Raw genomic sequence first — 237,464 nt, 5'->3', positions numbered from 1 at the left:
CTGCTATGTCCTAACTACTCAGTTTTGTTGTTTTATTAAATCCGCCAATCGAGCTCCAGAGATATGGGCTTATTTATTAGGTGCTAGTTTGTGATCTTTACCCTAGGGGACGTGACTCATGGGATAATTATGAGAGCAATCTATAGACAATCCCCCAACCACCCGAGAATCCTGTGAGCCATATACCCTTGGTGAAGACCATAAAATATAGCATTAATTAAATGACTAATGAAACACATCTATTAAGCCATATGCTAGATCTAACAAAAAAAAATAAAACATTCAGTGGAGCAGTGGGAATAAATCAACAGCAAAAACTGCCCACTTTTGACATGGTGACAGGAGCTCTATATGGTGGTTTTTAATCTGCAGTATAGCAGGGGAATTTACTTTTTTTCTCTCATTTGTCCCTCATATGGTCTTGGTACAACATAATAAACCTACTTCTGTCAGAGTAGACAGCTTCCTCTTCACAATGGCCAATTCCAATGAAATGCAAATCGTTATTTTTCTGTAACTACCTTAAATATAGCTTGCTCTATGCAGGTGTCAAGATGGTGTTGGGACGATGGGCGCTAACAAGGTTCCTAGAACTAGGGTCGCCCTAGTCTATCCCTGTCCCCCAGATTACTCCTGAAGGTGGAGACGCCAAGTTCACGTCCCTTGCTATGCTCCTATATCAACCCTTACCTGTCCCCTCCCCCCACTCAGGTTAGTGGGAAGCTGAGGTGTATAGGAACATAGTAACCAGATAAACAAGGGAAGACGGACAGGGATAAATGAAAATGCCAACCATACAAAATTCACAAGTCAAACAACAGAGTGGGACACAGGGGATTTTAAGGAAGGAGAAACCAAACAGGAGAGGATGTGCACACAAACAAAACTCCAAGCAACAATCTCCTGAAAAATCTCCAAAATGCCAACTCCAACCATGAACTACACCTCCAACTTCAGAACCAGGCAGTAAGAACTAACACTGGCAATCCCTAAGTGCCGGAGGAGGGCATATATAGCAGAAGGGAGTGCCCAACACTGAATAGCTGAGACATTCGAGGTAGGAAAGCTCAAGCAGAACAGATTAACCCTTGCACAACTAGCAAGAAAAAACCCGCACTGTTTAATAAGATGGTGAAGTACTTCTAACCAGTGCAGGAGTTTGTGAAACCAGACACTGTGGTCTTCTGGCCCCTCTTTGTCGCCGTATCCCTGTGACAGCAGGTTTGTACAGACATTAGCCCATCGTCTTCCATGTTCCATAGGGGAATACCTCGAGCCCTGCAATACCTCTCCAGATCACATACTTGATGCCTTAGGAAGTCATTAAATCAAAGCAAATCTGAGACTGTGAGATTACTTGTTATTAACGGTTGCAAAATCCTAATGAGGAGATTATTCCCAGATTCTGTGTGTCATTATTTGCTGCATCAGTACAGCAATCGGTGAGTTCTTCAAGGACATAGAATTAGTGGAGTAGATGCTTCAGAGGCATTTTGGAAAATAAAAGTTATGACCCTATTTGTTATCTTAGGCAAGTAATCCACTTTTATTTCAGAGCAGTTTTTATTAAATTCTCATTGAGTTCTTTAAACTATTGCAATTACATCGCTGGCTTTATAGATGATCTACAGTTTGACCAACATTTTCCGGGATCCCACATAATGTGATCATAGGCCATAAAGATGGACACAACCCAGATTGTTTTTTTTGCTTCCATTGGTCACCGGTGCCACGTATCGGCCACAAAGAAACATTTGGTGCATATAGGTCTCATAAAAAATAACTTTTATTAAAGACAATATAATAAAAACAAGTAAAATCCAGAGGGACGCCCCCTGACGAAGCAAGGGTGAAACGCGCGTTGGGGCACCAGGAACACATGCGATTTGAACCCTCTACCCACTCACATGTAAGTATATTATCAGTGGGAACATGTCTTTTCTCTATTTAAATTCAAGTGCCTTTTAGCGCATAATTATTGCCACTTCCCCACTAGGGGTTTGTATACCAATATACATTTTTGTTATCATATCTATCTATGCTATATTCTTATTTTCCTTTGCTCCAGCACTAAACTACTATATTTTGCTGTTAGTGAGCTTAATCCCGTTTGCATTTTTCTTTGTTGTTTGATTCGTTTATTAGGTGTGTCTCTAGTGACATTGCAATATACATGCTCTTTTCTGTTGGTCCTAATCGGCCACAAAGACTGAATTTGAAGAGTACAGACACAAGATGGGGATTTTAACAGGGTTTTTATTTAATAAAAATACTTATTTACAATTATTTCCTTTAGTGCATCCTATATACATGAACTGAACATGTGCAACTCGCAAATCAACAAACAAAACTGCAGCAAGATGATCACTCGGTTCCAGAGGTTGCTCCAAACACCAAATAAAACTTCCTCGAGGGCCATGAACGTCTTAAAGTCTGTAAACAAACCAATAAATAACAGACGTGTCCTGGAGACTGGACCCTAGATATACCGGACTTGTCAGAACTGCTTCCGGCTGACTTTCTTCTCTCGTGGGTCGCTGTCGGTGCAGGCTTCAAGGTGGCTGCTCCAGGTTTTGGGCTTGCCATGAGTGTGCTGGGCTAGGAGAGCCGATTTGAGACTATCCAAAAACATAGGGGAATAGTACTGCTTGAAATGAATGGTACTCATAAGCACAAAACGGGGCATGGTGACGAGTTTATGCTGAAAAGCTGTACAGCAATGTGTGTCAATGTGGCTGAAAATTACACAGCCGGAAGCTAGGGGGGCAGCTTTTGCAGTAACTGAAGACATGATAGACACTTAAAGGAATTTTCCAGGACAAAAAAAAAAAGTTCCTCACAGGCTTAGAGCTATAAAAAAAAATTGATACTGGCCCACCAGGATCTAGTGCAAACCACACCACCAAAGGAAATGAAGACTTATCCACTTCACCTGCTGCAGCGGTCAGGCTACTTTGAACGGCGCATCATTAGAAAAACATCCGATTATAGGCTACTCAAGTCACCTGACCGCGGCGGCTGAAACCGGTGATGTTCCGCCGCAGATTATTGGAGCGGTCCAGCTCTGCAGTTAGTGGTGTGTTGGTAGTGGAGTATCAATTATCTTATTTTCTTTTTTTTTAACAGATCCCATCCCTAGGGCAAGTTTTGTTTCTGCCCTGGAGAACCCCTTTATGTGTACACCATAACAGTACAAGTAAATAGAGGCTTCAACAACAGCTACGTAAATGTAGGATATATATAAGAAAAAAACTGAATGCTACCTTCTGTTACACCGATTTATCATCTATCTAGCTCTAATGCACTAATCATACGGAAAGCTTTCCACTAAATGTGGCAGTATTTGCTCTAACAGGTAACTAACCATTTTCTTGAAATATATGTTAGCGTATGTGCACACGATGCAGATTTGAAGCAGAAATTTCCTGAGTGTTTTTCCCTCTCCCTGGCAGAAAAAACGCATGCGGATTTTACATGTGTTTTTTAAGCGTTTTTACATGCGTTTATACATGCGTTTTTTCAAGCGGTTTTCCAAGCGATTTTGAGCATCACTCAAATGCATTTGGAAAAGGGCTTGACAATATAAGTTGGTCACACAATATAAATCCATGCAACTGGCATGGATTTATATTGTGTGACCAACTTATGAGGAGAGTTCTGCTTTCAAATGGTGCATCTATAGTAAAAAAAAAAAAAAAAAAGAATTAAAAAGTAAAAAGAAAAAAAAAAACCTTATACTCACCTCTCCGGCGGCCTCTTCCCGGCAGCTATCCTCTCTCCTCGGCGGCTCGCGGTGTACTGCCAGGACATGCGGTGACGTCATTTATCAGCTGATGGTCACGCGACCATCAGCTGATTTCACCAATCAGCTGATAAATTACATCACCACAGGTCCTGGCAGTACACCGCGGGCCGCCGAGGAAAGAGGATCGCCGCTGGGAGGAGACTGGGGACTGCCGGAGAGGTGAGTATGAATATTTTTTTTTATTTTTTACTTTATAATTCTTTTTTAACTTGCGGGTACGATGGTACCTGGGTCGGATGAGAGGAGTAGCAGTTTTCTCTTCTCCCAACCCGGGTACCATCCACGCATTGAACAGCAGCAAATCCTTAAATTGCTAGGGTTCAATGCAAGTCTATGAGGTGCGATTTCGCCACGAAAATTGCGCCCATATTGGTTGTGCTGCAGATTTTTCCGCAATTATAATCCGCAGCGGAAATTTCCGCAGAATGTGCACATGCAGATTATGATTGGGAAACATGGCAGACCTCTTAACAAGCGAGTTTAATGCAGTTCCGCGGTGGAAATACCGCCGCGGAAACGCATTAAATCAGCATCGTGGGCACAGCCTTATAAATCATTTACCTGAGAGTCAACCGGAACCAAAGACAGGAAATCCAAACCTAATGCAAAAAAAAAATGGAAATGTATCATACAGGTTCACCAATTATGAGCTTTCATCATTCATGTACATCAATGCAGAAAATGTATGAACAGAACTGAAAAATGAAAACATAAAGGGAACCTGTCATGCCCCCAAACCCTATTAATATGCATATATAGGGTTAATCTGCAGGTTAATAGTGTTACAGGCTGCGGCTACCGGGAAAAAATTCACTTTTCTCGGATCGTTCTGCAGTTCTGTAAGGCTGTGATTCGAGCCTCCGTCCACACGTTGTCAAATTTTACAGAGTTCATATCTTCGCGTCAGTGGTCTCGAGTCTGGGTAGAAGGGCGCTGCGGGCGCCAGTCACAAGGGTTACTCCCTGAGGGATCTACCTCGCTATCCCTTTATATTTGTTGTTCTGTTTGCCACCCTTGAGACATCCCATGGTTTACTGTGTCCCCCAATGAAGCAACCGAGAATAGAAGATTTTTGGTACTCATAGTAAAATCCCTTTTTGGTAGCCTTCCCACCATTAAGGCCTTCAAAGATGTTTTTCTTCCATTTGGACATCTTGCTCTATTCAACTGTACCGATGTTAGTAGTTGTATAGCTTCTCCTACTGCTTTCTCACTAACTGGTTCAGTCTGCAGGGAAGAAACTACTTTTTTTTTTTTTGCATATATCGCAGAGGGGAGTGCCCAACACTGAACAGCTGAGACAATCCAGGTAGGAAAGCTCCAGAAGCTTCAACTGAACAGATTAACCTTTGCACTGCTAACAAGAAAAAAAATCCCTCACTGTTTAATAAGATGGTGAAGTACTTCTAACCAGGGGATCATTCTTTCAGTCATAGAGGCACGAAGCGGCTACTGACTGTAGCCGCTTTGTGCCTCTATGATTGATAGCCAGAGACTCCCAGTCGGAAATAACAGTAATAACAGTGCGGTGAACATGCATGGCATATTGATAACTTGCTCTTCGTCACATCTGTGCTGTGCCTGCCTACAGCCGCCTTTCACAATGCTGTACCCGGTAACAAACCTTTGACTGAAAGCCGTCGGCTCCTGTGAAGAAATTAGCTCATTTTCTCCTGGTAGCCGGACATTCAATAAGGCGGACAGACAAAATTGTATTGTTATAAACCTGCAGATTAATAGCATTTGGGGACGTGACAGGTTATTATTTATTTATTTATTATGCTTTTATTATATAGCGCCATCATATTCCGCAGTTCTTTACAGATATTATCACCACTGTCCCCATTGGGGCTCACAATCTACATTCCCTATCAGTATGTCTATGGAGTGTGGGAGGAAACCAACGAAAACACAGGGAGAACATACAAACTCCTTGCAGATATTGTCCCTGGGGGGATTTGATCCCTTGACCCCAGTGCTGCAAAGCAACAGTGCTAACCACTGAGCCACCGTGCGGCCCTCCCTTGATACCCTTTAAAAGCCACGGTTGCTTTTCATGGTGACATGTACGGGGCTAAACAGCCAGGACTTGAGCTAGCTTCAATCCCAGATGTTGAAGCAGGGTGCCAGACGAATTTCATAGCTGAGACTTGCTGGTGATGGCGCAGCCTCATGGCTCAGGATGGGTAGGGGGTCATTCTGATGTTATATTATCAAGATAATTCCTTATAATTTATTTGTGATAGCAGGATATGGCAGCAAAAAGTCATTGCCCGGTTGCGCCTGCTTTCTCTGATGTTGGCTAATTGCTGGATTTTCCACTGACTTTATCAAGTGGCTGCATCACCATAATAATAAGTAATATTAGTCATGTAATATATATAAGTAACAACAGCAGCTCTTTGCAGCGGCAATCTGTTCTGGAGGGAGTCCTAAGCAGCGGGGACCACCCTTTATGATACTCTGTGGGGTAAGTGAGAGACCCCGAGTACATCACATACCTGGTAAATCTGCAGTGAGACCAGAGATGGCCGGATGGTGGAAGTGATCTTGGTATTCCAGCATGGACTGATGTAAGGAGTCGGGCTCTATGCCCCCCATCTTCCCAAGTCGCATCGTGGAAGGTTGATAAGATAACACACTTTTTTTTTTTTTTTTTTAAAAAAAGGAAAATAAACAATTAGGCAATGTCACACACATAAAACCATGATGTAGTGGCAGGTGTAATTCTGGATGGCAGGCTTCCTTAAGAAACCTGACATAAAAAGTGAAAATATGAAGCTTGCAGAGGATTCAGAACACTTCTCATCCTCCTCCTGCGTTGGATGAGTCAATAATCTCCGCACCTTTTCATCGGAGACCCCTGTGTGTCTGGCATATACAGACATTTCCTTTTCCGAGCTGGCTCATCCTCGTCTTCAGAGGAGCTGTCGATGGTCAGGTCGATGACTTCTGCCTTCTTCTTAGGGCTGATCTCAGCCGGCTCTTTAGTGGAGTAGATCTTGCTGATCACTCCAGATCCTGTGAGACAAGAGAACAGATCAGGGCCACATAGGAGCGGTGTTCCTCGTCTTGCGGCGCTCCTCGATTTGCGGCCAGTTTGAGAACAGGACGGCTGTGAAAACTGTGAGGATGGCTACGCTAACAAAGAGGAGAACGTGTACTACTCCTATATTAGTGTCACAAAATCATAATCTCTCCCCAACAGATTTAATATTAGTCCTAAATTGGCCAAACCTTTAGGCTATTATGCTCTTGCCGTACCTTCATTGTGTGGAAATTGTGAGCTCGGTGCGCTCAGTGACTCTTTCTTTGGTCTCATGGGACACCAGGATCCGTCCTCCTGGAACTGAATCTCATCTACGTCTGAGCACTGGTTGAGGATCTCCATGAAGAGTCTGTGAGAAGAGTATACAGTGATATAAAGATCAGGCAGAGACTTAAAGAGGGAAATTCTGCTCTGTTAATAAGGGATTTCTTCGCTCACTTTTTACATTTGACAGCTGCAAGCCGTCGTAGTAATATAATGAAAGAAGTCATCACTCTTGGACTCCGCTCCACTTCGGAAGCGATGATGTCAAAACCACTAGTGACCTAATCGCTGAGGCCACTGACTGGCTGCAGGGTTAGATGACTGGTGGTCGAGACCGTCAGAGATGACAGTTGGTGCTCATAAAGTTCTATGGAGAACTGTAACTGTGGTTTCAGGAGAACTTGCAGTAGAATGTCTGTGTAGCCTACAGCTCCTCCTCCCACTTCCCTCTCTACATAGAATATTATAAGCACTAAATGTCATTTTCTATCTCAACAATGTGAAAATCTCTCTTCTCTGAATACACATTTTACAGATTTTCATGAATTGAGAGTGAAATATCAGTCCAGGAGAAGCAGATTTCTCTGATACGATATATTACAAAGTTGCTTATTTTCATGTGTACTATTGATATATGAAATAAAAAAATTAAAAAAAGGTCACTCTTTAAGTCTTTATTATAAAAAAAAGAAGTCTGCTTCCTATGTGACACTAAGCTGAGCAGCTTGCTGCCGGTAGGCGGGTGTAGCCTGCTGGGGAGGAGCAGATTTCTTTCTTTAAGCGTAATTCTTAGTGTCAGCCTCCTGATGGCAGCAGCGTACACCCACACCCATGGTCTCCTGTGTCCTCAATGAGGTGCACTAAAAAATCCATTTAAAATGGTTTTAATTTACTCAGTTCCCAACCGCCCACTGACTTTTATATTATAAAAAAAAGGGCTGGTCATAAAGGTGTTAAAGTTTTGTCCAGGAGAATTATATATATTATTTTTACTATGGGCCTAAAAACTATCAGGCAAGTTAGTTGCTAACAGAGGCAACTACCTGCCTGTTCTACCCGGCGCCGGCTCAAAGCGGTCACCGACCACTCCTGCAGGCTATTCATTTGCTCCACATCAACAGAGCAGCTCTTACTCTTCTGGTCTGCTGGCTTACCGCAGATGGGTAGCAGGGAGCCTGCTGTCAATCAGCATGACGTTGGCAGTCATGCCCCTTTAACAGAAAAGCAGATGAGAAGTCACTGCTCTGTTGACATAATGAGACCGGAAGCAAATGTGTCACCGGCAGAGGTGGTCTGTGACCACACTGTGCTGGCAGACATTGGAGTCAGGCACAATAGCAGGCAGTTAGCAACTACCTGCCTATTAGTTCTTAAGCCATAGTAAAAAAAAAAATTGCATAGTCCTGGAAAACACCTTTAAGGAGAAAGACACTTATCTTATATCTCAAACAAAATATTTTATGCTATCCCTATTAATCCAGAACTTAGCAATAACCAGGAGTCACAATCAAACCAAAAATAGAGACCATTCCACCCTTGGATGTAATGTTGGATACGGCTTCTATGCCAACTGCAACTGCTGATTATAATATATATATTAATATATATATTAATATATATATATATATATATATATATATATATATATATATATATATATATATAGTACAGACCAAAAGTTTGGACACACCTTCTCATTTAAAGATTTTTCTGTATTTTCATGACTATGAAAATTGTACATTCACACTGAAGGCATCAAAACTATGAATTAACACATGTGGAATTATATACTTAACAAAAAAGTGTGAAACAACTGAAAATATGTCTTATATTCTAGGTTCTTCAAAGTAGCCACCTTTTGCTTTGAGGACTGCTTTGCACACTCTTGGCATTCTCTTAATGAGCTTCAAGAGGTAGTCACCGGAAATGGTCTTCCAACAATCTTGAAGGAGTTCCCAGAGATGCTTAGCACTTGTTGGCCCTTTTGCCTTCACTCTGCGGTCCAGCTCACGCCAAACCATCTCGATTGGGTTCAGGTCTGGTGACTGTGGAGGCCAGGTCATCTGGCGTAGCACCCCATCACTCTCCTTCTTGGTCAAATAGCCCTTACACAGCCTGGAGGTGTTTGGGGTCATTGTCCTGTTGAAAAATAAATGATGGTCCAACTAAACACAAACCGGATGGAATAGCATGCCGCTGCAAGATGCTGTGGTAGCCATGCTGGTTCAGTATGCCTTCAATTTTGAATAAATCCCCAACAGTGTCACCAGCAAAGCACCCCCACACCATCACACCTCCTCCTCCATGCTTCACGGTGGGAACCAGGCATGTAGAGTCCATCCGTTCACCTTTTCTGCGTCGCACAAAGACACGGTGGTTGGAACCAAAGATCTCAAATTTGGACTCATCAGACCAAAGCACAGGTTTCCACTGGTCTAATGTCCATTCCTTGTGTTCTTTAGCCCAAACAAGTCTCTTCTGCTTGTTGCCTGTCCTTAGCAGTGGTTTCCTAGCAGCTATTTTACCATGAAGGCCTGCTGCACAAAGTCTCCTCTTAACAGTTGTTGTAGAGATGTGTCTGCTGCTAGAACTCTGTGTGGCATTGACCTGGTCTCTAATCTGAGCTGCTGTTAACCTGCGATTTCTGAGGCTGGTGACTCGGATAAACTTATCCTCAGAAGCAGAGGTGACTCTTGGTCTTCCTTTCCTGGGGCGGTCCTCATGTGAGCCAGTTTCTTTGTAGCGCTTGATGGTTTTTGCAACTGCACTTGGGGACACTTTCAAAGTTTTCCCAATTTTTCGCACTGACTGACCTTCATTTCTTAAAGTGATGATGGCCACTCGTTTTTCTTTACTTAGCTGCTTTTTTCTTGCCATAATACAAATTCTAACAGTCTATTCAGTAGGACTATCAGCTGTGTATCCACCAGACTTCTGCACAACACAACTGATGGTCCCAACCCCATTTATAAGGCAAGAAATCCCACTTATTAAACCTGACAGGGCACACCTGTGAAGTGAAGACCATTTCCGGTGACTACCTCTTGAAGCTCATCAAGAGAATGCCAAGAGTGTGCAAAGCAGTCATCAAAGCAAAAGGTGGCTACTTTGAAGAACCTAGAATATAAGACATATTTTAGTTGTTTCACACTTTTTTGTTAAGTATATAATTCCACATGTGTTAATTCATAGTTTTGATGCCTTCAGTGTGAATGTACAATTTTCTTAGTCATGAAAATACAGAAATATCTTTAAATGAGAAGGTGTGTCCAAACTTTTGGTCTGTACTGTATATATAAAAACCCTCTTGTCTCACCCATGTAATAGACACAAAAGTACATACCCGTCTAGTATGAGACCCTCGTAGCTGGCCTTCTTGTCACACACAGGGCAGATCCAGGTCGGCTTCTTTTCATTCATTTGCAGGTAAAGTGCAGCGTCGAAGCATTGTAAGTGCGTGCAGGTGACGGCCCGACAAGGGAACGTGAGCCTCATTTTCCCAAGCTGGAGAAGAGCAAGGTTTCCAAAAATGCTTAATCAATCATTGACAGACAGCCAGAAAATGCCAATACACTGGATCTGGAGACTACAGCCTGATCTCAGCCCTAATGCTTGGTACATGGAGACTTGCCGTGCTGCTCCTACTGATTTTAACCCCTTCCTATTGGATCTATATTCCTTTTTTGAGTTTTTATTTTTTTTCCTCCCATTTTCGCAGTAGTAATAACTTTTTTTTTTATTATTACTTTTCCATCTACATAGCCATATAACGGCTTGTTTTTTTTCTTTTTACGGGACGAGTTGTCGTTTCGTGACTATTTACTTTTGTACTATATTATGTACTAAAAAACTGGGGAAAAAAATCACAAGTGACGTGAAATAGTAGAAAAAACAAAAATACCATTCCATAATTATTTTTTGGGTTTCCTTTTTTATGGGAATCAATATGTAGTTAAAAAAAAGACTGGGAACAGGATTCTCGAGGACAGAATGACTAAAGTAAAGCTAAATGTATGTACAAAAAATATAAAAATGATGCTTTGCATACATATATATATGTTTAAGTTCAGAAATTTCTTCAAACCAATAAATTATGCATAAAGGAAGAAAATCGTATTTTATTTTATTTATTTTTCCATTGATGGAGCTGTACAAGGGCTTGTATTATGCATGGTGAGCTGTATTTTATTGGTATCATTTTGGATACATGTGACATTTTGTTTATTTAATGCATGTCTTCGGAGGGTGTGCAAGTGTATATTTTTTTCTTTGAAACATCTACCATAAAGGTTAAAGGGAATCTGTCAGCAGGTTTTTGCTATATATGCTGCGAGCAGCATGATTTAGGGGCAGAGAGCCTGATTCCAGGGATGTATCACTTACTGGGCCTGCTTGGTGCAGTTTACATAGAATCCCTGCTTTCTCTGCTGTAGATGTAGCAGAGCTCTGAATATTAACCTCTGTATAACCCTGCCCACGGCCCTGATTGGCAGCTTCCTGAGTACACTGTGGTCAGTAGGCAGCCAATCAGTGGTGGGGGCGGGGTTACACAGATTAGCCTGACTGACCTGCATGTGAGACCTAGTCTTGTAGTGATAATCTTCTGCTGATAAAACAATGATTGTATTGTAACTACCGCACACAGCCTGATAAGTGACACATCCCTGGAATCGGGTTATTTTGCTCTTTATTACGTTGTTCTCACATTTAGGCCACGGCCCCACTATCAGTATTTGGTCAGTATTTTTTCTCAGAAGTTGGAGGCAAAACCAGGGGTGGGTGATAAATGCAGAATTGGTGACTTGTTTCTATTATACCTTTTCTCTGATTGTTCCTCACCTGGTTTTGGCTCCCACTCCTGAGAGAAAATACTGACCGAATACTGATAGTGGAGCCACAGCCTTAGTCATATGATAGTGGGGCCGTGGCCTAAATAGTAAATAGGTGCTGACAGATTCCCTTTAAATTACTTTATATTTCGATAGTTCAGACTTTTATGGATGCAACAATACCAAATATCCTTATTTCTCTTTTTTTTTTCTTTCTTATTTATTTAGTTTCACATTAGGAAAGGGGGGGGGGGATTCAAACTTTTAGTTTTTTATATTTTTTTTTAATTTCTTTAATATGTTTCTCTACTTTCTACATATATTTTTTCATTCGCAGTAGTGGACTCGAACCTGCAATCAATTTATAGTGAGATTAACAATCTCCTATGAATTGCAGGCGCAAACTGGGATTTCATAGGAGCACCAGGGCGATGGGGACCTTCAGAAGGAGCCATGTTAATGGCATCTCAAAACTCGTTCAAATCACTTAAATGCCAATGTCATTGATTGAAGTCGGCATTTAAGATGTTATCAGCAGCGAACGGTGGTAGCTCCGATTGCTGCTGTTACAGGCAAGTGTTCGCTGTACAACACAACCAGTAATGGTCTGTATGTAGTGAGTTTAGCTCCCTATACTCGAGTGCACGTCTCATGTCGGGATGAGGATAATATTCAATACAACAGAGCTGTCTATACTGAATATGCGACTGGTGGAAACAAAGATTTTTATGTGCTAATTTTAACACATGGATAAAGAGTAACTCAAAATAGGTCTCAAAAGATTATTACCAGCCCTGAGCACTTTATATCCATCCAGCGCTGTAAACTTAACATTCTGAATGATCTGTTGTGGAAGAATGACTACTGGACACATAACTGGAATGGGTATAATAAGAAGTATACTTACTACACAGCGCTACTTACAGGGCACATCAATGAAACGCGCAGGCTGGTGGTGGCAATCTCACTGTCTGGGTCTGCCGTTAGCTTCTCCTTTACTAAAAAGACAGAAGAAAAAAATAAAATAGAATTGCCATTTATCATAAATCGACAGGACAGGTGATAAATATTGGACCGCTGGGGACCTCGCTAAATACTAAAATGGGGGTTCCTGAAGCCCCCTCTTCCTTCCCAATAGAGAACTGGGGAATGTGTTATCGCACTAAAGGCTAAGGGAATAACAGATAGATAGATAGATAGATAGATAGATAGATAATAGATACAGTTATATGAAAAAGTTTGGGCACCCCTATTAATCTTAAGCTTAATGTTTTATAAAAATTGGTGTTTTTGCAACAGCTATTTCAGTTTGATATATGTAATAACTGTTGGACACAGTAATGTTTCTGCCTTGAAATGAGGTTTATTGTACTAACAGAAAATGTGCAATCTGCATTCAAACAAAATTTGACAGGTGCATAAGTATGGGCACCTCACCAGAAAAGTGACATTAATATTTAGTAGATCCTCCTTTTGCATAGATAGATAGATAGATAGATAAAAGATAGATAGATAGATAGATAGAAGCTCTCGGCTGGCTCCATCTGTTGGATAGCCTTTCAATGAAATAGTGGACAAGTAAAGTTAAGCAACGACTAACAAGGCAGCGTAGAGGGTACAGAAGATTTGGGAGTGGATATGATGGGCATACACTTACTCAGTGCCCTGGAGTGGTCTGGATTCCTGATGCCTTTCATCTTTAGCTTCTGTAATAACACCGCTGATGTCAGCTGCCGGACCAGGTACACAGACATCGAGTAATTCTACAGCAAAAACAAAGGCACTCGGTTAAGAAGAACTAAGTGTTTAAAATGTATGTTTGACATAAAAACGCCATAGAAATCGTACAGATCATGACCGTCCAAATTTGTAAGTAACGCTGCTAGGAACTCACCCACCTTTCCAATCTCTGAAGCCCAGGAGATAGACACTTGGTTCGGGACAGCAGATGACAGGCGAACCAGAGCTGTGATGTTCAGCGGGCGTCCTGGTCGCTTCTGTTCAACACCATTTTTTGGAGGTGGAGCACAACCCTGAAAAGGCAGAGGCCAAAAATCATTAAAGTACATAGAATACGCTAGCCACAGCAACAAATCACAAGACTCTGAAATAAAAAGGTTGAATTAAAACAGGGCGACAAATATGATGTTTCTGCTGAGCCAGAGGCATAGGGGTTAAACGGCTGGGATCAGAGAATTCTCTGTTCTTGGCTGTTGGAGCTCAGCTAAGTATCTATGTCTGGCAAAGAATGCCCATACCAGCTTCTTAAAAAGTTTATTGGTAGATTTAAGGCCTTTTTGTGACTGCCTTAAAAAGGTGTATTAGGGGTACAGTGAAGTATTCCTGATCCGCTTAATACAATGTGATGGGTGGATGTTACCTGCCGGTCAAACATGAAGTGGGAGCTGAAAAATTGGTATCACTGTGTCGGTAGAAATCTGATCTTCCCCAAAAAAGGACAAAAAAAAAAAAAAAACATTCAAAATTCATGTAGCACCAAACGGTACAAATAAAAATGTCAGCTCGGAGGGGAATAACCAAGGCCAATTGACCAAAAAAAAAAAAAAAAAACATTATGGCAACACAAACAAATTTTTTTGTACTAAGTTCTGAATTATTTAACAAGCTGTATAAATGTGACATTTCTGCTATTTGTTCTATTCAATGAACAGTGTAAAAACAAAACTCAAAAAACAGGGCAGAATTTTGTTTTTTTTCAGCACACTTTATCACACTTGGAATCTTTTCCTTTCAGCAAAATTAATAATGTGATTTAAAACTACGACTTGTCTTGCAAAAAAAAGAAGAAGCCTTTGTATGGCGAAACAGATGAGATAAAAATGAAGACTCTAGAAAATAGGGGAGGAAAAAAAACGATGGTGTAAAAAAGAAACCTGTCTGCATCGGAAAGGGGTTGAGAAGTGAATGCTACTATATATTGACCGTGTAACGAAAAAAATAAAAGTAGTAGTTTTTTGCTCAAAAAAAATGAAGGGAACATGTAAATCATGTAAAATACACATCGGATCTCGCTAACGAAGGATTCAAGTTGTAAACCTTTGTTGATATAAATTGTGGAAGTTGTTGAAGACAAAATGACGTAACAACGGTGGATGGAAACCACGGTGGTAAAAGGATTGAGGGCTGGATTACAAATGACCTTGAAAATCAGAGTAAAAAACTGAAATCACAAGCGTCTCCGATTTGCGTGAATTTCATCACAGAAGCCCATAATGTGACTCAGAAGTGTGTACGGCTCCCTTGTGCTTGTGGGCTCTCCTGACGTCGTCTGGGCATGCTTCTAATGAGACGGCGGATGGTGTCCGGAGGATTTTCCTCCCAGACCCGGGTCAGGGCATCAGTGACAGTCTGTGGCGCTACTTGATGGCGTTGAATGCACCGAACCATAATGTCTCAACATTTTTAAACTGGATTCAGACCGGGAGAACATGAGAGCAGTCAATGGCATCAATGCCAGAAACTGCCTGCACTGTGGCTCTGAAGATCTAATCCCAATATCTAACAGCAGGCAGGGAGAGTACTGTTGGTCATCGCGTGGAGGTTTGTGGGACCCTCCAAAAATATACCTCCCCAGATATCACTGAGCCACCACCAAACCGTTCACGTTGGCAGGGCTGTGGAGTCGGAGTTACGGAGTCGGTGTCCATTTTGGTGGAGTCGGTATAAAATGAACCGACTCCAATTTATAAAATATATAATAAATTGGGTACAGTAGTTCAATGCAGATTGTGGGGAATATTTTTTTCATAAGAATTTGGGAAAGTTAGCTCAGTTTAGCTGAGATGAATCTGTGCTACAGTAAATTTATCTCTTAAACATGAGCTGTGTATGAGGGAGTCGGAGTCGTGTATGAGGGAGTCGATGACATGGAAATTGAGGCGTCGGAGGTTTGGCTTACCGACTCCACAGCCCTGGTCACATTGTAGGCCTCTGGCAGTACTCCTCATGTTAAAGGGGCTGGTCTGAAGACGAAAATAATTTTTTATATAAATCCCCATCTACTTACTGCCATAACCCAAGCTATTTTCTAATATACTTGCTTTAAAAATTCCCTATCGTTCCCTAACTACACTATCTAACTGCTATTCTATTTTTTTCTGCTTCCTGTCTGATGACAATTTGTTTGAGAGCCCCCAGTGCATGCTGGGATACTCAAAGGAAGAATCATCATAGCAAAGAGCAATGTCACAGCCTCTGTCGCCTCCCTGAAACGAAGCAGAATCAGTGATGCTCATATCAGGGGCAGGACTGGCCCCTTCACTGTGCGATGTGGTTGGTGTCCTGGTGGGTTGTTGTCCTTCTACGGTCCTGCCCGGCTCTCCCATGTCCTGGTATCTTCTCCATGCTTTGGACATTGTGTGGGGAGACACAGCACACCTTCCTGTGATGCTGCGTAAGGATGTGCCAACCTGGAAGAGTTGGACTACCTGTGCGACCCGAACGGGCTGCAGTTACCACCTAGTGCTACCGGTAGTAACAAAGACAACAGCAAAAAAACAAAATGAGAGAAGAATCAGGGGGAAGGATAAGGAGAGAGGGATTCTCTGCAGCCACCGCCTGCACCGCTTCCTTTCTGGAGGTCGTCTTGCTGTTTCCTCTCCAGCGCTCCTGTTGTCATTTTCATTAGCACCAAAGCCGGTGGCAGTGATTCACAATCGCTTCTGATTCCTAACTGGGCAGATGAATATTCCTGAGGGTTATACTGTCATGTGTAAATGTTCCCTTCATTTTTTGAGCAGTGATCCTAGTAACATGAGAGGAAGTGTGTAATAGGATTAAATGTCAGGATCTGTGAATGACTCCATCACATGAGCAGGACACATTTTTTGCACTGGTAATAAGCAGGGAAGGTTCCTATGGAATGACAGCAGCAGAGATCTTGCGATACAAGAGGAACGGGTATACCAACTAAAGAATTTTTCCGCTTTATATAATCAAATGTGCATGTCAATAACTCACCGGCAATGGAAATAGCTTCCCATTAACTTTAATACAAAGGCTGCTGGGATAGTTATCCTCCTGAGGACAACTGGTCTCTGCTAAGCACAACCTGGACAGAGAGAGCATAAAGATCCGTCAGTCTTCATGTACGATGCACTTTTTCTCCGATAGCCAAAAGTGGCCATACCTCAGCTGAACTTGCACTGTATAGTCTCTCCGTCCCCCTGGCATATAATCCCTGTGAACAGAAGGGAGAATGAACACAAGTTTTCCTGGATGCTCAGACATATGGAAACACCATGTCCTCTCCTGTACAGTCAGAAATACCCCTTCCCATACATTTGGGACTCCTTTCTATGAGGCAGAGCAAACAAAAAGCCCCAAGTGAACGGACACCATGCAATACAACCATAACAACTGGGTGCCAGGCACGCAGGTAAGAGGCGCGGTGGTCACCTAGTGCCAGGGGTAAGAGGCGCGGTGGTCACCCAGTGCCAGGGGTAAGAGGCGCGGTGGTCACCCAGTGCCAGGGGTAAGAGGCGCGGTGGTCACCTAGTGCCAGGGGTATGAGGTGTGATGGTCAGCTAGTCACCTAGTGCCGGGGGTAAGAGGCGCGGTCGTCACCTAGTGCCAGGGGTAAGAGTCGTGGTGGTCAGCTAGTCACCTAGTGCCAGGGGTAAGAGGCGCGGTGGTCACCTAATGCCAGGGGTAAGAGGCGCGGTGGTCACCTAGTGCCAGGGGTAAGAGGCGCGGTGGTCACCTAGTGCCAGGGGTAAGAGGCGCGGTGGTCACCTAGTGCCAGGGGTAAGAGGCGCGGTGGTCACCTAGTGCCAGGGGTAAGAGGCGCGATGGTCACCTAGTGCCAGGGGTAAGAGGCGCGGTGGTCACCTAGTGCCAGGGGTAAGAGGCATGGTGGTCAGCTAGTCACCTAGTACCAGGGGTAAGAGGCGCGGTGGTCACCTAGTGCCAGGGGTAAGAGGCGCGGTGGTCACCTAGTGCCAGGGGTAAGAGGCGCGATGGTCACCTAGTGCCAGGGGTAAGAGGCGCGATGGTCACCTAGTGCCAGGGGTAAGAGGCGCGATGGTCACCTAGTGCCAGGGGTAAGAGTCGTGGTGGTCAGCTAGTCACCTAGTGCCAGGGGTAAGAGGCGCGGTGGTCACCTAATGCCAGGGGTAAGAGGCGCGGTGGTCACCTAGTGCCAGGGGTAAGAGGCGCGGTGGTCACCTAGTGCCAGGGGTAAGAGTCGTGGTGGTCAGCTAGTCACCTAGTGCCAGGGGTAAGAGGCGCGGTGGTCACCTAGTGCCAGGGGTAAGAGGCGCGGTGGTCACCTAGTGCCAGGGGTAAGAGGCGCGTTGGTCACCTAGTGCCAGGGGTAAGAGGCGCGGTGGTCACCTAGTGCCAGGGGTAAGAGGCGCGGTGGTCACCTAGAGCCAGGGGTAAGAGGCGTGGTGGTCAGCTAGTCACCTAGTACCTAGTGCCAGGGGTAAGAGGCGTGGTGGTCAGCTAGTCACCTAGTGCCAGGGGTAAGAGGCGCAGTGGTCACCTAGTGCCAGGGGTAAGAGGCGTGGTGGTCAGCTAGTCACCTAGTGCCAGGGGTAAGAAGCGCGGTGGTCACCTAGTGCCAGGGGTAAGAGGCGCGGTGGTCACCTAGTGCCAGGGGTAAGAGGCGCGGTGGTCACCTAGTGCCAGGGGTAAGAGGCGCGGTGGTCACCTAGTGCCAGGGGTAAGAGGCGCGGTGGTCAGCTAGTCACCTAGTGCCAGGGGTAAGATGCGCGGTGGTCACCTAGTGCCAGGGGTAAGAGGCGCGACGGTCACCTAGTGCCAGGGGTAAGAGGCGTGGTGGTCAGCTAGTCACCTAGTGCCAGGGGTAAGATGCGCGGTGGTCACCTAGTGCCAGGGGTAAGAGAGGCGCGATGGTCACCTAGTGCCAGGGGTAAGAGGTGCGGCGGTCACCTAGTGCCAAGCCCTTAATTTTTACTGATTTTGTACAATGTTAAAGGGATTGTCCAGGATTGGAAAAACATGGCTGCTCCAGCCCTGACCATGGGTTGTGTCCTACATTGCAACTCAGTCCTATTAAAGTGAATAGAGCTTAGATGCAATACAGATCACAACTCATATTCATGGGTAGCGCTGTTTCTGAAAGAAAGTAGCCATGTTTTTCTAATCCTGGACAATCCCACAAACCGTCCCACTAGGACAGGGACTCCAACATAGATGCATTGTGTAAAGATTACATCTATACAAACCTTGTACATTGTTGCTAAGACTAGGCCATCAATGATGGTGGAGCTCGCTGCCTATAAATATTTGCAGTTAATCCTAAACTCAGTGGCCCTGTTACTTTTTGTAATGCCATGGACCAAAAGCACTGCCAGATTAGCGATCAGCTCCGGCCATCTAGGGTTAGGCGGCATTTATCATTCTGCCCTTCCTTACAATACCTATGAAGCAGAAACTACATATTCTACCACTGTTTGTGCCCTTCCTTATATTATCTGTACCTAAACAGACATGCATCACAAAAAGCAGGAGCAAATAATTATGGAAAACATATTACCTGGAGATGCAGACTTCACGCACTTGCTGAGGAGTCAATGCAAAGATAAAGAATTTCTCTTGAAACCGCTGCAAACTGTTCTGAACTGGAAGAAACCAAAGACATATATGTACCCAGGCCTAGCACTAATGAAGCAAAGTAATGTTTCTCAGGCACTTCATTGGGGGACACAGGAAACCTATGGGTGTACGCTGCTGCGACTAAAAATTACAACCATAAGAAAAAAAGTCAGCTCCTCCTCAGCAGGCTACATTCACCTATTGGCAAAGATTCACTAGATCCACTAGTCGGCCATGCCCACGACTTCGCTCCATACAAGTGTCACTAGTCGAGCTCTGGCCGGGAGTACGCATATCGCATATGTACCCGCCGGTCTCGGCTAAGAAACCGGCGAATCCTCGCAGAGAACCGTGCGTGCGCTGGGGAACATTCATAAGTAGAGATGGGAGAACCCTAGGAGTACAGTTCCGGGTCCATACCGAACCCCTACTGTTCGAGCACGGGCCCCGAATACGGACTTCACTGGGAAGTTAGTGTTACTGTTCGGGTGAGGCACCCCAAAACACCAGATATTCCTCGCGCTGTCATCTACATGACAGCGCGAGAAATCCCGGCGGCTCTGATCGGTGTTAAGATTAATACGACCGGTCAGAGCGCTGCGGTTGCCATGCTGTCAAAGTTTACCTCCGGTCACAGGCGTCGGCAGATGGAACTACTACACCCATCAGTCTACGCAGATCTACTGTCGCAGATAACAGCGAGAGCAGGCGCGGCTGATGGGAGTAATGCCGATGCCTGCACTATAAATAAATAAACAAACTAATGGCTGTATTGTATTATAGATAACCAACCAAGCATAACTGATAGCTGCAGGCTGCAACCCTCAGCTGTCAGCTTTAGCGAGGCTGGTTATCAAGAATAGAGGGGTCCCCACACCGCTTTTTTCATTATTTAAATAAATAATTTAAGAAAAAAAATGGTGTTTTTTGACAACCAGCCAAGCTAAAGCAGACAGCTGGTGGCTGGTATTCTCAGGCTGGTAAAGGGCCATAGATATTGCCCCCCCAGCCTAAAAATAGCAGCCCGCAGCCACCCCAGAAAAGGCGCAACTAAAGATGTGCCAATTCTGGTGCTTTGCCTGGCTCTCCCCACTGCCCTGTGGTGGTGGCGAGTGGGGTAATATTTGTGGGGTTGATGTCACCTTTGTATTGTCAGGTGACATCAACCCCACGGGTTTGTAAAGTATAAGATGCCTCTCCATTGCTAATCCTATAGTTATATTGCAAATAAAACACAAACACCCAGAATAAAGTATTTTATTTGAAATAAAACACATACAGTTATACTTTTTTATTTAAAAATAACAAACACTGTTATACTCACCCAACACCTAATGCCCTCGTCTCCTGTGAGAAAACAAAAATAAAAAAAACAATATCCCTCACCTGTCCGATGTTCCCTGGCTATTAATATCAGCTCACAACTGTTTGATTAGCCTTTACTGGCTAGATTACAGAGCGACCCCAGAAAAAAATTGACGTACGGTCCCCTTAAAAAATCTAACCAGCAAATGCTAAACAGACAGCTGCGGGCTGATATTAATAGCCTAGGAAGGGGCCACTAGGCCCAAATGTTCCCTGGCTATTAAGAACAGCCCACAGCTGTTTGCTTAGCGTTTACTGGCTAGATTACAGGGGGACCTCAGACAAAAAATTGACGTAGGGTCCCTCTATAAAATCTAACCAGCAAAGGCTAGGCAGATAGCTGTGAGCTGATATCAATAGCCAGGAAATGGGACTGGGATGCTGGCCCCCTCTGATGTTAAAAATATCAGCTTTCAGCTGGCAGGCGTCGGCAGATGCATACTCCCATCAGCCGCACCTGCTCTCGATGTTATCGGCAACAGCAGGCGTAGGCTGATGGGTGTAGTAGTCCCATCTGCCGACACCTGTCACTGGAGGTAAACCTTTTACCTCCGGTCACAGCTGCGGGCTCATGCTGTCATCTGACAGTGTGGGAAAAGCAGCGCTCTGACCGGTGGTATTAATCTTGCACACGACAGCATGGCAAACACCTGATGTTCGGGCCCCCATTGCCACGCTGTCAGATGACAGCATGGGAACTACAGTTCTCTGTTCGGCGGTAATCATCTTACCGCCGATTAGAGGCAGTGTTGGCCGCGCTGTCATGCACATGACAGTATGGCTAACACTGGATGTTCGGGCCCCCAATTCTCATGAATGGGGGGGTCCGTGTTCGGGTACCCAAACCTGAACTTTTAATAACTGTTCGGCTGAACCAGCCGAACCTGAACAGTCAGTGGTTCGCCCATCACGTGTCATTTTTGACCGGACAACCCCTAACAAATAGATTATTCTTCCTTTCCTATGCCCTTATAGAAAAATCCTTGCTTTCCTTTAGAAAATAGGATTTTTCTACTTACAATAAAATCACTTTCTCGTATCCTTCATTGGGGTACACAGCACCCAACTTTTTATTCTTGTTTGAGTGCATTTCTAATTTTTTTGTGCTTCTTCTGCTTTTTTCACTAACTGAATAGCTGAATGCCTGTAGTCAGGTGTAGCCTGCTGAGGAGGAGCCAACTTTTTTCTTAAAGGGGTAAAATGCTTCCTTCCTAAATCGCCATGGAATAAATGGCGCTATAATAATAATAATAATAATAATAATAAAAAAGGTTGCCATCAATGGCTCCAACTGCATCCCCTTCATTCTTACGAGGCACGTCTCTGTACTTTTAGTAATAGCTGTGCCCGGTATTACAGTTTACTACAACGTCATCCTATATGGGTGATTTGTACTAGGTACCGTCGCCAAAAGTTAGACCTCCACTTATCTAATATTCATGACTTATTTTAAAGGAGATAAGAATAAGACACCACATTTTCTTCCCATGAAATATACATAGGGGTGTACAAGCTCTATGGACATTGCGGAATGTCATTTAATATTCAATGATCTGAGCCCCAATGTCTTCTTTTTTTTAGCCAAAGAACAAGCAGGGTTATTGGCTTATTTGCTATATGATTGGCTAAAAAGCCTCAAGTGACAAGAAAAAGAGCAATTTGTCTACTCTGAACTCTTTAAAGTTCAGGTCAGATTTTGGCAATTAGTACAGGTAAATTATGTAGACATTATTTACATAAATGTCATAGGACTTCTCCTATTACAAAAGAAGTTTAACCAACTCCACTTTACACTGGAAAATTATTATGCAGGTTGCTATTCCCTACTCCTGGGTGTAGGTTTTACATGATGGTCCGATTACAGCATGCAATGTCCAGACCGGCCATGGGTATCCTGACACAAAGTTAACCTACTTGCTTGTGAGGCTGTTGAGTTTGGGTCTGAAGACCCACGTCTGGTCTGTACATCACAGACCATACTTGGGCCATAAATGTCAGATGCGTGAAATCAGCCTTACCCAGACTCGTTGGCTTGATGAGGACATCAAGTACATCATAGAATGGAAGACTTCGTAGATGGACATCTGGATGGACAGGTGGGATTGGTGGAGAAAGTTGCTGTAAGTCAAAGTGTGGCTTGGTGTCCTGTAGGAGTACTGTGCCAAGAGGGGATGCAGGGGAGTGCGGAGCTACAGAAGTGGAAGGTAAAGAGTGGATTCCAGCCAAAGCGAGATCTGAATCTACCGATGAGTTGCTATCCAAGTTGAAGACGTTAGATCTGATGGATGAGAGGCCTGGACCTGCTTCTAAGTTACGAGGAAACCTTCTCCGATACAATTCTTTGATTTTAATCTGAACAGCGGGACTGCATCCGTTCTTCAGTAAGTGGAGGGCTCTCATGAGGAGGTCGTGTTTGCGCCCGCTTTTGTTGCGGCCAGCAAAGCCCAACAGTACTTGGAGTTCTGACACTCGAAAGCTGGAAACCATGTTCTGAATGCAGAAAATAGGTAGTTAATATACAGAACTAACGCAAAGAAACAAAAAATACAGTAATACCACTGAGACTTAAAGAGAACCTGTCACCTAACAGGTCAATATAGTAAAGTGGAGTAGCGATCCTTAGAGTCAAGTTTCTGAAGACTGCTTAAAAAAAAAAAACGCGAGTGAAAATGTAAGGAAAGGATATTTTATTTTAAAAGGTACTGATTAAGACTTAAGATATTGATGGCTTATCCAAAGAATAGATGCTAAATATAAAGTCCTGGGGTTCCGACACCCAGCAGCCTACAGATCAGCTGAGTGAAAATCCCATAGCAGCTGGATTGTACAGTATCGGGGCTGGAAACCAAAGCTCCGTATACAGATTAGTGTTTGTTCTGGGGTACAGCAGATAATCCCACATTGAAGTGAATGTGATTAAAGCTGCAATACTCCAAAACAGCCACTACACAGTGTATGGCGCTGTTGTTTTCAAGCTCTTTACACTGTTTACATATGGCCATGAGACCTGCAAAAAGCTGGTCCAGTTCTTGGACCCATATGATCTGATATTGATGACTGATACTGACAAGAATCCCTTTGATACATTTCCAGCTCTTAGCCCTTTTATGAAGAATCCTACACAGGCCCTATAAATCATCAGAGGCCCATTTGTTTCTTTCAGTTACAATTAAGCAATGATAGACCTATTAACATGACAAGTTGTAGACTTGGGAGCCAAAATCATAGCTCACCAATAAAAAAAAAAACACTACTCAGTTAATATTACTTAAAGGGATTATCTGGTGCGGCTCACTTATCCATGGAGGTGAGCGGTGCTGGGGACATCATGACCCCACACACCTAGCAAAACGCATGCATGGCTGGCGGAAGATATTATGCATGTGTCCTGTTTGATAGAAGAGCTTGATTTTTGCGGGGCAAGATTTATTTTTATACCTTATTTAACTGCTCACTAACCGGATACCCCTACAGCTGCCTGTCAAGCCAGGACTCCTAAGGAGACGAGGACCGACCCAACGACTATTCAGAGGTAGTTCAAACTGTTTTAGTACCTTCCCAACAGGGTGATTTTTTATTTTTGAGTTTTTGGTTTTTTTCCTATCCTGCTTTCATAAGTGAAAATTATTAAAAAAAATGTTTACTTAACATAGCCATATGAATGCTTGTTTTTGTTGTGGATTTGATTTATTTTACCATATAATATATGGGGAAACGGCATTCAATTTTTGATTTTCATTTCTTAGGTGTTCATTTTGCAGTATAAATGACCTAGTGACATGATTCTCCAGGTAAGAACAATTATGGTGATACCAAATCTATAATTTTTTGCGTTTTGATGTTTAAAAGAATTCAGAACTTTGTAAAAAAAAAAAGTTAGATTAAGTCACATTTTCTGAGATTTGCAACTTTTTTTTTCCATGTCAACGGAGCTATGCGAGGGCTTGTTTTTTTTGTGCGCCGAGCTGTTGTTTTATGGGTAGAATTTGGTAAACATGCGATGCTTTGTTCATTTTTGGGGGTGGAAAGGTAGCGATCAAAAAAATGGAAGTTCTTCCATTTTCCCAACATTTACTCAATGGGCTCCTCTAATTAATTTCATATTTTCATTGATTGGACCATTATGGTCACAGCGACACCAAATAAGTTAATTTATTTTAGCTTTTAAACGTCTTTATTATTGAATTAGGAAAAGTGGCGGGGGGGGTGATTTAAAGAGGAGCTGTCACTGGGCCAAAAGTGTCCGGTTTTTGGTCTAATTTTATTGCTACCTCTCCACGGAGTACTTCTTTTTTTTTCTAAAACTGTCAGTATGGTTCCAAAGATATGGGGCTTTTTTATTTAGTGCTGAATTTTATGGTCTTTACCAATGAGCGGCGCTTACAGGATCCTCTAGTGGGGGGTCTTGAAGATGCTTAGCATTAATAACCTGTGAGTCACGCCATCTTGGTACAGACCATAAAAATTAACACTAATTAAACAGTAAATATAATAAATGGAATCCAGAACTCAAGATACTTTAATATCCAAACTTAGAAAAAACATCACGTTTCAGGTGGCAGCATGCTTCGTCCCATAAGTAAGGGTGATGTCACACCACCTCAGACGAGTTTTTTTTTCTGCCTATTTTACAATGTTTTTCTCATGTGTTGCTATGGATTAATAAAACACTTTGGATTTTAAAGTATCTCCATTTACTTTGCCCTTTGTGCTTTTTTTTTTTTTTTCTCTTATGAGTTTTATGTACATATTTTCCTCATAAAATTGCATTAGATGCAGAAAATCCGGCGGTTTGATCCCTGTTAGTGTTCGCTCATATCAACATTTAAACTCGGCGAGTGCAATGTGAGAAACACCAAGGTTACTTACCGGTAGCCGGTTTTTCCTGAACCCATGGCAGCACACCTTGAGAGGGATCCACCCCACCAAGGACAGGAAACCGTCTGAAATAAAAAGGGGTTACCTCTCCCTCGCTTCCGTTGGATTACAGAGCATTGAGAGAACCTCCAGAAAAGGTTAGACACAGAGCCAACACCTAATATATATATAATCACTCAAAACGTAAAGGGGTGTGAGAAAGAGACACAGGGGAGAAAACTACGGGTGCTGTCATGGGTTCAGGAAAAAACGGCTACCGGTAAGTAACCTTGGTGTTTTCCCCTCACCCATGACAGCACACCTTGAGAGAATTTTGGAGAATATGAGCACCCTAGGGAGGGACCACCGCCTGAAGAACCCTTCTCCCAAAGGTGAGGTCAGAGGAGGATAGATCCAACCTATAGTGCTTGTAGAAGGTGCAGACCAAGTAGCAGCTTTACATATCTGGTCAATTAAGACGTCTGCTCTCACTGCCCAGGAGGTCGCTACAGCTCTGGTGGAATGAGCTTTAATACCGTCCGGTGCCGGAACACCAGTAGATATGTACATATCTACATATGTAAGCTAGACAAATGGCCTCCCTAAGCCACCTAGAAATAGTTCCATTTGACACCCCGTGACCTTTCCTACTCCCCTGAAAGGCCAGAAACAAGGAGTGGTCCTTCCTCCACTGACTAGTTATGTCTATGTACTGTAGTAAAGCCCTTCTAACATCTAGATTGTGGAATCTAACCTCCCCGGGGTTTTTTGGATTACTGCAGAATGAGGGAAGTACAATCTCTTGATTACAGTGGAATCTGGAAACTACTTTCGGAAGGTATGCTGGATCTGTACATAGGACGACCCGGTCATCATGAATTTGGGTGTATGGGGGATCAACAGAAAGGGCCTGCAGGTCACTCACCCTACGGGCCGATGTTAGGGCCACTAGGAGAATGGTTTTGAGGGTGAAGAACTTTGGAGAGATAACCTGCAGGGGTTCAAATGGGTCACCAGAAAGTGCATTTAAAACCAAATTCAGGTCCCAGGGAGGAACTCTGAGAGCCCCAACTGGCTTAGCTCTGGAACAGGATTTAATGAATCTAGAGACCCACATGTTCCCCGCCAGGTTGCAATTATAGAGCGCCCCTAGGGCGGACACATGAACTTTAAGTGTTCCCGTAGCTAACCCCAGGTCACGTCCCTTCTGTAAAAACTCTAGGACATCTTTAATTGGAGGTTTATCCGACAACGGTGAGTCTATAAAATCCAGGAATTTTCCCCAGATTCTGCTATAAATCTTCGTTGTTATGGGCTTCCAACTACCCAGTAGGGTGGAAAGTAGGCCTGGTGAAAACCCCTTATTGTTCAGTAACAACCTCTCAAATTCCAAGCCGCCAGATGGAAACCTTTGGCTTGTGCATGGAACATCGGCCCCTGGATGAGAAGGTCAAGCCTGTCCGGCAGAACCCAGGGATCCGAGACATTAGGTGAAGCAGGGAGAACCAGGGTCTTTTTGGCCAAAAGGGGGCTATCAGAATTATCCTTGCCCCATCCTCCCGAATTTTCTTCACAACTGCCGGGATCATTACTATCGGTGGAAAAGCGTAGGCCTTTCTGAACTTCCAGGGAATGTGGAGAGCGTCTACAGCATAGGGATTCTCTGTTGGATCTAGTGAACAGAATCTCTCCACCTTCCTGTTTGCCCTGGTGGCGAACAAATCCATGTCCGGTGACCCCCATAGCTGGATAATCTGTTGGAAACTATCGGGTTAAGAGCCCACTCTCCTTGTCTTTAAGTGTGGCGACTGAGGAAATCTGCCTTTGAATTTTCTACCCCCCGGATGTAAAGAGCACTGATGGATGGGAGATGCTGTTCTGCTAGTTGCAGGATTCTGTTTGCCACTACCATCAGGGAGCGTGATCTTGTTCCTCCCTGATGATTTATGTAAGCTACTGTTGTCCGATTGTCGGACCTGATCTGGACATGGCGACCCTGTATGTGGGGAAGGAAGCCTATCAGGGATTTCTCCACTGCCTAAAGCTCTTTTAGGTTCGATGATGTCCCTATTTCGTGACGTAGCCAGAGCCCCTGAACAGAGAGATCTGCTAGATGACCCCCCCCCAGCCGGAGCCACTTGCATCTGTTGTAACTGTATGGTCGACTGGTCTGGACCACTGCAAGACTGAGGTCAGATTCTCCTTGTTTGTCCACCATGAGAGGGAGTCTACAGTCTCCAAGGAAAGAGATAGTCTTTTTTTAAATGTCCGCTGAAGGATTTTTGCGCTGACAGGACCTCCCACTGAAGAAGCCTCAATTATTGGGCAACTTCCTTTCCTTTGGCAAAATGGGTCAGAAGAGAGATTTGACGGGCTCTGAAAAGTCCAAAATTGTGAGATGTCTTGCAGAGGGATGCAGCAGTCTTGAAATTTCCAAACTTTTGAAGCGTGATCACCGAACAATCAAGCGTTTCATGGCAAATAGCCAACAGGGTCGCAAGAAGCGTGTTGGCCACAAAAGGCGCAAAATAACTGTCCATGAATAGAGGAAAATCAAGCGTGAAGCTGCCAAGGTGCCATTCACCACCAGCTTTGCCATATTTCAGAGCTGCAACGTTACTGGAGTATCAAAAAGCACAAGCTGTGCGATACTCAGGGACATGGCCAAGGTAAGGGAGGCTGAAAAACTACCACCTTTGAACAAGAAACGTGAGATAAAATGTCAAGAATGGGTCAAGAAATATCTTAAGACTGATTTTTCAAAGGTTTTATGGACTGATGAAATGAGCGTGACTCTTGATGGGCCAAATGGATGGGCCAGAGCCTGGATCAATAAACGGCAGAGAGCTCCACTCCGACTCAGACTCCAGCAAGGTGGAGGTGGGGTACTGGTATGGGCTGGTATCATCAAAGATGAACTTGTGGGACCTTTTCGGGTTGAGGATGGAGTGAAGCTCAACTCCCAGACCTACTGCCAGTTTCTGGAAGACAACTTCTTCAAGCAGTGGTAAGGAAGAAGTCGGTATCGTTCAAGAAAAACATGATTTTCATGCAGGACAATGCTCCATCACATGCATCCAACTACTCCACAGCGTGGCTGGCGAGTAAAGGTCTAAAAGAAAAAATAATGACATGGCCCCCTTGTTCACCTGATCTGAACCCCATAGAGAACCTGTGGTCCATCATAAAATGTGAGATCTACAGGGAGGGAAAACAGTACACCTCTCGGAGCAGTGTCTGGGAGGCTGTGGTGGCTGCTGCACGCAATGTTGATCGAAAACAGATCAAGCAACTGACAGAATCTATGGATGGAAGGCTGTTGAGTGTCATCATAAAGAAAGGTGGCTATATTGATCACTAATTTTTTTTTGTTTTTGTATGTCAGAAATGTTTATTTCTAAATTTTGTGCACTGATATTGGTTTACCTGGTGAAAATAAACAAGTGAGATGGGATTATATTTGGTTTTTATTAAGTTACCTAATAATTCTGCACAGTAATAGTCACCTGCACAAACAGATATCCTCCTAACATAGCCAAATCTATAAAAAAAAACACTCCAACTTCCAAAAATATTAAGCTTGGATATTTATGAGTCTTTTCGGTTGATTGAGAACATAGTTGTTGATCAATAATAAAAATAATCCTCTAAAATACAACTTGCCTAATAATTCGGCACACAGTGTATAAGGGTCTGAATTTTAGGATTCACTGGAAAGGAGCGTCTCTTTTTTTCCTCCAGGCCTGCGAACATAATGTCTTCCAGGGACCTGGCTGCCTTCTCCTCCCTCAACCCCATGGTAGATCTGACCGCTCTGACCAACTTGTCCGTACCCTTAATAGGGAAACAGGGCCTACCACTGTCTGATGAAGAGGAAAATGATGAATTATTGAGGCATGGATCCTCTGGCTGGGAGGATGAATCATAGTCGGAGGAGATATCCTTATGGGATCTCTTTTTCCCCTTAAGTAAGCCTTTTAGGGAATCTTGAATCTATGTAGGGATTACGGACCTCAAATTAGAAGCGAAATCCGGGGTGCTCTCCGCTATGGTTTGGTTAATACAGCTAGCACAAAGCTGTTTCTGCCAATCTATGGAAAGGGGGACTTGGCATAAGGCGCAAACCCTGTGCTTCTGTTTGGCACTACTCTTCTTAGGTTCCTAAGGAATGAAGCACATAATAACTTTCCATTACTATTAAGTGACATTCACGAAGATCACTCACCCCTGAAGTCACAAAATGGTACCGGATTTGGAGGCTGTGGCGGGACATAAGATGAATCCCTTCTGGATGGCCCTGAAGCGTCAAGACACCTTACTTCTCCTGCTGCCGCTACGGTTGCTGGAGCGGCTGTCCGTGTGAGAGGCGTCCGACTGCTTCTTCCGCTGGTGTTGTTGAGATGGAGGGGTCAGCTGCAGCTGTTCCTGGCTGTCCTGGTCTGCCATAGCTTCTATACCACAAGCACGAGTATAGGCAGCGTTTGACCAGGACAGCCCCCCCACCTTAAATAGGGCACATCGGGAACCTCCTCCGGTTCAGGTGTCCTCCCCCCTCCTGACGCCTGCCAGCTGAGGTTTCAAAAGCCGGCCGGCAAGCACTTACAGAGCGCCGCCATGATGGATCCGGGTGCCGCCACCCGACGTCATCGGGCACGCCTCTCCCAGCGTGCACCGCGCCGTGATGTCAGGCGCATCACACCCGGAAGACGCCGCTCCCGGCGTGCGGCCAGCCAGGAGCCTGCGGCAGGGAGAGGACAGCGCAGCGGTCTGTGGGGAGCGGCCTGCGCACGCTCGGACACAGCTCCAGGGAACCGCGGACGGCGCTTCTGGAACCCGGTGCACAGGCTGGTGCCCGCTCTTCCACACCGGAACAGGCCCAAGTAAGTATGGCCATCTTCTTTCAGACAGGTTCCCATCAAGGACAGGAAACCAACTGAAGCGAGGGAGAGGTACCGCCCTTTTATTTCAGATAGTTTCCTGTCCATGGTGGGGCGGATACCTCTCATGGGTGAGGGGAAAAACCTCGCATTGCACTCGCTACAATGTGATTTATTGAGGCAGTGCTCATCTGCGAGTTTTTCCTCATCTGGAATCAGGTTGAGGAAAAATTTGCAGCATGCTGAGTATGGACGCGTAAAACGGCCAAGACTGACCAATGAAAGTCAATGGGTGAAATTTTTACGTACCCATCTCATAGGAAACCCGACATTTCATCAGCCGAGCACAGGAAAATCACAGCGTTACCTGTCGACTATGAACTTCAGTCACCTTGCTGACGTCAGCACTAGGCACTGAAGCTCTCACACGCAACTCAGTGTCCCCTGGATGCCAGGCATTTTATTTCACCGCTCAGCAAGAGATCCAGATATATCCGTGTTGAAACTCATCATGGGACAAATGGATTATCGGCGAACAGGTTAGGAATACTGTGTTTTTTTCATTTTTACATTAATAAATGGGTAACAGAGGGTGGGGAGTGTTTATTACAATTAAATGACTTTTCTCTGTGTGTGTCTTTGTTTAATTTTCACTACGTGGGTTAGTATGGGGGGGGGGTGAAGAATATTGAAGACATAATCCCATGTCAATCATTGTGCCCCGTTTGGTGGGGGTTTACACAGATCTACAGTGTACAGCTGTAACCGGACACTTTTGCAGCAAGCAGAAAGGAGGGGGCTGAGGGACAGTGAGTGATAAACCCTCCACCAGCAGCTGTGGAGCTGCTACAGGAAGACCCCCTGTGGACCCCAGCTGTTATGATCTGCAACATGTACTAAGGAAAGATAAGGGAAAACTGTCCCTACAGTAAAACTAAGCTGAATTCCCACGATGTAGCGGGCTGCCTGTTCCTAGCGAACAGACCCGCCTTAGTCCTCGGCTAGTCTGAATGAAGACCTATAGCATAAGGGGAGGGGTCCCTAAAAGAACTAAGGACTGGGACAAAAATGGGACATCTCCTAAACAGAGAAGTTGTTGCAGAACACAAAAAGACAAACTGACAAAAAGGTACAAGAGGTCCCAGAACGAAAAAACGACCTGACAGAGAAAGGCACAGAAGCACCTGGCTAGAGAAACAGTCAAACACTGAAGTCCAGCACAGCCAAAAGGGCGGAGCTGGAATATAAAGGAAGATGGTCACGTGACCGCAAAACACAAGATGGAAAAAACAAACAGGAGGGTTCTAACAGTACCCCCTCTTTTATGAGGATCCTCCAGGCCAAGGCCTATCCGGAAACCTTTTGTGGAAAGCTTTAACAAGCCTAGGAGCAGACACATCATCCGTCCTTACCCAGGAGTTGTCTTCGGGACAGAAACCCTTCCAGGAGACAATATACTGTAATCTCCCACTATGCCATCTAGAATTCAAGGTACGAGAAATTTCATATTCGCCGTCTTCCACCACAGGAGGAACTGAGACAGTGGCATCCCTATCTGATACATCAGCCTTTTTCAACAAGGAAACATGAAACACAGGATTAATCTTCCAGGAAGTAGGTACATCCAACCTAACAGCAGACGGGTTAACAACCTGAAGCACTTTAAATGGACCCACAAACTTAGGACCCAGTTTTTTAGAGGGAATCCTCAACCGCAGGTTCTTTGAGGACAACCAAACCATGTCACCCACAGTAAACAAAACCTTCTTAAGTTTCCTGTCAAAATACTTCTTGGACTTCTTGTTAGCCTCTTGCAAGTTGCAACGTACATTAGTCCAAACTCTCTCCAAATCACCGGAAAAATTCTCCTCCTCCGGCACCGCCGACCCCAATTTGGAGAACGAACCAAAAGACGGATGTCTCCCAGTACAACAAAAAAAAGGAGAATACCCAGCAGGGGAGGATGTATGATTGTTAAGAGCAAATTCTGCGAGAGGCAGAAACTCAGACCACACCTCTTGATTGTCCGTCACAAAACGCAAAAACTGTTCAACATCCTAGTTCTTTCTTTCAGTCTGTCCATTAGACTCAGGATGATACCCAGACGAAAATGACAAATGGACTCGCAACCTGTCACAAAAAGCACGCCAAAAGCAAGCCACAAACTGAGGTCCTCTATCAGAAACAATATCCGTGGGAATGCCATGGAGCTTGACAATCTCCTTAACAAACGCCTTAGCAAGTGTCTTGGCGCAGGGCAACTTAATGAATGGAACCAAATGACACATCTTACTAAAATGGTCCACGACCACGAGGATGATGGTAAAACCCTCGGACACCAGAAGATCAGTAATAAAATCCATTGTGAGATGCGTCCAAGGCTCACTAGAAACCTCAAGAGGGCAAAGCAACCCCGCAGCAGGAGTATGTGAAGCCTTTGACCTAGCACACACAGTACACTGACGCACCCACTTGATGACTTTCTTCTGCCATCCAGGCCACCAAAAACTGCGACTGATAAGTCTCTTAGTCTCCGAAATTCCTGGATGACCTGCCAACCGAGACTCATGACACTCCACAAACAAATCTCTCCTAAAGGCTCTAGGCACAAACAACCTCCCATGGGGAGTGTTAGATGGAGCATCATCTTGAGCTTTCAGAATCCCATTCTCCAACACGGAGTCCAATGCCGCCACAACTCCTTTCTGTAAAATGCTCTCCTCCTCCTCGGCACCGACCGTAGGAGAGAAGCTGCGAGATAAAGCATCGGCTTTAACATTCTTAGTACCAGGGATATAGGTAACAGAAAAATGAAACCGAGAAAAAAAAGTGCCCACCTAGCTTAACGGGTATTCAAGCGCTTGGCAGCATCCAGATAGATCAAATTCTTATGATCTGTGAAAACCTGAATAGGAAATCTAGCGCCTTCCAAAAATGACACCAAAGTTCAAACGCGAGTTTAATAGCCAGCAACTCCCGATTTCCAACATCATAATTCAGTTCGGTTTCCGAAAATTTTTTCGAAAAGAAGCCACAAGCATGTACTCTATCCTTGTTCTCCTGAGACAAAACTGCTCCGACCCCCACCGATGAAGCATCGACCTCGACCAAAAAAGGCTTGGTCTCATCAGGCTGCATAAGGATAGGGGCAGAACTGAACCTCTCCTTGAGATACACAAAAGCTTCAATGGCCTCAGTAGTCCACTGGACCGTATTCGCACCTTTCCTGGTGAGATCAGTCAGAGGCTTAACAATTACAGAAAAATTCTTAATGAATTTCCTGTAATAATTGGCAAAACCCAAAAATCTCTGTATAGATTTCAAACCAATAGGCCTAGGCCATTCCTGCCAGCCTGAACCTTCACCGGGTCCATCTCAAAGCCCTCGCTGGAGACAATGTAGCCCAAAAAACTAATTTTCTGCACAGCGAACTCACATTTCTCCAGCTTAGCAAACAGTGAATTATCACTCAATAACTGCAAGACTTCACGTACACTCTGCCAATGGGACTCTAGATCTGGTGAATAAATAAAAATGTCATCCAAATACACAACCACATTCTTACCAATCAAAGGTCTCAGGATGTCATTAATAAGGTTCTGAAAAAATGCAGGTGCATTGGTAAGACCAAAAGGCATCACCAGATTCTCAAAATAACCAAATCCAAATGCCACAGGCGACTTAGAAGGTCTAATGTGACCAGCAGCCAGGCTAGTCTCTATATACTCCTCCAAGGCCTTTCTTTCAGAGATAGTCAGATTAAACAAGAGACTCATGGGAAGAGTAGCTCCAGGAACAAACTCAATGGCGCAATCATAGTCCCTATGAGGAGGTAAAACTTGCGACTCCTCCTCTGAAAAAACCCTCCAAAAATCTTGAATAGGTACAGGTAATTCCCCTTTTCCCACAGCCGCAATGCGACCATTACAACATTTATCATAGCACTTCGGACTCCAAGACTTAATCACATTAGTAGACCAGTCCAGCAAAGGATTGTGCAGTTTTAACCAAGGCAATCCTAGAACGACCGGAGAGGGTAAATTATCTAATACAACCAAGTCCAAAATTTCTTGGTGAACTCCATTGATAGTGAGGGGAAATGCAGCAACCTTTTGAGTAATACATTTCAGGGGAGTGTTATCAATTGCAATCACAGAAATAGGTGATGACAAAGGTTTGGATTTCAATTTAAGGTTTTCCAAAAACCCTTTATCAATCACATTAAGTGTTGAACCACAATCCACAAATACCTGAAATTCAATCAAATTTTCCTGCAAAGTAGTACACCCAGAAAGAAATACTCCTGCACAGCGTAAACAAGCTATACGGGCGTAACTGACCTTTTTTTTTTTTCTTTACTTAAACGAAGCTCACAATACTTAATCAAATGGTCAGCTTTACCACAATAAAGACACAATCCCTCGGCGAACCTCCGGTCTCTTTCCTGAGAGGGGAGCGACTTCGCCCCAACCTCCATCGGTTCTCCGCCGTCAGAGCAGATTTTCTGGGGACTAGGACCTGGCATTACAGGAGTCTTTACCTCATTCTGTCTAAATCTCAGTCTCCTATCCACACGAACAGCTAATTGCATGGCATCCTGCAGAGTCTCAGGTGCGGGGAATGCAATTAGCAAATCCTTAACCCTTTCACTCAGACCAGCAAGAAATAGACATTTCAGAGTTGGATCATTCCATTTAACTTCAGAGGCCCATCTTCTGAAGTGTATGCAATAATTTTCAACATCACCTGACCCCTGATTCAAACGCCTGAGTTCTGCCTCAGCAGATGAGATTCGATCAGGATCGTCATATAATAGCCCCATTGCATAAAAAAATTATTCTACAGACCTTAAACATGGATCATTAGGTTGGAGAGAAAAGGCCCGCCCCTATGGTTCTTTGTGCAAAAGTGACATAATAAAACCAATGCGCTGTGATTCATTCCCAGAGGACCTTGGTCTCAAATGAAAATATAACAAACAATCATTTTTAAAGGAAAAAAAATCTTGCTGTTTACCATAAAAAATCAGGCAGTCCTACCTTGGGTTCCACAAAATGCGCTTCAGAACAGCTACTCACGTGTTGCTGGAACTTGGCTACCTCCAGAGACAATCCCTGCAGGCGTTGAGCCAAATCTTGGACGGAAACCATACTGATCCCCGAATTTCTTTCCTTTTAGTTTTTTTGGGCTGGATTTACTGTTATGATCTGCAACATGAACTAAGGAAAGATAGGGGAAAGCTGTCCCTACAGTAAAACTAAGCTGAATCCCTACGATGTAGCGGGCTGCCTGTTCCTAGCGAACAGACCCGCCTTAGTCCTCGGTTAGTCTGAACGAAGACCTATAGCATAAGGGGAGGGGTCCCTAAAAGAACTAAGGACTGGGACAAAAATGGGACACCTCCTAAACAGAGAAGTTGTTGCAGAACACAAAAAGACAAACAGACAAAAAAGTACTAGAGGTCCCAGAAGGACAAAATGAACTGACAGAGAAAGGCAAAGAAGCACCTGGCTAGACAAACAGTCAAACACTGAAGTTCAGCACAACCAAAAGGGCGGAGATGGAATATAAAGGCAGATGGTCAAGTGATCGCAAAACACAAGATGGAAAAAACAAACAGGAGGGTTCTAACATCAGCCATGCGGCATATCCTTTGCGTCAGACAAGTATAATTCAATACCGAGTTATGGGAATACGATACATCCCAGTGATACACCAAATAGATTTTTGGAACCACCCGAACATGAAGAATGTCACCCTAGCTTCCAGCACAGTCTAGCGCACAGGGATAAGGAGATAAACGACACAGCCTTTTAGAAACCTCTAGGGCCACTGTGTTTGGTCTCCACGCGTAGAAGTGGACCGGCTGGATCACATGACACCAGAACCGGCTCCCTTGGACAGTCCATTAACCCTAGAACGCATACCTGGGGCCTTTTAGGCCCGCCCTGTTAATTGTTTTCTGCAAGATTACTTTAGTTAGAATTTTGAAACTCTAGGTATTCCTCAGGTATATAGTTGTTTGTCATTTTTGTTTGAGTTATTCCATGTTATTTGCACACGGGCCTAAAAGGCCACAGGTATGTGACAATGTAGATTTTTATGGTCATGCGTTCTAGGGTTAAGGAAGTATAGCCCATTTTAGTTTTTGGAGATTTTAGCTGAGATGCGCCAGGGGTGAAGATTTAGGTCCAGCCAGGGGGCAGGAGGGGGAGTGAACCAGAGGGGTTAAGAGCTCCAGCAGCCCTAGCTCAGTCTCTTTTTCCCTGGGAGGTTGTGACAACACGTCTTGTGGGAGAAGTCCTGCAACAAAGGGGACCACAAGCATCCCATATGGCAGCCCCTCACCCGCAAGCCAGGCTTTGCATCTGAGTGGTAACTGACTCTTAATATCTGCTAATATCTTTTGTACCATTACTATTGTGTTTGCATCTCTGACTATTATGTATGTACAACCCTTATGTACATAGTGTAATGTCTAGTGTGCCCTTAAGGCAAGTAAATATATATTTTAGCCTTGGGCTGCTTTTTTATCTCGATCCACGAACCCACACGTTCGTTGTTCAGCTTAATCCTCATGCTACTGGAGCGGGTATCTGGCCCGATATAAGTCTCCAGTCCGTTAACGGGAATTATATCTAATAGAAACTGGTGGCAGCTCTACCAGGCTGACAAGGTTCTCCTTCCCTGCAGGTAGTGAAGGGGACTCTCAGCCCGTCAGGTGCCACATTAGTGACTGAGTGGGCCACATCTTCTCCCTCCCGGTGCCTTCCTGTACCCGTGTGGACAGTGGGTGTCTGTGTTGAACTGTACCAATCTTACCTTGCGTGTCTTCAAGGGGTTGCGGAACGTCACGTTGGTGCAAAGGGCAGATCCGTATCACGTGTTCTGTCTTAAGTAATTCTGACGTCAGGCGGGTGGCGAGGTGTGGATTTTTCACAAGTGGTGGCAGCGGTGGGATTCTGCGGAGTCCCTCTGGTGCCACTCTTCACAGTGGTGGCAGCAGTGGAATTCTGCGGGGTCCCTCTGGTACCATTCTTCACAAGTGGTGGCAGAGGTGGGATTTTGCAGGGTCTCTCTGGTGGCATTAGTCACAGGGGGTCTTATAGACACCTCTCCATTACTAACCCCTGGGCTTGATCTTTGCTGATATTACAAAGCTGACATCAACCCCAACACTATTACCCCACTTGCCACCGCACCAGGGCAAATGAGTAGAGCTGAGGTTAAGTGCCAAAATTGGCGCATCTAATGGATGCGCCATTTATGGGGCGGCTGAAGGCTGATGTTGTTAGTGTGGTTGGGGGCCAATATCCATGGCCCTTTCCTAGCCTATTAATATCAGCCCACAGCTGTCTGCCCGTCATTTGTTAATAACCGGTAAAGGTTAAGTAGACAGCTGTGAGTTGATATTAATAGCCTGGGAAGCTCCATGTTTATTACCCCCTTCCCAGACTATAAAACACCAGCCCCTTGCTGTCGGCTTTCCCTCAGCTGGTTAAGAATAATATAGGGCACCCCACGCCTTTTCTTTAATTTATTTAATAGCTAAATATATGTACTGTAAGCTACACATGCACTGCACTAACTATAAATCTCACTGACATTTCTTACTATCATCTATCTATAACTGTACATAAGATTGTTTTATTAATTAGGAAACTAGCTTGAAATGACAGAGATATACTGTTAGCGGATGTTAAAAACGCATTGCATACAGACGTCATATGGATGCTAGATGAGGGAAAAAAATGCACACTCGCATTGTATACGGATGCTGGGTGAGAAAAAAATGCACGATACTCTCCAACTTTTCTGGCTGACAATCTCAGCTACTTATTATACGCAGATGTGAGAGTACCCTTAGAGCGCATTCAGACGGTCATATAAATCGGACTGAGATCGGACCACAATGCAAAGACTGGCCGCGGCTCTACCAACCCGAGTGTGACGGCTTCATATATTTCTATCAGATCGATGTATACGGTTGTCTGTATAGACCCCTAGGGTGGAGTGGAGCGTATATGTTTGACCGTCGCGTCATTCATTCTCTATGGGACTGCCGGAAAAATTCCAAGCACTCGGTTGCCCCATAGGGAGTGAATGGAGAGCGAGTGGAGGGATAAGAGATCCCCGTTCTGCCGATGGTTGAGGGTCCCAGCAGTCGGACCCTCGAGGATCAGTGAGTTACCACCTATCCTATGAATTGGAGATAACTTTGGTTCACAGGACAACCCCCTTTAATTACCTCTTATGAAGCTCAGCCATTGGAGGACCAAGTATGAGGGTGATTGCGGACCATCAGATGGTCCCTGGTTACCATGGTAACCCAAAGGAGCCTCGAGATCACGTGTACTAGAGCCAGAACTGTGTGGCAGATGATGACACCCGTGTGACACAGCCGGCATCTGCATGGTAAGCAGCAGGCGCAGCTCCTGAACCCGCTCCATACCCAGCCCGCGACATAGGAAGGTGTGAAAACTTTATTATTATTTCCTTTACGATTGGAGGCCGTCTCTATAACCGTGCCGCCATATTGTACACCACTGCGCGGTTGGTTTGGGGTCCGAGTATCGATATTTGATGTGAAATACAGAGGTGACTGCTGCAGACAATCATCGGCCTCTGCAGCCCAGGGACCCTATATCCGAAGCTAGTGATTGGCTGCAGCGGTCACATGGAACTGGAGATATAAATAAATGTCACTACTGTGAAAAAAATCATCAGAGACCCGAGAGGCCGGAGCAGGCGCTGATCACCGACTGACAGGTGCCATCATGGCCACCATTTTATTAATGGACAGGTGTAAATGTCACCTCTGTCTCCACAGAGTCACCCTCCACATATTTACCACAGAATTCCTCCTGACAACCCTGCCCATCCCCCCCAATCACTGTCACCCCTCCCCCACCCTCCAGGGTTGTCAGCAGAGCCCGACCTGTGACATCAATCCCTGTGTCGCACTCATGGCGTCCCCCTTATACGCGTCCTTCCCTCAGTAGCGATCATCCGCTCTCACCCGTAGTTCCTCGGGATCCGCCATTTTTTCCCGACACCATCCTGCTTCCCGGCTGCGGGGCGAGGGTCACGTGACGGGGATCGGGCAGTGGAGGAGAGAGAGAGGGGCGGAGCCGCGCCACTGACAGGAATCCCGCCCAAAGTCCGATCACGTGACCGACGGCTCGAGCGGGAAACTGAGAGTGCGGGGAGTCACAGACTCATAACAGTCCTAACAGGGAGGGATAGGAGTGTGACACGGAGAGTGCGGCTTCACATCGAGGGCTGAGGAGTCCACACGGAGGGCTGAAGAGGAAAGGGGTCCACACGGAGGGCTGAGGAGGAGAGGGGTCCACACGGAGGGCTGAGGAGGAGAGGGGTCCACACGGAGGGCAGAGGAGGAGAGGGGTCCACACGGAGGGAAGAGGAGGAGAGGGGTCCACACGGAGGGCTGAGGAGGAGAGGGGTCCACACGGAGGGCTGAGGAGGAGAGGGGTCCACACGGAGGGCTGAGGAGTCCACGCGGAGGGCAGAGGGGTCCACACGGAGGGCAGAGGAGTCCACGCGGAGGGCTGCTGAGGAGGAGAGGAGTCCACGCGGAGGGCTGCTGAGGAGGAGAGGAGTCCACGCGGAGGGCTGCTGAGGAGGAGAGGAGTCCACGCGGAGGGCTGCTGAGGAGGAGAGGAGTCCACGCGGAGGGCTGCTGAGGAGGAGAGGAGACCACGCGGAGGGCTGCTGAGGAGGAGAGGAGTCCACGCGGAGGGCTGCTGAGGAGGAGAGGAGTCCACGCGGAGGGCTGCTGAGGAGGAGAGGAGTCCACGCGGAGGGCTGCTGAGGAGGAGAGGAGACCACGCGGAGGGCTGCTGAGGAGGAGAGGAGTCCACGCGGAGGGCTGCTGAGGAGGAGAGGAGTCCACGCGGAGGGCTGCTGAGGAGGAGAGGAGACCACGCGGAGGGCTGCTGAGGAGGAGAGGAGACCACGCGGAGGGCTGCTGAGGAGGAGAGGAGACCACGCGGAGGGCTGCTGAGGAGGAGAGGAGACCACGCGGAGGGCTGCTGAGGAGGAGAGGAGACCACGCGGAGGGCTGCTGAGGAGGAGAGGAGACCACGCGGAGGGCTGCTGAGGAGGAGAGGAGACCTCGCGGAGGGCTGCTGAGGAGGAGAGGAGACCTCGCGGAGGGCTGCTGAGGAGGAGAGGAGACCACGCATAGGGCTGCTGAGGAGGAGAGGAGTCCACGTGAAGGGCTGCTGAGGAGGAGGGCTGAGGAGTCCACGCGGAGGGCTGAGGAGGAGGGGAGTCCACACGGAGGGATGAGGAGTCTAGAATTCACAGACACAGGACCTTTAACTCAAATTAAACTAACCATCCAAGTAACTTATCCACCGCCCTTGTTTGCAGTCTGTCCACCGTATCCTATTAGGTAAGTATCAGGATCATGGTGTGGACATTACTCTCCATAACAACAGACAACTAAGTGCCTTTAATAGTCCAAGAACAGCTCAATGGTAAATACTAAGATACAGGTGCATCTCCCTAAATCAGAATATCATCAAAAAGTTAATTTCAGTTCTTCAATACAAAAAGTGAAACTCATATAGAGTCATTACAATCAGAATGATCTATTTCAAGTGTTTAGTTCTGTTAGTGTTGATGATTATGGCTTACAGCCAATGAAAACACAAAGGTCATTATCTCAGTAAATTAGAATAGTTAACACCTGCAAAGGCTTCCTATGTGTTTAAAAAGGTCCCTTAGTCTGTTTCCGTAGGCTCCACAATCATGGGGAAGACTGCTGACTTGACAGATGTCCAGAAGGCAGTCATTGACGCACTCCATAAGGAGGGTAAGCCACAAAAGGTCATTGCTAAAGAAGCTGGCTGTATCCAAGCATATTAATGAAAAGTTGAGTGGAAGGAAAAGGTGTGGTAGAAAAAGGTGCACAAGCAACCGGGATAACCGCAGCCTTGAAAGGATTGTTAAGAAAAGGCCACTCAAAAATTTTGGGGGAGATTCACAAGGAGTGTACTGCTGCTGGAGTCATTGCTTCATGAGCCACCACACACAGGCGTATCCAGGACATGGGCTACAAGTGTTGCAGTCCTTGTGTCAAGCCACTCATGACCAATAGACCACGCTAGAAGCGTCTTACCTGGGCCAAGGAGAAAACGACCTGGGCTAATGCGCAGTGGTCCAAGGTGTTGTTTTCAGATTAAAGTAAATTTTGCATTTCATTTGGAAATCAAGGACCCAGAGTCTGGAGAGGCCACAATCCAAGCTGCATGAGGTCTAGTGTGAAGTTTCTACAATCAGTGATGGTTTGGGGAGCCATGTCATCTGGTGTAGGTCCACTGTGTTTTATCAAGACCAAAGTCAGCGCAGCCGTCTTCCAGTAAATTTTAGAGCACTTCATGCTTCCCTCTGCCGACAAGCTTTTTGGAGATGGAAATGCCATTCTCCAGCAGGACTTGGCACCTGTCCACACTGCCAAAAGTACCAATACCTGGTTTAAAAACAACAGTAACTGTACTTGATTGGCAGCAAACTCGCCTGACCTTAACCCCATAGAGAATCTGTGGGGTATTGTCAAGAGGAAGATGAGAGACACCAGACCCAACAATGCAGCTGAGCTGAAGGCTGCTATCGAAGCAACCTGGGCTTCCATAACGCCTCAGCAGTGCTACAGGCTGATCACCTTCATGCCATGCCGCATTGATGCAAAAGGAGCCCTGACCAAGTATTGAGTGCATTTACTGAACATACATTTCACTAGGCCAACATTTCGGATTTTAAAAACATTTTTCAAGCTGTTGCTATGAAGTATTCTACTTTACTGAGATAATGACTTTTGTGTTTTCATTGGGTGTAAGTCACAATCATCAACATGAACAGAAATAAACACTTCAAATAGATCACTCTGTTTGTAATGACTACATAATGAGTTTCACTTTTTGTATTGAAGAACTGAAATTAACTTTTTCCCCTTCTCCCATGACAGCACCACCTGAGAGAGGGTATCCACCCACCAAGGACAGGAACCTACTGAATGAAAAGGCGGTACCTCTCTTCCGCATCAGTTTTTGGTTCCTGTCCTTGATGGGAGCCTCTCTAGGTGGTGCCTCGCCTACCTGTTCGTGGGATCTGGAGTGGATCCCGGGATCGATGCGACCTGGAGGCCGTGAAGAGACAGCAGATGGCCCTCTGTTCCCAGCCCCATCTTACTGTACCTGGGTCTGTGTGCGGGGGGGGCGCCTTCCGGGGTCCTCTCCCGCGTGCGCTGGGTCCTGCAGCCGGGTCTGCGCATGCATGGTGGCCGTGGCTGGGCGCGCCGGCAGGCAGGCCTTCTGGGCTGTGCACGTGCAGGGTCACGTCGCCCCTGTGACGTAGCGCGCCGGAAGTCCGTGCTGCGCACGCGCGGGGTCGTGTTGCGCCCTAGCACAAGTGCGTCGGAAGCCCGGGTCTGCTCTTGCGCGGGGTACGATTTCTGGGTCATCCCCGTTTGCAAGTGCGCCGGGAGCCGCTGGGTCTTCGCATGCGCAGGAGAGATCCTGCGGCGTAGCGCGCCAGCTGGCAGAGAGAAAAAAAAATATATAGGTATTTTAATGTAAAATATAAAAGAAAATATATATATATATATATAATATATATACAGTACAGACCCAAAGTTTGGATACACGTTCTCATTTAAAGATTTTTCTGTATTTTCATGACTATGAAAATTGTACATTCACACTGAAGGCATCGAAACTATGAATTAACACATGTGGAATTATATACTTAACAAAAAAAGTGTGAAACAACTGAAAATATGTCTTATATTCTAGGTTCTTCAAAGTAGCCACCTTTTTGCTTTGATGACTGCTTTGCACACTCTTGGCATTCTCTTGATGAGTTTCAAGAGGTAGTCACCGGAAATGGTCTTCCAACAATCTTGAAGGAGTTCCCAGAGATGCTTAGCACTTGTTGGCCCTTTTGCCTTCACCCTGCGGTCCAGCTCACCCCAAACCATCTCGATTGGGTTCAGGTCTGGTGACTCTGGAGACCAGGTCATCTGGCGTAGCACCCCATCACTCTCTTTCTTGGTCAAATAGCCCTTACACAGGCTGGAGATGTGTTTGGGGTCATTGTCCTGTTGAAAAATAAATGATAGTCCAACTAAACGCAAACCGGATGGAATAGCATGCCGCTGCAAGATGCTGTGGTAGCCATGCTGGTTCAGTATGCCTTCAATTTTGAATAAATCCCCAATAGTGTCACCAGCAAAGCACCCCCACACCATCACACCTCCTCCTCCATGCTTCACGGTGGGAACCAGGCATGTAGAGTCCATCCGTTCACCTTTTCTGCGTCGCACAAAGACACCGTGGTTGGAACCAAAGATCTCAAATTTGGACTCATCAGACCAAAGCACATATTTCCACTGGTCTAATGTCCATTCCTTGTGTTCTTTAGCCCAAACAAGTCTCTTCTGCTTGTTGCTTGTCCTTAGCAGTGGTTTCCTAGCAGCTATTTTACCATGAAGGCCTGCTACACAAAGTCTCCTCTTAACAGTTGTTGTAGAGATGTGTCTACTGCTAGAACTCTGTGTGGCATTGACCTGGTCTTTAATCTGAGCTGCTGTTAACCTGCGATTTCTGAGGCTGGTGACTCGGATAAACTTATCCTCAGAAGCAGCGGTGACTCTTGGTCTTCCTTTCCTGGGGCGGTCCTCATGTGAGCCAGTTTCTTTGTAGTGCTTGATGGTTTTTGCAACTGCACTTGGGGACACTTTCAAAGTTTGCCCAATTTTTCGGACTCACTGACCTTCATTTCTTAAAGTTAGGCTGGCTGCCAGGTCTGCAAATCTTTCTAATGCAGCCTGTAGGGCATTATGGCTCAAGAGCTGGCCAGGGGATGTGCATTCAAAATCTCAACTCTGCTCAATCCCTTGCGACGGGGACTTTCTTTTCGGGAAGGCCTTAGATGACATCCTGGATAAGGCAGCGGACAAGAAACATGGGTTTCCTACTGTGTCTGTTTCCCGATATAAGAGCTCCTTTCGGAAGAGGAAATACAATCGGAACAAGTTTCCCAGAGACCAAAGTGGTTGGAGAGACAGGAAGCCGAATAACAGGCTTCATGTTGGGGGGTCCATCCTCCGAGAGTAAGAAAGCCCCTAAGTGACGGACCTCCCCAGGTGGGAGGAAGGTTGTCCCACTTCCTTCCCGCCTGGGAAAAAATATCGTCCAGTGCTTGGATTTTATGGATAATCAGGAGGGGGCTGAAGTTGGAGTTCAAAAACATTCCCAGGAACACCGTCAGGATTTCAGCCCCCAGAGACCTAAGGGAGCAAATGGCCCTGCAACAGGAAGTACTCACTCTGGTTGTGAAGGGGGTTCTATTAGAAACACCTGTACCCGAGCAGAGGAGAGGGTTTTACTCAACTCTCTTCCTAATAAAGAAGCCGGATGACTCCTTCAGAACCATTGTCAACTTGAAGAAGCTGAACGACCATTTGATTTACAGGCCTTTCAAAATGGAATCAATAAAATCGGCCATAAAAATGTTTCCAGAGTGCTATATGTGCGTCCTCGATTTGAAGGACGCCTACTACCATGTCCCAATCTTTCCTGCACACCAACAGTTTCTGAGGGTGGCTGTACGGTTCGGCAAGCACATAAGGCATTTTCAGTTTGCAGCTCTTCCTTTTGGCATCTCCATGGCTCCAAGGGTTTTCACAAAGATTATCCTGGAAGTCACAGCGCATCTAAGGGAGAAAGATATCCTAGTCATCCCTTACCTGGACGATTTTTTAGTGGTGGGCAGATCAAAACAGCTCTGCGCTCTGGCGGAAGTCATGGCCAGTTTAAATGGCCTGGGGTGGATGTTAAACTTAGAAAAATCGAAATTAGAACCAAAAAAGGTTCATTTTGGACTCGGAAAACCAGACTTGTTTTCTGCCAGAGGACAAGAAACTGAAGATCAGTTCCCTCATGTCACGCGTAATCAACAATCCAGCCATGACATTGAGGAATGCAATGTCTCTATTGGGTACGATGACATCTTGTATCCCAGCAGTTCAGTGGGCCCAATTCCATTCCAGACGTCTTCAGCAGGAGATCCTGACAGCAGACAAACGGCTCAGAGGTCGCCTGGATGGAAAAATATCCCTTTCAAGTTTAGTAATCAACTCGCTGGAGTGGTGGATGAATCCGGTAAATCTATCTCTGGGGGTTCCTTGCTCTTTCCAGGTGTCGGATATGATTACGACAGACGCAAGCACAGAAGGCTGGGGAGCTCACCTGAGAGATCATTCAATGCAAGGCCTCTGGTCGGACAGCGAGAGGGGTCTCTCCTCCAACATGAGGTTACTGTTGGCAGTCAGAAATGCGCTAGTAGAGTTCAGTTCTCTTATTCAGGGTCATCATATCCGGATAATGTCGGACAACCAAACGACAGTCGCCTACATCAATCGTCAGGGGGGTACCAGATCCCTTCCTCTGATGTTAGTAGCGGACCAGATCCTTCGCTTTGCGGAGAGTCATCTATTTACGCTCTCGGCGCTGCATATAAGAGGAGAGGAGAACGTAAAAGACGATTTTCTAAGTCGACACATCTTGAAACAAGGAGAATGGGAATTAAATCCAGCGGTATTCCAGCAGATTGTCGGCCGATGGGGACAGCCTCAGATAGATCTGTTTCCGAACAAACACAATCGGAAGACCAAAATCTTTTGCTCCCTGAATCCAAAGGAGATGCCGTTTGTGGTGGACGCACTGCAAATTCCTTGGGACTTTACCCTGGCCTATGCCTTTCCCCCTCTAATGCTTATCCCTACTATCCTGAGGAAGGTCCGAGAAGAACAGGCAAGGGTTATATTGATCGCCCCGTTTTGGCCCAAGAGACCATGGTTCACTTGGATGAAGAGAATGTCCCAAGCAGATCCATGGGTTCTTCCGAATACTCCAGATCTCCTCAGGCAGGGCCCAGTCTTCCATCCCCAAAGATCGGGCCTGCATTTGACGGCCTGGATTTTGAAATGTCACTACTAACGCAGGAGGGATTCTCTCCAGGTCTAGTTACTACTCTACTGGCGAGTAGGAAGCCGGTGATGACTAGGATCTATGGCAGAACCTGGGCTAAGTTTCTGTCTACCTCGGGTCAGTCCGCCAAAGGGAGGGTTCCTATTGGGGCCATCCTGGAATTCCTTCAGAAAGGCTTAAGCATGGGGTTAGCCACCAGTACTCTTAAGGTACAAGTATCGGCTCTGGGGGCACTATATAATTGCGACTTGGCAGCGAATAGGTGGATCATCAGATTCATTAAAGCTTGCAGTAGATCTAGACCTATTCCTACTCCAAGGATGCCTCCTTGGGACCTTAATCTGGTTCTAGAAGCATTAACCAAGCCCCCCTTTGAGCCCTTAGAGGAAGCTTCGGAGAAAATTCTCACCTTAAACACAGCCATGCTGGTAGCTCTAACGTCAGCTCGTAGGGTTAGTGATCTGCACGCGCTGTCAGTTAACCATCCGTTCACTCAGGTGTGTATGGATAGAGTAATCTTAAGACCAGACCCGGCCCCGGCCTATCTTCCAAAACTGGCCTCCAAATTCCATAGGACACAAGTAATTACTCTCCCTTCTTTCTATCCTGACCCTAGAGATTCAGAGGAACAAAAACTTCACACTTTAGATGTTTAGAGGGTATTAGTCCAGTATTTGGAGGTAACAAAAGGCCTGGAGAAAAAGTGACGCCTTATTCATCTCATTTCAGGGGGCTAGGAAAGGGCTTAAGGTTACAAGGGGGACCATAGCTAGGTGGGTCAGGGACACCTTTGGGTTAGCATACTCTTCTAGCAATCTGCCAGTTCCAGAGAACCTGAAGGCCCACTCCACCAGGGCTGTAGCTGTTCCTGGGCAGAGAAGGCGGATGTGCCCATCGACATCATATGTAAGGTGGCAACTTGGTCATCCCCCCGCTACATTTTACAAGCATTACCGTCTTGACCTTTCCTCTTCTACTGATCTGTCCTTTGGGAGGAAGGTGTTGCAAGCAGTGATCCCTCCCTCTGGTGTCTGATCTCTCTAAATCTCTCAGGTGGTGCTGTCATGGGAGAAGGGGAAAAGATCCTAGTTACTTACCGGTAACGGGATTTTACAGAGCCCAAGACAGCACCCTATTAATTCCCTCCCCTTTATCACTTATGGTGTGCACTTCTTAGGGTGTTTTATTAAGAAATGTTTAGGTGGTAGTTATGTGCTAACCTATTTTTCGGAGGCCCTCTCATGCTCTGAAACAAAAACTGATGCGGAAGAGAGGTACCGCTTTTTTATTCAGTAGGTTCCTGTCCTTGGTGGGCGGATACCCTCTCTCAGGTGGTGCTGTCATGGGCTCTGTAAAATCCCATTACCGGTAAGTAACTAGGATCTTTTGATGATATTCTAATTTAGTGAGAAGCACCTGTATATGTGATCATACCAAATGTTGTAGAGCCTCATGAATATAAAATGCAATCGTAGAATCTAATATAGCAAATATCCCAAATATGTCCACTATATTTGAGCTGAATATGGCTCACCGGACATACACCTCTCTAAGATGTTTTGGTACAGATTTATGTTACATACACAATGATTAGTATCTAATATCTGATTAATGAGGTGCTAGATATGATACTGCTACATTAAAGCTCTTATTAATTAGATTGAGGGGTACAAGATACAGATTAAATGACAAAGTCAGATACAGTTGTGCTCAAAAGTTTATATACCCCGGTAGAATTTTTCGTTTCTTGGCCTTGTTTCAGAGAATATGAATGATAACAAAAATTTTTCTTCATTCATGGTTATTGGTTGGGTGAAACCATTTATTGTCAAACTACTGTGTTTTCTCTTTTTAAATCTTAATGACAACCAAAAACATCTAAATGACCCTGATTAAAAGTTCACATACCCCAGTTCTTAATACCGTGTATTGCCCCCTCTAACATCAATGACAGCTTGAAGTCTTTTTTTGGTAGTTGTGGATGAGCTTTAATTTCTCAGATGGTAAAGCTGCCCATTCCGTCCAGTTCCTGTAAATTCCTGGGCTGTCTAGCATGAACAGTGCGCTTGAGATCTCTCCAGAGTGGCTCAATGATATTGAGGTCAGGAGACTGAGATGGCCACTCCAGAACCTTCACTTTTTTTCTGCTGTAGCCAATGACAGGTCGACTTGGCCTTGTGTTTTGGATCATTGTCATGTTGGAACGTCCAAGTATGTCCCATGCGCAGCTTCCGGGCTGATGAGTGCAAATTTGCCTCCAGTATTTGCTGATAATGTGCTGCATTCATCTTTCCTTCAACTTTTACCAAGTTTCATGTGCCTTTGTAGCTCACACATCCCCAAAACATCAGCGATCCACCTCCGTGCTTTACTGTAGAAATGGTGTTCCTTTCATCATAGGTCTTGTTGGCCTCTCTCCAAATGTAACGTTTATGGTTGTGGCCAAATGTTCAATTTTGGTCTCATCACTCCAAATTACCTTGTTCCAGAAGTTTTGAGGCTTGTCTCTGTGCTGTTTGGCGTATTGTAGGCGAGATACTTTATGGCATTTGCGCAGTAATGTCTTTCTTCTGGCGACTATACCATGCAACCATGGTATAGTGCCTCCTTATTGTGCATCTTGAAACAGCCACACCGCTAGTTTTTAGAGAGTCCTGAATTTCAGCTGATGTTATTTTTGGGTTTTTTGCATCCCGAATAGTTTTCCTGGCAGTTGTGTGAAATTTTTGTTGGTCTACATGATCGTGGTTTGGTTTTTACAGAGCCCCTGATTTTCCATTTGTTAATCACAGTTTGAACGCTGCTGACTGGCATTATCAATTCCTTGGATATTTTTTTGTATCCCTTTCCTGTGTTATACAGTAGAACTACCTTTTCCCGTAGATCCCTTGACAAATCTTTTGCTTTCCCCATGACTCACAATCCAGAAATGTCAGTGGCTGGATGAAAGATGCAAGAGTCTGTCTGGATACCACTCAGCTGTTATGCACATACATTGATTACAAGCAAACAAGTCACAGGTGAGGATGTTACCTTTAGTAGCCATTCAAACCCATTTGTGTCAAATTCTGTGCATGTTATCAGGCCAAAATCACCAGGGTAGTGAACTTTTGATCAGGGTCATTTGAATGTTTTTGGTTGTCATTAAGATTTGAAAAGAGAAAACCAAGTAGTTTGACTTCACCCAACGTTTAACCATGAGTTGAGAAAAAGATTTTTTGTTATCATTCATATTCTCTGAAACAAGGCCAAGAAAAGAAAAATTCTGCTGGGGTATATGAACTTTTGAACACAACTGTATATACTCCTTCACTAGTACCACATATATCCCCTTTTCGTCTCCTGCCTCTCACACTGTTTCAGAGGCTCGTAGGTAGACCTTAACCTATGTACTAGATCGTGATAATATCATCTTTCATTCATATGTTAAAGTGACTTTATTAATGTTATTGGGCACATCAGGAGGTATCTATAAGTGTATTCTGTGCTTATATATATGCACTGGAGCTAAATAGGCATGGCCACGATTTGAGGCCCGTGTGGCAGCACAGGTGCCATGCATATATAAAGAAAGTGCTGCCTCCCACAGAGAGCTGAGGAGGAGTCTACACAGATAACCGAGGAGGAGAGGAGTCTGCACAGAGGACCGAGGAGGGGAGGAGTCTGCACAGAGGACCGAGGAGGGGAGGAGTCTGCACAGAGAGCCGAGGAGGGGAGGAGTCTGCACAGAGAACCGAGGAGGTGAACAGTCTGCACAGAGAACCGAGGAGGGGAGGAGTCTGCACAGAGAACCGAGGAGGGGAGGAGTCTGCACAGAGAACCGAGGAGGTGAACAGTCTGCACAGAGGGCCGAGGAGGGGAGGAGTCTGCACAGAGAACCGAGGAGGGGAGGAGTCTGCACAGAGAACCGAGGAGGGGAGGAGTCTGCACAGAGAACCGAGGAGGGGAGGAGTCTGCACAGAGAGCCGAGGAGGGGAGGAGTCTGCACAGAGAGCCGAGGAGGGGAGGAGTCTGCACAGAGAGCCGAGGAGGAGGAGTCTGCACAGAGAGCCGAGGAGGGGAGGAGTCTGCACAGAGAGCCGAGGAGGGGAGGAGTCTGCACAGAGAGCCGAGGAGGGGAGGAGTCTGCACAGAGAGCCGAGGAGGGGAGGAGTCTGCACAGAGAGCCGAGGAGGGGAGGAGTCTGCACAGAGAGCCGAGGAGGTGAACAGTCTGCACAGAGAGCCGAGGAGGTGAACAGTCTGCACAGAGGGCCGAGGAGGGGAGGAGTCTGCACAGAGAACCGAGGAGGGGAGGAGTCTGCACAGAGAACCGAGGAGGGGAGGAGTCTGCACAGAGAGCCGAGGAGGGGAGGAGTCTGCACAGAGAGCCGAGGAGGGGAGGAGTCTGCACAGAGAGCCGAGGAGGGGAGGAGTCTGCACAGAGAGCCGAGGAGGGGAGGAGTCTGCACAGAGAACCGAGGAGGGGAGGAGTCTGCACAGAGAGCCCGAGGAGGGGAGGAGTCTGCACAGAGAGCCCGAGGAGGGGAGGAGACTGCACAGAGAGCCCGAGGAGGGGAGGAGTCTGCACAGAGAGCCGAGGAGGGGAGGAGTCTGCACAGAGAGCCGAGGAGGGGAGGAGTCTGCACAGAGAGCCGAGGAGGGGAGGAGTCTGCACAGAGAGCCGAGGAGGAGAGGAGTCTGCACAGAGAGCCCGAGGGAGGGAGGAGTCTGCACAGAGAGCCGAGGAGGGGATGAGTCTGCACAGAGAGCCCGAGGGGGGGATGAGTCTGCACAGAGAGCCCGAGGAGGGGAGGAGTCTGCACAGAGAGCCCGAGGAGGGGAGGAGTCTGCACAGAGAGCCTGAGGAGGGGAGGAGTCTGCACAGAGAGCCCGAGGAGGGGAGGAGTCTGCACAGAGAGCCCGAGGAGGGGAGGAGTCTGCACAGAGAGCCCGAGGAGGGGAGGAGTCTGCACAGAGAGCCGAGGAGGGGAGGAGTCATGTGGTTCAGTATTTGGTCAGTTTTTACATAAGTATTTGTAAGCCAAAACCAGGAGTGGGTGTAAAATACAGAAGTGGTGACGTGTTTCTATTATACTTTTCCTCTGATTGTTCCACTCCTGATTTTGGCTTACAAATACTGATGTAAAATACTGACCACATACTGAACATGTGAACGTGGCCTAAATACCACTATGCAGAGGCAAAATAATATCACCTAATTGCGCAATACACTATAGTGCCACTGACGCACCCCTGGGCCTTCGTCGCGCGGCATCGCGCGCACGGGAGCTTACCCGGAGCCGGATCTGTTGAGGGTTGTAGTCTCGTGGCGGTGACCCGGTCCGTGCCCAGGGAGTCAAACTGAGCGGCGCTGTATCAGCGGTAGATGATGGACGACTACGCCACCCGTTGAATGCAGCTATGGAGCTGCCGCTGCAGGGCAGACCGCTGAGGCCGGTGGAAGGATGGTGCAGCGTGGATGGTATAACCCCCAACGGGAGGGGTATGGCCTCAGGGCAGCCGACGTGGATGATGGGGGTAGCAGGAATCACTCAGAGATGGTACAGTGTAGTTCAGGGTCTTTACTGGTGACAACGATAGACCCTCCCGGAGTACTGGCTAGCGATTGGGGCCTGGTCAGTCCTTGAGCAGATGGGATCTCCCCTGGCCAGGCGGAGTTGTAGGCCTCCCAAACTAACGATACTCTTCTGGCTACCTTGCTAGAGGCGGGTATAAGTAGCCCACGTCCCTGAGTGTACCGTGTGGTGCTCACCCGTATGGCCGGTGACTCGGGGCCTTCTAGTAGCTTCCGCTCCACGACGGCGGTGCTGGTCCCATGCGTGTGACCGTGCCTTCGGGTTTCTTGGCCAGAGGACCTGAAATCCCCTGCCTGACGGATTCTGCTGCTGGGTAGGAGTTAGTCCCCACAGCCTCGGACTCCGGGTCCGGTAAGAAATCTTCTCAGTCAGGACGAGCTCTGCAGCTGCCAGCCCCTGACTCCTTGTAACACTGCTCCCACAGAGCTCCTGTTGTTTCTTCCTATGCTGCTTCTCTTCTCTACTTCTGGCTTGGCCCAGGAGCTGGGCCCAGCCGGAGCCACAGCTCCCTGTCAGCCCTCCTGGCTGAACTCTCCCTCTGAACTCTCTAACCCTGCCTCAGCCCCAGGTTTATATAGGGGAAGTTCTTCCCCTCCCAGGACTGGGCAGGAGGTGTGGCATGCATAGGATTCCTGACCAAGAGACCTCCCACCTGCTCTCAGACATAACATTGCATTACTGTGGAAACCAGACCCCTGGGGTGCCACATTCCCCCCTAGTGAAATTTAGTACTCCGGGACTAAACATATTTTTAGAAAAACATAACAAGGTATAAACAATAATAATACAATAAGAAAAACACATAAAGATGGTCACGGCGTGTCCGCAACCGGGCGCAGTTTTTGAAGAAAAGCAAGGTGTCCATTTCACCAAAACAGGGAGACGTAACCAGGTAGGGGTCTGTCCTGCCCCGAGTCCTTAACAGTCTTTTAGTCCATCCTGGGTTACGCTCCACTAACTGTACAAAGGATTCCCGGTAAATCCACCAAGGACTCCTATAAATTACTAGAAACACATAATTATTTACAGGATATGGCCGCTCTCAGTCCTCGGCCAGTGGGGATAAGGATTGGCTGCTCACAGTCCTCAGCCTGGTAAGGGATAGGGGATGGCTGCTCACAGTCCTCAGCCTGGTAAGGGATAGGGGCACATGGGGAACAATTCACTAATCCCAACGGGCACCATATTTTAATTAGCAGCAGTCCTTGTACCCTTACGGGTAACTATTTACAGCTCTTTATTCACGCTACTTCCCTTCAGTAGCTATGTCCTCTTTGTGCTCCCTCCTGAGGGTAGTCCTCAGACCCGTCCGGGTCCTCTTGGCTTTCCTCGTATTGGTAGTACTGCAGCTTCTCCTCGGTTAGCTGGGTTAGTATCTCTGCGACAGTCCTCCTCCCAGGTGGCCAGGACTTTACCCCCCTTTGGGCTGCCCCGGTTAATTGGGCCACCAGGATGCTCACTTTTTGCTCCTCTGTGAGGGGCTACACCTGGAAGAGGCTATCCAGCTTTTCTCTAAAGTCATGCAGGGTATGTGACTCCCCTGAGTACTGGGGTAGCCAGGCTGCCCCCGGGATATAGGGCATGGTGAAAGGCATGACCGCAACAGCGGTGGCGCTGGCGGGGGTTGAAGCGTTGAAGCTCTCCTCCGTATCCGGCATCCTTCTCCCCCCTAGTGGACCGTGGCCTACCTTGCGATGATCCTCTTCCGTAGGCCGCGGCTCCGCAGTGGATCGTCAGGGTTGAGGACCTTCCGTCGCGCTCCTGTGACGTCGGCGTCTGCTGGGCTCCTTCCAGGACCTTACGCAACGTCCGGACGTGAGGCGGGGCTTCAGTTCTCGCGCGCTTTCGGAGTCCACGCCCCTCTTCTTCCCGCGCGGCGTCTTCAAGATGGCGTCCAACGGCGGGAAAACTCCACGGATGGCGGGAAGAAGGCAGAAGATGGCGCCTGATGGCGGGAAAACTCCACGGATGGCGGGAAGAAGGTAGAAGATGGCGCCGGATGGCGGGAAACCTCCACGGATGGCGGGAATCTTCACCACTGGTAAGTTTGAACAGTCTTTTTCAGGCACGCAGTACCCGGTGGTTGCGGGCACGAGATCCTGCCGACTACGCCAAAAGTTGACGCACCCCTGGGCCTTCGTCGCGCGGCATCGCGCGCACGGGAGCTTACCCGGAGCCGGGTCTGTTGAGGGTTGTAGTCTCGTGGCGGTGACCCGGTCCGTGCCCAGGGAGTCAAACTGAGCGGCGCTGTATCAGCGGTAGATGATGGACGACTACGCCACCCGTTGAATGCAGCTATGGAGCTGCCGCTGCAGGGCAGACTGCTGAGGCCGGTGGAAGGATGGTGCAGCGTGGATGGTATAACCCCCAACGGGAGGGGTATGGCCTCAGGGCAGCCGACGTGGATGATGGGGGTAGCAGGAATCACTCAGAGACGGTACGGTGTAGTTCAGGGTCTTTACTGGTGACAACGATAGACCCTCCCGGAGTACTGGCTAGCGATTGGGGCCTGGTCAGTCCTTGAGCAGATGGGATCTCCCCTGGCCAGGCGGAGTTGTAGGCCTCCCAAACTAACGATACTCTTCTGGCTACCTTGCTAGAGGCGGGTATAAGTAGCCCACGTCCCTGAGTGTACCGTGTGGTGCTCACCCGTATGGCCGGTGACTCGGGGCCTTCTAGTAGCTTCCGCTCCACGACGGCGGTGCTGGTCCCATGCGTGTGACCGTGCCTTCGGGTTTCTTGGCCAGAGGACCTGAAATCCCCTGCCTGACGGATTCTGCTGCTGGGTAGGAGTTAGTCCCCACAGCCTCGGACTCCGGGTCCGGTAAGAAATCTTCTCAGTCAGGGCGAGCTCTGCAGCTGCCAGCCCCTGACTCCTTGTAACACTGCTCCCACAGAGCTCCTGTTGTTTCTTCCTATGCTGCTTCTCTTCTCTACTTCTGGCATGGCCCAGGAGCTGGGCCCAGCCGGAGCCACAGCTCCCTGTCAGCCCTCCTGGCTGAACTCTCCCTCTGAACTCTCTAACCCTGCCTCAGCCCCAGGTTTATATAGGGGAAGTTCTTCCCCTCCCAGGACTGGGCAGGAGGTGTGGCATGCATAGGATTCCTGACCAAGAGACCTCCCACCTGCTCTCAGACATAACATTGCATTACTGTGGAAACCAGACCCCTGGGGTGCCACACCACCAGATAACAAATAATAAAATTTTTACAGCGATACAGCATAATACTGTCATATAGAGCCCACATAATGCATCATATAGCACAATACATCATAATACCACTATACAAAGTCCAAATAATGCATCATATACTTCAATACACCATAATACAGTTAAATGGAGGTCAAATAATACATCATATTGAGCAATATAGCATAATGCTACTATATAGAACCCCCTTAACACCGTCTTATAGAGCAATACACTGTAATACCAGTATACAGATCTCAAATAATACCGACTTATAGAGCCCAAATAATTATATGTTCTATAGAGCACTACAGAATAATACCAGTATGCAAAGCACAAATATTGTAATGTATTCAGTACACCATAATACCAGTGTTCAGAGCCCCAATAATATCATATAAAATAATACACCGTCAAATTTCATTGAGCTGGTAACCTTTTTCCATTTACTTGCATGCTTGGCCTGTGGCAGGGCCAGTATCCGTGCCCGGATGGGTCGAGAGTCCGCGATGGTGAACTGGAACTGTTATACTATATGATACCACTGTACAGATCTCACATAATACCGTCTTATAGAGCAATACAGCATAATACAGTCATATAGAGCCTAAATAATACATCATATTGAGTAATACATCATAATACCACTATATAAATCTCAATATCGTCTTATAGAACCCACATGATACCGTTATATAGAGCAATACCGTATAATACCATCATCATATAGAGCCCAAATAACGTCATATAGAGCAATACACCATAATATCAATATACAGATCTTAAATAATACTGTATTATAGAGCAATATAGAATAATATCACTATACAGAACACAATATGTCATGTATTCAGTACTCCATAATACCAGTATACAGAACCCAAATAATACCGTCATATTACAGTTTTAAAAAGACTGCACTAGATGAATCAACCTAAAACATCTGGAATCTCCAAACCCTGACAACAATGGTGAATATAAAAAAATTACTAGTCAAACACATATCAAATATACTTTAAAAAGCCACAAATTAAAAGAATAAGTAGAAAAGGAAAAACAGGCATAAAATACCAAAATGTAGATGAAAAAAATGTAATTTTTTCCTGAAAGAGAAAGAATTCGACTCCTGTCTGGTCTTGAATCCAGGTTCCTTGCTGATCACAACCGACGTTGGTTTCTAGTGTTTAGCGCAGACCTGGGCAAAGTGCGGCCCGCGGGCCACTTCCAGCCCCCTGCCTGTTCCAGTCTGGCCCGCCCGCCACACCGATCTCTACATCCTCTGGATGCAGACAGCGGTGAATACATTTTTGGAGAACAACGTCGCTTGCTCGATCTTCCATCAACCTGTGTGAGCCAGCAGTTGCGAGGACGTCATTTCATATCGTCAGCTGTGCACTGCGGAGAGTCTGTTCATTGGGGAGAAGCGTCGGGGGAACGGGAGAGATGTGAGTATGTGTCATTGATTTTTTTTTTCAAGGGGAATTTGATCTTTGTATATGTGTATGTAGTGTGTGTGTGTGTATACATATATATATATATATATATATATATATATATATATATATAGGGCTGTGTGGGGCTCATACTGTATATAAGAGGCTATGTGGAACTCATATTGTATTTAAGAGGCTATGTGTGGGCTCATACTGTACATAGGGGGCTATGTGGGGCTCATACTGTACATAGGGGGCTATGTGGGGCTCATACTGTACATAGGGGGGCTATGTGGGGCAGGCACATGCTGTATATAAGAGGCTACGTGAAGCACATGCTGTATATAAGAAGCTACGTGGGTCTCATGCTGTATATAGGAGGCTGTGTGTGGGCACATATGGTATATAGCGGCTGTGTGTGGGCTCATACGGTATATAGGGGGCTGTGTGTGGGCTTATACGGCATATAGGGGGCTGTGTGCTGGCTTATACGGTATATAGAGGAGCTGTGTGCGGGCTCTTATGGTATATAGCGGCTGTGGGCATATAGGGGATTGCATCATACTTAATTCTGCTCAATATTAAGTCATACAATTAATATTAATTCCGTGGTCTTCCTGTGTCCTTTGCTCCGTTCCTGGGGGTCCGTAGTCAGAGGTCTTGTCGTGACCCCGTCATTCTCCACCAAAAATGTTATGGCAATCTGTCAACAGCAGGGGGCGCCATTGTGTTTCCAGGCTTCACGAAGGAGGAATAAAGGAGACCACTAACAGGTGATTTTCAGCAAGATTCCTACTGTGGGTAGGTCAAGCATCTATATTAATAGGTAAACTAGGGGGTTTACAAAATAGGTTGCCCCCCTGCATATCCACTTAATTGGTTAATACACACATTTCTTATTTTTAATTTGATACACCCAAGTATGCAAACTATAGACTTGTAAATTATCCAATCCCATAACTGCTTATCGTTATCACACATAAGGTTATATTGGCAGGCAGCCATCGTCTCAAGTGCAATTTATGCAAAGTCATATTGTTTTCCAAAGTTTATGTAAGTAGATGTTGCTTTCCAAATGCCATCTTAGACATCATTATGTCACTGTAGAAATTCATCCTGATGAATAGGTAAAGTCTCTATACAATTTAAACATCACATGTCCTCGTGCCTATGACATCAGGAGGAACACCTTCCCTTGGATCGGTCATGTGACGGGAATACCGGAAATTACGCTCCTTGGCTGGGAGAGTGGCGGCTTACACATGCACCACACTGAGCGGCATGGCTATTTGGTATAACACTGTAAAAGGAGCTTTGTATATCACCAATATATCCCCCCTTAAAAGCAAGAGGTGAAACACGCGTCGGGGCAGGCGATCTCCTTCCACTATGGGTAAGTAACTTGTCTGAATGCTTGTAAGTCCTTTTAATAAACGCTTCTGTAATTTCACTCCCAATTAGTGTAGGGCTGCTGCTATTCAGGAGTTATATCTTCCCTTCTATACTAAAATCTTCCAAGTCTGTGCTGGTATATTTAGAGACTTTCTTTATATGATAGACTTTTTCAATTGCATTTTTTGCGACATCTTACCAAATACTTTTGTTCTCTGCACTTGGCACTTTGTTTATGTACTGGTCACTTTTGACCTTTTTCTCCATGAGCAATAACTTGCTTTTTAACAACTCTGTGCTTAATGACTTTGTGTAATTAGTCTATGCTTGCTTTATTTCTATATACCTCTATCTGAGAATCAGTCTGGTTCCCAGGTTGATTTAAAGGGACTTTTATTCTGTTGAACTTTTAAGTCGGTGTGCACCACATAAAAACCTCTGTATATGTACTAGGTTCTGTACACTCCTATTATAATTCTACCTATTATTACCGCTGTATTTCCACCTGCTTTGGAGATTGTTCCCTCCCCTTGTTCTACCATTTGTGTTCTCATTTGTTACAACCTCCTAACTGAATTCTAATATATTAATTGTTCTTAATTATATGAATAAAGTATTTTAGTTTTAAATTACTTTTTATATTTACTTTTTTGGGGGGGTGTTTCCAGTTTACTCCATTTTTCTTTTGTGTGTCTAATATATAGGAGTGCATCACCACTAAATGCAATCATGATACGTTGTGGGGGAACACTATACTAACGAGTTATATTCCTAGCCCAATATAGTATCTGCATTTGCTTTGTCTTCTTGTTAATCATCCTTATGTCGCAGTAGAAATTCATCCTGATGAATAAGTAAAGTCTCTATGCCATTAAAACATCACACACTATAGAATCTTTTCCTTCACAATTAATATGTTAATATTGAGGAGAATTGATTTTAGCCTATTGGTTCGGACTTCTACAACAGTCAGTCTCTCATCTGTCTCCTCAGGAAAATTAATTGCCCACCCCTGTCCTAGAGAGACCCCAAATTGGCCTGTATCCCATCCTCTTAGTAGACTGGGGTAAAAAAAAAAAAAACTTTCTCTTAATTGATACATTTCAGAATCCCCTCTAATTGTGCACCCAACAAATAAGAGGGATAAAATTGGAAGGCTAGGATGTTTGGTACACAGGAAGCCATGGGTGCTGTCTTCTGCCATCAATAGGCTGACACTAAGAAAAACACTTGAAAAAAAAGAGTTGGTTCCCTCTCCCCGACAACCTATACCCGCCTACTGGCACCAGGCTATCCAGATAGTGAGAAAGTAGTGGGAGAGGCAACTGGAAGAAAAGAGAGAACTTTTTCCACCCATAATCTGTACAAACTCATTGAGAAACAGGCCAAAATCATTTTAAGAAGGGAATATAATAACAAAAATAAAATAATGTGGTTGCATAAATATGCACACCTTTAAACTTGTGCACTTTTAAATTGCTCTTTATTATTATAAATTTATTTTTAGAGCACCATTGATTCCATGGTGCTGTACATGAGAAGGGGTTACATACGAGATGCAAATACAAATTACAGAAAACTAACAATGACAGAAAGGAGGGGAACCTGCCCTTGCGGGCTAACAGTCTACAGGATAATGGGGAAGGAGACAGTAGGGTAGGGGGTTTCTGCAGCTCTGGTGGTGTTGGTGAGATGGCATCGGGGTTATTGCAGGCTGTAGGCTTTCTTGATGAGATGGGTTTTCAAGCTCCATCTGAAAGTTCCGAATGTGGCGAATAATCGAATGTGTTGAGACACAGAATTCCAGAGGATGGGGGATACTCGGGACAAGTTTTGGAGGCGAATGGGTGAGGAATGTATAAATGTGGAGGAGAGAAGAGGTCTTGGGTGAACTGGAGGTTGTGTGTTGGAAGATATTGGGAGATTAGCTCGGAGATATAGAAGAGACAGATTATGAACGGCTTTGTAGGTCAGCGTGAGTAGTAGTTTGAACTGGATACGTTGGGGAATTGGAAGCTAATGAAGGGATTTGCAGGTGGGAGAGGCGGAGGAGTAGCGTGGAGAGAGATGGATTAGTTGGGCAGCAGAGTTAAGGATGGACTGGAAAGATGCGAGAGTGTTAGCAGGGAGGCCACAGAGGAGGATAGTGACGCGCCCCCTGGGCCATGTTCAAGGGATACCCGGAGCCGGATCTGGATAGGGGTAGTAGTCCTTGTGGCGGTGACCCGGTCCGTGCCCAGGGTGTCAGACTAAGTGGCGGTGTATTAGCAGTAGATGTAGGACGACTACGCCACCCGTTGAATGCAGCTATGGAGCTGCCGCTGCAGGGCAGACCGCTGAGGCCGGTGGAAGGATGGTGCAGCGTGGATGGTATAACCCCCAACGGGAGGGGTATGGCCTCAGGGCAGCCGACGTGGATGATGGGGGTAGCAGGAACCACTCAGAGACGATGCGGTGTAGTTCAGGGTCTTTACTGGTGACAAAGATAGACCCTCCCGGAGTACTGGCTAGCGGTCGGGGCCTGGTCAGTCCTTGAGCAGATGGGATCCCCCTTGGCCAGGCGGAGTTGTAGGCCTCCCCAACTAACTGTACTCTTCTTGGCTACCTTGCTAGAAGCGGGTAAAAGTAGCCCACGTCCCTGAGTGTACCGTGTGGTGCTCACCCGTATGGCCGGTGACTCGGGGCCTTCTAGTGGCTTCCGCTCCACGACGGCGGTGCTGGTCCCACGCATGTGACCGTGCCTTCGGGTTTCTTGGCCAGAGGACCTGAAATCCCCTGCCGGTCGGTTTCTGCTGCTGGGTCTGGGTTAATCCCCACAGCCTCGGACTCCGGGTCCGGTGGTAACTCTTCAATCAGGGCGAGCTCTTCAGCTGCCAGCCCCTGATTCCTTTTAGCACTGCTCCACAGAGCTCCTGATCTTTCTTTCCTAAGCTGCTCCTCTTCTTCTCTACTCTTCTTCTCTCTAACCCTGCCTCAGCCCCAGTTTTATATAGGGGAAGTTCTTCCCCTCCCAGGACTGGGCAGGAGGTGTGGCATGCATAGGATTCCTGACCAAGAGACCTCCCACCTGCTCTCAGACATAACATTGCTATTACTGTGGAGACCAGACCCCTGGGGTGCCACATTCCCCCCTAATGAAAGTTAGTACTCCGGGACTAAACATACTTTTGTAAACATAACAAGGTGCAAACAATAACATTCTGATAGAGACAACACATAAGGTGGTCACGGCGTGTCCGCAACCGGGTGTAACTTTTGAGGAAAACAAAGGTGTCCATTTCACCAAGAGACCGGGAGCCGTAACCAGGTAGGGGTCTGTCCTACCCCGAGTCCTTAACAGTCTTAGTCCTTTCCTGGGTTACGCTCCAACATATGCACAAAGGATTCCCGGTAAATCCACCAAAGACTCCTATAAATAACTAGAAACACATAATTATACACAAGCAACAATAAACAGGTAAACATTAATAAAATAGCTTGAACATTTAGATCCTCCACCGTATGGGCAGCTGGCCTCTAGTGACCCTAGTGGACCTACGGAGCTGGTTGACTGGTCCTGAGCTACAGGGTATAGGAGCTGTCAAGGGTAAACTGGGCAGCCGTCTTCGGACTCTTTGGCTCACTAGGGGTATGGCAGGCTCACTATAAGCAGAGGGTTGATTTTCCTGGTCTGCTTGTGTGGGGCCTTCTGCCTCCTGGACCGGCTGTTCTTCCAGTTCTACCTGTGTCTCCGTAGGCACTTGGGATGCTGGTTGGAGGAACGTGAGGACGGGTACCACAACAGCACCATTGACTTGAGTCCAAGACCGAGGGAAGTCTCCGAGCACAGTACTAACCATATCTTCCCTTTCCTCTACGGGTCGAGGGTCCTCTTGTTCCTCTTCAGGGTTCCGTAGCTGTTCGGGACACTTCTTTAGGTGATCCCGGGATACAATGGCTGTGGTTTCCCCTCCGTCTTTACTGATTGTACAGACCTTTGGGTTGTCGTGGCTTGAGGGCAGTACGGTGTACGGGTCCTTCTCCCATTGGTCGTCCAACTTGTGGAGCCGTCTTTTCCTCTTCAAGACCTGCTCTCCGGGCACCAGGGGAACAGCGGGAGCATACTGGTTGTAAGTTTTCTCTTGTCTTTCCCTAGTTTGACAGAGACTACGCTCCACGCTCTCCTGTACTTTTCGGTATTGCTGCTGCCTCTCTGTGTCCCAGTTGGCTTCTGGTGAAGTGTCCTCGGGTGTCAGGACTCCCATCTCCAGATCAACAGGAAGCTTACCAGGTCTTGCCCTCATTAGGTAAGCCGGGGTACAGTTGGTGGAACCTACAGGGATGTGGTTGTATAGGTCCACCAGGTCGGGCAGCTTCTCAGGCCACAGACTGCGTTCCTCCAGGGGCAATGTTTTCAGGAGATCTATCACCACCTGGTTCATTTTCTCACAAAGTCCATTAGTTTGCGGGTGATAGGGTGTTGTTCTTATCTTCCGGCATCCATACAGGGTGCAGAACTCCTGGAAGACCTCCGCTTCAAAGGCAGGCCCCTGGTCCGTCAGCACCTGCTCCGGGTATCCATGCGGACGGCAGAAGTGCTGCTGGAAGGCTCTAGCTGCTGTGTGAGCCGTTAAGTCCTTGACGGGGACGACAACCAAGAACCGGGAGTAGTGATCCACGATGGTTAACGCGTAGACATAGCCACTTCTGCTTGGGGTCAGTTTTACATGATCCAAGGCCACCAGTTCCAACGGCTGTCTGGTGATGATGGACCGCAGGGGAGTCTTCTGGCTGGCACGGTCCCTCCTTCTTAAGTTGCATGGGCCACAGTCTCTGCACCACCTCTCGATGGTTCCTCTCATGCCTACCCAATGGAACCGCCCGCGCAGCAGGAACTCCAGCTTCTTCCATCCGAAAGGCCCAGCTCCGTCGTGGTATGCCTCCATCACCATAGCTGCGTCTCTTCTTGGCACCACTACTTGCCAGATTAGTTCATGCGTCCGGGAGTTAACCATTCTGCGGCACAACTTTCCCTTGTAAAGGAACAGTCGACTCTTCTCAGCCCACAGTTGCTTGGCTTCCTCCGGAGCGTCTGGGTCAAGGCGTGCATCTGGCCGAGTCAGCATCTCCTTTACCAGACGGACGGCAGGGTCACTGTCTTGCGTCTCCACCCAGTTGTAATGAGGTAAGGGGTTGAACGTAGCGGTTTGCTTACTTCTTACACGGTGGGAATACTGGATAGTCCCATGACGGTGGAACGCGGGGAGCTCAACTTCTTCCAGTTCCTCTGAATCTTCCCCTACGTCCGGTAGGTTTGGCGTCCTGCCCGGTATTTGATTGTAAACTCATAGTTGGACAAGCGGGCCATCCATCTCTGCTCTAGGGCACCGAGTCTTGCAGTGTCCAGGTGTGTCAACGGGTTGTTATCCGTGTACACGGTGAACCGGGAAGAAGCGAGGTAGTGCTTAAAGCGTTCGGTGACTGCCCACACCACTGCCAGGAACTCTAGCTTAAATGAGCTGTAATTCTCAGGGTTTCTTTTGGTGGGTCGCAGTTTTCGGCTGGCGTAAGCAATTACCCGTTCTTTCCCCTGCTGGATCTGGGACAGTACGGCTCCTAGCCCGATGTTACTGGCGTCGGTGTAAAGGATAAAGCGTTGGCTATAATCAGGGTACGCCAGGATTTCATCCCCCGTGAGGGCCATCTTCAGCTGGCGGAAGGACTCTTCTTCCAGCTTCTCCCATCTGAAGGGCGGCTTCTGGTTCTTGGCCTTCCTGGACTGGCCTATCAGGAGGTCCTGCATAGGAGCTGCCTTTTTGGTGAAACCGGGTATGAACCTTCGGTAGTAGCCTACCAACCCGAGGAACTGCCTCACTTCCTTTACGCTGGAGGGGCTTGGCCATTCCTTAATTGCGGTGATCTTATCAGGGTCGGGAGCCACTCCGTCAGCACTCACCACGTGTCCCAGGTACTGCACCTTTGGTTTCAGGAGGTGACACTTGGAGGGTTTCACCTTTAGGCCGTAACTTGCCAGAGCTTCAAACACTTCCGCCAGGTGCTTCAGGTGGTCCTCGTAGGTCTTGGAGTAGACGATGACATCGTCCAGGTATAACAGGACCGTCTCAAAGTTCCGGTGTCCCAGACAGCACTCCATCAATCGCTGGAAGGTTCCTGGTGCGTTGCAGAGTCCAAACGGCATGCAGGTAAACTCACTAAGTCCCATCGGGGTGGTGAATGCGGTCTTCTCCCGATCCGCCTCTGCTACAGGAACCTGCCAGTACCCGCTAGTGAGATCCAAGGTGGAGAAGAAGTTAGCAGATTTTAAAGCAGCCAAAGACTCCTCTATTCTTGGTAAGGGGTACGCATCCTTGTGTGTGATACGGTTGATTTTCCGGTAATCTACACACATTCTCATGGTGTTGTCTTTCTTTTTGACCAAGACTAGTGGAGCTGCCCAGGGGCTACAGCTTTCCCTGATTACCCCAGCCTCCTTCATGTCTCTAAGCATCCCCTTGGCGTGTTGGTAGTGTGCAGGGGGTACGGGTCGATACCTCTCTTTTATGGGAGGATGGTCTCCCGTGGGGATGTGATGTTCTACCCCCTTGACTCGCCCGAAGTCTAACGGGTGTTTACTAAACACTCTCTCGTATTCTTGAACCACCCGGTAGACTCCCTGTTTCTGATGGGAGGGAGTGGAGTCAGTACCCAAATGTAGTTGCTGACACCAATCCTCCATTATTTCCTTAGAGCCGTTACCTTCCTCCGGATGAGATGGAGGCAAGGGTTCCACAGACTGTATAGAATTTTGGTTGATAGTATATAATTTGGCTAGCGTAGCATACCGGGGCAGGTATACTTCCCTTTTCCCAATATTTATTATGCGAACGGGTACCCTCCCATGGCGTACATCAACTACCCCCCGGGCTGTCAAAATGCTGGGCCTACTGTCTGAGTAGACTGGCTCTACCATGGCCTGGTAATCTCTACCTCTCAGACCAATAGCTGCCCGGCACCAAATCATCATTTCACTTTTCGGGGGCATGGCAATAGGGAAAGGGTCACACATTCTTACGCTACCAATCTCACCGCCGGAGAGTTCCACTTGTTGCCGTCGCATCAGTGCCCGGATCTCTTTCTGGAGCACTCGCTGCTGGCCGGAGCTGGCGTTCTTGGCAACCTGCTGTAAAATGAAAATCACCTCTGCAAGACAATTTTCAATCACATTAGTTCCTAGAGTTATCTTTGGGTGACTCTCGCGCTTGTCAATGTCTACAATGATCAGTCCCTGTGCTGCCAGTTCGACTCTACCGATTTTAATAGTCATCTCTTTAAATCCGATCTGCGGCACGGGTTGACCATTGCTGGCGATGATACTCAAGTCGTCGTCAGGGTAGCGGGTTATATCCGAGTCATTCCAGTACTGCTTGAAGAGCACGTACGGGATGGTGGTGACCTGTGACCCGGTGTCCAGTAGGGCACTCATAGGAATGCCATCCAGTACCACAGGCAAGACTGGACGTCCTCCCACATATTTGTCGCGCCAGTTCGATGGGCCTGGTGATCTTTTTCCTGGGGGTTGGCCCTCTACCCCAGGTTGTGCCAGTTTAAAGGACAGTACCTTGCCATATGTCCGGGTTGATTGCAGCGGCGGCAGATGGGTTGTCCGTCCTCGTTGTATCGGTCGCTGGGTCTTCCTCTGGCCGGTGGGGTCCTCCTTGGTCGACGCCACGGGATGCCCTCCGGTCCGGATGCCAGCTGGATCTTCCCTGGAGTGGAAACCTGTAAAGACTGCACAGTTCGGGTTAGCGCAGCAACGCTTTTAGCTAGCTCTTGGACCTGATGGTGCAGGTCTGGAGCCGGGTCATTGTTCAAAGCCTGCGCATCAGCCCCCACAGGCCCTGCCGACAAGGGCGCCGCCTCCTGGTGGTAAGTGATAGCTGGGCGCCTGTGGGTCACAACGCCACCCGGTGCCGGTTCTCGGAGCACCCGGATGGCTCTGTCCTTGAACTGTGCAAAGTCCAGATGAGGATCCTGTAAGGCTATGGCCCGCAACTGGGTTCGGTGGACATTGCAATATAGTCCCTCTATAAATTGTTCGGTCAACAGCCTGTCCTCGTTTCCCACGCTGTCGGGGTCGGTCTGCTTAATGGCTCTCAGGGCCTCTTGTAGGTTTAGTGCATAGTCCCTTATACTCTCATGTGCTCGCTGCTTGCACCCATAGAATTTAAGCTTAATCTCGGCTGAGGTAGCATTTAAACAGGGGTGTGCAGAGTTTTTATATCCACTTTATGTAAGCACCTTTCAATTGCATGAGGGGGCGAAGGGTGGAAGGAAGGACAACAGACCACCTTACACAGGAAGGAGGTAGCGGATGCATGACCACCTTGTCTAAGTAAAGGACAAGGAATGGAGAGACCCGCCAATTCAATAAAAAAAAAAAAAAAGTTCTATATATCAAATATGACCAATATATAACCAAACGTAGTTTATTAATGTACTATCGCATGCTGCACGTATAGTCACATGATATAAACAGTCATTCAGTGATTGATTTATTTATTATTTATTTTTCATAATTTTGAATAAACAAACAAATAATTCAAAATTTATCGAAAATGTATTTAAACTCATTCAAAATAACACCAAATACCTTTTTACAGTAAAGATAAAAACAGATACTAGTGACTTTATCACTTTCAGGACTGGACTTTAGCCTGGAACATTACAATAATTAGATCTTCTGGAAAAGCCACTTCTTTGTTTATTTGGAGAAATGCGTATGGACATTGTCATGCTAAAAGTTTAAGTTCCTCTTAATCTGCAGCTATTTAGCAAAGCTCTGAAGGTTTTGTTGCAACCTTGACTAATATGTGGAACTTTTCATAATTCCCTCCACCTTGACTAAAGCCTCAGTTCTAGATGCCGAAAAACAGTCCCAAAGCATAATGCTGCCTCCGCCATGCTTCACTGTGGGTATGGTGTTCTTTTGGTGATGCACATTGTTGGCCTTACCCCAAACATACAGTTTGCAATTATAGCCTAAAAAAATCAGTGTTGGTCTCATCAGACCATAATATGTTTTACCATATGCTTTGGTAGATTTGTTGTAGGTTTTGGCAAAACATAGCAGGGATTGGATTTTTTTTCTTGTAAGGGGACATTAAATGTGGCATTTAAACAGGGGTGTGCAGAGTTTTTATATCCACTTTATGTAAGCACCTTTCAATCGCATGAGGGGGCAAAGGGTGGAAGGAAGGACAATAGACCACCTTACAGAGGAAGGAGGTAGCGGATGCATGACCACCTTGTCTAAGTAAAGGACAAGGAATGGAGAGACCCGCCAATTCAATAAAAAAAAAAAAAGTTCTATATATCAAATATGACCAATATATAACCAAACGTAGTTTATTAATGTACTATCGCATGCTGCACGTATAGTCACATGATATAATCAGTCATTCAGTGATTTATTTATTATTTATTTTTCATAATTTTGAATAAACAAACAAATAATTCAAAATTTATCGAAAATGTATTTAAACTCATTCAAAATAACACCAAATACCTTTTTACAGTAAAGATAAAAACAGATACTAGTGACTTCATCACTTTCAGGAAGAAATTAATATTAAACCCATCATGGGATTTATTCATACAGATTTTTTATTTACATAGTTCTTACTTTTAACAATGTATTTAACCTTTAGTTTTTAATTTATTTTTTTATCTTTTAGAATAGATATGCGAGTAATGCATCGTTTTAAAGTACCTATAGTCCCTTCAACAACATGTTGTAAAATATTGATTCATTATTAATACATTCGCATGATCCAATATAGAGCATTAAAGGGCTATTCCTATCTTGATGATCCTATTCCAATATGTAGTAAGTGTAATAATAATAATAATATCAACAAATACCTTCAATTAGAAATGTAGTATAGCTGTTCTGACTAAAGATTATTATTATTATTCGCTATGTCGCGTACCTCATATGCAGGGCATTGCAGTAGCTTATGTATCCATACTTACGACCACTAACAACCAACTATCACTATATGAGTGGTCATAACCATGTACAGCTGAAACCAGAAGTTTCCATACACTATATATAAAGACACATATGCATGTTTTTCTCAATATCTGACGTGAAATCAGAATAAAGCTTTCCCGTTTTAGGTCAATTAGGATTACCATAATTTGTAATATTTGCCTATTGCCAGAATAATGAAAGAGAGAATGTTTTAAGGCATTTTTATTAGTTACTGCAAAGTCAAAAGTTTCCATACATTTCATTAGTATTTGGTACCATTGCCCTTAAAATGAATACCTTGGGTCAAACTTTTGGGATATCCTTCCACAAGCTTCTCACAATAGTTGATCGGAATTTGGGCCCATTCCTCCTGATAAAACTGGTGTAACTGATCCAGGTTTGTAGGTCACCTTGCTTACAGCGTTTTCACGTTTTCCCATAAATTTTCAATAGGATTGAGATCAGGGCTTTGTGATAGCCACTCCAAAAGATTGATTTGTTATCCTTAAGCCACTTTGTTACCATTTTGCCAGTATGCTTCAGGTCATTGTCCATTTGTAAGACCCATATCCTCCCAAGCTTTAACTTCCTGACTGATTTCTTGAGATGTTGCTTCAGTATTGCCACATAATCTTCTTTTCTCATGATGACATCTATTTTGTGAAGTGCACCAGTGTTATGCACACGCCCGGGCTAAGCGGCGTGTGCGTGTGATTGGTAGTGATTCCACTGGACCGTGCCGGAGAGTGAATGCCTGGAGGGGCGTGACTAGGTATTCACCCGATCCGACCAGGGTCGCACGACGGCATACGACGCCAGTGCACCAAGGAGGAACCGAGCAGAGGGACCAGGTGCTACTCCAGGACAGACCCCGGACACGGCTGTTGACCCACACAGGGGAATACAGGAACAGGCTGGTAGGCTGGCACACAGACTGGTGGGTATAGGCAGGCACGACTGGTATGCAGGCAGGCGGGTATGCAGGCAGGGGGGTAAAGGCAAGCACAGCTAGAGTGCAGACAGGGAGGCACTAGCAGGTAGGAACACAGGCGGGATAGGACCCAGTACACACCGGGACTCAGGAACAATACAGGCAGAAGGGTAAAGGCAGGGCAGGACAGGACTGCCGGAGCAGCGGGCAGAAGCAGGGCAGGACAGGACTGCCGGAGCAGCGGGCAGAAGCAGGGCAGGACAGGACTGCCGGAGCAGCGGCCAGAAGCAGGGCAGGACAGGACTCTGTTCACACGGAACAGACAGGAAGGGAAAGACAGAGCCAGACACCCACAGGGTACTTGCAGTGAAGTAGCGAGTGGACCACAAACTCACAAACGGGAGTACAGAGACAACAGGCAGGAGTTAGGTACGAGTTCAGACTCTGCAGAAAAAGGAAGGGAACAGACATAGAGGAAAAACAGGTAAAGGATAGGAGAGAGTTCAGACTGGAACTGAGTGTACGGAGGAGACCGACACTGCAGCGGGATACAGGAGCGGGTCTGGGAATACTGCCCCCAGAGAGGCGGGACGAACAGGCAAGGAGCGTGTTCAGACAGGACAGACAAGATACAAAGAAAGGACTCAGTTCAGACACGGGAACTAATACCGCAAAGCAGGAGACATACAGGACTCAGTTCAGACACGGGAACTAATACCGCAAAGCAGGAGACATACAGGACACAGTTCAGACAGGCCTGGAAATACAGCCTCCAGGAAAGGCAGACAAGGAAACAAAGACGGGACCTGGCACCTTCAGAGTGCAAAAACACACTGAAGGAAAACACTATGCTCAGGCAGGGATAGAAGGGAGCTGCTGAGCTATATACCAAGTGTCAGACAGCAATAGGCTGAGGACGCACAAGGGGTGTGACCCACAGCAGGTACAAAAAGCAGGAAGTGATCGGGCGCCGCCCTTAAGCAGCAGAGACAGACACAAACAGACAGCATGGAGGGAAGCCAGAGAGACATTCTGGACAGGAGATCAAGTGCGCGCTCCTGCACAGTGGGAGATGGACCACTATGCAAGGACGCCGCCAGGTATGTTACAACCAGTTCCTCTTGCAGCAAAACAATCCCACAACATTATGCTGCCACCCCCGTTTCACAGTTGGGATGGTGTTCTTGGGCTTCCAAGCTTTTCCCTTTTTCCTCCAAACGTAACGATGGTCATGATGCTCAAAAAGTTAAATTTTAGTTTCATCAGACCACAGGACATGTCTCCAAAAATTATGGTGTTTGTTCCTGTGTGCGTTTGCAAACATTAATCTGGCTTTTTTATGGTTCTTTTGGAGTAATGGCTTCTTCCTGGTAGAGTGGCCTTTCAGCCCATGTTGATACAGTACTTGTTTCACTCTGGATATTGACACAATCTTACCAGCTTCCGCCATCATCATCACAAGGTCTTTTGCTTTTGTCCTTGGGTTGATATGCACATATTGGACCAAAGCACGATCATCTCTGAGACACAGAACGTGTTTTTCCTTCCTGAGCGGTATGATGACTGGACATTCCCATCTTATTTTACTTGCCTATAATTGTTTGTACAGATGAACGAGGCATCTTCAGGGATCTTGAAATTGTACCCAAGGATGAGCCAGACTTGTGCAAGTCCACAATTCTCTACCTAATATCTTGGCTGATTTCTTTAGACTTTCCCATGAAGCTACACAAAGAAGCAGTGTGTTTCAGGTGTGCATTAACCCCTTCCTGACGCAGGGCGTAATAATACGTACCAGCACCCTGGGACTTATTGACCGGGTACGTATTATTACGCCTTGGCGATCGCGCCCTTGCACAGAGGTTGTGCAGGCGCGATTGGCGCTGGGTGTCAGCTGATTATGACAGCTGGCACCCGGTACTATGTACCAGAAACGGTCCCACACCACTCCCGGCATATTAACCCTTGAAATTCTGCAATCTAAGTCGAACACAGCATTTATGGGGCAGGCAGAGGTAAGAGCACCCCTCTGACCTTGGATCGGAAACCCTGTGCTGTCAGCCGGGGTCTCCGGTATGAATCTGGTATCACTGTAATCGCACCGACCCGAAGAATAAAGTCGTCTAATCACTTATACTGCACGAGGTAAGGCGTAAAAAATAAACTCTAGGGTTGTGCTAGGGTTAGGGTTGTGCTAGCGTTAGGGTTGTGCTATGTTTAGGGTTGTGTTAGGGTTAGGGTTGTGCTATGTTTAGGGTTGTGTTAGGGTTAGGGTTGTGCTAGGGTTAGGGTTGTGCTAGCGTTAGGGTTGTGCTATGTTTAGGGTTGTGTTAGGGTTAGGGTTGTGTTATGTTTAGGGTTGTGTTAGGGTTAGGGTTGTGTTAAGGTTAGGGTTGTGCTAGGGTTAGGGTTGTGCTAGGGTTAGGGTTGTGTTAGGGTTGTGATAGGTTAGGGTTGTGTTAGGGTTAGGGTTGTGTTAGGGTTAGGGTTGTATTAGGGTTGTGTTGGGATTTTTTCAAAAGTAAAGAAAAAAAAATGATGACAATATGGCAATTAGTGTTGAGCGCAATTGTTCACTACTTGAGTTTGCATTGGGTGCTCGGGTATGCACCATGTATCGCAGGTGTTCGAGTGACATGCTCGAGTCTCCGCAACATATTCTTTGCGTCCAGAAAAAAGTTGCTGGGATTGCCTGCCATGCACGAGCGATCCCTGTGAAACATGCGGGGCAGGGACTCGAGCACCCGTGATACATGGTGCATACCGAGTACCCGATGCAAACTCAAGTAGCGAGCACTTGCGCTGAAGACTAATGACAACTTATTCAATATGATGACCTAATGTCATTAATTTATATTATTTATTTTATTATTTTTTATATTTTTATTTTATATTTATTATTTTATATTATGATTTTATTATTATTTTATATATATATATTATTATTATTATTATTTATATTATATGCAGGGGACAACTCTGCACGTGGCTCTGTAGAGGATATTGGTATCAGGCATCACACACATTAGGTTATGTCCCCGTGCCCTTGTGTGTATAAAGTTGGTTAAAAAAAAAAAAAAAAAAAAAATGCAGCGCAGCCAATATTGCTGTCATTTTATAACGTCACAGCGAATGACAGCTCAGGGTTGTTCTTACTGTGTCTACTATGCCCTCTTGCCCTTGAACGAATAAAGCTAGTACAATAAAAAAAAAAAAAAAAAGAAGCTATGTAGAGTGGGTGGAGCCTGCGGTGGGCGGGAGTGACCTTCCTTCACTAGCTCGCTGCCGGGACGCCATCTTCTCTCAGTCTGCACGGACAAGCGGACAGGGAGGACCCCCCGCTCATCTGACGTAGAGCCTCACCGGCCGCTGGAACCATGCTGTCAGTCCGTGTAGCCGCCACCCTCGCCCGCTCCCTGCCCCGGCAGGCCGGTCTGGTAGGTCATACAGCGGCTTGTTCTCTGCCGCAGCTTCCGGCGTGGCTGCCCGCGGCCTGCACTGCTGCTCCGCGCCATGCCGGGCTCTGCGGCCTGGTGATAGGAGGTCCGTGCAGAGGTCACCGGGGGGCAGCTGGGGATGCGCTGCAGGACAGACTAGGCCGCAGGTGTCCTGTGAAGGTCACTGGGCCGGTGTCATTGTCAGCAGTGACAGGCGCTGTGCTGCCCTGTGCAGGCGCTACCCTCCCCCCTATACTGCCCCTCTACACCCCCTCCCTATACTGCCCCTCTACACCCCCTCCCTATACTGCTCCTCTACACCCCCTCCCTATACTGCTCCTCTACACCCCCTCCCTATACTGCTCCTCTACACCCCCTCCCTATACTGCTCCTCTACACCCCCTCCCTATACTGCCCCTCTACACCCCCTCCCTATACTGCCCCTCTACACCCCCTCCCTATACTGCCCCTCTACACCCCTTCCCTATACTGCTGCTGGGGGCCTCTGCCGTAGAAGCCCATCCCTCCCCTCACTGCTCCGGTGCAGCAGCTACCAGGAAACGTTCTGCTTAAAGGGGTTGTCCATCATTTGGGGGCACTTTTTTGTTTTCTTCTCAATGCATGTTTTTGGGAATAAAAACTTTTGCATTTGGGTTTTATTAATGTTGCACAGTTCATTCTATAGACTCCATGCTGTACTGTCTACTGCCTGAGCTAACTGAGAATCTCAGTGAGCCTGACCTTACAGGAGAGTTTATAGCAAAGTGTTTTGAGCTTCTCAGTTTTTGTGCAGGGAGACAATAGGCCTGTAAAAGCAAAAGTTGTCATGAAATCTAATTACAGCAATTTTTTTTAAAGCCCCAAATACATGCATTTAAAGGGTTTGTCCATTACTCGGAGAGCACTTTCTTCATCACTATTTCCAACCTATACCCGGTGCCGTACCTTCAATGTTGGTACTAGTTTCCTTGCGACCTGTCAGTGGCCGCTTCTCTGCCCTTTGTCAGATGTCCACAGGAAGTGAGATCAGCTGCAGCTCTCACTCCCTGTGGATGTCTGGTTATCTTTAAAGGGTGAGCAGTGAAGTGACTTCTGATTGGTTGCAGGGATCATGGGATACCACAATGTCACGAGACCCAGTACTGACAACCTGGAGGTGAGTATGAAGGGGGTACATTGTGATTTAAAGGGGTCGCTTACTCAGGCAACCACTTATAATTAAAAGTCTTAAAGATGGGCAACCCCCTTTTAAGGGCATGTCTGCACATGCATATACTCGTGCATTGCATGGTTTGTGCTTATTCCTCCCTCCTGTCAAATATCTGGACAACCCCCTTTTTTAAGCAAAGTAGCCCCCCCCCCCCCTCTCCCCCCATATAGACTGCAAATACTCCATACTGACTATTAGTAGATGTGTCGGCATCGGGTCTCCCAGTGCTTTTCTAGACATTGGCTGCAGTGCTCACCTGACATAATGTCACACAAGCCCTGGCAATGACGTGTCTGCACCTCCGCTGGTATGGGGGCTTAGTATTAGATTTTTATTTTACATGGGGGTGTCCACTATCATTAATGAGAATTTTTACCGGTTGCAGACTGCATGTATTTCTATACAGTAAAAGCTGCTGTGCTGGGGCAAATGGACGTGGGATGGAGCTCCAAATCGTCCTCTCAGAATAGTCTGGGATCCCCTATGATCATTAAGTGGTGGCATATAGTGCAGTGCCGTCACATAACATAGAGGGCGCCCCTCTAAAAAGACACTTGTAAAGTTTTATTTCACAGACATACATGGCCCAAGTCTCCACAAATGTCTCCTCCTTCACAGTTGAACAGCATTAAAGCGGAGAATGTTAGTATTTCTGAAGTTTTGGTGCTTTATGACCAGATTTGTGCCGGTGCTTCCCCAATGCAAATTCAATAGAAAGGGGTGTACAGATCTGTCACTTGGTGCTAAACTTTGTTTTAATGTATAATTAAAGGGATGTTTCGGCTCTATTCGTTTCCATGTTGGAGGACGTTAAAACACCACACTTCACGTGTCCTGGTCATTATAATAAGCGCATGCCGGTCGAGCATGCTGCCTTTCGGTGGCTGTATGGCGTCATGTTGTCACTTGTACCTCCAATGTTAAAGTCAGCGGCTCTGGAATACCCCTTTAAGAGGCTGAGTTTCCTTACATGTATAATGGAAGTCTCTTCTAGGGATGTCTTGTACTAGATATCCAGGCTGCTGTCGATTTGATATGTAGTTGATAAATTTTGATCTAACCTTCTGTTAAGAGTCCAGTGGGCGTTCCTAATCGCAGGTACAGAGAAGCCTTCAATCACTAATTAGGACCGCCCACTGGACTCTTAAGCACATAAATATCATGGATTAGATACGACAAGTTATAATCACTCTTCCCACCCAAGTATATCTTGCTGTAATATATTATCCGTGAAGTGGACCGCATGTATAATGTGACAGATTTTTATGGCTTTGTTAAAAAAAAAAAACAATAAAATAATTACTAGTTTATACTATTTTCATTATTTGAGACCATTCTAGATCTATCTGCTTGTGATTCCAGCTGTAAAGCTCGCACTAAGGACTGTGTACATGTAGTTCTCCTGTCTTCCTACACTTTCTCGTTCCTGCCCTTGGCTTCTCTTGTACTTTGTCCTCTGTGTGACCTACAATGAATGAAGTCTCTTCTGGAACAGCCTAGAAGTATTACTGTTCACTTGTCTTTCTGCTCAGGTCTCCAAGAAGGCCCTTGGTGCTGCTTTCGTCGCCACCCGTAACATCCATGCATCCGGATCTTGGCTTCAAAAGACCGGTGAGTGCTTATAATTCCTCTCTGCTGCTTATCTATGACCTGAGCTCCTGAAGCTGCTGTGAGATGTCAAGGGCGGCCTCTTGGGTTGTAATGTCAAGGGGAATAGCTCAAGTCTACGGATTCACAGAATAAACCCAAATCTAGTGTTGGCCCACTTGGGAAGTATGTCCATTAAAGATGAAGGCAATGGCAAGCGCCTCTTCTTTGGTTGTGCTGATGTACGCAGGTAGATTTTGGGCTGCTCCTCCTTGGTAAGCCCGGGGGCGGACACACTGCTTTGAAACATGCTATAAGATGGGAGCCTTGGGGTTGAGAATATCTAACGAAGACTATTGTAATTTAGGGCATCAGGTATGAGTGAGTTTTGATAAATCTTAAGTACCACATTACTAAATGGCAATCCCTGTTCTGTACAGGCACCGCTGAGGTGTCCTCCATCCTCGAGGAGCGCATCCTTGGTGCAGACACTAGTGCAGACCTAGAGGAAACCGGCCGTGTCCTCTCCATTGGTGACGGTATCGCTCGTGTCTATGGCCTCAGGAACGTCCAGGCCGAGGAGATGGTGGAGTTCTCCTCTGGACTTAAGGTAGGTCTGTGATCAGTTATCTCCACTGGTGCTACTAGGGTCCTTTGACTTTGTGTCAACTCTCCACCATTCTGCTAAAAAAAAAAGGCTGATTAGTATTAGAAGCTTCTGCCTCCTAAAAGACGGCACGTGTATACCCATCATGTGAATGTGGGCAGAACTACAGGTGCCCTGAACGAATCCCCTCTATCTCACATCTGAATGGTGTTGCAGTCGTGAATGTGCACAGCTGCCTCGTTTATGGTCTACGAGATTGCCATCTCAGTCAATCAGTGGGGTCCTGCCTGTGGGACCCCTTTGATCGGACACTTATGGTTGTGCATCGGTTGTTGTACATCAACCCCTGAAGGGTGAATGAGGGAACCACTATGTCCCGGGCATGGTCAGTGCCACGGCAAAGGGCACAGCTTCCCAGTATTGCCACGTGAGTCTGGAGGAGGTGACCTCGCATTGTTTGTGTCGGTGCTGCCGCTGTGCAGTCATATTTCAGTACTTTGTCTCTTAGGTTAGGGGAAGCTGCACTGTACGGGGTCGATATAAAACCCCTGATGTTGGGGGCAGAGTAAGACTTGTATGTAATTTGTCTGTAATAATTGTCATTAGGGCATGTCCTTGAACTTGGAGCCCGACAACGTTGGTGTTGTCGTATTTGGTAACGACAAACTCATCAAGGAAGGAGACATCGTGAAGAGAACTGGAGCCATTGTGGACGTTCCTGTTGGCGATGAGCTGCTTGGCCGCGTTGTGGACGCCTTGGGAAATGTTATTGATGGCAAGGTGAGATAACCAGCGAGAGGGATACAGGGCCGATGGAGGAGCTGTATCGTTTAGAGGAGCTTTCATAAGAGGTTGTCTGCTGCCGCTTACTCCTGTACTAGGTGAGCGGCTCTGCAGAAGTCATGTCGTCCTCACCAGGCAATCCTTTTATAAGGCATTTAGAGCGGATAATAATGAGATTAAAATAATAAACAATAATATAGATATAGAAATGGACCACCAGATCTGATATTGGCTTGCATTTTTGTTGAAAGGGCCCACTTACAGGAAAAAACCGCAGAAGAGTTGGACTGAAGGCCCCAGGTATTATCCCTCGTATCTCCGTGCGAGAGCCCATGCAGACTGGAATCAAGGCTGTGGACAGTCTGGTGCCCATCGGCCGTGGACAGCGTGAGCTGATCATTGGTGACAGACAGACTGGGTAAGACTCGCTGAGCTCTGAGACAGGCTTTGTGCTGTGCACCTTATTTTTGCATTGAGTCGTGCGGTTGCTGCTCTGCGCTCCATTTCTGAGAGAACTCCATAAACCCCGGCCGGTATCATGAAAGAGTCGTACTAACTAGAAAAGGACGAATGTCTGATGGCGGTTACGTGCCCTGCAGTGGTCTCAGGAAGTGTCATGCCCAGCGTGCAGGATAGCATCAATACCCTGTGCAGAAGGAGGCACTGCATAACATCTGTAAGTGGACTTGGGTGAGTGAGCCCTGCTTTCTGCAGGGAGGGTTGCCTTCACACACCTCATTTTTAGGTATCAAGTACATGGCGGCTATGCACAGAATAGCTTTAGGAGATACTTAAGTGAAGTACTACTATACTGTACCTCTAGTGCCATGCTTATTGCCTCTATCCACATCACCATTGCTTTAGGTATCTGACTCCGATGTAGGTACACACGCCAAGCTCTGGAGTAAGAAGTGCACGATGAGCTGGCAGCTTCCATGATCAGACATCAGGGATCCAGCCGGAGCCTATTGCTCCTCATGGTCACAAACTGCTTGGCCCCAATTCGCTTACGTTTTGCATGGTGATGAGAAACGTGTAGGATGAAGAGCTACGATGCTTTAGAGTTGCATGCAGTTACTACTCAAGACTGCAATCTCTCGGGTTGTTTAATGACACCTGCCCTATTTGCTCTTCAGCAAAACCTCCATTGCCATTGACACCATTATCAACCAGAAGCGTTTTAATGATGGAACTGATGAGAAGAAGAAACTATACTGTATCTACGTGGCCATCGGTCAGAAGAGATCCACTGTGGCTCAGCTGGTTAAGAGGCTGACTGATGCAGGTAGGAGCAGAATATCTACAGCCGCCTACCGGTCTACTGCTGCGATCCGCAACATATTGCGCTCCAGCTGTTAAACTCAAGCTCCCAATATGAAGGTTGTCAGGGATTGCTGAGTTTCACAACTGCAGTGCCACCGGTAAAGGGGGTGTCAAAACTATTATATTTTTTGACTAGCAGCTTTCTATTCCAGACTGCTCTTCTAACATCATGCTGATTGACAGCCGCTCCCTGCAGCTATACAGTGGGGAGCCAGCGGTCAATCAGTCTGTTGGCAGCCACGCATGTGCAGAGGAAGAGCTTCCCTGTCAACATGTCAGAAGTAGCTGAATAGCTTGCTGGAGCGGTCTGTGTCCTCCTGGAGTGACTAATTATTATTTTTTTCCCTTGCAAATATTGCTACATGTTTTCATTATCCGGAAACTTTTTTTTTTTTAAGATAAATAAGTTAAAGGGGGGGGGGGGGGGGGGCATTTTGAATTTTAGCCCAAATTTTTGATCCACATACGCCAGTATGAAGAAACTGGTGCAGAAAAACTTGATTGAATACCAGAAGACAAACTTAAAGAAACAAATGAAATATGGCTTCAGTTGTTCTTCCTCACATTGTAGCTTGTTTCATTTTCCAGCGGTGGCATGTATTTACTATTTATTTTTATATATATAGATGCCATGAAGTACACAATCGTGGTGTCTGCCACCGCCTCTGACGCTGCCCCCCTGCAGTACCTGGCACCGTACTCCGGATGCTCCATGGGAGAATATTTCAGAGACAATGGAAAACACGCTCTGATCATCTATGATGACTTGTCCAAACAGGTAACTATTGTTAAAAAAAATAAAAAAATGCTGTAAACATTACATACACGCCGTCTAGATCTTGTGCATTGTAAATTGGCGTAAGACTAGGCCTCTGCAGTGATACGTGAGTCACAGAAAATCTTTTGTGTTAGACTGGCATGTGACACGGCCCCAAACCCGCTACTCACCCCAGCTTCATATGCCCAAATAATTTATTACAAGGGACCCTCCTCTTAATACTCATGTCTGCATTTCTAGCTATCTTTAAGCCTTCTGTGGTGTAAAACGTAATAAATCTGCTAGTCCTGCTGCCTCTCGCTGGATGTTACCTACTTCTCTTCAAAAAGTAGCATGACTTCTAGTGCACATATCGCATGCATCTCAAAGGGGGTATAGATTGATCGATTTGACTTTATTTTTACTTTTTTGGCTTCTTGCTCATTTTGTTCAAAGCCTTTGCTGCAGCCTATAAATGCTGGCACAGTGTCAAATAATTAACAATTTATTTATTTTTTGCCAGGCCGTGGCCTACCGCCAGATGTCTCTACTACTGCGTCGTCCTCCTGGTCGTGAGGCCTACCCTGGTGATGTGTTCTACCTCCACTCCCGTCTGCTGGAGAGGGCTGCTAAGATGAATGACCAGTTTGGCGGTGGATCCTTGACTGCTCTTCCAGTCATTGAGACCCAAGCTGGTGATGTGTCTGCTTACATCCCAACAAATGTCATTTCCATTACTGACGGCCAGGTGAGTGCGTTAATAAATTTCCCCCATGCTTTAGCGAAACAAATTCCCCCCCCCCCCCCCCCCCCAATATATATATTTTTTTATTTTATTTTTTTAACTTTATACCTCAGATGGCTGTCGTTGAATCATGCTTTCCAGTAATTTTGGTGCAATAAATTGCATAGTAAGCCAGTTGGTAATGTCAGAAAAGTGTAATGTGGCAGATTGGTAACTGGCATATGCCACTGTGGTAAACATGGTATATAAATGTGGTAAATAATAAATGGTTCCAATTACATATGTAGTATAATTCTTCCGATTAGCTGTGTCACTTACCCCATGTGCAGGGCATTGCAGTAGCTTGGGTATCCAATGCCCTGTTCATGGGGTAAGCAACTTGGTGAATCTGAAGAATTGTAAACTACACTTCTAATTGGAGGTATTTGCTAACATTATAATTATTACACCCACTACATATTAGGTAGGAACTTGGAGATGGGAATATTCTTTAAGTCCTGTAAGTGGTGACGTGGAGAAGGCATAATGCATACTTTAATTCATTTTTCTCTTAGATCTTCTTGGAGACTGAGTTGTTCTACAAGGGTATCCGACCTGCCATCAATGTCGGTCTGTCTGTGTCCCGTGTCGGATCTGCTGCTCAGACCAGAGCCATGAAGCAGGTTTGTAGATTTTATCTGCATTTGGTAGAGCATGACGACTCTGGGGGGAAATGATAGTGGATCCTCTTGCCAAAGTGTATCCTAAGTGTATATACTCCGTCCTTAGGTGGCCGGTACCATGAAGCTTGAGTTGGCTCAGTACCGTGAAGTAGCAGCTTTCGCCCAGTTCGGCTCTGACTTGGACGCAGCTACCCAACAACTGTTGAACCGTGGTGTCCGTCTGACTGAGCTGCTGAAGCAAGGACAGTATGGTGAGCCACAAACTTGTTTTTGCTTCAATTTGACACATCCTACAGTAATGGTGACCTGGATTCTAACGTGCACTTTGTTCTGCAGTGCCCATGGCCATTGAAGAACAGGTAACGGTCATCTATGCCGGTGTTAGGGGTCATCTGGACAAAATGGAGCCAAGCAAAATCACAAAATTCGAGAATGCTTTCCTTTCCCACATTAAGAGCCAACACCAGGAGCTGCTTGCAACCATCAGGTACGTCAAGATCTGGTCAGCTGTGTCTAAAAGCGGCGCATGTTACTGAGGTCTCACCTACAGGACATAGTGCAGCACCCATAGATGTTTGATCCTTCTGATAATAGCAATTCTCACCCCAAAAAATACTTTTATCAGATTTTGATCGACGGTTTATGGCTATGCTAAAAATTTTACCTAATATTGATCTATATATATATATATATATCTATTTTTTCCCTTTTTCTTCAGGGCTGACGGGAAGATCTCTGAACAGGCAGACGCCAAGCTGAAAGAAATTGTATTAAATTTCCTGTCTACTTTTGAGTAAACTCCACCAGTTTCCATTTCCAGTCCGTGGCTGTTGCTGTTATTGCTCTTCTCTGGTTCCATTTTCACTAAACTTATTGAAGCACTTGTGGCTTTTAATGTACAGAAATTTCTCAATTGGAGAGTAAAATGTTCCATGAAAACTTTATTGGAGACTCTTATGTGTTTTTTATTCTCTTGCTATATTCTCATTTTACCCTTTGTCTGAATGGGGACAATCCCTTTAATAGGTTCTGCCACAGCTGCGGTCTCAATGAGTGTCATAAAAAAATTTAACTGCAGCTGGGACAGAACATTGTCTGAAAAAGGACATCCCCACCCCATAAGTTTTTTTTTTTTTTTTAAAAAAAAGTGGTTGCCCCTCAAAGCATCCATTGTCTATATGTGATGTCAAGAGGAGAGGTTAATTGTTCTTGTGACTTTTCTTAGAGGTCCAGTCACCAGGTTAAGTGGCCAATTTTTGGTCCGATTATCCTCGCTGCTCCTCCTGAGTGATCAGCCATATGGTTGTAGAGGTTTGTTTTTTTTTTTTTTTTTTTGTGCTAATTTGTATGGCTCTTGGGGTTCTTCAGGGTTGTGTCTTTAGCCTACTCTTCATCATTACCTTGTGATCCACACCCCCTAATTAAAGATTATTCTAAAAAGGCCCATATGGAAAAGTGGACAAAAAAATAAACACTTGCTGGGGAGCAAAGGCAGGTAAATAACAGCCACTTTCTAGCTGGTAACGTGTGGTTTTTTTTTTTTTTTTTTTTTTTTTTTAGCTCTGGCTTAATATCACCAGCTCTTTAACATTTTATCAGGATGGCTGATGACTTACTGATCAGTGGAGGTCCACCTTTCTCCAGAATGGGGGAGCCGTTTGCGTGCTCGACTGCCAACTCCATTCATTCTCTATGGGGCTTCTGGAAAAAGCTGCCTGCACCCTTATAATGAATGAATGGGAGCGGTGGTGGAGCATGCACACTGCAGCTCCATTATAACTGGGATAATTTCCCTGTTCTGCTGATTTCAGTAGGTCACAGCTGTAGGACCCCTAACTGATCATTAAAGGGGTTGCTCGATCTAAATCAATAAGTCTGCAGTCATTGAGTGACTACAGACTTATGAATTCCCCCAGCGTGTGCACTTTGCGCTGTGGGGATTTTCCTTTTTTCTACCTGGGACCGGAGGGTATGTATGAGTTGTACATACTCCTGGCCAGTGGGCGCAGTCTCGCTCTGTACACTTGTATTGAGCCGAGACCAGTGGGTGTGCCCGACTAGAGGGTGTGTTCTCGTTTCATATACATGTATAGAGTGAGGTGGCTCCCACTGCCCGGGTAGTATGTATAACTTATACATACCCACTGGTCCCTGGACAGAAACTGGAGAATCCCCCACAGTGCATACGCTGGGGGGATTCATAGGTCTGCGGCCACACAGTGACTTTTACCTGAAACTGCAGTTTCTTATTTATTTGAACCAGACAACCCCTTAAAATTGCCTATTTTTCCTGGACAGCCCCATTGATTTGATGATAACTTAAAGCACTGGAGTGGAGCTTTAAATGCAAGTCCCTGTCATACACTCGCCTTCTACTGCCTACATCGGATCCCCTGCTGCTCCAGTTCATCTCTTGTGAAGTGTCCTGTCGGCAACTCCAGTGTATGCTAGTGCCCGTCTGAAGTCACTTTTTCAATACAAGTCTGAGAGCCTTATTTTGGCTTTCATAGACTCGTATTGAGAGCTTGTGGTGTAGCTTCTGACTTCCGGCTGTCAGAAGCTGCGCTTACAAGATGGGACCGGAGCAGTGCTGAAAACTGGGGAAGATTCAAGAGGGGGGGGGGGGGGGAGAAGTATGACAGGCGGCTTACATATAAAGAAAAAAAAAATGCTAGAGTTGTGCTTTAATGAGTGGGGATCCGACTTTTTTTTTTTTTTTTTTTTTTCTTTAGCGTCAGTGCTCTGGTTGGGCATGGCTTTTTTGCCAACTGGGCCAGTGCCAGCGGGCGGACCCCCATTATCGATAAGTGACAATTTTTATTTTTTTTTTTTCTCCCTTTTCCCCTTTGGATAACCTCTGTAAGGCCGCGGCCCCACTATCAGTATTCGGTCAGTATTTTTTTTTTCTCTGGAGTGGGAGCCAAAACCAGGTGAGGAACAATCTGAGAAAAGATATAGAAACAAATACACCAACTCTGCATTTATCACCCACTCCTGGTTTTGGCTCCCACTCCTGAGAAATACTTACCAAATACTGATAGTGTGGCCATGGCCTAAGGCCTCTAGACACATTAAAGTCATTGGGGCTGAGTGACTCTTGGGTGTGGGGTTTTCTCACAGGAGAATGATTGGGCTTATTAAACTTTACCTTACTTGACCTGGAGAAGAAGCAGCAGTGTTTTGCTGCCCCTCTCCTTTGCTCTCATCTGAACCTTGTAATTTGCAATTTTGAGTCTCGAGGTTGGAGATATTTTCTTTGATTCCTCAATTTCTCTCAGGTTTTCCAGCAAAGCCTGAATCTGCAGAGCCGTCCTGTGCGTAGCCTAATTGTTTGGCTGACAGAGAGATGAGGATTGATTCAGTTCGATGAAATCTAAACAAAATTGTGGGACCTGTTGTAAAAAATAAATAAAATTGTGGCCTCTATCAAACAGTAAAGCCACAGGTGCTGATCATGGTGCAGCCAATGACCACAGCAGTTCATTGCCTGTCAATCACTTGACCTTGCAGGGGAAAAGCTGTTTCCTTGCACTCCCAAAAACCAAATGGCCATTTTAATTGGCTGCGCTGTTCTGCCAGTGAAATGGCTGTTCCCTTGCAAAGTCAAGCTCTAAAACGTGTATGACCTAGGTCCACAATAAAACTCCTCATATTCTAGATGTCAGGCAGGTGTGCATCTCCACTACAAGTTCTGCAGGAACTTAAAAATCTAAAGGACAAAGTTGAGGGTTCTTCTGGTAAAGACAGTTTATGCATTAAATTGATATATTAAAAAATAAAAAATAATAATGTAGGTTTATTTTGACCAGAAGTCTCCTTCCTTTACAATTGTTAAGACTGAGTATGGTCTCTATGAAGAACCGCACCTCGCAGTCCTGCCTGATGTCACTAATACGTTCCGCACCCCCTGGGGATACATAATGTCAGCTTGGCACGTATTTACAGACACTCCCTGTCCACTGGGTGTGAGAGTGGCCCACGTGTCTCAGCGTGGCACTAAACTCGCTCACAACGCTGACCGGTTCAGAGGCCCATTTTACTAGCACCAGTAAAACAGAGCCTTGCCAGGCTAGTAGGACTGCCACCAGTTTCTCGTTGGATATAAGCCGATCCATTAACTGGATTAGATCGGGCCAGAACCCAGCCGGAAAGCAGGCCAAGGTTAAATTGGATATTTAATTGCCTTAAGAGCACACTAGACAATACACCACATACAATGTTCAGATATGCAAATACAGGTGGTAGTACAATAAGATAAGAAGATGATACACAAGTCAGTTACCAGCTTGATATGCCTTGATGCTGGCAGCCAGATGGAAGGTGTAGGGTGCCAGCTGTTTCTGGTTTCTTCCAACATGATATATGGCGTGGCCTCCCTTAGACATGAAGAAAGGGCCAAGGCATCACACGAGCACTTAACCCCTTGGTTGGTAACTCCCTTTCTTCCCTCTGGGACGGTCCTAGTTTCCCTCTCCTGGGCTCTGGTAGCTGAAACTCAAAACATATGATCATAATTTATCAGCAGAAGGTCATAGGGTGGCGGTTTTGGTGCCAACTGATCCGGGCAGGCCCCTGTTACGCTTGGAGACCAGAATGGCTTCACTACCTAGCTTCTACTAGCCGTTCTACATATATCCCCAACCCCGGGTGCTAGAACAGGTCGAGACCCAGGCAGGCATTTGGCCCGTTCCCGAGATCTCGAAAATTAATCTGTATACGGCTGGGACGTAACTCCTTATGAAATTACAGCTCCTGTGTGTCTGAGGGGGGGTGGGACCTTTTGAAGCAGTTAAAACTCCCTACAGGGGGTTCATCCTGCTAGGAAGGCCTTGCTACAAGCTACACTGCTGGTAGATGTGTGTTTTTCTGCTTTGAAAGCTGGACCACCTGCTGGCCAGGTGTCCTGTCTCGGCTTCACACTTTTGAAAGAGGTCTATAATATTGGGCTGGATATGATAGTCAATTGGCATGAAATTATATCCCCCATATTCTTCAGTCTCCATTTTGAACTTTCTCTTCAAGATCTAATAGTTAAAGAAGGGGAGAGCTATCACGAGACTGAATTTTCTTCTGATTTCGTATCTGCAAATATTCTTTGAATAAATGCATTGAAAACTTTTGAAGGCGAAACAGGTTCCGCTTTTTCACAAAGTTCTACAGAAGGGAATGTGACCTGTTTGTTGTCTGGGTTTAGGAAAAATACTGGCCACTTTTTTTTTTTGGTATACAGAGTACCCACGCTGAATCATGGAGAGGAATCTGAGCAGGTTTTTGATTAGTGAGAAACAAAGCTGGTTAATCTTGCACCCATGGGACTAGAGTTAGGCCTGATGTCATTTGTTGGCATTATCAGATATATCTTCTTTGGACTGTTTCTACTTTAAAGATGAGTAACATTCTTGGTGAAACCGTTGTCTGGAATGGTCTGATGATTTCTGGAAGAGTCTCTAACCCAGCGATCCCCAACCGGTCGTACCTTGAGAGCCACATTCAACTTGAAGAAATATTCGTGAGCCACATCCGGGCCTGCCCCCCCACCCCCCCCCCAAGTAGTGACACTCAGAGCCCACCATTCTTGGTATGATGACAGCCAAAGCTTTCCCACAAAAAGCACACAGACCTTGTGCCCATATAGGCAGTATAAATACATTCAATGGTTCACACGATAGCCATTGGTATTCTGGTATTGAGCACACCATCAACGCTATCACATCCAGCTTTAAGCCCCCCTCAGGATAAAACTGTCAATCTCCAGCAGCTTACTATATTATTTCTCTCCCCCTTCTACACCACAAGTATTTTGCACATCCAGATTTTCTGTTCTCTGCAAGGCTACTCCTAAGTCACCATGAGTCTGGAGACCTCCTCTTCATAGCTGGTTGCTAGACCAGGTGCTAATGTCCCAAGTTGGCAGACAGCCATGAACCACACATCTTGGGCCCTGCGAGCCACATTTGACTCCCGAGGTAAAGGTTGGGGACCTCGGCTCTAAACTATTAATATTTATAGGAAAATTGTAGGAACGAGGAAAGGAGATTTCTTTGATTCCATTGAGGGATTCTAGGATTTTATTCAGTTGTGGTCCAAACAAGTTTCCTGGATGGAAGGGCAAGGAACAAAAGTGCATTTTTGACGAAATATCACCAGCCCACTGCTCTATCCACAGCGTTCTTGCTGTATTTGAGAGGGCCAAATTACTGGAGGCAAATCGGATGGCGTCCAAAGAAAAGTCACATAAAAATTCTCCAGCCGACTTTATAATTGGTATATTCTGAAGAAATATAAAAGTTCGACTCACCACCCATTTAAAATAAAGATATCTCCGTGTCCATAAACGTCCAATCTATCAAAATATAAAATTAATTAACCCGGTAAACTCCGTAAGCAGAAAAAAAAAATAAAAATGCAAAGATTGTTTTTTTTTTTTTGCAGTAAGAAGCAAAGAAATTTCATATCTGTCCCAAAATGGTATTAATAAAAAGGTTGTGTCACCCCGTAAAAGAAAATCAGTCCTCTGTCTTATCACCAAAAAATGAAAGAGTTACTGGTCTCGGACAATGTTGACACAATAAAAAAAATGTGATATTTCAGTTTTTCTTTTTTAATAAATTTGCAAAAATTTCTACATTTCTGTTTTTTTTCAGTCAAGATGGGGTGCAGAGTGTACTTTAATGAGTGTATGTATGTATAATATATATATATATATATACATACATAGTACAGACCAAAAGTTTGGACACACCTCATTTAAAGATTTTCCTGTATTTTCATGACTATGAAAATTGTACATTCACACTGAAGGCATCAAAACTATGAATTAACACATGTGGAATTATATACTTAACAAAAAAGTGTGAAACAACTGAAAATATGTCTTATATTCTAGGTTCTTCAAAGTAGCCACCTTTTGCTTTGATGACTGCTTTGCACACTCTTGGCATTCTCTTGATGAGCTTCAAGAGGTAGTCACCGGAAATGGTCTTCCAACAATCTTGAAGGAGTTCCCAGAGATGTTTAGCACTTGTTGGCCCTTTTGCCTTCACTCTGCGGTCCAGCTCACCCCAAATCATCTCGATTGGGTTCAGGTCTGGTGACTGTGGAGGCCAGGTCATCTGGCGTAGCACCCATCACTCTCCTTCTTGGTCAAATAGCCCTTACACAGCCTGGAGGTGTGTTTGGGGTCATTGTCCTGTTGAAAAATAAATGATGGTCCAACTAAACGCAAACCGGATGGAATAGCATGCCGCTGCAAGATGCTGTGGTAGCCATGCTGGTTCAGTATGCCTTCAATTTTGAATAAATCCCTAACAGTGTCACCAGCAAAGCACCATCATACCTCCTCCTCCATGCTTCACGGGAACCAGGCATATAGAGTCCATCCGTTCACCTTTTCTGCGTCGCACAAAGACACGGTGGTTGGAACCAAAGATCTCAAATTTCGACTCATCAGACCAAAGCACAGATTTCCACTGGTCTAATGTCCATTCCTTGTGTTCTTTAGCCCAAACAAGTCTCTTCTGCTTGTTGCCTGTCCTTAGCAGTGGTTTCCTAGCAGCTATTTTACCATGAAGGCCTGCTGCACAAAGTCTCCTCTTAACAGTTGTTGAAGAGATGTGTCTGCTGCTAGAACTCTGTGTGGCATTGACCTGGTCTCTAATCTGAGCTGCTGTTAACCTGCGATTTCTGAGGCTGGTGACTCGGATAAACTTATCCTCAGAAGCAGAGGTGACTCTTGGTCTTCCTTTCCTGGGGCGGTCCTCATGTGAGCCAGTTTCTTTGTAGCGCTTGATGGTTTTTGCATCTGCACTTGTGGACACTTTCAAAGTTTTCCCAATTTTTCGCACTGACTGACCTTCATTAATTAAAGTAATGATGGCCACTCGTTTTTCTTTACTTAGCTGCTTTTTTCTTGCCATAATACAAATTCTAACAGTCTATTCAGTAGGACTATCAGCTGTGTATCCACCTGACTTCTACACAACACAACTGATGGTCCCAACCCCATTTATAAGGCAAGAAATTCCACTTATTAAACCTGACAGGGCACACCTGTGAAGTGAAAGACATTTCCGGTGACTACCTCTTGAAGCTCATCACGAGAATGTCAAGAGTGTGCAAAGCAGCCATCAAAGCAAAAGGTGGCTACTTTGAAGAACCTAGAATAGAAGACATATTTTCAGTTGTTTCACACTTTTTTGTTAAGTATATAATTCCACATGTGTTAATTCATAGTTTTGATGCCTTCAGTGTGAATGTACAATTGTCATAGTCATGAAAATACAGAAAAATCTTTAAATGAGAAGGTGTGTCCAAACTTTTGGTCTGTACTGTATATTTATATTTTTTTTAGTAATTGTGTGTTATTTGTTTTTTTCTGTATTTAATAAAATGTAGATATTTGTATATGGTTATCTTTTACTACATTTTTTGCTTTCAGAGTAATTTATTGGCATTTACACTCAATAGGAAGACTTGCACATACAAACTTTCTAGACTTTCAAATACATTTTGCATCGATATTCCTAGTAGCAATCACTTGTGTCTTGGGAATCAGCAAACGTCAAGCCTTATGTATATCAAAGCAGTTTTTGAGACTGTTGGAGGTCAAACTAATTTTCAAGCTTGACAAAAAGTGACATCTTGATGCTACGGGTCTCCTGATATTGTCATCCCTTCTTCCTGCACTAAAATTAAAAATGAACAAAATGACAAAAATTCTCAATGTAGATGTAAGAAGAGCAGTCCTCCACTATATCAAAGCTACTAAAGATTGGAGATTTGATATGAACTTACGATGGTGCTTGAAAGTTTGTGAACCCTTCTGAATTTTCCATATTTCAGCAAAACAATCTAAAACTACATCAGATTTTCACAAGGCCTGAAAGTAGATTGTGACGACCCAGCATTTCTTCTTAATGATTGACTATTGAATTTGTGTTTCTTTCTAAGGTTGGTCAAGACATGGACTTTTGTCATGAGTCTGAATGTTGACTCTTCTTGTAGGTTGAGTTAATATTTGTTAATTGATGAATGGCTGTTATTTACATCTTATATCAGCTCCTACAGTTTATTCTACTGTTATTTTCGCAAGCCAGGGATACAGGGTCACTGAACAATGATGTTTTCTAATAAGTTTATTATGCATTATATCAGGCTATGCTGTTTGTTGACTTGCATTGTTTGAGTATTTATAGTTTGCAAGTCAACATTAGGGGATGAGCTGAGGATACTCGGGCATTGTGAGTTAGTATCATCATCCCTGACACTTGACCTGTGGATGATGACTTGAAAGGACAATTGTGAACTATAAAGAGGGGTCTCTGCCTCTGTTCTGTGTGACTCTACAGGATGTCAGCTTAGAGGACTACGGCTCCAGTTGGAGGAATACAGATCTGCTCCATTGACCATTGCTGAACCCTCAGAGACGTTTTGAAGAACCCAGGTTGGGACAATGAGGTCACCTGGCCACGTACCTCCATGGACTGTCAGCTTCCTAAGCTTGTCATTACCTCCTCTCTGTGGGTGCCCGCCTAAAGTGGGGTGCCACTGGTGGGGGGTAGTTGGCCTTGGAAGCCCCGGAGTTGCAGCGCCTTTAATCCTGGCGAGACAGCGGAAAGGTGAGACTCTGTAATTTGCACCATCTTGTGTATTTGCTGGTACTGTTCTATATGCTTATTGTCTGGTGGTTCAATAAAGTATTGTCACACTGTGCACTGTGTAGGGAGTACAATTTGGGGAGAGAGGTTGAACTTGATGGACCTGGGTCTTTATTCAACCGATGTTACTGTTTTCCCCTCACCCTGTGTTATCTGAGTAGTATTCTGCCCATGGGAGACCCCCGTGTCTCCACAAAGATAATAACAATAAAATCATTCAAATGGGTCAAGTCTATTGAGGAAAATGATCCAATGTCATATGTCTGTGAGTGGTAAAAGTATGTGAACATTTGCTCTGAATATCTGGTGTGATGCCTTGTGCTTTATCTAGCTGCACTGCTCTTTGTCCTTTCTCAAGCACTTTGTGTGAATAAAAGTTTGTTTACCGTCTGTTGAGCCAGATTTTCTTCAATTTGTTACTCTTTCTGAATCCCCAAAATATGTGGTGCATAGGTGCCCCCGACAACTAATGACTTCAGTGAGGCAAAACAAGTCCAAAATATAAAGTTTGAACTCCATTTGATCTCCTTTCTTGTAGTAGTGTAGTCTTAGGCCTCATTCACACCTTTGATCTTCTCGCATACGAGAAAATAGGACCTATTATTCTGATCAGACTTTGATCAAAGTTTTGATCAAAGTGTGGTATGAGCGTTATCATATTTTCTCATATGTGGACTTTCTGACAGTCCTTGAAAATCGGACCGCACTGGGAAATCATCTGAGTGCAGTCCGATTTTTTTCAGTGACCCATTGACTTGCATTGCTGATTTTGATCCGACTCTCGGATCACCATCGGACATGTTTCCGATATTTGCTGCGGACCACTCGATCTGAGGAAAAAATCGGACATGTGAATCGTCCAATAGAAAATCATGGGTATGAATGCTACCCGTGAAAAACATAGATAACACTCGTACACAAAAATTGGACATGTGAATAAGGCCTTAGACATCGCTGGAAAGAAGGTCAAATAAAGACTTCGCTATTGCTGGAATGGAGGTCAAATGAAGTCCAAAATTTCATATTTTGCACTTCGTCTCAATTCCCTATTTTCATTGAGTCAGAAGGGCGCTCGTGACGGAGTCATGAATGTGATTTAACACCCAACTTAAAGGCAATCTGTCAGAATGATCCTCATCCTTGTCCCCAGGCTCCAAACTGTTTATCTTTCAGAGAACAACATGATCATGTAATGACCTCTACACCTTTACTTATGTAGTCTATTACCCCATCAGTGAAAAATCTCTGTTTTAATTAATAGGCAAATGAGGCTTACATACTCTGGCAGTGATCAGAGCATTTCCCAAGACTCTGCTGAGCTGTTAAAGTAGGAAGCTGTAAGTCAAGCAGAGGAACCTGCGGCTGGATGAAGAATAGAGTCAGGGAAGTAGCGGCTTAGGAAGTGCTTTGGATACTCCCAAAGCACTTAAGTCTGATTTGCATATTGATTAAAACAGAGATTTGTTTCAACAGATTGATTAAGAAAGGGACCCCATACAAGAACAAACAATAGTTTGGACGGAAACTATGTCTCCCGAATCTCCCATATACACTGGAGTGATCGCTCTGTCGAGAACAAATGGATTGGCAATGCAAAATTGGACATGTTGGTTCCTTATCTCCGATGATATCATCATCTGCTTGGGAAGACTCGGGAGGCCACCATACACATAAGATTGTCCTCCGAGCCTGCAGATGTCAGCGAATTCTGCCAACGTTAGTCTAATGGGCACGTTGGCCTTAAAGTGTGGATGGCATTTTTGTTCAGAGAGCAACAAAACCATATAAAAAGTTTGGGAGGGGTGGGTGGTGGATCAATATGTGAGGGACAAAAAGTTACGAGGACAGGAAGTAAACCAATTATATTCCTAAGAACCAGCCTGGTCAGGGTTAGGTCGGGATCAGATGGACTATTAAAAAAAAGGATGCAAAAAAAGATAACTAGATACAAAAAAAAAAGGATGCAAATCCACACAGATGTAAATATGGAAATGTATGTGTTCGTGTGGCTTTAGGACTCGTTCAGACTTCCTTTTTTGTCTCGTGCATTCTATTTACTGCTTTTCATGATTATAAAATGTAACCATTATATTCTATGGGCCTGTTAATATGCCGTTGTTTTTTTTGCCGACCATCAGTCAGCAAATAAATAGAGAAACATTTCCAATTTTGATCCTGTATGGAGATGGACATTCTGCCATGTTCCCCCTTGAAGAAACAAATATGATGTTCTGTGATGTAATGTGAATTGTAATGTGCGTTAAGGATGTTAGAAATATTATTGATGATGTGTGTAGTTTGACAATAGAGATAGTGAGAGTTAATGTTCAGGACTAGCCCAGAGTGTGAGGAGTTTAAAAGGGTTGACCACTACTTTTACATTGATGCCCTATCCACAGGATAGGGCATCAATGTATGATCTGCCGGGGTCCTGCACGTGGCACCCCCGCCGATCAGCTGCTATCGGTGCTGGCGGCGGCCGCCGGCCGGAAGTGCTCGCCTGCGGGGCTCCACCATCAAGTGGTAGTGGCTGCCGCGGTGTACTGCACATCCTCCTCCTATTCAATTGAAGAGCTGATCTGCGGGGGTGCCGCATGCGGGACCCCGGCCGATCATACATTGATGCCATATCCTACAGATAGGGCATCAATGTAAAAGTAGTGGACAACTTCTTTAAGGGAAAATGGCAGTTTTTTGTTAGAATGTTAGATGGGGCATGGAGGGGGTAGAGAAAGGACCTAAGGTCCGAAGTGAGAAGTGCCGCGATCTCGAGTGTCCTTAAGTGTGTGGAGACCGGGAGAAAAAGGGATAGCGTGATCTGGTGCAGAAGTGAATGAGAGACAGAGTGATTTTCCGGAGACGGGTCCTGGGAGAGTACACCTAGTAGTACGCTCTAGAGGTTATAACTCAGAAAGGTAACGGGCCTGGACAGGACTGAGTACGTGAAACAAATAAATTGTCCAGGGCGGGAGTTCCAGAGCGTCAGCACTAGAGAAGATAAGTACCGGCCATACTGGCACCATAACTCCCTTAGCGGGAGAGAAGACGAGGAGCCGCGGGTCCAGTACAAGACTCTTGCTAAACAGGACTCTAATGCCGAGCTGGGTTGTTGTGAAGTTGTGAGAAACAGTGAATAGAGAGGACAAACAAGGAGAGTATAGAGGGAAGGTGAAGTTAGAAGACAGGAGAGTAAAGAGCAAAGAAACCATGTGAAAAATACTCCGAGTTGTGAAGGAAATGTTCATAAGACTGTGTATATTCCCTACCAAGTTCCCGTTCAGTAGAAAGTTTATTTTTGAATGGTGGTCTCCCTCATTGAACTGTAAAACATCTAGTACTGGCAAAGCAGCAATATCATTACATGCGGCCTGCACGGGCGTAAGGCCCTCACAGCACAAGTCCACACACCCAGCTAAGACCCCCACCTTCATGTAACGTGCCAGGGCACGAGAGACTAGTACCTCACCTATGTCTACCGCCCCACGCCAAATTACACTTGGTATAGTCGAGAAAAGTGAGTCTTGCACCAGGAAGAACGAAATGATACGGGAGAGACTCGAGATGCATGGAGGATGGCAACCTTACACGGTCTAAGATGGTGCAGAGTACGAACTTTAAAATGGTGGTTAGTGGAGCAGTACTAGAAAAAGGTCCCACCCATTATACAGTAGGCGTAGAAGACACAAAAGGGCGCAAAAAGCCATCCCGCCCTCCAGAGGTTATGCCTACAGAAGGGAGTGTCTTACTTTGAAGTGCCAGCCTACAGTGAGGAGTAGCTGTTTTAGGAAAACAGAGTGGAAGGAAAAGGCCCACCCAGTAAGGTGTGACTCTGGAGAACTGGCGGAGGAGTCAGAGAAATGGGATGGTGAGTCAGAGAAAACCTGACCCAGTGAAAGGCGAAGCCGTGACAGACACCAAGAAGTGGAAGAGACGGCACGATTTGTGGGTTGTAAGTTGGAGAAAGAACAGTACAGTGAAGAGACAGAAACAAGGGTGGTAATGCTCGAATCAGACAGGTTACTCCACGAGGCGGAAGGAGGTGCTGAGGACCCGGAGCTGGTTAGGTTATTTGCAGAAGAAGCAGTAGCTTGCTGCAGGGGTCCGGAACAAGGTGGTTGAACCAGTCAGATGGGTCCTGAAGGTAGGACGTGGCCTATACCTTCAAATTTCCTAAGGTCCAAAGTGAGCAGTGCAACATTCTCGGGTGTCCCTATGTGTGAGGAGACCAAGAGAAAAAAGGGATGGCGTGATCCGCAGCAGAAATGACTGAGAGACAGAGTGATTTTCCGGAGATGGGTCCTGGGAGAGGACGCCTAGCAGTAAGGCCCAGAGTTTACAACTCAGAAAGGTAACAGTCCTGGACAGGTCTGAGTATATGAGACGAATAGATTGTCCCGACGGGAGTTCCAGAGCGTCAGCACTAGAGAAGATAAGCACCGGCCATACTGGCACCATAGCTCCCTTAAAGGGGTTTTCTCATGAACAAAAGTTGATTTTAATCAACAGATCTTGGAATGATAATAATTTCCACAATTTGATGTGTTTAAATAAAATGTTCCTGTGCTGAGATAATCTTATAAATGTGCCCCTGCTGTGTACTGTGTAATGGCTGTGTCTGACCGTACAGGAACATGGTCTGATCATACCACAGCTCCTGGGCAGGGGAGGAAGCAAAAGAGGATACAGACAGGACAGCACGGGATCACAGCTGATTATTTCTGTGAGCTGCCTGTTTTTAAACATTATTTTACTTTAAAGAATCAGCTGTGATCCCCTGCTGTAATGTCTGATGGTAAAAACTGACACCGACAAAACGCTGATGAAACTGATAATTAAAATTCTGATAAAACTTGGACTGATTTCCTCGTATGAAAAAAAATCAGTGATGTCTGAATGGGTCCTTGTAGCTGGAGAAGCTTGCAAAAAAATTTTTTTTTAATACGAGAAAATTGCATGCTACACTGATGGTAAAAAGGGGCACAAGGACCAACAGTAGATGAAAACTGGTGTTTTTTTTATTTTATATACAAAAAAAACCCTGACATGATGAGGCCTTAGAGATGTGAACAAGATAAATAGCAAAGAAAATGGGCCTGATTGAGCAAAGATTTTCCACCAGAATTCTGGCTTAATAAGCTTTGAAAACTCGGAAAGTTTTCGCGGGATGGGGCAGGTTGATCGCCACTTGTCAAATTCATGCCGAGTATCGGCACTCGCTAAGCCACAAATCTTACTCCAGCAGGGAGTGGAGTAGGATTTGTGGCGAGGTCACAAGGAGGAGCACGCAACTCGTCAGATGCTTCTGATTCATTAAGAGGCGGGTGCCTTTCCTCCACTCCAGAATGCACCCTCATCAAGACCTGTGTGAAGATCACCGTTTTTGATAAATTGGGGCCAATGTCTCTAGGGTGGATGGACACCTACAAGTAAGGATGTATTTTCACTGGCCAATTACTGGGATCATTTCTGGGAAGACTTGTTTCCTGATAATCAATCAGTGGAAACAGTCAGCCAATCACCCAACGAAGAAGCAAAATGCTCGATTTTCTAGAGAAATAATTTTTTAAGCTTGATTAAAAAAATAACGTTCTAGACAGCACACCGTCCTTTGTAAACAGTATGTGCTGCCAAGAACCATGGTATGCTATCGCACAGAACTGACGCGTTAACAATTGTGTGTGCATGACAGTGCGATTAGCCTGCCTAAGCAGCCATCTTGCATGTAGCCGATCAGGGGTCATTTAACAGTCGTTATAGTTTAGTGCAAATGCACCGTAAGGGAAGAGTAACATGGCCGTATACCGCGGACGAGGATCATAACACAATGCTTGAACGGGCCGACGGCTCTCCTGACGTAAGCGTGACAGCTGCATGGAAATACTTGCTGTCACGCTCAGGATTTGACGGATTTGCCACAGAATCTGTGCAGAAATCCAAACCTGAAACTCATATTTCAGTGGTATCACTGCTCCGATTTCATTTAATGGGGAAAATCCACAGTTTTTCTCTGGTGAGATCCGCAGCTATAATGGAGACGCTTGTCCGAGCACTTGCGAATTGATTGTTCTTTATAAACCACTGGTTTCCTCTCTTCCGGCAGAGCTGTGCTGTGCACTGACCACATCTGCAAACACCATGCAATGCCAAAAATAACAATGTGCACAAAGAAAAGCAGCAGCTCAATGCCTCATATCACATAAAAAGTATCAATATACAGCTATGCTTTGCCACGGTCTCTACATTGCTGCTGGCTTGTATTATGTATCAGCTGCTTTACATGAATTTCCCATGGAATTCAGTTTTTTTCAATTCTGTGTTCTGTCGTTCCTTAGTTTTTCCTCCTGAAAATATATGAATAAATTGATTATTGGGCATACCAGTAATGGCGTAATATTAAATTGGCTAATTTTACCATTCCTGATCCAAATAGGTAATTTTACAATACTATAGTATTGCAGTTTCTTGTATAAGTGATCCCTGGTTTGAGTTTCCTAGGAGGACCGATAAAAATATAACAAAATTAATAGATTAAAAATACTTTAAAAAAAAAAAAAACATTTAAAAACATATTTGGTTTCGCCACATGCATAACTGTCCGAAAAAAAAATAAAATATAGTATTTATCCCAAACAGTAAATGCCCCCAAAAATGACAGAAATCAGTGTTTTGGGTTTTTTGGGGGGTCACTTTGTTTCCTAAAAAATGGAATAAAAGTGCTCTGTTGCCCCTGGAAAAAAAAGGGAAAAAAGTTATAGTCTTAGGAAGTGAGGAGAAAAAATTGCTAAGCTGGGTCACTGGGACTGGAGCTGGCCCTGGCAGTCCAGTATATTTGCTCCAGTCTTTCTGCGTTGCTTCGCATGCTGCCATGTGAATTGTGATCAGCAGAGGACGCTGTGGAGCTGCCTATAACTTCAGCATTGGTTGTAGTTATAACTCTTAAAACAGGTTTTTAGGATCTTGCAGGGGCAGGGCATAACTGAGAGGGAAGGACAAATTGAGGAACTAATTATTACATTATTCTTGGTTGTGTCTAGTCTGCAGTAAACTTGGATTGAAGTGACACTTCCTTTTTGACAGTGAAGTTTGCAGCAGTTTTTCAAACTTGGCCTGATTCACAATGAGAGGCGTCTTCTTTAAGGAAAACTTCTGGGTGAGTGACATCTGTCCTAAAAAAATAAGCTCGGATCTGAGGGTCATATCTTGTCCTTTTACAGACAGGATAGTAGGTGCTCTGGATTACACTGGCAATCTGCTGCTCTTCAGATTATGGAGTTGACCACCTGTGTTCTCTTGATGTTATGGAGATGACAACCTGCTGCTCTCCAGATATTATGGAGATGACAACCTGCTGCTCTCCAGATATTATGGAGATGACAACCTGCTGCTCTCCAGATATTATGGAGATGACAACCTGCTGCTCTCCAGATATTATGGAGATGACAACCTGCTGCTCTCCAGATATTATGGAGATGACAACCTGTTGCTCTGCATATGTTATGGAGCTTACAACCTGCTGCTCTCCAGATGTTATTGAGATTACAACCTGTTGCTCTGCAGATGTTATGGAGATGACAACCTGTTGCTCTCCAGATGTTATGGAGCAGCTGACAACCTGTTGCTCTCCAGATGTTATGGAGCCGCTGACAACCTGTTGCTCTCCAGATGTTATGGAGCAGCTGACAACCTGTTGCTCTGCAGATGTTATGGAGCAGCTGACAACCTGTTGCTCTGCAGATGTTATGGAGCAGCTGACAACCTGTTGCTCTGCAGATGTTATGGCGCTAACAACTTGTTGCTCTGCAGATGTTGTGGAGCAGCTGACAACCTGTTGCTCTGCAGATGTTATGGAGATGACAACCTGTTGCTCTCCAGATGTTATGGCGCTAACAACTTGTTGCTCTGCAGATGTTGTGGAGCAGCTGACAACCTGTTGCTCTCCAGATGTTATGGAGCAGCTGACAACCTGTTGCTCTCCAGATGTTATGGAGCAGCTGACAACCTGTTGCTCTGCAGATGTTATGGAGCAGCTGACAACCTGTTGCTCTGCAGATGTTATGGAGCCGCTGACAACCTGTTGCTCTCCAGATGTTATGGAGCAGCTGACAACCTGTTGCTCTCCAGATGCTATGGAGCAGCTGACAACCTGTTGCTCTGCAGATGTTATGGAGCAGCTGACAACCTGTTGCTCTGCAGATGTTATGGAGCAGCTGACAACCTGTTGCTCTGCAGATGTTGTGGAGCAGCTGACAACCTCTGTCACCAGATGTTATGTAGTTTACAACCTGTTGCTCTGCAGATGTTGTGGTGCTGACAATCTGTTGCTCTCCAGGCTTTATGCAGCTGAAATATGTTACTTTTAAGCTTATATGGAAACATGATTCCCTCTATATATCAGTTTCACATCTCGCATAGAAAAGCAGCATGGCTGATGCCCTCAACTTCCTCTTTCTATTGCACAAGTGAATAGAAATTGCAAAACTTGGAAAATTCTTATTCGATTTCCCTGAACTCCTGGTACGATGACCCATTGGCATTATATTTGCAAAACAATCTCCAATGCTGTGCAGAGGATCAGCTGCACTCTATACAGAGCAATTGTTGTAACATCTTTAGGGGGGCAAATAAGCAGGTGGAGCAATATAATGCAGATATTTGTTTGTGTGTGTGTATATATATATATATATATATATATATATATATATATATATATATATATTTCACTATATTCTGTAATATATACAGATCCTATATAACAGGGTTAGGCAGAGGTATAACTATAATAGGTGCAGGGATTGCAATCGCACCCCGGCCCAGGAGTTTAGGGGGCACAAAAACTCCTTTTAGCCCAGATAAAAACATTGTTACTATTAAAGACCTGCGATAGTTGGGGGCCCTGTTGGAGATCTTGCAGCGGGGCCCACAAGCTTCAAGTTACACCTCTGTGGTTAGGTAGATGACCCCTAAAAAGTTTCTGCGGCTCCTCAAGCGATACCATTGCTGGCCCTACTATGGAGCAGCTTATCACCCTAGGAACAATGGCCAGTAAAGAGGCATACATAGGATAGAAGGGGACAAAAGAGCAACACGTTGCATCTTTTAAGATAAGAAGTTCTTTAGATTCTGTTAAAGGGGTTCTCCGGGAAAGAAAAAAAAAAAAAGAGAGAAAGAAAATATAATATTATTATTATTATTATTATTATTATTATTATTAATAAATTCCCTTTAATTAGCAAATCACATTTGTTTTGTATAGAGAGCTAATCGCCATAATACATTAAAATGGCTGCCGTCTTCTTACACTGACAGAAAACCCATCCTAGAATGATAATAGGACGTGTAATTAAAAGGTACTTGAGAATTTATTCTTAATCACGTTTCTTTTTTTTTTCTTTTCTTTTTTTTTTTAATTCCAGGAGAATCCCTTTAAATATAGGATCATCTTCACCTTCGAGATCCTAATAAAAAATCTAATATTATGAGTAAAATTCGATGATTTCCATTCAGTTTATGGCATCATTCTTAAGTGACATAACAGCTATCTTATAATACTGTATCACCACATGAATTAGTCTCCAAAGATGCCATATATTAGGCCTCATTTATCAAAACTGTCCTTGTCACCTGTAGCAACCAATCAGGGCTCAGATTTCATTTTTCAAACAGCTTTTGTAAAATGAAATCTGTGCTGTGATTGGTTGCTATAGGCAACGAAGGCCATTCTTCTCAGAATTTAATTTCCATTGTTTTTGTTTTTTTTTAATGTTTATTGAGTTTTACACAATATAGAAATAAGTCCATGCTCATAAATCAAAAGGGCTGATTCCTGACAAACATTCATCACCTATCCACAGGGTATTAGGCGATATATATATGATGTCTGGGGGGACCCTACGTGAATGGCGCAGCAGTCATGAATGTGCGCTACTAGTCCTCTTATACCAGGGCCCGGTTACATCTGTTAACTCTGCACCCATTAGGGCAGGGATATCAAACTCAAACACACAGAGGGCTAAAATGAAAAACTTGGCCAAAGTCGCGGGCCAACCAGTCAGTATACAGAATAATGGGCCCCACATAGTCCTCCATACAGAATAATGGGCCCCACATAGTCCTCCATACAGAATAATGGGCCCACACAGTCCTCCATACAGTATAATGGACCCCACATAGTCCTTCGTACAGTATAATGGACCCCACATAGTCGTCCGTACAGAGAGAATGGGCCCCACATAGTCCTCCATACAGAGAGAATGGGACCCACATAGTCCTCCATACAGTATAATAACCCCACATAGTCCTCCATACAGTATAATGGGCCCACATAGTCCTCCATAAAGTATAATAGGCCCCACATAGTCCTCCATACAGAATAATGGGCCCTACATAGTCCTCCATACAGAATAATAGGCCCCCACATAGTCCTCCATACAGAATAATGGGCCCTACATAGTCCTCCATACAGAATAATGGGCCCCCACATAGTCCTCCATACAGAATAATGGGCCCCACATAGTCCTCCATACAGAATAATGGGCCCCACATAGTCCTCCATACAGAATAATGGGCCCCACATAGTCCTCCATACAGTATAATTGCCCCACATAGTCCTCCATACAGTATAATGGGCCCACACAGTCCTCCATACAGAATAATGGGCCCACACAGTCCTCCATACAGTATAATGGGCCCACACAGTCCTCCATACAGAATAATGGGCCCCACATAGTCCTCCATACAGTATAATGGGCCCACACAGTCCTCCATACAGAATAATGGGCCCACACAGTCCTCCATACAGAATAATGGGTCCACACAGTCCTCCATACAGAATAATGGGCCCCACATAGTTCTCCATACAGTATAATGGCCCCACATAGTCCTCCACACAGAATAATGGCCCCACATAGTCCTCCATACAGTATAATGGCCCCACATAGTCCTCCATACAGTATAATGGCCCCACATAGTCCTCCATACAGAATAATGGGCCCCACATAGTCCTCCATACAGAATAATGGGCCCCACATAGTCCTCCATACAGAATAATGGGCCCCACATAGTCCTCCATACAAAATAATGGCCCCACATAGTCCTCCATGCAGAATAATGGGCCCCATATAGTCCTCCATACAGAATAATGGCCCCACATAGTCCTCCATACAGTATAATGGCCCCACATTGTCCTCCATACAGAATAATGGCCTCACATAGGGGTGGTGGCTCTGGTGTTACGGGCCAAAGATTTGGCCCATGGGCCAGAGTTTGACATGTATGCATTAGAGCTACTTCCTTGCCTGGGGAGTTTCAAGATTCAGGACCATAAAGGGGAAATCCCTTGGCATTGTTTGCTATGGGTTGTTGCTGCCCACCCATGATATTATGACCTTGGGTCCAATAATGACACATGTTGGACATTAACTTTTTTTTTTAATGAAGCCACAATTGTATTGACCAATGCAGAAAATTAATATGATGAAACCGTGTATGTGACTTTCAACTCCGCTTCCTCTTTCCACCGCGCCGTAGTAAAAAAAATCCACTAAACCGGTGATTCTTGTTTTATGAAATTGGGGCAAAGCTGAAGGAACAGAAGCCATGTGCTGTGTTCTTGTCTGGCTGATTGTAAGAAATATGCTGTATTTTTTTATGGGCAATGTTTATGGAGCAAGCGCTGCCGACTATTTTATGGACTATGATGACATCTGGTTGACAATGACTTTCGATTCATTGTCCGCCATGCAGGTGACATTCAGTGTAATTATTCCATTGGAAAAAGTTTGGTAACTTTTTAATAAATTTACCATTTTCATGCTCAGTGCTCGCTGTCACAGACACCTGATAGATTCTCTTCCTCTGAATTTTAGCAATGTGCTCACAGTATGCCTCTGAGCCAGGGGTGGACATATGATGCAACCTGTGTGGCCGCACAGGGGCCCAAGAGGCAAGGGGGCCCATTTATACCTCTAAAGCAGGGGCAATGTTTGCCAATGCACACTGAACAAAGACCTTAATTTTTGGAGACATGTCCTGTGGTCTGATGAAACTAAAATTTAACTTTTTGGGCATAATGACCATCGTTACAATTGGAAGAAAAAGGGAGAAGCTTGGAAGCCTAAGAATACCATCCCAACTGAGAAACACGGGGGTGGCAGCATCATGTTGTGGTGTTGTTTTGCTGCAGGAGAGACTGATGCACTTCACAAAATAGATGGCATCATGAGAAAAGAAGATTATGTGGCAATACTGAAGCAACAGCTCAAGACATCAGCCAGGAAGTTAAAGCTTGGGCGGAAATGGGTCTTCCAAATGGACAATGTCCCGAAGCATACTGCCAAAATGATAACAAAGTGGCTTAAGGATAACAAAGTAAATGTTTTGGAGTGGCCATCACAAAGCCCTGATCTCAATCCTATTGAAAATTTATGGACAAAGCTAAAAAGGCAGGTGCGAGCAAGGCGACCTACAAACCTGGATCAGTTACACCAGTTTTGTCAGGAGGAATGGGCCCAAATTCCGACCAACTGTTGTGAGAAGCTTTATTCTGATTTCATGTCAGATATTGAGAAAAACATGCATATGTGTCTTTTTATATAGTGTATGTAAACTTCTGGTTTCAACTGTATATGTTTAGTTTTTGCTCTTTCCTGGCGATCATACCTTTTCACTTTAATTTGCTTGAATAAAGCTTTGGTTTTATAAGGCCTAGTCAGATTTCAGGTGCACATTGTAGCATTTCATTTGTTTAGATTTCTAGCATGGCATGTTACGGTTATAAGGGTACCAAATATGTGCACATGTGATAAAGTATCAAATCTATCAAATATTGGGACGGTACGCACCTTAGAACTAGACTAGATGTGTCATATCTATAGATGTGGGGCACCGTTAGACAATTTTGTCATCTGTAGGGCGTCTTACTCTTGACCATTTTTTTCACCTTACTTTATGCCACGACTACTTCTCCAGTGATGCTCAAGAAATATAAAAAAATAGATTCAGAATTTAAAGGTAATGCATCTAGACAAAGACATGATCGAAGTGATGCGATCAAAGGGGGACTTTTTCTTTTGCACTTAGATGCTGGGTTACAGCTTTGGTTGCAGCATAGAAGTTGATAATCAAGATAGATCAGAGGATTTTTGATCATCATGGTTAGAGTACAATGTGTGTTACACTTGCTGCCCTGATCCTCCTCCTGCGCAAGCACAGTATCAGGGCTACACAGACTGCTGTAATAGGACGACTCCTTCTTGGACATACTATTAATCCACGCATTGTTACAATACCATGTAAAATAAAACGAATTATATTTTCTTTTTTTTTTTTACTTTTTCTATTTTCTTAATATTTATATCAACAAAGCACAAAGTACAAATTTCCTGCATTGCTTACCATGTTAAAAGCTTTCCACTATGCTCATTGTTGCCTATCAGAAATAATGAATCTTATAAGAAGCCAAGAAGTGGAGCATAGAAAACTGATCTAAGCGAGTATCAGAATCTGAAAACTGGTTATCATCATGTTTCAAACTATACACTGCTACTATAATATTTCCTCCTATCCTCCTATGTATACGGATATACAGTGCGGAAAAAAAGTATTTAGTCAGCCACCAATTGTGCAAGTTCTCCCACTTATAAAGATGAGAGAGGCCTGTAATTGACATCATAGGTAGACTTCAACTATGAGAGACAAAATGAGAAAACAAATCCTGAAAATCACATTGTCTGATTTGGAATTAATTTTTTTTCTAATTTTGGTGGAAAATAAGTATTTGGTCAATTACAAACAAGCAAGATTTCTAGCTCTCACAGACCTGTAACTTCTTCTTTAAGAGGCTCCTCTGTCCTCCACTCATTACCTGTAGTACTGGCACCTGTTTGAACTTGTTATCAGTATAAAAGACACCGGTCCGCAACCTCAAACAGTCACACTCCAAACTCCACTATGGTGAAGACCAAAGATCTGTCGAAGGACACCAGAAACAAAATTGTAGCGCTGCACCAGGCTGGGAAGACTGAATCTGCAATAGGCAAGCAGCTTGGTGTGAAGAAATCAACAGTGGGAGCAATAATTAGAAAATGGAAGACATACAAGACCACTGATAATCTCCCTCGATTTGGGGCTCCACACAAGATCTCACCCCGTGGGGTCAAAATGATCTCAAGAACGGTGCGCAAAAATCCCAGAACCACACAGGGGACCTAGTGAATGACCTGCAAAGAGCTGGGACCAACGTTACACAGCCTACCATCAGTAACTACGCCGCCAGGGACTCAGATCCTGCAGTGCCAGACGTGTCCCCCTGCTTAAGCCATTACATGTCCGGGCCCGTCTGAAGTTTGCTAGAAAGCATTTGGATGATCCAGAAGAGTATTGGGAGAATGTTATATGGTCAGATGACACCAAAGTAGAACTGTTTGGTAGAAACACAACTCGTCGTGTTTGGAGGAGAAAGAATGCTGTGTAAGGGCTATTTGACCAAGAAGGAGAGTGACAGGGTGCTACGCCAGATCACCAGGCCTCCACAGTCACCAGACCTGAACCCAATCGAGATGGTTTGGGGTGAGCTGGACCGCAGAGTGAAGGCAAAAGGGCCAACAAGTGCTAAGCATCTCTGGGAACTCCTTCAAGATTGTTGGAAGACCATTTCCAGTGACTACCTCTTGAAGTTCATCAAAAGAATGCCAAGAGTGTGCAAAGCAGTCATCAAAGCAAAAGGTGGCTACTTTGAAGAACCTAGAATATAAGACATATTTTCAGTTGTTTCACACTTTTTTGTTAAGTATATAATTCCACGTGTGTTAATTTATAGTTTTGATGCCTTCAGTGTGAATGTACAATTTTCATAGCCAGGAAAATACGGAAAAATCTTTAAATGAGAAGGTGTGTCCAAACTTTTGGTCTGTACTGTATATATAATTTCATCTTTTACATTTTGAAAATTACAAAATTGAAAATGGGCCGATGCAAAAGTTTGGGCACCCTGTATGGTTAGTACCTAGTAGCACCCCCTTTTGCAAGTATCATAGCTCATAAATGCTTTTTGTAGCCCGACAAGAGACTTTCAATTCTTGTTTGAGAGATTTTCATCCATTCTTTCTTGGAAAATTCTTCCAGTTCTGTGAGATTCCTAGGTCGTCTTGCATGCACTGCTATTTTGAGGTCTAGCCACAGATTGTCAATGATGTTCAGATCAGGGGACTGTGAGGGCCATTGTAAAACCTTCAGCTTGCACCTTTTGAGGTCATCTATTGTGAATTTTGACATGTGTTTAGGATCATTATCCTTTTGTAGAAGCGATCCTCTTTTCATCTTCAGAATTTTTACAGATGGTGTTATGTTTGCATCAAAAATTTGTTGAAGTTTGATGAAGTTTAGATAAATGGCCCCAGTGAAGAACCTTCTCACGATCCGGAACCGCTACAAACGTCTTACCGGGTGGAAGACGAGACAGGTCTAAGGGAGCCACATTCATCACTTTGGAGGGATCGATGATATGCATAGGCTCCTCCTCTTGATCGGAAGACAGGAAGGATTGGGACAAGGCGTCGGCCTTAACGTTCTTGTCCGCCAGGCGGTAATGTAGGGTAAAGTTAAAGCGGGTGAAGAACAAAGACCACCGAGTCTGACGCAGATTGAGTCTTTGGGCATTCTGTAGATATGCCAGGTTTTTGTGGTCAGTATAGATGACCACCGGGTGCAGAGTGCCCTAAAGCAGGTAACGCCACTCCTCCAGCGCCAATTTGATGGCTAGCAGTTCTCGGTCTCCTATGGAGTAGTTGTGCTCAGACGGGGAGAAGAGCTTGGAGAAGAAGCCGCAGGTTACCATTCTCCCGGATGAAGAATTCTGGGTGAACACCGCTCCGGCTCCGGAAGAGGAAGCATCAACCTCCAGAAGGAACTGCTTGTTGCTATCCGGATGGTGCAGCACAGAGGCAGAAGAGAAGGCTTGTTTTAAGGAGAGGAAGGCCTCCTCCGCTTCGGACGGCCATTCCTTAGGATTTGCTCCCTTTCGGGTGAGCGCAGTGATGGGAGCAGTCTGGGAAGAGAAATGTGGGATCAAGAGAAGGTAATAGTTGGCGAAGCCCAGGAATCGCTGAATTGCCTTCAACCCCTGTGGATGGGGCCAGTTTAAGACGGCATAGACCTTCTCGGGGTCCATCCGTAGACCTGTCTTAGAGATAATATAGCCCAGGAACGGAAGAGAGGTCTGCTCGAAGAGGCATTTCTCAAATTTTGCATATAGGTGATTCTGCCTGAGCCTAAGCAGGACCTGACGAACATCCCTCCGGTGTGTAGGAAGATCCAGAGAGAAGACCAAGATGTCGTTCAGGTACATCACTACGCAAGAATATAAGAGGTCACGGAAGATGTCGTTAACTAATTCTTGGAAGATGGCGGGAGCATTACAGAGACCGAAGGGCATCACACGGTATTCATAGTGACCGTCCCGGGTATTGAATGCCGTCTTCCACTCGTCTCCTTGGCGGATGTGGACCAAGTTTTACGCCCCACGAAGATCGAGCTTGGTGAAGATCTTTGGGCCTTTAGGGCGATCGAATAGCTCAGAGATGAGCGGCAGGGTGTATTTGTTTTTGATAGTAATTAGGTTGAGTCCTTTATAATCGATACAGGGGCGTAGTGAACTTTTTTTTTGCGAAGAAGAATCCGGCTCCAGCCAGGGAGGAAGATTTCCGGATGAATCCCCAAGCCAGATTTTCTTCGATGTACTCCGACATGGCTCGGGTTTTGGTCAACAACAACGGGTAAATACGCCCACGGGGTGGAGTGGCATCGGGTACCAGGTCGATAGGGCAATCATATGGCCTATGAGGTGGCAGTGTCTCTGCCTCCTTCTTGTCGAAGACATCAGCATAGGACCAGTAAGGTGCCGGTAGACCAGGTAAATTAGCTGGAGTAGATGGAGGTCGAGCCGGGCGAACCGGAACCAGGCAGGTCTCATGGCAATCCTGCCCCCAACGGAGCACCTCACCGGATTGCCAATTCAGAACGGGTTCATGTCTCTGTAGCCAGGGTAGACCTAGCAAAAGAGGGTGAGAGAGTCCGGAAAGCACATGGAAGGAGATCCTCTCAGAGTGCAGCATTCCCACCTGCAGGGTTACGGGCTCTGTGACGAGCAAGACAGTCACCGGAAGGAGTCTTCCATCCACGGAAGCGACTGCCAATGGTTCAGCCAGAGGTTTGGTAGGAATCTGATACTTCTCTACAAGGGACTGGGAAATGAGATTCCCAGCGGCTCCGGAATCCAGATGTGCGGTTTCAAAGAAGCGGTTCTCTCCACAGGAGATAGAGACGGACAAAGTCAAGAACGGAGAGGATTTACTCTTGCCCAGGACGACATCTCCGAGCGGTCCTAGACACTGGAGTTTCCCGGCTTCACCGGACAGGAGCGGATCAGGTGCTCCTTACTACCACAGTAGAAACAGCTCCCCTCGGCTCGGCGTGTTTCTTGGCGAGACTTGACCATCTTGGTCTGGTCGATCTGCATGGGTTCAGGCGAGCGTGCCTGGGGAGTTGCTGTTTGGGAAGCCGGTTTCTGGAAAACAGGAGCAAGACAGGGAAATCTCTGCCGGGTAGTCTCCTTAGGACGTTCTAGGAAACGGATGTCAATCCGGGTAGCTAGTGACACCAGGTCATCCAGGGTGGTAGGAATGTCCCAGCCGGCTAACTCGTCCTTAATCCGACCGGAAAGACCCTCCCAGAAGGTGGACACCAGGGCCTCGTTGTTCCAGGCAAGCTCAGAAGCGAGGGTACGGAACCGTATGGCATATTGGCCCAAGGTGAGACTCCCTTGGCGGAGACAGAGCAATGAGGAGGCAGTAGAAATCCTTCGTCCGGGTTCATCGAAAACCCTCCGGAAGGCAGTGAGGAAAACCGGAAGATCGGACACCAGGGGATCCCCTCTCTCCCATAGAGGGTTTAGCCATGCCAATGCTTCCCCGGTGAGGTGAGACATGATGAACATCACCTTGGCCCGGTCGGAGGGAAACTGATGTGGCAGAAGTTCAAAGTGCAGCGTGCACTGGTTCAGAAAGCCCCGACATAGGACGGGGTCACCTCCAAAACAAGGAGGCGCAGAAAGCCGGGGTCCTAGGCTGGATGCCGTGGTATTGGTAGGCAGCGGCTCTGCCGGAGCGGGTGTCGCTCGACTTGAGGCGGCCACAAGTGGAACAGACAGTGTGTCCAGGCGAGAGTTGACAGACCGCAGGTAGGTCAGGATGGTTTCCTGTTGGGATCTCTGACGAGAAACCTCCTGGTACAGGTCAGCAAGCGAAAGGGCCTGGGCGCCACCGGGTTCCATGCCCATGCAAACTGTTAAGTATCCGGGTGGTGGAACCTCTGTGCAAGGAGGGACCAGAGGAGCATAACTAGGTATCAACTCAGACCGACCAAGGTCGTACGGCGGCTCAATCGACTCCGTGACCAGGGAAGGACCGAGCAGAGGGACCAGGTGCTACTCTGGGACCGACCTTGTATGAGAGCAGGTGACTCTCACGGGTCAGAAGGCAGGGACTGACGGGTACAGCAGATGAGCACGGCAGGCAGGCTGACGGGTGATCTGGGTAGACGGACTGGCAGACACGGCAGGTAACAGGCAGGAGTCTCCAGGTAGGCTGGCTGGTAGGCACGACAGGTAACAAGCAGGAGCCTCCAGGTAGGCTGACTGGTAGGCACGGCAGGTAACAGGCAGGTGCTTCCAGTTAGGCTGGCTGGCAGGCACAGCAGGTAACAGGCAGGTGCTTCCAGGTAAGCAGGCTGGCAGGTAACCGGCAGGTGCTTCCAGGTAAGCAGGCGGGCAAGGCCCATAGACGCACTGGTGGACTGAACTGTAGACAGACTATCGGGCTGGAGGGTAGACAAGCCGGCGGACAGGACTGGTAGTCAGGCTGGCGGACTGGACTTGTAGTCAGGCTGGCGGGCTGAACTAGTAGTCAGGCTGGCGGGCTGGACTAGTAGTCAGACTGGCAGCGGGACCTGAGGGCTGAAGCAGAGTTTAACACACAAACCTACAACCTTGCACGGGCACCTCCATTTTGGAAGAGGTGGCTTTTATATGAGAGATCCTCCGGCCATTGGCCGGGGACTCCTTAGGACGGCGCGCGCGGCCCCTTTAAGAGGGAGGGAGCGCGCGCACGCCCTAAGCACAGAACCCGGGAAGCTGAGCGCGCCAGCAGCAGCAGAAGCAGGAGCGCCGGTGGACGCCGGGCGGGGAGCGCGGCTGTAAGAGGGATGGCGTCTCTGCCTGTCAGGGGGCAGTGAGGCTGATAATACACTGCTCCTATGTACAAGAATATAACTACTATAATACTGCTCCTATATACAAGAATATAACTACTATAATACTACCCCTATGTACAGGAATATAACTACTATAATACTGCCCCTATGTACAAGAATATAACTACTATAATACTGCCCCTATGTACAAGAATATAACTACTATAATACTGCTCCTATGTACAAGAATATAACTACTATAATACTACCCCTATGTACAAGAATATAACTACTATAATACTGCTCCTATGTACAAGAATATAACTACTATAATACTGCCCCCTATGTACAAGAATATAACTACTATAATACTGCTCCTATGTACAATAATATAGCTTCTATAATACTGCTCCTATGTACAAGAATATAACTACTATAATACTACCCCTATGTACAAGAATATAACTACTATAATACTACCCCTATGTACAAGAATATAACTACTATAATACTGCTCCTATGTACAAGAATATAACTACTATAATACTGCCCCCTATATACAAGAATATAACTATTATAATACCACCCCTATGTACAGGAATATAACTACTATAATACTGCTATGTACAAGAATATAACTACTATAATACTGCCCTCTATGTACAAGAATATAACTACTATAATACTGCTCCTATGTACAAGAATATAACTACTATAATACTGCCCCCTATGTACAAGAATATAACTACTATAATACTGCTCCTATGTACAAGAATATAACTACTATAATACTACTGCTATGTACAAGAATATAACTACTATAAACTGCTCCTATGTACAAGAATATAACTACTATAATACTAACCCCTATGTACAAGAATATACCTACAATAATACTGCCCCCATGTACAAGAATATAACGACTATAATACTGCTCCTATGTATAAGAATATAACTACTATAATACTGCCCCCTATGTACAAGAATATAACTACTATAATACTGCTCCTATGTACAATAATATAGCTTCTATAATACTGCCCCCTATATACAAGAATATAACTACTATAATACTACCCCTATGTGCAGGAATATAACTACTATAATACTGCTATGTACAAGAATATAACTACTATAATACTGTCCCTATGTACAAGAATATAACTACTATAATACTGTTCCTATGTATAAGAATATAACAACTATAATACTGACCCCTATGTACAAGAATATAACTACTATAATACTGCTCCTATGTACAAGAATATAACTACTATAATACTGCTCCTATGTATAAGAATATAACTACTATAATACTGCACCCTATGTACAAGAATATAGCTGCTATAATACTGTTATGTACAATAATATAACTACTATAATACTGCCCCTATGTACAAGAATATAACTACTATAATACTGCTCCTATGTACAAGAATATAACTACTATAATACTGCCCCAAAGCTGTGAGGTTGTGTTTTGTAGCTTTCCTTATGTCTGGAGCAAGCCCAGGGCGGGGCCCCCCTGGGCGTGGAAGCTCCCCAGGCAAGATCCAGGCTTCTCGGCCTACACTGGGACAAGGCTCCCAGGCTACTTCCAATGGGAATAATACACCCAGAGTCACTGTGAGACCTGTGACTGCAGCACAAAGCTCCAGCAAGAAAGAAGGAGATAAAGAATCTGTGTGCAAAGTTTTGGGAGGAAAACCAGCTCCAAGTGCAACAAAGAAGCCAGATGTGAGTAAAGAAATGCAGCAAAGTGTGAAGCTTTGTAATCCACCCAGTGGAAGTCCAGTCCGTGCACAGCCCCAGCTGGCAGCTCAGCCTCCATCACCATCAGGTGTGCAGCTCAGCTCTCCAGTCTGCAGACAGAGACGGACGTCTCTGGAGAAACAAACCCTCCAGGAAAATCTCCAGCAGCAGCATGTGGTGTCCGGCATGGTGAATTCAGGTCGCACGAGGTCGCAGTCTGGTGTCAGCGGTAAACTTGCCGCAGTGCCTGAATCCAACAAGGTAGCCACAAAAACACCTGTGGTGGAGGCAAGTGACAAGCCAGTATTCAGAGTCCCTGACCCTGTGGCCAAGCCTAAATCTGCGGAGACGCAGCGTGCCCCCGAGCTGCAGCTGGCGGAGGAGATACCCGGACTGGTCAGGAAGATGGGTGAGTTGCAGCAGCACAAACAACTGCTGCAGATTGACTTTATCTAAAATCTAAAAGCAACTAACCCTGAGGCTATGGGCCCACGATGCAGAGATGAAGCAGAAAATTTCTGCAGCATTTCTGCATCTCCCTGGCTGAAAAAATGCATGCAGATTGTGCATGCGTTTTTCCTGCAGAATACATGCGGATCCACATGCGGTTCACATGCGTTTCCGCATGCAGATTGACAAGCGCTTTCCAGGCGATAGCATCACTTGGAAAGTGCTTGACAACTAGGTCACACTATATAAATCCATGCAAACGGCATGGATTTATACAGTGTGAACCGTAAAAATTAAAACAAACAAAGCTATACTCACCCCCGAGGCCCCGGTGTGTGCAGCAGCGCTCGTTCCTGGCTGCCGGCATATCGCGAGACAGAGCGGTGAAGGGCCTGCGGTCACATGACTGTGACGTCACCGAAGGTCCTTCAGCGCTGCTGGCATTCAGAGAGAAAACGCCGGACAGGTGAGTATAAACTTTATTTGTTATTTTATTCTTTTTTTACAGGTACAATGGTACCCAGGTCTGGATGAGAGTCTCCTCTCCTCCAGAACTGGGTACCATCCCCACATAGAGACGCATAGAAGCCGCTTGTAAAAATGTACAGTCGCGGTTTCTGTGCGTCTCAATGCAAGTCAATGGCGGGAGTTCCGCTGCACTTCCGCAAAATTAAATGACATGCTGCGGATTTTTGTACGCAGCATAAACGCTTGAAAAACGCTACGTGGGCACACAGCCTGAGAGTAACACTGTTTGTGACATGAAACTGAACTCACTTGGTGTAGAGCTGGCGAGTGTGGTGCAGGATATGGACAGTGTGCTGGAAAGCATGGGGCCCCTGAAGGAGACCTACGCAAACCGGGAACGGTTCGCCTCCTATAAGCAGGACTGTGCTGCGGAGTCCAGAACCCCTGATGTGAAGTCAGAGACCCCCCAGCTGCAGGCACGACCGGTGTTACAGGCTCCCCGCTTCTGTTTCCATGTTGGAAAAACACTGCAGCAGCAGGAACAGCAGGCAGCGGCGTGTGAACGGGAGTGTACACCTCAGATTCCAGCAGAGGCACCACAAGTCCCAGAGTGCCCCACACAGGAGCAGGACATTGCACGTGAGACTGTTTGTGCTGATGAGGCTGAGGCTGAAGCACAGACTGGCGCTAATGATGCTGTGCCTATGGGGTCGGGGGCTGGAGGGGATTCACAGGCTGTGATGGACGTTGCACTGTCTGATGATAATAATGCTGTTCATGATAATGTGCATGATATGGGTGATTGTCCCCCTTTACCATCTAGTACACAAGGTGTGACAGCCCCCCCTGCTGCAGACCCTATCCCTGACAGCCAGCCTAGTGTGACCCGGCAGGTGCCCCCCAGGAATGCCTGGAGCCGCAGCGCTCCATCCTTCACCTCCGGAGCAGGGTATAAGGGCCAGACATTTAGGCGCATAAATGTAGTGCGTTTTAAATTCTTAGGTGCCAAGGAGGATCTACCACAGCGCAGGTATGTGGTGAGAGAGCTACTATGCCGCCAGATGGGGTTTGTGCCGAATGAAATCCTGGCGGTATCTAATCTGCAGGACAGGCAGGGCTATGATGTCAGCTTTAAGCTCATGCCTGACCTGGATAGATTCTGGGCCAATTACCCCAAGTTGAGAGAAACTGAGAGCTGGAATAAGTTTATATTGGTTCCCATTTCCAGGCCAGATACTGTCACTGTGAATATCACCTTCTGGAATGAGGCCGTTCCCCCACAGGACATCCAGGTGTGGCTCCAGAGACATTGTGACCTCGTCTCTGCACTCACCAAGATCAGAGATGAGGATGGTATCTGGACAACGGGGTGGAAGGTCCAGGTGAAGCTGCGGCAGTATAACAACATCACTGCCCACCTACCCAACTCCTTCTTCATTGGGAGGGAGAAGGGGGCATGTTACTATCCCGGGCAGCCCAGAAAATGCTTTAAATGTGGTAAAACAGGTCATCTGGCTAATGCCTGTACTGTAGTAAAGTGCAGCCTGTGTGGGGTAATCAGCCATGTCGCTGCAGACTGCCGGGACGTTAGGTGCAACCTCTGTGGTAAGATGGGCCACCCTCACAGGGACTGTCCAGACGCCTGGCACAATATCTGCAAAGGCTTCCCTGATGAGGATGTGATGGCAGGGGCAGAGGCTCAGGAGGTGGTGGCAGGGGTGCAGGAGGAGGAGGATTTAACTTCAGCAGAGATACTGAACAGCTCAGGTGCCCCCCAGGAGTCCACCCATGTAACACCAGAGCAACGGGGTACAGAGGGTGCAGAGGGGAACATGGAGGTCGTGCCTCAGGTAGCCCCCCCTTCAGCATCAATGTCTGTATCTGATGACTGGAGCGTAAATCATAATAAAAGGAAGAAGAGGAACACTTCCTCCCGTAAACCTGAGGCAGAATATGACTCTGGTCAGAGTGCTAGTGAGAAGGTCCAGAGTTCTGCAGATGTAATGGTCGTGTCCAACAAATATGGGGTCTTATCTGAGTATAATGATGATGACTATGAGAAAGAGTTGAGGAAAATTGATGCTGAATGTGACAGGGACACAGAGGACCATCCCCCGCCAAAGCGGAAGCCCTTATCTGTGGACCCTCAGGTGGAGGCTGGCATGGACACCGGTGGTGGACAGAACATCTCTGATTCATGATGATGGCTGTTACTCTGCTCCTTCTATATTGTGTTGTGATGGCGGGGTTCTCATTAACACTGACATCGAGTAACGTGAATAGTATTAAGGTGAGGAGGACGAGACATGCAGTGTATGAACATCTCAGATACCTGGACACAGATGTCATCTTCCTGCAAGAGACACGACTGACATCTCTGGGGCTTATGAGAGAGGCTGAGAGGGAATGGCAGTCCGGTCCATCTTTCTGGTCACTGGCTGTGGAGCCTTATGCCGGGGTTGCTATCCTGTTTAACACCCATAATGTGACTGTACATAGGATGACAGAAGTGGTCATGGGAAGGTGTCTGGTCCTGGAAGTCACTATCCATGGTAGGCGACTCCGGCTTATTAACATCTATGGGCCACAGACGGTGACTGACAGGATCCAGATGTTTAATGACGTCAGGCCTTTCCTCTTCGCTTCTCTTCCGGTGGTGATGGCGGGAGACTTTAATGCCATACTGACCTCAGGTGACAGCTCCTCAGGTAGGACAGTGACCAGGGACGGCAAGGTCCTACATAACATCATAATGCAGGCAGGACTGACTGACGTTTTCACACAGGGAGGTCGTCAGCCAAAATTCACGTATTCTTGTTCCAACAGGAGCAGTAGGATAGATTTTGTTTTTGCGAGTCCTACTGAGGCTGTTAGCGCCCTGAGTGAGAAGGTCGTCCCTTACTCTGATCACCTCGCCTTGTGCTTCTGTCTAGGGACCTCTAACCGCCCGGACATTGGTAGAGGGTTGTGGAAGCTTAATTCCTGTCTCCTAGGTGATGCCTATGTCCAGAGTCGTGTCCACTCCCTTATTCAGGTCCATCTAGACAGGGTTGATTTTTATGACAACATGGCCGACTGGTGGGAGGACGTCAAGGAGGATATGAGATCCCTCTTAAAGAGGCTGTCAGTTAATAAAGGGAGGAACAAGTACAGCCAGTACCTAAAGCTGCGTAAAGAATTGGAGTCACTGTATTCGGCAGGCGGGGATGACAAAGTGAAGATCGACCGGCTGAAATCTGAGATAAGGCAGTATCAGTACAGCAGGTATACCTCCCTGGTTCTTGAACGGGATTATGGGTCCTTAGGGACACCTGATCCCTTTGAGAATTGCAGGGAGAGGGTGGCCAAAAAAATGGTCCCATGTCTCACTGACTCCCAGGGTGTATTGCAGGATTCACGGGAGGGTATCCTGGGGGTGGTGAAATCTTACTATGCTGACTTGTTTCAGAGGAGAGTTTTGGATAAAGATAAGATGGCTCAATTCTTGGAGGCAACTCCAGTGCCTGATACTAACGATCTGGACTTTTCTCCTTTGACAGCAGAATTAACGGTGGAGGAAGTTAAGGCAGCTATTGATAAATTATATCTGAAGAAGGCACCAGGTCCAGATGGTATAACAGCAGAATTTTATAAGGATTTCAGAGACCTCTTGGCTCCAATCCTCGTGGATGTGTATAGGAATTGTCTAGAAAATCACCTGATGCCTCCATCCATGAGAGTGTCCTCGTTAATTCTGCTGTCTAAGGGTAAAGAGCCGAGCGACATCAAGAACTGGAGGCCGATTGCCCTCTTGAATGTAGACAGGAAGATTCTGGCAAAGATCCTCTTTTCTAGGTTAGTTTGTTTGTCCCCGGCACTGTTGGCAGGCTCTCAGTTTGGCACAGTAAAAGGGTGGAACATCTCTGGAGCAGTCATCTCGATACGGGAGATGTTTGAGAGATGTAAAGCTCTGCGGTGTGGGAGATATGTTGTCAGTCTGGACCAGGCTAAAGCCTTTGACAGGGTTGATCATGACTATCTGTGGGCCACTTTGTCAAAGTACGGTATTCCGGGACAATTTGTGGATTGGCTGATGACTTTGTATAGAGAGGCGCTGAGCTTTCCTCTGATTAATGGTTGGCAGGGTGACACTTTTGGAGTTGGGGCAGGGGTGAGACAGGGCTGCCCACTGAGTCCGCTCCTGTATGTTTTCGCCATAGACCCGTTTCTGAGGTCACTGCAGGAGTGTGATTTTCAGGGGGTGCCGGTCCCCCACTGCCTGCCTCTGAATATTGTTGCCTTTGCTGATGATGCGATGTTGGTGATCTCCAATCCTCGAGAGGTGCGGATGTTATCGGTGGCCATCAGAAGCTACTCGGAAGCCTCCGGGTCTCTGGTCAACCTTGAGAAGAGTTAAGCTCTGTGGACGTTAGACACTGATCCCGGCTTTGATCTGCCACAGTTTGCTAAAGCCTCCACCCATATTAAGATCTTAGGGGTTAAATTTGGGAGGGGTGATAATGGCAAGCTAAATTGGGAAGAGAAATTGGAAACCGGAAATGCAAAGGTTCAGCGATGGAAGAACTGGAGGCTGACCTACAGAGAAAGGGTCGCTATATTGAAGACCTACCTGGTCCCCATCTTCTTGTATGTCTCTGTTATTTTCCCTTTGCCAGAGTCTTTCTCAGCGAGGCTTTTCAGCTTGTTCTTCCAGCTCTTGTGGGGGAATAGGTTGAACCTAATAAAGAGGGGAGTAACGTACCTACGGCGGAGAGATGGCGGGCTGGATATGTTAAATCCAAGGGTTTTCTTTGACTCCCTGTTTCTAAAAGTGAATTTTGGGAACATGGACTCAAACAGTAGCTCCCTGTGGGTGAATAGTATCAAGTACTGGATATTGCCTTTTGCAGAGTCTTGGGTGCGAGGCGGCAGTCCCAAGAGGAGGAGATGGACAGGTGGCCACCTCCCCCAGTATCTGGACTACGGCCTGAAGTGTGTCAGGAAGTGGGGACTGGAGAGGTCTTATATTGAGAGCAATACGAGAAGAGACCTATATGCTCATGTATGTGGGACGTTCTTCTTTTCTCCACTGGCCCTGAGAGATTGTGTCACCACCACCCTGCAGGAAAGTCTCAGGTTCCTAAACGGGAAACGACTTCCTCCCAAACTGTTTGACATCTCTTGGCTTTCACTACATAGTCGGCTCTTTGTCAGGGGGAACCTGAAACATGAGTGTCTCTGATCGGAATTGTCCCCTTGGTTGTCAGCAGGAGGAGACTATGGAGCACTTTATATGTGATTGCTGGGGAGGGAGAGGAAGATCTGGGAGGAAGTGTCAACTAATCTAAAAATCCCCAGACTTCTGACCCTAAAGTATCCTGACATAATCTATGGTGTCCCATCCACTGTCAGTAACATCGACAGAGAAACCATGTACATTATAATCAGTGTCATAAAATACTATCACTGGCACATGAGAACCCGGGTGTCACTCACTGCACAATGAGCCGTTCGATCACACCGCTGCAGCCAATCAGGTGATGTCAGAACTCCGGTGGATAAAATCACTAGAAGTTGGAAGGAGTCAGAAAAACATAAAGTTATGGAGCAACGTAAAATTCAGTTAGGGAATATGATGATTATTATTATTATTACTTTTTTTTATTATTTTTTTTTCTCTTTCCCGCAGGTGTGGACTTTTTAATTTATTTATGTATATGATCTGATTATTTTAATATTTTTGTATATATAACCCATGTGATTTGTGTTTTGTAATACTGGATGATTTTTGTTTGTTATAATTGTATTTATGTTTGTTTTTATAATAAAAATTGCCCCCTATGTACAAGAATATAACTGCTATAATACTGCCCCCTATGTACAAGAATATAACTACTATAATACTGCCCCCTATGTACAAGAATATAACTACTATAATACTGCTTCTATGTATAAGAATATAACTACTATAATACTGCTCCTATGTACAAGAATATAACTTCTATAATACTGCCCCCTATGTACAAGAATATAACTACTATAATACTGCCCCCTATGTACAAGAATATAATTAGTTTAATACTGCTCCTATGTACAAGAATATAACTACTATAATACTGCCCCCTATGTACAAGAATATAATTAGTTTAATACTGCTCCTATGTACAAGAATATAACTACTATAATACTGCCCCCTATGTACAAGAATATAGCTACTATAATACTACCCCTATGTACAAGAATATAACTACTATAATACTGCCCCTATATACAAGAATATAACTACTATAATACTGTTCCTAAGTACAATAATATAACTACCATAATATTGCACCTATGCAAAAGAATTAACAAATAGTTAGATTTACATTTATAGCTCTGCCATTCTGGTTGCTTTGTTTATATGGGGCTGATAATATCTGGTGCTCGGCTCCTGAACACAGAGCAGCTCATTGTTTATGTGACTGGCCAGGGATCACTATGAATAAGTTGGTCCCACAGTTCTGCATTCAACCATCAGTTCTGCAAACCTTTGATACCAATCCTTTATCACTAAAAGGATATAAGTATATTTTAAGAATATACAAATAAAAGGGGAAGGATAAGAGCCTGTAGGTGGTGCGACGGGGTAAGTAAAATGTGAACTTCTCTAAAAATTAGGCAGTTGCTTTATTACGAATTTACAAATTTATTTCAGAGGTTGTACAGTATTAGAAAAACATGGCTGCTTTATTCCACAAATAGCACCACATTTGTCCTTTGGCGGAGTCTGCTACTGCAGTTGCGCTGAGCTGCAATACCACCGTTACACAGGGGGTGGCGTTGTTTTGGCATATAGACATTTTTTTATGTTTTTCTAATCCCGGACGACCACTTTAATGGGATTGTGCCATTACTATACGGGCAGACCACCAGGTCCTGATAATAGGCTATATTCTGGAAGATATTAGGATGACTGTCTCTGGAAAAATGGCTCAGTAGAAAGCAGGATTAACCGTGCCACTAATGGAGGTTAGATAAAATACAACCTTTCTCCCAAATACCTAAAATTATTTCTTTTGCAAGTGACTTGTCATATTTACAAAACCCGTGGTCATCATTGTGGACATAACCTCTTGTACTCCGCGGGGACTGCGGGTCATATCCTCACTGGCATTACATAGGAACTGGTCACGTGGACATGCCTGCCCTCCAAACTGCCGGCCAGTTGGCTGGAAGTTACCTTGCCACTTACGGCATGTGCGTGAGCGGAGCCAGAAGTCACAAAAAACAGTTCTCTGTGGTCTCTTGACGCCTTTAGAATAGAAAAGGTCCTTAAAAGGATTTTTTGGTACTTTTTTATATTAAGAAAGGGAAAAAAGGGAGTATAAAAAAAATACCCATACCCATATACTGACCCAAAGGACTGCTGCTTGTGTCCTCTGCCTTCTCCTTTAGGCTATATTCACATATCATTGTTTTTTTCAGTGTTTTTTAATGCGTTTTTTTATGCAAATTTTCAGCTGCGTTTTGCAGTTCCAGCAAAAGCTATGAAATTTCAGAATTCTTAGTTCACACATCATGTTTTTTTTTTTGTTCAGGATTTTGTACCTTGCATGTTTTTTTTGGAAAATAGACCATGTCACTTCTTTCAGCGTTTTTTCACTCATAGGAAGTAATGGGTGGTGAAAAAAACACTGAAAAAACGCATCAAAAATTGGTTTTAGCGTTTTTGATGCCAAAATAGAATGGGGTTCTTTTTTTTGGCACAGAACTTTATGTACATGCATAAAAAGAGATAGACAGACAGTGAAAAAAACGCACCAAAAACGCATCAAAAAATCACCAAAACTGCAAGAAAAATCTGCAGCAAACCTCCCATTAGAGATCATGTTTTGCTGCAGATTTGTGACGCAAAAAAAAAATCCATGATGTGTGAACATAGCCTTAGGCACAGAATGTCATGTGACCACTACAGCCAATCAGCAGCCACTGATCGGCCGCAGCTTTCATATTCCATCAGTGTAAACTAATTGTCACGTGATATCATATTCTGGAAGAAGAAATTGGCGGGGGACACAGGCAGTAGTGTGGCGGAGATTCAGTGTGCAAGTATATGATTATTTTGTTTTTATTCCTCTGTGCAGTCATTTTTAATATAAAAAATATTGATTAAATATTGATAGTCTGGCCATATACATCAGACAGATGTAGACCAGTTACTATATGCCCCACCCCAGCCAAGCCAAGCAGGCATGTGTTCTGAATAGGGAGAGAGGAGTAAGCCTCTGGTCATGGCTTATGTCCCCTGGAAACAAAAGGATTGGGCATTGATATTCAGCATGCCTGATCCCTTCCCAACCCCCCCTCCCCGATGGTCGTCCTGTCTCATAGGAACCTCTTGAAACACTAAACCTAGAAATTAATGGGTTAATTAAACAAATATAGTTGTCCTCATTATTTGTTAGTTTGCCTGGTTCTGAAACACCCAGTCTCCTAGAAATCCTGCAGAGAACAAAGGGGTTAATCTCCTGCCGATCAGTTCAATCTTTGGCTGGTGGCCATCTGAAACCTTGACCCTTTAGCAAAAGGGGGCAGGGTTTAGCAATCTTTCATCCTATGGCAGATAGGGGGAGTAGGTGAGCTCCTGCTGCAGACAGTTGTCTTACAGCCAGACAGAAGACAGTGAGAAGGAGTGAGAGGAGGGGGACGTGACTGAGCTTTTGAGACAAAAATAATTTGTTAATGTTATATGAGACAAAATAGCCTCAAAGGAAGAAATGAACTACTTCAGTCCGACTAATATTTTGCAAGCCTGTCCTAAGTAGAACAATGTTCTGGTGGCAAAATCTTTAGAAAGGAAGTTCCCTTAAAATTAACACATAGAAATGTGTGCCGCTCTTCCTAAGATCAAACAGTGAAACCATCTTTCGTATATTCGGTATATGACGACTACTGTAAATATCCTATATGGGAAATAAAAATGATGAATAAAAACTTTCTATAACGAGGGGTCCGATATTTATTATTCAAAAATATTGACGTCCTGTGCAAATTATTGCATTCGGATCCTGCCACTTCCTCTTGGGCTGGTGCCAAGTATCTCAATAACTAGGTAAATGATCGTTAATTATTACCCTGTTATTTGTCGGAGGTTGTTTGATCTTATGTTATGCTGGATTTTCCCCCTCCGGCCATGAGGTTCTGATGAAGGATCCATAATTTATTGTCAATGTGACAACGGAGTCCTGATATAAAAGCTCACATAAGTTATCAATCTTCCTGTATATATAGATATTGACCATGCTGGTACAACCTGGGCATTTTCTCCTATAGACTCCACAAAAACAAATGATCTGACATCAAGATGTTCGCAGCAGATCGTGTACAGACGCCCTGTTACTTGCCGCTGTTAAAAAGTCTGACGCGTTTCAGACCCAGTACTTTCTCATGCAAATGCGTCTACTATTTTAATGGTGTTGGATTGGACTTTTTCTAGCTTTATGTACATTTAATAAATGTCTTTTCAAGGATCCATCTTGCTAGATTTTTTGCTTCTTTTTCACTATTTGGACTTGCCATGCTACAAGGTCTCCAAACAATTTGTTTTTTTTTATCGAGGTGAGCAGACTTCACTTGCTTTTCTGTTTAAATGCCGCTGCTCTCCTGAATCTGGCGATCAACAATCTAGTAGTAGTTTCATTCAAGAACTAGCAGCCAGCGATCCTGAGTAAATCAGAACATGGTATAAGGCTATTACCTGAAAGTTTAACTGGATGGTAGCTGCTAGCTGATATGGCACCATGTCCTCTACCCTGACGCGCGTTTCGTCCTGCTTCTCCAGGGGCGTGCATATAGGAGGTAGTTCGCAAGGTTCCCGTCTGGGCTACTAATGTGTCTGATGGACCAGGGTCTTGCAAATTGATATGATCATCTCCAGTGTAGAAATATATAACAATAATTGTATTTCTATAGCACCAACATATTCCATATATATGTATGTACTTAGAAGAGAAAAAAAGCACGTCATTACTTCTTCTGATGGAAGAATCATGTGGGCTTTATATTTACAGTATGATATTTGTGTATTATATGGCAGTATTATATTGGCTCAGTAAAGGAGTTTAATATGGGTAGTACATCATATGTGGCTATCGATATGGATGCTGTACGCGTTTTTAGACATTCTTGAGTGATATTATTTGGACACCAAATAGCAGTTTTACTTCAGCATTCACAGTATTGTAATGAGCAATGTATGATAGTGCTATGAGAGCGTGATATGGTGATATATACTATACTATATACTATGTGAGAAGGTTTCTAAAATGCCGAGGGGCGTGGGGCTTCTTACTTGTTGGATAGGGCCTGGATTTCCATAAAATTAACCCTGTATGTATGTGATAGTCATGGTACCCCTTTGAAAGATGACCCTGTTGTGCTCCAGGTTTCTGGCTGTGACTGCAGCCTCTGCACCTCCCATCAGTTCATGTTTAGTGGCTATGGTGTAACTAGAAGCTTGTGGGCGCCAAACATGGGTTTTTAATAGTACTGGTCTTCCCGTATGGGCCACTAGGACCTTTTAGGCCCCCAGCATGGCCCATGTGCAATGGCAAGCCCTGCACCCATACAGTTATGCTCCCGTTTACTGCATATTAAAGGGGATGTCTGAGATTAAGACAAAATATGTTCCCAGAATATAAATTAGATGACTAAAATAGGCTATCAATATCTAATTGTTGAGGGTCTGATTCCTGGCACCATAGTTGGTCAGCTCAATAAAGGAGCTGCGGCACTTTAGCAAGCAGTGAAGTGCAATCATTATTTACCAGGAACAGCGCCACACACTTGGTTGTGGCTGTGGTTGGTACTGCAGCTCACGGCAACAGCCACAACCTCATGTTTCACTTACTGCCCCAGGCAGAACAAGTCTGGAGTCTCCCAGAGAACCTCTCAGCTTTCTGATATAGTGTAAGAAAGATTCATGAGAACTGCGGTCCCCAGAGTCCCCCATGGTAAATTTCACACCAGATCTATACATTCTTCTCTATCTGGGATGAAGTGTTCAGGAGGAAGAGTGGCATGTAAAGCATGAGGAAGTGGCACAAGAAAACCCTGCTGTTGTATATCTAGGAACAGTTCTAACTACTATGAAGGTGACTGTCATGCAGGTGGAGAACACCATGACATGGGTCTTGTCTACCGATGAGCAACCTTGTCCTTTAAAACACATAGACTTCAGAAAGAGAAGTGCTTCCACTTAGGGCCCCCTTTTTTGGGGTTGACCACCATTGCAAAATACAGTGGGGAAAATAACTATTTGATACACTGACGATTTTGCAAGTTTTCCCGCCTACAAAGAATGAAGAGGTCTGTAATTTTTATCGTAGCTACACTTCAACTGTGAGACAGAATCCAAAAAAAAATCCAGAAAATCACATTGTATGATTGTTACATAATTAATTTGCATTTTATTGCATGAAATAAGCATTTGATACAATAGAAAAACAGAACGTAATATTTTAATTGTTTGCAATTACAGAAGTCAGATGTTTCCTGTAGTTCTTGATCAGGTTTGCACACACTGCAGCAGGGATTTTGGCCCACTCCTCCATTCAGATCTTTTCCAGATCTTTCAGGTTTCGGGGCTGTTGCAAGGTAACATTGAATTTCAGCTCCCTCCAAAGATTTTGGGTTCAGGTTTGGAGACTGGCTAGGCCACTCCAGGACCTTGAAATGCTTCTTATAGATCCACTCCTTAGTCCTGGCTTTGTGTTTTGGGTCACAGTCTTGCTGGAAGATCCAGCCACGACCCATCTTCAATGGTCTTACTGAGAGAAGGAGGTTGTTGACCAAAATCTCACAATACATGACCTCATCCATCAGCTCTTCAATACGGTGCAGTCACCCTGTCCCCTTTGCAGAAAAGCACCTCCAAAGTGTGATGTTTCCCCCACCATGCTTCACGGTTGGGACGGTGTTCATGGGGTTGTACTCATCCTTCTTCTTCCTCCAAACACGGTGAGTGGAGTGGATACCACAAAGTTCTATTTTGGTCTCATCTGACCACATTACCTGCTCCCATACCTCCTCTGGATCATGCAGACGGTCATTGGTGAACTTCAAACGGGCCTGGACATGTGCTGGTGTGAGCAGGCGGACCTTGTGTGCCCTGCAGGATTTTAATCCATGAAGGCGTAGTGTGTTACTAACGGTAATGTTTGAGACTGTGGTCCCAGCTCTCTTCAGGTCATTGAACAGGTCCTCCCGTGTAGTTCTGGGCTAATTCCTGACCTTTCTCAGAATCATCCTTACCCCATGAGGCGACATCTTGCATGGAGCCCCAGACTGAGGAAGATTGACAGTCATCTTGTGTTTCTTCCATTTTGCAATAATTGTGCCAACAATTGTTGCCTCCTCAACAAGCTCCTTGCCTATTGTCCTATAGCCCATCCCAGCCTTGTGCAGGTCTTCAATTTTGTCCCTGGTGTCTTTAGACAGCTCTTTGGTCTTGGCCATAGTGGAGAGGTTGGAGTGTGATTGAGTGTGTGGACAGGTGTCTTTTATATAGGTAACGAGTTCAGACAGGTGCAGTTAATACAGGTAATGAGTGCAGAGTAGGAGGGCTTCTTAAGGAAATACTAACAGGTCTGTGACAGCCAGAATTCTTGCTGGTTGGTAGGTGATCAAATACTCATTTCATGCAAAAAATGCATTTTAATTATGTAAAAATCATACAATGTGATTTTTTTTTTTAGATTCTGTGTCTCACAGTTGAAGTGTACCTACGAAAAAAATTACAGGCCTCTCCATTCTTTGTAGGTGGGAAAACTTGCAAAATCGTCAGAGGATCAAATACATATTTTCCCCACTGTTTATGTAAAAACAATGGTGAACACAGCTGTGAAGATGACTTGTCACAAACTAGCTACTCCAGCCTTTCAGTCACTAGGTGGACCTGCCCCAGCCTATAGGGCAATTTCATAATTATGCTCTTGTGGTACCTGCAATGTTTTCATATGAGTTATATTTGCATCTGTCAACCTGACTCCTAATCTTTGACAGATTATCTTCTGCTTCTGGTTTACACTCTAGTAGTCTAACTGAACTCCTTTTTTCGTTGATAGAAAGGGGTGACCAATTTTGGTCAAGCGATTCTAATTTCCATTTTTTCGTTATGTTAAACCCTTTTTACCAGGGTGGTTGCCCACATAATGGGGGCAACCACTCTGCACCCATAAAAAATACTCTAAGAACTCTTAAAGTAGACTAGCTACAATGCAATTTCCGAGCAAAGGTCATCAATAGCAGATCGGAGGAGGAGGTCCGATACCCGGCACCACCATAGTTCAGCTGTTATTTGCTCTTGCGCCGACCGGATGTAAATACTTTGAAAGGAACTGCTGAGCTCTTTTCAAAGAGTAGCAGCTGCTGCCAAGCACAGAAGCACAGCTCCCATTGTATTGCATAGAAGGTGTGCTGTAGTAGTTGGCAACAGCTGGCAGTGGCCGCTACATTTTGAATGGAGCTGCGCACAGCAGTTCGGTTCAAAGTATCTACATACGGCCACCAGCGGAGCAAATAATATCTAATCTTTGGGGGTACCAGGTGTCGGGCCACCGCCAATCGTGTAGATAGGTCATTACCAGTACTTATGCCTGGTCAGTGCCTTTAAATCTAGTAGCCCTCATGATAGAGTCAACCAGATGCACCATAATTATGCCTGCCAGTTTCCCAAACCAGAACTTTTGCAACTGTTTCCGTTACTTTTCCACCACAACACTGGGCTTGAGTATTATCTATAATTTTAACACTACTACTTAATAGCCAAGGTCTTGCCTTAGGAGGAAATCCTCTGTCACTTCACGCGTGACACTTTCACAATTACACATCTCACAGATTGAGAAACTGATTTTGCAGTTTCCTTGGAAGTCTCTCAAGCTGGTGACATCCAGTTTAAAGTAACTTTTGTTTCTCAGATATAAATAGTAAGTGAAACAAGCATAAAAAATCTAACCTGTTTGGCCAACAGTATGTGTATACCCATGCTTGGACTGGCCCACAGGAGAACAGGAGAATCCTCTGGTGGGCCCCTGTGCAAGAGTAGGCCATCACCCTCTTATATGAGCAGTACTTGACACAATATATTTGAATCATTATGTACAGACAAAGGCAGCATCTTATTCATTTTACAATTACCAAGTTCATTGTTATATAAATTTGTGATTAAGGATAATGTCACATTTGCATGTAGTTGAAAAATGGCCCTGGTGTTGGTTACTGATGGGCTCTTGGCACCCGAGTCCAACACTGTAATACCTACTGTATTTACTGAGTTTGACTATTTTGATTACATTCTTGGCTAACAGGGGCATAAAATCCTACATATAGCCATATAATCTCCATACAAGGCAATGGATCATATTGGAGTTCCATGAAGTTCCATCTGTCCCTCAGATATCTTCTAAAGTTATCTCAGTCACCTAGAAAGCACGGCTAGAGTAATATGGGAATGTCTAGAACATGATGAGATCACCATTAAGTTTGGAAAGCCAAGCCAAGAGACTCGGGCCAACACCTCGCAAGCAATCAACCTTATCCACAATGCGTGTACTTCTAAGCTTCCGTTCATACTAAGATCTATTACCACGGAAAAAGCTTTTGATTAGGTGGATTGTACCTGTCTTCAGGTGACTTTATCCCACATTGGACTTGGTCCCACCATGCCCTACTTAATCAATGTCCTTTATTCCACTGCATGGGTTAAGGATAATTGCTGTCTCTCCTTAGCCTACAAGATCACCAGTGGAAGCTGTCAAGGTTCCCTCCTCCCCTCCTCACATGTGTCGCTTATTATACCTCCCCATTAAGATTCTTCTACACTTCTTCTGCTACCTAAAGGCTACTTTACACAGGTTCTTGTGGAATGGAAAAACTGCCAGGATCAAAAGAGCTAACATAGACCTAAAATCAGAGGTGGGATTGGTCTTCACATCTACCACCAAACGGCTCTGAATGTGGGTGATCATTTGTTCTAAAGGGACCCATAATTTGTGTCGGAACCAATCTTTCCCTAAAATTCCCCTTTCTTCCTTCCTTTGGCTAGACCCAGTACAATGGGGCTTAATATCCTCCAATATGTCTTACATTATTTGTGTGCAAAACCGTATTTTCATCTCTGAATCCGTCTCCATTTCATTCCCCCTTTTTTTCCATCTTCCTTTCTGGTGTAGAAGAGTGTCTGGAGAATAGGAAAAATGGACTACCTCATATTTTTCCCAAGGCATGTCATGGTCTACATAAGATTTTCTAGGATCTGATCAGGAAGCCTGCCCACTGGGATTCTGGGTCTCTCTACAACTCCACCATTGACTCTTTAGTCAACTCCAGCCTCCCAGTTTACTAAGAATAAAACTCCTTTAATAACTTCTGTTTGGGATCAGGTCATTCGAAACGTGATTTACGTGATTTTGATTTCGAATCTCCCAACCTTCCGACACCGCAGATTTTGCTGAACTGAAAATAAAACCTAGATTTCTTCCTATTAGATGACTTTTGGGAAAACAAAAAATCCTTTGCCTTTACCAGGTGCTTCCTCGCCTATGCAGGCTACAACCATCCTTTACTTCCATGTGTTGGAAATGTTTGGAGGAAGAGGGTACCTCGCTTCACATTTTCAAGTCTTGTTGTGTCCTGGTGCCTTTTTGGGATAGTATATCACATATTATAGTAGGAAGTAGATGAGAAAAACTCCAGCACATTCTCCGTATCCATCACAAGAAATGTAAAGTTAAAATGTCCATTTTATTAGTTCCATTAAAAAAGCGCAATATGTAAGGCAGACCTTATGCGTTTCGAACCAAACAGGGGTTCTTAATCATTATGACAAAAGGAAGGCATTTTATTATCAGGCAAATTATGAGAAAAAGGAAGTGATCAGTAGGGGCCATTAACTTCCTATTTACATACATGGATAGGCCAGGTCCAGAGCGACAGCTGCTCCCTTATAAAGGAAGACTAAACCCTCACCTAGCCAAATCAGTTCTCATACTTTGCACTGATGAGGGGCAGTACCCCGAAACACCGTGTCTGCAAATTGAGATTCTGATTTGCCTTTTATCCTAAGTCATATTGCACGACTCGTTAAAGGGTCGATAGTGACTTGTAGGATTGCTGCTTCCAACAGGTGGCGCTACAGAGTTCAAGTCCTCCTTTCTGAAGAGACAATTTACATATTAAACCTAGAAATGAAATCCTGCAGTGGTCAGTTTCATTACCTGTTGATTGCTTTCATTTATGCCTGGTGATTTTGCTGAATTTACTAATCTGGCTGATCTCCTGAGACACACGGAGGAGATTGCTTTATAGATTTCTCTTTGTGACCTCTTGATCCCTCGGTAGATAGACAGGTCAAGCTGATCATATCCTTTACACCAGCGCTACTCAAACTGTAAGGCATGGCTCATTAACGCTGCCGGGGAGGTATATTGTGCTGCACTGTGGTATCTGATTAGCTCTGCTGGGGAGGTATATTGTGCTGCACTGTGGTATCTGATTAGCTCTGCTGGGGAGGTATATTGTGCTGCACTGTGGTATCTGATTAGCGCTGCTGGGGAGGTATATTGTGCTGCACTGTGGTATCTGATTAGCTCTGCTGGGGAGGTATATTGTGCTGCACTGTGGTATCTGATTAGCTCTGCTGGGGAGGTATATTGTGCTGCACTGTGGTATCTGATTAGCGCTGCCGGGGAGGTATATTGTGCTGCACTGTGGTATCTGATTAGCGCTGCTGGGGAGGTATATTGTGCTGCACTGTGGTATCTGATTAGCTCTGCTGGGGAGGTATATTGTGCTGCACTGTGGTATCTGATTAGCACTGCCGGGGAGGTATATTGTGCTGCACTGTGGTATCTGATTAGCACTGCCGGGGAGGTATATTGTGCTGCACTGTGGTATCTGATTAGCTCTGCTGGGGAGGTATATTGTGCTGCACTGTGGTATCTGATTAGCTCTGCTGGGGAGGTATATTGTGCTGCACTGTGGTATCTGATTAGCGCTGCTGGGGAGGTATATTGTGCTGCACTGTGGTATCTGATTAGCTCTGCTGGGGAGGTATGTTGTGCTGCACTGTGGTATCCGATTAGCGCTGCCGGGGAGGTATATTGTGCTGCACTGTGGTATCTGATTAGCTCTGCTGGGGAGGTATATTGTGCTGCACTGTGGTATCTGATTAGCGCTGCTGGGGAGGTATATTGTGCTGCACTGTGGTATCTGATTAGCTCTGCTGGGGAGGTATATTGTGCTGCACTGTGGTATCTGATTAGCTCTGCTGGGGAGGTATATTGTGCTGCACTGTGGTATCTGATTAGCTCTGCCGGGGAGGTATATTGTGCTGCACTGTGGTATCTGATTAGCGCTGCTGGGGAGGTATATTGTGCTGCACTGTGGTATCTGATTAGCTCTGCTGGGGAGGTATGTTGTGCTGCACTGTGGTATCTGATTAGCGCTGCTGGGGAGGTATATTGTGCTGCACTGTGGTATCCGATTAGCGCTGCCGGGGAGGTATATTGTGCTGCACTGTGGTATCTGATTAGCGCTGCTGGGGAGGTATATTGTGCTGCACTGTGGTTTCTGATTAGCGCTGCTGGGGAGGTATATTGTGCTGCACTGTGGTATCTGATTAGCTCTGCTGGGGAGGTATATTGTGCTGCACTGTGGTATCTGATTAGCGCTGCTGGGGAGGTATATTGTGCTGCACTGTGGTATCTGATTAGCTCTGCTGGGGAGGTATATTGTGCTGCACTGTGGTATCTGATTAGCTCTGCTGGGGAGGTATATTGTGCTGCACTGTGGTATCTGATTAGCTCTGCTGGGGAGGTATATTGTGCTGCACTGTGGTATCTGATTAGCTCTGCTGGGGAGATATATTGTGCTGCACTGTGGTATCTGATTAGCTCTGCTGGGGAGGTATATTGTGCTGCACTGTGGTATATGATTAGCGCTGCCGGGGAGGTATATTGTGCTGCACTGTGGTATCTGATTAGCGCTGCCGGGGAGGTATATTGTGCTGCACTGTGGTATCTGATTAGCGCTGCCGGGGAGGTATATTGTGCTGCACTGTGGTATCTGATTAGCGCTGCTGGGGAGGTATATTGTGCTGCATTGTGGTATCTGATTAGCTCTGCTGGGGAGGTATATTGTGCTGCACTGTGGTATCTGATTAGCGCTGCTGGGGAGGTATATTGTGCTGCACTGTGGTATCTGATTAGCGCTGCTAGGGAGGTATATTGTGATGCACTGTGGTATCTGATTAGCTCTGCTGGGGAGGTATATTGTGCTGCACTGTGGTATCTGATTAGCTCTGCCGGGGAGGTATATTGTGCTGCACTGTGGTATCTGATTAGCGCTGCCGGGGAGGTATATTGTGCTGCACTGTGGTTTCTGATTAGCGCTGCCGGGGAGGTATATTGTGCTGCACTGTGGCATCTGATTAGCGCTGCTGGGGAGGTATATTGTGATGCACTGTGGTATCTGATTAGCGCTGCCGGGGAGGTATATTGTGCTGCACTGTGGTATCTGATTAGCGCTGCCGGGGAGGTATATTGTGCTGCACTGTGGTATCTGATTAGCGCTACTGGGGAGGTATATTGTGCTGCACTGTGGTATCTGATTAGCGCTGATGCGGAGGTATATTGTGCTGCACTGTGGTATCTGATTAGCGCTGCTGGGGAGGTATATTGTGCTGCACTGTGGTATCTGATTAGCGCTGCCGGGGAGGTATATTGTGCTGCACTGTGGTATCTGATTAGCGCTGCTGGGGAGGTATATTGTGCTGCACTGTGGTATCTGATTAGCTCTGCTGGGGAGGTATATTGTGCTGCACTGTGATATCTGATTAGCGCTGCTGGGGAGGTATATTGTGCTGCACTGTGGTATCGGATTAGCGCTGCTGGGGAGGTATATTGTGCTGCACTGTGGTATCTGATTAGCGCTGCTGGGGAGGTATATTGTGATGCACTGTGGTATCTGATTAGCTCTGCTGGGGAGGTATATTGTGCTGCACTGTGGTATCTGATTAGCTCTGCCGGGGAGGTATATTGTGCTGCACTGTGGTATCTGATTAGCGCTGCCGGGGAGGTATATTGTGCTGCACTGTGGTTTCTGATTAGCGCTGCCGGGGAGGTATATTGTGCTGCACTGTGGCATCTGATTAGCGCTGCTGGGGAGGTATATTGTGATGCACTGTGGTATCTGATTAGCGCTGCCGGGGAGGTATATTGTGCTGCACTGTGGTATCTGATTAGCGCTGCCGGGGAGGTATATTGTGCTGCACTGTGGTATCTGATTAGCGCTACTGGGGAGGTATATTGTGCTGCACTGTGGTATCTGATTAGCGCTGATGCGGAGGTATATTGTGCTGCACTGTGGTATCTGATTAGCGCTGCTGGGGAGGTATATTGTGCTGCACTGTGGTATCTGATTAGCGCTGCTGGGGAGGTATATTGTGCTGCACTGTGGTATCTGATTAGCGCTACCGGGGAGGTATATTGTGCTGCACTGTGATATCTGATTAGCTCTGCTGGGGAGGTATATTGTGCTGCACTGTGGTATCTGATTAGCGCTGCCGGGGAGGTATATTGTGCTGCACTGTGGTATCTGATTAGCGCTGCTGGGGAGGTATATTGTGCTGCACTGTGGTATCTGATTAGCGCTACCGGGGAGGTATATTGTGCTGCACTGTGATATCTGATTAGCTCTGCTGAGGAGGTATATTGTGCTGCACTGTGGTATCTGATTAGCGCTGCTGCGGAGGTATATTGTGCTGCACTGTGGTATCTGATTAGCTCTGCTGGGGAGGTATATTGTGCTGCACTGTGATATCTGATTAGCTCTGCTTGGGAGGTATATTGTGCTGCACTGTGGTATCTGATTAGCGCTGCTGGGGAGGTATATTGTGCTGCACTGTGGTATCTGATTAGCTCTGCCGGGGAGGTATATTGTGCTGCACTGTGGTATCTGATTAGCGCTGCCGGGGAGGTATATTGTGCTGCACTGTGGTTTCTGATTAGCGCTGCCGGGGAGGTATATTGTGCTGCACTGTGGCATCTGATTAGCGCTGCTGGGGAGGTATATTGTGATGCACTGTGGTATCTGATTAGCGCTGCCGGGGAGGTATATTGTGCTGCACTGTGGTATCTGAGTAGCGCTGCCGGGGAGGTATATTGTGCTGCACTGTGGTATCTGATTAGCGCTACTGGGGAGGTATATTGTGCTGCACTGTGGTATCTGATTAGCGCTGCTGGGGAGGTATATTGTGCTGCACTGTGGTATCTGATTAGCGCTGCCGGGGAGGTATATTGTGCTGCACTGTGGTATCTGATTAGCGCTGATGCGGAGGTATATTGTGCTGCACTGTGGTATCTGATTAGCGCTGCTGGGGAGGTATATTGTGCTGCACTGTGGTATCTGATTAGCGCTGCCGGGGAGGTATATTGTGCTGCACTGTGGTATCTGATTAGCGCTGCTGGGGAGGTATATTGTGCTGCACTGTGTTATCTGATTAGCTCTGCTGGGGAGGTATATTGTGCTGCACTGTGATATCTGATTAGCGCTGCTGGGGAGGTATATTGTGCTGCACTGTGGTATCGGATTAGCGCTGCTGGGGAGGTATATTGTGCTGCACTGTGGTATCTGATTAGCGCTGCTGGGGAGGTATATTGTGATGCACTGTGGTATCTGATTAGCTCTGCTGGGGAGGTATATTGTGCTGCACTGTGGTATCTGATTAGCTCTGCCGGGGAGGTATATTGTGCTGCACTGTGGTATCTGATTAGCGCTGCCGGGGAGGTATATTGTGCTGCACTGTGGTTTCTGATTAGCGCTGCCGGGGAGGTATATTGTGCTGCACTGTGGCATCTGATTAGCGCTGCTGGGGAGGTATATTGTGATGCACTGTGGTATCTGATTAGCGCTGCCGGGGAGGTATATTGTGCTGCACTGTGGTATCTGATTAGCGCTACTGGGGAGGTATATTGTGCTGCACTGTGGTATCTGATTAGCGCTGATGCGGAGGTATATTGTGCTGCACTGTGGTATCTGATTAGCGCTGCTGGGGAGGTATATTGTGCTGCACTGTGGTATCTGATTAGCGCTGCCGGGGAGGTATATTGTGCTGCACTGTGGTATCTGATTAGCGCTGCTGGGGAGGTATATTGTGCTGCACTGTGGTATCTGATTAGCTCTGCTGGGGAGGTATATTGTGCTGCACTGTGATATCTGATTAGCGCTGCTGGGGAGGTATATTGTGCTGCACTGTGGTATCGGATTAGCGCTGCTGGGGAGGTATATTGTGCTGCACTGTGGTATCTGATTAGCGCTACCGGGGAGGTATATTGTGCTGCACTGTGGTATCTGATTAGCGCTGCTCGGGAGGTATATTGTGCTGCACTGTGGTATCTGATTAGCGCTGCTCGGGAGGTATATTGTGCTGCACTGTGGTATCTGATTAGCTCTGCTGGGGAGGTATATTGTGCTGCACTGTGGTATCTGATTAGCGCTGCTGGGGAGGTATATTGTGCTGCACTGTGGTATCTGATTAGCGCTGCCGGGGAGGTATATTGTGCTGCACTGTGGTATCTGATTAGCGCTGCTGGGGAGGTATATTGTGCTGCACTGTTGTATCTGATTAGCTCTGCTGGGGAGGTATATTGTGCTGCACTGTGGTATCTGATTAGCTCTGCTGGGGAGGTATATTGTGCTGCACTGTGGTATCTGATTAGAGCTGCCGGGGAGGTATATTGTGCTGCACTGTGGTATCTGATTAGCTCTGCTGGGGAGGTATATTGTTCTGCACTGTGATACCTGATTAGCTCTGCTGGGGAGGTATATTGTGCTGCACTGTGATATCTGATTAGCTCTGCTGGGGAGGTATATTGTGCTGCACTGTGATATCTGATTAGCTCTGCTGGGGAGGTATATTGTGCTGCACTGTGGTATCTGATTAGCTCTGCTGGGGAGGTATATTGTGCTGCACTGTGGTATCTGATTAACTCTGCTGGGGAGGTATATTGTGCTGCACTGTGGTATCTGATTAGCTCTGCTGGGGAGGTATATTGTGCTGCACTGTGATATCTGATTAGCTCTTCTCGGGAGGTATATTGTGCTGCACTGTGGTATCTGATTAGCTCTGCTGGGGAGGTATATTGTGCTGCACTGTGGTATCTGATTAGCGCTGCTGGGGAGGTATATTGTGCTGCACTGTGATATCTGATTAGCTCTGCTGGGGAGGTATATTGTGCTGCACTGTGATATCTGATTAGCTCTGCTGGGGAGGTATATTGTGCTGCACTGTGATATCTGATTAGCTCTGCTGGGGAGGTATATTGTGCTGCACTGTGGTATCTGATTAGCTCTGCTGGGGAGGTATATTGTGCTGCACTGTGGTATCTGATTAGCTCTGCTGGGGAGGTATATTGTGCTGCACTGTGGTATCTGATTAGCTCTGCTGGGGAGGTATATTGTGCTGCACTGTGATATCTGATTAGCTCTGCCGGGGAGGTATATTGTGCTGCACTGTGGTATCTGATTAGCTCTGCCGGGGAGGTATATTGTGCTGCACTGTGGTATCTGATTAGCGCTGCTGGGGAGGTATATTGTACTGCACTGTGGTATCTGATTAGCGCTGCTGGGGAGGTATATTGTGCTGCACTGTGGCATCTGATTAGCGCTGCTGGGGAGGTATATTGTGCTGCACTGTGGTATCTGATTAGCTCTGCTGCGGAGGTATATTGTGCTGCACTGTGGTATCTGATTAGCTCTGCTGCGGAGGTATATTGTGCTGCACTGTGGTATCTGATTAGCTCTGCTGGGGAGGTATATTGTGCTGCACTGTGGTATCTGATTAGCTCTGCCGGGGAGGTATATTGTGCTGCACTGTGGTATCTGATTAGCTCTGCTGGGGAGGTATATTGTGCTGCACTGTGGTATCTGATTAGCGCTGCCGGGGAGGTATATTGTGCTGCACTGTGGTTTCTGATTAGCGCTGCCGGGGAGGTATATTGTGCTGCACTGTGGCATCTGATTAGCGCTGCCGGGGAGGTATATTGTGATGCACTGTGGTATCTGATTAGCTCTGCTGGGGAGGTATATTGTGCTGCACTGTGGTATCTGATTAGCTCTGCCGGGGAGGTATATTGTGCTGCACTGTGGTATCTGATTAGCGCTGCTGGGGAGGTATATTGTGCTGCACTGTGGTATCTGATTAGCTCTGCTGGGGAGGTATATTGTGCTGCACTGTGGTATCTGATTAGCGCAGCTGGGGAGGTATATTGTGCTGCACTGTGGTATCTGATTAGCGCTGCTGGGGAGGTATATTGTGCTGCACTGTGGTATCTGATTAGCGCAGCTGGGGAGGTATATTGTGCTGCACTGTGGTATCTGATTAGCTCTGCCGGGGAGGTATATTGTGCTGCACTGTGGTATCTGATTAGCTCTGCCGGGGAGGTATATTGTGCTGCACTGTGGTATCTGATTAGCTCTGCCGGGGAGGTATATTGTGCTGCACTGTGGTATCTGATTAGCTCTGCCGGGGAGGTATATTGTGCTGCACTGTGGTATCTGATTAGCGCTGCCGGGGAGGTATATTGTGCTGCACTGTGGTATCTGATTAGAGCTGCCGGGGAGGTATATTGTGCTGCACTGTGGTATCTGATTAGCGCTGCTGGGGAGGTATATTGTGCTGCACTGTGATATCTGATTAGCTCTGCTGGGGAGGTATATTGTGCTGCACTGTGATATCTGATTAGCTCTGCTGGGGAGATATATTGTGCTGCACTGTGATATCTGATTAGCTCTGCTGGGGAGGTATATTGTGCTGCACTGTGATATCTGATTAGCTCTGCCGGGGAGGTATATTGTGCTGCACTGTGATATCTGATTAGCTCTGCTGGGGAGGTATATTGTGCTGCACTGTGATATCTGATTAGCTCTGCTGGGGAGGTATATTGTGCTGCACTGTGGTATCTGATTAGCGCTGATGCAGAGGTATATTGTGCTGCACTGTGGTATCTGATTAGCGCTGATGCAGAGGTATATTGTGCTGCACTGTGGTATCTGATTAGCTCTGCTGGGGAGGTATATTGTGCTGCACTGTGGTATCTGATTAGCGCTGCTGGGGAGGTATATTGTGCTGCACTGTGGTATCTGATTAGCGCTGCTGGGGAGGTATATTGTGCTGCACTGTGGTATCTGATTAGCTCTGCTGGGGAGGTATATTGTGCTGCACTGTGGTATCTGATTAGCTCTGCTGGGGAGGTATATTGTGCTGCACTGTGATATCTGATTAGCTCTGCTTGGGAGGTATATTGTGCTGCACTGTGGTATCTGATTAGCGCTGCTGCGGAGGTATATTGTGCTGCACTGTGGTATCTGATTAGCGCTGCTGGGGAGGTATATTGTGCTGCACTGTGGTATCTGATTAGCGCTGCTGGGGAGGTATATTGTGCTGCACTGTGGTATCTGATTAGCGCTGCCGGGGAGGTATATTGTGCTGCACTGTGGTATCTGATTAGCGCTGCTGGGGAGGTATATTGTGCTGCACTGTGGTATCTGATTAGCGCTGCTGGGGAGGTATATTGTGCTGCACTGTGGTATCTGATTAGCGCTACCGGGGAGGTATATTGTGCTGCACTGTGATATCTGATTAGCTCTGCTGGGGAGGTATATTGTGCTGCACTGTGGTATCTGATTAGCGCTGCCGGGGAGGTATATTGTGCTGCACTGTGGTATCTGATTAGCGCTGCTGGGGAGGTATATTGTGCTGCACTGTGGTATCTGATTAGCGCTACCGGGGAGGTATATTGTGCTGCACTGTGATATCTGATTAGCTCTGCTGAGGAGGTATATTGTGCTGCACTGTGGTATCTGATTAGCGCTGCTGCGGAGGTATATTGTGCTGCACTGTGGTATCTGATTAGCTCTGCTGGGGAGGTATATTGTGCTGCACTGTGATATCTGATTAGCTCTGCTTGGGAGGTATATTGTGCTGCACTGTGGTATCTGATTAGCGCTGCTGGGGAGGTATATTGTGCTGCACTGTGGTATCTGATTAGCGCTACCGGGGAGGTATATTGTGCTGCACTGTGATATCTGATTAGCTCTGCTGGGGAGGTATATTGTGCTGCACTGTGGTATCTGATTAGCGCTGCCGGGGAGGTATATTGTGCTGCACTGTGGTATCTGATTAGCGCTGCTGGGGAGGTATTTTGTGCTGCACTGTGGTATCTGATTAGCGCTGCTGGGGAGGTATATTGTGCTGCACTGTGGTATCTGATTAGCTCTGCTGGGGAGGTATATTGTGCTGCACTGTGGCATCTGATTAGCGCTGCCGGGGAGCTATATTGTGCTGCACTGTGGTATCTGATTAGCTCTGCTGGGGAGGTATATTGTGCTGCACTGTGGTTTCTGATTAGCTCTGCTGGGGAGGTATATTGTGCTGCACTGTGGCATCTGATTAGCGCTGCCGGGGAGCTATATTGTGCTGCACTGTGGTATCTGATTAGCGCTGCTGGGGAGGTATATTGTGCTGCACTGTGGTTTCTGATTAGCTCTGCTGGGGAGGTATATTGTGCTGCACTGTGGTATCTGATTAGCTCTGCTGGGGAGGTATATTGTGCTGCACTGTGGTATGTGATTAGCGCTGCCGGGGAGGTATATTGTGCTGCACTGTGGTATCTGATTAGCGCTGCCGGGGAGGTATATTGTGCTGCACTGTGGTATCTGATTAGCGCTGCCGGGGAGGTATATTGTGCTGCACTGTGGTATCTGATTAGCTCTGCTGGGGAGGTATATTGTGCTGCACTGTGGTATCTGATTAGCGCTGCCGGGGAGGTATATTGTGCTGCACTGTGGTATCTGATTAGCTCTGCCGGGGAGGTATATTGTGCTGCACTGTGGTATCTGATTAGCTCTGCCGGGGAGGTATATTGTGCTGCACTGTGGTATCTGATTAGCGCTGCCGGGGAGGTATATTGTGCTGCACTGTGGTATCTGATTAGCGCTGCCGGGGAGGTATATTGTGCTGCACTGTGGTATCTGATTAGCGCTGCCGGGGAGGTATATTGTGCTGCACTGTGGTATCTGATTAGCGCTGCCGGGGAGGTATATTGTGCTGCACTGTGGTATCTGATTAGCGCTGCCGGGGAGGTATATTGTGCTGCACTGTGGTATCTGATTAGCGCTGCCGGGGAGGTATATTGTGCTGCACTGTGGTATCTGATTAGCGCTGCCGGGGAGGTATATTGTGCTGCACTGTGGTATCTGATTTGCTCTGCTGGGGAGGTATATTGTGCTGCGCTGTGGCATCTGATTAGCGCTGCTGGGGAGGTATATTGTGCTGCGCTGTGGCATCTGATTAGCGCTGCTGGGGAGGTATATTGTGCGGCACTGTGGTATCTGATTAGCTCTGCTGGGGAGGTATATTGTGCTGCACTGTGGCATCTGATTAGCGCTGCCGGGGATCTATATTGTGCTGCGCTGTGGCATCTGATTAGCGCTGCTGGGGAGGTATATTGTGCTGCACTGTGGTATCTGATTAGCGCTGCTGGGGAGGTATATTGTGCTGCACTGTGATATCTGATTAGCGCTGCTGGGGAGGTATATTGTGCTGCATTGTGGTATCTGATTAGCGCTGCCGGGGAGGTATATTGTGCTGCACTGTGGTATCTGATTAGCGCTGCCGGGGAGGTATATTGTGCTGCACTGTGATATCTGATTAGCGCTGCTGGGGAGGTATATTGTGCTGCACTGTGGTATCTGATTAGCGCTGCTGGGGAGGTATATTGTGCTGCACTGTGATATCTGATTAGCGCTGCTGGGGAGGTATATTGTGCTGCACTGTGGTATCTGATTAGCTCTGCTGGGGAGGTATATTGTGCTGCACTGTGGTATCTGATTAGCTCTGCTGGGGAGGTATATTGTGCTGCACTGTGGTATCTGATTAGCGCTGATGCGGAGGTATATTGTGCTGCACTGTGATATCTGATTAGCTCTGCTGGGGAGGTATATTGTGCTGCACTGTGGTATCTGATTAGCGCTGCTGGGGAGGTATATTGTGCTGCACTGTGGTATCTGATTAGCTCTGCTGGGGAGGTATATTGTGCTGCACTGTGGTATCTGATTAGCGCTGCTGGGGAGGTATATTGTGCTGCACTGTGGTATCTGATTAGCTCTGCTGGAGAGGTATATTGTGCTGCACTGTGGTATCTGATTAGCGCTGCCGGGGAGGTATATTGTGCTGCACTGTGGTATCTGATTAGCTCTGCCGGGGAGGTATATTGTGCTGCACTGTGGTATCTGATTAGCGCTGCTGGGGAGGTATATTGTGCTGCACTGTGGTATCTGATTAGCTCTGCTGGAGAGGTATATTGTGCTGCACTGTGGTATCTGATTAGCGCTGCCGGGGAGGTATATTGTGCTGCACTGTGGTATCTGATTAGCTCTGCTGGGGAGGTATATTGTGCTGCACTGTGGTATCTGATTAGCGCTGCTGGGGAGGTATATTGTGCTGCACTGTGGTATCTGATTAGCTCTGCTGGAGAGGTATATTGTGCTGCACTGTGGTATATGATTAGCGCTGCCGGGGAGGTATATTGTGCTGCACTGTGGTATCTGATTAGCTCTGCCGGGGAGGTATATTGTGCTGCACTGTGGTATCTGATTAGCGCTGCTGGGGAGGTATATTGTGCTGCACTGTGGTATCTGATTAGCTCTGCTGGAGAGGTATATTGTGCTGCACTGTGGTATCTGATTAGCGCTGCCGGGGAGGTATATTGTGCTGCACTGTGGTATCTGATTAGCTCTGCTGGGGAGGTATATTGTGCTGCACTGTGGTATCTGATTAGCGCTGCTGGGGAGGTATATTGTGCTGCACTGTGGTATCTGATTAGCGCTGCCGGGGAGGTATATTGTGCTGCACTGTGGTATCTGATTAGCTCTGCTGGGGAGGTATATTGTGCTGCACTGTGGTATCTGATTAGCGCTGATGCGGAGGTATATTGTGCTGCACTGTGATATCTGATTAGCGCTGCTGGGGAGGTATATTGTGCTGCACTGTGGTATCTGATTAGCTCTGCTGGGGAGGTATATTGTGCTGCACTGTGGTATCTGATTAGCTCTGCTGGGGAGGTATATTGTGCTGCACTGTGGTATCTGATTAGCGCTGCCGGGGAGGTATATTGTGCTGCACTGTGGTATCTGATTAGAGCTGCCGGGGCGGTATATTGTGCTGCACTGTGGTATCTGATTAGCGCTGCTGGGGAGGTATATTGTGCTGCACTGTGGTATCTGATTAGGGAGGTATATTGTGCTGCACTGTGGCATCTGATTAGCGCTGCTGGGGAGGTATATTGTGCTGCACTGTGGTATCTGATTAGCTCTGCTGGGGAGGTATATTGTGATGCACTGTGGTATCTGATTAGCTCTGCTGGGGAGGTATATTGTACTGCACTCTGGTATCTGATTAGCGCTGCCGGGGAGGTATATTATGCTGCACTGTGTCATCTGATTAGCGCTGCCGGGGACGTATATTGTCCTCCACTGTGGTATCTGATTAGCGCTGCTGGGGAGGTATATTGTGCTGCACTGTGGCATCTGATTAGCGCTGCTGGGGAGGTATATTGTGATGCACTGTGGTATCTGATTAGCACTGATGCGGAGGTATATTGTGCTGCACTGTGGTATCTGATTAGCGCTGCTGGGGAGGTATATTGTGCTGCACTGTGATATCTGATTAGCGCTGCTGGGGAGGTATATTGTGCTGCACTGTGATATCTGATTAGCGCTGCTGGGGAGATATATTGTGCTGCACTGTGATATCTGATTAGCGCTGCTGGGGAGGTATATTGTACTGCACTGTGATATCTGATTAGCGCTGCTGGGGAGGTATATTGTACTGCACTGTGATATCTGATTAGCGCTGCCGGGGAGGTATATTGTGCTGCACTGTGGTATCTGATTAGCTCTGCCGGGGAGGTATATTGTGCTGCACTGTGATATCTGATTAGCGCTGCCGGGGAGGTATATTGTGCTGCACTGTGGTATCTGATTAGCTCTGCTGGGGAGGTATATTGTGCTGCACTGTGGTATCTGATTAGCGCTGCCGGGGAGGTATATTGTGCTGCATTGTGGTATCTGATTAGCTCTGCTGGGGAGGTATATTGTGCTGCACTGTGGTATCTGATTAGCGCTGATGCGGAGGTATATTGTGCTGCACTGTGATATCTGATTAGCTCTGCTGGGGAGGTATATTGTGCTGCACTGTGGTATCTGATTAGCGCTGCTGGGGAGGTATATTGTGCTGCACTGTGGTATCTGATTAGCTCTGCTGGGGAGGTATATTGTGCTGCACTGTGGTATCTGATTAGCGCTGCTGGGGAGGTATATTGTGCTGCACTGTGGTATCTGATTAGCTCTGCTGGAGAGGTATATTGTGCTGCACTGTGGTATCTGATTAGCGCTGCCGGGGAGGTATATTGTGCTGCACTGTGGTATCTGATTAGCGCTGCCGGGGAGGTATATTGTGCTGCACTGTGGTATCTGATTAGCGCTGCCGGGGAGGTATATTGTGCTGCACTGTGGTATCTGATTAGCGCTGCCGGGGAGGTATATTGTGCTGCACTGTGGTATCTGATTTGCTCTGCTGGGGAGGTATATTGTGCTGCGCTGTGGCATCTGATTAGCGCTGCTGGGGAGGTATATTGTGCTGCGCTGTGGCTTCTGATTAGCGCTGCTGGGGAGGTATATTGTGCTGCACTGTGGTATCTGATTAGCTCTGCTGGGGAGGTATATTGTGCTGCACTGTGGCATCTGATTAGCGCTGCCGGGGAGCTATATTGTGCTGCGCTGTGGCATCTGATTAGCGCTGCTGGGGAGGTATATTGTGCTGCACTGTGGTATCTGATTAGCGCTGCTGGGGAGGTATATTGTGCTGCACTGTGATATCTGATTAGCGCTGCTGGGGAGGTATATTGTGCTGCATTGTGGTATCTGATTAGCTCTGCTGGGGAGGTATATTGTGCTGCACTGTGGTATCTGATTAGCGCTGATGCGGAGGTATATTGTGCTGCACTGTGATATCTGATTAGCTCTGCTGGGGAGGTATATTGTGCTGCACTGTGGTATCTGATTAGCGCTGCTGGGGAGGTATATTGTGCTGCATTGTGGTATCTGATTAGCTCTGCTGGGGAGGTATATTGTGCTGCACTGTGGTATCTGATTAGCGCTGATGCGGAGGTATATTGTGCTGCACTGTGATATCTGATTAGCTCTGCTGGGGAGGTATATTGTGCTGCACTGTGGTATCTGATTAGCGCTGCTGGGGAGGTATATTGTGCTGCACTGTGGTATCTGATTAGCTCTGCTGGGGAGGTATATTGTGCTGCACTGTGGTATCTGATTAGCGCTGCCGGGGAGGTATATTGTGCTGCACTGTGGTATCTGATTAGCGCTGCCGGGGAGGTATATTGTGCTGCACTGTGGTATCTGATTTGCTCTGCTGGGGAGGTATATTGTGCTGCGCTGTGGCATCTGATTAGCGCTGCTGGGGAGGTATATTGTGCTGCGCTGTGGCATCTGATTAGCGCTGCTGGGGAGGTATATTGTGCTGCACTGTGGTATCTGATTAGCTCTGCTGGGGAGGTATATTGTGCTGCACTGTGGCATCTGATTAGCGCTGCCGGGGAGCTATATTGTGCTGCGCTGTGGCATCTGATTAGCGCTGCTGGGGAGGTATATTGTGCTGCACTGTGGTATCTGATTAGCGCTGCTGGGGAGGTATATTGTGCTGCACTGTGATATCTGATTAGCGCTGCTGGGGAGGTATATTGTGCTGCATTGTGGTATCTGATTAGCTCTGCTGGGGAGGTATATTGTGCTGCACTGTGGTATCTGATTAGCGCTGATGCGGAGGTATATTGTGCTGCACTGTGATATCTGATTAGCTCTGCTGGGGAGGTATATTGTGCTGCACTGTGGTATCTGATTAGCGCTGCTGGGGAGGTATATTGTGCTGCACTGTGGTATCTGATTAGCTCTGCTGGGGAGGTATATTGTGCTGCACTGTGGTATCTGATTAGCGCTGCTGGGGAGGTATATTGTGCTGCACTGTGGTATCTGATTAGCTCTGCTGGAGAGGTATATTGTGCTGCACTGTGGTATCTGATTAGCGCTGCCGGGGAGGTATATTGTGCTGCACTGTGGTATCTGATTAGCTCTGCCGGGGAGGTATATTGTGCTGCACTGTGGTATCTGATTAGCGCTGCTGGGGAGGTATATTGTGCTGCACTGTGGTATCTGATTAGCTCTGCTGGAGAGGTATATTGTGCTGCACTGTGGTATCTGATTAGCGCTGCCGGGGAGGTATATTGTGCTGCACTGTGGTATCTCATTAGCTCTGCTGGGGAGGTATATTGTGCTGCACTGTGGTATCTGATTAGCGCTGCTGGGGAGGTATATTGTGCTGCACTGTGGTATCTGATTAGCGCTGCCGGGGAGGTATATTGTGCTGCACTGTGGTATCTGATTAGCTCTGCTGGGGAGGTATATTGTGCTGCACTGTGGTATCTGATTAGCGCTGATGCGGAGGTATATTGTGCTGCACTGTGATATCTGATTAGCGCTGCTGGGGAGGTATATTGTGCTGCACTGTGGTATCTGATTAGCTCTGCTGGGGAGGTATATTGTGCTGCACTGTGGTATCTGATTAGCTCTGCTGGGGAGGTATATTGTGCTGCACTGTGGTATCTGATTAGCGCTGCCGGGGAGGTATATTGTGCTGCACTGTGGTATCTGATTAGAGCTGCCGGGGCGGTATATTGTGCTGCACTGTGGTATCTGATTAGCGCTGCTGGGGAGGTATATTGTGCTGCACTGTGGTATCTGATTAGGGAGGTATATTGTGCTGCACTGTGGCATCTGATTAGCGCTGCTGGGGAGGTATATTGTGCTGCACTGTGGTATCTGATTAGCTCTGCTGGGGAGGTATATTGTGATGCACTGTGGTATCTGATTAGCTCTGCTGGGGAGGTATATTGTACTGCACTCTGGTATCTGATTAGCGCTGCCGGGGAGGTATATTGTGCTGCACTGTGTCATCTGATTAGCGCTGCCGGGGACGTATATTGTCCTCCACTGTGGTATCTGATTAGCGCTGCTGGGGAGGTATATTGTGCTGCACTGTGGCATCTGATTAGCGCTGCTGGGGAGGTATATTGTGATGCACTGTGGTATCTGATTAGCACTGATGCGGAGGTATATTGTGCTGCACTGTGATATCTGATTAGCGCTGCTGGGGAGGTATATTGTGCTGCACTGTGGTATCTGATTAGCTCTGCTGGGGAGGTATATTGTGCTGCACTGTGGTATCTGATTAGCTCTGCTGGGGAGGTATATTGTGCTGCACTGTGGTATCTGATTAGCGCTGCCGGGGAGGTATATTGTGCTGCACTGTGGTATCTGATTAGAGCTGCCGGGGCGGTATATTGTGCTGCACTGTGGTATCTGATTAGCGCTGCTGGGGAGGTATATTGTGCTGCACTGTGGTATCTGATTAGGGAGGTATATTGTGCTGCACTGTGGCATCTGATTAGCGCTGCTGGGGAGGTATATTGTGCTGCACTGTGGTATCTGATTAGCTCTGCTGGGGAGGTATATTGTGATGCACTGTGGTATCTGATTAGCTCTGCTGGGGAGGTATATTGTACTGCACTCTGGTATCTGATTAGTGCTGCCGGGGAGGTATATTGTGCTGCACTGTGTCATCTGATTAGCGCTGCCGGGGACGTATATTGTCCTCCACTGTGGTATCTGATTAGCGCTGCTGGGGAGGTATATTGTGCTGCACTGTGGCATCTGATTAGCGCTGCTGGGGAGGTATATTGTGATGCACTGTGGTATCTGATTAGCACTGATGCGGAGGTATATTGTGCTGCACTGTGGTATCTGATTAGCGCTGCTGGGGAGGTATATTGTGCTGCACTGTGATATCTGATTAGCGCTGCTGGGGAGGTATATTGTGCTGCACTGTGATATCTGATTAGCGCTGCTGGGGAGATATATTGTGCTGCACTGTGATATCTGATTAGCGCTGCTGGGGAGGTATATTGTACTGCACTGTGATATCTGATTAGCGCTGCTGGGGAGGTATATTGTGCTGCACTGTGGTATCTGATTAGCTCTGCCGGGGAGGTATATTGTGCTGCACTGTGATATCTGATTAGCGCTGCCGGGGAGGTATATTGTGCTGAACTGTGGTATATGATTAGCGCTGCTGGGGAGGTATATTGTGCTGCACTGTGGTATATGATTAGCTCTGCTGGGGAGGTATATTGTGCTGCACTGTGGCATCTGATTAGCGCTGCTGGGGAGGTATATTGTGCTGAACTGTGGTATATGATTAGCGCTGCTGGGGAGGTATATTGTGCTGCACTGTGATATCTGATTAGCGCTGCCGGGGAGGTATATTGTGCTGTACTGTGGTATATGATTAGCGCTGCTGGGGAGGTATATTGTGCTGCACTGTGGTATATGATTAGCTCTGCTGGGGTGGTATATTGTGCTGCACTGTGGCATCTGATTAGCGCTGCTGGGGAGGTATATTGTGCTGCACTGTGGTATCTGATTAGGGAGGTATATTGTGCTGCACTGTGGCATCTGATTAGCGCTGCTGGGGAGGTATATTGTGCTGCACTGTGGTATCTGATTAGCTCTGCTGGGGAGGTATATTGTGATGCACTGTGGTATCTGATTAGCTCTGCTGGGGAGGTATATTGTACTGCACTCTGGTATCTGATTAGCGCTGCCGGGGAGGTATATTGTGCTGCACTGTGTCATCTGATTAGCGCTGCCGGGGACGTATATTGTCCTCCACTGTGGTATCTGATTAGCGCTGCTGGGGAGGTATATTGTGCTGCACTGTGGCATCTGATTAGCGCTGCTGGGGAGGTATATTGTGATGCACTGTGGTATCTGATTAGCACTGATGCGGAGGTATATTGTGCTGCACTGTGATATCTGATTAGCGCTGCTGGGGAGGTATATTGTGCTGCACTGTGGTATCTGATTAGCTCTGCTGGGGAGGTATATTGTGCTGCACTGTGGTATCTGATTAGCTCTGCTGGGGAGGTATATTGTGCTGCACTGTGGTATCTGATTAGCGCTGCCGGGGAGGTATATTGTGCTGCACTGTGGTATCTGATTAGAGCTGCCGGGGCGGTATATTGTGCTGCACTGTGGTATCTGATTAGCGCTGCTGGGGAGGTATATTGTGCTGCACTGTGGTATCTGATTAGGGAGGTATATTGTGCTGCACTGTGGCATCTGATTAGCGCTGCTGGGGAGGTATATTGTGCTGCACTGTGGTATCTGATTAGCTCTGCTGGGGAGGTATATTGTGATGCACTGTGGTATCTGATTAGCTCTGCTGGGGAGGTATATTGTACTGCACTCTGGTATCTGATTAGCGCTGCCGGGGAGGTATATTGTGCTGCACTGTGTCATCTGATTAGCGCTGCCGGGGACGTATATTGTCCTCCACTGTGGTATCTGATTAGCGCTGCTGGGGAGGTATATTGTGCTGCACTGTGGCATCTGATTAGCGCTGCTGGGGAGGTATATTGTGATGCACTGTGGTATCTGATTAGCACTGATGCGGAGGTATATTGTGCTGCACTGTGGTATCTGATTAGCGCTGCTGGGGAGGTATATTGTGCTGCACTGTGATATCTGATTAGCGCTGCTGGGGAGGTATATTGTGCTGCACTGTGATATCTGATTAGCGCTGCTGGGGAGATATATTGTGCTGCACTGTGATATCTGATTAGCGCTGCTGGGGAGGTATATTGTACTGCACTGTGATATCTGATTAGCGCTGCTGGGGAGGTATATTGTGCTGCACTGTGGTATCTGATTAGCTCTGCCGGGGAGGTATATTGTGCTGCACTGTGATATCTGATTAGCGCTGCCGGGGAGGTATATTGTGCTGAACTGTGGTATATGATTAGCGCTGCTGGGGAGGTATATTGTGCTGCACTGTGGTATATGATTAGCTCTGCTGGGGAGGTATATTGTGCTGCACTGTGGCATCTGATTAGCGCTGCTGGGGAGGTATATTGTGCTGAACTGTGGTATATGATTAGCGCTGCTGGGGAGGTATATTGTGCTGCACTGTGATATCTGATTAGCGCTGCCGGGGAGGTATATTGTGCTGAACTGTGGTATATGATTAGCGCTGCTGGGGAGGTATATTGTGCTGCACTGTGGTATATGATTAGCTCTGCTGGGGAGGTATATTGTGCTGCACTGTGGCATCTGATTAGCGCTGCTGGGGAGGTATATTGTGATGCACTGTGGTATCTGATTAGCTCTGCTGGGGAGGTATATTGTACTGCACTCTGGTATCTGATTAGCGCTGCCGGGGAGGTATATTGTGCTGCACTGTGGTATATGATTAGCTCTGCTGGGGAGGTATATTGTGCTGCACTGTGGTATCTGATTAGCGCTGCCGGGGAGGTATATTGTGCTGCACTGTGGTATCTGATTAGCGCTGCCGGGGAGGTATATTGTGCTGCACTGTGGTATCTGATTAGCGCTGCCGGGGAGGTATATTGTGCTGCACTGTGGTATCTGATTAGCGCTGCCGGGGAGGTATATTGTGCTGCACTGTGGTATCTGATTTGCTCTGCTGGGGAGGTATATTGTGCTGCACTGTGGTATCTGATTAGCGCTGCCGGGGAGGTATATTGTGCTGCACTGTGGTATCTGATTAGCGCTGCCGGGGAGGTATATTGTGCTGCACTGTGGTATCTGATTAGCGCTGCCGGGGAGGTATATTGTGCTGCACTGTGGTATCTGATTTGCTCTGCTGGGGAGGTATATTGTGCTGCGCTGTGGCATCTGATTAGCGCTGCTGGGGAGGTATATTGTGCTGCGCTGTGGCATCTGATTAGCGCTGCTGGGGAGGTATATTGTGCTGCACTGTGGTATCTGATTAGCTCTGCTGGGGAGGTATATTGTGCTGCACTGTGGCATCTGATTAGCGCTGCCGGGGAGCTATATTGTGCTGCGCTGTGGCATCTGATTAGCGCTGCTGGGGAGGTATATTGTGCTGCACTGTGGTATCTGATTAGCGCTGCTGGGGAGGTATATTGTGCTGCACTGTGATATCTGATTAGCGCTGCTGGGGAGGTATATTGTGCTGCATTGTGGTATCTGATTAGCTCTGCTGGGGAGGTATATTGTGCTGCACTGTGGTATCTGATTAGCGCTGATGCGGAGGTATATTGTGCTGCACTGTGATATCTGATTAGCTCTGCTGCTGAGGTATATTGTGCTGCACTGTGGTATCTGATTAGCGCTGCTGGGGAGGTATATTGTGCTGCACTGTGGTATCTGATTAGCTCTGCTGGGGAGGTATATTGTGCTGCACTGTGGTATCTGATTAGCGCTGCTGGGGAGGTATATTGTGCTGCACTGTGGTATCTGATTAGCTCTGCTGGAGAGGTATATTGTGCTGCACTGTGGTATCTGATTAGCGCTGCCGGGGAGGTATATTGTGCTGCACTGTGGTATCTGATTAGCGCTGCCGGGGAGGTATATTGTGCTGCACTGTGGTATCTGATTAGCGCTGCCGGGGAGGTATATTGTGCTGCACTGTGGTATCTGATTAGCGCTGCCGGGGAGGTATATTGTGCTGCACTGTGGTATCTGATTTGCTCTGCTGGGGAGGTATATTGTGCTGCGCTGTGGCATCTGATTAGCGCTGCTGGGGAGGTATATTGTGCTGCGCTGTGGCTTCTGATTAGCGCTGCTGGGGAGGTATATTGTGCTGCACTGTGGTATCTGATTAGCTCTGCTGGGGAGGTATATTGTGCTGCACTGTGGCATCTGATTAGCGCTGCCGGGGAGCTATATTGTGCTGCGCTGTGGCATCTGATTAGCGCTGCTGGGGAGGTATATTGTGCTGCACTGTGGTATCTGATTAGCGCTGCTGGGGAGGTATATTGTGCTGCACTGTGATATCTGATTAGCGCTGCTGGGGAGGTATATTGTGCTGCATTGTGGTATCTGATTAGCTCTGCTGGGGAGGTATATTGTGCTGCACTGTGGTATCTGATTAGCGCTGATGCGGAGGTATATTGTGCTGCACTGTGATATCTGATTAGCTCTGCTGGGGAGGTATATTGTGCTGCACTGTGGTATCTGATTAGCGCTGCTGGGGAGGTATATTGTGCTGCATTGTGGTATCTGATTAGCTCTGCTGGGGAGGTATATTGTGCTGCACTGTGGTATCTGATTAGCGCTGATGCGGAGGTATATTGTGCTGCACTGTGATATCTGATTAGCTCTGCTGGGGAGGTATATTGTGCTGCACTGTGGTATCTGATTAGCGCTGCTGGGGAGGTATATTGTGCTGCACTGTGGTATCTGATTAGCTCTGCTGGGGAGGTATATTGTGCTGCACTGTGGTATCTGATTAGCGCTGCCGGGGAGGTATATTGTGCTGCACTGTGGTATCTGATTAGCGCTGCCGGGGAGGTATATTGTGCTGCACTGTGGTATCTGATTTGCTCTGCTGGGGAGGTATATTGTGCTGCGCTGTGGCATCTGATTAGCGCTGCTGGGGAGGTATATTGTGCTGCGCTGTGGCATCTGATTAGCGCTGCTGGGGAGGTATATTGTGCTGCACTGTGGTATCTGATTAGCTCTGCTGGGGAGGTATATTGTGCTGCACTGTGGCATCTGATTAGCGCTGCCGGGGAGCTATATTGTGCTGCGCTGTGGCATCTGATTAGCGCTGCTGGGGAGGTATATTGTGCTGCACTGTGGTATCTGATTAGCGCTGCTGGGGAGGTATATTGTGCTGCACTGTGATATCTGATTAGCGCTGCTGGGGAGGTATATTGTGCTGCATTGTGGTATCTGATTAGCTCTGCTGGGGAGGTATATTGTGCTGCACTGTGGTATCTGATTAGCGCTGATGCGGAGGTATATTGTGCTGCACTGTGATATCTGATTAGCTCTGCTGGGGAGGTATATTGTGCTGCACTGTGGTATCTGATTAGCGCTGCTGGGGAGGTATATTGTGCTGCACTGTGGTATCTGATTAGCTCTGCTGGGGAGGTATATTGTGCTGCACTGTGGTATCTGATTAGCGCTGCTGGGGAGGTATATTGTGCTGCACTGTGGTATCTGATTAGCTCTGCTGGAGAGGTATATTGTGCTGCACTGTGGTATCTGATTAGCGCTGCCGGGGAGGTATATTGTGCTGCACTGTGGTATCTGATTAGCTCTGCCGGGGAGGTATATTGTGCTGCACTGTGGTATCTGATTAGCGCTGCTGGGGAGGTATATTGTGCTGCACTGTGGTATCTGATTAGCTCTGCTGGAGAGGTATATTGTGCTGCACTGTGGTATCTGATTAGCGCTGCCGGGGAGGTATATTGTGCTGCACTGTGGTATCTGATTAGCTCTGCTGGGGAGGTATATTGTGCTGCACTGTGGTATCTGATTAGCGCTGCTGGGGAGGTATATTGTGCTGCACTGTGGTATCTGATTAGCGCTGCCGGGGAGGTATATTGTGCTGCACTGTGGTATCTGATTAGCTCTGCTGGGGAGGTATATTGTGCTGCACTGTGGTATCTGATTAGCGCTGATGCGGAGGTATATTGTGCTGCACTGTGATATCTGATTAGCGCTGCTGGGGAGGTATATTGTGCTGCACTGTGGTATCTGATTAGCTCTGCTGGGGAGGTATATTGTGCTGCACTGTGGTATCTGATTAGCTCTGCTGGGGAGGTATATTGTGCTGCACTGTGGTATCTGATTAGCGCTGCCGGGGAGGTATATTGTGCTGCACTGTGGTATCTGATTAGAGCTGCCGGGGCGGTATATTGTGCTGCACTGTGGTATCTGATTAGCGCTGCTGGGGAGGTATATTGTGCTGCACTGTGGTATCTGATTAGGGAGGTATATTGTGCTGCACTGTGGCATCTGATTAGCGCTGCTGGGGAGGTATATTGTGCTGCACTGTGGTATCTGATTAGCTCTGCTGGGGAGGTATATTGTGATGCACTGTGGTATCTGATTAGCTCTGCTGGGGAGGTATATTGTACTGCACTCTGGTATCTGATTAGCGCTGCCGGGGAGGTATATTGTGCTGCACTGTGTCATCTGATTAGCGCTGCCGGGGACGTATATTGTCCTCCACTGTGGTATCTGATTAGCGCTGCTGGGGAGGTATATTGTGCTGCACTGTGGCATCTGATTAGCGCTGCTGGGGAGGTATATTGTGATGCACTGTGGTATCTGATTAGCACTGATGCGGAGGTATATTGTGCTGCACTGTGGTATCTGATTAGCGCTGCTGGGGAGGTATATTGTGCTGCACTGTGATATCTGATTAGCGCTGCTGGGGAGGTATATTGTGCTGCACTGTGATATCTGATTAGCGCTGCTGGGGAGATATATTGTGCTGCACTGTGATATCTGATTAGCGCTGCTGGGGAGGTATATTGTACTGCACTGTGATATCTGATTAGCTCTGCCGGGGAGGTATATTGTGCTGCACTGTGATATCTGATTAGCTCTGCTAGGGAGGTATATTGTGATGCACTGTGGTATCTGATTAGCGCTGCTGGGGAGGTATATTGTACTGCACTGTGATATCTGATTAGCTCTGCCGGGGAGGTATATTGTGCTGCACTGTGGTATCTGATTAGCTCTGCCGGGGAGGTATATTGTGCTGCACTGTGATATCTGATTAGCGCTGCCGGGGAGGTATATTGTGCTGAACTGTGGTATATGATTAGCGCTGCTGGGGAGGTATATTGTGCTGCACTGTGGTATATGATTAGCTCTGCTGGGGAGGTATATTGTGCTGCACTGTGGCATCTGATTAGCGCTGCTGGGGAGGTATATTGTGCTGAACTGTGGTATATGATTAGCGCTGCTGGGGAGGTATATTGTGCTGCACTGTGATATCTGATTAGCGCTGCCGGGGAGGTATATTGTGCTGAACTGTGGTATATGATTAGCGCTGCTGGGGAGGTATATTGTGCTGCACTGTGGTATATGATTAGCTCTGCTGGGGAGGTATATTGTGATGCACTGTGGTATCTGATTAGCTCTGCTGGGGAGGTATATTGTGATGCACTGTGGTATCTGATTAGCGCTGCCGGGGAGGTATATTGTGCTGCACTGTGGTATCTGATTAGCGCTGCTGGGGAGGTATATTGTGCTGCACTGTGGTATCTGATTAGCTCTGCTGCGGAGGTATATTGTGCTGCACTGTGGTATCTGATTAGCGCTGCTGGGGAGGTATATTGTGCTGCACTGTGGTATCTGATTAGCGCTGCCGGGGAGGTATATTGTGCTGCACTGTGGTATCTGATTAGCTCTGCTGCGGAGGTATATTGTGCTGCACTGTGGTATCTGATTAGCGCTGCTGGGGAGGTATATTGTGCTGCACTGTGGTATATGATTAGCTCTGCTGGGGTGGTATATTGTGATGCACTGTGGTATCTGATTAGCGCTGCCGGGGAGGTATATTGTGCTGCACTGTGGTATCTGATTAGCGCTGCCGGGGAGGTATATTGTGCTGCACTGTGGTATCTGATTAGCGCTGCCGGGGAGGTATATTGTGCTGCACTGTGGTATCTGATTAGCGCTGCCGGGGAGGTATATTGTGCTGCACTGTGGTATCTGATTTGCTCTGCTGGGGAGGTATATTGTGCTGCACTGTGGTATCTGATTAGCGCTGCCGGGGAGGTATATTGTGCTGCACTGTGGTATCTGATTAGCGCTGCCGGGGAGGTATATTGTGCTGCACTGTGGTATCTGATTAGCGCTGCCGGGGAGGTATATTGTGCTGCACTGTGGTATCTGATTTGCTCTGCTGGGGAGGTATATTGTGCTGCGCTGTGGCATCTGATTAGCGCTGCTGGGGAGGTATATTGTGCTGCGCTGTGGCATCTGATTAGCGCTGCTGGGGAGGTATATTGTGCTGCACTGTGGTATCTGATTAGCTCTGCTGGGGAGGTATATTGTGCTGCACTGTGGCATCTGATTAGCGCTGCCGGGGAGCTATATTGTGCTGCGCTGTGGCATCTGATTAGCGCTGCTGGGGAGGTATATTGTGCTGCACTGTGGTATCTGATTAGCGCTGCTGGGGAGGTATATTGTGCTGCACTGTGATATCTGATTAGCGCTGCTGGGGAGGTATATTGTGCTGCATTGTGGTATCTGATTAGCTCTGCTGGGGAGGTATATTGTGCTGCACTGTGGTATCTGATTAGCGCTGATGCGGAGGTATATTGTGCTGCACTGTGATATCTGATTAGCTCTGCTGCTGAGGTATATTGTGCTGCACTGTGGTATCTGATTAGCGCTGCTGGGGAGGTATATTGTGCTGCACTGTGGTATCTGATTAGCGCTGCTGGGGAGGTATATTGTGCTGCACTGTGGTATCTGATTAGCTCTGCTGGAGAGGTATATTGTGCTGCACTGTGGTATCTGATTAGCGCTGCCGGGGAGGTATATTGTGCTGCACTGTGGTATCTGATTAGCGCTGCCGGGGAGGTATATTGTGCTGCACTGTGGTATCTGATTTGCTCTGCTGGGGAGGTATATTGTGCTGCACTGTGATATCTGATTAGCTCTGCTGGGGAGGTATATTGTGCTGCACTGTGGTATCTGATTAGCGCTGCTGGGGAGGTATATTGTGCTGCATTGTGGTATCTGATTAGCTCTGCTGGGGAGGTATATTGTGCTGCACTGTGGTATCTGATTAGCGCTGATGCGGAGGTATATTGTGCTGCACTGTGATATCTGATTAGCTCTGCTGGGGAGGTATATTGTGCTGCACTGTGGTATCTGATTAGCGCTGCTGGGGAGGTATATTGTGCTGCACTGTGGTATCTGATTAGCTCTGCTGGGGAGGTATATTGTGCTGCACTGTGGTATCTGATTAGCGCTGCCGGGGAGGTATATTGTGCTGCACTGTGGTATCTGATTAGCGCTGCCGGGGAGGTATATTGTGCTGCACTGTGGTATCTGATTTGCTCTGCTGGGGAGGTATATTGTGCTGCGCTGTGGCATCTGATTAGCGCTGCTGGGGAGGTATATTGTGCTGCGCTGTGGCATCTGATTAGCGCTGCTGGGGAGGTATATTGTGCTGCACTGTGGTATCTGATTAGCTCTGCTGGGGAGGTATATTGTGCTGCACTGTGGCATCTGATTAGCGCTGCCGGGGAGCTATATTGTGCTGCGCTGTGGCATCTGATTAGCGCTGCTGGGGAGGTATATTGTGCTGCACTGTGGTATCTGATTAGCGCTGCTGGGGAGGTATATTGTGCTGCACTGTGATATCTGATTAGCGCTGCTGGGGAGGTATATTGTGCTGCATTGTGGTATCTGATTAGCTCTGCTGGGGAGGTATATTGTGCTGCACTGTGGTATCTGATTAGCGCTGATGCGGAGGTATATTGTGCTGCACTGTGATATCTGATTAGCTCTGCTGGGGAGGTATATTGTGCTGCACTGTGGTATCTGATTAGCGCTGCTGGGGAGGTATATTGTGCTGCACTGTGGTATCTGATTAGCTCTGCTGGGGAGGTATATTGTGCTGCACTGTGGTATCTGATTAGCGCTGCTGGGGAGGTATATTGTGCTGCACTGTGGTATCTGATTAGCTCTGCTGGAGAGGTATATTGTGCTGCACTGTGGTATCTGATTAGCGCTGCCGGGGAGGTATATTGTGCTGCACTGTGGTATCTGATTAGCTCTGCCGGGGAGGTATATTGTGCTGCACTGTGGTATCTGATTAGCGCTGCTGGGGAGGTATATTGTGCTGCACTGTGGTATCTGATTAGCTCTGCTGGAGAGGTATATTGTGCTGCACTGTGGTATCTGATTAGCGCTGCCGGGGAGGTATATTGTGCTGCACTGTGGTATCTGATTAGCTCTGCTGGGGAGGTATATTGTGCTGCACTGTGGTATCTGATTAGCGCTGCTGGGGAGGTATATTGTGCTGCACTATGGTATCTGATTAGCGCTGCCGGGGAGGTATATTGTGCTGCACTGTGGTATCTGATTAGCTCTGCTGGGGAGGTATATTGTGCTGCACTGTGGTATCTGATTAGCGCTGATGCGGAGGTATATTGTGCTGCACTGTGATATCTGATTAGCGCTGCTGGGGAGGTATATTGTGCTGCACTGTGGTATCTGATTAGCTCTGCTGGGGAGGTATATTGTGCTGCACTGTGGTATCTGATTAGCTCTGCTGGGGAGGTATATTGTGCTGCACTGTGGTATCTGATTAGCGCTGCCGGGGAGGTATATTGTGCTGCACTGTGGTATCTGATTAGAGCTGCCGGGGCGGTATATTGTGCTGCACTGTGGTATCTGATTAGCGCTGCTGGGGAGGTATATTGTGCTGCACTGTGGTATCTGATTAGGGAGGTATATTGTGCTGCACTGTGGCATCTGATTAGCGCTGCTGGGGAGGTATATTGTGCTGCACTGTGGTATCTGATTAGCTCTGCTGGGGAGGTATATTGTGATGCACTGTGGTATCTGATTAGCTCTGCTGGGGAGGTATATTGTACTGCACTGTGGTATCTGATTAGCGCTGCCGGGGAGGTATATTGTGCTGAACTGTGGTATATGATTAGCGCTGCTGGGGAGGTATATTGTGCTGCACTGTGGTATATGATTAGCTCTGCTGGGGAGGTATATTGTGCTGCACTGTGGCATCTGATTAGCGCTGCTGGGGAGGTATATTGTGATGCACTGTGGTATCTGATTAGCTCTGCTGGGGAGGTATATTGTACTGCACTCTGGTATCTGATTAGCGCTGCCGGGGAGGTATATTGTGCTGCACTGTGGTATATGATTAGCTCTGCTGGGGAGGTATATTGTGCTGCACTGTGGCATCTGATTAGCGCTGCTGGGGAGGTATATTGTGCTGCACTGTGGTATGTGATTAGCTCTGCTGGGGAGGTATATTGTGCTGCACTCTGGTATCTGATTAGCGCTGCCGGGGAGGTATATTGTACTGCACTCTGGTATCTGATTACCGCTGCTGGGGACGTATATTGTCCTCCACTGTGGTATCTGATTAGCGCTGCTGGGGAGGTATATTGTGATGCACTGTGGTATCTGATTAGCACTGATGCGGAGGTATATTGTGCTGCACTGTGATATCTGATTAGCGCTGCTGGGGAGGTATATTGTGCTGCACTGTGATATCTGATTAGCGCTGCTGGGGAGGTATATTGTGCTGCACTGTGGTATATGATTAGCTCTGCTGGGGAGGTATATTGTGCTGCACTGTGGTATCTGATTAGCACTGATGCGGAGGTATATTGTGCTGCACTGTGATATCTGATTAGCGCTGCTGGGGAGGTATATTGTACTGCACTGTGGTATCTGATTAGCTCTGCCGGGGAGGTATATTGTGCTGCACTGTGGTATCTGATTAGCTCTGCTGGGGAGGTATATTGTGCTGCACTGTGATATCTGATTAGCGCTGCTGGGGAGATATATTGTGCTGCACTGTGGTATCTTATTAGCTCTGCCGGGGAGGTATATTGTGCTGCACTGTGGTATCTGATTAGCGCTGCTGGGGAGGTATATTGTACTGCACTGTGGTATCTGATTAGCTCTGCCGGGGAGGTATATTGTGCTGCACTGTGGTATCTGATTAGCTCTGCTGGGGAGGTATATTGTGCTGCACTGTGGTATCTGATTAGCTCTGCCGGGGAGGTATATTGTGCTGCACTGTGGTATCTGATAAGCTCTGCTGGGGAGGTATATTGTGCTGCACTGTGATATCTGATTAGCGCTGCTGGGGAGATATATTGTGCTGCACTGTGGTATCTGATTAGCTCTGCCGGGGAGGTATATTGTGCTGCACTGTGGTATCTGATTAGCTCTGCTGGGGAGGTATATTGTGCTGCACTGTGGCATCTGATTAGCTCTGCCGGGGAGGTATATTGTGCTGCACTGTGGTATCTGATTAGCTCTGCAGGGGAGATATATTGTGCTGCACTGTGGTATCTGATTAGCTCTGCTGGGGAGGTATATTGTGCTGCACTGTGGTATCTGATTAGCGCTGCTGGGGAGATATATTGTGCTGCACTGTGGTATCTGATTAGCTCTGCCGGGGAGGTATATTGTGCTGCACTGTGGTATCTGATTAGCGCTGCTGGGGAGGTATATTGTGCTGCACTGTGATATCTGAATAGCGCTGCCGGGGAGGTATATTGTGCTGCACTGTGGTATCTGATTAGCTCTGCCGGGGATGTATATTGTGCTGCACTGTGGTATCTGATTAGCTCTGCTGGGGAGGTATATTGTGCTGCACTGTGGTATCTGATTAGCGCTGCTGGGGAGGTATATTGTGCTGCACTGTGGTATCTGATTAGCGCTGCTGGGGAGGTATATTGTGCTGCACTGTGGTATCTGATTAGCGCTGCTGGGGAGGTATATTGTACTGCACTGTGGTATCTGATTAGCTCTGCCGGGGAGGTATATTGTGCTGCACTGTGGTATCTGATTAGAAGCTGGGGAGGTATATTGTGCTGCACTGTGGCATCTGATTAGCGCTGCCGGTGAGGTATATTGTGCTGCACTGTGGTATATGATTAGCTCTGCTGGGGAGGTATATTGTGCTGCACTGTGGTATATGATTAGCGCTGCTGGGGAGGTATATTGTGCTGCACTGTGGTATCTGATTAGCCCTGCCGGGGAGGTATATTGTGCTGCACTGTGGTATCTGATTAGCGCTGCCGGGGAGGTATATTGTGCTGCACTGTGGTATCTGATTAGCGCTGCTGGGGAGGTATATTGTGCTGCACTGTGGTATATGATTAGCTCTGCTGGGGAGGTATATTGTACTGCACTGTGGTATCTGATTAGCTCTGCTGGGGAGGTTTATTGTGCTGCACTGTGGTATATTATTAGCTCTGCTGGGGAGGTATATTGTACTGCACTGTGGTATCTGATTAGCGCTGCTGGGGAGGTTTATTGTGCTGCACTGTGGTATATGATTAGCTCTGCTGGGGAGGTATATTGTGCTGCACTGTGGTATATGATTAGCGCTGCCGGGGAGGTATATTGTGCTGCACTGTGGTATATGATTAGCTCTGCTGGGGAGGTATATTGTGCTGCACTGTGATATCTGATTAGCTCTGCCGGGGAGGTATATTGTGCTGCACTGTGGTATCTGATTAGCTCTGCCGGGGAGGTATATTGTGCTGCACTGTGGTATCTGATTAGCGCTGCTGGGGAGGTATATTGTACTGCACTGTGGTATCTGATTAGCGCTGCTGGGGAGGTATATTGTGCTGCACTGTGGCATCTGATTAGCGCTGCTGGGGAGGTATATTGTGCTGCACTGTGGTATCTGATTAGCTCTGCTGCGGAGGTATATTGTGCTGCACTGTGGTATCTGATTAGCTCTGCTGCGGAGGTATATTGTGCTGCACTGTGGTATCTGATTAGCTCTGCTGGGGAGGTATATTGTGCTGCACTGTGGTATCTGATTAGCTCTGCCGGGGAGGTATATTGTGCTGCACTGTGGTATCTGATTAGCTCTGCTGGGGAGGTATATTGTGCTGCACTGTGGTATCTGATTAGCGCTGCCGGGGAGGTATATTGTGCTGCACTGTGGTTTCTGATTAGCGCTGCCGGGGAGGTATATTGTGCTGCACTGTGGCATCTGATTAGCGCTGCCGGGGAGGTATATTGTGATGCACTGTGGTATCTGATTAGCTCTGCTGGGGAGGTATATTGTGCTGCACTGTGGTATCTGATTAGCTCTGCCGGGGAGGTATATTGTGCTGCACTGTGGTATCTGATTAGCTCTGCTGGGGAGGTATATTGTGCTGCACTGTGGTATCTGATTAGCGCTGCTGGGGAGGTATATTGTGCTGCACTGTGGTATCTGATTAGCTCTGCTGGGGAGGTATATTGTGCTGCACTGTGGTATCTGATTAGCTCTGCTGGGGAGGTATATTGTGCTGCACTGTGATATCTGATTAGCTCTGCTTGGGAGGTATATTGTGCTGCACTGTGGTATCTGATTAGCGCTGCTGGGGAGGTATATTGTGCTGCACTGTGGTATCTGATTAGCGCTGCTGGGGAGGTATATTGTGCTGCACTGTGGTATCTGATTAGCGCTGCCGGGGAGGTATATTGTGCTGCACTGTGGTATCTGATTAGCGCTGCTGGGGAGGTATATTGTGCTGCACTGTGGTATCTGATTAGCGCTGCTGGGGAGGTATATTGTGCTGCACTGTGGTATCTGATTAGCGCTACCGGGGAGGTATATTGTGCTGCACTGTGATATCTGATTAGCTCTGCTGGGGAGGTATATTGTGCTGCACTGTGGTATCTGATTAGCGCTGCCGGGGAGGTATATTGTGCTGCACTGTGGTATCTGATTAGCGCTGCTGGGGAGGTATATTGTGCTGCACTGTGGTATCTGATTAGCGCTACCGGGGAGGTATATTGTGCTGCACTGTGATATCTGATTAGCTCTGCTGAGGAGGTATATTGTGCTGCACTGTGGTATCTGATTAGCGCTGCTGCGGAGGTATATTGTGCTGCACTGTGGTATCTGATTAGCTCTGCTGGGGAGGTATATTGTGCTGCACTGTGATATCTGATTAGCTCTGCTTGGGAGGTATATTGTGCTGCACTGTGGTATCTGATTAGCGCTGCTGGGGAGGTATATTGTGCTGCACTGTGGTATCTGATTAGCGCTACCGGGGAGGTATATTGTGCTGCACTGTGATATCTGATTAGCTCTGCTGGGGAGGTATATTGTGCTGCACTGTGGTATCTGATTAGCGCTGCCGGGGAGGTATATTGTGCTGCACTGTGGTATCTGATTAGCGCTGCTGGGGAGGTATTTTGTGCTGCACTGTGGTATCTGATTAGCGCTGCTGGGGAGGTATATTGTGCTGCACTGTGGTATCTGATTAGCTCTGCTGGGGAGGTATATTGTGCTGCACTGTGGCATCTGATTAGCGCTGCCGGGGAGCTATATTGTGCTGCACTGTGGTATCTGATTAGCTCTGCTGGGGAGGTATATTGTGCTGCACTGTGGTTTCTGATTAGCTCTGCTGGGGAGGTATATTGTGCTGCACTGTGGTATCTGATTAGCTCTGCCGGGGAGGTATATTGTGCTGCACTGTGGTATGTGATTAGCGCTGCCGGGGAGGTATATTGTGCTGCGCTGTGGTATCTGATTAGCGCTGCCGGGGAGGTATATTGTGCTGCACTGTGGTATCTGATTAGCGCTGCCGGGGAGGTATATTGTGCTGCACTGTGGTATCTGATTAGCTCTGCTGGGGAGGTATATTGTGCTGCACTGTGGTATCTGATTAGCGCTGCCGGGGAGGTATATTGTGCTGCACTGTGGTATCTGATTAGCTCTGCCGGGGAGGTATATTGTGCTGCACTGTGGTATCTGATTAGCTCTGCCGGGGAGGTATATTGTGCTGCACTGTGGTATCTGATTAGCGCTGCCGGGGAGGTATATTGTGCTGCACTGTGGTATCTGATTAGCGCTGCCGGGGAGGTATATTGTGCTGCACTGTGGTATCTGATTAGCGCTGCCGGGGAGGTATATTGTGCTGCACTGTGGTATCTGATTAGCGCTGCCGGGGAGGTATATTGTGCTGCACTGTGGTATCTGATTAGCGCTGCCGGGGAGGTATATTGTGCTGCACTGTGGTATCTGATTAGCGCTGCCGGGGAGGTATATTGTGCTGCACTGTGGTATCTGATTAGCGCTGCCGGGGAGGTATATTGTGCTGCACTGTGGTATCTGATTTGCTCTGCTGGGGAGGTATATTGTGCTGCGCTGTGGCATCTGATTAGCGCTGCTGGGGAGGTATATTGTGCTGCGCTGTGGCATCTGATTAGCGCTGCTGGGGAGGTATATTGTGCTGCACTGTGGTATCTGATTAGCTCTGCTGTGGAGGTATATTGTGCTGCACTGTGGCATCTGATTAGCGCTGCCGGGGAGCTATATTGTGCTGCGCTGTGGCATCTGATTAGCGCTGCTGGGGAGGTATATTGTGCTGCACTGTGGTATCTGATTAGCGCTGCTGGGGAGGTATATTGTGCTGCACTGTGATATCTGATTAGCGCTGCTGGGGAGGTATATTGTGCTGCATTGTGGTATCTGATTAGCTCTGCTGGGGAGGTATATTGTGCTGCACTGTGGTATCTGATTAGCGCTGATGCGGAGGTATATTGTGCTGCACTGTGATATCTGATTAGCTCTGCTGGGGAGGTATATTGTGCTGCACTGTGGTATCTGATTAGCGCTGCTGGGGAGGTATATTGTGCTGCACTGTGGTATCTGATTAGCTCTGCTGGGGAGGTATATTGTGCTGCACTGTGGTATCTGATTAGCGCTGCTGGGGAGGTATATTGTGCTGCACTGTGGTATCTGATTAGCTCTGCTGGAGAGGTATATTGTGCTGCACTGTGGTATCTGATTAGCGCTGCCGGGGAGGTATATTGTGCTGCACTGTGGTATCTGATTAGCTCTGCCGGGGAGGTATATTGTGCTGCACTGTGGTATCTGATTAGCGCTGCTGGGGAGGTATATTGTGCTGCACTGTGGTATCTGATTAGCTCTGCTGGAGAGGTATATTGTGCTGCACTGTGGTATCTGATTAGCGCTGCCGGGGAGGTATATTGTGCTGCACTGTGGTATCTGATTAGCTCTGCTGGGGAGGTATATTGTGCTGCACTGTGGTATCTGATTAGCGCTGCTGGGGAGGTATATTGTGCTGCACTGTGGTATCTGATTAGCTCTGCTGGAGAGGTATATTGTGCTGCACTGTGGTATCTGATTAGCGCTGCCGGGGAGGTATATTGTGCTGCACTGTGGTATCTGATTAGCTCTGCCGGGGAGGTATATTGTGCTGCACTGTGGTATCTGATTAGCGCTGCTGGGGAGGTATATTGTGCTGCACTGTGGTATCTGATTAGCTCTGCTGGAGAGGTATATTGTGCTGCACTGTGGTATCTGATTAGCGCTGCCGGGGAGGTATATTGTGCTGCACTGTGGTATCTGATTAGCTCTGCTGGGGAGGTATATTGTGCTGCACTGTGGTATCTGATTAGCGCTGCTGGGGAGGTATATTGTGCTGCACTGTGGTATCTGATTAGCGCTGCCGGGGAGGTATATTGTGCTGCACTGTGGTATCTGATTAGCTCTGCTGGGGAGGTATATTGTGCTGCACTGTGGTATCTGATTAGCGCTGATGCGGAGGTATATTGTGCTGCACTGTGATATCTGATTAGCGCTGCTGGGGAGGTATATTGTGCTGCACTGTGGTATCTGATTAGCTCTGCTGGGGAGGTATATTGTGCTGCACTGTGGTATCTGATTAGCTCTGCTGGGGAGGTATATTGTGCTGCACTGTGGTATCTGATTAGCGCTGCCGGGGAGGTATATTGTGCTGCACTGTGGTATCTGATTAGAGCTGCCGGGGCGGTATATTGTGCTGCACTGTGGTATCTGATTAGCGCTGCTGGGGAGGTATATTGTGCTGCACTGTGGTATCTGATTAGGGAGGTATATTGTGCTGCACTGTGGCATCTGATTAGCGCTGCTGGGGAGGTATATTGTGCTGCACTGTGGTATCTGATTAGCTCTGCTGGGGAGGTATATTGTGATGCACTGTGGTATCTGATTAGCTCTGCTGGGGAGGTATATTGTACTGCACTCTGGTATCTGATTAGCGCTGCCGGGGAGGTATATTATGCTGCACTGTGTCATCTGATTAGCGCTGCCGGGGACGTATATTGTCCTCCACTGTGGTATCTGATTAGCGCTGCTGGGGAGGTATATTGTGCTGCACTGTGGCATCTGATTAGCGCTGCTGGGGAGGTATATTGTGATGCACTGTGGTATCTGATTAGCACTGATGCGGAGGTATATTGTGCTGCACTGTGGTATCTGATTAGCGCTGCTGGGGAGGTATATTGTGCTGCACTGTGATATCTGATTAGCGCTGCTGGGGAGGTATATTGTGCTGCACTGTGATATCTGATTAGCGCTGCTGGGGAGGTATATTGTGCTGCACTGTGATATCTGATTAGCGCTGCTGGGGAGGTATATTGTGCTGCACTGTGATATCTGATTAGCGCTGCTGGGGAGGTATATTGTGCTGCACTGTGGTATATGATTAGCTCTGCTGGGGAGGTATATTGTGCTGCACTGTGGCATCTGATTAGCGCTGCTGGGGAGGTATATTGTGCTGAACTGTGGTATATGATTAGCGCTGCTGGGGAGGTATATTGTGCTGCACTGTGATATCTGATTAGCGCTGCCGGGGAGGTATATTGTGCTGAACTGTGGTATATGATTAGCGCTGCTGGGGAGGTATATTGTGCTGCACTGTGGTATATGATTAGCTCTGCTGGGGAGGTATATTGTGCTGCACTGTGGCATCTGATTAGCGCTGCTGGGGAGGTATATTGTGATGCACTGTGGTATCTGATTAGCTCTGCTGGGGAGGTATATTGTACTGCACTCTGGTATCTGATTAGCGCTGCCGGGGAGGTATATTGTGCTGCACTGTGGTATATGATTAGCTCTGCTGGGGAGGTATATTGTGCTGCACTGTGGCATCTGATTAGCGCTGCTGGGGAGGTATATTGTGATGCACTGTGGTATCTGATTAGCTCTGCTGGGGAGGTATATTGTGCTGCACTGTGGTATGTGATTAGCTCTGCTGGGGAGGTATATTGTGCTGCACTCTGGTATCTGATTAGCGCTGCCGGGGAGGTATATTGTACTGCACTCTGGTATCTGATTACCGCTGCTGGGGACGTATATTGTCCTCCACTGTGGTATCTGATTAGCGCTGCTGGGGAGGTATATTGTGCTGCACTGTGGCATCTGATTAGCGCTGCTGGGGAGGTATATTGTGATGCACTGTGGTATCTGATTAGCACTGATGCGGAGGTATATTGTGCTGCACTGTGATATCTGATTAGCGCTGCTGGGGAGGTATATTGTGCTGCACTGTGATATCTGATTAGCTCTGCTGGGGAGGTATATTGTGCTGCACTGTGATATCTGATTAGCGCTGCTGGGGAGGTATATTGTGCTGCACTGTGGTATATGATTAGCTCTGCTGGGGAGGTATATTGTGCTGCACTGTGGTATCTGATTAGCACTGATGCGGAGGTATATTGTGCTGCACTGTGATATCTGATTAGCTCTGCCGGGGAGGTATATTGTGCTGCACTGTGGTATCTGATTAGCTCTGCTGGGGAGGTATATTGTGCTGCACTGTGGTATCTGATTAGCGCTGCCGGGGAGGTATATTGTGCTGCACTGTGGTATCTGATTAGCGCTGCCGGGGAGGTATATTGTGCTGCACTGTGGTATCTGATTTGCTCTGCTGGGGAGGTATATTGTGCTGCGCTGTGGCATCTGATTAGCGCTGCTGGGGAGGTATATTGTGCTGCGCTGTGGCATCTGATTAGCGCTGCTGGGGAGGTATATTGTGCTGCACTGTGGTATCTGATTAGCTCTGCTGGGGAGGTATATTGTGCTGCACTGTGGCATCTGATTAGCGCTGCCGGGGAGCTATATTGTGCTGCGCTGTGGCATCTGATTAGCGCTGCTGGGGAGGTATATTGTGCTGCACTGTGGTATCTGATTAGCGCTGCTGGGGAGGTATATTGTGCTGCACTGTGATATCTGATTAGCGCTGCTGGGGAGGTATATTGTGCTGCATTGTGGTATCTGATTAGCTCTGCTGGGGAGGTATATTGTGCTGCACTGTGGTATCTGATTAGCGCTGATGCGGAGGTATATTGTGCTGCACTGTGATATCTGATTAGCTCTGCTGGGGAGGTATATTGTGCTGCACTGTGGTATCTGATTAGCGCTGCTGGGGAGGTATATTGTGCTGCACTGTGGTATCTGATTAGCTCTGCTGGGGAGGTATATTGTGCTGCACTGTGGTATCTGATTAGCGCTGCTGGGGAGGTATATTGTGCTGCACTGTGGTATCTGATTAGCTCTGCTGGAGAGGTATATTGTGCTGCACTGTGGTATCTGATTAGCGCTGCCGGGGAGGTATATTGTGCTGCACTGTGGTATCTGATTAGCTCTGCCGGGGAGGTATATTGTGCTGCACTGTGGTATCTGATTAGCGCTGCTGGGGAGGTATATTGTGCTGCACTGTGGTATCTGATTAGCTCTGCTGGAGAGGTATATTGTGCTGCACTGTGGTATCTGATTAGCGCTGCCGGGGAGGTATATTGTGCTGCACTGTGGTATCTGATTAGCTCTGCTGGGGAGGTATATTGTGCTGCACTGTGGTATCTGATTAGCGCTGCTGGGGAGGTATATTGTGCTGCACTGTGGTATCTGATTAGCGCTGCCGGGGAGGTATATTGTGCTGCACTGTGGTATCTGATTAGCTCTGCTGGGGAGGTATATTGTGCTGCACTGTGGTATCTGATTAGCGCTGATGCGGAGGTATATTGTGCTGCACTGTGATATCTGATTAGCGCTGCTGGGGAGGTATATTGTGCTGCACTGTGGTATCTGATTAGCTCTGCTGGGGAGGTATATTGTGCTGCACTGTGGTATCTGATTAGCTCTGCTGGGGAGGTATATTGTGCTGCACTGTGGTATCTGATTAGCGCTGCCGGGGAGGTATATTGTGCTGCACTGTGGTATCTGATTAGCGCTGCTGGGGAGGTATATTGTGCTGCACTGTGGTATCTGATTAGGGAGGTATATTGTGCTGCACTGTGGTATCTGATTAGCGCTGCTGGGGAGGTATATTGTGCTGCACTGTGGTATCTGATTAGCTCTGCTGGGGAGGTATATTGTGATGCACTGTGGTATCTGATTAGCTCTGCTGGGGAGGTATATTGTACTGCACTCTGGTATCTGATTAGCGCTGCCGGGGAGGTATATTGTGCTGCACTGTGTCATCTGATTAGCGCTGCCGGGGACGTATATTGTCCTCCACTGTGGTATCTGATTAGCGCTGCTGGGGAGGTATATTGTGCTGCACTGTGGCATCTGATTAGCGCTGCTGGGGAGGTATATTGTGATGCACTGTGGTATCTGATTAGCACTGATGCGGAGGTATATTGTGCTGCACTGTGGTATCTGATTAGCGCTGCTGGGGAGGTATATTGTGCTGCACTGTGATATCTGATTAGCGCTGCTGGGGAGGTATATTGTGCTGCACTGTGATATCTGATTAGCGCTGCTGGGGAGATATATTGTGCTGCACTGTGATATCTGATTAGCGCTGCTGGGGAGGTATATTGTACTGCACTGTGATATCTGATTAGCGCTGCTGGGGAGGTATATTGTGCTGCACTGTGGTATCTGATTAGCTCTGCCGGGGAGGTATATTGTGCTGCACTGTGATATCTGATTAGCGCTGCCGGGGAGGTATATTGTGCTGAACTGTGGTATATGATTAGCGCTGCTGGGGAGGTATATTGTGCTGCACTGTGGTATATGATTAGCTCTGCTGGGGAGGTATATTGTGCTGCACTGTGGCATCTGATTAGCGCTGCTGGGGAGGTATATTGTGCTGAACTGTGGTATATGATTAGCGCTGCTGGGGAGGTATATTGTGCTGCACTGTGATATCTGATTAGCGCTGCCGGGGAGGTATATTGTGCTGAACTGTGGTATATGATTAGCGCTGCTGGGGAGGTATATTGTGCTGCACTGTGGTATATGATTAGCTCTGCTGGGGAGGTATATTGTGCTGCACTGTGGCATCTGATTAGCGCTGCTGGGGAGGTATATTGTGATGCACTGTGGTATCTGATTAGCTCTGCTGGGGAGGTATATTGTACTGCACTCTGGTATCTGATTAGCGCTGCCGGGGAGGTATATTGTGCTGCACTGTGGTATATGATTAGCTCTGCTGGGGAGGTATATTGTGCTGCACTGTGGTATCTGATTAGCGCTGCCGGGGAGGTATATTGTGCTGCACTGTGGTATCTGATTAGCGCTGCCGGGGAGGTATATTGTGCTGCACTGTGGTATCTGATTAGCGCTGCCGGGGAGGTATATTGTGCTGCACTCTGGTATCTGATTTGCTCTGCTGGGGAGGTATATTGTGCTGCGCTGTGGCATCTGATTAGCGCTGCTGGGGAGGTATATTGTGCTGCGCTGTGGCATCTGATTAGCGCTGCTGGGGAGGTATATTGTGCTGCACTGTGGTATCTGATTAGCTCTGCTGGGGAGGTATATTGTGCTGCACTGTGGCATCTGATTAGCGCTGCCGGGGAGCTATATTGTGCTGCGCTGTGGCATCTGATTAGCGCTGCTGGGGAGGTATATTGTGCTGCACTGTGGTATCTGATTAGCGCTGCTGGGGAGGTATATTGTGCTGCACTGTGATATCTGATTAGCGCTGCTGGGGAGGTATATTGTGCTGCATTGTGGTATCTGATTAGCTCTGCTGGGGAGGTATATTGTGCTGCACTGTGGTATCTGATTAGCGCTGATGCGGAGGTATATTGTGCTGCACTGTGATATCTGATTAGCTCTGCTGCTGAGGTATATTGTGCTGCACTGTGGTATCTGATTAGCGCTGCTGGGGAGGTATATTGTGCTGCACTGTGGTATCTGATTAGCTCTGCTGGGGAGGTATATTGTGCTGCACTGTGGTATCTGATTAGCGCTGCTGGGGAGGTATATTGTGCTGCACTGTGGTATCTGATTAGCTCTGCTGGAGAGGTATATTGTGCTGCACTGTGGTATCTGATTAGCGCTGCCGGGGAGGTATATTGTGCTGCACTGTGGTATCTGATTAGCGCTGCCGGGGAGGTATATTGTGCTGCACTGTGGTATCTGATTAGCGCTGCCGGGGAGGTATATTGTGCTGCACTGTGGTATCTGATTAGCGCTGCCGGGGAGGTATATTGTGCTGCACTGTGGTATCTGATTTGCTCTGCTGGGGAGGTATATTGTGCTGCGCTGTGGCATCTGATTAGCGCTGCTGGGGAGGTATATTGTGCTGCGCTGTGGCTTCTGATTAGCGCTGCTGGGGAGGTATATTGTGCTGCACTGTGGTATCTGATTAGCTCTGCTGGGGAGGTATATTGTGCTGCACTGTGGCATCTGATTAGCGCTGCCGGGGAGCTATATTGTGCTGCGCTGTGGCATCTGATTAGCGCTGCTGGGGAGGTATATTGTGCTGCACTGTGGTATCTGATTAGCGCTGCTGGGGAGGTATATTGTGCTGCACTGTGATATCTGATTAGCGCTGCTGGGGAGGTATATTGTGCTGCATTGTGGTATCTGATTAGCTCTGCTGGGGAGGTATATTGTGCTGCACTGTGGTATCTGATTAGCGCTGATGCGGAGGTATATTGTGCTGCACTGTGATATCTGATTAGCTCTGCTGGGGAGGTATATTGTGCTGCACTGTGGTATCTGATTAGCGCTGCTGGGGAGGTATATTGTGCTGCATTGTGGTATCTGATTAGCTCTGCTGGGGAGGTATATTGTGCTGCACTGTGGTATCTGATTAGCGCTGATGCGGAGGTATATTGTGCTGCACTGTGATATCTGATTAGCTCTGCTGGGGAGGTATATTGTGCTGCACTGTGGTATCTGATTAGCGCTGCTGGGGAGGTATATTGTGCTGCACTGTGGTATCTGATTAGCTCTGCTGGGGAGGTATATTGTGCTGCACTGTGGTATCTGATTAGCGCTGCCGGGGAGGTATATTGTGCTGCACTGTGGTATCTGATTAGCGCTGCCGGGGAGGTATATTGTGCTGCACTGTGGTATCTGATTTGCTCTGCTGGGGAGGTATATTGTGCTGCGCTGTGGCATCTGATTAGCGCTGCTGGGGAGGTATATTGTGCTGCGCTGTGGCATCTGATTAGCGCTGCTGGGGAGGTATATTGTGCTGCACTGTGGTATCTGATTAGCTCTGCTGGGGAGGTATATTGTGCTGCACTGTGGCATCTGATTAGCGCTGCCGGGGAGCTATATTGTGCTGCGCTGTGGCATCTGATTAGCGCTGCTGGGGAGGTATATTGTGCTGCACTGTGGTATCTGATTAGCGCTGCTGGGGAGGTATATTGTGCTGCACTGTGATATCTGATTAGCGCTGCTGGGGAGGTATATTGTGCTGCATTGTGGTATCTGATTAGCTCTGCTGGGGAGGTATATTGTGCTGCACTGTGGTATCTGATTAGCGCTGATGCGGAGGTATATTGTGCTGCACTGTGATATCTGATTAGCTCTGCTGGGGAGGTATATTGTGCTGCACTGTGGTATCTGATTAGCGCTGCTGGGGAGGTATATTGTGCTGCACTGTGGTATCTGATTAGCTCTGCTGGGGAGGTATATTGTGCTGCACTGTGGTATCTGATTAGCGCTGCTGGGGAGGTATATTGTGCTGCACTGTGGTATCTGATTAGCTCTGCTGGAGAGGTATATTGTGCTGCACTGTGGTATCTGATTAGCGCTGCCGGGGAGGTATATTGTGCTGCACTGTGGTATCTGATTAGCTCTGCCGGGGAGGTATATTGTGCTGCACTGTGGTATCTGATTAGCGCTGCTGGGGAGGTATATTGTGCTGCACTGTGGTATCTGATTAGCTCTGCTGGAGAGGTATATTGTGCTGCACTGTGGTATCTGATTAGCGCTGCCGGGGAGGTATATTGTGCTGCACTGTGGTATCTGATTAGCTCTGCTGGGGAGGTATATTGTGCTGCACTGTGGTATCTGATTAGCGCTGCTGGGGAGGTATATTGTGCTGCACTGTGGTATCTGATTAGCGCTGCCGGGGAGGTATATTGTGCTGCACTGTGGTATCTGATTAGCTCTGCTGGGGAGGTATATTGTGCTGCACTGTGGTATCTGATTAGCGCTGATGCGGAGGTATATTGTGCTGCACTGTGATATCTGATTAGCGCTGCTGGGGAGGTATATTGTGCTGCACTGTGGTATCTGATTAGCTCTGCTGGGGAGGTATATTGTGCTGCACTGTGGTATCTGATTAGCTCTGCTGGGGAGGTATATTGTGCTGCACTGTGGTATCTGATTAGCGCTGCCGGGGAGGTATATTGTGCTGCACTGTGGTATCTGATTAGAGCTGCCGGGGCGGTATATTGTGCTGCACTGTGGTATCTGATTAGCGCTGCTGGGGAGGTATATTGTGCTGCACTGTGGTATCTGATTAGGGAGGTATATTGTGCTGCACTGTGGCATCTGATTAGCGCTGCTGGGGAGGTATATTGTGCTGCACTGTGGTATCTGATTAGCTCTGCTGGGGAGGTATATTGTGATGCACTGTGGTATCTGATTAGCTCTGCTGGGGAGGTATATTGTACTGCACTCTGGTATCTGATTAGCGCTGCCGGGGAGGTATATTGTGCTGCACTGTGTCATCTGATTAGCGCTGCCGGGGACGTATATTGTCCTCCACTGTGGTATCTGATTAGCGCTGCTGGGGAGGTATATTGTGCTGCACTGTGGCATCTGATTAGCGCTGCTGGGGAGGTATATTGTGATGCACTGTGGTATCTGATTAGCACTGATGCGGAGGTATATTGTGCTGCACTGTGGTATCTGATTAGCGCTGCTGGGGAGGTATATTGTGCTGCACTGTGATATCTGATTAGCGCTGCTGGGGAGGTATATTGTGCTGCACTGTGATATCTGATTAGCGCTGCTGGGGAGATATATTGTGCTGCACTGTGATATCTGATTAGCGCTGCTGGGGAGGTATATTGTACTGCACTGTGATATCTGATTAGCTCTGCCGGGGAGGTATATTGTGCTGCACTGTGATATCTGATTAGCTCTGCTAGGGAGGTATATTGTGATGCACTGTGGTATCTGATTAGCGCTGCTGGGGAGGTATATTGTGCTGCACTGTGGTATCTGATTAGCTCTGCCGGGGAGGTATATTGTGCTGCACTGTGATATCTGATTAGCGCTGCCGGGGAGGTATATTGTGCTGAACTGTGGTATATGATTAGCGCTGCTGGGGAGGTATATTGTGCTGCACTGTGGTATATGATTAGCTCTGCTGGGGAGGTATATTGTGCTGCACTGTGGCATCTGATTAGCGCTGCTGGGGAGGTATATTGTGCTGAACTGTGGTATATGATTAGCGCTGCTGGGGAGGTATATTGTGCTGCAATGTGATATCTGATTAGCGCTGCCGGGGAGGTATATTGTGCTGAACTGTGGTATATGATTAGCGCTGCTGGGGAGGTATATTGTGCTGCACTGTGGTATATGATTAGCTCTGCTGGGGAGGTATATTGTGCTGCACTGTGGCATCTGATTAGCGCTGCTGGGGAGGTATATTGTGATGCACTGTGGTATCTGATTAGCTCTGCTGGGGAGGTATATTGTACTGCACTCTGGTATCTGATTAGCGCTGCCGGGGAGGTATATTGTGCTGCACTGTGGTATATGATTAGCTCTGCTGGGGAGGTATATTGTGCTGCACTGTGGCATCTGATTAGCGCTGCTGGGGAGGTATATTGTGCTGCACTGTGGTATGTGATTAGCTCTGCTGGGGAGGTATATTGTGCTGCACTCTGGTATCTGATTAGCGCTGCCGGGGAGGTATATTGTACTGCACTCTGGTATCTGATTACCGCTGCTGGGGACGTATATTGTCCTCCACTGTGGTATCTGATTAGCGCTGCTGGGGAGGTATATTGTGCTGCACTGTGGCATCTGATTAGCGCTGCTGGGGAGGTATATTGTGATGCACTGTGGTATCTGATTAGCACTGATGCGGAGGTATATTGTGCTGCACTGTGATATCTGATTAGCGCTGCTGGGGAGGTATATTGTGCTGCACTGTGATATCTGATTAGCGCTGCTGGGGAGGTATATTGTGCTGCACTGTGGTATATGATTAGCTCTGCTGGGGAGGTATATTGTGCTGCACTGTGGTATCTGATTAGCACTGATGCGGAGGTATATTGTGCTGCACTGTGATATCTGATTAGCGCTGCTGGGGAGGTATATTGTACTGCACTGTGGTATCTGATTAGCTCTGCCGGGGAGGTATATTGTGCTGCACTGTGGTATCTGATTAGCTCTGCTGGGGAGGTATATTGTGCTGCACTGTGATATCTGATTAGCGCTGCTGGGGAGATATATTGTGCTGCACTGTGGTATCTTATTAGCTCTGCCGGGGAGGTATATTGTGCTGCACTGTGGTATCTGATTAGCGCTGCTGGGGAGGTATATTGTACTGCACTGTGGTATCTGATTAGCTCTGCCGGGGAGGTATATTGTGCTGCACTGTGGTATCTGATTAGCTCTGCTGGGGAGGTATATTGTGCTGCACTGTGGTATCTGATTAGCTCTGCCGGGGAGGTATATTGTGCTGCACTGTGGTATCTGATAAGCTCTGCTGGGGAGGTATATTGTGCTGCACTGTGATATCTGATTAGCGCTGCTGGGGAGATATATTGTGCTGCACTGTGGTATCTGATTAGCTCTGCCGGGGAGGTATATTGTGCTGCACTGTGGTATCTGATTAGCTCTGCTGGGGAGGTATATTGTGCTGCACTGTGGCATCTGATTAGCTCTGCCGGGGAGGTATATTGTGCTGCACTGTGGTATCTGATTAGCTCTGCAGGGGAGATATATTGTGCTGCACTGTGGTATCTGATTAGCTCTGCTGGGGAGGTATATTGTGCTGCACTGTGGTATCTGATTAGCGCTGCTGGGGAGATATATTGTGCTGCACTGTGGTATCTGATTAGCTCTGCCGGGGAGGTATATTGTGCTGCACTGTGGTATCTGATTAGCGCTGCTGGGGAGGTATATTGTGCTGCACTGTGATATCTGAATAGCGCTGCCGGGGAGGTATATTGTGCTGCACTGTGGTATCTGATTAGCTCTGCCGGGGATGTATATTGTGCTGCACTGTGGTATCTGATTAGCTCTGCTGGGGAGGTATATTGTGCTGCACTGTGGTATCTGATTAGCGCTGCTGGGGAGGTATATTGTGCTGCACTGTGGTATCTGATTAGCGCTGCTGGGGAGGTATATTGTGCTGCACTGTGGTATCTGATTAGCGCTGCTGGGGAGGTATATTGTACTGCACTGTGGTATCTGATTAGCTCTGCCGGGGAGGTATATTGTGCTGCTCTGTGGTATCTGATTAGAAGCTGGGGAGGTATATTGTGCTGCACTGTGGCATCTGATTAGCGCTGCCGGTGAGGTATATTGTGCTGCACTGTGGTATATGATTAGCTCTGCTGGGGAGGTATATTGTGCTGCACTGTGGTATATGATTAGCGCTGCTGGGGAGGTATATTGTGCTGCACTGTGGTATCTGATTAGCCCTGCCGGGGAGGTATATTGTGCTGCACTGTGGTATCTGATTAGCGCTGCCGGGGAGGTATATTGTGCTGCACTGTGGTATCTGATTAGCGCTGCTGGGGAGGTATATTGTGCTGCACTGTGGTATATGATTAGCTCTGCTGGGGAGGTATATTGTACTGCACTGTGGTATCTGATTAGCTCTGCTGGGGAGGTTTATTGTGCTGCACTGTGGTATATTATTAGCTCTGCTGGGGAGGTATATTGTACTGCACTGTGGTATCTGATTAGCGCTGCTGGGGAGGTTTATTGTGCTGCACTGTGGTATATGATTAGCTCTGCTGGGGAGGTATATTGTGCTGCACTGTGGTATATGATTAGCGCTGCCGGGGAGGTATATTGTGCTGCACTGTGGTATATGATTAGCTCTGCCGGGGAGGTATATTGTGCTGCACTGTGGTATATGATTAGCTCTGCCGGGGAGGTATATTGTGCTGCACTGTGGTATATGATTAGCGCTGCCGGGGAGGTATATTGTGCTGCACTGTGGTATATGATTAGCGCTGCTGGGGAGATATATTGTGCTGCACTGTGGCATCTGATTAGCGCTGCTGGGGAGGTATATTGTGCTGCACTGTGGTATCTGATTAGCACTGATGCGGAGGTATATTGTGCTGCACTGTGGTATCTGATTAGCGCTGCCGGGGAGGTATATTGTGCTGCACTGTGGTATCTGATTAGCGCTGCTGGGGAGGTATATTGTGCTGCACTGTGGTATCTGATTAGCGCTGCTGGGGAGGTATATTGTGCTGCACTGTGGTATCTGATTAGCGCTACCGGGGAGGTATATTGTGCTGCACTGTGATATCTGATTAGCTCTGCTGAGGAGGTATATTGTGCTGCACTGTGGTATCTGATTAGCGCTGCTGCGGAGGTATATTGTGCTGCACTGTGGTATCTGATTAGCTCTGCTGGGGAGGTATATTGTGCTGCACTGTGGTATCTGATTAGCGCTGCTGCGGAGGTATATTGTGCTGCACTGTGGTATCTGATTAGCGCTGCTGGGGAGGTATATTGTGCTGCACTGTGGTATCTGATTAGCTCTGCTGGGGAGGTATATTGTGCTGCACTGTGGTATCTGATTAGCGCTGCTGCGGAGGTATATTGTGCTGCACTGTGGTATCTGATTAGCGCTGCTGGGGAGGTATATTGTGCTGCACTGTGGTATCTGATTAGCGCTGCTGGGGAGGTATATTGTGCTGCACTGTGGTATCTGATTAGCGCTACCGGGGAGGTATATTGTGCTGCACTGTGATATCTGATTAGCTCTGCTGGGGAGGTATATTGTGCTGCACTGTGGTATCTGATTAGCGCTGCCGGGGAGGTATATTGTGCTGCACTGTGGTATCTGATTAGCGCTGCTGGGGAGGTATTTTGTGCTGCACTGTGGTATCTGATTAGCGCTGCTGGGGAGGTATATTGTGCTGCACTGTGGTATCTGATTAGCTCTGCTGGGGAGGTATATTGTGCTGCACTGTGGTTTCTGATTAGCTCTGCTGGGGAGGTATATTGTGCTGCACTGTGGTATCTGATTAGCTCTGCTGGGGAGGTATATTGTGCTGCACTGTGGTATGTGATTAGCGCTGCCGGGGAGGTATATTGTGCTGCACTGTGGTATCTGATTAGCGCTGCCGGGGAGGTATATTGTGCTGCACTGTGGTATCTGATTAGCGCTGCCGGGGAGGTATATTGTGCTGCACTGTGGTATCTGATTAGCTCTGCTGGGGAGGTATATTGTGCTGCACTGTGGTATCTGATTAGCGCTGCCGGGGAGGTATATTGTGCTGCACTGTGGTATCTGATTAGCTCTGCCGGGGAGGTATATTGTGCTGCACTGTGGTATCTGATTAGCTCTGCCGGGGAGGTATATTGTGCTGCACTGTGGTATCTGATTAGCGCTGCCGGGGAGGTATATTGTGCTGCACTGTGGTATCTGATTAGCGCTGCCGGGGAGGTATATTGTGCTGCACTGTGGTATCTGATTAGCGCTGCCGGGGAGGTATATTGTGCTGCACTGTGGTATCTGATTAGCGCTGCCGGGGAGGTATATTGTGCTGCACTGTGGTATCTGATTAGCTCTGCCGGGGAGGTATATTGTGCTGCACTGTGGTATCTGATTAGCGCTGCCGGGGAGGTATATTGTGCTGCACTGTGGTATCTGATTTGCTCTGCTGGGGAGGTATATTGTGCTGCGCTGTGGCATCTGATTAGCGCTGCTGGGGAGGTATATTGTGCTGCGCTGTGGCATCTGATTAGCGCTGCTGGGGAGGTATATTGTGCTGCACTGTGGTATCTGATTAGCTCTGCTGGGGAGGTATATTGTGCTCCACTGTGGCATGTGATTAGCGCTGCCGGGGAGCTATATTGTGCTGCGCTGTGGCATCTGATTAGCGCTGCTGGGGAGGTATATTGTGCTGCACTGTGGTATCTGATTAGCGCTGCTGGGGAGGTATATTGTGCTGCACTGTGATATCTGATTAGCGCTGCTGGGGAGGTATATTGTGCTGCATTGTGGTATCTGATTAGCTCTGCTAGGGAGGTATATTGTGCTGCACTGTGGTATCTGATTAGCGCTGATGCGGAGGTATATTGTGCTGCACTGTGATATCTGATTAGCGCTGCTGGGGAGGTATATTGTGCTGCACTGTGGTATCTGATTAGCTCTGCTGGGGAGGTATATTGTGCTGCACTGTGGTATCTGATTAGCGCTGCTGGGGAGGTATATTGTGCTGCACTGTGGTATCTGATTAGCGCTGCCGGGGAGGTATATTGTACTGCACTGTGGTATCTGATTAGCTCTGCTGGAGAGGTATATTGTGCTGCACTGTGGTATCTGATTAGCGCTGCCGGGGACTTATATTGTGCTGCACTGTGGTATCTGATTAGCTCTGCCGGGGAGGTATATTGTGCTGCACTGTGGTATCTGATTAGCGCTGCTGGGGAGGTATATTGTGCTGCACTGTGGTATCTGATTAGCTCTGCTGGGGAGGTATATTGTGCTCCACTGTGGCATGTGATTAGCGCTGCCGGGGAGCTATATTGTGCTGCGCTGTGGCATCTGATTAGCGCTGCTGGGGAGGTATATTGTGCTGCACTGTGGTATCTGATTAGCGCTGCTGGGGAGGTATATTGTGCTGCACTGTGATATCTGATTAGCGCTGCTGGGGAGGTATATTGTGCTGCATTGTGGTATCTGATTAGCTCTGCTAGGGAGGTATATTGTGCTGCACTGTGGTATCTGATTAGCGCTGATGCGGAGGTATATTGTGCTGCACTGTGATATCTGATTAGCGCTGCTGGGGAGGTATATTGTGCTGCACTGTGGTATCTGATTAGCTCTGCTGGGGAGGTATATTGTGCTGCACTGTGGTATCTGATTAGCGCTGCTGGGGAGGTATATTGTGCTGCACTGTGGTATCTGATTAGCGCTGCCGGGGAGGTATATTGTACTGCACTGTGGTATCTGATTAGCTCTGCTGGAGAGGTATATTGTGCTGCACTGTGGTATCTGATTAGCGCTGCCGGGGACTTATATTGTGCTGCACTGTGGTATCTGATTAGCTCTGCCGGGGAGGTATATTGTGCTGCACTGTGGTATCTGATTAGCGCTGCTGGGGAGGTATATTGTGCTGCACTGTGGTATCTGATTAGCTCTGCTGGAGAGGTATATTGTGCTGCACTGTGGTATCTGATTAGCGCTGCCGGGGAGGTATATTGTGCTGCACTGTGGTATCTGATTAGCTCTGCTGGGGAAGGTATATTGTGCTGCACTGTGGTATCTGATTAGCGCTGCTGGGGAGGTATATTGTGCTGCACTGTGGTATCTGATTAGCGCTGCCGGGGAGGTATATTGTGCTGCACTGTGGTATCTGATTAGCTCTGCTGGGGAGGTATATTGTGCTGCACTGTGGTATCTGATTAGCGCTGATGCGGAGGTATATTGTGCTGCACTGTGATATCTGATTAGCGCTGCTGGGGAGGTATATTGTGCTGCACTGTGGTATCTGATTAGCTCTGCTGGGGAGGTATATTGTGCTGCACTGTGGTATCTGATTAGCTCTGCTGGGGAGGTATATTGTGCTGCACTGTGGTATCTGATTAGCTCTGCCGGGGAGGTATATTGTGCTGCACTGTGGTATCTGATTAGCGCTGCCGGGGAGGTATATTGTACTGCACTGTGGTATCTGATTAGCTCTGCTGGGGAGGTATATTGTGCTGCACTGTGGTATCTGATTAGCTCTGCTGGGGAGGTATATTGTGCTGCACTGTGGTATCTGATTAGCTCTGCTGGGGAGGTATATTGTGCTGCACTGTGGTATCTGATTAGAGCTGCCGGGGAGGTATATTGTGCTGCACTGTGGTATCTGATTAGAGCTGCCGGGGCGGTATATTGTGCTGCACTGTGGTATCTGATTAGCGCTGCTGGGGAGGTATATTGTGCTGCACTGTGGTATCTGATTAGCGCTGCTGGGGAGGTATATTGTGCTGCACTGTGGTATCTGATTAGGGAGGTATATTGTGCTGCACTGTGGTATCTGATTAGCGCTGCTGGGGAGGTATATTGTGCTGCACTGTGGTATCTGATTAGCTCTGCTGGGGAGGTATATTGTGATGCACTCTGGTATCTGATTAGCGCTGCCGGGGAGGTATATTGTGCTGCACTGTGTCATCTGATTAGCGCTGCCGGGGACGTATATTGTCCTCCACTGTGGTATCTGATTAGCGCTGCTGGGGAGGTATATTGTGCTGCACTGTGGCATCTGATTAGCGCTGCTGGGGAGGTATATTGTGATGCACTGTGGTATCTGATTAGCATTGATGCGGAGGTATATTGTGCTGCACTGTGGTATCTGATTAGCGCTGCTGGGGAGGTATATTGTGCTGCACTGTGATATCTGATTAGCGCTGCTGGGGAGGTATATTGTGCTGCACTGTGATATCTGATTAGCGCTGCTGGGGAGATATATTGTGCTGCACTGTGATATCTGATTAGCGCTGCTGGGGAGGTATATTGTACTGCACTGTGATATCTGATTAGCGCTGCTGGGGAGATATATTGTGCTGCACTGTGATATCTGATTAGCGCTGCTGGGGAGATATATTGTGCTGCACTGTGATATCTGATTAGCGCTGCTGGGGAGATATATTGTGCTGCACTGTGATATCTGATTAGCGCTGCTGGGGAGATATATTGTGCTGCACTGTGATATCTGATTAGCGCTGCCGGGGAGGTATATTGTGCTGAACTGTGGTATATGATTAGCGCTGCTGGGGAGGTATATTGTGCTGCACTGTGGTATATGATTAGCTCTGCTGGGGAGGTATATTGTGCTGCACTCTGGTATCTGATTAGCTCTGCTGGGGAGGTATATTGTACTGCACTCTGGTATCTGATTAGCGCTGCCGGGGAGGTATATTGTGCTGCACTGTGGTATATGATTAGCTCTGCTGGGGAGGTATATTGTGCTGCACTGTGGCATCTGATTAGCGCTGCTGGGGAGGTATATTGTGATGCACTGTGGTATCTGATTAGCTCTGCTGGGGAGGTATATTGTACTGCACTCTGGTATCTGATTAGCGCTGCCGGGGAGGTATATTGTACTGCACTCTGGTATCTGATTACCGCTGCTGGGGACGTATATTGTCCTCCACTGTGGTATCTGATTAGCGCTGCTGGGGAGGTATATTGTGCTGCACTGTGGCATCTGATTAGCGCTGCTGGGGAGGTATATTGTGATGCACTGTGGTATCTGATTAGCGCTGATGCGGAGGTATATTGTGCTGCACTGTGATATCTGATTAGCGCTGCTGGGGAGGTATATTGTGCTGCACTGTGATATCTGATTAGCGCTGCTGGGGAGGTATATTGTGCTGAACTGTGGTATATGATTAGCTCTGCTGGGGAGGTATATTGTGCTGCACTGTGGTATCTGATTAGCACTGATGCGGAGGTATATTGTGCTGCACTGTGATATCTGATTAGCGCTGCTGGGGAGGTATATTGTACTGCACTGTGGTATCTGATTAGCTCTGCCGGGGAGGTATATTGTGCTGCACTGTGGTATCTGATTAGCTCTGCCGGGGAGGTATATTGTGCTGCACTGTGATATCTGATTAGCGCTGCTGGGGAGATATATTGTGCTGCACTGTGGTATCTTATTAGCTCTGCCGGGGAGGTATATTGTGCTGCACTGTGGTATCTGATTAGCTCTGCTGGGGAGGTATATTGTGCTGCACTGTGGTATCTGATTAGCTCTGCCGGGGAGGTATATTGTGCTGCACTGTGGTATCTGATAAGCTCTGCTGGGGAGGTATATTGTGCTGCACTGTGATATCTGATTAGCGCTGCTGGGGAGATATATTGTGCTGCACTGTGGTATCTGATTAGCTCTGCCGGGGAGGTATATTGTGCTGCACTGTGGTATCTGATTAGCTCTGCTGGGGAGGTATATTGTGCTGCACTGTGGCATCTGATTAGCTCTGCCGGGGAGGTATATTGTGCTGCACTGTGGTATCTGATTAGCTCTGCAGGGGAGATATATTGTGCTGCACTGTGGTATCTGATTAGCTCTGCTGGGGAGGTATATTGTGCTGCACTGTGGTATCTGATTAGCGCTGCTGGGGAGATATATTGTGCTGCACTGTGGTATCTGATTAGCTCTGCCGGGGAGGTATATTGTGCTGCACTGTGGTATCTGATTAGCGCTGCTGGGGAGGTATATTGTGCTGCACTGTGATATCTGATTAGCGCTGCCGGGGAGGTATATTGTGCTGTACTGTGGTATCTGATTAGCTCTGCTGGGGAGGTATATTGTGCTGCACTCTGGTATCTGATTAGCGCTGCTGGGGAGGTATATTGTGCTGCACTGTGGTATCTGATTAGCGCTGCTGGGGAGGTATATTGTGCTGCACTGTGGTATCTGATTAGCGCTGCTGGGGAGGTATATTGTACTGCACTGTGGTATCTGATTAGCGCTGCTGGGGAAGGTATATTGTACTGCACTGTGGTATCTGATTAGCTCTGCCGGGGAGGTATATTGTGCTGCACTGTGGTATCTGATTAGCGCTGCCGGGGAGGTATATTGTGCTGCACTGTGGCATCTGATTAGCGCTGCTGGGGAGGTATATTGTGCTGCACTGTGGTATCTGTTTAGCGCTGCTGGGGAGGTATATTGTGCTGCACTGTGGTATCTGATTAGCGCTGCCGGGGAGGTATATTGTGCTGCACTGTGGTATCTGATTAGCGCTGCCGGGGAGGTATATTGTGCTGCACTGTGGTATCTGATTAGCGCTGCCGGGGAGGTATATTGTGCTGCACTGTGGTATATGATTAGCTCTGCTGGGGAGGTATATTGTGCTGCACTGTGGTATATGATTAGCTCTGCTGGGGAGGTATATTGTGCTGCACTGTGGTATATGATTAGCGCTGCTGGGGAGGTATATTGTGCTGCACTGTGTTATCTGATTAGCGCTGCCGGGGAGGTATATTGTGCTGCACTGTGGTATCTGATTAGCGCTGCCGGGGAGGTATATTGTGCTGCACTGTGGTATCTGATTAGCGCTGCCGGGGAGGTATATTGTGCTGCACTGTGGTATCTGATTAGCGCTGCTGGGGAGGTATATTGTGCTGCACTGTGGTATCTGATTAGCGCTGCCGGGGAGGTATATTGTGCTGCACTGTGGTATCTGATTAGCGCTGCCGGGGAGGTATATTGTGCTGCACTGTGGTATCTGATTAGCGCTGCCGGGGAGGTATATTGTGCTGCACTGTGGTATCTGATTAGCGCTGCCGGGGAGGTATATTGTGCTGCACTGTGGTATCTGATTAGCGCTACTGGGGAGGTATATTGTGCTGCACTGTGGTATCTGATTAGCGCTGCCGGGGAGGTATATTGTGCTGCACTGTGGTATCTGATTAGCGCTGCTGGGGAGGTATATTGTACTGCACTGTGGTATCTGATTAGCTCTGCTGGGGAGGTTTATTGTGCTGCACTGTGGTATCTGATTAGCTCTGCTGGGGAGGTATATTGTACTGCACTGTGGTATCTGATTAGCGCTGCTGGGGAGGTTTATTGTGCTGCACTGTGGTATATGATTAGCTCTGCTGGGGAGGTATATTGTGCTGCACTGTGGTATCTGATTAGCGCTGCCGGGGAGGTATATTGTGCTGCACTGTGGTATATGATTAGCTCTGCCGGGGAGGTATATTGTGCTGCACTGTGGTATATGATTAGCGCTGCCGGGGAGGTATATTGTGCTGCACTGTGGTATATGATTAGCGCTGCTGGGGAGATATATTGTGCTGCACTGTGGTATCTGATTAGCACTGATGCGGAGGTATATTGTGCTGCACTGTGGTATATGATTAGCGCTGCCGGGGCGGTATATTGTGCTGCACTGTGGCATCTGATTAGCGCTGCTGGGGAGGTATATTGTGCTGCACTGTGGTATCTGATTAGCACTGATGCGGAGGTATATTGTGCTGCACTGTGATATCTGATTAGCGCTGCTGGGGAGGTATATTGTGCTGCACTGTGGCATCTGATTAGCGCTGCTGGGGAGGTATATTGTGCTGCACTGTGGCATCTGATTAGCTCTGCTGGGGAGGTATATTGTGCTGCACTGTGGTATCTGATTAGCGCTGATGCGGAGGTATATTGTGCTGCACTGTGATATCTGATTAGCGCTGCTGGGGAGGTATATTGTGCTGCACTGTGGCATCTGATTAGCTCTGCTGGGGAGGTATATTGTGCTGCACTGTGGTATCTGATTAGCACTGATGCGGAGGTATATTGTGCTGCACTGTGGTATCTGATTAGCGCTGCTGGGGAGGTATATTGTGCTGCACTGTGGTATCTGATTAGCGCTGCTGGGGAGGTATATTGTGCTGCACTGTGGTATATGATTATCGCTGCCGGGGAGGTATATTGTGCTGCACTGTGGTATCTGATTAGCGCTGCTGGGGAGGTATATTGTGCTGCACTGTGGTATCTGATCAGCGCTGCTGGGGAGATATATTGTGCTGCACTGTGGTATCTGATTAGCGCTGCTGGGGAGGTATATTGTGCTGCACTGTTGTATCTGATTAGCTCTGCTGGGGAGGTATATTGTGCTGCACTGTGGTATCTGATTAGCTCTGCTGGGGAGGTATATTGTGCTGTACTGTGGTATCTGATTAGCTCTGCTGGGAAGGTATATTGTGCTGCACTGTGTTATCTGATTAGCGCTGCCGGGGAGGTATATTGTACTGCACTGTGGTATCTGATTAGCTCTGCTGGGGAGGTATATTGTGCTGCACTGTGGTATCTGATTAGCGCTGCTGGGGAGGTATATTGTGCTGTACTGTGGTATCTGATTATCTCTGCTGCGGAGGTATATTGTGCTGCACTGTGGCATCTGATTAGCGCTGCTGGGGAGATATATTGTGCTGCACTGTGGCATCTGATTAGCTCTGCCGGGGAGGTATATTGTACTGCACTGTGGTATCTGATTAGCTCTGCTGGGGAGGTATATTGTGCTGCACTGTGGTATCTGATTAGCTCTGCTGGGGAGGTATATTGTGCTGCACTGTGGTATCTGATTAGCGCTGCTGGGGAGGTATATTGTGCTGCACTGTGGTATGTGATTAGCGCTGCCGGGGAGGTATATTGTGCTGCATTGTGGTATCTGATTAGCGCTGCTGGGGAGGTATATTGTGCTGCACTGTGGTATCTGATTAGCGCTGCCGGGGAGGTATATTGTGCTGCACTGTGGTATCTGATTAGCTCTGCTGGGGAGGTATATTGTGCTGTACTGTGATATCTGATTAGCTCTGCTGCGGAGGTATATTGTGCTGCACTGTGGCATCTGATTAGCTCTGCTGGGGAGGTATATTGTGCTGCACTGTGGTATCTGATTAGCGCTGCCGGGGAGGTATATTGTGCTGCACTGTGGTATCTGATTAGCGCTGATGCGGAGGTATATTGTGCTGCACTGTGGTATCTGATTAGCTCTGCTGGGGAGGTATATTGTGCTGCACTGTGGTATCTGATTAGCGCTGCTGGGGAGGTATATTGTGCTGCACTGTGGTATCTGATTAGCTATGCTGGGGAGGTATATTGTGCTGTACTGTGGTATCTGATTAGCTCTGCTGGGAAGGTATATTGTGCTGCACTGTGTTATCTGATTAGCTCTGCTGGGGAGGTATATTGTGCTGCACTGTGGTATCTGATTAGCTCTGCTGGGGAGGTATATTGTGCTGTACTGTGGTATCTGATTATCTCTGCTGCGGAGGTATATTGTGCTGCACTGTGGTATCTGATCAGCGATGCCGGGGAGATATATTGTGCTGCACTGTGGTATCTGATTAGCGCTGCCGGGGAGGTATATTGTGCTGCACTGTTGTATCTGATTAGCTCTGCTGGGGAGGTATATTGTGCTGCACTGTGGTATCTGATTAGCTCTGCTGGGGAGGTATATTGTGCTGTACTGTGGTATCTGATTAGCTCTGCTGGGAAGGTATATTGTGCTGCACTGTGTTATCTGATTAGCGCTGCCGGGGAGGTATATTGTACTGCACTGTGGTATCTGATTAGCTCTGCTGGGGAGGTATATTGTGCTGCACTGTGGTATCTGATTAGCGCTGCTGGGGAGGTATATTGTGCTGCACTGTGGTATCTGATTAGCTCTGCTGGGGAGGTATATTGTGCTGCACTGTGGCATCTGATTAGCTCTGCTGGGGAGATATATTGTACTGCACTGTGGCATCTGATTAGCTCTGCTGGGGAGGTATATTGTGCTGCACTGTGGTATCTGATTAGCGCTGCCGGGGAGGTATATTGTGCTGCACTGTGGTATCTGATTAGCGCTGATGCGGAGGTATATTGTGCTGCACTGTGGTATTTGATTAGCTCTGCTGGGGAGGTATATTGTGCTGCACTGTGGTATCTGATTAGCGCTGCTGGGGAGGTATATTGTGCTGCACTGTGGTATCTGATTAGCTCTGCTGGGGAGGTATATTGTGCTGCACTGTGGCATCTGATCAGCGCTGCTGGGGAGGTATATTGTGCTGCACTGTGGTATCTGATTAGCGCTACTGGGGAGGTATATTGTGCTGCACTGTGGTATCTGATTAGCGCTACTGGGGAGGTATATTGTGCTGCATTGTGGTATCTGGTTAGCGCTGCCGGGGAGGTATATTGTGCTGCACTGTGGTATCTGATTAGCTCTGCCGGGGAGGTATATTGTTCTGCACTGTGGTATCTGATTAGCTCTGCTGGGGAGGTATATTGTGCTGCACTGTGGTATCTGATTAGCTCTGCTGGGGAGGTATATTGTGCTGCACTGTGGTATCTGATTAGCTCTGCTGGGGAGGTATATTGTGCTGCACTGTGGTATCTGATTAGCGCTGCCGGGGAGGTATATTGTGCTGCACTGTGGTATCTGATTAGCTCTGCTGGGGAGGTATATTGTGCTGCACTGTGGTATCTGATTAGCTCTGCTGGGGAGGTATATTGTGCTGCACTGTGGTATCTGATTAGCTCTGCTGGGGAGGTATATTGTGCTGCACTGTGGTATCTGATTAGCTCTGCTGGGGAGGTATATTGTGCTGCACTGTGGTATCTGATTAGCCCTGCTGGGGAGGTATATTGTGCTGCACTGTGGTATCTGATTAGCTCTGCTGGGGAGGTATATTGTGCTGCACTGTGGTATCTGATTAGCTCTGCTGGGGAGGTATATTGTGCTGCACTGTGGTATCTGATTAGCCCTGCTGGGGAGGTATATTGTGCTGCACTGTGGTATCTGATTAGCTCTGCTGGGGAGGTATATTGTGCTGCACTGTGGTATCTGATTAGCGCTGCCGGGGAGGTATATTGTACTGCACTGTGGTATCTGATTAGCTCTGCTGGGGAGGTATATTGTGCTGCACTGTGGTATCTGATTAGCTCTGCTGGGGAGGTATATTGTGCTGCACTGTGGTATCTGATTAGCTCTGCTGGGGAGGTATATTGTGCTGCACTGTGGTATCTGATTAGCTCTGCTGGGGAGGTATATTGTGCTGCACTGTGGTATCTGATTAGCTCTGCTGGGGAGGTATATTGTGCTGCACTGTGGTATCTGATTAGCTCTGCTGGGGAGGTATATTGTGCTGCACTGTGGTATCTGATTAGCGCTGCTGGGGAGGTATATTGTGCTGCACTGTGGTTTCTGATTAGCTCTGCTGGGGAGTTATATTGTGCTGCACTGTGGTATCTGATTAGCTCTGCTGGGGAGGTATATTGTGCTGCACTGTGGTATCTGATTAGCTCTGCTGGGGTGGTATATTGTGCTGCACTGTGGTATCTAATTAGCTCTGCTGGGGAGGTATATTGTGCTGCACTGTGGTATCTGATTAGCTCTGCTGGGGTGGTATATTGTGCTGCACTGTGGTATCTGATTAGCTCTGCTGGGGAGGTATATTGTGCTGCACTGTGGTATCTGATTAGCGCTGCTGGGGAGGTATATTGTGCTGCACTGTGGTATCTGATTAGCGCTGCTGGGGAGGTATATTGTGCTGCACTGTGGCATCTGATTAGCTCTGCTGCGGAGGTATATTGTGCTGCACTGTGGCATGTGATTAGCGCTGCTGGGGAGTTATATTGTGCTGCACTGTGGTATCTGATTAGCTCTGCTGGGGAGGTATATTGTGCTGCACTGTGGTATCTGATTAGCGCTGCCGGGGAGGTATATTGTACTGCACTGTGGTATCTGATTAGCTCTGCTGGGGAGGTATATTGTGCTGCACTGTGGTATCTGATTAGCGCTGCTGGGGAGGTATATTGTGCTGCACTGTGGTATCTGATTAGCGCTGCTGGGGAGGTATATTGTTCTGCACTGTGGCATCTGATTAGCTCTGCTGCGGAGGTATATTGTGCTGCACTGTGGCATCTGATTAGCGCTGCCGGGGAGTTATATTGTGCTGCACTGTGGTATCTGATTAGCGCTGCCGGGGAGGTATATTGTGCTGCACTGTGGCATCTGATTAGCGCTGCTGGGGAGGTATATTGTGCTGCACTGTGGTATCTGATTAGCGCTGCTGGGGAGGTATATTGTGCTGCACTGTGGTATCTGATTAGCTCTGCTGGGGATGTATATTGTGCTGCACTGTGGCATCTGATTAGCGCTGCTGGGGAGGTATATTGTGCTGCACTGTGGTATCTGATTAGCTCTGCTGGGGAGGTATATTGTGCTGCACTGTGGTATCTGATTAGCTCTGCTGGGGAGGTATATTGTGCTGCACTGTGGTTTCTGATTAGCTCTGCTGGGGATGTATATTGTGATGCACTGTGGTATCTGATTAGCTCTGCTGGGGAGGTATATTGTGCTGCACTGTGGTATCTGATTAGCTCTGCTGGGGAGGTATATTGTGCCGCACTGTGGTATCTGATTAGCGCTGCCGGGGAGGTATATTGTGCTGCACTGTGGTATCTGATTAGCTCTGCCGGGGAGGTATATTGTGCTGCACTGTGGTATCTGATTAGCTCTGCTGGGGAGGTATATTGTGCTGCACTGTGGTTTCTGATTAGCGCTGCTGGGGAGCTATATTGTGCTGCACTGTGGTATCTGTTTAGCTCTGCTGGGGAGGTATATTGTGCTGCACTGTGGTATCTGATTAGCTCTGCTGGGGAGGTATATTGTGCTGCACTGTGGTATCTGATTAGCTCTGCTGGGGAGGTATATTGTGCTGCACTGTGGTATCTGATTAGCGCTGCTGGGGAGGTATATTGTGCTGCACTGTGGTATCTGATTAGCTCTGCTGGGGAGGTTTATTGTGCTGCACTGTGGTATCTGATTAGCTCTGCCGGGGAGGTATATTGTGCTGCACTGTGGTATCTGATTAGCGCTGCTGGGGAGGTATATTGTGCTGCACTGTGGTATCTGATTAGCTCTGCTGGGGAGGTATATTGTGCTGCACTGTGGTATCTGATTAGCTCTGCTGGGGAGGTATATTGTGCTGCACTGTGGTATCTGATTAGCGCTGCTGGGGTGGTATGATGTGCCGCACTGTGGTATTTGTTTAGTGCTGCCGGGGAGGTATATTGTGCTGCACTGTGGTATCTGATTAGCTCTGCTGGGGTGGTATATTGTGCTGCACTGTGGTATCTGATTAGCTCTGCTGGGGAGGTATATTGTGCTGCACTGTGGTATCTGATTAGCGCTGCTGGGGTGGTATGATGTGCCGCACTGTGGTATTTGTTTAGCGCTGCTGGGGAGGTAGAGTCATGGCTGAAAGTGTTGGCACCCCTGAAATTGTTCCAGAAAATGAAGTATTTCTCCAAGAAAATGATTACAATTACACATGTCTATATCCTTTATGTATGTTGGAACAACAGAAATAAAACAGAGAAAAAAAGGCAAATTGGACATAATTTCACACAAAACCCCCAAAAGGGGCCAGACAAAATTTTTGTCATCTTTCCAAAATTGTCTCAAGCATGTGATGCTCGTTCAAACTCACCTGTGGCAAGTAAGTATAGGATTTTCTCTGCCTAAAGATAGTTTTCTTCTTCTTTACGGGCATATTGTTCTGGTGCATAAAAATACATATTTTTATAATATAAGGTCTTCCACCCTTGAATGAGAGGCCGGGGCCCACCGGAGGATTCTCCAACCCTCACGTGGGCCAGTCCAATGCTGCATCCAGGTGAAAAGAAGAACTAAATTGATTAATATGATTACATTTAATGCATATCTACAGTATACTTTTACATAGTCATGCACGACTGTACTATTACACTGTTCTCTCCTTTTTTCCTACAGAGTACAGACATTACCAGTACTCTAGGCTATGACACCCTATTACAGCACATGAATGATGGGAGAAAGAATTGCAAAGAGTTTGAAGATTTCCTAAAGGAAAGGTATGTAACACATTAATACACATATGTAGAGAAAAAAACCTCATATATGATAAAAGTCTTAAAATAAAGCTTTTCACTTTTGAAGGATCTGAAGACCAAAATTACACTGGCCTTAAAAGCAGCAGACTGGCATTGCCCAATTATTGAATGTATCCTCTCTTAGTTTTACCATTACCCAATGGATGTCAGCTGCACATTGCTCTTTATGGTGTCATCCGCTAATACAAAAACAATGTTTTAATGATTCTGGGTCTTTAACTCAAACTTTAAACTTTGTAACTATCAATACTCTATCCATAAAGATGATAGCTGGAATACAAAAATAGCTAGATATAAATAAAATAGATAGCATACCACATGTGCAACTGCATATTCCCGAGGCCTTCTCGTCATATGTGCTCAGTAGAGGCCTTCTTTTATATAGTTAATGATATCTTTATGCTTCTTAAAGCTTGGTCTGTACTGGGACTCAGAATCTCTAGTAGGGCAGACAGAAACTTTAGCAGTGAGCCATAGTCTGCTCTAAGTATAGAAGAATTTTCTCTGCCTAAAGATAGTTTCGTTTTCTTCTTCTTTACAGGCATATTGTACGGGTACATAAAGATACATATTTTTTATAACACATCATTTCTATGCACTGGTATGTTAGAATTCAAGCAAAAAGAGTAAAAGTTTTTTACCCCTAAAATTACTGGAAAAAAAATCTGAAAAACAATTACAATAATCACATTCTTTATACGCTTTTTTTAAAATAAACATCACAAACCAGTGAATAATATGGGCATATCTGTAATTTAAAAAACCCAAAACATAATACAGTGAACAAATTCATGGTCATTGATAAATGGCGTAAAAAATAATGAGAATAAAGGATAAAAAACAAACAAAACAAACCCATAACAAAAGTTAATATAAATGTAATGCCTACATGATGGTTTGTCAAAATGTCTGGCAAAACAAGAGATCATATAGTAAAGCTTTAAAAAAACTAAAATAGTAAAAAAAAAAAGAAATAAATCAATGTTATGGCAAATGAATCAATTAAAAAAATAGTGGTCTGGTTGCCTGAACAAGTGCGTCACAAAAATGTCATTGTTTATTTGCATGTGTTTTGTGTATGTCCATATCTTATATAGAATAACAGACGGACAGGCAGATAAATAATATCCTATTGAGCAAATTGATTGATTTTAGACATAAAATAATGTGCCGTTTCCCCTCCTACAGGGCCGTAATAGAAGAGAGGTACGGGAAAGATCTGCTTACTTTAACCAAGAAAAAACCTTGTGGTCAAACAGAACTGAAGTGAGTGAGCAGTTTCCTGATCATACTGAATAAGAATCTAAGAATATTCTGTCTATTTGAATGGGTTGATTTTGAAGATCCATTTTTAATTCCCCTATAATGGCATTCTGAGGCTCGTTGATTTCAATGGGATCCATGTAATGCATCAATTTCCCTTGCGGAGGCGCTGCAGAGGAACTGAACACTTGGTGCTTGGTTCACTTGTAGATAACAGTTGATCCCTGGGGGTTCCAGATGTGGAAAAATCTGTGATTAGTTTATTTTAAAGAGCTTGTCCGGAACTATACGTGAATTTCATGCTATGTCTATTAAATTCAATAATCTAACTACTTTTCTAAAGTACTTCATTTTAAAATTTCCTACCTTTCTCTCTGAACTCCGACTTCCTCTCTGTTTTTTTTTTTTTAAACTTTAGATTAGTCATGTTTCATTTGAGTCACCCAGCATGCACTGGAGATTCCCAAACAGGATGTCATCAGGGGCTGGCACTGCAGTCACTGCTCCAGCTGCTGTTCTCACCCTGAAATGAAGCGTCTTCAGTAACGTCTGGGCTAGTCCCTGCTTTACTGAGCATGTGCCGTTTGTCAATTCCGATGCAGGCTCATTATGCGCTCCCAGTGCTATATTCCTTTTGAATGTACCCTGACATTGCGCTCCCTCGCATACTGCCAGTGCGCTCACTCGTACACTGAGTGCTCATTGAAAAAGAGTGTACTCAATAAGCATTTGAAACAGATGTCACTGATGTCACTTTTCAGTGCGGTGACATCCATTTCTGGGGCCGGGGTATTCTCTGATCACCCTGCTTAGCACGTTCTCTCCTTTTCACTGCGCACTGACTGTGCGCTCTCTTGCCTACTCATCACTTCTCTTTAAAGCCAGCGAGGAAGCGCAACGTTCAGTGTGCATTCAATAGAATATAGAGCATTGAGCACATACTGAGCATGTATCAGAATTGACAATCAGCGAATGCTCAGCCGTGACTAGCCCAGCTCCTGAAGTGGCCATCACTAACGACGCTTCGTGTCACGGTGGGGACAGCAGCTGGGGCATTGACCGCAGGATCTGCCCCCTGATGACAACTCATTTTAGAATCCCTACTTCATGTTGCGATACTCAAACAAAATGTCATAGAAAGTAAAAAAAAAAAAAAAAAAAAACAGTAGTAAAGTATAGAGGTATTTTTAGTGGCAATTTTTAATTAAAGAATATTAGAAAAGTGTTCAGGTTGCATTTTTGCTGAGATTTCTTATACATATTCCCCTTTTGGGGTTCCATTTTTTGGTTCAGATTTTTTGCAGCATTTTTGAATGTTTTTTTTTTTTGTGCAAATTGTCTATACAGAGAGAAAGAGGACTAGAACTCTACTGCCACCTTTTGGAAGTAGCGATCCTAAATGTCAATATCGACTCTCTAACGAGCCTTGTCACATGACTTAGGATAATAGCCAAAACCAAAATCTCAATTTGCAGACATTGTGTTTCGGGGTACTGCCCCTCATCAGTGCAAAGTGTGAGATCTGGTTTGGCTGGGTGAGAGGCATCTGACTGGAATCCAAGGGGTAACGTTAATCCTTGCGGAGAGTGATATGTCAAGTCTGACATGCCAAGGTGAGGAGACTTAAGCCGCAATGCTCCTCTGGGAAATATGCAAATTGTCTCTTCAGAGAGAGAAAGAGGAGCATTATGGCTTAAAAGTCTCCTCACCTTGGCATGTCAGGCTTGACATGTCACTCTCCGCAAGGAGAAACATTACCACTTGGATCCCTGTTTTAGTGCAGAAACTACATAAAATCACAATTGCTTTTTTTTTTACATGCTTTTTTTTAGGCTCCCCATACAAACCTTTATAAAAAAAAAAAAAAAGACACACACAAAAAAAAACCACAACAGCACTTTATATACGCATTGGGGACAAGTTTTCATGAAATCTCACTCACTTTTTCTGCTGAAAAAAATACAATGGAAATTAGCATTTACATAAAGTGGGAATATGGCCTAAAAGTGAAACACAGCTTTAAAAGAATTTTTTTTTGTGTGCGTTTGGAGTCCTATTTATCATCTCTTGATCACTATTTTTTTGCCTATTTTTATGATCTAGTGATTATTGCTCTAGCTGTAAAATAACATTAAAGAGTAGCAAAAAAAAAAAGGAGACTCCATTTTTTTTGTGATCTGACATGTTAGAAAATAACATTGTTGGGGTCTTGTTGTCGACTATCCTTTCTCAATGGGCTCTTTCCAGACTGCTGTATAATCAGGATCTAAGACACAACAGATAGAAGATAACTAATGGTGCAATTTACTTTTAAGAACGGTAATTTAATTTTTTTTTTTAAGATATTCAATTTTGTATTTTTCTTCTACAGCACACTCAAGAGGGCATTAGATACCTTTAAGCAACGTAAGTACGGCCACCTTTAACTAATTATATAGGGATCAGAGTTAACTTGACCCAAAAGCTTGCTGCATATGTTTTTATATGTGTGTAGTGTTACTCCCCAACGTCACACATCGTAATGAAGCAGGACTAGTCCTACGGAGCGACTCTTCCCCCTGACTAGTCCTGCCTTGGATCTTCTAATCACGCTTCCGTGGGTGTGCCTGACAGCCTACATACAATACACGTTGTGGTAGGACCATTATGCAGGCTGTCAATCCAAATTTCATACTAATAAAGAAAAATAGCAGGGACCATGGCCTTCAACTTACAGCTCGCTAACATCTCTCCCTCTTTCCCTGCCTGCTGCTGCCCTCCCATCACTGACAGTTCACTCTTCTCTCAGTCATCTGCTCCCCCACCTGAGATCTCACACAGGTGGCGTCATTCCCAGAGCGGCACATGTGCAGCAAGATTCTGAGGATATTGTGAGAGTCTGTCAAAATTCCAGTTGTCCTTCTACAGTTTAACCACTAGTGGCTGCTATTGTTCACCTTACTAAATTGTGCTGCAATCCAACTCCTTAACACTGAAGGCTGCTGTTGCGTTCTGCAATTGCCCTTTATTAAAATGGCAGATTCTGAATCTGTGAGATCCATCTTGTTTCCTACTTAAAGCCGCACAGATCTCTCACTCATTGCTTGAGTATTGTGTCTAGCTGCTAGCCTAGTTTCCAGTCTCCAAGCTCCTGAACATTCTTACCTAGATTGTTCTCATCTATCGACGGATTGTTTCCTACAACTTCTTTTGCTAACTACAAAAATTTCTACTACCGCTTGCTGCTCCTGCTCGTGTTCCTTCAGCCACTGGTTTTCAACAGTACTACGCCACTATCGTAACAGTCAGACAACTGATGTGCACATGCACCGCCCCTAGGAATGACTGAGTTTACGCTAGATCTCGGGAGAGAGCGCGGGTAACTGAAAGAAGAATGATCTGCCAGTCAGTGATGGAAGGCTGTCGGGGAAAACGGCAGAATGAGCGAAGAACTGCAAAAGTGCAGGGTTAAACCAAGGCTTATTAGCATAAAAATTGGACACTCCGTGTGTTTAAGTCCAGCATGTGATACAGTCCGCATACCTAATCCCCATGAGTGATACAGCGTGCAGCACCAACTAACAGAATCAGTACGGTCAGCCGTCCTCAGTGACACGGTCCACATCTCAGTATCACTTTCTAGTCACCAACAAAAAGTCTCTATACGGAGATCCTAAATTTCATCCTCCCTTACCCTTTTGTAAACACCCAGAAGGTGTGGCGAGAAGTGACATCACACACATGTGAGCAGATCCCGCCCACTTTTGCAGCAGTCATAATGCGAGCTAGCTGTACACTATATTTTCATGACACATTTCAGGAGCTGCTCCCCCATAATTAAAATAATTCACTTATCAAATCCCCCTCTGTTCCAGCACTGCCGCTCGATGGTCACACCCATCCTCCAACTGTGGCAGGTACAGCATATAACTGCTGAGGCCAGTGATTGGCTGCAGCGGTCATGTGAATGCTCTACTGCATGAGAATAGCTGCCGGACTGGCGAGGAGCACCAGACCAGCAGTGCAGAAATGGTTGGGAAGTGGAAAAGTGAATTACGGTTATTTCAATATGTTGATGGGTAAATCTAGGTTTAAGAAGCTTTTCAGAATAAGCTGTCCTGTGTGAACACGGGGAATAATGTTATTTCTGGCTATGGCTGGTATCATTGCTTTAAATAAGGTTATTACAGTTGATAAATTTGCCTGTGTCCTTATCCTATTTGGAATCAGCTGCATCATTAACGTATGTCTGACAAAAGGAAGGCATTTTATTATCAGGCAAATTATGAGAAAAAGGAAGTGATCAGTAGGGGCCATTAACTTCCTATTTACATACATGGATAGGCCAGGTCCAGAGCGACAGCTGCTCCCTTATAAAGGAAGACTAAACCCTCACCTAGCCAAATCAGTTCTCATACTTTGCACTGATGAGGGGCAGTACCCCGAAACACCGTGTCTGCAAATTGAGATTCTGATTTGCCTTTTATCCTAAGTCATATTGCACGACTCGTTAAAGGGTCGATAGTGACTTGTAGGATCTCTGCTTCCAACAGGTGGCGCTACAGAGTTCAAGTCCTCCTTTCTGAAGAGACAATTTACATATTAAACCTAGAAATGAAATCTTGCAGTGGTCAGTTTCATTACCTGTTGATTGCTTTCATTTATGCCTGGTGATTTTGCTGAATTTACTAATCTGGCTGATCTCCTGAGACACACGGAGGAGATTGCTTTATAGATTTCTCTTTGTGACCTCTTGATCCCTCGGTAGATAGACAGGTCAAGCTGATCATATCCTTTACATCAGCGCTACTCAAACTGTAAGGCATGGCTCATTAACGCTGCCGGGGAGGTATATTGTGCTGCACTGTGGTATCTGATTAGCGCTGCTGGGGAGGTATATTGTGCTGCACTGTGGTATCTGATTAGCTCTGCTGGGGTGGTATATTGTGCTGCACTGTGGTATCTGATTAGCGCTGCTGGGGAGGTATATTGTGCTGCACTGTGGTATCTGATTAGCGCTGCTGGGGAGGTATATTGTGCTGCACTGTGGTATCTGATTAGCGCTGCTGGGGAGGTATATTGTGCTGCACTGTGGTATCTGATTAGCGCTGCTGGGGAGGTATATTGTGCTGCACTGTGGTATCTGATTAGCGCTGCTGGGGAGGTATATTGTGCTGCACTGTGGTATCTGATTAGCGCTGCTGGGGAGGTATATTGTGCTGCACTGTGGTATCTGATTAGCGCTGCTGGGGAGGTATATTGTGCTGCACTGTGGTATCTGATTAGCGCTGCTGGGGAGGTATATTGTACTGCACTGTGGTATCTGATTAGCGCTGCCGGGGAGGTATATTGTGCTGCACTGTGGTATCTGATTAGCGCTGCTGGGGAGGTATATTGTGCTGCACTGTGGTATCTGATTAGCGCTGCTGGGGAGGTATATTGTGCTGCACTGTGGTATCTGATTAGCGCAGCTGGGGAGGTATATTGTGCTGCACTGTGGTATCTGATTAGCGCAGCTGGGGAGGTATATTGTGCTGCACTGTGGTATCTGATTAGCGCTGCTGGGGAGGTATATTGTGCTGCACTGTGGTATCTGATTAGCTCTGCTGGGGAGGTATATTGTACTGCACTGTGGTATCTGATTAGCGCAGCTGGGGAGGTATATTGTGCTGCACTGTGGTATCTGATTAGCGCAGCTGGGGAGGTATATTGTGCTGCACTGTGGTATCTGATTAGCGCAGCTGGGGAGGTATATTGTGCTGCACTGTGGTATCTGATTAGCTCTGCTGGGGAGGTATATTGTGCTGCACTGTGGTATCTGATTAGCGCTGCTGGGGAGGTATATTGTGCTGCACTGTGGTATCTGATTAGCTCTGCTGGGGAGGTATATTGTGCTGCACTGTGGTATCTGATTAGCGCTGCTGGGGAGGTATATTGTGCTGCACTGTGGCATCTGATTAGCTCTGCTGGGGAGGTATATTGTACTGCACTGTGCTATCTGATTAGCGCTGCTGGGGAGGTATATTGTGCTGCACTGTGATATCTGATTAGCGCTGCTGGGGAGGTATATTGTGCTGCACTGTGGTATCTGATTAGCGCTGCTGGGGAGGTATATTGTGCTGCACTGTGGTATCTGATTAGCGCTGCTGGGGAGGTATATTGTGCTGCACTGTGGTATCTGATTAGCGCTGCTGGGGAGGTATATTGTGCTGCACTGTGGTATCTGATTAGCGCTGCTGGGGTGGTATGATGTGCCGCACTGTGGTATTTGTTTAGCGCTGCTGGGGAGGTAGAGTCATGGCTGAAAGTGTTGGCACCCCTGAAATTGTTCCAGAAAATGAAGTATTTCTCCAAGAAAATTGTTACAATTACACATGTTTATATCCTTTATGTGTGTTGGAACAACACAAATAAAACAGAGAAAAACAGGCAAATTAAACATAATTTCACACAAAACCCCCAAAATGGGCCAGACAAAATTGTAGTCATCTTTCCAAAATTGTTTCAAGCATGTGATGCTTGTTCAAACTCACCTGTGGCAAGTAACAGGTGTGGACAATATGAAAATCAAACCTGACACCAGATAAAAAGGGGAGACGTTGACTCTAGTCTTTGCATTGTGTGTCACACTAATCATGGAGGACATAAAGAGGAGAAGAGAACTGTCTGAGGACTTGTAACCTTGAGATTGTTGATATTTTTCAACAATTTTGGCTCTCAAGTCCATCTTCAGAGATCTTGATGTCCCTTTGTTCACAGTGCGCAACATAATCAAGAAGTTTACAGCCTTGTATGACTGTATGTTGTGCTGCACTGTGGTGTCTGATTAGTGCTGCTAGGGTATGTAATATAAGGCTCAAGGAGGCATTTGTTTAGCGCTAATGAGGTGCTGCACAGTGCAATTATTTCATGGTGACGCCCTGACATCTTGTATATTAGCTAATGATGCCCGGCCTAAGAGCTGCAGGCAGGGAATATTCAGTACACGTCATACACATTAAATGGACAGTTTTGTTCCATTTAATAACAATTTACATGGCCCTAGAGCTTTTGGGTCGGGAGTTCATCCTCGATCACATTCAGGTTACAACTATCACAATAACAGTGATTTCCACATCATTCAGAATGACTTGATATAAGGTTAGTATTGGATTGTTACTGAGAAGATCTAGCGCGACAGAAATGTGGCAATCACTGTTCTGTTTCGTTTAATTAGACGTTTATTTTTGCCAGAAATCGACAATATCGGTCAGTGTCACATTCAGTTGGCTCAAACTCTACGAGAAGAAGCCAAGAAAATGGAGGATTTCAGGGAGCGGCAGAAATCAGAGCGGAAGAAGGTGAGAAAGTCGCCAACCACATCAGTGACCCGGACATGTCACTGTCCTCCTGGATATTATGTACTGACTGATGGTAATGGAGCAGTATAGCATCTAACAAATGTGCACTATGATCATGTCCAGAGGTCGGGTCATGCTGGGAGGTATAGTGTCCTGCGTATACAGTATGATATCCAGTGGTCGGGTCATGCTGGGAGGTGTCGTGTCCTGCGTATACAGTATGATGTCCAGTGGTCGGGCCATGCTGGGAGGTATAGTGTCCTGCGTATACAGTATGATGTCCAGTGGTCGGGCCATGCTGGGAGGTATAGTGTCCTGCGCATACAGTATGTCGTCCAGTGGTCGGGCCATGCTGGGAGGTGTGTCCTGCGCATACAGTATGATGTCCAGTGGTCGGGCCATGCTGGGAGGTGTGTCCTGCGTATACAGTATGATGTCCAGTGGTCGGGCCACGCTGGGAGGTGTGTCCTGCGCATACAGTATGATGTCCAGTGGTCGGGCCATGCTGGGAGGTGTGTCCTGCGTATACAGTATGATGTCCAGTGGTTGGGCCATGCTGGGAGGTGTGTCCTGCGTATACAGTATGATGTCCAGTGGTTGGGCCACGCTGGGAGATGTGTCCTGCGTATGCAGTATGATGTCCAGTGGTCGGGCCATGCTGGGAGGTGTGTCCTGCGTATACAGTATGATGTCCAGTGGTCGGGCCATGCTGGGAGGTGTGTCCTGCGTATACAGTATGATGTCCAGTGGTCGGGCCATGCTGGGAGGTGTGTCCTGCGTATACAGTAGGATGTCCAGTGGTCGGGCCATGCTGGGAGGTGTGTCCTGCGTATACAGTATGATGTCCAGTGGTCGGGCCATGCTGGGAGGTGTGTCCTGCGTATACAGTATGATGTCCAGTGGTCGGGCCATGCTGGGAGGTGTGTCCTGCGTATACAGTATGATGTCCAGTGGTCGGGCCATGCTGGGAGGTAGTGTCCTGCGTATACAGTATGATGTCCAGTGGTCGGGCCATGCTGGGAGGTATAGTGTCCTGCGTATACAGTATGATGTCCAGTGGTCGGGCCATGCTGGGAGGTATAGTGTCCTGCGTATACAGTAGGATGTCCAGTGGTCGGGCCATGCTGGGAGGTGTGTCCTGCGTATACAGTATGATGTCCAGTGGTCGGACCATGCTGGGAGTTGTGTCCTGCGTATACAGTATGATGTCCAGTGGTCGGGCCATGCTGGGAGGTGTGTCCTGCTTATACAGTATGATGTCCAGTGGTCGGGCCATGCTGGGAGGTGTGTCCTGCGTATACAGTATGATGTCCAGTGGTCGGGCCATGCTGGGAGGTATAGTGTCCTGCGTATACAGTATGATGTCCAGTGGTTGGGCCATGCTGGGAGGTGTGTCCTGCGTATACAGTATGATGTCCAGTGGTCGGGCCATGCTGGGAGGTGTGTCCTGCGTATACAGTATGATGTCCAGTGGTCGGGCCATGCTGGGAGGTATAGTGTCCTGCGCATACAGTATGATGTCCAGTGGTCGGACCATGCTGGGAGGTGTGTCCTGCGCATACAGTATGATGTCCAGTGGTCGGGCCATGCTGGGAGGTGTGTCCTGCGTATACAGTATGATGTCCAGTGGTCGGACCATGCTGGGAGGTATAGTGTTTTGCGTATACAGTATGATGTCCAGTGGTCGGACCATGCTGGGAGGTGTGTCCTGCGCATACAGTATGATGTCCAGTGGTCGGGCCATGCTGGGAGGTATAGTGTTCTGCGTATACAGTATGATGTCCAGTGGTCGGGCCATGCTGGGAGGTATAGTGTCCCATTGCCATTAAGAGCTCCCTCTCGGGCTCCTCTTTTGGAAATTTGTGCTAACTACAAACAGTCGATATTTTGGATACAAATCTCTCCCCTCTTTGGTGTTATAGTGTCCCATTGCGCCTCCTCAGGTGCAGAACGCTGGAGGCATCTGATGCGACAGGCGTAATCATCCTCTGCAGCCTGCTTGGGTCAACTCCATTACAGTAATAGTACTAGGACTTGCATATTAACAATATAATGTAACGGACAAGAATGGGCTATAGGGGCAAAACGAATACTCTGAAGTCTGTGTTTAGTCACGAGGAAAAAGCGAGGTGGAGTGCAGAGCGGAGTTTCCTCTTTCACCATATGTAAGTTGCCAACAGTCAGACAATTAGTTGACGATGGGGAAGTTGAAGTTTCTGCTGTTCATATCTAGATACAGATAATGAACATGTCCACAATGAGTTGCAAGAAAAAGCTTCCTCATGTTCATGTAATGCTGATTAAAGGGTTGGCACTCTGTGTAAACATTGTGGTGTACATGGAGGAATAACAGCATGTACAAATGACGAATCCTGGCACTCAGAGCTTTTAACAAACACGTGAGTGCCGGGATTCATCATTTGTACATCTTCTTACCTCAGAACTGCTGGTATCTCCAGTATTAGATCAGACAGACAGGGTTGACAGCAGTGTGAGCAGCCTCTTTTTACCTCAGCACTCCTGGTATCTCCAGTATTAGATTAGATAGACGGGATGGACAGCAGTGTTAGAAACCTCTTCTTACCTCAACACCACTAGTATCCCTAATATTAAATCAGCCAGGGTGGACAACAGTGAGACCATCCTCTTTGTACTTCAGCACATCTGGTATATCCAGTATTAGATCAGATATACGTGGTATACAGCAGTGTGAGCAGCCTCTTTTTACCTCAGCACTCCTGGTATCCCCAGTATTAGATCAGTAGACAGTATGGACAGCAGTAGAAGCAGCCTATTCTTACCTCAGAATCCTTAATATCTCCAGTACTAGATCAGGTAGGCAGGGTGGACAGCAGAGTGAGCAGCCTCTTCTTACTCAGATACCATGAGTGCTGTGGTATTACATCAGAATACCCCCTTCCTAAACATGAAGGCAGAGGCAGTGCTTCTTGCTGCACATGCTCACAGGCATCGGTCCTAACATTCTAGGACAGGATTCCGTCAGTATAACAAGACGACAGCCATATTAATACTGTAGTGATTACCTCCCTAGACAAAACGAGTGTGATTTCTTATTTAAAAGGTATTTAGAAATGTGTGTATAACTCATTTTCATTATAATAATAGGAACATCCATTTAAGCATAATCTGATTTTATGCACAGCGGACAATATGAGTCAGGTCTTTCACTACTTTGGACATCAGAGCCTGGTCCTGATCAGAAAAATCCACTTCATAATATCCCTAATAAAGAGGCCTTTAGATGGCTAAAGGGTTGCCTGGTTGTTATACACAGGGGAAGGTACAACCTGGGCAAGGGCCCAGTAGGTAAAATGTCTCAGTGCCACCTGAAATTAGCCCTCAGATATGCCAGGCAGTGAGAGATGCTTCGGTGTAAAGTTCAGAGGCATGGACATAATCACATAAAAGCACATCTTAGATAATAATCAATGTAATTTCATCAACCATTTACAAAGATGATGAAAGTCGAACCTTCACTGTAAGACACGGATACATATATTACATCTTTTCTTTGCAGATAGAAGCTGCCATGGACAACATGCACAAGCAGCGACAGCTTCAATACAAGAGAACTGTGGAGGCAAGTATGGCAGAAGGGTCAGTAGTGGGTGCTTACTTGTCCTCTCACTGTAGGCGCTAAGTAATGAAACTGCCTAAACCAGGGGTGGAGAATCTTTTTTCTGCTATGGGCCATTTGGATATTTATACCATGCATTGGGGGTCGTACGAAATTACCCTGCTATATTTGGTCAAACATTTAATTAACTCAGCCCTAACGTGATGGCTGGAGCTGCTTCTCTTTGGTGTGGCGGTGATGTTAGGTGGTATGAATGATGTTGCTACTCGTAACGGCTTTTCTAGATTTGCGTTGGCCTAGAGCGTAGGCAACTCTTTACGATGGTACGTTTTGTAAAGAACTCGTAGCAGTAAGTCGTACCGAACACAGATGTATATTACACTGCAGGTCTCCTCACAGTGGGAAATTCATAACTGATCACGTTACATTTATAGAACTCAAGAAATGGGAGATCTGCAGAATATACGTCACATAGGAAACAACACGTAGGAGAGGCCGGGGCCGGGGGCCTAGGCGTCACAGGAGAGGCCGGGGCCGGGGGCCTAGGCGTCACAGGAGAGGCCGGGGCCGGGGGCCTAGGCGTCACAGGAGAGGCCGGGGCCGGGGGCCTAGGCGTCACAGGAGAGGCCGGGGCCGGGGGCCTAGGCGTCACAGGAGAGGCCGGGGCCGGGGGCCTAGGCGTCACAGGAGACGCCGGGGGCCTAGGCGTCACAGGAGACGCCGGGGGCCTAGGCGTCACAGGAGACGCCGGGGGCCTAGGCGTCACAGGAGACGCCGGGGGCCTAGGCGTCACAGGAGACGCCGGGGGCCTAGGCGTCACAGGAGACGCCGGGGGCCTAGGCGTCACAGGAGACGCCGGGGGCCTAGGCGTCACAGGAGACGCCGGGGGCCTAGGCGTCACAGGAGACGCCGGGGGCCTAGGCGTCACAGGAGACGCCGGGGGCCTAGGCGTCACAGGAGACGCCGGGGGCCTAGGCGTCACAGGAGACGCCGGGGGCCTAGGCGTCACAGGAGACGCCGGGGGCCTAGGCGTCACAGGAGACGCCGGGGGCCTAGGCGTCACAGGAGACGCCGGGGGCCTAGGCGTCACAGGAGACGCCGGGGGCCTAGGCGTCACAGGAGACGCCGGGGGCCTAGGCGTCACAGGAGACGCCGGGGGCCTAGGCGTCACAGGAGACGCCGGGGGCCTAGGCGTCACAGGAGACGCCGGGGGCCTAGGCGTCACAGGAGACGCCGGGGGCCTAGGCGTCACAGGAGACGCCGGGGGCCTAGGCGTCACAGGAGACGCCGGGGGCCTAGGCGTCACAGGAGACGCCGGGGGCCTAGGCGTCACAGGAGACGCCGGGGGCCTAGGCGTCACAGGAGACGCCGGGGGCCTAGGCGTCACAGGAGACGCCGGGGGCCTAGGCGTCACAGGAGACGCCGGGGGCCTAGGCGTCACAGGAGACACGAGGCTGTGGCATAAATGGCACAGGAGCCGCTGCCGCTGCGTTCAGTAGTGAACGCTGCGTGTGCACAGAGTAAGAAGAAATTAAAGATCTTGCAGCCGTTAAAACGCAGCCACCGGCATGAGCACTGCGGTCTCCGGGAATCTGCCTCGGTACTGGAGAAGAGGTCATCACGGGGCCCACAGGCCGGAGGTTCCCCACCTCTGGCCTTCTATATCTCATAGTAAGCAATTGCAGTGCAGCTTTAATTTCTTTCAAATTAATGCAGCGCTGTGATTGGTTGCTATGGGCAACAAAGACTGCAGTTCCTGCCATCATCGAAGCAGCAATGACGTCACCAGTAATGTGGGAGAAAGCACTACTAGTCTGGGAGGGTCTCCTCTTTTTCCGAGAGTTTGATATTACTGCCAATTTAGCATGTGTGATCTGCAGGCAGGGTATGAGCATGTACGCAATGAATCAAAAATATTAGAGTATGACTAGTGGCTTGAAGCTTGTAGGCCCCAATGCAAAATCTCTAACAAGGCCCCTAACTATCGTGGGTCTTTAATAGTGTTGATCGAGCACTAAAATGCTCGGGTGCTCGAAGCTCGGGCCGAGCTCACCGTGATACTCGGGTGCTCGCCCCGAGCACCGAGCCCAATGTCTATAGGAGACCCGAGCATTTTTGCGGCGGCACCCCCGGCAGTCTGTAGAAAGCCTAAAAAGTGCCCAAAACGATAGTGACAGTGCTCAAATGACATGGAGACAGCATGGGGATCGCCCCAGGAAGCATTTCTGATCCCCAGGTCACTGCTGTCAACAACGTGGTCAGAGGTATTAATACACTTTTACAGGCTCACAATAAAACGTTCAAAACGAAAATGAAACTGTTTTCCTGTGAAATATGTTAAGGAACATCCTTTCCAGGGTAAAGACTTGTGTATAAGGTAAAATAAATAACCAAAAACAAAAATACTCCGCCACACCTTGGGCTATGTTCACAAGTAGCATTTTTTATGCATTTTTGCACTTTTGTATTGCTTTCAACCGTGACAAATGCATTCACCGGGAAATGTCATCATTTTAACATTTTACCACCTTATCTGGCCATGTGCTGTGTGACACATGCATACAGTGCTGAAAAGACATGGGAACAGCATGGGAAAGACCCCTGGAAGCATCTCTGACACCCAGGTCACTGCCTAAAAGTGTGCCCATCAGAAGTGATCCTTTCCGCATCAGAAGATGCAGACTTGCAACTATCCCCGTGCAAGTCCTTGTCCCAGGGCAGTGTTCAATTGTACCTCCCCATTCCTTGCAATGCAAGCCAAGTATGCAGCCTGCCACCCACCCACCCCCAGGCTGCAATACCATACTGCTTGCTTGCTTGCACTTGAAATTGGGCCTTTTAGGCATGTGGAGACGGAATCTGGCCACCGCGTCATGGCTGCGTCGGCGGCTGGGTGTCCACGCTTGGTCCCCAGCCGCCAGGGGGCGGCCGAGTGTCCATACTCGGTCCCCAGCCGCCCCGCGGCCGGGTGCCCACACACGGTCCCCAGCCGCCTGGGGGCGGCCGAGTGTCCATAAACGGTCCCCAGCCGCCCCTATTTGTCCCGGTGTGCCTTATACACAAGCGCGCATACCAAAACATTACCTGTGCCCTCTCCAGTGCATTTAGTGGGAAGGACAGCCTAACCACAAACACGTGGACAAGTGAATGTGGCCAGGGATGGTCCATCTCACTGACACCTTCACAATGGGTTAATATTGTGGAAGCCGGGACACAGTTGGACACTGGGATGCAACACATCCTCCAGACATAAAGGATTGCGGGTCCTGGGTCAATCAGGCTTCAACACAAAGTTCAGAAGGTAGACAGCAGCAGTGGTCGGCCTCCTACACAACGAGTAAATTATTCATGATCATGAGGCCATCCATCTCCTTAGCTTTCTGATCCTTAGAATGCAAGCGCATGTATGTAGTAGCGGCTAGGCCTGAGGTGGTCAGCGTTTTGGCGCATATCCTACCTCCTCCGAGGATTGCTGGATGTTTTCCTGCTACTATCCCAGTTCTATGACTCCCGTTAAAACAAAGCTTCAGGTGATGAATGATGGATGAGGTAGTGGCAAAGGAGAAAGAGCAGGAGGAACAGGGACCATTCACATCAATATCAGGCCAGTCAACCACACATGTCTTGAAGGATATGTTTCTGTACCAAAAGGAGCGGTTCGGCTACACAGTTATAGGGCATACAGTGAGTGCAATGCCTACCAAAAATTTCGAGGCACTCCAATGCCCCTTGGAAGTGACATGGAGGTCAGAGGGCCTTAACTAAACCGTTTTTTTCCATTTATAGCAACTGGGTCTCCTGTACGCTGTTGGCCTAAGCAGTGAATGGAAGGCTTTCCAAAAATTATGAGGAACTGCAATGCCCCTTGAAACAGACGTGAATTACAGCGTACTAAAAACCTTATACCCATTATTGGGGAGTGGGTCTCCCTTATTGTTCGCCTATGCATTGAAAAGCAAAAGCTGACTAAAATTAGGAGGAAATGCAATGCCCGTTGGAAGAGTCGTGGAGGTTAGAGGTAATTAAAAAAATTTCAATGCCCCTTAAAAGAGTTGTGGAGTTCAGAGTGGTTTAACAAGACTGTTTTAATGCCCATTGGAAGATAAGTGGAAGCCGCAGTGGAATAAAAATACAATATCAATGCCCCTTGGAAGAGACATGGAGGTCACAGTAGCTTAACAAGACAATTTTAATGCCCCTTACAAGAGCCATGCAGTACAGCATATTAAAAACATTATTCCCATTATTGGGGAGTGAGTCTCCCATAGTCTTTGCCTATGCCTTCCCAGCAAAAGCTGCCAAAAATTAGGACAGAGGAACTTGCAATGCCCCTTACAAGAGCCATGCAGTACAGCATATTAAAAACATTATTCCCATTATTGGGGAGTGGGTCTCCCATAGTATTTGCCAATGCCTTCCAAGCAAAAGCTGTAAAAAATTAGGACGGAGGAACTTGCAATGCTGGCAACACGGACCACGGTCACCCTGGTGGTATAGTGGTGGTGGAGGCTGAGGATAAGGAGAAGAGCAAAAAACAGCCGAAATGAGGAAGCGTATACCCATGTGTGGGTGTGAAGCAGTGCATGGGAATACACCTCCCGAAATAACACAGTGGATTTGACTTTGTTACTCTGCTGTCATTTGGTGGTGATGAGAAGTCTGGCCCAATCCAGCCCTTGTTCATTTTGATAAGGGTCAGCTTGTCAGCATTGTCAGTTGACAGGCAAGTGCGCTTATCAGTTATAATTCCCCAAGCGGCACTAAAAACACGCTCCGATAACACACTAGCGGCAGGGCAGGCCAGGACCTCCAAGGCGTACAGAGCGAGTTCATTCCAAGTGTCCAGCTTGGATACCCAATAATTAAAAGGCACAGAGGGATCACGGAGGACGCTGGTACGGTTGGCAAGGTACTCCCTCACCATCTTTTGAAACTTTCCACTCCTTGTGAGAGTACCCCGCGCCTCAGGGCCTGTAAGCTGGGCGGGTCTCAGAAAACTGTCCCAGAACGTTGACAGTGTTTCCCTGCCTCTGCTGGATTGGAGTTGCGTCTCTCTCACCTGTACGCCTTGGTTGGGCAACGAACTGTGACCTCTGCCGCTAGCGTGTTCAGATGGGAATTTTTTTAACAGTTCTGCAGCAAGGGCCTTCTGGTACTGCCCCATTTTTGTAGACCTCTCCACCTCAGGAATAAGAGAGTGAAAGTTCTCGTTGTAGCGGGGGTCTAAAAGTGTCACCAACCAGTAATGACTGTCACCCAACATTTTGACAACGCGATTGTCACGGTTAAGGCAGCGTAACATAAAGTCAGCCATGCGTGCCAGACTGGTAACTGGCAAGACTTCCGTGTCCTCACCAAGATGACGACTGACCATGCTCTCCTCCTCCTCCTCCCCCCTGTCCTCAGGCCACCCACGCTGAACCGACGGTATGACAGTTGTACAGGTACTACCGTCTACAGCGCATGATACCAGCTCCTTTTCTTCCTCCTCCTCCTCTCCCTCATTGTCCCCCATCCGTTGGGATGAGATGAGGCTGGGCTATGTGTTATCGCCCGCTACGGCTTCTTGATCCATCTCATCATACTCTGGCTGCAATGCCTCATCTTTAATTCTCTGCAGAGAGCGTTGCAAAAGACAGACAAGTGGGATACTGATGCTAATGATGGCGTCATCGCCACTTACCATCTTGGTGGACTCCTCAAAGTTTGTCAGGATGGTACATATGTCAGACATCCAGGTCCACTCCTGAGGTCTTATGTGTGGAGTCTGACCTGAATATCGACGGCCTTGTTGCAGCTGGTACTCCACAACTGCTCTCTTCTGCTCGCAAATGCTTTGCAGCATGTGGAGGGTAGAGTTCCAACGTGTGGGGACATCACACACCAGTCGGTGTGCTGGAAGCTGGAAACGCTGCTGCAACACAGCAAGGGCGGCGGAAGCTGTAGCCGACTTCCGAAAATGAGCTGACAGGCGGCGTACTTTGACGAGCAGATCTGGCAACTCGGGGTACGATTTAAGAAACTGCTGAACCACGAGGTTAAGCACATGAGCCAGGCATGGTACGTGTGTGATCTCGCCTCGCCTCAGAGCCGCCACCAGGTTACGGCCATTGTCACACACGACCATGCCTGGATGTAATTTCAGCGGTCTCAGCCACAGATCTGCCTGCTCTTTCACAGCTGTCCACAACTCACAAGCAGTGTGAGGTTTATCACCTAAGCTTATGAGTTTCAGCACAGCCTGTTGCCGCTTGGCTGAGGCAGTACTGCAATGCTCCCAGCTTGTAACTGATGTGGTGATATCTGAGATGGAGGCTGAACATGAGGAGAAGGAGAAGGAGGATGATGCGCAGGAGCTGTACACTGTGGGGGCAACTCTGACATAGGGTCCGCAATCCTCGGTGTGGGGAGGATGTGTTTTGTCCCAAGGTCCGACTGGGTCCCGGCTTCCACTATGTTTACCCAGTGTGCCGTCAGGGAGATGTACCGTCCCTGGCCACAAGCACTTGTCCATGTGTCCATTGTCAGGTGGACTCTCCCAGTAACTGCGTTGTTGAGGGCACGGCAGATGTTTTGGGACACATGCTTGTGTAGTGTGGGGATGGCACACTGGGCAAAATAGTGTCGGCTGGGGACCGAGTGCCGAGGGACGGCCACCACCATAAGGTTGCGGAAGGATTCTGTCTCCACCAGCCTAAAAGGCAGCATTTCCAATGCAAGGCGTCGTGAAATGTGCGAATTTAGGACTGTGGCCTGTGGGGCGTTGGCTGCGAATTTGCGCTTTCGTTCAAAGGTCTGGGATATGGACAATTGAACGCTGCGGTGGGACGTGGACGTTGATGCTGTTTCATGAGAAACTGCAATAACAAGTGAAGACTGAGAGGAGGGGGATTGCCTTGCACGCACAACAGGGGGTTCTTCTACACGCACAACAGCGGAAGAAGCAGTGGTGACACTGGTCGTGGACCCTGGGGTGCTTTGCTGACATGTGCCTGATCATGCTAGTGGTGGTCAGGCTGGTAGTTTTGTCACCCGAGTAGTGAGATGCTCGGGCGAGTACCGAGCAGTGTCGAGCATTCTTGCTCAACACTAGTCTTTAACAGTATTGGTCTTCTAATATGGGCAAAAGGGAACGTTTGGGCCCCTTAGTTTCCAGTGCCTGGGTACAACTGCAGCACCTATTATAGATACTCCCCTGGTATCAGTATATACACAATGTACCTAACATTAGGGTACGGGTATGTACACAATGTACCTAACATTAGGGTACGGGTATGTGCACAATGTACCTAACGTTAGGGTACGGGTATGTGCACGTTGTACCTAACATTAGGGTACGGGTATGTGCACGTTGTACCTAACATTAGGGTACGGGTATGTGCACGTTGTACCTAACATTAGGGTACGGGTATGTGCACGTTGTACCTAACATTAGGGTACGGGTATGTGCACAATGTACCTAACATTAGGGTACGGGTATGTGCACATCGGTACCTAACATTAGGGTACGGGTATGTGCACATCGGTACCTAACATTAGGGTACGGGTATGTGCACATCGGTACCTAACATTGGGGTACGGGTATGTGCACATCGGTACCTAACATTGGGGTACGGGTATGTGCACATCGGTACCTAACATTGGGGTACAGGTATGTGCACATCGGTACCTAACATTGGGGTACGGGTATGTGCACAATGTGTAAAAAGAACGCCAACAATTTCATGAAATCCGGCACTCATTTAAAGATTTTTATTGGAATCAAAGAATAGTGTATAGAATATTAACGTTTCGGTCTCTGTGACCTTCTTCAGAATAAACACTGAAATAACAAAGAAATACAAAAGTGTTAAATTCTGAGAGCAAGGTAGACAATAAGTGATTCAAAAAATAATGCAAGACTATGTACAAAAAAAGGGGAGGGAACAACAGAATAAAAAATTAACACAGGTATGCAAACCTATCCATAGGCATGTCAGAATCTATCCAGCAGTTTTTTGTACATAGTCTTGCATTATCTGTTGAATCACTTATTGTCTACCTTGCTCTCAGAATTTAACACTTTTGTATTTCTTTGGTATTTCAGTGTTTATTCTGAAGAAGGTCAGAGACCGAAATGTTAAAATTCTATACACTATTCTTTGATTCCAATAAAAATCTTTAAATATGTACCTAATGTACCTAACATTAGGGTAAAGGCGTGTGCACATTGTACCTAACATTAGGGCACGGGTATGTGCACATTGTACCTAACATTAGGGTAAAGGTGTGTGCACATTGTACCTAACATTAGGGTAAAGGTGTGTGCACATTGTACCTAACATTAGGGTACGGGTATGTGCACATTGTACCTAACATTAGGGTACGGGTATGTGCACATTGTACCTAACATTAGGGTACGGGTATGTGCACATTGTACCTAACATTAGGGTACGGGTATGTGCACATTGTACCTAACATTAGGGTATGAATATTTATGTAATGAAACTACTCTTTAAATTCTATTAACCTCCTTGCAGCAGTGTGGAGAATGAGTATGTTGTGGACAATGCCACCTTTCTGCTCTGCACCAGTCTCCATCATCCCCACCCCCCCAGCGGTGTCAGTGGAAGCTGTAAAGTGATCTCTCCCTTTCTGTGTTTTTCCCATCAGAGTAAGAAGACCTATGAGCAGAGGTGTCGTGAGAAGGACGAGGCGGAGATGAACGTCTCTCGCTGCAACAAGAACAACATGAATCAAAAGCAACAAGACAAGGTATTGTAGGATGCACCCAGGAGTGGGCGAATGTTGGAACCATAGTACGTTAACCTTTGGATATTTTTTTCCATCGTTTTTTTTTTCGTCCGCACCTTCGAAGGGCCATAGCTATTGACGTGGTCGTACGAGGGCTTGTTTTTTGCTGTATGAAATGACACCATTCATTTTACCATACAACGTACTGAAAAACTAGAGAAATTGCGGAGAAATGGTGAAAAAAAACACTTTTTTTTTTATTATTATTGTTGGGGGGGATGCGACTGTTTTTTGGTTTTTACGTCATTCATTGAGTTGTAACAACGACCTGGTAATATGATTCTCCGCTCCGGGTCAGTATGATCACGGTGATACCAAACCTACTGTTTGTTTTATTATTATTATTTCAGTGCAAAAAAAAAATTGTCTATGTCTTAATTTTTTGACACTTTTTTTTTTTTTTTTTGTTGATGAAGCTTTGTAAAGTTTTATTTTTTGTGTGCCGAGCTGTAATTTTTAGTGGTACCATTTTGGGGTACTTATGGCGTTTTGTTTGCTTTTTATTGCATTTTTTGTGGGAGGTGCGGTGGTGTTAAGGGTTTTTTTTCTGTAAAGGGTTAACTTATATTTTAAGTAATTTCATGTTTTTGATAGATTGCACCTTTTATAGACAGGGAAAATACCAAATATGATTATTTTATTTTAATTTCTTAATTTTTAAATAGGAAAAATTAAGGCAATTAGGATCTTTAGGGAATTTTTTTATAATTTTGAAAAAAACTTTTTTTTCTTAACTGTACACTATTTTTTTTTAAGAAGGAGGTAGGGAAGAGGGGAAAGGTGAGCTCCGGTCACGCTGGTAACATAGATGAATCAGTTGGGTGCCGTACCTGCTGGTGATTGCAGCTGACAGAGAAAAACGAGGGTAGTTTCCGGCACAACCGAAGGGATAAAAAATGTAAGTTTATTGAATCAAGTTAAAAGTCCATTTAAAGTTAAAAACTTCAACATCCAAATGAACTTTTAACTTGACTCAATAAACTTACATTTTTCATTCAGTAGGTTGTGCCGGAAACTGCCCTAGTTTTTCTCACTATTTTTTTTTAGTTTTCATAGAGAACGTGAACCTGCGATTGTTTGATAGCCTATACCATGTACCATGCACTGCAATGCTTCAGCCTGTGGCGCCGAGGGGTTAATGTCATGCAGCTTTTAGGGTACAGCCACTTGGGACTAAAATCTGCAATGGCAAAAAATCCAACTAAATTGTGAGATTTCATTGTGAAAATACTGCAGATTTTCCGGTTATTGCACCCAAATAGCAAAATCCGTGGGGAAAATCTGCAACATAACTTGACATGCTGAAAATCCAAAATCTGCAGCATACCCGCCAAATACCAACTTACCACAATGGTATAGTCATAAGTAAGGGACTTTCAGTAATTTCTGTGGCCAAGTTTATGTTATATGGATCTGAATGGCATAGTATCTGCTAGGACAGTCATAAAAATTTCTGCAAAAAATTTGTGTGTGAATATATTCTAAGTGTAAGGTGGCTAACGGTCGCATAGTCGATGGGAGGTATGTATCACAGAGATGGCTGTCCTCTGTGATGTAACCCGGAGTGTTGCTCTAGTGCATGGAAGCACTAAGAGGACTGTTTGATGAACCTGGGACCATTTTACTCGTAGTTTGGAGAGTTGGGCGGGTCTAGCTACCCACATACCTCACCTCTGGGTGTGGTTAACAACCTATAAAATGGAGGCCGTTTGTTTGGCACAAGGTCTGTGTGTTGTGGTCTCCAGACAGAGCCAGTATACTGGATGCTAACCAGCCTGTAGGCCCACAGGACTGGCTAAGCAAAGACTTGCTTAAAGGACACTTTACTTTGTTTGCCTGAACTAAAGGCTCTTTGTATTCCTCTTTGCTTTTTGGTTTATGAAGTAATAAACAGACATGGACTTTTAAAGGAACACGCTTCCTGTTTTCCTCCCGTCTCACCCAAGTGAGTAAAAACCCTACATAAGCCACGGGCTAGGCTACGGCCTCAGATGCACAATCAGAGTAGGACCCTTCTTAGTTCTGTGAATCGCCTGTAGGCCGGTGTTCTAAACTTGTTTCTTGTTATTTCATACAGATTTATGCAAAATTGGCTCATTCAAAGGTGACAGCAGAAGATGCCGGTAAGCCATTATTATACCCATACAATAGTCGTATTTGAAGTCCCTCTGTGCCTAGATGTGCTGCACTGAGGGGTTGTAGTGTTCTGTAATCTTCACAGCAGAACTGTCACCAGATTTCACATTACATACTGCAGACATTATTACATTTTTCTTAGGCCTGATGTAGCTGGTCTACTAACTATAAAAATCCATAGGCTACTTAGTGTCCCTCCTCTCTGCTGCTGAATCTCCTCTCACCTAGGCTGATTGGCAGCTCCTCATTGTTCCTCTTACATGCTGCTTAATATCCTCCCACCTGGCTTGATTGACATCTCTCATTCCACCTAGCCTGATTGGCAGTTCCTCAGTGTTCCTCCTCCCTGTTACAGAATCTCCACCCACCTAGCCTTATTAACAACGCCTCATTGTCCCTCCTCCTTACTGCTGCTGAATTTCCTCCCATCTAGTCTGATTGATAGCTCCTCCCGGTCTCTCCTCCCTACCCAGGTAGCCTTATTGACAGCTTCTCAATGTTCCTCTTCCCTGTTGCAGATATCTCACAATGCATAGTACAAGCTGCAGGCATCAGTCAGGCTCTGTGGGTGGAAATTGAATAGCTGTCAGTCAGCGCTTTTGCTCTTTAGCTTGACTTATAAAATTATCATCTTAATATCAGAATTATACAGCCATACAGACATGGATTTCTATAATATGTACAGCAGTCTCATCAGGTCTAAAATATATTTAATAATGTTTGCAGTTTCAAATGCAAAATCTGATGTTAAGGAGCTTTAAGTAGGTGCAGGAGTTGCAGTCGCATCCGAGCCCTGGAGCATAAGGGGGCACAAAGATCACTTTGATCGATATGAGAAGACAGTGATATTTAGGGGCCCAGTAGATGTTGCATTGAGGCCACTGGTCTAGAGCCCAGTGCAAAATCTGTAACCAGGTCCCCACCTGCCATTTATAATACTGGCTTCTATTCGGGCAGAGGGTTCTTTGAGCCTCCTTAGGTATCAGGGCCAGTGCTACCTCTGCCCCCTAGATCGGTGGCACTGATCTCAATACAGTCAGGGTATGACCTCCCCTTTTATACATGGAGATGTGAAGCTCAGGAGCCAGGCTTTCATGTTTATACTTTCTACATGTATGTGAGTCAGTCTGGTCTCTTGGGCTCATACTGATCTGCGAGAAAAAAGGATGAGTGCAATCTGATAAAAAAAAAAATCGGATTGCACTCTGACTAATGTTATTCTATGATTGCCTGCTCATCTGCAATTTTTTTTACTCCGCTCGGACTGAGAAAAAAATCGCAGCATGCTGCATTTTGCCGCGTATATCGGACAATACACGTCAATTCAAGTCAATGGGTGTAAAAAAAAAACACGGCACTCAGACCATGCGTGTGCCATCCAATTTTTACGCACCCTTCTCCTAGAAAACCTGACATTTCATCAGCCGACTACAGTAAATTCACAGTGTGACCCGTCAGAATAGAAAATGGCAGAGCTTAGCTCCAGGGCAGTGTAGTGGTGATGTTATAGAGGTAGATGTTGCTGTGCAGTGTAGTGCAGGTGGTGGCGCAGATAATAATTCTAGGACACAGTGGGGTGCAGTCTTCAGATTTACTCACAGTTGTTGAACTCCAAGTTCCCAGTACCAGGGTAACCTCCCACGCCGTCCTGTGTTTACCAAGGCAGGGGTTCAGCAAACTCCCAGGCATTTCAGGAGTACGTAACGGGACCCCATTCTGTGTGCCTTCCTCGGTCGTCTTCCTGCGCTGGCTCTCACCTTCCTGCCCTGCGCCTCGCAACCAGTGTCCCAAGCCGGCAACCTCGGATTTTGGCGGGCAGCCTGCAGTCCCCTGAATCCTATGTGGCTACCTTTTTAGCGATTTAGTTACGGTAGTGAGCAGCTGCACCCTGAAAGTACAGAAGCCTCCGGTTTCTAGCTGAGCCTTGCAGTTCTCCACTAGTTAGGGGCCAGTCCCCTTTGCGGCCTGAACCCTCCACGTTCCTTGTAGATTCAGGCGCACGGGTGGCTTCCGCACTCACCGTGCCCCTGGGATCCCCTCTGTTCCTGGAGCCTTCCCTCTGCTCCAGTCCTCTTCCAGCCTGTCCTCCTGGGCCTCTCAATCTAGGCCCTCTTCTCTGAGCAGAGCTCCTACAGAGCTCCTGCTCCCACTACTTCTCCTCTCAGACTGCTCTGAACACTCCCAAGATGGCTCCCTTTTTATACTCCCACTGCAGTGCTCCCCTGTGCTGTTTCCTCCACCCACACCCACTACATGGTTCCCCCTCTCTCGGTCCCCCCCCACTTCCAACCAGGGACAGGGCTCAGCATAAGGCAGTGCATCTTGCCCCGCCTGCTGGTCTGGAAGGGTGTAGTGTTGGATGCAGGTGGGTGGGTCCCGGGCAGTACTCCATCCTTACCTGAGTGTGAGATACCACACCTCTGGGTGAGATGCAGTACCTCTGTGGCGACTGAACCCGCAGGGGCGCCACAGCTGTATACTTAGCTTTTACTGCTTATTAAAATGGGGGACCCCCCAAAAAATTACGTTGGGTCTCCCCTATAACGAATAACCAGCAAAACCTAGGCTAGGAAGGGGCCATGGATATTGGCCCCCTTTTAGACTTAATACATCAGCTCTCAGCCACCCCAGAAATGGCAAATCCGGAAGATATGCCAATCCTGGCCCTTAGCCTCCGCCCTTCCCACTTGCCCTGGCACAGTAGCAAGTGGGGTAATAGTTGTGGGGTTGATGTCAGCTTTGTATTGCCAGCTGACATCAAGCCCACGAGTTAGTAATGGAGAGGAGTCTAGAATAAAGTCCTTTAATAGAAATAGACACAGACTCCTTTATTATATTAAACACCCCCCTTTTACTCATTTATTATGGAAACAGAAAAAATAATAAACCACCATATTCCTCACCTGTCCGACGAGAAGATAATCCATTTGTCCCTTGACGAGTCTAGCTCTGCTACATCTAGATGTCTTGCTGAACGGTGCCAGCGTTTAGCCCAACATCCAGCAGAGACACTGAGCTGCGCATGATAGTGCAGCATCACTGCCTCGCGGTACCATGAGAAAGGTCACTGGACATGAAGAACCCCGGTCACCTCACTCACAGCTCGCGCTAACGTCAGTGAGGTGACCCGGGTTCATCAGCTATGAACTCTGGTGACCTTTCTCATGGCACCACTAGGCACTCATTTTAACTGATGTCGACTTTCCCTCAGCTGGTTATTAAAATTTCAGGGCACCCCATTTTTTTGTTTATTACTTAAATACATGTACAATAAGATAAACACGCAAAGCACTGATTATATAAGTAACTATGGGGTTGATGATAAAGACACCGTTCCTTTATTTATTCCAGATAAAACATACCAGCAAAATGTTAGTCAGCTGGACCGAGTACGGGAAGACTGGCAGAAGGAGCACATTATGACTTGTATGGTAACGTACCATCATTGATAGTCCTGACGTAGATGCTGCAAGGACATGTTCACACATGGGGTGTTATGCTTGTGTAGTATGTCTCTCAGGAATAAAAGGTTATACATTAAAAAAATGCAACTGATCCAGCTAGTTCTTGTACAGACTAGATATCCTGACTCTGCTGTGCCTAGTGATGCCTGCGGGTGCAGAGATAGCCCTAATCACAGACTAGGAGATGGCAACTTGACCTAAGTGCCTAATAAGGCAGTCAAATTGCTTCACTTTCCTCATAAAGAACCGGAGGGCAGAGCAGAGTGAGAATTACCTACAAGAGGAGAAGTGTGCTGAACAAATGAAAGATCCCAGAGTGAATAAAGTAAATAACGAAATACCAAACAAAGAATAAAGCAAGTACTGTTGACAAATATACAGCCTACTTACTAAAGATAAACAGAAGATTGGTATACTTTGTAGCTAAGAAACAACAACGCGAAAAGCCTTAGTTCAAAGCTTACAGACTGGCTCCAAACATTAATACAATGTCAGAAAATCTAAATAAATCTATCACCAGCAGCAAACGCCCGCCAGGGGACAGAATATAAAGCTGCACCCAAAAGGTGATATGCGGACAAATGAAAACACCTGTGTTTAGCTAGTCAGCTACAAAGGATTGGGCATGTTTAAATCCAACTGCCTGATCTTTTTTTTTCTTTTCCTCACCATCTGTCCTTGGGGTTTGGAAACTTGGTGAGTTGATCCTTCCGAAATTGATAAAGAAAATGTGTCCCTAATGTGTATGACAACCTTAAAGGGTTAGTTCCATCCTAGACATTTATGGTACAGGAACCCTCACCTGTCTTGAGAAAAAGGCCATTTCTTGCCCTGCGAGTAGTTCAGAGGAGGCTATGCATGCGCGGCTCGCTCCATTCACTTCTATAGGAGTGTGCTTGACCATTTTTTTTTTTTTTTTTTGTATTCCAATAAGAATGAATGGAGAAAACTGCACATGCGTGACCACTGCTCCATTCCTGTGGACCCCTTTCTCAAGAGATGCTGGGACCCACACCTATTTTATGGCGTATTTTGGGGATATACCATCTGCCCTGGATTATCCTAATTTGGTTAGGCAATAAAAGGTAGCACTCCTAAAAAAAAAACAAAAAAAAACCTTATGTACACTTTTTTTTTTTTCAAAACACTTTGTACTAAAAAAAAAATAAATTATTTAACCTCCAAATGATAAAAAAGTCTCGTTCACCGTTCCACAATTACAAAAAATTCCCCCCAAAAATGTAAAACAAATGATTTTGATTGTCACTAATTTTTTTACCTCATGTGTGAAAATAGATAAGATAGAAAAAGTCTACACACCCTTTTTAAAAATGTCAGAGTTTTTTTTCCCATGTAAAAAAAAAAACAACAAAAAAAACATACCAAGAAGAATCATTTCAGAACTTTTTCCACCTTTTATGTTACCCATAATCTGTACAATTCCATTGAAAAATAAACTGAAATCATTTTGGAGGGAGGAAGTAAAAATAACAAAACTAAAAATAATGTGGTTGCATAAGTGTGAGCACCCCCTTATAATTGGGGATGTGGTTGTATTCATAATTAGCCAATCACATTCACACTCCTGCTACACAGTAGTCAGTGCACGGCCGCCATCATTTACAGTGATTCTGATTAAACCCATATAAAAAGTTTAGCTTCTAGGAGGATTTCACTGACTTATAATGACACCTTGCCTAAGTTTTTTTTCTTCATTAATTTACTTAGTTTTTTATTAGTTTCCTCCAATTACTGTGACTTTTATTTATTTTTTGTTCTCTTTACAATATGTATTGCAATCTAGAAAATAGAATTCTTTTATATAGAACCGAAAAAATATACATCAGTTTGAAAAAATTATATTATTAGCTGTTCTAGTGTCTAGAATAAAATTAATGGATGTACACCCTACAGTAAGTAATTAGATAATACATGTTAAAAACATAGGTTACTTAGAAAAAAAAATAATAGCCATCCCACTACGACAAGGTGTACCCATTCAATAAATTTTTGTAGTTGAATTTTACAGCAAAATTTGTAGTCCGTAAGCCGCTTACAACACAGCAAAGGGATCTCATTGATGAAAGTTATCAGTAAGGAGGTTAGAAACATATATATTCTTTTTTTTTTACAAGGCATTAGATAGATATCCGATTTGTATTGATGGTTGTGTTCTCCATATGGTGATGGTCATTTATCCATCTTGGTTTCTAGTTCTTTGAGAATCAGGAGTGGGATAGAATAAACTATTACAGGAACTCTGTGTGGACACACGTTAATCAGCTGTCTCAGGACTGTGTCAACACCGATGAGGTAAGTCTATAATAGGGATATACCTGTGATTTACAAGGATATTCTCTAGTGAGGTCTGGTGGGGGCAGGCAAGACATTGACTTCTATGGATGCTAGTGATGCCTGTTGTGGGGCAGGCGAGACATTGACTTCAATGGATGCTAGTGATGCCTGGTGGGGGCAGGTGAGACATTGACTTTTATGGCTGCTAGAGATGTCTGGTGGGGGCAGGCGAGATATTGACTTCTATGGCTGCTAGTGATGTCTGGTGGGGGCAGGCGAGACATTGACTTCTATGGCTGCTAGTGATGTCTGGTGGGGGCAGGCGAGACATTGACTTCTATCGCTGCTAGTGATGTCTGATGACTTCTATGGATGCATAAAATGGCAAATGAATTGGCTAAGGGAAGGAAGGTAACTGGGGTGAAATGTGAATTCTTCTTCACCTCCTGACATTCGGATCTGTTCCATCTAGATGTGTGAAGAAGTCCGGAGAGCACTGGAAGGCTGCAACATTGAGAAAGATATAGAACACTTTACAGAAGGCCACAAAACAGGAGATAAACCTCCAGGTACGTCTCTAAAGAGCAGTTACAGGGGTTGCCCCATGGAGTCAAATCGGAATGTACATCATCTGTGATTGCCAAGAGAAGCCTCATCTGAACAGCGGCCACCGCAGGGGGTCAGTGAGACTTGCCGATCCATGTAATGCTCTAGAACCGATCTGACATCATGGATTTCAACTCGGGGGGGAAATAAATACATAAAAAAAAAAGGGAACAACACTTTACAAAGGATATTGAGGGCCACACACCACATACAGGACACAAGGATGACCTCCATCACTATACTAGTAGATTGCAGATGGTTCCAGCTCATGCCGACAGTGAACCTCACCTGCTGCTGGGGGTCTCTCACCTGTTATGTGGTCGGTAATTTCACAAAATATCCAATACCTTTATTCTTCTATGTCTGCTGAGTTAAATGTATCACAAAATTAGTAGTGGCGAACCACAAGGACAAGGCAGCAGCACAGCTTTATATGCTTGTTTTTTTTTTAGCTCCCATTCACTATGAGAATTTCTACAACAGCCCCAGGAGCGCAACACCGGTGATAAGGTGAGACCAGCACTGCACCCTGGGTGATACCATCTGCTGTGTTACTGAATGTGGAGTGTCCGGTACCCTAAGTGTTGGCGTCATTATCCTGTTCCCCAAGTGTCAGTATTTTATTGTCCTGCACCCTAAGTGTCGGCGCCCTTGTCCTGCACCCTAAGTGTCGGCGCCCTTGTCCTGCACCCTAAGTGTCGGCGCCCTTGTCCTGCACCCTAAGTGTCGGCGCCCTTGTCCTGCACCCTAAGTGTCGGCGTCCTTGTCCTGTACCCCATCTTGTAATAGCTAGATAAGTGTACTGATCTGTCAGAATTACATGGATCATAGCTGTGTGCTCTGTCAGTCAGTATCACATATCTGTTCTGTATATCCGTTACAATAACCGGCTCTTCCTTATACATTGCTGCACGTTCTTATTTTCTATGGTATTTTCCAGGCGAGGTCCATTGCAGACGCCCAGCACAGCGCCAGGTGAGCGCTCGAAAGGTCCTATATTTGCATTGTGCACTTTGATAGTCAAAGCATCTCCATTCTTCTATCCTATATGTAATCGTAATGGAGTAATGGAATGGGCCACAGTAACTGAACACTGCTGCTACATGGCCATACATACAGGGGTATTAAAGGGACTCTCCAACAGGACTTACTAGGACAGCAAATCTACCCAGTTATTGAGTCTTAGATGGCCTCATAGCTAGGTGGAGGTGTTATTCAGGGTTGTGGGAAAGCTGGGTGATGAGTCTGGTGGTGTGGGGGGGCCACACTGCAGAGATAATTTTCCATGTTTCTCCTTTATCTACAGATGATCCTGCCTATGCCACGGTGGGAGATTTCAATCTGTATCAATAACAGTGGATGTGAGTATCTTGTGCGCTGTATTTTACAAATAATATGCAAATATATAGATGTCAGGATATAAGCCCCGTCCATATAAATTATAGAGGTGTCCACCGGGAGATGAGCAGTGCCGCATGTGCATAGCAGCTGCTATCCCTGACAATAAGCATGCACACTGGGGCATCTGACCAGAAGTCAGGAAAGAGGTTCTGTACAGCCGAAGTCTATCTTATGTGTAAAGTCAGATTAGGATGTCCAGGAAATATATATTTTATATGACAGAAATTTCATATATGTATACCATGGCTTAACTAGAGTCTGATGGGCCCCGGTACAAGTTTTAGCCCCGCCTTCCAATATATACACTGCTCAAAAAAATAAAGGGAACACTGAAATAACACATCCTAGATCTGAATGAATGAAATATTCTCATTGAACACTTTGTTCTGTACAAAGTTGAATGTGCTGACAACAAAATCACACAAAAATCATCAATGGAAATCAAATTTAGTAACCAATGGAGGCCTGGATTTGGAGTCACCCCCAAAATTAAAGTGGAAAAACACACTACAGGCTGATCCAACTTTGATGTAATGTCCTTAAAACAAGTCAAAATGAGGCTCAGTATTGTGTGTGGACTCCACGTGCCTGTATGACCTCCCTACAACGCCTGGGCATGCTCCTGATGAGGTTGTGGATGGTCTCCTGTGGGATCTCCTCCCAGACCTGGACTAAAGCATCTGCCAACTCCTGGACAGTCTGTGGTGCAACGTGACGTTGGTGGATGGAGCGAGACATGATGTCCCAGATGTGCTCAATCGGATTCAGGTATGGGGAACGGGTGGGCCAGTCCATAGCTTCAATGCCTTCATCTTGCAGGAACTGCTGACACACTCCAGCCACATGAGGTCTGGCATTGTCCTGCATTAGGAGGAACCCATGGCCAACCGCACCAGCATATGGTCTCACAAGGGGTCTGAGGATCTCATCTTGGTACCGAATGGCAGTCAGGCTGCCTCTGGCAAGCACATGGAGGGCTGTGCGGTCCTCCAAAGAAATGCCACCCCACTCCATTACTGACCCACTGCCAAACCGGTCATGCTGAGGGATGTTGCAGCAGATTTCTCTCCACGGCGTCTCCAGACTCTGCCACGTCTGTCACATGTGCTCAATGTGAACCTGCTTTCATCTGTAAAGAGCACAGGGCGCCAGTGGCGACTTTGCCAATACTGGTGTTCTGTGGCAAATGCCAAGCGTCCTGCACGGTGTTGGGCTGTGAGCACAACCCCCATCTGTGGACGTCGGGCCCTCATACCACCCTCATGGAGTCGGTTTCTAACCGTTTGTGCAGACACATGCACATTTGTGGCCTGCTGGAGGTCATTTTGCAGGGCTCTGGCAGTGCTCCTCCTGTTCCTCCTTGCACAAAGGCGAAGGTAGCGGTCCTGCTGCTGGGTTGTTGCCCTCCTACGTCCCCCTCCACGTCTCCTGGTGTACTGGCCTGTCTCCTGGTAGCGCCTCCAGCCTCTGGACACTACGCTTCTTGCCACAGCTCGCATTGATGTGCCATCCGGGATGAGCTGCACTACCTGAGCAACTTCTGTGGGTTGTAGAGTCCGTCTCATGCTACCACTGGTGTGAAAGCACAACCAACATTCAAAAGTGACCAAAACATCAGCCAGAAAGCATTGGTACTGAGATGTGGTCTGTGGTCCCCACCTGCAGAACCACTCCTTTATTGAGGGTGTCTTGATAATTGCCAATAATTTCCATCTATTGTCTATTCCATTTGCACAACAGCATGTGAAATTGATTGTCAATCAGTGTTTCTTCCTAAGTGGACAGTTTGATTTCACAGAAGTTTGATTTACTTGGAGTTATATTCTGTTGTTTAAGTGTTATCTTTATTTTTTTGAGCAGTGATATCTATATCTCCATCCCTCTTCCTGATATATATATCCCCTATCCTGGTATATGTCCCCCATTTTGCCGCTGTTCTTTAATATATAGAAAAAAATAAACCATTAAATGCAGATACAAATCATGAGGCTCCATAGCAGAAGTTTAATGCACCTACATAGTCCTCCATATAGTACAATGCGCTTCCCATAGTCCTCCATATAATACAATGCACTTCCCATAGTCCTTCATATCATACAATGCACTTCCCAGTCCTCCATACAGTAGAATGCACTCCCCATAGTCCTCCATATAGTATAATGCACTCCCCATAGTCCTCCATACAGTATAATGTATATTAAATTAACCTAATGAGGTCATGAAAATAACTAGGCAGTAGAAAACTGAACAAAATAGCCAAAAAAGAGAAACTCACTTAGAAAAGCAAACAATAATAAATCTTTATTCAATACAATTACAGACAGTAAAAACACAAAAAAAAGTAAAAGGATTGCCTATAGAGGCAAGAATGGTAATTATACAGAAAATTTCTGTACCCTTCAAATGTGCTCAGCAGCATATACGGTATAAATGTTAAGCTAGAAAACATAATTAAATGGTATTATAGCCCACATGTAGAAATACATACCCAGTAGATCAGAGTTGTTTGACAGAAGACAGCTGAATGCCGTCAAAGGACATAAAGTATCTCCCCCTGGTGGTATAATGTAACACAACTGATACAAGAGTTCTAAAAAGTATACATGTTACAAAATTAAATGGATGCAAAATGAATAATCAAGGAAGATTTTGGAACAGCATTTTGTGTAAAAATGCTAAACTACCCCAGACAGTGTCACATACTACAGAATAAATAAAGTGCTAGTGCTCAATTGACATAATAGTGAAACACTACTGGGGCAGTGAATGCAAAAGCACACAAATGTCAGGCGCACCCTAGTGGGCTGAGTAAACATAGGCAGAGAGAACACATTAGAAGGTAGGTAGACACATGATAATTACTACAATTGACCCTCTGACGCGCGTCACACATGAATGCTTCTTCAGAAAGGGTGTGTAGGCCATATGTGGGCCATAATACCATTTAATTATGCATGTTTTCTATCTTAAAGTTTATATATGCTGCTGAGCACATTTGAAGAGCAAAGAATTTTGCTGCATAATTACCATTATTATCAGCCTCTGCAGTCAATCCTTTTACCTTTTTGTGTTTTATTGTCTGTAATTGTATTGAATAAAGATTAATGATTGTTTTTCTAAGGGAGTTTCTCTTTTTTGGCTATTTTGTAGTATAATGCACAGCCCATAGTCCTCCATCTAGTATAATGCACAGCCCATAGTCCTCCATCTAGTATAATGCACAGCCCATAGTCCTCCATCTAGTATAATGCACAGCCCATAGTCCTCAATACAGGATAAGGCACAGCCCATAGTCCTCAATACAGGATAAGGCACAGCCCATAGTCATCCAGGAAGTAGTATAGCCACCATGTACTCACTGATTAAAAAGAAACTAAAAAAAAAAAATAATACTCACCTTCCCTCCGCTCCCCTGACGCCCAGCATTCTCTTCTGAAGTCGGAAGCTGACTTCAGCATACAAGCATCAGGAACACATGACGTCACTCACTGCCATGCCCCTGTCACTGGTGTGTCATGGTTGACAGACAGTCATACAGTGTCCGACTGTAGAAGGTCCCTGCGTTTAGCCTTACAAACATCTCCCTGATCCTTTTAGCATGCCTCTCTTTAGGACCCAGTGGTGATCCTCACCTTGCTTGGGGATTATACATTTCCCTTTAGGACCCTGAGGTATCCTCCCCTTTCTGTTAGTCAGCAGTTCCTTGCTGTGTCCTTAAATATACTCAGATTGCTCAGAGAGTTGCTGGTGATAGCGTGTTATACCTAATCAGGCCTGGGATTCTAGTAGTCGACTAGAATTACCTTGGAGTTCCTTCGTGGATTGTTGCCGGCTTTCTCCGGTGTCATCTTGGAGCGAAGTGTATTCCCCTGTTTGTTTCCCCTGTGTGTACTTTAGTTGTAGTGAGGCTGACTCAGTGCTCACCCCTCCCACTCCCTACCTAGGACCTACCCTTAGGGTCAGCTAGGGCCAGGTTTCCTGCTCGGCGATAGGGGCAGAACCTATTTAGGGTCTATAGGGAAGTTAGGGTTTGTTTAGGGGTCTCCACACTCTCTTTCCCTAGTGGTAGGGCTCCCTCCACTTTTCCCGTCGTTATGCGCAGGATACTGGATTCTCTCCATACCTGGCATGATAGCGCCCACGGTCACGCCAGCCCTCTCGACGTCAGCTGATGGCCTCTGATTGGCCGGCAGCGTGTATTGTATTACTGCGCATGGATCAGATGGGTCTGTGCATGGCAATACACTTCTGCTGGATGTGCGTCCGAAGACGCACATTCAGCTGAAGTATTTGCTGGCATCAGCGGACCCTTCACCCACCCGGCCCGGTCGCAGCGGCGACTGCTGCAACCTCATTACTTACGCCCCTGTATATATATTATATTAATAAAAAAAATAAGAGTTGTGAGGTACAGAGTTTAAAGGGGCAAATGGATTAGAATTTTTAATATTGGTTATTGATAGCACTACTATTATAATGACTGGAAGCAAAAGGAATTAACCTCTTAACCTCTCATCAGAAAATGACCTATTCTGTATAGTGAGTTTGTTAAATGTATTTTTCTTAAAATGTTTGAAAAGGTTTTTCTTTTTTTTTTTTCAATTTTCCATATCAATAAATATAATAAAACACAAATTTTTACATTAGCCACCAAGCTTAAAACTAGACTTCATATTCTGTAGAGAAGATATTTCAGGCCTTTCATTATTAGATAGCTTTACAATAAAAGGTAAGATCTCTATATACAGTAGATAACACAGGATCCACCATTCACAATAGGTGATGTCACAGCTCACCTCCTCCTCCTATACAATGACTGATAACACCTATATACAGTAGATAACACAGGATCCACCATTCACAATAGGTGATGTCACAGCTCACCTCCTCCCCCTCCTGTACAATGACTGATAACACCTCTATATACAGTAGATAACACCGAATCCACCATTCACAGTAGGTGAGGTCACAGCTCACCTCCTCCTCCTGTACAATGACTGATAACACCTCTATATACAGTAGATAACGCATGATCCACCATTCACAATCGGTGATGTCACAGCTCACCTCCTCCTCCTGATAAATGACCTTTGCCGGTAGCTGGGCTTCAAAGGAGACTGTGATTCTTACTATATGCAGCAATACTGTGGCAAAAAGTGATCAGACGATCGCAGGTTCAAGTCCTCTAAGGGGACTAAAATAAAAAACAAACACAGATATGCGGTTTCACCGTATCCATAAAAGTCCGGTAAATGACGCAAGCAAAAAAAATAAAAAAATGTCCCAAATTGCGGGTTGTTGTTTTTTTTTTTTTTTAGTTACAGATCTGTAAAAAAAAGCTGTGCACAGCGATGAAAATGTCATATCTATTCCAAAATATATATATTTTTATCACTAAAATAAAAATGTTAAAAACCGACAAGTTTGGTACTGCTGTAATCGTACTGATGAGGAGAATCATATTGCCAGGTCATTTTAACCACAAAATGTATTCCATAAAAGCAATTGCCAAAAATATGTCAGAATTGCTTTTTTTTTTTTTTTCAGAAAAATGCAAAAAGTTATTGCCTGTAGAAGGAGAGGAAACCCCCCCCCCCAAAACACTAAACAATAGAACAGCATGCAGAGAGCTCCTTCTACTGGTGGCTCAGGAAGACATAAAATGATAGTTATCATTGTAACCTTTGCAGGGGATTTGGATCTCTAACAGGAAAAAAACCCTTTGACCACTAGAAAGATCAGATCTTCACAGATAAGAGTCAAGCTCTTGTTTCAGAAAATGCATATACCTGTCCAGCTGATGTTTTGGCATGAGTGTATAACCCAGTCTTCTTTCTCTCTTCTAGGTTACACTTGTGGATGCTTTGATATCTGGTAGGACATGAAGACCCCGCAGTTTTAGATAGTTATTTATATTGAGAATGTAGGACTTCCAATATAAAGCTGGTGGACACATCATTCTTCTGGTTTCGACTGCTTAGAAAGTGATTTATGGACACCCGCCAAGTATGAAGGACGTCTATTTGTTAAAAGGACTCTGTGCACTTAATGGATCTTAAAGTAAAACTTTCTGTGGTCACCAAACGTACTGTATAGTTCTGTGATGGTGGCTCCTCTACTTCTGCTGTTAGCCCCAATTGATTGATGTGGGTGTCTGGAACTGAACCCACACGGATTCCTTAATGGTTGCCTATCCTACGGATAACACGGAGAGCCCCTTTAATGAGGTTTTAGAAAAAGAAGTTAAAAAAGGTCATTATCAATAAATTTCTAACTGCCTTAAATAAGCAAATTAACTTGTTTTGTCTATGATGATGATAATTCTAACATGAAGATACAGTAGCCGTTATATTGTTCTAAATAAGCTGGTCCTAGAATATTAACAGAAGAGATGCATGTGAGCATGAGCAGTAGGAAGTTGTGCCCCCTCCCTTCATGTGGAGGCAGATGTGATTATAGTGGATCTTCTAATCGAATACTGGAGTTAGGGGTGCTGAGGTAAGAAGAGGCTGCTCACACTGCTGTCCACCCTGTCTATCTGATCTAGTAGTGGAGATACCAGGGATGCTGAGGTAAGAAGAGGTCGCTCACACTGCTGTCCACCCTGGTTATGTGATCTAGTACTGGAGATACCAGGGGTGCTGAGGTAAGAAGAGGCCGCTCACATTGCTGCCCTCCATGTCTATCTGATCTAGTACTGGAGATACCAGGGGAGCTGAGGTAAGAAGAGGTCGCTCACACTGCTGTCCACCATGTATATCTGAACTAATACTTGATATATCAGATGTGCTTGTAACATCCCTAGCGGCTTGCTGCCATGGCTTACCATCTCCCACCATGCAAGACCGCCAACTTACCTATCAGTCCAGGCTGCACACTTTGCTCCATTACTTGCTGTGTGCATGTCTCTTGTCTGATTGCTTAGGGCGGTGGCCCTGTTACTTCCTGATTCTTAAAGTTACAGTGTGCGCAGTCCTAATGCGTCCCCAGCCTATTGCTGGATACTTAAACCCCCTCCACCCAGCTCCCTGTATGGCGGCTGCAGGCAGCTAAAACTATTTAAGGGTAATATATAATTTTTTTTTTAAATTAATGATTATATAAACAAATATTTGTAAAATTCTACAGTATATTAAACTAGTGATTTTTTTTAAAATTTAATTTATCATTAAAGAGTAACCGTTGTTTTAATTTTTATTTCATAAAATTAATCAATAGTACGTGAGAAAATAAGCAACTTTGTAATATATCGTATCAGAGAAATCTGCTTCTTTCTCCCCCTGGACTTATAATTAATTAAAAAAAATTCTCAATTCACGGGAAAATCTGTATTCAGTGAAGACTGATTGTTACATTACTGAGATAAGAAATTATAATTTCTACTGACAGAATCTTCTCTCAGTAATGTATCAGTCTTCACTGAATACAGATTTTCCCGTGAATTGAGAATTTTTTAAATTTTCTTAAATTATTTATAAGTCCAGGAGGAGAAAGAAGAAAATTTCTCTGATAAGATATATTACAAAGTTGCTTATTTTCATGTGGACTATTGATTTATGAAATAAAAATTTTAAAATGACATTTAAGTGGGGACTGACATTTTTTTGGGGTGTGTAGAGTACAACACTTGACACCGCAAATAAATAAGGAAAAAACATTCCAAGTGTAATAAAATGGTGAAAAACAAAACAAAAAACATAGCCCCCCCCCCATTGTTTTTTGGGGGCATTTTGTATTTACAGCATTAATTTACATTTGGACAAATGACCTGGCAGTATTATTATTCAGGTTAGTATGAGTATGGTAATATCAAACTTATTAAGGATTTTTAATATTATAACAGTCAAAAAAAATTCAAAAGTCAAAAAAAATCTATAAATAAATTTAGTTTGGACTGCCATTTTCTGAGACCGGTAACTCTTTTTACTTTTCAGTTAAGGGAGTTTGTATCAAGGTTTTTAAGACCATTTGGGCGTTTATATGACTTTTTGATTTGCAAGTAGTGTAGCGTCCCAAAAAAAATACTATTCTCGCTTTTCTACTTTTTTTGTTATTTAATATATGGTTAAAATAATAATTGATAGATCAGACTGTTACGGATGCAGCAATACCAAACGTTATTTCAAATTGAATTGCCCCCTAATAGTAGTAGATAGTCACTGCAAAGCTGAGAAGGTTGAGTTCTCAGTTACTATCTATGCACAGCACGGCTCCGTGTGTGCCCAGGATTCAAGCCGTCGCTGGGGAAAACTATATACTCTGTTATAGTCACCCAACAGCTTTCTGGTTAAATTACGGACATCATGAAATGATGGCATATATACACTGAAACCTTGCTACCGGCTCCTATCTATAACGATTTTAATTGCTTGATCTGCAGGTTAATGCATGAAAATGAGCAAAATAAAATGTGTTATTATTACTAAGTTATACATGGAGCGCCAAAAGAATTATAAGCAGATTACCCCCAAATATATAGGAAACTGCTACACTGGGAAAAGCAAAAAAAATATGAGAAACTGAAGTCAAATAATTCTCCAAACCCTCAATGACCTTGTATATGAGGGAGCAGTATTATAGTAGTTATATTCTTGTATATGAGGGAGCAGTATTATAGTAGTTATATTCTTGTACATAGGAGCAGTATTATAGTAGTTATATTCTTGTACATAGGAGCAGTATTATAGTAGTTATATTCTTGTACATAGGGGGCAGTATTATAGTAGTTATATTCTTGTATATGAGGGAGCAGTATTATAGTAGTTATATTCTTGTACATAGGAGCAGTATTATAGTAGTTATATTCTTGTATATAGGGGCAGTATTATAGTAGCTATATTCTTGTACATAGGGCAGTATTATAGTAGTTATATTCTTGTACATAGGAGCAGTATTATAGTAGTTATATTCTTGTACATAGGGGGCAGTATTATAGTAGTTATATTCTTGTACATAGGGCAGTATTATAGTAGTTATATTCTTGTACATAGGGGGCAGTATTATAGTAGTTATATTCTTGTATATAGGGAGCAGTATTATAGTAGTTATATTGTTGTACATAGGGGGCAGTATTATAGTAGTTATATTCTTGTACATAGGGGGCAGTATTATAGTAGTTATATTCTTGTACATAGGAGCAGTATTATAGTAGTTATATTCTTGTACATAGGGGGCAGTATTATAGTAGTTATATTCTTGTATATAGGGAGCAGTATTATAGTAGTTATATTGTTGTACATAGGGGGCAGTATTATAGTAGTTATATTCTTGTACATAGGTGCAGTATTATAGTAGTTATATTCTTGTATATAGGAGAAGTATTATAGTAGTTATATTCTTGTATATAGGGGCAGTATTATAGTAGTTATATTCTTATATTTAGGGGCAGTATTATACTAGTTATATTCTTGTACATAGAGGCAGTATTATAGTAGCTATATTCTTGTACATAGGGGGCAGTATTATAGTCAGGGCTGTGGAGTCAGTAAGCCAAACCTTCGACTCCTCAATTTCCATGCCCCCGACTCCCTCATACACGGGTCATGTTTAAGTGATAAATTTACTGTAGCACAGATTCATCTCAGCTAAAAGTCTAGACCCTTAGATAAGGAATAGGGCAGACATTTATAGGACATTTCATAACTTTCCCAAATTCTTATGAAAAAATATTCCCCACAAACTGCATTGAATTACTGTACCCAATTTATTATATATTTTAGGAGTTGGAGTCATATTCTTGTACATAGGGGGCAGTATTATAGTAGTTATATTCTTGTACATAGGGGGCAGTATTATAGTAGCTATATTCTTGTACATATGTGGCACTATGATAGTAGTTATATTCTTGTACATAGGAGCAGTACTATAGTAGTTATATTCTTATGCAAAGGGGCAGTATTATAGTAGTTATATTCTTGTACATAGGGGGCAGTATTATAGTAGTTATATTCTTGTACATAGGGGGCAGTATTATAGTAGTTATATTCTTGTACATAGGGGGCAGTATTATAGTAGTTATATTCTTGTACATAGGGGGCAGTATTATAGTAGTTATATTCTTGTACATGGGGGCAGTATTATAGTAGTTATATTCTTGTACATAGGGGGCAGTATTATAGTAGTTATATTCTTGTACATAGGGGCAGTATTATAGTAGCTATATTCTTGTACATAGGTGCAGTATTATAGTAGTTATATTCTTGTATATAGGAGCAGTATTATAGTAGTTATATTCTTGTATATAGGGGCAGTATTATAGTAGTTATATTCTTGTACATAGGGAGCAGTATTATAGTAGTTATATTCTTGTATATAGGGAGCAGTATTATAGTAGTTATATTGTTGTACATAGGGGGCAGTATTATAGTAGTTATATTCTTGTATATAGGGAGCAGTATTATAGTAGTTATATTCTTGTATATAGGAGCAGTATTATAGTAGTTATATTCTTGTATATAGGGGCAGTATTATAGTAGTTATATTCTTGTATATAGGGAGCAGTATTATAGTAGTTATATTGTTGTACATAGGGGGCAGTATTATAGTAGTTATATTCTTGTATATAGGGAGCAGTATTATAGTAGTTATATTCTTGTACATAGGGGGCAGTATTATAGTAGTTATATTCTTGTACATAGGTGCAGTATTATAGTAGTTATATTCTTGTATATAGGAGCAGTATTATAGTAGTTATATTCTTGTATATAGGGGCAGTATTATAGTAGTTATATTCTTGTACATAGGGAGCAGTATTATAGTAGTTATATTCTTGTATATAGGGAGCAGTATTATAGTAGTTATATTGTTGTACATAGGGGGCAGTATTATAGTAGTTATATTCTTGTACATAGGGGGCAGTATTATAGTAGTTATATTCTTGTACATAGGTGCAGTATTATAGTAGTTATATTCTTGTATATAGGAGCAGTATTATAGTAGTTATATTCTTGTATATAGGGGCAGTATTATAGTAGTTATATTCTTGTATATAGGGGCAGTATTATACTAGTTATATTCTTGTACATAGAGGCAGTATTATAGTAGCTATATTCTTGTACATAGGGGGCAGTATTATAGTCAGGGCTGTGGAGTCAGTAAGCCAAACCTTCGACTCCTCAATTTCCATGCCCCCGACTCCCTCATACACGGGTCATGTTTAAGTGATAAATTTACTGTAGCACAGATTCATCTCAGCTAAAAGTCTAGACCCTTAGATAAGGAATAGGGCAGACATTTATAGGACATTTCATAACTTTCCCAAATTCTTATGAAAAAATATTCCCCACAAACTGCATTGAATTACTGTACCCAATTTATTATATATTTTAGGAGTTGGAGTCATATTCTTGTACATAGGGGGCAGTATTATAGTAGTTATATTCTTGTACATAGGGGCAGTATTTGTTAGAACCTTGCTCTTAGTTTTTTTTTCCTTTGCTGGTCACATGACCTTGTTGGCCTATTTAAGCCTGCTCCGCCCTTCTGGCTTTGCTGGACTTCATTGTATAACTACTTTCTAGCTAGCCTGTGCTCTGTATCTAACTCTGTTAGTTTGCTTGGTCTACGGACCTCTATGTTCTATATATTTTGTTTGTTCGTCTGTCTGCTACTATTTCTGTTAGGAGGTGTCCCATATTCCTCCCAGTCCTTAGTACTTGTAGGGATTCCTTCCCCACATCTATAGGTCTCCGTACAGACTAACTTAGGACTTTAGCAGGTCTGATCGCAGGATCAGGTTCCCTGTTACATCGTAGGGATTCAGCTGAGTTCTATCGTAGGGACAGATCTCCTCTCTTTCCTTAGCTCTGGTAGCAGAACATAACAGTAAGTCCAGCCTGCAAATTCTCTAAGGAAAGATTTTTCTGTTCCATCATGGTGTCGGTTCAGGATTTGGCTCATCGCCTGCAGGGACTCTCTCTGGAGGTGGCCGAGCTCCGTCAGCACGTGAGTAACTGTCCTGGAGCACATTTCTTGGAGCCTAAGGTATGTTTGCCGGATTTATTTTTTGGTGAACATCGAGAATTTTTTTCATTTAAAAATGCTTGCTTATTGTATTTTCGTTTGAGACCCAAGTCCTCTGGGGATGAATCCCAGCGCATAGGGTTCATAATGTCACTTTTGCGCAAAGAGCCTCAGGAGTGGGCCTTTTCTTTGCAACCTAGTGATACATGCTTCAGATCAGTGGATAGTTTTTTTTTCTGCTTTGGGACTATTATATGATGATCCTGACCGTGTTGCATCAGCTGAGACTGAGTTGAGACGTTTGAAACAGGGATCAGGTAATGTGGAAAAATATTGTACTCATTTCCGTCGTTGGTCTACTCAAATAGGGCGGAACGATTCTGCTCTGAAAAGTCTATTTCTTGCTGGGCTCAGTGAAAGGGTTAAAGACCTGCTAATTGCTTATCCTACACCTGAAGATTTGCAACAGGCTATGCAATTAGCTATACGGGTGGATAGGAGACTGCGTGCAAGGGTTAATGAGAGCAAATCCTCTGCTATGTCAGTTTCTGGTTATGAGAATGTGTGTACTAACAGTGGTGAACCGATGGAGATTGGATCGGTGGCACCTCGCTCTCAAGAAAAAGACCATCGATTTTCTGAAGGCTTGTGTTTCTATTGCGGAAAATCTGGTCATTTGATTAAAGGCTGTGAGCTTCGTATGAAGAAAGAAAAAAAAATGGTCAGTCATGCCCGTATTGCCTGTTTAAATTCCAAGGATGTATTTTTAGCTGCTTCCACGATTGCTCAGGAAAAATTAATGGAATTTCGGGTGTTTGTTGATTGTGGGTCTACTCTGAATGTAATTGATGGGGGATTCTTGGAAAGACTCAATTTAAAACCCGAACCTTTATCATCCCCCATTGCTGTGGTTTCTGTGGATGGTTCCCCTTTGAAGAATAAAACTCTCGCTAAGGCCTTTGTCAAGGAAATTGTCAGACTTCATGGCGTTCCTACTGACATTGTTTCTGATAGGGGTCCTCAGTTCGTGGCTCGTTTTTGGCGTGCCTTTTGTGACAGGTTGGGAGTTCATTTATCGTTCTCGTCCGGATATCATCCTGAATCTAATGGCCAGACAGAAAGGAAAAACCAGGATGTTGAGCAGTTCTTGCGTTGTTTTGTGGCAGACAATCAAGAGGGGTGGTCTGAGTTTCTGCCACTTGCTGAATTTGCTCTGAACAATCATACATCTTCTTCTGCTGGTTGTTCGCCTTTTTTTTGTTGTTCTGGGAGACATCTGTCGTTTGGGTCGTTCTCCAAGTTGGGATCTGCCGTGCCTGAGGAGGAGAATTTTTCCGGTGATTTGGAGAGAGTTTGGACGGATGTGCGTGGTAATCTTCAGGAGGCCAACAGAAAATCTAAGGACTACTTTGATAGGAAACGACAGGAGGTTTTGTTCGCTGTTGGTGACATGGTTTGGTTGTCCTCTAGGAATCTGCGGTTGAGGATTCCTTCTAAGAAATTGGGTCCCAAGTTTGTAGGGCCCTTTAAGGTGCTTCAGGTTGTCAACCAATCTGCTGTTAGGTTGGAGGTTCCTACCTCCTGGAGAATTAATCCGGTATTTCATGTCTCTCTGTTGAAAAAAGCTGTTGTATCGGATTGTGACGCCTCTGCCTCTGTTCCTCCGGTGGTGGAGGACGGGGAATATGAAATTTCTCGCATCCTTAACTCTAGACTGTATAGAGGTAGTTTGCAGTATCTTGTGGCCTGGAAAGGTTTCGGACCTGAGGATAACTCTTGGGTGAGGTCGGATGATGTTTCCGCGTCCAGACTTATCAGAGCGTTTCACAGGAGATTTCCTGATAAGCCTGGTCCTAGGGGATCCGGAGGATCCTCTTAGAAGGGGGGGTACTGTTAGAACCTTGCTCTTAGGTTTTTTTTTCCTTTGCTGGTCACATGACCTTGTTGGCCTATTTAAGCCTCCTCCGCCCTTCTGGCTTTGCTGGACTTCATTGTATAACTACTTTCTAGCTAGCCTGTGCTCTGTATCTAACTCTGTTAGTTTGCTTGGTCTACGGACCTCTATGTTCTATATATTTTGTTTGTTCGTCTGTCTGCTACTATTTCTGTTAGGAGGTGTCCCATATTCCTCCCAGTCCTTAGTACTTGTAGGGATTCCTTCCCCACATCTATAGGTCTCCGTACAGACTAGCTTAGGACTTTAGCAGGTCTGATCTCAGGATCAGGTTCCCTGTTACATCGTAGGGATTCAGCTGAGTTCTATCGTAGGGACAGATCTCCTCTCTTTCCTTAGCTCTGGTAGCAGAACATAACAGTATTATAGTAGTTATATTCTTGTACATAGGGGGCAGTATTATAGTAGTTATATTCTTGTACATAGGGGGCAATATTATAGTAGTTATATTCTTGTACATAGGGGCAGTATTTGTTAGAACCTTGCTCTTAGTTTTTTTTTCCTTTGCTGGTCACATGACCTTGTTGGCCTATTTAAGCCTGCTCCGCCCTTCTGGCTTTGCTGGACTTCATTGTATAACTACTTTCTAGCTAGCCTGTGCTCTGTATCTAACTCTGTTAGTTTGCTTGGTCTACGGACCTCTATGTTCTATATATTTTGTTTGTTCGTCTGTCTGCTACTATTTCTGTTAGGAGGTGTCCCATATTCCTCCCAGTCCTTAGTACTTGTAGGGATTCCTTCCCCACATCTATAGGTCTCCGTACAGACTAGCTTAGGACTTTAGCAGGTCTGATCGCAGGATCAGGTTCCCTGTTACATCGTAGGGATTCAGCTGAGTTCTATCGTAGGGACAGATCTCCTCTCTTTCCTTAGCTCTGGTAGCAGAACATAACAGTATTATAGTAGTTATATTCTTGTACATAGGGGCAGTATTATAGTAGTTATATTCTTGTACATAGGGGGCAGTATTATAGTAGTTATATTCTTGTACATAGGGGCAGTATTATAGTAGTTATATTCTTGTACATAGGGGGCAGTATTATAGTAGTTATATTCTTGTACATAGGGGGCAGTATTATAGTAGTTATATTCTTGTACATAGGGGGCAGTATTATAGTAGTTATATTCTTGTACATAGGGGGCAGTATTATAGTAGTTATATTCTTGTACATAGGGGGCAGTATTATAGTAGTTATATTCTTGTACATAGGGGCAGTATTATAGTAGTTATATTCTTGTACATAGGGGGCAGTATTATAGTAGTTATATTCTTGTACATAGGGGCAGTATTATAGTAGTTATATTCTTGTACATAGGGGGCAGTATTATAGTAGTTATATTCTTGTACATAGGGGCAGTATTATAGTAGTTATATTCTTGTACATAGGGGGCAGTATTATAGTAGTTATATTCTTGTACATAGGGGGCAGTATTATAGTAGTTATATTCTTGTACATAGGGGCAGTATTATAGTAGTTATATTCTTGTACATAGGGGCAGTATTATAGTAGTTATATTCTTGTACATAGGGGGCAGTATTATAGTAGTTATATTCTTGTACATAGGAGCAGTATTATAGTAGTTCTATTCTTGTACATAGAGGGCAGTATTACAGTAGTTATATTATTTATCATAGGGAGCAGGGATATAGCACTCTTACAGTAGTTAAGTTCTTTCCTTCCAATATTTTGACAAATGCCTTCAGAATATATTTGCATGCTTCCCCATTCTTGAAATTCAGGATAGACTAGATGGTCTTTCTGCCCAAGCTGCATTCCTTTCAAGTAAGGTGTCAAAGTTCTCCTACCTATCCAAGTTCATATCCTTGCCCATGTGTAATAGTATTAGGCTATGTGCCCACGATGCAGAAATTAAGCGGAAAATTTCTGCAGCATTTCTGCATCTCCCTGGCAGAAAAAAAGCATGCAGATTGTACATGCGTTTTTCCTGCAGAATACATGCGGATTACCAAGCGTTTTTGATGCGTTTCCGCTGCGGAAACGCATGAAAAGCGCATCGTGGGCACGCAGCTTTATACTAGATATACTGTATTCATGCATACAAGAGGCAGTATGAATGCCTCCTTTTCAATTAAAGAAAAACACCAAACATAAAAAAAAGCACACGTACATAGGGGCAGTGCTACAATAGTTCTATTCTTTTACATAGGAGGCAGTATTATAGCAGTTCTATTCTTGTACATAGCAGGAAATATTAGTCGATTATTTTAATAAACCACATCGGGAGACATGACATTGAATCAACAAGCTGTATTCTACAGCAAGAAAACTGTCAAGTCGGGCAGAAACGTCTACAAATACACAAGTGTTATTTATAAAACATGAAAGAAAAAAAGGCTGAAGAGAGTGAGCGAGAGAGAAGGAAATAGAAAAATGGAAAACCATTAAGGGGTAAAAAGAAAAGTGTTGGTCCATCTTGAATAGTTTTGGGCATCTAGCTAAGACGAGAATTCATTAGATTCCTTAAAGAGAAGGTGCCGTGATTTTTATTTTTGTATTAATATAATTATTTATTATATAATCAATTATTTTTAATCCAAAATTAAATGCACTGGTTTAATATTTTTTTATTCATTTCTTTCTTCAGCCACTGGGGGCTGCTATTTTCATTTTCTGGTGTGTAAGAGCCTGAGCACGACACTTACACACCTCAAATACGGCAGCCCCTGTACATAGGAGACTGTGGTCAGTGTCCGACCGTATCTCCTACATTGTGGCTGCCTCCAGCTGTGACCTGTGTACCCCCCTTGTGCTGTCCAGGTCACAGCTGTGGGAGAAAATAGGCTCCATTTTCTTGAACCCTGCAGCTACAGAGGGGAAAATAATTATTTGATGCACTGCCGATTTTGCAAGTTTTCCCACCTACAAAGAAAGGAAAGGTCTGTAGTTTTTATCGTAGGTACACTTCAACTGTGGAGGCAGAATCTAAAAAAAAAAAAAAAAAAAAATCCCATTGAATGAATGATTTTTACATAATTAATTTGCATTTTATTGCATGAAATAATTATTTGGTACAATAAGAAAACAGAACTTAATATTTGGTCCAGAAACCTTTGTTTGCAATTACAGAAGTCAGATGTTTCCTGTAGTTCTTGATCAGGTTTGCACACACTGCAGCAGGGGTTTTGGCCCACTCCTCCATACAGATCTTCTCCAGATCTTTCAGGTTTCGGGGCTGTCGATGGGCAACATTGAATTTCAGCTCCCTCCAAAGATTTTCTATTTAGGTTCAGGTCTGGAGACTGGCTAGGTCACTCCAGGACCTTGAAATGCTTCTTCTTACGGAGCCACTACTTAGTTGCCCTGGCTGTGTGTTTCGGGTCATTGTGATGCTGGAAGACCCAGCCAAAACCCATCTTCAATGCTTTGAGGGAAGGCTGTTGTTGGTCAAAATCTCACACTACATGACCCCATCCTACTTTCAATATGGTGCATTCGTCTTGTCCCCGTTGCAGAAAAGCACCCCAAAGTATAACGTTTCCCCCACCATGCTTCACGGTTGGGATGGTGTTCTTGGTGTTGTACTCATCCTTCGTCTTCCTCCAAATACGGCGAGTGGAGTTGATACCAAAAATTTTTACACTGCTCAAAAAAATAAAGGGAACACTTAAACAACACAACGTAACTCCAAGTCAATAACACTTCTGAGAAATCTACCTGTCCAGTTATGAAGCAACACTGATTGTGAATCAATTTCTCCTGCTGTTGTGCAAATGGAACACACAACTGGTAGAAATGATAGGCAATTAGCACGATACCCCCTATAAAGGAGTGGTTCTGCAGGTGGTGACCACAGACCATTTCTCTGTTCTCATCCTTTTTGGCTGTTTTGGTCACTTTTTCATTTTGTCATTGCTCTCACCCCTAGAGGTACAGTAGCATGAGGCGGTGTCTACAGTACATCCCACAGAAGTTGCTCAGGTAGTGCAGTTCATCCAGGATGGCACATCAGTGCAAGCTGTGGCAAGAAGGGTAGCTGTGTCTGTCACCAGCGTGTCCAGAGCATGGAGCAGATACCAGGAGATGTGGAGGGAGCCATAGGAGGGCAACAACCCAGCAGCAGGACCGTTACCTCCCCCTTTGTGCAAGTAGGAACAGGAGGAGCACTGCCAGAGCCCTGCAAAATGACCTCCAGCAGGCCACAAATGTCCATGTGTCTGCACAAACGGTTAGAAACCGACTCCATGAGGGTGGTATGAGGGCCCGACGTCCACAGATGGGGGTTGTGCTCACAGCCCAACCCCGTGCAGAAAGCTTGGCATTTGCCACAGAACACCAGGATTGGCAAAGTCGCCACTGGCGCCCTGTGCTCTTCACAGATGAAAGCAGGTTCACACTGAGCACATGTGACAGACGTGACAGAGTCTGGAGACGCCGTGGAGAGCGATCTGCTGCCTGCAACATCCTTCAGAATGACTGGTTTGGCAGTGGGTCAGTAATGGTGTGGGGTGGCATTTCTTT

General features: G+C 46.2%; 3 protein-coding genes across 4 annotated transcripts; 2 read left to right on the top strand and 1 right to left on the bottom strand.

Annotated features, from left to right (window-relative positions):
* Window positions 1–2,238: 2,238 nt before the first annotated feature.
* PIAS2 (protein inhibitor of activated STAT 2) lies at window positions 2,239–39,782 on the bottom strand. Of its 2 annotated transcripts, none has more exons than XM_073680461.1 (14): window positions 39,647–39,782; window positions 22,912–23,383; window positions 19,470–19,554; window positions 17,097–17,147; window positions 16,928–17,018; window positions 13,846–13,980; window positions 13,605–13,710; window positions 12,872–12,945; window positions 10,462–10,622; window positions 7,070–7,203; window positions 6,652–6,826; window positions 6,307–6,446; window positions 4,367–4,404; window positions 2,239–2,647 (listed from the first exon to the last, which is right to left on the bottom strand). In XM_073680461.1, exons 1-14 carry the CDS (start codon window positions 39,668–39,670, stop codon window positions 2,498–2,500), a joined length of 1,836 nt encoding a protein of 611 aa, XP_073536562.1. In that variant the 5' UTR covers window positions 39,671–39,782; the 3' UTR covers window positions 2,239–2,497. The 2 variants fall into 2 exon arrangements, with proteins under 2 accessions (XP_073536562.1, XP_073536561.1); XM_073680460.1 differs by having other exon boundaries at window positions 2,239–2,618.
* Window positions 39,783–72,423: 32,641 nt separating this feature from the next.
* Window positions 72,424–81,234, top strand: ATP5F1A (ATP synthase F1 subunit alpha). The gene is made up of 12 exons (XM_073680459.1): window positions 72,424–72,616; window positions 75,359–75,437; window positions 75,854–76,023; window positions 76,627–76,800; window positions 77,055–77,221; window positions 77,940–78,088; window positions 78,753–78,904; window positions 79,407–79,631; window positions 80,183–80,290; window positions 80,397–80,541; window positions 80,627–80,777; window positions 81,009–81,234. The coding sequence occupies exons 1-12, from the start codon at window positions 72,557–72,559 to the stop codon at window positions 81,085–81,087; spliced, it is 1,659 nt and encodes a 552-aa protein (XP_073536560.1). The 5' UTR covers window positions 72,424–72,556; the 3' UTR covers window positions 81,088–81,234.
* Window positions 81,235–96,913: 15,679 nt separating this feature from the next.
* Window positions 96,914–225,326, top strand: PSTPIP2 (proline-serine-threonine phosphatase interacting protein 2). The gene is made up of 15 exons (XM_073655078.1): window positions 96,914–97,096; window positions 188,054–188,154; window positions 189,382–189,459; window positions 191,828–191,862; window positions 196,669–196,775; window positions 200,314–200,376; window positions 209,026–209,127; window positions 211,244–211,289; window positions 214,654–214,733; window positions 216,981–217,079; window positions 217,534–217,630; window positions 218,120–218,177; window positions 218,608–218,642; window positions 218,974–219,028; window positions 224,915–225,326. The coding sequence occupies exons 1-14, from the start codon at window positions 97,064–97,066 to the stop codon at window positions 219,018–219,020; spliced, it is 981 nt and encodes a 326-aa protein (XP_073511179.1). The 5' UTR covers window positions 96,914–97,063; the 3' UTR covers window positions 219,021–219,028; window positions 224,915–225,326.
* The last annotated feature ends 12,138 nt before the right edge of the window (window positions 225,327–237,464 follow it).

Source organism: Phyllobates terribilis, unplaced genomic scaffold, assembly GCF_046119375.1.
Source record: "Phyllobates terribilis strain yellow unplaced genomic scaffold, ASM4611937v1 Scaffold_1__5_contigs__length_1240528914, whole genome shotgun sequence".
Lineage (NCBI taxonomy): Eukaryota > Metazoa > Chordata > Amphibia > Anura > Dendrobatidae > Phyllobates > Phyllobates terribilis.
The sequence above is the reverse complement of the archived record's forward strand: the minus strand, read 5'-3'. Positions and strand labels throughout refer to the sequence as shown.

Coding starts and splice junctions, on each gene's coding strand:
- PSTPIP2 (XM_073655078.1), top strand. CDS start 97,064: ATGAGAGGCGTCTTCTTTAAGGAAAACTTCTGG. Junction 191,863..196,668: donor ATTAGATACCTTTAAGCAAC/GTAAGTACGGCC, acceptor TATTTTTGCCAG/AAATCGACAATATCGGTCAG. Junction 217,080..217,533: donor ACTGTGTCAACACCGATGAG/GTAAGTCTATAA, acceptor TGTTCCATCTAG/ATGTGTGAAGAAGTCCGGAG.
- PIAS2 (XM_073680461.1), bottom strand. CDS start 39,670: ATGGCGGATCCCGAGGAACTACGG. Junction 13,981..16,927: donor GGAAGCTATTTCCATTGCCG/GTGAGTTATTGA, acceptor CTGCCTTTTCAG/GGTTGTGCTCCACCTCCAAA. Junction 7,204..10,461: donor GAGGGTCTCATACTAGACGG/GTATGTACTTTT, acceptor CTCTTCTCACAG/ACTCTTCATGGAGATCCTCA.
- ATP5F1A (XM_073680459.1), top strand. CDS start 72,557: ATGCTGTCAGTCCGTGTAGCCGCCACCCTCGCCCGCTCCCTGCCCCGG. Junction 76,024..76,626: donor AGTTCTCCTCTGGACTTAAG/GTAGGTCTGTGA, acceptor AATTGTCATTAG/GGCATGTCCTTGAACTTGGA. Junction 78,089..78,752: donor TAAGAGGCTGACTGATGCAG/GTAGGAGCAGAA, acceptor TTATATATATAG/ATGCCATGAAGTACACAATC.